The 279,048-nt window shown below is 33.2% G+C and overlaps 37 protein-coding genes, 1 long non-coding RNA gene, 1 other non-coding gene and 1 pseudogene across 70 annotated transcripts in view; 19 read left to right on the top strand and 21 right to left on the bottom strand.

Annotated features, from left to right (window-relative positions):
- Positions 1 to 328: 328 nt before the first annotated feature.
- LOC118048936 (DEAD-box ATP-dependent RNA helicase 13-like) lies at positions 329 to 8,063 on the bottom strand. Its single transcript, XM_035058784.1, is given in 16 exon segments — positions 329 to 705; positions 797 to 878; positions 1,825 to 1,983; positions 2,666 to 2,731; positions 2,852 to 2,992; positions 3,126 to 3,230; positions 3,532 to 3,648; positions 3,728 to 3,850; positions 4,828 to 5,008; positions 5,605 to 5,993; positions 6,182 to 6,358; positions 6,485 to 6,679; positions 6,762 to 6,934; positions 7,361 to 7,477; positions 7,480 to 7,626; positions 7,771 to 8,063. Coding segments are annotated over 16 exon segments (2,412 nt in total). The 5' UTR covers positions 7,955 to 8,063; the 3' UTR covers positions 329 to 649.
- Positions 8,064 to 11,833: 3,770 nt separating this feature from the next.
- On the top strand, positions 11,834 to 14,815 carry LOC118048960 (haloacid dehalogenase-like hydrolase domain-containing protein At2g33255). Its single transcript, XM_035058814.2, has 5 exons — positions 11,834 to 12,429; positions 12,526 to 12,568; positions 13,183 to 13,243; positions 14,136 to 14,270; positions 14,454 to 14,815. The coding sequence occupies exons 1-5, from the start codon at positions 11,973 to 11,975 to the stop codon at positions 14,616 to 14,618; spliced, it is 861 nt and encodes a 286-aa protein (XP_034914705.1). The 5' UTR covers positions 11,834 to 11,972; the 3' UTR covers positions 14,619 to 14,815.
- Positions 14,816 to 17,511: 2,696 nt separating this feature from the next.
- Positions 17,512 to 20,683, top strand: LOC118048964 (probable folate-biopterin transporter 8, chloroplastic). Its single transcript, XM_035058818.2, has 2 exons — positions 17,512 to 18,169; positions 18,752 to 20,683. Exons 1-2 carry the CDS (start codon positions 17,665 to 17,667, stop codon positions 19,903 to 19,905), a joined length of 1,659 nt encoding a protein of 552 aa, XP_034914709.1. The 5' UTR covers positions 17,512 to 17,664; the 3' UTR covers positions 19,906 to 20,683.
- An 827-nt stretch (positions 20,684 to 21,510) lies between these two features.
- LOC118048959 (pentatricopeptide repeat-containing protein At3g12770) lies at positions 21,511 to 24,182 on the bottom strand. Its single transcript, XM_035058812.2, has 2 exons — positions 22,133 to 24,182; positions 21,511 to 21,850 (listed from the first exon to the last, which is right to left on the bottom strand). The coding sequence occupies exon 1, from the start codon at positions 24,180 to 24,182 to the stop codon at positions 22,284 to 22,286; it is 1,899 nt and encodes a 632-aa protein (XP_034914703.1). The 3' UTR covers positions 21,511 to 21,850; positions 22,133 to 22,283.
- Positions 24,183 to 29,201: 5,019 nt separating this feature from the next.
- Positions 29,202 to 30,686, bottom strand: LOC118048930 (uncharacterized). Its single transcript, XM_035058779.2, has 3 exons — positions 30,456 to 30,686; positions 30,029 to 30,158; positions 29,202 to 29,930 (listed from the first exon to the last, which is right to left on the bottom strand). Exons 1-3 carry the CDS (start codon positions 30,610 to 30,612, stop codon positions 29,432 to 29,434), a joined length of 786 nt encoding a protein of 261 aa, XP_034914670.1. The 5' UTR covers positions 30,613 to 30,686; the 3' UTR covers positions 29,202 to 29,431.
- A 13,384-nt stretch (positions 30,687 to 44,070) lies between these two features.
- On the top strand, positions 44,071 to 45,850 carry LOC118048926 (uncharacterized). Its single transcript, XM_035058773.2, has 2 exons — positions 44,071 to 44,169; positions 44,664 to 45,850. The coding sequence occupies exon 2, from the start codon at positions 44,670 to 44,672 to the stop codon at positions 45,708 to 45,710; it is 1,041 nt and encodes a 346-aa protein (XP_034914664.1). The 5' UTR covers positions 44,071 to 44,169; positions 44,664 to 44,669; the 3' UTR covers positions 45,711 to 45,850.
- Positions 45,851 to 47,400: 1,550 nt separating this feature from the next.
- Positions 47,401 to 48,781, bottom strand: LOC118048927 (membrane protein PM19L). Its single transcript, XM_035058774.2, has 3 exons — positions 48,326 to 48,781; positions 47,883 to 48,060; positions 47,401 to 47,806 (listed from the first exon to the last, which is right to left on the bottom strand). Exons 1-3 carry the CDS (start codon positions 48,453 to 48,455, stop codon positions 47,569 to 47,571), a joined length of 546 nt encoding a protein of 181 aa, XP_034914665.1. The 5' UTR covers positions 48,456 to 48,781; the 3' UTR covers positions 47,401 to 47,568.
- Positions 48,782 to 63,979: 15,198 nt separating this feature from the next.
- Positions 63,980 to 70,372, top strand: LOC118048781 (histone-lysine N-methyltransferase family member SUVH9). 3 transcript variants are annotated; one of them, XM_073411905.1, is made up of 3 exons: positions 63,980 to 66,294; positions 69,265 to 69,435; positions 70,239 to 70,372. In XM_073411905.1, exon 1 carries the CDS (start codon positions 64,120 to 64,122, stop codon positions 66,217 to 66,219), a length of 2,100 nt encoding a protein of 699 aa, XP_073268006.1. In that variant the 5' UTR covers positions 63,980 to 64,119; the 3' UTR covers positions 66,220 to 66,294; positions 69,265 to 69,435; positions 70,239 to 70,372. The 3 variants fall into 3 exon arrangements, with proteins under 3 accessions (XP_073268006.1, XP_034914474.1, XP_034914473.1); XM_035058583.2 differs by lacking the exon at positions 70,239 to 70,372 and adding an exon at positions 67,367 to 67,464 and having other exon boundaries at positions 69,265 to 69,716; XM_035058582.2 differs by lacking the exon at positions 70,239 to 70,372 and having other exon boundaries at positions 69,265 to 69,716.
- LOC118048783 (uncharacterized) lies at positions 70,013 to 73,981 on the bottom strand. The gene is made up of 4 exons (XM_035058584.2): positions 73,693 to 73,981; positions 71,392 to 71,462; positions 70,953 to 71,088; positions 70,013 to 70,511 (listed from the first exon to the last, which is right to left on the bottom strand). Exons 1-4 carry the CDS (start codon positions 73,850 to 73,852, stop codon positions 70,426 to 70,428), a joined length of 453 nt encoding a protein of 150 aa, XP_034914475.1. The 5' UTR covers positions 73,853 to 73,981; the 3' UTR covers positions 70,013 to 70,425.
- Positions 73,982 to 77,557: 3,576 nt separating this feature from the next.
- On the top strand, positions 77,558 to 82,691 carry LOC118048928 (uncharacterized). Of its 4 annotated transcripts, XR_012170956.1 has the most exons (4): positions 77,558 to 79,390; positions 80,048 to 80,250; positions 81,123 to 81,282; positions 81,686 to 82,691. XR_012170956.1 is itself a non-coding variant. In XM_035058776.2 (2 exons), exons 1-2 carry the CDS (start codon positions 77,673 to 77,675, stop codon positions 80,052 to 80,054), a joined length of 1,725 nt encoding a protein of 574 aa, XP_034914667.1. In that variant the 5' UTR covers positions 77,558 to 77,672; the 3' UTR covers positions 80,055 to 81,111. The 4 variants fall into 4 exon arrangements, 2 of the variants coding, with proteins under 2 accessions (XP_034914667.1, XP_034914668.1); XR_012170957.1 differs by lacking the exon at positions 81,123 to 81,282; XM_035058776.2 differs by lacking the exons at positions 81,123 to 81,282; positions 81,686 to 82,691 and having other exon boundaries at positions 80,048 to 81,111.
- On the bottom strand, positions 81,229 to 87,043 carry LOC118048929 (glutamyl-tRNA(Gln) amidotransferase subunit B, chloroplastic/mitochondrial-like; annotated as a pseudogene).
- Positions 86,788 to 86,869, top strand: TRNAS-AGA (transfer RNA serine (anticodon AGA)). Its single transcript has one exon. It is a non-coding gene; the product is annotated as a tRNA-Ser (tRNA).
- On the top strand, positions 87,026 to 88,629 carry LOC118048933 (uncharacterized). Its single transcript, XM_073411889.1, has 2 exons — positions 87,026 to 87,675; positions 88,294 to 88,629. Exons 1-2 carry the CDS (start codon positions 87,245 to 87,247, stop codon positions 88,451 to 88,453), a joined length of 591 nt encoding a protein of 196 aa, XP_073267990.1. The 5' UTR covers positions 87,026 to 87,244; the 3' UTR covers positions 88,454 to 88,629.
- A 283-nt stretch (positions 88,630 to 88,912) lies between these two features.
- LOC118048932 (uncharacterized) lies at positions 88,913 to 91,666 on the bottom strand. Its single transcript, XM_035058781.1, has 7 exons — positions 91,307 to 91,666; positions 91,162 to 91,231; positions 91,022 to 91,077; positions 90,773 to 90,848; positions 90,648 to 90,684; positions 89,464 to 89,578; positions 88,913 to 89,374 (listed from the first exon to the last, which is right to left on the bottom strand). Exons 1-7 carry the CDS (start codon positions 91,579 to 91,581, stop codon positions 89,110 to 89,112), a joined length of 894 nt encoding a protein of 297 aa, XP_034914672.1. The 5' UTR covers positions 91,582 to 91,666; the 3' UTR covers positions 88,913 to 89,109.
- Positions 91,667 to 93,121: 1,455 nt separating this feature from the next.
- Positions 93,122 to 108,430, bottom strand: LOC118048909 (DNA mismatch repair protein MSH1, mitochondrial). Of its 3 annotated transcripts, none has more exons than XM_035058761.2 (22): positions 108,195 to 108,430; positions 107,978 to 108,097; positions 107,763 to 107,860; positions 107,598 to 107,673; positions 107,330 to 107,449; positions 106,482 to 106,529; positions 105,920 to 105,984; positions 105,160 to 105,245; positions 104,889 to 105,053; positions 104,277 to 104,386; positions 104,087 to 104,192; positions 103,910 to 103,985; positions 102,353 to 102,411; positions 101,167 to 101,234; positions 100,183 to 100,356; positions 98,938 to 99,144; positions 97,204 to 97,460; positions 96,938 to 97,081; positions 95,981 to 96,038; positions 95,004 to 95,303; positions 94,143 to 94,871; positions 93,122 to 93,893 (listed from the first exon to the last, which is right to left on the bottom strand). In XM_035058761.2, exons 1-22 carry the CDS (start codon positions 108,225 to 108,227, stop codon positions 93,666 to 93,668), a joined length of 3,327 nt encoding a protein of 1,108 aa, XP_034914652.1. In that variant the 5' UTR covers positions 108,228 to 108,430; the 3' UTR covers positions 93,122 to 93,665. The 3 variants fall into 3 exon arrangements, with proteins under 3 accessions (XP_034914652.1, XP_034914650.1, XP_034914651.1); XM_035058759.2 differs by having other exon boundaries at positions 107,978 to 108,116; XM_035058760.2 differs by lacking the exon at positions 106,482 to 106,529 and having other exon boundaries at positions 107,978 to 108,116.
- A 3,757-nt stretch (positions 108,431 to 112,187) lies between these two features.
- LOC118048925 (uncharacterized) lies at positions 112,188 to 113,193 on the top strand. The gene is made up of 2 exons (XR_004687573.2): positions 112,188 to 112,879; positions 113,027 to 113,193. It is a non-coding gene; the product is annotated as an uncharacterized lncRNA (long non-coding RNA).
- A 3,100-nt stretch (positions 113,194 to 116,293) lies between these two features.
- Positions 116,294 to 122,388, top strand: LOC118048907 (3-isopropylmalate dehydratase large subunit, chloroplastic). Its single transcript, XM_035058758.2, has 15 exons — positions 116,294 to 116,528; positions 116,637 to 116,774; positions 116,947 to 117,117; positions 117,562 to 117,714; positions 117,829 to 117,897; positions 117,981 to 118,097; positions 118,587 to 118,661; positions 118,810 to 118,887; positions 118,995 to 119,090; positions 119,233 to 119,282; positions 120,035 to 120,089; positions 120,277 to 120,408; positions 121,263 to 121,310; positions 121,409 to 121,567; positions 121,986 to 122,388. The coding sequence occupies exons 1-15, from the start codon at positions 116,478 to 116,480 to the stop codon at positions 122,124 to 122,126; spliced, it is 1,533 nt and encodes a 510-aa protein (XP_034914649.1). The 5' UTR covers positions 116,294 to 116,477; the 3' UTR covers positions 122,127 to 122,388.
- A 2,246-nt stretch (positions 122,389 to 124,634) lies between these two features.
- On the bottom strand, positions 124,635 to 127,720 carry LOC118048906 (auxin-responsive protein IAA13). Its single transcript, XM_035058757.2, has 5 exons — positions 127,039 to 127,720; positions 126,102 to 126,421; positions 125,667 to 125,781; positions 125,109 to 125,170; positions 124,635 to 125,009 (listed from the first exon to the last, which is right to left on the bottom strand). The coding sequence occupies exons 1-5, from the start codon at positions 127,401 to 127,403 to the stop codon at positions 124,960 to 124,962; spliced, it is 912 nt and encodes a 303-aa protein (XP_034914648.1). The 5' UTR covers positions 127,404 to 127,720; the 3' UTR covers positions 124,635 to 124,959.
- A 10,072-nt stretch (positions 127,721 to 137,792) lies between these two features.
- On the bottom strand, positions 137,793 to 139,550 carry LOC118048905 (uncharacterized). Its single transcript, XM_035058756.2, has one exon. It carries the CDS (start codon positions 139,428 to 139,430, stop codon positions 138,045 to 138,047), a length of 1,386 nt encoding a protein of 461 aa, XP_034914647.1. The 5' UTR covers positions 139,431 to 139,550; the 3' UTR covers positions 137,793 to 138,044.
- A 1,683-nt stretch (positions 139,551 to 141,233) lies between these two features.
- Positions 141,234 to 146,107, top strand: LOC118048913 (uncharacterized). The gene is made up of 6 exons (XM_073411783.1): positions 141,234 to 142,109; positions 142,831 to 143,003; positions 143,317 to 143,401; positions 143,543 to 143,692; positions 145,071 to 145,243; positions 145,672 to 146,107. Exons 1-6 carry the CDS (start codon positions 141,648 to 141,650, stop codon positions 145,790 to 145,792), a joined length of 1,164 nt encoding a protein of 387 aa, XP_073267884.1. The 5' UTR covers positions 141,234 to 141,647; the 3' UTR covers positions 145,793 to 146,107.
- Positions 146,108 to 146,253: 146 nt separating this feature from the next.
- On the bottom strand, positions 146,254 to 152,371 carry LOC118048904 (nuclear transport factor 2). Its single transcript, XM_035058755.2, has 10 exons — positions 152,065 to 152,371; positions 151,863 to 151,961; positions 151,634 to 151,768; positions 149,407 to 149,713; positions 148,809 to 149,074; positions 148,492 to 148,669; positions 148,106 to 148,227; positions 147,950 to 148,015; positions 147,268 to 147,349; positions 146,254 to 146,700 (listed from the first exon to the last, which is right to left on the bottom strand). Exons 2-10 carry the CDS (start codon positions 151,905 to 151,907, stop codon positions 146,489 to 146,491), a joined length of 1,413 nt encoding a protein of 470 aa, XP_034914646.1. The 5' UTR covers positions 151,908 to 151,961; positions 152,065 to 152,371; the 3' UTR covers positions 146,254 to 146,488.
- Positions 152,372 to 153,790: 1,419 nt separating this feature from the next.
- Positions 153,791 to 156,913, bottom strand: LOC118048902 (28 kDa ribonucleoprotein, chloroplastic). The gene is made up of 4 exons (XM_035058753.2): positions 155,983 to 156,913; positions 154,610 to 154,711; positions 154,217 to 154,489; positions 153,791 to 154,111 (listed from the first exon to the last, which is right to left on the bottom strand). The coding sequence occupies exons 1-4, from the start codon at positions 156,397 to 156,399 to the stop codon at positions 154,058 to 154,060; spliced, it is 846 nt and encodes a 281-aa protein (XP_034914644.1). The 5' UTR covers positions 156,400 to 156,913; the 3' UTR covers positions 153,791 to 154,057.
- Positions 156,914 to 157,685: 772 nt separating this feature from the next.
- On the bottom strand, positions 157,686 to 160,535 carry LOC118048903 (uncharacterized). The gene is made up of 5 exons (XM_035058754.2): positions 160,302 to 160,535; positions 160,090 to 160,209; positions 159,071 to 159,166; positions 158,885 to 158,977; positions 157,686 to 158,121 (listed from the first exon to the last, which is right to left on the bottom strand). Coding segments are annotated over exons 1-5 (576 nt in total). The 5' UTR covers positions 160,303 to 160,535; the 3' UTR covers positions 157,686 to 157,855.
- A 4,451-nt stretch (positions 160,536 to 164,986) lies between these two features.
- Positions 164,987 to 166,950, bottom strand: LOC118048900 (plasmodesmata-located protein 2). Its single transcript, XM_035058750.2, has 3 exons — positions 165,893 to 166,950; positions 165,212 to 165,328; positions 164,987 to 165,110 (listed from the first exon to the last, which is right to left on the bottom strand). Exons 1-3 carry the CDS (start codon positions 166,656 to 166,658, stop codon positions 165,103 to 165,105), a joined length of 891 nt encoding a protein of 296 aa, XP_034914641.1. The 5' UTR covers positions 166,659 to 166,950; the 3' UTR covers positions 164,987 to 165,102.
- A 4,362-nt stretch (positions 166,951 to 171,312) lies between these two features.
- Positions 171,313 to 174,967, top strand: LOC118048899 (uncharacterized). 2 transcript variants are annotated; one of them, XM_035058748.2, is made up of 9 exons: positions 171,313 to 171,656; positions 171,826 to 172,115; positions 172,202 to 172,678; positions 172,782 to 172,854; positions 172,952 to 173,032; positions 173,160 to 173,223; positions 174,075 to 174,162; positions 174,271 to 174,355; positions 174,734 to 174,967. In XM_035058748.2, exons 2-9 carry the CDS (start codon positions 172,009 to 172,011, stop codon positions 174,770 to 174,772), a joined length of 1,014 nt encoding a protein of 337 aa, XP_034914639.1. In that variant the 5' UTR covers positions 171,313 to 171,656; positions 171,826 to 172,008; the 3' UTR covers positions 174,773 to 174,967. The 2 variants fall into 2 exon arrangements, with proteins under 2 accessions (XP_034914639.1, XP_034914640.1); XM_035058749.2 differs by lacking the exon at positions 171,826 to 172,115 and having other exon boundaries at positions 172,197 to 172,678.
- Positions 174,968 to 175,917: 950 nt separating this feature from the next.
- LOC118048897 (pre-mRNA-processing factor 19 homolog 2) lies at positions 175,918 to 184,243 on the bottom strand. The gene is made up of 18 exons (XM_035058747.2): positions 184,077 to 184,243; positions 183,893 to 183,978; positions 183,274 to 183,345; positions 183,074 to 183,136; positions 182,279 to 182,365; positions 181,377 to 181,524; positions 181,176 to 181,297; positions 180,847 to 180,963; positions 180,047 to 180,142; positions 179,908 to 179,967; positions 178,950 to 179,024; positions 178,205 to 178,309; positions 177,389 to 177,505; positions 177,164 to 177,241; positions 176,994 to 177,090; positions 176,606 to 176,657; positions 176,258 to 176,328; positions 175,918 to 176,166 (listed from the first exon to the last, which is right to left on the bottom strand). Exons 1-18 carry the CDS (start codon positions 184,087 to 184,089, stop codon positions 176,051 to 176,053), a joined length of 1,575 nt encoding a protein of 524 aa, XP_034914638.1. The 5' UTR covers positions 184,090 to 184,243; the 3' UTR covers positions 175,918 to 176,050.
- Positions 184,244 to 192,117: 7,874 nt separating this feature from the next.
- On the top strand, positions 192,118 to 194,707 carry LOC118048896 (uncharacterized). The gene is made up of 6 exons (XM_073411758.1): positions 192,118 to 192,153; positions 192,275 to 192,599; positions 192,728 to 193,248; positions 193,608 to 193,826; positions 193,999 to 194,115; positions 194,270 to 194,707. Exons 1-6 carry the CDS (start codon positions 192,118 to 192,120, stop codon positions 194,369 to 194,371), a joined length of 1,320 nt encoding a protein of 439 aa, XP_073267859.1. The 3' UTR covers positions 194,372 to 194,707.
- A 10,638-nt stretch (positions 194,708 to 205,345) lies between these two features.
- Positions 205,346 to 212,420, top strand: LOC118048894 (uncharacterized). 17 transcript variants are annotated; one of them, XR_012170999.1, is made up of 7 exons: positions 205,346 to 205,628; positions 206,702 to 208,586; positions 208,813 to 209,043; positions 209,634 to 209,838; positions 210,426 to 210,528; positions 210,674 to 211,247; positions 211,407 to 212,420. XR_012170999.1 is itself a non-coding variant. In XM_035058745.2 (3 exons), the coding sequence occupies exons 2-3, from the start codon at positions 206,841 to 206,843 to the stop codon at positions 208,978 to 208,980; spliced, it is 1,914 nt and encodes a 637-aa protein (XP_034914636.1). In that variant the 5' UTR covers positions 205,346 to 205,628; positions 206,702 to 206,840; the 3' UTR covers positions 208,981 to 209,095. The 17 variants fall into 17 exon arrangements, 1 of the variants encoding a protein (XP_034914636.1); XR_012171004.1 differs by having other exon boundaries at positions 211,201 to 211,247; XR_012171002.1 differs by having other exon boundaries at positions 210,460 to 210,528.
- Positions 212,421 to 213,829: 1,409 nt separating this feature from the next.
- On the top strand, positions 213,830 to 243,469 carry LOC118048892 (large ribosomal subunit protein uL14). 2 transcript variants are annotated; one of them, XM_073412014.1, is made up of 5 exons: positions 213,830 to 213,984; positions 214,156 to 214,440; positions 215,619 to 215,660; positions 215,787 to 215,910; positions 243,460 to 243,469. In XM_073412014.1, the coding sequence occupies exons 1-4, from the start codon at positions 213,972 to 213,974 to the stop codon at positions 215,867 to 215,869; spliced, it is 423 nt and encodes a 140-aa protein (XP_073268115.1). In that variant the 5' UTR covers positions 213,830 to 213,971; the 3' UTR covers positions 215,870 to 215,910; positions 243,460 to 243,469. The 2 variants fall into 2 exon arrangements, with proteins under 2 accessions (XP_073268115.1, XP_034914635.1); XM_035058744.2 differs by lacking the exon at positions 243,460 to 243,469 and having other exon boundaries at positions 215,787 to 216,079.
- On the top strand, positions 216,625 to 218,181 carry LOC118048890 (acid phosphatase 1). The gene is made up of 3 exons (XM_035058740.2): positions 216,625 to 217,363; positions 217,534 to 217,743; positions 217,826 to 218,181. Exons 1-3 carry the CDS (start codon positions 216,984 to 216,986, stop codon positions 218,001 to 218,003), a joined length of 768 nt encoding a protein of 255 aa, XP_034914631.1. The 5' UTR covers positions 216,625 to 216,983; the 3' UTR covers positions 218,004 to 218,181.
- On the bottom strand, positions 218,359 to 220,888 carry LOC118048891 (peroxygenase 1). The gene is made up of 6 exons (XM_035058742.2): positions 220,518 to 220,888; positions 219,623 to 219,772; positions 219,315 to 219,400; positions 219,002 to 219,096; positions 218,792 to 218,917; positions 218,359 to 218,703 (listed from the first exon to the last, which is right to left on the bottom strand). Exons 1-6 carry the CDS (start codon positions 220,624 to 220,626, stop codon positions 218,550 to 218,552), a joined length of 720 nt encoding a protein of 239 aa, XP_034914633.1. The 5' UTR covers positions 220,627 to 220,888; the 3' UTR covers positions 218,359 to 218,549.
- Positions 225,560 to 228,447, top strand: LOC118048888 (eukaryotic translation initiation factor). The gene is made up of 5 exons (XM_035058738.2): positions 225,560 to 225,839; positions 226,040 to 226,208; positions 226,311 to 226,439; positions 228,006 to 228,071; positions 228,147 to 228,447. Exons 1-5 carry the CDS (start codon positions 225,640 to 225,642, stop codon positions 228,192 to 228,194), a joined length of 612 nt encoding a protein of 203 aa, XP_034914629.1. The 5' UTR covers positions 225,560 to 225,639; the 3' UTR covers positions 228,195 to 228,447.
- On the bottom strand, positions 229,158 to 230,094 carry LOC118048889 (protein PROTON GRADIENT REGULATION 5, chloroplastic). Its single transcript, XM_035058739.2, has 2 exons — positions 229,645 to 230,094; positions 229,158 to 229,426 (listed from the first exon to the last, which is right to left on the bottom strand). Exons 1-2 carry the CDS (start codon positions 229,921 to 229,923, stop codon positions 229,322 to 229,324), a joined length of 384 nt encoding a protein of 127 aa, XP_034914630.1. The 5' UTR covers positions 229,924 to 230,094; the 3' UTR covers positions 229,158 to 229,321.
- Positions 233,549 to 239,130, top strand: LOC118048887 (uncharacterized). 4 transcript variants are annotated; one of them, XM_073412011.1, is made up of 4 exons: positions 233,549 to 236,743; positions 236,852 to 237,156; positions 238,756 to 238,829; positions 238,943 to 239,130. In XM_073412011.1, the coding sequence occupies exon 1, from the start codon at positions 233,979 to 233,981 to the stop codon at positions 234,849 to 234,851; it is 873 nt and encodes a 290-aa protein (XP_073268112.1). In that variant the 5' UTR covers positions 233,549 to 233,978; the 3' UTR covers positions 234,852 to 236,743; positions 236,852 to 237,156; positions 238,756 to 238,829; positions 238,943 to 239,130. The 4 variants fall into 4 exon arrangements, with proteins under 4 accessions (XP_073268112.1, XP_073268113.1, XP_073268111.1 ...); XM_073412012.1 differs by having other exon boundaries at positions 233,549 to 234,854; positions 238,943 to 239,123; XM_073412010.1 differs by having other exon boundaries at positions 233,549 to 237,156.
- Positions 239,305 to 244,379, bottom strand: LOC118048886 (actin-related protein 2/3 complex subunit 2B). Its single transcript, XM_035058736.2, has 10 exons — positions 244,222 to 244,379; positions 243,360 to 243,426; positions 242,866 to 243,073; positions 241,672 to 241,838; positions 240,964 to 241,041; positions 240,702 to 240,834; positions 240,373 to 240,464; positions 240,195 to 240,251; positions 239,879 to 239,930; positions 239,305 to 239,603 (listed from the first exon to the last, which is right to left on the bottom strand). The coding sequence occupies exons 1-10, from the start codon at positions 244,278 to 244,280 to the stop codon at positions 239,404 to 239,406; spliced, it is 1,113 nt and encodes a 370-aa protein (XP_034914627.1). The 5' UTR covers positions 244,281 to 244,379; the 3' UTR covers positions 239,305 to 239,403.
- Positions 244,380 to 245,731: 1,352 nt separating this feature from the next.
- On the top strand, positions 245,732 to 249,269 carry LOC118048885 (uncharacterized). Of its 2 annotated transcripts, none has more exons than XM_035058734.2 (2): positions 245,732 to 246,629; positions 248,809 to 249,269. In XM_035058734.2, the coding sequence occupies exons 1-2, from the start codon at positions 246,388 to 246,390 to the stop codon at positions 248,879 to 248,881; spliced, it is 315 nt and encodes a 104-aa protein (XP_034914625.1). In that variant the 5' UTR covers positions 245,732 to 246,387; the 3' UTR covers positions 248,882 to 249,269. The 2 variants fall into 2 exon arrangements, with proteins under 2 accessions (XP_034914625.1, XP_034914626.1); XM_035058735.2 differs by having other exon boundaries at positions 245,761 to 246,629; positions 248,829 to 249,269.
- Positions 249,270 to 251,490: 2,221 nt separating this feature from the next.
- LOC118048884 (uncharacterized) lies at positions 251,491 to 253,285 on the bottom strand. Of its 2 annotated transcripts, none has more exons than XM_073411841.1 (3): positions 253,078 to 253,285; positions 252,903 to 252,991; positions 251,491 to 252,761 (listed from the first exon to the last, which is right to left on the bottom strand). In XM_073411841.1, the coding sequence occupies exons 1-3, from the start codon at positions 253,147 to 253,149 to the stop codon at positions 251,885 to 251,887; spliced, it is 1,038 nt and encodes a 345-aa protein (XP_073267942.1). In that variant the 5' UTR covers positions 253,150 to 253,285; the 3' UTR covers positions 251,491 to 251,884. The 2 variants fall into 2 exon arrangements, with proteins under 2 accessions (XP_073267942.1, XP_034914624.1); XM_035058733.2 differs by having other exon boundaries at positions 252,903 to 252,988; positions 253,078 to 253,284.
- A 9,700-nt stretch (positions 253,286 to 262,985) lies between these two features.
- On the top strand, positions 262,986 to 267,104 carry LOC118048883 (heterogeneous nuclear ribonucleoprotein 1). Of its 2 annotated transcripts, XR_004687564.2 has the most exons (3): positions 262,986 to 263,419; positions 264,837 to 266,124; positions 266,627 to 267,104. XR_004687564.2 is itself a non-coding variant. In XM_035058732.2 (2 exons), exons 1-2 carry the CDS (start codon positions 263,198 to 263,200, stop codon positions 265,983 to 265,985), a joined length of 1,371 nt encoding a protein of 456 aa, XP_034914623.1. In that variant the 5' UTR covers positions 262,986 to 263,197; the 3' UTR covers positions 265,986 to 266,347. The 2 variants fall into 2 exon arrangements, 1 of the variants encoding a protein (XP_034914623.1); XM_035058732.2 differs by lacking the exon at positions 266,627 to 267,104 and having other exon boundaries at positions 264,837 to 266,347.
- A 1,473-nt stretch (positions 267,105 to 268,577) lies between these two features.
- On the bottom strand, positions 268,578 to 269,473 carry LOC118048912 (uncharacterized). The gene is made up of 3 exons (XM_035058766.1): positions 269,151 to 269,473; positions 268,928 to 269,034; positions 268,578 to 268,846 (listed from the first exon to the last, which is right to left on the bottom strand). The coding sequence occupies exons 1-3, from the start codon at positions 269,471 to 269,473 to the stop codon at positions 268,578 to 268,580; spliced, it is 699 nt and encodes a 232-aa protein (XP_034914657.1).
- Positions 269,474 to 277,131: 7,658 nt separating this feature from the next.
- The window catches only part of LOC118048881 (uncharacterized), a 3,622-nt gene continuing 1,705 nt past the window's right edge, over positions 277,132 to 279,048 (bottom strand). The window contains exons 8-15 of the mRNA XM_035058730.2: positions 279,027 to 279,048; positions 278,799 to 278,960; positions 278,580 to 278,653; positions 278,400 to 278,493; positions 278,150 to 278,286; positions 277,967 to 278,047; positions 277,756 to 277,861; positions 277,132 to 277,631 (exon numbers count right to left, since the gene is read on the bottom strand). The exon at positions 279,027 to 279,048 is cut by the window's right edge and continues 38 nt beyond it. Of these exons, the coding sequence (XP_034914621.1) occupies positions 277,548 to 277,631; positions 277,756 to 277,861; positions 277,967 to 278,047; positions 278,150 to 278,286; positions 278,400 to 278,493; positions 278,580 to 278,653; positions 278,799 to 278,960; positions 279,027 to 279,048 (760 nt within the window). The 3' untranslated portion in view covers positions 277,132 to 277,547. The remainder of the gene's footprint in view (positions 277,632 to 277,755; positions 277,862 to 277,966; positions 278,048 to 278,149; positions 278,287 to 278,399; positions 278,494 to 278,579; positions 278,654 to 278,798; positions 278,961 to 279,026) is intronic.

Consider the following 279,048-nt stretch of genomic DNA (forward strand, 5'->3'; position numbering starts at 1 on the left):
ATCGATCAGTCTAAGACATGTGATTCAAAAACCTGTGGCCCAGAATTAACCATGAAGATACATATGGATTATTACATTTCTGAGTTTTTTTTTTTTTTGGATTCTAGCATATTAAAAATAATAATAAAGTAACACTGATAGCCATGCTGGAGCTCACTTATTTTTAGACCATTCATGTGATGATGTAGCCCACCAAGGATAATGTTGGTTATCTTTATCAGTTTTATTATGCCTTCAAAATCTTTTTTTTCTTCTTTTTTTATTGAATCTTATATCCAGATCCCAAAAATACTACATTTCTTGCCATAAGCCTAGCACGCAACTAGAGTTGAAAAGTAACTCTTACAATCGAAGTTGTCAAGAACTCCATAGGGCGGAGCCGTATTCTGTTGACAATTGGAATTTGTTGACAGCTAGAAATTCAGAGTTTCAGATTCTAAGTCTGAATTTCACATTCATGTTCTGTATTCAGATATTGATACCTGCATACAGCTAAAAACACCATGTTCAACATGTAGTTCTACAACTAAATAGCATTGCATTTGCTGTATCATCTTTTTTTGTTTTGTGGGTCAATCATATGAAATTTATGAAGAGCCTCAGCCACAAATTGAAATAGAGGGGGGGACAAAATCTTCAAAGAAGAACTCTATTCGTCAACTTCTTTCAACCTTTTTTTCTGCTGCCTTCGCTGATCACGTAAACCTGGATGAGAAAGTAAATAACCTCAGGGCATGATAGACAGGTGGAATTAAAAAACATCAAAACAGAAAGAGATATGGAGAACTGAGAATACGTTTCTTCTCTCCCTTTCTTTTTCTCCTCAAATTCTCCAAGTCTCTACGTTTTTCTGCCGTCTCTTTCACGTCCATGCGCACCTGAGAGCAGGATAAAGACATTATAGAAACCAGAAACCAAAGGACACGATGAGAGAGAGCAGGTCACAAATATGTACAATTAGTATCTCCATATTTTTTCTAATTTAAGTGCACATTCAGGATGAGAACCAAAAACCTTCAGAAAAGCTTTTAGTACATCTTCAAAGCTGCCAATGAGACGAGCCTTTCAAGAAATTGCATACATCAGCAACTAGTCACGAACTGGATCTTCTTTTTACAGAATTAGCTATAAGCATTACAAGTTTTGCTCCACATCCAATTTCTGGAGGAACAGCAGGGACCTATTCAGGGAGGACTCTCTCTAAATTAACAAAAGGGCTTGCTTTTCAGCTTTGATCCTCTCAGAAGCGTGCCCAAGATGGGTCAAATTCTGAAGGGAGTGGACAGGTGGCACTAAGTTTGGGTTCTTTCTCATTGTTTAGGGAGGCTCAAACAGGTCAAGTTATGCTATAAAGAGCATATAGATGCAGTGCTTAGAAGACCAGATATTTTTAAATCATGGGGCACTGAAATGTTAACTGTGTAGAAAAGGGAGTCAAACTAAGGAAACCCCAGGATATCATTCTTTGCAACCTGCTCTATTGTGCTCAAGCCACATAATTTCACTAATATTGCTAGAAAAAATATTCACTATCTACCAAAGAACATGACTGCATGTTCATTTATTATCCATAAGTTTGATCCTTCATGCAACCAAATATTATATACATGACAGCATTTTATAGCAAGCTTAACTAAATTGGTTCTTCAAATGATACATGTAACAAGATTTTGAATTTACAGTATTTTTAAACAAAAGAAAACGCTCATATTGGAGTCCAAGTGTACCATATTTTGAATTTAGAGGCCCACAGAAATGTTTAATGAAGTAATCACGAAAAGTGGGGAAGAACGTGAGAGTGGAATCGTAGCTGAAACATACTACCTCCTGACCAGAACTTCGGAGTGCCTGGAGTGGCTCCACACAATCTTGACCAATAACCACCAATTTCCTTCTTTTGTTATCTCCCAAATTCACACCTTGGTCTAACTTTTGCCTTGTTAATTCTTCAAACTGATGTTGCAGGAGAGGTGAAATCCCAGCCTGCAGGAATAGTTGCAGTCAGTAGTTAAGATCCTTACACCTGAAAATTCATTTTATTTACTGCAGGATAAATGACATATCACATGGAGTAATCTATTCTAACATCATCTGAAATCAAGCATCAAACAAATGCTAGCCAAACTAGATTCCCATTAATGCCCCTGCTGTCCCCAATACAAGAGTTGGGCGTCACATACAAAGCACCCATGCACTATCAATGGTCAACATCAGAATCATTACAGCCTGCAGCTGACCAAACCAATCATTCAGGTTTCAAAATCCTTCAACTAACCTAGATTCTAACACTACACAGAATTTAGGATAAGCTCCAAACTCGAAGTAAAATATTGCAATAAAGCTCTGATAGAGTGTGTTCCAACAACTATTAGGCAGACTTCTTCCTTAAACAACATATATTGATATATAAAAACAAACATCTCAGTATATGACATGAAAATCAAAATTGCACATCTACAAACAGGTAAAGGTATACCCATATATTACTATTTCTAAGAACTCAGACAAAATCTCCAAGGAAAAAAAAAAAAATAAAGAACCCAGACATGTTTGTCCAAGAAAAAAAGAACCCGGACATGTTTAAGAGTACTACAGTTTGTGTTTGATCAACAGATTGACACAATCAATGGTGACCAAGAAAAGTTAATGACCAGTGGATTATTACCCCTGCCAAATAGCGATGTGAAAACGATTTTGGTTGCAAAGGACGTGAAAGCAGAGTGTTAAGCTCCTGCAAATTAAATCCAGAAGAAATTACAATAGTTGCCTCTTCAAGGAAAAAGAAATGGCCAAACTCTCAAATTTCACAGAACCAAAATTAGAATAAGAAATTTATCGTAGTAAACAAAACCTGCTGTAAATTTTTCAGCTGCATTGAGGTGACTCTCTTTTGCTTATGATTGTTCACTATTTCCTCCTCACTGTCATCATTATCCACCATTAACTCAATTGATTCTGCATTTCGTTCAAACCAGGTTTTCTTTGCCTTCTCCTAGAGAAGCACATGTACCAGTTACAGAATGAAGCAGAAGTAGTATTTCAGGAAACTGATATTTTAAGTTTCTAAACTATGTAGACAGAAATAAGGATCCAAATCACATGAACCAAGCAAAAGATTCATCTACCTGGGAGTCCTTTCTTGTAATCTTGTCTATTTGACGTGCAAGAGACAGCCGTCTCATCACCTCTTGCATGTATGACTCTTCTAAAGGAAATCTCTGAAAACTTTCCTGAAAAAGAGAGGAGACAACCCAACAATTTACTGAGGCAATCCTTGAATCTCAACTCTTAGTTCAAAAAGAATAAAAACAGAGGAGGCAATCCTTTATGGAATCCTACAATTTAGGGCTTCATGTAAAAAAGCAAGAGTGCTAAGCACTGCTGATGATATAATTATGAAAAATGGCAAAATCTAATGCTTAAATTTCCAAAAATGCTCAATCAAGTCTAACCTCTCTTTAAAGAATAATATACTTTTCAAGAATAATGTACTCAAATTAGTAAAGTTTGAAACTTTGCAAGAGCTGCTACCTTTGAAAATGATTTGCACAAAGAGGCAAATTTTGAAGTATCATTTGATGAGATAAGGGCAATGCTGCATCCATCAGTACAAGCTCTTGCAGTTCTTCCACTTCGGTGAACATAAACCTAACACAAAAGGATATAATATAAGTTTAACAGAACGCAAGCAAAAACTTTAAAAAATGTGATGCATCCCAATTTTTACTTCTGCTGAATGTGGAAGCTGATAGTGAACAACAGTTCGGACACCAGGGATGTCGAGGCCTCTTGCAGCAACATCTGTAGCAACAAGGATAGCATGTTCATTTGAACGAAAACGATCTATTGCCTGCATTAGACACAAAGGAGAAGTTGGTTGGTGTGAAGAAACACAAGTCACTGCATCTTCTGACAAACAAAATCACAAATTTAATTGGCAGAAGATAGTTATTATGTTGAAAAACATAGAACTTAGTAACCCTGCCATTTGCTTCTCCCAGAGACAAAGAAAGATAAAAGAACTCCTAGATCACAACTTAAAACAAGTAACTCAAAAGAAAAAGAAAGAAACGTAAGAAAAGATGGTGGGCACTTAATTTACTAGGCAGGGTTTGCAATTGCCTTTTTCTATTCTGAGACATTGTTTATACAACTCTTATAAACTCTTGTAATATTAACGCTCTGGCCCACTTAACATGTACAGTGGATTCAAAAACATTTTCATATAGCTCTGCTTTCTCTTGTTCCCAAAGACATGGACCAAAAGTTGTAATGCACTCACCCTGGAACTAAACGGCAACCTATGATTTTGTCTGATAAACTGATTATCTCCAGAATCTGACTGCTCACTTAACATAACCAGCTCAAAACCAATACAAGGCCTATTAAATGGGTTGAGTGTTCAGAAACTCAGTGCTCATCATGAAGTTATGTGAAGTTAATGAGCTTGTATCACCCACGTAGAAGCACATGAAACACTTGAATAGCTGCACCAAAACTGATGATATGCATTTCTAACTAAAACCATATGCAATGCCTCTGATTAATATGTTGTCTTGCCCCTTTCAAGGCACATCATTAACCGGTGGCTCTAATATGTGTTCAAAACAAGTCTGCAACTGTTTACGGATAATTTGAATAACTAGATTACAGTATCAACAACATGGGGCATTAAATCCTATTCATTTATTATACTATTTATTTTAGAATTGTACTCAAGCATTAACTTTAAACACAGCACCACATGCAAAATTCAAATATCACATTATAAATGAGCATGGTTCGAACTACTTAATAAAAAAGAAAGGAAAAATACAAATCACAAACCTTCAAACGAGCTCGCTGCTGCATCTGAGCATGAAGTGTCCAAACATTGATGCCTAGGATGCGCAAAAGGGCAGAAGTGTGGCGCAAAGCTGCAATTGATGTACAGAAAACAATTGTGCGACCTTGTCCATGAACACTCAATATATAATACAGGTAAGCATCTTTATCTTCTTCCTTACATCTGCAGTCATTTTAGTAAAAATTGAGAAAGGCAAGTGATGCAATATGATAACATAAAATTTTGCTAAAAAAAAAAACACAAAGATTGCATATAAAGTGCAAATGTAAAGGCAAAGAGTGTAATAGATCCTTTCATTAATAACTCCTGAAATTAAGAATTAAACAAGTTAATCAAGTTGAAGATATACCAATCAGAGTGAGCAAGATGAGATCAAAGCAATCTTGTAAAAATATATGTCCTGTGTGCACAAAAAAGAAAGAAAAAAGAATGCAAACAAATAAAAAGGTGCAGCGCAACCACTGAACTACAGCCCATGTAAATTCTGAGGACACGCCAGATGACCTTGGAATAATATTCTGGCTGCGCAAACCAGTCTACAGACATGAATTTGCAGAGGCACGCGTGTGTGCATGTTGGAATGTTAAACCTTATAGCCATCAACATAGCCAGCCCTATTGTAAAATATAGTGGTATGCCAAATTTAGAAATCCAGCACAAGCTTCAAAACATCCCACCATGTAGCTTGTAAACTACTTAGATTCTTGCCTTTAGCAGTTATAAAGATTCTAATGGGAGATGCAGTGTAAGACACATACTCTATAAAAGATTCCTCGAGCTTATTTGCAAGGATTGATGCATTTGTCAGGTCAATGATGGCAGCATTTGCTCTCATTCCAGCTCGTTCAGAGAGCATTTCTATGGAATTCAGCCCATCAGCCATTGATTGCTTTGATTTTAATGAGCCACGCTTTAGCTTCTTGCGAAAATCAGCAGATAATGCTATAGTTGCAGAAAAAACAAACGTTTGTCTTTTCTTTATTTGCATGTTTGAAAGTGTTTGGCAATTTTCTGAACTTTGAGATTGTCCTCCAATTGAACCACTGGCCATGGGCAGCATGTCAATAATAGACTGTAACTCACGAAAATGTCCATTTTCAATCATTCGATCTGCCTCATCCAGCACAAAGAAAGATAATGAATGCAACTGCAGAAGAAAACAAACAGAGACAATATGGCATATGAATAAGGTGCTTAAATGTGTTTTATCTAGAAACCAAATGTGTAAAGATCCAAAAACTAGATCAATAAAAAAAAAGTTAATCCGATTGTAGCAGAACAAAGACATACTCTCCCTGAATACATCCAATGTATATATCACATGCAATCACTAACCTCAACAAGATGTTTTTCCCCTCCTGACATAAGTTCCCATAACCTCCCAGGAGTCCCAACAATAATCTCAGGCCTTGCTTTCAAAAGTCTTTCCTGCTTCTCTGTTGACATCCCACCAACAATCGAAACCACCCTAATATTGATACCATGAGCTGCTTCCTTAAAATGGTCAGTCACCTGGAATGGATAAAAAGAAGACCCACATGGAAACTTCAAATCTGACAAAGCTAAATTTGCGGAACCTAAGAGCATGTTGGAGAATTCAGGATCAGCACTTAGAATTTCATTCAAAATTATGAATACCTGAATGGCAAGCTCCCTTGTTGGAGTGATGATGAGAGCACGCAAAAGACCTTTTGGTGCAAACCTTTCAGCTTCCTCTCCCACATTGTCACCCATGTTTGAAGCCTTATCTTGTTCCTCGAGGAGACGTTGCAAAATGGGCAAACCAAAAGCAAGAGTTTTGCCTGAGCCAGTTTCTGCAGCTCCAACAACATCCTATAACATGAAGGCACAATGATGAGAACAAGACCAAACAGCATTATCCACAATTAAGCCTTAAACAATAACCTTAACCAACCTTCCCTTGATGAGCTGCGGCAGGAATACAAGCTTTCTGTATTGGTGTTGGTTCCTTGAACCCAAGCCTATATATCGATTTCATGAGCAGAGGATGAAGTCTCAACTCATTCCATCCATAAAATTCAGTCTCGTCAACTGATTCTCCTTCTACATCATCCTTGTTATTGCTAACTACAGTCGCACAATTGTGGAGCAATGAACAATCTTCATATTGGTAAATTACCATCAATTAACTAAAGTTTTTAGTATTAAAATGCACCAAAACAACAATAACAGACAAAATATCAATCAAGAGCACATGGAGATCATAGAAAAAGTTTACAAGTGATCGTGAATTTACAAATGACCAAAGCGCAAATGTTACGAGATCAAAATGCATCTGAGTAATTCAGAGACCAACCACAAATTCAAAACCTGCCCTGATTTATAGACATCAAAATCAAGGAACCTCAAAGCTGACCAAATGTCAATAACACAAATAAACTCAACAGTTAACCGAACTCCAACAAGTAAAAAGTGTTAATACATACCCCAAACTTAAAAGATTGTACATTAAGCCACAAGCCGGGATCCAGAATTTATATGATAAGCACTAACCAGAAGTAGTTTCATCAACCTTTGATGATTCCTTCGCTTTCTTTTTCTTCTTTCTTTTCTTCCTCTTTTTCTTAACCTCCACGTTTATCCCCTCCTCCTCCTCCACCTCCTCTTCAACCCATCAGCACCAGCATCAGCATCAACATCAGCATCACTATCCTTCTGTTTCTTGGATTTATTTTTTCTTTCTTTCTTCACCTTCTTATCAAGACCAGGAATTTCTAAACCATAATCACCCTCGTCAATCTCTTCAAGTGATAGAAACCCTGCATTCACCCCCCCCCCAAGAAAAAAAAAAACAATCATATAAAGAATCAGGTTCAGGTCCAAGCTTAAACCCTATAAACCCCCACTGCAAAGTATAGTTAAGAAGAAGGAAATACAAGATGGAATGGGTGGGTGAATTCAACCTCCTTCGAGATCGTGAGAACCAGCAATAACAGAGAAAGGATCGTCTTGAGAGATGGAAGAGTTCCATGGGAGTGAGTCCAGTCGGTCGATTTCAGGGTCAATATTGGTTCGCTTTCTTTTTCCCTTTTTGTTGTTGGACTGTTTAGAAGATACTCGTGGTTCTGCTTCTGTAACGGCGGCCATTCCAGAGTTGCAAGCTTCAAACACTCTGGTATTTTTGCCTAAATGCACTGACTGCTGTAGCTTAGGCAAGCAAGGGCTTACATAAATATCACGAAGCGCATTTATTTAAGCACGAATTGGAAACGAATACCTGTAGGGGCTGATGGTGTAATTGTTCTTATATTTATGGCTATTCTTTTATTGTTTTTGTAGGGAAACACGAAATTCGTGCTTTTTAAAGGGGCCTTCTTCTTTTTTTCTCCGTTTAATTTTTGTTTATTTTATTTTATTTTTACATTTTAAAAATATTTTAAAAAAAATTATTTTATTTATTTTTTATTTATTTTAAATTAAATTTTTTTAATATTTTATCTTTATACACTAATATTAAAAATAATTTTTAAAAAATAAAAAAATATTATTTTAATATATTTTAAAGTAAAAAACACTTTAAAAATTAACTGCAAACCATACTCCGAACAATCTTAAAATTTTTATTTTTGACCCAGCTCACCGCCGTGTTATAAAAAATTAAAAATTATTTTTATTTAAAATTAAATTTTTATATATTTTAAAATTATTTTGATAGGTTAATATTAAAAATAAATTTAAAAAAATATATTTTTTTCAATTAACAACACTTTAAAAAATTATTGTTGTTATAATATAAAATATTACCTTAATCGCGAGAGTTTTAACGGGCTTTCGATATGTAGTTGGTCCTTTTACTAGTAAAAAATGTTTCATTGAATCCCTCTACTAATATAAAATAGCATTGCGTCTCTCCATGCAACAAAGTTTTTATTTAACATCAATGCCTCAAAATGTTTACGGCATGCAAACTTAAAGATTGATGAATTATATCGTGACACGTAAGCCTTGACCCATTTTCTTCCGAAAATATCAAATAAGTTTTTTAAAAAATAGAGAGACAAGAACAAATTTTGATATAAATACTCCCAAAAAAAATATATATGTATGCTCTCAAAATCATGTCAATTTTGCTTCTTCTTTTTGTTTTTCTTGGACAGAAATAGTATTTATTTATGTAAATATAAAAGTGATTATTTTTTAAAGTATTTTTCACTTGAAAATATATAAAAATGATATTTTTAATTTTTTTAAATTTATTTTTGACATCAGCCTATTCAAAACGATCTATAAATATAAAAAAATAATTTAAAAAAATAAAAAAAATATTTTTTTTAAAAGCATTTTTGAAAAATATTTTTTTTTTATTTTTAATTTTTTTTTATTTTAAATTTTTTTTTGTGTTTCTAAATTATTTTGATATACTGGTATTAAAAATAATTTTTTAAAAAAAATAAAAATATATTATTTTAATATATTTATGAATGAAAAATAATTTTTTAAAAAATCACTGTTACACTCCCAAACTTGAATTAAAAAGACTCAGTGAAACATCATTTACTAGTGAAGGGACTGCTAATTGTATCAAAAGCCTCGCAATGAACCCAGCAAAGAGTTACTTTTCTCACAATAAAATTCAAAACAATTTTGCTTTTAAGATTTCTTTGTTTTCAATGTGTTTCTGGTTAAAAAAATATCAGACATCCATGAAAAAATTAAACAAAAATTCCCATGAAAAAAAATAAGATAGATTAAATAGAAAAAAGAAAAAACATAAAACATAAAAAACAAAAATAAGAGTGCACCCGTGAAAAAAGAAAGTTTTTGAATGTAACTAACCGTTTATTTAACATAAAACATATCTCTTACTTTCCCATCCTTGGCTTGTTTGAGTATTCAATCAATGGAAAATATCGAGATCTTGAGAAGTTGAATTATTGTACGAGACTTTCTTCTTTTACTTACAAGAATTAAGACGTGTTTGGCATGATTTTTGTTTTTATTTTCAGGTTTTTTATAAATATTTTGGGCTTGAAAAAAAATACAATATTAGTAATTTTTTAGTGTTTTTTATGGTTTTGATACGTTAATGTTAAAAAAAAATTAAAAAATGAAATATAATTAAAAAATTATTCTAAAAAACATCATGCACCACTCATTCTAAATAATTTTCATAAGTATAGATGTTGTAAACTAGTAACAGTAAGATAAAACCTTACTTCAAGTGTGAACATAAAAAATCTTCAAATTTCATAAACAAATATATAAAAAAATCAATATTTTAATTTTGAATTTATGGCATTTTATCAAGATAAACTTTTCCTTTAAAAAATTTTAAATTTTAATTTTCAATTCTACGATTATTCTATTTAAATTTGAAAATCTATTGAAAAAAGTTTTTTTTATATTTTTAATTTTCAAATCCCGGGGCATTATATAATATACTAAAAGAAATTAAGTTTTTAGTTACTATGCATTTTTGTAATACATTGTGCATTGAAGCAGTATATTTTTTTATATAATTTTTATTTTAATTCTTAACGAACTGAAGACTACAAAACAGAAATGAAAATCTCAGATAACATTAAAAAAAAAAAAAAAAAAAAAAAGAGGTTAAAACTTGCATTCACATATTCATTTTAATCCCATTTTGGTGGCAAGGGAGAGGGTACAGGTGATGAATCTGTGGCGCGTGATGGCACGCACTTCCATTAAAATTAACAAGTTAAAATAAATTCATGAAAACTAGTGCGAAGGTGGAGACCTTATATTCATCGTTTCATTCCTTGTATTCCAACATTCATCACCAATTCCATCTCTTCATTTTTTTTATGTGATTTCTATATTTTTGTTTGAATTTATGTACGCCTTCCACCCAATAAATTTCTAGTGTGTTCATTCGATTTTTTTTTTTAAAAAAAAAAATTATCTTGTAAAATAAAATTGAAGCTAATTTAGATAAAAAAAAAAAACTAGTTAGAGAGCTTGCACTATGTCGTGGTCAATCTTTTTTGAATGAAAATAATAAAAAAAAGATAAATATTTTCATTGCTTTACATAATGATTGTTAATTTATTTAATTAAATGGGTGCATAAGTTTTTTGATTTACATCTAAGAGCTTTTTTTAATGTTAAATAATTTGTATATTTTTTTTTTATCATGTTTTGGTATTTAAGATTTGATGCTTATTCTTATAATATTTTATTTGTTTTCCTTGAATTTTTCATAAAAAGTTTTGTTATTTTTAGTTTCACCCTTCAATCAAAGTTTAAGGTACGTTGTTTTTTTTTTTTTTTATGTTCTCGTTCTTTTGATTTTTATTATTTTATTAATGTTTTTATTATTTTTAATTTAATTCTTAAATTTAAAATTTATTGTAGCTTTTTGATTTTTTTTATTGCAATTTTAACACTCATTATTTTTATTGTATTTTTTTTATTTTGGATTTTTTGTGTTGTTTTTTTTTTTTGTGATTTTAACCATCGTGAGTTTTTCATATATAGTGCTCCCGGTCTTATAACACATGGATTATGATTTAAAAACTTAACAATAATTGACTCTTTTGTCTTATTTTTTTATATTTTTCTTTTTATGCAATTATTTTATTCTCATATAATTTTTATTTTATTAACAAATAAGATTTTTGAGACATTTTGAGAATATTGTGAAGATATATTTTTTATAATATTGACAAGCATTTATCTTTTGTATTGAATTTTTGTTTTTTTCAATTTAGTTGTTGTCAATATCTTATTTTTTAATGATATTATTAAATTAATTGTGTTTATTAAAGTTATTCAAGTCATCAACCTGAATATTATATTTTTTATTTTTTAAAAATATATTTACCTCTCTTTGATATTTTGTATGCAAAAAAAAAAAAAAAGTTTACATACCTAATATCATGGTCCCTGACTAGTTTTTTTTTTTTTTTTTTTAAATTAGCTCCACCTTTATTTTACAAGATAAAATTTAGAAAAAGTTGAAAGAAAATTCGACAGAAGAGGCCACGAAAAGAAATTTATCGAGTAGAAGGCACACATAAATTCAAACAAAAATATAGAAATCACATAAGAAAAAATAAAGAGATGAAATTGGGGATGAATGTTGGAAGTATAGAAGGAATTAAACGATGAATACAAGGTCTCCACCTTCGTGCAAGCTTTCATGATTTGCTTTTCACATGTTCATTTTAATGGAAGTACGTGGCCGTCACGCACCACAGATTCATCACCTGTACCCTCTCCCTTGCCACCAAAATATCTCCCACCAAAATACCGTACAATGCCCTCCCTTCTCTTCAAATGCATCCCCTTCATACACCCAAAACCTCACCCCTTCCCCCTTTCTCTCCTCACCGCCATGTCCACCAAAACCAAAACTCGCTTAAGAGGTGTCGTTTTCGACATGGACGGAACCTTAACCGTCCCCGTCATTGATTTCTCTTCCATGTACAAGGCCGTGCTAGGAGAAACCGAGTATCGCAGAATCAGACAAGAAAATCCATCTGGCATCGACATTTTGCATCTCATTGAGAGTTGGAGCCCTGATGAGCAGCGAAAGGCTAATGAGATCATCCTTGATTTCGAGCGACTAGGTCGCGAGCGATTGCAAATCATGCCCGGTGAGTCATTGGATTGCAGCGATGCGGCGTCGTATATTCGTTTCTTACTTGAATTCACCTGCTGATTTTTTTTTTTTGGAAATTACTGAGCTGCAGGTGCAGCTGAGCTTTGTGGCTTTCTTGATTCCAAGAAAATTAGGTACTAAAAGTTTCAATATACAATTACTGGTGTTTCATTTGCGCTGAGGAATTTAGTTTATATGTGATTGAATAACCTAATTGTTTTATAACCATTCAAATGCGTGAGTTAGTTCCATATTATTTAGCATGGCTATATGTAAGAGCTACATTGGGGTAGCTTGAGTTACTATAAAATGAATCTATATCTCCCATTTTCCTACTCACAACAAGGTGGATTATTCGTTTATTGTTTTTTTTTTTAAATGGTGGGTTGGGGTTTAAAATTGAGTTTGATTAATCTTATGTTACAAGTGCATCTGTGCATGTTAGATTTGCTACAGAATGTGTGCTTGCTTGGTCTATTCGTGAAGTGATGATCTGGAGTGACGGGTTGAAAAGTTGAGAAAAACAATTTAATTTACTGCCAAGCGTGCAAGTGAAATAATGGTAAAGCAGAATTTCATATGATTTTGCATGTCAGGTGAAATTCAGAATGTAATTGATGCGTGACTTTTGCTTGCAACTATGCCATAGACAATGCAGCTCTTGTAATCTCACTGTGTTTTCCTAAAGAAATTATGTGGCACCTGTATGGTCATGACTCATGATAACAAAGCTGTTACTTGTTTTCAGAAGGGGATTGATTACGCGAAATGTCAAGGAAGCAGTAGATCTCTATCATCAACGCTTTGAGGTAAGTTAAAACACATTTAGTATAGTGCATCAAGGTTCTTGAGTGTATGTAACATGAAGATTATTTCTGCCATAGCTCCACAATCTTCTTCGAATGCTCGGATCTATCACATTTTAGCGTGCAATGCATGAAATGGGCGTTTAAAGAGTGAATTGCTATAGCAGAATTTGTCAGGTTAAACATCTATACTGGTGAGGTTGTTCAATCTGCGTGGGTCTACAAACAAAATGCATTGTCTAGTCCATACAAAGTCCATCAGGACTGTAGATCAGGGAATGGGAGCTTCACGGCATAAACCTTTCCCATGTCAAATTTGACTGTTTCTTCAGAACCACTTTTTTGCTCTCCCTCCCTCCTTCCACAAAAGTCCCTCAGGATTGTTTATGTGCTTCCTGAATCCTTAGTTTCCGTATAGATCATACTTATTTTTTTATCAATCCATATATATCATTCTTGGATTCTTCTCTCACTTGAGCCTGGACACTTCGCATGCTTGCTCAAAGGTTTGCCTCTTATTGTCACGAATAACTGATACTTCCCATGGCTCAATTCTTACCGTTTTTGCTTCAAAGAGCAAAAGGTTTGTAATTTTGCTTACGGCCATGCAGGAAAAGAAAGCTTCTGCTGAAAAGAACCCTTTTTTCTTCAGTCCTTCCTCCCACTTTTAGTGTATAGCTACCAAAAAGTTCTGTTATATTTTTCAGAAAAAAATTATAAAAGGACCTTTTTTCTAATTTTAAGCCAACAGCAAAACCAATACACCTCTTCAGATGTGATCCAGTTTTACATGTGCTCGTGTCCACATTGTCTGCCCTTTGCACGGGGACCCTTTTTAATTGTTCTACCAGAAATGTTATGTTTTAATCTTCCAACGTATGTGTTTTTGCTGCAGATTGTGTTTTCTCCAGCATTAAGCAGGGAGTTTCGTCCTTATAAGCCAGATCCTGCTCCTCTGCTGCATATCTGTTCAACTTGGGATGTCCAGCCCAATGAGGTCATGATGGTTGGTGACAGCCTCAAAGATGATGTGAGTGGTATTCTTCTTAAGTTCTTTTTTGATACATTGTGCTGTCTTTGATGCTTATATCAAAAGGATGGAAGTTTGCTTCTACGACTGAAGGGTTGATGTGATACAATTATTCTTAGTTTTGTCGGTGAATTGTGTGACCAATGCTTAAGCAATGGGTGGTTGATTTTATGGCTTGTACAGGTGGCCTGTGGAAAGCGAGCTGGAGCCTTCACATGCTTGCTTGATGAAAAAGGGAGGTACTGTTCTGCTGATTTTACCGAGTTGGATCTAGAACCAGACTTCAAGGTCGCTTCCCTAGCCGAAGTTCATTCACTATTGGAGACAAAATTTGATTTGGTGCCTTGATTTTCAATCTCCTGATGAAGACTTTCTACACTTCATTGGAGAAATATTTTGTATTATTGTCATATGAGCTAGGACTTGAGGAGGGAACGAAGTTAAAAATCCCCTCCATGACGTTAAATTGTCAAGAATCAAAGACATGTCACTAGCCTGTTTGAGATTGTAATTGCGATTTTAAATTATCAAAAATTATTTCAAAAGCGTTTTTATCATTAATTATTTTATTTAATTTTTTTTAAAAAAAAAAACAAAATATTAGATATTTAATTGTTTTAATGTGTTTTTTTATGTATAAAAATTCAAAGTATAATTTGAAAAACCTATGAAAATAAAATTAAAATATTCAATAATATAAGTAAGATATGCATTTGATTATGTTTATTGAATTTATTTATCTAAATAAATAAAATATAAATTTATATTTTAAAAATCTATAATTTAAAAGATAAATATAAATGAAATTGGTTGATTAAATTTATGTTATAAAATAATTTAAAAATAAATTTTTTTTATTTTTATAAAATCTTTATTTGTATAAAATAAAAAATATGAAAGAGGCATTGATGTGTCTTCATTTCTAGTTCTTTTCCTTTCTTTTCTTTTGTAGTGAGAACATGAAGAAAATTAACCTATTGTGTGTTGAAATTATGCCTTAATTATGACCTGTGAAAATAAGGAAGATGACGAAGGCTAGAAAGAGAATGTAACAAGAGCGGTGAAGGTATAACTGATATCGTCCTTTTACTTTGCCAAGAAGACAACTGGATAAATGTCAAAGATATAATAAACAATAATTTAAGCTATGTTATTTAACCATGACAACACATAGCATTGAGTTTGGAATGAGCTCTTCTGCTTTCTAGGATCAATGTTTATGCTCACATTCTTGATATAGGGAGAATACAGCGTGAAGATAGAGGTCATGCAGAAAGAGATTTACAGTGTGAGGATTCTTGGTAAGATTCCCGGGCTCCTTCTACTCGGTGCTTCAGGGACTGGTGACTTCAATGGATGAACTGTTGATGGAAGGGATGGCTTTTGGGACAAATTGAACTGAGTATGGTTGCTTGAAGATTAAAAGATAGGTGCTTGATGTACAGAAAAAAAAGGTTAACTCCCACAAAAAAAAAAAAAAAAAAAACTCAAACCATTGATTGCTAATTTAAAAAATTAGAATACTTATCCGAAAAGAGTTTAAATATCATTAACTCAATTATAAAAATCATGAAAGTTTAAATAGTTATTATTATCTTCAAAAATCACTAAGACTTGGATTCCACACTCATATATACCTTCACCGTTTATAGTTGCCAATCCCGGCTCACCGGTGACTCTTTTACAGTGAAATCCATCAACAAAAGGCTAGACTTGTGGTAATCGATTTTTCCAAAACAAAGATATTTTCGAGCTAGTAATTAATCAACCACACGGGTATTCTAAAATAAAGTGAGGCCATGTGCCTTTTTTCTCAACTAATGAAAGCTATCTATATCACTGCCATAAAAACGGGGCAATTACCGGGACATTAAGCCCAAACACATCTTAACAGACAGCAGATTCAGGGTGAAGGTTGCGGATTTTGGATTCGCTAAGGTTGTTAGGAAGAGAAAGACTGTGAATATTGGGGTGTGGGGTCACCGTGATATAGAGCGCCTGAGGTTTTGTTGGGGAATGAATATGATGAGAGAGTGAATGCGTGGAGTGCTGGGGTGGTGATGTATATTATGTTGGCGAGGTCTCCTCCGTTTAACGGGAAAACGATTGAAAGAGATTTCAAACGCAATTTTGAGAAAGAATTTGAGGATTCCTGATGAAGTTTCTTAATCGGTTTCAACATTAGTTACAGATCTTTTGAAGAGGATGTTTTGTAGGTGTCCTGCCAGGAGGTTGTCTGATGAAGGAGTACAAAGTGATCTGCTCTTGTTTCTAATACTTGGAGTTAATTACAGGACATCCATGGTTTTTATTGCTCTGGTAAGATGTATTTGACGAGGGTGAAATTGTAGCAGAGGTTGATGATTCGTGGCTCTTGCATGAGGACTAATCGTTATACTTCACAACATGTCTGGTTCTGGGATAGAGGAGATTCTTCAAGGCCAGAGATTTTTGTAGAGCACCACTGCATATTGCTCTGAATATCGTGGTGACTGCAGCTGCTTGCTTGCTTGCTCGACAAGGATGATGAAGCTGTTTGGTTAACATGTTGGTAATTATGGTGAAACTGATGTTGCTTTTGCATTTTAAACTGTATTTTAAAAATACTTTTGGCTATTTTAATATATTTATGAAACATCTACCTTTTTTCTAAGAAGCCTGGCAGTACATCTTCTTCGATGTCACCGTCTTGACCCATAAAACTCTGCCTAATTTGGACTCGTCATCCTCCTATCTCCTTGTAATTGATGGAGAGAGAAGGGCCAACCAAATCCCCATGTTAAGGTTTCTTAACAAGTGAAGAAGAAATGAGGCGAAGAACAGAGGATTTGTTAGAGAGAATTTGAGAGAGAAGAGTTGAACTGAATTGACTGCATTCCATATATTTAGTACCCATATGATTCTCTTGATTTGTGTTTTATAGTAACTGAAATAACTACTAACTGATTACTCTAACTAACTATAACAGCTGTAACAACTCTATTAACTAACTATTGCTAACAGACTAACAGAATTAATAACCCTCAGTGGTTGCGTGCTGCAGACGTCATCAACTCTGCACTTTCTTTATTCTTCTTCTCTTCATATCTGCACCAATTCTTAGCGACTAGGTACGTAACACCCCATTAATAAAAAAAACAGCAGAACAAATCAAGCCATCATCAGGCATAAGCTGCCTAGAATCACGCAATCTTACAATATTCAAAACCCTTTCCTGCACTCTTCTAGATTTCTCTCTTCCCTTGAAAGCTTCATCATCTTTCGTCTTTCAGCAACCTTAAACTGGGTTTTTCGCTTCTGTTGCACCTCTCGTTTCCAACTCACAAACTGAGTCAATATAAACAGCTTGGACATTAATCTTGGTAACTTCTTAACCTCTTAGTAATCAAGAATTATGTTTCCTTTATCATTTGCCGGTCAAAGTCCAGTTACCAAGTTGTCTCCAGATGACCCAAAAATACAAATATTCCCTTCTAATAAGTTATCTCACTTGAAACCAGTTCCATGTTCTTTGCACAAGAAGAACCCCAACACCATTAACAACCCTTCAAAGCCCAAAACTTATCCTTTTAGCTCCATTTTAATAGCCCCAGATCACGTTTCTCCTAAGAAAGGTAAGATAAGCAGGGGTTATGAGGAAAGGAGAGGTTTTGGCCATTTGGGTAGCCAACAGATGCTGGCTTTGTGTGGGTTTGGGTATTGGATGCAGGGTTTTAGGTGCTTTCCTTGGCTTGCACTCAACTTCCATATGGCTCACAATCTCAACTTGCATTCATCAACGCTGCAGCTTTTGCAAAATTGTGGTAACTTTCCCATGGTGGCTAAGCCTCTTTATGGAATCCTCTCTGATGCTCTTTACACTGGAGGTGCTCATAGAATACCTTATATTCTAGTGGGAGGTTAGTTGTCTTATATCTCTGCTTTGTCTAGTTTATGTCTTTCAGTGTTCATTGCTTATGTTTAAGCTGCTCTTAATCAATCATTTGGACAGACAGTTTTTTGAATTTTTATGGTTTAAGCTTATTGCTGGAACTTGTATACGTTTTCTAAATCACGCTGGATATGTGGTTAAGTTTTATCGGGCTTTGATTCTGGCATTCTGCCCTTTTCTTGAATTCCCTACGTAGTTATGCCTCAAGATTCTTTTTGTCAATTTCCATGTCCAAGCCTTCTGTGCATGGACAATAAAAAGATGAGGTACCTTAATTTGACAGATTACATTTCATAGTGGCTGACCATGGCCAGATCCTCTCTTGTTATCAAGAAAGCTAGAACTTGAGGGTGCATAGCAAATGATGACCCCCCCCCCTCCCCCAGATGTCTATTGTAAGACATTGGAGGGATTTTCTTGAAGAGAAGAAAATAGGTACAGATCCATCATGAGAGATAAGGGGGAAATTTTAAAAATGTCACATCCCAATAAATTTTTCTGGTTGATTGATCTAGCTTATGAAAGAAGTTGACAGAAGTGAAATTCTCAGTCTTTTTGCAGGTGCTAGCTTGGGGGGCACTAGCATTGATCCCAGTTGCACGGGAAGCCCTTGGAATCCTTATGGCATGCATTCTTATCAGTAATCTTGGCGCTTCTATCACAGAAATAGCAAAGGATGCCCTCGTTGCAGAATATGGCCAAAAAAACAGAATTGGGGGCCTCCAGTCTTATCAATTCATGGCTTTAGCTGTTGGTGGAATCCTAGGCAACTTGCTAGGTGGTTGTTTCTTACAAAAAACACCACCCAAAACCATGTTTCTTGTATTTTCAGTTCTGCTATCTCTTCAACTGGCATTTTCATCAACAGTGAGAGAGAAATCTCTTGGTTTATCAGAACCATCCGATCACAACCTTGTGAAGAAATCAATTTGGGAGAATATTACGAAGCAGATAAGTGATCTTAAAACTGCATTAAACGATGACAACATCTCCTGCCCTCTCACTTGGGTTGTAGCTTCTATTGCTACGGTCCCAGTTCTCTCAGGTTCCATCTTTTGCTATCAAACTCAGTGTCTACATCTTGATCCTTCAATTGTTGGAATGTCACGCCTAATTGGCCAGTTGATACTTCTTTCCATGACTATAATCTATGACCGTTTTTGGAAAGAAGTGCCTATGAGGAAATTAGTTAGCGCAGTCCAGTTTTTATATGCCTGTTCTCTTCTTCTGGATCTTGTTCTAGCGAGACAGATCAATCTTAAATTGGGAATTCCCAATGAGGTGTTTGCCTGTTGTTTTTCGGGTTTAGCAGAAACACTTGCACAATTTAAGCTCCTTCCTTTTTCAATGCTATTGGCTAGTTTATGTCCACAGGGTTGTGAAGGATCTCTTACCTCTTTCTTGGCATCATCGTTGTGTTTATCATCAATTGTTAGTGGGTTCTTGGGCGTTGGGTTAGCTTCTCTGATTGGAATAACATCTGGTAATTACTCAAGCCTGCCAGTGGGAATTTTGATACAGTTCCTTGCAGCATTATTGCCTTTAGGATGGATTCATCGTTTACCCATGTCCAAACCCATTGTTGAGAAGGAAAGAAGGCGAGGTATGAGTAAAAGAACACGAAAAAATAGAAGGGTTGGAAGAGTGGTGTTTGGCTCTATTTATGTTTACCACCGTGAAAGAGAATCTGATTCACGGAGATAAACAAGCTAGAGGGACGATAGCATTTTGCTGGACAATGAGTGCTAGGAGGTTGGAACATCATATGGGAATGTGATGCACTGTTTGCTATCAGTTCTACCGAGCCTATCTCAGCTGCGCTAAGATTGGAATGATCCTTCAATTAGTACAAATCCTCTGGCAAAGATGAGCAATTTGTGTTAACTGGATTATTGTTTCACAAATTTGCACACATACATCAGCTCAGCGGCTCCATTCAAGCATTCTTGATCATTGGATTTTGTTATTGGATCCCAAGATTTGCTTCTGATATTTCTCGAAGTGAGTAGTTTAATTTCCAGAGGATCATATCTGCTGCGCATCAAGCTCATCTGGCAACTTGAGGGATGGTGAACAAGCAGGAAGGCATGTAGATGATGCATTCGGATGAGCCATTTTAATCATGGAAGGCCTGTATACCCAATGGTTAACTTTTTGGTAGTAAACTACTCAAATTCCTTCATGTTTGACTGTGGTACTCTTATTCCTAAGCTGTAACAGGTCATTTCTTTACCAAAATAAACGCATCAGAGCATCTTTAGGGAGTTCCTCGTTGTATGAACGAGAATTCTGTGCATGGTTTACATTACATGAAAGAGAAACTGACAAATTTTCATTCAAACCCTATTATTTGCTTGCTTGTCCCCAATTGTCTTCCATCAATTTTGTGTGTATCGTTGCCGATGGATAGTTAGCAAGAGAACATGCCTTTGGACAAGAATTGACACATAAAATTGTTCTTGCGGTTTCATGAGTGAGAATGCTTTGTGGCTTCCAGTTGCACTCTACTGTGTCTTTCATTATTTACTTCTGAGTGGAAATAGGCTCAGCTTCTGCCATGCTACTAGAGCCAGTCACGGACAATATCCTTTTGTCATGGACAATATCCACATCCACATCCACGATGAACAGCTCAAACTTAAGTAGATGGAAGTCTTTTGCATGTGAAAGAAACTCGAGAGTCAAGATAGGAAGCTACCTGGGTACAAGTCGACCGATGCAACGATCAACTCACTGGTGAGGTAATATGCGTTGAAGTAATAAAGCATACTTTGAACTTTGATCCCAATCTCCCCGGTTATTATAGGAGCTTGCTGGTTTGGCAAAACTACCTTAGTTTTTACCTCAAGAAGCCCTGGCGCCCTGCCTCATGGTGCTATTAATAAATCCTATAGCATGGATGGATGCAGGAGGGTTGAGGGTGCCGGGCAGAGGGGAGGGGACAGTTGAATAGAGAAATGAAATTACGAGACAAAAGAAAACATGAAAATTCCATATATCATTCCATGCATAGTTTGTTGACTAATCCTCGTTCCACAACAAATTTGGCAAGGTGAACATCAAGCATTGATATCAGATGGTTACTCTTGAAGCCGCATTTATAAGAACCTTATGAACCACCAGCAACTCTGCTTCCTGTTTCAAGGGTGATTGAGAGTATAGTAACGATTATTTTTCAAAATGTTTTTTACTCAAAAAATATTAAAATAATTTTTTTTATTTTTTAAAATTTATTTTTGACATCAGTATATTAAAACGATCTAAAAACACTAAAAACAATTAATTTAAAGCAAAAAAAAAAAATTAAAATTTTAGAAAAAACAGGTTAAAACTCCCTCTCAAACACCCCTTCGTGACAAGAAGAAGAAGCTGTAGACCCAGCAATGTTACTCAATGATTGCGAATATTGCTCCTTTTATTAGTTACAGAATGCCTCACTGCCACGCGAATTAGGTGGAGTGATGCCACTAGCAGTTCGGCATATCTTAAGATCTTGTCAATTATCTTTAAGATTGGCCGCACTCCTTTCGTTTCAATAATTTGTTGAAGAAATGAGCGAGGAACTAGAATGGTCTCTGTCCAAACTACCAATCCACGCAGCTAAACTTGAAATAAGTTTGGCCGGTTTAAGAATGCATGCAAAATCCACCTGCAAGAAAAAAGATTTAAGATTTCAGTACATGCCTAGGAATCGTTTATAAGCAGGATTGTTTGCAAAAGTGAAAAGGACATAGAGTTCCTAAATCCAAAAAACAAAGGCTTTCCACAGTCTTAAGTAAATTTTCCATGAAGCCTATTTTTCTGTCTGAGGCAATTTTATCAAGCATTTGACGAATGATTGGAAGGCTAATGCACTTGAATTGTTCTGAATTAGCAGTTGTGCGTCAAATTAAGACAATAAAAGCCCTATAGAAACAAACAGCATACGAACCTGAATGACAAATTTTTCAGCAAACATTTCCAGAGGTATGGACAGCAAACAAGTCTCGATCCTTCGGTTAGTGAATGCATATTTGTGGCACCATATGGTTCAGACAAGATATCCTCAATAGTAAAGGGAGACAGAAAACAGAAGATCAATATCAAGACACCCATGTAAAATTTTCAAAATCATGAGAAACAGCAGGTCCTTTCATCAGTAATATGAGGCCACCCAGCAGTTCATAGATCGACTTGGAACAAGGATGCAGTTTATCGGCAGCATAGAAAAAATGAGTAGTGTTATTAATGCTTATCCAACTGCACCCAGGAGTTTTTGTTAAGCACCTATCTTTCATCATTGTTCTCACCTCAGATACTACATCCCATCTCCTGGAAGACGCATGTAGATTTGAAAGGGAGACATAATTCGAAGGGTTTTCAGGTTCTAACTGAACAAGGAACCTATAAGCCAGATCCTGCATCTCAGAATTTCCATGGATTATGGAAGCACTAACAAGAGCCCCCCAAACACTTGGACTAGGTTCCATTGGCATAGTTTTAATATAATCTAAAGCTTGGCCAAGCTGGCCTGATCGGCCTAACATATCCACAACACAAGCACAAATCTCAACAGATGGCTTAATTCTATATTTATTTATTGCAGACTTGTAGATGCACAAGCCTTCATCTACCAATCCTGCCCGGCTACAAGCAGAAAGAACCCCTACTATTGTTATCATGTCTGGTTTATTCCCAAGCTGAAGCATCTTGTTGTATACAAAGACAGCTTCCTCTCCCTTCCCGTGCAATCCATAGCCAGAAATCATTGAACTCCAAGATATCGGATCCCTGTGAAAAGAACCAAACTCAAAGACTTGTTTTGCATGATCCAAGCTCCCACACTTGGAATACATGTCAATCAAAGCATTGCATAAAGAAACATCATTATTGAATTGCTTCCTAATGGCATATCCATGAATTTGTTTCACTCCAGTTAAACCAGCAACCGCGCTGCAAGCAGGAAGAACACTCACAAGCGACACCTTATTAGGTTCTACTCCATCCCTCACCTGCATTTCATGAAAAAGAACCAGCCCTTCTTCCAGAGCTCCATTCTGAACATAACCATTGATCATTGCTGTCCAAGCATAAACATTTCTACACTCCATTCTATCAAAAACCCTTCTACCCACATTAACTCTATTACTCCTCGAGTACATATCAATCAAACAGCATCCCAAATGAACTTCTGTACCAGAACCCACGGCCAATTCAATTCTCACTATAAACCCATGAAGCTCCCTCCCATGGTCCCTTTTCCCCATATGCCCATTACACAGAGTCAAAAGACTGGAAACTGTAAATGCATCGGGTTTTAACCCCTCAATCTGCATGTCTTTAACAAAACCTGAAACCTCCTTATCAAAATTACGATCCCCTGAATCCGCATAACCCGATAGAATAACATTCCAAGAACCGACATTTCTCTCAGGCATTTCATCAAATAGTTTCAAACATTCTCCAAATCCCCCACATTTGCTATACATTGACATAAGAGAATTGGCAACTATAACATCCAAAACAAACCCAGTTTTTAAACTTTTCCCATGAATCAATTTCCCTGCATTCAAGTCACCAATCTCGTGGCAAACTTTTGACATTGTTGCAAGGGTATAGTCATCAAGCAAAACACCACGGCGACACATTTGATAAAACCAACCAAAAGCTTCATTATAAGCACGATTTTTTACAAACCCATTAATCAGCGAGTTCCATAGGTAAACACTCTTGAAATGTAGCGAGTCAAAAACGAGCTGGGACAGAGCTGGGACGCCGAATATAGCATACGCAGAGATGAGTTTGGTGGCCAAAAAGGGGTTTTGAGTGAAACCAAGAGAGAGAATTCGAGCATGGCATTGTTGAGTGAGTTTGAGAGACTTGTGGGTGAGTGAGAGACGGAGTAAATCAAGGAGGTTTTCAGCTGAAGAGACCGGAGTGGCATAACAGTAATTACGGGAGCTTCTGAGGCTAACAGCTTTCCATACTGAGAAAAGGGTCATTTAGAGCTTTGGAGTCTTGTTTGAATTTGGCGGGTGATTCTTATAGTAGACTGCACGGGAAAAAATCGCTTGGGCCCTTTGGGCAAGGAGTATGGGCCTAGCCCGTAGGTCGCTTTCTTAACAATGGATACTTATTTTTCAAAGTTGGATTTGGCCTTTATTTTAGATTTGAATTTTTAAGAGAATAATAAAAATCCATTTTCACTATGCTTATTGCTTAATTATCTTTTATAGTTTTTTAATAGGTTTTCAAGTTTCTTTAAAGTTTTGAAAACAATTTCTCATTTTTTTAGTTTTCTGAAAATTTATTTTTCCAATTTTCTTGTTTTTGCTAAGCCAAGAGATAATTTATTTTATTTCCAAATAATTTTGCCTTTTCTTTTTATCGTGATAGGATGTTTTGTAAAATTGGATGGCCTATAGCCTATAGTGGCCAACAAGGAATTTCTATAGAACATCTTACTTTTAAACATCTTTCTAAATAATAATAATAATAATAATAATAGCATGAACAAGCTCAAGCTTATAAAGGGCACTATTGCAGTAAATTATTCAATTTGTACTTTAAAAAGTCGATTTGTGCTTCATGAAACTTTTTTTTTTTAAATAAAAAATAAAAAAGAGAGAATGTTCTCTTTTCCCATCACATCCATATTATTTCCCACTTCTTTGATCACTAGAATTCATTCGGAGTCGTTTTCATGGAAGAGCTCCTTTTTTCTAATTTAATAGATACAAGCAAATCTAGATTGATTCTTACATCGTACAGCTCCATGTAAGACAGGCCTACGTGTCCTTTTCTCTTTCTCATCCAGATCAATTCTATCCTTCATCGAATCTTTGTCTGATAATTTATAGTAAGTGGATTTGGATTTGGGAAAAAATTGAGAAAATAATTCTGTATAAATAAATACATTAGTTTAAAAGAAAAAAATCACATATTATATGATAGAAAACAAGCTAACTTGGATTTTTAAAAAAAAAATGACTAGAAAATCAGAAAGGATAGCATATGAAATAAGTGGGAGTGAGAGAGAATCTAGTTCCGATCTCAACATGGGATTCCCTTGCAGACACAAACTGATAAATCAAAAGGACAACACGGATTGTACTAGATTGAAAGTACTCTCCACGATCACATATTTTATTTTCAGCATATTTATTTATTAGCATGGAAAGTAAAGGGAATATATGATTTAATACAGCAGAATTTAATTTTTTTTAGCTAAATAGTACATTTTAAAACATCACAGATGTCATATTTGTGAGACGTGACATGTAATTTCATTGTATTTCAGAACCAAATTAAATATCGTCATCCTTAAACGCGACATTCATTAAATGTCATGGTTCTGTAATACGACATCCATTAAATATAGTGATTTTGAAATATGATATAAATTAAATTGCAGTAGTCATTCCATGAATATCCATCAATAAAATTCCATTGCAGCTAAATCTAACAAAAAGGGTTCTTACGAAATTTATCATTAAACTGCATAACAATTATAATCTTAATGGTTATTTATTTTATTAATCTTACATTTAATTTAGTTAATGATTTTTAAGAAGTTTTAACAAAACTTGGACAAAGTTTCCTCCATGTAGGACTATATCTAAATTTTTATACCACTTAAAAATACATGCAAATAATTACAATAACCAAACACAATAAATTCTTACATTTTATAATCATAAACCCAAAGCACAAATCTCAGTTATTTTCACCCACCACATTTGTTAACTCTAATTCTATATAAAAATGTTTTCATGAGATGAATGCAAATAAACATACACACATACAAAGGAGATATGAAATACTTAAATAATACAATATTTTACTAATTAAAATCTTGGAATATATCAATATAACCCATTTATCTACTTGCATCTACTGGATGATTCGAACTCATCAATAGCATGACTGCATCCTGTTATTGCTCATACTTTAGTGGTCTTGTATTCTGTTACGACATCATCAAGAGTTAACATTTCTTTAAAATTCTCAAGTGCATTGCGAAAAACATTGAACCGCCGAGATGCATAGGTTTATCCTCTGTGTTCTTTGTCAATATTACGAAGCACAAATGCGACCTCTTAACCCCTCCATAGAAACAAGCCAACCTAATATTAAATTAAAATATCAATAAACATTAATGTTTTATCATATTATATTGTATACTTGTAATGCAATTTTATTTCATCTTGTATGCTTATAACCATCATTGAAAAATTATTCATCACAAGGGTTGATATAGCATCAGTAATAAAATTTGAATCGAGTTGATAATGCTTTTTTTTGGATAAAGATCGAGGTATATGTGTGCGACCCTTTTAACTTTGTTATCTCATATAAATCTAATTTTTTATGATATTCCCCATACAAATACAACTTACATTCAGGTGCTTGCATACATTGTAATTGAATAAAGGTCGAGTTCGATCGTTGAACTTGGTATTCAACTAATTGTGCAATGTGTCACCATTTAGCTGCATTAACTAAATTATTTTTATTGTTGAATATTTTTCCAACCTCTAAATCAGAGCATCCTAGCAAACGTTTATAGTTAAATGCTCAATTATGAGAAACAACAAATATAGAGTCAAAAGCATCTTTAAATTCATAAATAAGAGGTATTATGTCATTGTCAACATCATCAACATTTATTGTCACATTCAGGTCTAACGTCTCATCATTTTCATTGACAATAGGATTAGAATAGTGAAATATATATAGATCATCAGATGAATTGTCAAACATAGTATCATCAATACTTTGTAGCAAATCATCCGATAATGAACTATTTTTTGTGATGTTGAAGAATTGATAGATTGTGATGTATTATACATATTCGACGAGTAGTTAGGACATATAAATAATTTGGTTGACTACTTACATACAATATCATCATGTTTAATTCATTTTTAATGAAAAAATCAATCATTATCTTAAAACTATCATCACATACAATCGATGCAGAATAATATTGATGTTTACCAACTTGACACTTTCAAGTTATTTCAACATCAATATCATTATAATTACACCCAAGTCTATGATAAATAGTTTCTTTTATTTCCACACATGACATGCCTAAATTATCATTTAATAGAAAATTGTTCTTGCCTTTGTATGTGATATTATTGTTTATATCATGAACAATAGTGTCACCATAATGATATAACATAAAGATGTTATACGACATTCTGAAGAAAAAAAATCTAATTTCAATCAATTGGATATAATTTTAACTAAATTGCATTACTCCAACCCTAATTGTCAAAATTTATAGCAAAGTCAAACAAATTCCTAAAATTTAATGCAACTCATACTTCAGTAAAATCAAACATAATTCATGATATAAAATCTAATTGATATTTTCATGCTCAATTGCATTAAATGAAATTCAAATTCAAACAATTCAAAGAAAATATCAAAATTGACAACTTATCCACAATTTAATGCAACGTGTAATTCATCAAAATTATACCTCATTCATGCTCTATTGCATGAAATTATCAAGTGTAAATGATAACATTATTAGTTGATTCCAACCAATTCACATAAAATCCCTAATTCGGCAACTTATTTAAAATTCAACGTAACACATAATTTAATGGAATAATTAATTCCTAATTAATTGGTGTTGTTTTCATGTTCAACTATATCAAATCACTCCTAATTGATATCGTTACTCGTAGTTAATTTATTATTAATTCAATAAACCATAAATTCAACCTAAACCACAAACAATAATTTCATTTCAACTAAACTAAACACAAATTAATTTATTATTCAATACGTTTACTTGCTTGTAGAAATAGAAAGTGTTGGGGTGGCAGCTGCGACGATGGATTTTAAAGAGGAAAACGTCCTAGGATACTTGAGGGACTAAGAAGGGTTCGAGTTTTTAGTGCTTTAAAGGCAACAACAAAAAAAAGTGATTGGTGTGTTTTTAGAGAAAAGAAGGTTGTGGATATCACTTTTTAGAGAGAGAGTAGTTGTGTTTGTTCGTTTTCTTTAATCTAAGAAGGGATTGAGATTTCATGACATTTTACGCTTCTAAAATATGACATATTAAGTTATTGTAATTTTGAAACGTGACATGTTTAATTGTTACATTTAGAAATAATAACATTTAACAAATGTTACGTTTATAAAGCGCAACAAGGTAAAAGTGTTTTATTTCAACAAAACTTTTTCAAATATCATTTAGCAAATGTCGTGATTTTAGGCTATTTTGCTAATTTTTTAAAAAAAAATTATTTTGCCAATATTTGTTCCTCTGTTTTTTTTTTTTTTTTTTTTGCCTTTCCTTCTCCTTTGTTTTCTTCCTCACTGGGAGTGAACGAACGAGTTGCATTTACAACTTGTATAGATGCGTCGAATTTAATCAAATTAAACAGAAGTATTGATGAAAGCATTATAAAATCATGATCATAACCTTCTTTTCCTCTAAATCAACTTGTAACAGTGGTCTGGTCTCCAGTTAAGAGGCAAGGTCCGGATTTTAAATCCTTGCAAAAATTAGATATGACGGTAACTCATTTGCATGTTCCCCTAGGATTTTTTTTGGTCATGAATACGACTCTGTGCGTGTGCGTGTGCGTGAGGTTTTCATTTTTTCCTTTTTTCATATTTGATATTGAAAAAAAAAAAAAAAACAATAAAAACCAATGCTCTGTAGTTTGAATAGCTATATATAATATGGGCAGCACCCCTTTTATTAGCTACAAGACAAGTAGAAAGATCCGTTGGAGGACCATCCGAGTTTTTTAATGGGATTGAAAAGATGAAGTGAAATTGAAGTGTTAAATAAATTTTGATTTTCATGAATTTCTTAGTTTCAAAGAATTGAGTTTCGATGTAGGAAAATTTAGCACTTTGTGAAAGGAAAGAAGAAGAGGGTGAAGGGTGAGTAGTTTGTGCTATCAAGTTTCCATGATCCTGTGAAGAAGTAAAACGCAAGAGCAGCAAGTCATACAGGAGAAAAAGGACTGCAAATTAAGCTCTTGAAGTGGAGGTCAGAGGCCGGACGCGTCCACTCCTCAATTCATATGCAAAATTGGAAAAGCTTATTGATGGAGTACATGATTAAGATCTAGAGAGATACAGTCACAATTCTCACAACCAAAATTTCATAACTCAAGCATCAATCCAAAGCTCCAGATTGAGAGCCTTCGTTTGATGGCAAGCTAAACAGGAACAGTTGAAACCCCAAGAAAATGTAACAGCGCTAGATGATCAGTTAGCAAAAAGGTGACACCAAATTGTGCATGCTGGCTCTGCTTGTTGCACATGCCACACCAAGATTGCCATGGACATCATCCAGGTTCCACAAGCCATCCCAGAGCATGTCCTCGTTCGAGGCCTCAGGCACTGATGCATTGAACATGTTACAAAGCAAGCCATGCTCCTCGGTTGTGTTGGGGTATACGACATGAGGTGCCATTTCCTGCCTCATTTGAGGGGTATATGGTGCGTTGTTTTCGTTTTCATCGAGCGAGGACATGATCTTCTTCATGTCCAAGTGATTTAGCTGCAGTAGTTGTTGATGTTGGATTTGTTGCTGTTGTTGCTGTAGCTGCTGCTGCTGCTGCTGAAATTGTTGCCTCTTTAAGAGATGAGTCCTTGCCTTGTCTGAGTTGTCTGGAGAGAGCTTGGCCTTCTTCTTGAAATGGGTCCTCCAGTAGTTCTTGATCTCATTATCAGTTCTCCCTGGCAAGCTTCTAGCAATTGTGGACCACCTGATTTTTTAAAAAAAATTGAATTAATTATCTATATGCTATGAAGCTTATTTAGAAAATTTCAACTCAAGAAGAATGGTGGGAGGTCAAGTTTTTACCTGTTGCCCCACCTAGCATGCAGCTCCACAATAATTCTCTCTTCATGAGGGGTAATCTGCCCCCTCTTTAGGTCTGGCCTCAAGTAATTCACCCACCTCAACCTGCAGCTCTTTCCATTCCTTTTCAACCCTACAGAGCAGAAGACAGACATGAAATGCAAAAACATCAGTCCTGTGTACAAGTGCTATAATAGTCTATGATGAACACCGACATTTACTAAAACATGTAAGAAAATCCACAGGGGTCCTTAATCACTAGAGGGAGTAAAAATTGGATTCCTTGTCACAGGGTACTGCACCATTGCAGCTGCGACAAACTAAGTACTGAGCTTGGCAATTTCCATTTACGCAGGCTAGAACACTGAGTTGGGACTTAATTAGTAGCTAATTAGAGAAAAGGTTGAGTTTAAACGAGTTAGAAACACACCTGCAAGCCTAGCTACAGAGTTCCATCGTCCTTCACCATGCAGCCTTACATATTCAACAAGCAACCTGTCTTCTTCAGCAGTCCAGGGTCCTTTCCTCCAGCCCTCTTCAATGAGACCACCCCAGCGCAACTGCCCTGCCATCACTCCCAAAGACATGTGCAAAGGTTGGAAAAAAGAGGCTTAGGTTTGTTAATGTGTTGGCAAAGGCTGTCTTCCAAATTCTGTGCATCTTAGGTTAGAGTTTGTTGCGTATTTATGCCTGAACTAAACCCCCCAATTCCATCCCATCAGTCAATTCAGTGTCACCATCACATCATCCCTATCTTTCCTCCGTGGTGGGTACTGGTGATCTCCGAGATACCATCTGACGTCAATTGGTACTGGGAGTATAGTGATAATTATATTCTAAATAAATTTTATTTTAAAATATATTAAAATAATATTTTTTCTCTTAAAATTATTTTTAATATTAACACATCCAAATTATTTTAAAACACAAAAAAAAATATTGATATTGAATAAAAAATTAAAGTTATAAAAAAACACAAATATAAACTCCCCTTGCCCTTGATTTATCTATATACCCTCTCATTGCTTTGAGTTTTCAAAGAAGCGACAGTTTAATCCAGTGGTAGTGATGCAAGGATCAAGTTTTCCATGGATGGGAAAGGCGGCCTGTGCCACTCATACCAATACATGTGATACACACAAGGGGGAAAATCTGAAAGATTGTCAAGACATCGGGTGACATGTCCTAAGAAGGATCGAATCCAATTAGATTAGGATTTGTTTTGATGTAAAGGGAGACAAAGAGAGATAGTAATCTCGTGGGCTGATGCCACGTATGGAGTAGGGCTTATGCATCAAGACACTAAGAGTAAAAGCCCCTAAAGCATAATCTAGATTTACCAAATTAAAAACACATGGGTGGTGGGTTTTTTTTAACTTGAAAATTACCCGTGCGCCAATAGGATCTTAACAGCTGTTTGATCTGCTTACTTCTCAAGGAGATTGATACATACAATCTCCCTTATAATGTTAATTAAATAGAGTTGCTGGATACCATTTTACGCGTTGGAGACATTATAATATTGGACCGTACGTCACCTTGTGGACAGGTGTATGTATTCCAGATGAAAGTGTTCCGTGAACTAGGTGTGTACATTTTTGTAATGATATCTTGTTTGGTATAATAATGTAAATTAATTTTTTTAAAATAAATTAAAATTTTAGAACAACACGATTCGACAACATTTTCAAAAAAGGATGCTCAGTTAAAAAACTCTAAAAACAAAGAAGAAACTCGAAGATCATGATGATGTCTTTCCGAGTATGTTTTGCATGTACAAATACAGGCAAATCTACATTAGAAACTGTAACAAAAACAGGATACAACATTTGTAGTGATCAAATCTGTCAATGCTAGCATGGTGGTCACATAAAATCAAAGTAGACGAGACCATGGTCTTGGAGTTTGTCACCCAAATAAAAACATAGACTATTTACATTTCAAGAGTATTTTTAAAAAAATATAATTTTTTTTTTAACTTTAAATTAATATTTTTTTAGTGTTTTTAGATAATTTTGATGCGATGATATCAAAAATAATTTTTTAAAAAATAAAAAATATATATATTTTAATATATTTCCAAGTAAAAAAGACTTTAAAAAAGTTGTTGCGGTTGCTTTTCAAAAAACTTTTCGTGTTAAAATGCATCAAAATGATTTTTTTTTATTTTTAAAAAATTATTTTTGACATCAGTGCATTAAAATGATTTGAAAATATATTAATTTAAAGTAAATAAAAAAATATAAAAAATTTTAAATTATTTCAAAAATATTTTTGAAATACAAAACAAACTAACAAACCCACTCTTTTTAAGTAATCTGTCATGGCCATTAGCCCATTACATAAGCTCAGACCATAGAGCAACGTGTGACTTGACCATTCCACTATTTTGGCAGCTTCAAACTCAAATGAACTATAAAAACATTTAAAACCAGGAAAAGATCACACGCTGCCATTTTCCCTTTTGCCCATTTTCTTGTTTCCGATGTGCCTTCAGTGTTTTTATCTTGAAAAATCTTTTAAAAAAAAATATTAAGCTGGTATTTTTTTATATTTTCTGATAATTTTAATTTGTTAATATTAAAATAAATAAGATATTTTAATATATTTTTAATCAAAAAACTATTTTGAAAATTACATCGCACTATAATCTCAGACAATGACATAAAAAAGAATGTTCACTAACACGTAACTGTATCAACCCAAGAATCCCTTTACAGTTAATTAATCCAACCAGACACCGATAATCGTTGTTTTGTACGGGTTTTTTAAAGTAAAAAAGAGTTGGTCCGTCAGCATACATGTACACTGCTTAAACTTGATTTGTTTTACAGCTAAGCATTATTAGTGCACTCGAGCTTTATCACGAAGTTACAAAGATCTCCTGTGGTTCCTTGTTTTCCTCCTTTTGTGTTGTCTTTTCTGCTAACTGGGTGTCTTTTCAGAGCAGATTAGGATAAAGTTCTGAGGATGCTGTGGGGTTTGAAGGTGTGATTTTTTAACTACAAATTTATTCTCCTTTGTTTTTTTAATTATAGCATGTTTTTTTTTTTATATAAGAGTTCTAAATTTTAATTTTTTAAAATTTTTTAGATTATTTTAATGGGTTAATTTTTAAAAAATATTATCTTAATATATTTTAAAATAAAAAAAATACTTCAAAAATTACCCATCATCACAGTATCAAATATTATTTAATGATGTCGCATGCCCGTTAGTATCTAGAAGCCTGATAAGCATGGGATCACAATTAACAAATTAAATAGATCAGATCAGGATATGAGAATCGGTTTTGATCAAATTTTGTCTGTCGATTTCATCTGATCCAGTCAAGTAAATCAAACTCTGTCTGATATTTTAGCTGAGTCAGAATTTCACTCGGAAGTTGTGCCTCTGATTACTAGGTTAAGCATAATTACATACGCTTTATCTATTATTTTTTAAAGTTTTTTGTTTTTTTAATGTGGATGTCCGATCAGCTTACTAGTATCTCAATTAATCTCACGGATCTTAAAATTAAAGATCATATAAGCTTTTAGTAATTATCATATTAGCAACCACAAAACTCGAACCTAAAACTATAGAAAAGAGCAAACTCCTTAATCCTAAACTTTTATCATTACATCATCTACTATATAGTTATTTTTAATTGTTTTTTATTTAGAAAAAGTATTAAAATAATATATTTTTCTTTTTAAAAATCTATTTTTAATATTAGCATAGTAAAAAAATAAATTAAAAAATTAAAAAAATAAATTTTAATGAAAATCAATTAAAACTTACTTTCTAACAATGTTTAATTCCTATTATTGAAATTAGAAATAATGTCTGGATACGTATGATTCTCGGGATCTTGATTGCAACAATTGTTAGTGCGGAGTTTATGTGCAAGAGATATCAAATGCTTTAACTTCGATCATGACAGCAAGTACGATTTTGGTATGCCTTGCCTCTATCTTGTCTCTTGCGAGTGGTTTTTTTTTTTATTTAGAAAATTTGTTTTTTATATTTCAAAATATTTTAAAAATATTATTTTTTTTATATTTCAAATCATTTTGATCGTTAAAAATAATTTTAAAAAAATAAAAAAATATATTATTATAATATATATTTTTTAATAAAAAAAAAACAATTTAAAAAATAACAAAAATTATCGTGACAAAACTTAAAACTCATGCAGCTGATGCTAACAAAATTCTCTAGGTTAATTAATAGTTGGAAGCAGTGGCTGAGCAGGTCCAAGATTGAAAAGGTCCTTCAAGTTTTGTAAATATTTCATAAAAGTTCATGCTTTTGTACATGACGACCTCTTGATTTCTTTTTTATTATTATAGAAAGATCTCTTAAATTTAAAGGAGTGACGCTTTAGCCATTCAATATCAAACTTTGAATCCAATTTTTGTTCGTCATACTATACCTATGCCAAATTTTCACCCAAGCACAAAGATCAGAAAATCTTAAAAGATAGAGAAATTTAAGATTCTGTGCTTTTAAATATATAAAAAAATATAAGAATTTAATAAGCAATATTTTTCCAAAAAGTTGGTCAATAAAATAACCAATTTCCGTCCCTACAAGAGTGTCTGGCATTACGGTCAAAACATTGTTTGTTTAAAATTAATTATTTTAAGATTTTTGAATTATTTTAATGTCAAAAATATTATTCTGATATATTTTTTTTAAATAAATATAATTACAATATCAAATGTTTCTAAATTCAATTACATCCATTTCAAGATTGAAACTTGAAACTTTTTAATAGAAATCTTAATCTTTATTACAGGTTGTTTCTTTGAGGCTAAGCTTCTAGGTGTCGCAAATTGATTGGGGAAATTAATTAATGAACAGTTCCGGCCATTTTCTCCCCTCTAATTGCCATCTCTTATGGTCAAGATCCTGTTTAATCACGTGCCAACAATTGGACCGTCGTTTGCTAGGCTAGGGCGGCAAATAAAATATGATGAATTAAAGTAGCATAGTAGCCCCTAAGATTTCAAGGTTTCAATGAGTTCTTGAAAGCCAATGACAAAGATCCAGGTAGGTAAATTGGGATTTTAAAACTATCTTGAACTGAAAAATCGACTTGAAATTCCTCTGTATGGCGTTGACTGTATCTATCAGGGAAGGTAAAAAGAAACAATAAATATAAAAAAAAACGTGTGTTAATGGCGGTGGACATAAACCAACCCAAGTCCGAGTCAAACAAATTCTCAACCACATTTGACCGTGCCTGTAAAAGGCCACAAAAACATGAACGTCGAGGAGTGTGCAGTGAGCCTGGGTGAATATCGATTCATATGTTCTGATTTGGATAATCTTTTAAAAAAAAACATAAATCGAATCAAACCACATAAAAAAACTAGAATAACAGATTTAGTTTAAGTTTATGTTTTTAAAAAATGATCGGGTCTGATCTAATTTATGAGTTTTTTAGTTGAGTTGTTTTTATGGACCTTGGTTTTTAATATGAATTTAAATTATAATGAATTTTTATGGTTGATTTGGTTTGATTTGATTTGTTTTATTTTTAAAATTTGAAATCAAAATCTAAATTGAATTTTTTTAAAAAATGAACAAAAATTGCTTAAAAAATTCAAAAATATATATATTATTTAGATTAATTTTCATGAATATCATGGACAATTAGTTAATTTACCCACCCTAGTGACATGTAGTGACGTGAGCTAATTGTGCACGACTACATGTTTATATATATAATGAATAATCTGCATGATTGCATCTCATGAATTGAATGCCCAAAGGAACAGTGAAAAAAAATCCAAAAACTGTGTTAGGAAATATAATTACGATTGTTTGTTTAAAATATTTTTTATATAAAAATATAAAAAAATAATATTTTTTTATTTTTAAAAAAATATTTTTGACGTCAACGCATCAAAATATTAAAAAAATATCAATTTAAAACAAAAAAAATAAAAACTTTTAATTTTTTTAAAAAAAACTTTTGAAATGAAAAAATAAACAAGGATATATATATAATTAATTTTTTTTATAAAAAAAAAATTATATGGGCTTTAATTTACAGGCCATTGAGTATATTTACTAATCATGTAGTGAAGATCTACTTATTTTTATCTCCTAATTTATCTAAAATTAATCATAGGCATCCTTATTTTTATCTCCTAATTTATATCTCGTTTAAAACCGAAAAAATATGATAATCTTCCCTTTAATTTCAAGCCATCGTCATGCATTATAGGTAATGTCCCCTAGTACTCGAACAAAAAAATGTGTATGGCCCCATCACTAACAAAAGCGTTCAGAAGCCTAAAAAAACTCGAAAAGATTGAGTAATTAAATGTTATTTTTTCTCCTCTTCTAACTATGAAATAATTAATTGAATCTCTCTTATCTTTTCCTTGTAGATTTAATTATTTCTCCAGCTATAGGTTATTTTCTGTTTACTCTGACCCGATCTCGATGCCCTGTTGCCTTCGTAAGCGTACTTTTTGACCCGTCTAGCTTGACCATCGATATTATGCTCGTCTACTGTTGGTCAACGGTCAACTCTCTTACACAAGCCTGAAACACGGTTTGGGTAGGCGTACATTGCTATCATTTGCTCTAGCTATAATCCACCTTCCACCTTCATATGATTGTCTCTCCCGTGCCATGCAACACATTATTATTATTGTTGCCCCTTACACTTAAGTAACAGATTAGTGGTCCACGCCATGCCATGGCCAATCCAGTTTTTTTCTAACATTAATAATGAGTATCTTTTGTGTTGTTAGTAGATTTTATAGTTGTGTTTTGAAAAAAAATATTTTATAAAAAATATTTTTGATTGAGGTTCGTTTGGTATTTATATATGTTTGGTTAAAGCTGTGATTAAAATTGAGATTGAACAAAACATAGTTTAATGTGTTTGTTTAAAAGTAATACTAAAACTCAGGTTATAAAATAATTAAAAAAATATATATTTATTAATATTGATGGTTTTTAATTTAAATATTATAGATTTAACTACTGGCATTACATCATAAAATAAATACTTTATATAAAATATTTTTTATTACCCCATTAAACTATATATAATTTCATCATGTATGAAATACATCCGATAAGAACTACAGTTTCCTTGGTTTTTTAAGTGCACAACAACATCAGGTAAAATATCATCATGAATAAAATTGAGATCGTGATCAAATTCTGCAAATGTAGTATTATTAAATAATGTTAAACATTGGTTTTTCGAATAAAATACAATTAAAAAAATAAATTTTTTTATTGTTCACATTAATATTGCAAATGAATAAATTCACTGCACTGTTCATGTGAGCAATGCAAGTGAATAAAGGTTAAATGTGTTTTATATCAACATGTTGCTCTTTCTATGTGAATGTGCAAAATTTCATTGCATTGTTCACATGTTCACTTGCGTGCAGAGTGAAATAACAGTCACTCTGCACTATTAATTCACTCTACACTGTTCATTTAACAAAAGTGAACAGTGCCGACAAAGCAGCTAAATCTTACTTTTTTAAAAACTGTGTTTCGTTGCTATTTTTGTGGGTCCCATGTTTGAAAAACGCCGGTTTAAAATTTAACCAAACACAATTAATTTGTGATTTTTTCAAAACGTAGCCGCTGCCGTGTAGACAAACACACTCAAGCCTATTTGGGAGCATGGTTGTAATTGCTTTTCACTCATAAATGTATCAAAATAATAATTTTTTTAAAATTATTTTTAATATCAATAAAAAAATATATTGAAGCCACAGTAATGTTTTTAAAGAATTAAAAAAAAAACTCAAAAATCGAGTAATTAATTTGACTCGATTCAATAAGTATAATTAATTTAGAAATATGATTTAAAAAACATCAACGACAACATATAAACCAAACCACACACATGATGATCAACTCAAAATAAATAAAAGTTTTCAATATTATATAAATATATCATTTTAATATTTTTAAAAAGCTTTCATTATCTTATTTGATAATAAAGTATAAATTAAATGAGAATATGATAACCCTGTAAAAAGCAAAATGAAAAAATTCCGAAGCTTAATTCTTAGTAAATCAAATATTAAAAAATAAAATTGAAAGTAAAAAACCTAACCTCGGTCCACTTGAGCCAACCTTGCAAATACTCAACATATTTGTGAAATCAGGAAACTTTGTGAAAAGAAAATTGAGTAGAACAACAAAAAAACAAGTATTTATGTTAATTTAGGTTAACTCTCAAAGTCACAACACTGAACATCAGACCAGAATAATCCCACATAAATGAAAGTGAAAAAAAGCACAAAGCTTGTCAATCCTCGACCAACCTAAACTTGAAAGATAAAATTGAAAAAAAATTAAATTTAGAAAATGACTGAAATCAACTTGGGATAATATTAAAAAACCATGATCGAGTTATGAGGCTGGGACTAATCTTATAAAAGACAAACTTGAAAAACCCACAAAGCCAAATCCGCAGTCAACAAAATTTTGATGGATAAAAATTAAAAAAAAAAATCAATCAGAAAAAAGCATAAAAAACAAAACAAATAGAAATCAAGTGAACGGGGATCAAATTTGACATAAAAATAAAATGAAACCAAATGTTCAAGGATGGAAAAAAAATAAACCAAGAAGGGGATTAAAAAACAAATAGCAATGAAAAGAATAGGTACCAAGTTTGATATAAAAATTAAATGAAATCAAATGTTAATTGATGAAATTAAAAAATAAATAGTTAAATTCAAAACATAATAAATGACAATAAAAATAACGAGATCAAATTTGATTAAAAAAAATATATCGCACGGCACCTTTTAATTTTTGAAGGCATTCTAGAGGAGATTAGAGAAAAAGGAAAGAGGACAAAAAAAGATCATCGGAGCCCAACCGTTGCCCCACCATCAACACGAGGCAGACAACTGGGCAGAGCGCAGGATAGGGCAGTTAACCATTTGAAAATGCATTAAAACAATGTATTTTTAGTTTTAAAAATTATTTTTGATATTAATGCATCAAAATATCTAAAAAAAACAAAACAATATTAATTTAAACTAAAAAACAAAAAATATATTAATTTAAAGCAAAAAAAATTAAAAATTATTAATTTTTTTTAAAAGCGCATTTGAAATACAAAAACAAACAGTATTTTACAAAACTCAATTAAAAAAAGCATATAAAAACTAGTTCATGAAAACCACGTTTCAAACTCAATTTTTTAATAAACATTACAATATAAAACACAATTTTTATAGTTATCAAATACCTTACTATATTTTTTATACCATAAATATAAGAACAAGTAAAAAACAAACATACCCTTATTGATTCTCTGTAGATATTGGGAGAAAATATCTGTATTATTTAAACACAATTTATGCAGATAGATGAGCTCAATTTCTTTCTCCCTCATGTCGAGGTGACAGAAAATAGTAATTATATTAAATGTGACGCCATTACTGGAGCCCAAGCTCTAGGAGCAAGATGCCCGATGCAGACCTTTCGTTTTCACAACTTTTAGCTTCAGGCAAACAATGCTTTCTCCGTCACCTTTTCTGTCACAGGCAACGCTGGAGAAATCCAACTTACTGTGGTATTTGATGCCAAAGTAGACTCGAAATTCCGACCCCGGCTCGCGATTCGCCGGCGAGAAGATTGATTGCCTTATAAAGCCAAAATACTAGATTGGATTGTTGAATAATTAGGCAAGCAATGGAAGAAGTTGAGCATGCCATCCTCTAAAAGGAACTTGGCACCGGCCAATTGCTAGGTCGTGTTGTCTGCCAACAACCTAGTTATGGGATGTCCATTTTAATGACAAGGACATTCATTTTAAAGGAAATTACTTGTTTGTGTTGAGAAAGAGCAAGTATATTCACGGAATCTATTAAATCCAATGTGATTGTAAAGTAATTTTACAATTTAATTTAAAATATAATTGATTGAATTAAGTTGATCTAGATTGATTAAAATAATATTGTGTTAAAAAAAATATTATAATTTTGTTAGGAGAATAACTCAACCTAGACTATAAAAACCAGTCAACTTGTAGTTAATTTGCTTAGCTAGACTAGGTTTGATAATTTTAATTTAAGAAAAATAAAAAACTTTTAAAAAATGATGGATTTAACAGCTATGTACCCTGCATTTATATACTACATGGTTGCATGAAATAAGAGAAAAAACAGGGAGAGAGACCTTTTCTCATGAAAATAGGTATAGTATGAGGAGTCGTTTAGATTTTATTTATTTTTGTGTTTTAAAAAATTTTATTTTTTTTTTAAATTAATTTTTTTTTAGTATTTTCTAATTATTTTGTTGTGTTGATATCAAAAATAATAAAAAAATATTATTTTAATATATTTTAAATAAAAAATACTTTAGTTTAAATATTAATGTTGTGAATATAAAACTTCGATTATACTTTAAAACTCTGATTTTATTCAATACTTTTTAGGGTAACAGTGTAATAACCTTAAATAATTAAGGACCTAATTTAAATATCTTTAACTACTTTCTCTTTAATATGCAGACACGTGGTCAACTTTTCAAAAACTTGCAAGGCACAAATGTACCCTTGAATGCGATGGCAGAAACGTAGTTTTGTGAAAGTTCTTTGCCAATTAGTAAAAATCTAACTAGGATATAGGTACGCGTCAGCTTAAAATAAATTTGACAATTGTTTTTCTGTTTTTTTCGTCAGGTTCTTACTTGCCATCACTTTTTATTTTTTTACAATTTATTTTTGTGATCATACAATTTGAATTTTTTTGTTCTAATTTTTTTTTAGAATTTTTTAAAATACTAATATTAAAAAAAATTAAAAATAAAAATTATATATATTATTTTAATATATTAAAAAATATATATTTTAAAAAATAACTACTGTAACACAGAGCATGCTCTAAATATATCATAATTCACTTTTTTTTGTTCTTCTTCCATGTTGCAAAAAGACAATGGATGGCATCATTAGTTACAACCTAGCAAATGATACTCTAGAAAATATTTTGAGTAATCAATAAATATTTACAACAATAAAAGATTAAAAAGTACCTCAAATATTTAATGATTTTTTTTTTTTGGATAAATACATTTCGTGTCCAAATTTATTTTTCTAAAGAATGAGAAAAAATTGATTATCACAAAAATCCAAAAATGCATATATTGTCTTGTAGTCTTGTGCAACCTGGAATGTAGCCAGCGACCCGGCAGCAGTTACTAGGAAAAATGGATCACTTATTGTCGAAGCTTTTTTTCACGAGAATCACATGATTGATCTCTTAAAAAACAGCCACGCGTCAGTTTGACAAGGAGAAGGTAGAGGGAGGATTGATCTAGAAACCCGATTGTGTTGGTTCTAACAGAGCTGGATTCGTAGTTGAATTGCTTCGAATATAGATCCAATCAAATCTTCTTGTTGATTAAAACTCGGTCAGCTCAATCATGACCAAATCATTAACTTTGTGTGAAAACAATTCGACTTTTTTCACTCTTTACTTTTGCACTAATTTTTGGAACATGTGATTAACAAGACAGTAAATTATCTATCTAGTATAATGTACTGACACTATCGAAACATTAATAATTGATATATTATTTTGTTTTTTTTTAAATATATTTTTTAACAGCTTATTTTTATTTTATTTTATCATTTAAGATATTATTTTGTTTTTTAAAAATTATGCTTTCTGTTTGTTTTTTTTACTTTTTATGCTAGGATATATATTTGTTTCTTGGATTTAGTTTTTTCTTTTCGAATTCAACATTCAATGGGGCTTCATAATGTTTTTTCAGTTTGTTTTTTATGAATTTATTATGATTTTATCATCCATATCATAGATTTGACAGGTTAATCTCAATTAACTCGATTCTTTTTTTTTTTGCAGTCATTCTTTTTAAATGTTTTTTTTTTTCAATTTCATCTTTCAACGTTGATTGGAAATTCGGCCATGTGATTTTCTCAATTTACTTTTTATGTGGTTACCTCAATCTCATGACTCAAATTATGGATATGTCAAGTTAACCCGAATTGACTCTAGTTGTTTTTTGTCATCCTTTTTAGATTGGGTTTAATATATTTTTTTATATTCTTTATACAAGGTTGTCCTGATCTCATAATCCAAATTGTGCATTTGACATGTTGGCCTGAGTTGATTCTATTTATTTTTTTGGATTTTTTAATTAAATTTTTTTCCAATTTCACCTTCCAACAACTTAACATATTTTTTTCTTAGTTTTATCATTTAATATTAAGATTGTTTGGGATTGAACTTTATATTATTTTTTTCAATATACTTTATATGGAGTTATCCTAGTCTTAGAGATTTTTTTTTTAATTTTAACCTTCAACATTTAATATGTTGGAAATAGAGTTTTATTTGTTTTATTTATTTTTATAAAATTATCTTTGTCTCATGATCCATGTCGCGGGTTTAACAAGTTAGCTTGAGTTAACTCGGGTTATTTTTTTATCATTTTAATTGATTTTTTTTCATTTCATCATTAAACGTTGGATTGGTTGAAAACGAAACTTCATAATATTTTTCAATTTACTTTCCAAGGCATTATCTTGATTTTATAATCCGGATTACAGATTGAGAAAGTTAATATAGGATAACTCAATAGTTTTTTTATGTAATATATATAGTTTTTATTATGTCATTTAACATTGAGTTGATTAGGAATTAATTGACATTCAAAATTTTATTTTAATTTAATTTCTATAAGATTATCACGATCTCACGACTCATTATATATTTGATATATTAATTTAGGTCAATTCAATATATTACCATATCAATATTTTTTTAAAAATATCATTCAACATGCCATCATACTAATATTTTGAAAAAGATAATGTTTAATATGCATCATATTACACAATTTTGGCAATGCTTCCTTTACAAGATCGGAAAAATATAACGGGGACAACTAATTTTGACAAGTTGACCAACATGTGTATATAATAAAAGCAATTGTCACAACATTTACTGAATAAGAATTTCAAACAACTTATTGAAATATCAACAATATAATTATTTATTAACATGTATGCAATTATTTGTCATCATTTACTGATAATATAAAATTTCTACATTAATAATATGATTATTTCTTGTAATTTACCTACATCAACTTACAAAAACTTACCTAGGAGCATGGGTTGGCAATTTGCAATAAAAAAGCAGTAAAAAGACCCGTAGAGACCAGGAGAAAATGTTTCTAGATTTTTGGTTGAGGATTAGATGGTGTTTTGAGTAATTGGAGGCTGGATTTCCTGGTTTCTACAGTTTATTATTTTGCAGGAGCAGCAACTATATATATATATATATATATATATATATATATATATATCATAATTATGATTCAGAATTACAGTATTATTATGTAACCATTATTTCGAATAACGGTTTAACTAAGTACAGGTACAGCCATGAGAAACACTTCGTTCGATGTTTACTAACGCCATGATTACAGCGTAAGAGAGAGCAACCCAAGTTGAAAAAATCGATCAATGAACCGTACGTGGCAGACAATTTCTCTAATTTAATCCTTAAAAAATATTTAATATTATATATAAGTATGTTAAATAAAATAGAATTTAAATCACGGGGAGTCCAACCACACAACAACAACGACCATTCGATTGAACTATAATGATCTATCAATGGCTAGGATGAATCTTGGGTGACATTAAGTGAAAATCCATTATTAAAGATAAATAAAACTACTAGAAAGGATAAATAAAATTATTAGAAAGGATAAATAAAACTGACTTTTATTTATTAAATATTAAAAGCGTTGTTTTAAAAAAATATTTTGGTTGAAAGTTTACTGTTTTTAAAAACAGGATTTAATTTTATTTTTTTGTAATTTAAAATAATTACTTTTTAATTTGGAATTGGAAAACTCCTACAAAACCTCCAAATGAATTCACAATTTAAATATTTTATAGATTAAGCATAAGCTGGGCTCAGGTTATAGCTTTTTCATGGACTCCAGCTTTCGTTATAGGCCTGACTTGACCCGGAGAGGCCCGTTTTAAGGATCCGTCTCGCTATGTTTAGCCCGCCTTTGTTTTCCCAATTTAAGCTCCCTGAATAAAATCATCTAGGGTTGTTTGGGTTTCTTCATCTTCTTGACTCCTCCTCCTCCTCCTACTAGCGACAGTAAGCCTCTGCTTTCTCTCATTCATCTAGGGTTGCCTTTTTTAACTGTTCAAGAATAAATAGGGTTTTGTTTTTTACTGCTGACAAATAGTTTTCAGTGTTAATCTTCAACATTTCATGTATCTTGGCCATGCGCTTGCTGATTCTTCACTCTAGGGGTTCTATACGTGATTCTGTATTGTTCCATATGTTTATGAATGTTTGTTACTTACGAAGTATATTATTAGATGTTGTCGTATCATGAACGTGTTCTGCCGCTTTTGCCGATGTTTCTGGAGGAATTAAAATGATTAATCATTGTATTGATAGAGTTTCTGATGTCGAGACACGTTAAGGTTGCTGGTTCTTGATGATATGGAGCTAGATTTTGTCTGCCTTTCTTGAGTTGATCTGAAATAGTGAAATTAGAATGTAGTTGTTAGCTACTACCTATTTTCTTTGGTGTCAGGCTGATTGTTGTTGGTTCCCTTTTGTTGTTTTTAATTTGATTCCAGGAAGAAATGGGGAAGGAAAAGAAAATTCTTGCCGGTGAATCAGGTCCTGATGTTGATCTTAAGTCTCTCATTCATCAAAGTTCATTGTTTTTTGACAAGTTGATTGAACTCATCCCTGCTAAGTTCTATCTACCAACTGATGAGAAAGACAAGCCATGGTTTCACGGCCTTAGTAAGGGTGCTAAAGCTTCAGCAAAGAAGGAAGCAAGGGAAAACATCAAGAAAGCAAGGAAAGATCGGCTTGACCCTGAGAAGTCTTCTACAACAACCCTTGATTTGTTAATGCAAAATTTGGAGAAAGAAAAATCAAACAGTGAGAGTGATGGTGTTGAAGTGGAGATCAATCCAATGATGTCTGGTTTAGAAAACGATGACCAATCAGTCACATATGAAGAACTCCGGCAACGGCTTCGTCGTAAAATTGAAGAGCTCCGAGGAGATAGAAATTGCGGAAGTTCAGAAAAAGCTAAGTGGAGGAAGGAGAAGAGAGGGATTGAGCAAAGGAAACGGAAGAGGGAATCTGGGTCTGGAGAAAAGAATCATGTCCCGAGTACTTCATTGGAAAGGGTGGAGAAGGATGCAGAAGAAGCTACAAAGGAGCTCAAGTTTAGTCATGTTAAAATGGGCACTGAAGAAGAGCATGGGAAGAAGAAGAGGAAGATTTCAAAGTTAAAGGAGCTTGAAAAGGCAAAAGAATTGGAAGAAGCAAAGAAAGATCCAGAGAAAGGGGGTGTTATCTCAAAGAAGCATTCATGGAAAGCAGCTACAAGTAGAGCTGCAGGAATTAAAGTTCATGATGATCCAAAGCTTCTGAAACAGAGCTTAAAGAAGGGTGAGAAGAGGCATCAAAAGAATGCTGAGAAGTGGAAGGAAAGGATTGAAACCCAGCATAAAATGAAAGCAGAAAAACAGCAAAAGAGATCAAAGAATATAGCTGGCAGAATTGAGCAGAAGAAGATGCGGAGGATTGAGAAGAGAGAGAAAAAGCTCATGCGGCCAGGGTTTGAAGGTCCTAAACAAGGTTATATCAATGAAGGTTCAACTTGAGGTGCGTCAACTTGGAAGTTTGTTGTGTTGTGTTAGTCTCCTTTTTTTTTGTCCAATTATCCTCGCTCTATTTTTTTTCCTGCACTTTTCATAGTTTTGTATTAAGCATGGTTTTGGTATCAAAAGAACGTTATGATTTAGGAACCCTGCTCATAAAACGCCCCCGCCCCGTGTCTCATTTTTCATGCTCCATTTATTGTTCCTTCATGGTATGTTGTTGGTATTGCTAGTGTCTACTAATTGCTTATAACAAACACAGAAGATAGAACAGAATGTGACCAGGGGTTAATTTAGCTAAGCCTTATTATTTTGAGTCTGAAGCTGAATAAGCTGGCCAATTTTTAGACTGAATGCTTGGTTGCCGTACTGGAAGCCTGTGTTGCTGCCATCCTATGGCTGTTCTAGCTAGAATGTTCTTTTACCCGCGTTTGCCTTTGAGTTCACAAGCTCTGCTCGTTGACTGTAATGCTCGTGAGGAGATGTGGTTTAAATTAATTTTTTTGGGAGATTAGGAGAGAGACTGAAAACATCATGGGTTGAAACTTGAAAGTGGAAAAGAAAAACTACAGTATTACACAACAGCTCATAGAAAGGCTAGTTCAAAGTGGATTTAAATGGAGGAGGCTAGTCTGTATAACCAACTGCAGTCAGTTTGTGATTGAGATATTGGTTAGAGTTTGCAATTCTATGCTGACCGATAAACACTATATTTGTTTCGGTCGGTATCTGGATATTTGCAAGCTGAACAGGTACAGTGGCCTGCCCTAGGAGTAGAAATGTTCAGTGATAGCCTCTCCCTATCTCACCTGGTAATGTTTTCCCCTTACAGTTCTTTCACTTTTTTATGGTGAGAGTGAATCTTTCTTTCCTTTTCGTTTATTATCTCTCCAAATTAATAGCCTTTTTCTCTAATAAATATGGTAATAGATAGATGGTCAAGTATATGCTTCAAGTTAAATGAAAATTATGTTGAGAGCGTTTGTCTATGTCTAAAGTATATGTGGATTGTTGTGGAAAAGGTTTAAATGAGTACCACACGGGCTAAACCGAAAACTTCTTACTCTTGTTTCTAGGATTATTGTCCAAATATCTTCCTCTATTATATGCTTACATTCTGCGGCGCTACCTGTATGATGCTCTGACATTGGCACATCTCTTACAACATTTACTCCACGTCTTGTTTGAGAAGTCAAAATGTTCTTATAATCTGTTTCTGTTCTTCTCGTTTCTTTTCATTGAGAAAACTTGTGATAAAAGTACTATGATGTTATAAGAATGCACGCTCCCCTGTTTAGGCTTTCGAATTGGGTTAATTTTTGCTGATGATACCTCTTAAGCAAGAGAGTGTATCTTGAAGTTGGGGTGCACCGAGAAACATGTTTCGTGCCCTCTCAGGTCTGTTTCCAGGTGAGATATCTTGCTGGGGTTTGGCGATCTGAGGTCCTGCGCCTGCCTCAAGGGACAGAGCCAGAGAGGTGGTGTTTGTAATGGTAGTACCGATCTCAATTCCATGCGAGGTTTCTTAGAGAGTTTGCTGTAAGGTTTTTGGTTGGTTGGACGGTCGTGTTTCTTTATCGCGGAGGGTGTCGTCCTCTAAAAAGATGAAAGAGCATACAAAACTAGATTTGCAATACTTCACCAGGAACGAGTGTAATTAGTTTGTTTGTTTTTTATTAAAAAAATAAAAACATTAGGACAAACTACAAAGTAATTCTCATTACAAAGTCATAAAACAGCACGACCTTTTACTTGCATAACAACATTAGAAATTTAGGGAGATGAAAATAACAAGTTAAAACAGAGCAAATCAATAGCCCCAGCCAGGGTATCATGCTACACGCCCATTCAGTTATTCAAATTAAACCCTAGCACCTGCTACAGGAACAGCACCGCCCTTGTGTATAGGTTCACCAGTACCGGCACCGACGCCATAGTCAGTGTCACGGTATCCTGGTCCATACCTGCTGCTAAACATCCCGGCGTGAAGCAACAAGACGTACAGAAGCTGGGTAAATGTCAAGATGATTATAAATGCCTCTACTGCCCGCAGCCTCCAACCTCTGTAGCCTCCGACGTTTATCTCCTTGCACGCAAACCTGAAAACAACAGAGATTGCAAAAATTACCCATCTTCTACCAAGTGGATATGTGTTAGGATGTCGAATTAACGTACCCAAAGGCTAGGGCAGTGATGGCCCAGGCAATCAGCGAAGCTGATCCTGCTGCAGCTAGACTATCACCCCTCCATGCCCTGACGTGGGCGCCACCAACGAATTTGGACACCATGCCAACAACACAAGCTAATATTGCAAAGGTCAGGAAGAATCCTGTTGCTCCATTCCCTCCAAAGCCTGGCAATTTTATTTTTATTAGCCAAACAAAAGAAATTACACCATAGCCACCAAGGAAACAATGAAGGGAAGCAAAGATGAGAGCAACTGCCAACACACCTACTTGTTGAAGATTAAGGCTGTTTAACCAGACACAAGATGAAGTTATAATTCCTGTCTTTAGCTTAAATATATACTCGTTTTTTTCTCTCGACCTTTTGGAGTATTTTCAGGCCACTACTGTGTGAAAGATGAGAGAGAGAGAGAGAGAGAGAGAGAGGCTTACTTGGGTGGCTGGTTTGGCCATTGATGTACCTATTAGTGCACCAGCTAGCAAAGCCCAGGGCAATAGCATACATGAGCAGGTTAAGAAACAGCAATGGAGCTGCTATGTTTCTCCCAACCGTCTGCGCCATTCTCTTTCAACTTCTCCTTTTCTTTTAGCCTCGATTCTTATCTCTTCAAGCCCACAAAAACAGATTCCCGCTTTATACAGAGAGATTCTTTGCGCCACTCTTGTATATCCTTCTTGCAATTACACTCCAAACTCCTCGCAGTTGCTTCCTTTGAGCTGCCTTGTCAGGGGTTTTGCCGTGAAGCTATAAATAGACGAGCTCAATGTACAGGCACAAGATACGTGTAAGCCAATAAGGCCTTCCATGCTTGCTTTCGATTACAGGTGGTAGGACACTTGTCGATTTTTGCTCTGACGTTTCCCATGAAGCCTTCTTCATCCCTGTCTTGGGAATATCTCGAAGTTGATAACTCAGACGGTGCCTATCCGTTGCGAATAATCTGAGTACCCGTCCTTCACTATCAGTAATTACTATATGTTTTAAACTTTTTATTTTTTATTTTTTTCAGCAGAAGGTTAATTTAATAGTCCTCCTGCAATCCTATTTTTCCACTCTAATTATGCGAATATAAGAACCTTGTGGTTGAAATTATAAATCTTAACTTGTTTGAGATTGTAATATGGTATCAATTTAAAATATTTTTTATTTAAAAATATATTAAAATAAATAAAATTTATTTTTAATATTAGCATATTAAAACAATTTAAAAATATAAAATAAGTTATTTTAAATAAAAAAATCAAAATTTTAAAAATAAAATTTACACCGTATTTTTAAACACTACATGTGAATTGTGTCGGCTCCTTAAGTGCCTGTGGAGAAAGAAATCGAAAGGCAAAAGGAAGCAAATGTTTTTAGAGCTTCCTATCTAAATGCATTTATGAATCATGCTCTAAGAAAATAAAATAAAAGTATTTAAATAAAATCAATTATATTAATTGTATTTATTAAATAAGTACTATTATATATCATGATTTCTTAGAATTTTTGCAACAAATCTTATAAAATAATTGAAAATTGATTTAAATTATTAAATGAAAAGTAAATTATAAAATATCTCCTCTAGTTTTGCAAAATGAATTAAATCTACTAATTTCAAAAACTAACTAGTTAATCTCTCAAGCAATGTTGATGACACAAAATGGAATTGGTTGTCGGTGCTTCTCAAACCGTGCTCTCATAAAAGTCACACGAAAAGAGCGTTTTCTAAAAGCCTGACAGTCTGTCAAATCAAATTTTGTGTTTGTAATTTTAAGTTGTTTTGAATTCTAAATAAAATTCAAACTGCAAAAATTAGATTTGGTTTAAAATTCATGTAAAAAAAAAAAAACAAAGAGAGGTAGAGTGATAATTTAATATCTTTTAACTTAATTAAATGCTAATTTCAAATATAAATAAATTTGATGAGCTGTCAGGCTTAATTTGTTTTAGTTTAACCAAATATTGAATCTAGTTTTATATAAATTTGTCAAGTTTTTAGATTCATAATCTTGACCTCAGCAAAACATTAATTCCAAATATATATGGCTCGATAATTTTATTAGGCTCAATGTTACACTATGAGATTTTGATAATTCAAATTTTTTTTGAGACACATAAAAATATTAAATGCTATGGGAAAATATATCTTTTAAGCTATGTCTCCACCAAAAAATAAAAACCATAGGCTATAAAGATTTATTGAATCTTTGGAAACGAATTAACCGTATATTTATTTTCGTGGCATTGAATTGGATGACCATTCATAATTACCAAGGGACAATGATAGCTTCTCCATGATGGGCCAACACATCATCCTAAAGGAGGTACAGTCAATGGTGGGTTTGATTTTTAGGTAACTTTTGTGTTTGTAAAAAAATAATAATTTAAAATATAATTAGATGTTATTAGTTGAATTTAAATACGTATTTGGTAAAAGTTATGGTTGAAGTTTATATGTAGCAAAAGATATGTATAAAATATTTGATAGTTGTGTGGTTACAGTTACTTTTCAAAATGTTTTTTACTTGGAAAAATATCAAAATAATAATTTTTTATTTTTACAAAATTATTTTTTGATATCAGCGTATCAAAATGATCTAAAAACACAAATAAATATTAATTTAAAGTAAATAAAAATTAATTTTTTTCAAAAGCATTTTTAAAATATAAAAACAAATAAAATTTTATAAAACTCAGTTACAACGACATGTAAAAAATTGCTTTAAAAAAATTGTATTTCAATCTTAATTTTTTAATAGAATTTACCAAAAAAAAAAAACATAATTTAATATATTTCCAAACATCTTTTTATATTTTTTGAACCGGAAACATAAAAAGTCCAAGTAAACAAACGCAGCCTGACATTAGCACAAACGCAGCCAGTTGTAGACTCAACTCAAAGCAATTTTGACATTAGCCCACGCTAAAATGGCTAGTCTTTTCAACGCTGAAAGTGGTGGAATATTACAGTTATTTTTTAAAATATTTTTTATTTATAAATATATTAAAATAATAATTTTTTTATTTTAAAAATATTATTTTTGATATTAACATATTAAAATTATTAAAAAACATAAAAAAAATTATTAATTTAAATAATAAAAAATTTTAAAATTTTAATTTTTTTTAAAAAAAATTAAAACATAAAAATAAATAAATAAATAAAGCTGGATTATTTTAGAAAAAGGAGCGGTATGATTAGCTTGATTTTTAACATAACTTTAATAATGGTGATTGACTAGAATATCAACCTCTATAGGAGGCTTGTCTTTACCGTTTCCATAAATCAGAAAACGTTTTGCAGATCCAAGCGCCATAAAATATTCTCGTTATAACATCAACTTAGAATTCTACGACAGTAAATGATTTTTAGCCGATTAAGATGAAGAGAAACTAAAGAGTTTTCGAACAATTACTAAACAATCTTAAATGTTAAAAATGTTTATTTTTATTTAAAAAAATATAAAAAAAAAACCTAGATAATAAAACATTTGAGATGGTCTAGGACATCCATAATTTTGAAACCTGGCCCAACTTAGTTGATCTAAGACTGAAACCGAGCCGGATTGAAAAAAAAAAAAAAAAAAAAATTAAGTGCGACTCGATTGACCTAGCAGGTTGACCCGGCAACCTGGTTAACTCGGCAATACCCGTTTGCAATTCATTGACTTTTATTTTTTTTTTTTACTAAAATAATATGTTTTAATTTAAAAAATAAATTAACTCGAACAATTTGATGACTCGGTTCCAAATTTAAAATCTAAACCTTAAACTAAACTGGTCTAAAACTATTACAAGATCACATTTCCTCAAAGTTAGGTGTGTGATGTCCTTGAAAAGCGAGAGGAACAAGAGGAATCATAACGAAGATGTCAATGATAACATAACTACCACAACACTTTAGCTCATGAGTTTAAATATAATTAATATATTATATACGTGATTATGTGCATAATTATTAAAAAAATGTACCAAGTTGTCGAATTGATCCCAGACGTAATTAATAAACTTAGATAAACGTAGAAAAAAAAAATCATTGTGACAAATTAGATATTTTAAATCCCAAATGTAGAATAATAAACTTATTCAAATTCCTTCGTGAATGAATCAAGCATAATAAAAACACATCATTTATTTTATTTTATTTTCAACCAAACGCAAATATTATATCTAGGATTCGCATACCAACATCACTTGGAAAAAAAAAATCATGTTGACAAATTATATATTTTAAATCCCAGATGTAGAATAATAAACTTATTTAAATTCCTCGTGAATGAGTCAAACATAATAAAAACACATCATTAATTTTATTTTATTTTCAACCAAATACAAATATTATATCTAGGAATTTGCATACGAAACGTGTGTGTTTGTTTTGCATTTGCTTTTGTGTTTGTGACACAAAAAATTCAATGAGGTATTTAGTAATTATGAAAACTATATTTTATATTGTGGATCTACTAAAAAATTAAGTTTAAAATGCAATTTTTACATATTTTTTTAATTGAATTTTCTAAAACACTATTTGTTTTTGCGTTTCAAAAACACTTTTGAAAAAAATTAATAATTTTTTATTTTTTTATCTGCTTCAAATTAATATTTTTTTTGGTGTTTTAGATTATTTTGATGCGCTGATATTAAAAATAATTTTTTAAAAATAAAAATATATTATTTTAATGCATTTCCAATAAAAAAACATATCTAAATCTCAAATACAAAACCACACAACTACCAAATATTTTATAGATGTTTTTTTTTATATATAAATCTCAACCATAATTTTTACCAAATACATATTTAAATCTAACTAATTACACCTAATTATATTTTTTTTATTTTTTTTTTCAAATCACAGCTACAAAAATTAAATCTCAAAAAAAAAAAAAATCCCCTTGCCTCGCAAGCGTGCTTTTAGTGTTGAGGTAGGTTGGAGATGTGCGTGTTTGCGTCATCATACTTAATTTATAAAATAAATAAATGCTACACACTGACTTTTTTAGCTTCTGGATTAACAGAGTCCCCGTGTTAAAACCTGCTTTAAAAATGTTTTTTCAAAATTTTATTTATTTGATATTAAAAATAATTTTTTAAAAAATTAAAAATATTGTTTTAATACATTTCCAAACAAAATATATTTTAAAAAATAACCACTATCATTTTTTACAGTGTAGTTGTGGATTTTTCAAATAACTTTTATGTTAAAATACATGTCAATGATTTTTTTTTATTTTTTAAAAATTATTTTTGATATCAGCACATCGAAATGATTTGAAAACACTAAAAACATATTAATTTAAAGTTAATAAAAAAAATATTTTTTAAAAAAATATTTTTAAAACACAAAAATCAAACAGGATAAGTAGTCAAAATAAGATGGTGCTTAAGGGATCAAAAGCCTAAAAAACATCTAAATCCTTCCTCCTTCCTCCACATCTGATTTAATATTGTAGTTCAATTATATTTTAAAAAAATTAAATTATTTTTTTTATATTTTTAAATTATTTTGAAGTGTTAATATATATATATATATATATATATTATTTTAATATAATTTTAAATAAAAAAAATATATTTTGAATGAAGCTTCAATCTAACATGTATGTTGATCAAACATGTATGTTGATCATCTTAAGCAACATACAATTAGAGTAATAACTATAATAATTGTCAGAGAATAATATAAATTATATATTATTAGAGAATAATATAAATTTTTAATTTTTTAAGTTATTAGGTTAAGATGGTTTTTTGGTATGGTATTAGAGCCTTAATGACCAAGTGGTCATGAGTTCGAATCTCACCTATCCTAATTTATTTGATAAAAAATTCAAGTATCATGTAACGTGAACATGTACAAGTTTCAAGTCTAAAGAGCTTTAACGTGAAAAAATATATTAAAAAATAATATAAATTATATATTAGGACATACTTAACAGTCTAATTTATTAGATTGGGATGATTTTTTTTATAATAATTGATAATTGTAATATATATATATATATATATATATATATATATATATATAGAGAGAGAGAGAGAGAGAGAGAGAGAGAGAGTATGATAGACTAAACAATATTGCACAGAGATTTCATTTTTTTATGGATATAAGTTTTTTTTAATAAATAAAACGTAGTCACCATCTAATGTCATCATCATAGCAATAATTGAGGTGACGGAACCATGGTTATGCTGTTAAAAACAACAGCAACAATAATTTTTATTACAAAATTTATTTTTATTCATCTATCTTTTAAGACATCTTCTGAAAGCATGTCGGGAATATGACGGCTTATAATATAATAATTACATGGATTGAGATTTTTGTGTTTGATTAAAAAAAAAAAATTATATTGATGTTTCTTTACTATATTTGATTTATACTTGGAATATTCCTAAAGTTTAAAGCATCTAATCATGACATGGTATTTTTTGTAGATAACTGTGCTCATAAACATCCATGTTAGTATCGTTATAATTACAAAGTGAAATAATTTATTTACTAATAAATTATATAACATGTATTAACAATTAATAAAATAACTAAACGGTGTAGGCCAGTTTAACTATTTATATAAAAAAATAAATCAGACTAATATATTTATTTAATTATTTTATAACTTAACTTGTGTTAGTTGAAGATGAGGTTGGGGGTTTGAAAATATAATAATTTTTTTAATAAAAAAATAAAAGACAGATAGCATGTCATTTTTTATATACAAAGAAAACTAGCCAAGCCTCTGGATGGGGTCTTGTTGTGATAAACACTTGAATTTATTTTTTTTATTTGAGTTTTTTTTTTTTTTTAGATTTTAGATTTTTTAATTTCATTCATTTAACATAAAAAATTTTTATTTGAAATTTTTTTTTTTAATATGAGATTTTTTTTATTATTATTTAGTATTAGGTTCGTGGTAAATTCATTTTTTTTACTTTTTTTAATTTAAATTTAAATTGCTATATCAAATATAACAACAATATCAAAAAATTTCTTATGATCTATATATAAGTTTTTTCACTTTTCAAAAAATCTTGATATAACTCGCAGCAAAAACGTGGGCAATATAATAAACTAGTATTATGCTAAAGATGTTGAAGACTAAAACACTCTTATTATTATTATAATAAAAAAGAAGAAGAAAGAATATGCCGGTCCACTTGATATCAATAATGGGGGTGTTTTAGTTAATAAATTAAAAATTTATATTCAAAATCAAGAGAACGTGATTCCCTTGAGTAAACGACAATTTCATGATATTTTTTAATAAATCAAACACAGTTTTTCTTAAGATGATCGAGGATGTCTTAATACAAACAATCGTTTTTTTTAAAAAACAACAAATATTAAAAAATTATTATTTTTCTTTAGATTATTTTTTTATATTTTAGGATCATTTTGATATGGTGATGTTAAAAATAATTTTAATTTTTTTTAAAAAAATAAATTTTTAAAAAATAACTATTATTATACTCTCCAACAATTCAAATATAAAAGCATGACAGCTTACATATGATGGACCACATCAAATATATAATGCATGGGGTATGTGTTATTTTCCCTTTTCTATTCCATGATTTTAAATTATCATGACTGCGGTCAAATTTAATTTATTTTTTATAATTGAATTGCATAAATAAAAATACTTTATTTACTTTTTATATATATAAAAAAATTAACAATAATAAAGTCACCACTGACGTCATCGCAGCAGCCAGCAATCACCTTCATTTTCATTTCTTTTTAAATTATTTTCATTCAAAACAGTGGTCGTTGTTGTTTCTTATTAAACCACCGTGTCTCAAAGTCAAAACAAATAAAGAATATTAAGAAATAATACAAAAGTATAATCACATATTTGACAAGGAATATTAGATTTTTAAAAGTTTATAAAATTACGCGATTGCACTTAATATATTTTTTGAGTTTTTTAAAAATAAAGTAAAATTAAAGCTAGACGCCATCCTTCATTAGATAAAATTTCTTTGCTTTAAAATAAAGGAATTAGATCTTAATTTATTATATCTTTTCGTTAAAATAAAGTAATTTGATAAAATTTAAGTTAGACGCATTCCTTTAGAATATGGTTATTTTTTAAATAGTTTTTGTGGTTGTGATTTGAAAAAAATAAATTTTAAAAAAATATGATTAGTTGTGGTTAGTTGGATTTAAATAAGTGTTTGGTAAAAATTATGGTTGAAGTTTATGTACAGCAAAAAAAAAAATGTATAAAATATTTTGGTGGTTATGTAGTTGCGGTTGTTTTTCAAAGTTTTTTTTACTTGAAAATACATTAAAATAATATATTTTTATTTTTTAAAAAATTATTTTTGATATCAGCGCATCAAAATGATCTAAAAACATAAAAAAAAAATATTAATTTGAAGCAAAAAAAAAAATAATTAAAAAAAAAAGCTTTTGAAACGCAAAAACAAATATTATTTTACGAAACTCAGTTAAAAAAATATGTAAAAACTGCGTTTCAAATTCAATTTTTTAATGGGTCTCACAGTATAAAACACAGTTTTTACAGTTATCTTACTGTGTTTTTTCACTGTAAATACAAAAACAGTTTCTAAACAAACATAAATCAACAAAAACAATAATAATTTTTTTTAAAAAAAATTGACACACTCGCACAAACTCCTAACACGGATTTTTTACACACAAAAATATGGATAGGTATATTTTCATGCAATCTTCAAAGAATTATATAAGTGTCGTTTGATCCTTAAATTTAGAATATGTGCAATTACATCATTGTTTATACAAAATGAAAAAGGAAAACAAATAAAGTTTGCTATAAAGGAAAACAAATAAAGTTTGCTATTAAGGCCCGAGGCTGAAGTTATAAGAGATTCCGATGAAATCTGAATAATGGTAAAATGAAGTAAAATGTCAGGATTGAAATAAGAGTGTCATTATAGTGTTACTAAATCTAGATTAGTAGACAAATCAACTTGATGCTCGGTCAAAATCAATTTTAATATTAAATTATATAGAAGTTGATCTAGTCAAATAAAAAACCTGTATTTTAATTATTTCTGTCAAAATTTGGGTGAGACATGGTTTTTTTTTTCTTCAAAATAACATCATTCTAACTTTAAAAATTATTTTTTTAAAAAAAATATTGTTTTAAATTAACTCGTATAAATCAAAATTGATTCATCTAACTCTTGATCTGATTGAAAGAATCACTCATAGCCCACCTAACTTTTTGAAAGTGAAGTAAGATGAGACATGACTTGATTTTTTTAAAAGAAAATATTACTTTTAAGCTTTAAAAAATATCATTTTGAATTGACCAGATTAATCAAAATTTATCCACCTAACTTCCTACTTATGACTAGGTTCAAGTAACAGTTATAAATTAGAAGGTATTTGAGAATATGATAATGATTATTTTTTAAAATAATTTTTGTTTAAAAATATATTAAAGTTATATTTTTTATTTTTTAAAAATTAAATTTGATATCGGTACATTAAAATGATATGAAAACATAAAAAAATTAATTTTAAAATAATAAAAAATAATAAAAAAATCCTTTTTTTAAAAAAATACTTTTAAAATATAAAGATAAATAAAATCTAAGTTTTACACCTATGCATGACGAGATGGTATTATAGCTTTTTGTCATTTTATTAAGGTACTGTTTTAAAGGGTTTGACTAGTGAGTGCTTGAAGACACCTGTGCGTGGCGGACCTCGCAATCTCTCATGTTTTTACATATTTCCTTAATCATATCACTGTAAGAAAAAAATCAATTATAATTTTCAATTTATTTATATTTTACATCTTTTTCTTAAATATTTTCTTGTAAATATTTATGATCATGTTTGTTGCTCGTAATATGTTGGCTACTCATTGATTTGAATGTATTTTCGGAAAAACAAAAATTAAATTCCGATAACTTACCATGTGAATTATAATTTGTCACTTTTTTTTATTATTAATATAGATGTTCGGGCTAGCTTGTACGTATCTTAACTAATTCTATGGGCTCTAAAATTAACAATCATGTAAATCTTTAGTAACCTTAAAATTTATGGGATTCAAATTAATGATCTCCAAGAATCAAATTCAGAATCTGACCAGTCGACCTACACCTCTTAGGGTTAAATTTATCACCTTTCTTCTTTCTATATAGATTCACTAGCCTACAAATTAACATTGCACTCTTATTTCTAAATTTAAAAAAAAATCCAATTTTTTCTTCTTAATATAATATTTAATTTGATTTATAATTAAGCTATCATGTGTAATTTATATAATCGTTGATTTTAAATGGGAAATTAGATATATAGGTTCACTGATAAACTAAATGTTACAATTACTTAATCTTTTAATTTAAGGGTAAGATTGAAAAAATGAGTATTACACGATTGATAGGTTTTCTCCTTTATTTAATTACTTTGAAGCAACACAATTAAAAAAACTAAATAGGAAAAAAAACTAATTTTCATTTATCAGCTTAGTAAAGAAAAACATTTAAATTAGATAATAATTTTTCATGTTTGTTTTTGCGTTTCAAAAGTGTTTTTGAAAAAAATTTAAATTTTTTTATTTACTTTAAATTAATATTTTTTTAATGTTTTCAGATTATTTTGATGTGTTAATATTAAAAATAATTTTATTTTAAAAAAATATTTTAATATATTTATAAATAAAATATACTTTAAAAAATAAAATAACGAAACTCCCAAATATTTGTGCTGTGTCTTCATTCTCCTTAAAACAATCCAAGTAGCTGATAATTCACAATAGACAACAATGTAAGAGGGCTTTCAAGTTTAAATACTCAACAATATCTTTTTAAATATTTTTCTTTAAAGAAATACAAGGGAAATACTGAAAAATCAAAATTATTAAAGTACATGGCAATTTTTTTTTCTTTCTATTTTCTCATGCTCAATATAATACTGATCCAATTATATATTTAGTTTGAAAAAAGAAAGTGAGTGCTTGGCCTTTAACCGATACGGCATAAAAAGACTTTTTGTTTTTTTAGGTAATTTTTTACTTAATTCTGTCCGCGTGGAAAGATACAGAGCAGGAAAAAAAAAATCCTCCAGTGGTTACCAAAATTATAACGGAGTCAAAAAAAAAAAAAACTGATTAAATTAAAAAAATAAATAGAAAAAAATTAAAAAAATTGAACTACAAAAAAAAACCGATTAAAATTTAAAAAAAAACGACTGGTTTGGTTTTTGAGTTTTATAAGTTTAAAACAAAAAAAAAAACTGAATTGTACCGAACCTAAACAGAAAAAAACCAAATTAAATCAGAAAAAACTTAGCCAAACAAAAAAAAACTGAACCAAACTGAAAAAATCGAGTCAAACCGGTTTGAACCAGTTTTGTCCAAAAAACCAAACCGAAACCAGCCGGTTTTGAACTTGTTTCGGATTCGATTTAAAAAAAAAATTAATTTGGTTTTTTTTTTTTTAAACCGAACCGAACAAAAAATAATCATCCTTAACCAAAACTATGTAACAAATAGGAAAATCACTTTTTAAACAGACACAAGGAAACTATTAATTGTGAAATTATATTTTTATCCTCTGAAAGAAAAATGAGAAGCCTAGGTTTTGAAGATAATTTAATCTTTTTTAATGGCTCATTGATCTTTAAATAATTATCACAGGTATATACATTATTTCTGTTTTTTAGAAAAATAAAATAACTAATTTATTTTCCATGTTAAAAAAATTATAATTATTGACCAGGGTATTTCTATCTTTTATTTTTTTAGAGTACAGTAAAATATATTTTTTTCCTTTAAGATTGGAAAAAAAAAAACAAGACATTCATCCTCGATAAGGGTTACATTCTTTCACAGAGGGTCTTTTTTTTTTTTTTTTTCTGACTTCGTAGAGGGAATTTAGTCTTTTATATTTAATAATTAATTTTTATATTCAAAATTTTTTTTGACATATGTGAGGTGCCCGTGCTTTTTAAGCGATGCAAGCAATACCTCTTGTCAAATAACCCTTCTTATTTTTAAGTGTTGTTGGAAGCATAACCACATCTTTTTTCTAATAGCATGGCACATAACAGTAATAGATAGATATTTTGTTATTGATGGTTTTTTTTTATTCTCTTCTCTCTCCTTCCTAAAAAAATATATGTAGGACATTTTGTATTTTTATTTCAATTTTGGTTTTTATTGTTTTGATTTTTAATTTTTCTTCTTAACTCTTTTTTAAAAGTTTTGTTTGTTTTCAATTTAGTTTTTTAACAATTTGTCATGTTTATTATTTCCAATTTGATTTTTATTCTGTTGATTTTATTTTTTTAGCCTTTTTATTAAAGTTTTATCAGTTTTCATTTTCATCCTTTAATCAAAGTTTATAGAGTATTATTTTTTTCAATCTAGTCCTCGTTCTTTTGGTTTTTTTTTTGTTAAATTTATTTTTCTTCTCAATTTAACCCTCCAATCAAAAACCTTTTGTTGCCCTCTAATTTATTTTTTATTTTGATTTTCACCCTCATTCTTTTAATTATCATCATTTTTTTAGATCCTTTTGTGCAATTTAAATCCTTCAACGTTTTAAATCTTTATGGTGCCAATATTTTCTCGTTAAATGTTAGCTTTGTGGTTTTTTTCAATTTTTTCTATTGGATTATCTCAATTTCATGACTCGAATCACGAGTTTTACAAGTTAACTAGAGTTGACTTGCTTTTTGTTGTCCAAGTTACATGTTTGTCACCTCAACTTGGGTTGACTTAAGCCTTTATATTGTCCATTTTTTAATCTAGTTTTGTACTTTCAAGGTTTTAATTTCAATTTATTATGATCTTTTTCATAAAAAAAATTTATCCATTTACTATCGTTGTTTTTTTTATCATTTAATTAAATAAAACTAATTTATTAAACTTGGTCAAGCTTGCAACACAAGTTGTTTGTTTTTTTTTAGACAAACTTGTGACACCTGGATTATCACTGCCTTTTTCTTATTTTCTATTGTAGTTTTGGTTTTTATTTTAATTGTTAATTTTTTAATACAAAATTTTTTCAATAATTTTTAAATTTCAATTAATATCCGTCATCTATGATTTTTTTATTTTTTTTATTTGGCTTTTTTTAATAGAGATTTTTTTTAAAAAAACTTATTTTTGTATGTATTTAATTTTTGAAAATATTATTTTTATTCACACACACACAATATATATATATATATATATGTATATTAATTTCTAGATAATATTTTTAATATGCACAACTTTGCAAATATATTTTTTATTCAATTAGTTTCATGTGTGCATCTATTTCTATTATTATTTGATTGGATGAAAAAATAATTTTAATAAACAAATGCAGTAAACACAATTGAATAAATATCTCATGTTGTTGGATCAAATGTCTTGATCCATATCCATTTCTTGATTATTTTAGTTATTGTTGATGACTTTTTTTCTTCATTTATTTAAACTTACAATTCTTTTATGTAAAAAATATATTAAAAAGCATACATGTCAAAACTTTTTAAAAAATAAATATACAAAACGATATAAAACACATATCAAATAGCTAGTTTTTTCCCCCAAACCTCATAGTAAATAGCTTATTCCTTTATTTTTTCATATAAAGTAGATTGCAAGATGCAGATTCAAGTTGCCACTTTATGGGATTGAAAATAATTTTAGTAAAGTACTAGATAGGTAACCGTACTACAACATGGCCTTACCAAAAAATTTTATCATACAAAAGATATCAAAACGATGCAAATATTTTTTTAAAAAATAAATTTATGATTATAGTCATTGACACAAGATAAAAAAACAATGAAAAAAAAGACTAAAATCAAACCTGGTAAACTTATTGAATCCATGACCTGTGATACGATATCGATAACTTTATAGAAAGAAAAGGTGAAAAACCAAAGAATACCAATTATGAACTACCCTTGTGATGATGGATGAAACAAATAAACAATAACCAAAGCTAACTCGATTCAATTTTCATAACTTGTGACATGCTCACGACGCTGAAACATAGGCATAAAAGACAAATTCAAAAAAATAATAATGTAAATTTCCTAGCTAACTAGAATAATTAGAGATGAACTTGAAGAAAAAAAATTGACAAGAAAGAAAAAAAATATAGTAGTGAAAAAGAATAAGAACCAAATTTGACACAAAAAATAAAATCATAAATATTAAATTGAAAAACAATTTTGACTTAGAAAATGATAAGAAAAACTAAAAACAATAATAAAAAAATAAGTATTAAATTTTATATAAAAATAAAATATCAATGGGGATAAAATTATAAAAAAAACTAAATCAATAAAGAATTTAATACCAAAAATTTGCAATTAAAAGAATAAAATCAAGTTTAAATAAAAGTTAAATGCAAAGGGATAAAATAAAAAAATAAAATTAACTTAATAAATAATTTGAGAACAATTATATTATAATAAAAAAAAACTTAATTTGACTCAACAAATAAGTAATTATACTTTTTGTTTATTCTCAAAGGCTAACATGTTTTTTTTTTTTAAAGGGGAGATAGAAAAAAAAAAATCATGTGATTAGAGCTCAATCGGCGGTATTCTAATTGCACGCTCCTCACGAGCATGTGAAACTCTAAGCTATTTTAGCTTTTATTATTAATTTGTGAATAATTTTTTTTTCTTTCTAGGGGTTATTTAACACATATCTTTGAAAATATTGAAACGTTTGTAGGAGTTGTTGCCCCACCTGCACCCCATGTTTCTAACATGATAGGAGAAGTGGACTTCTTATGGTATGCTTGGAATATTGTTAATTATTATTTTTTAAAATGTATTGAAATAAATTTTTTTATTTTTAAAAATTATTTTTAATATCAATATATTAAAATTATTTAAAAACATTAAAAATATTAATTTAAATAAATAAATAAATATTTTTATTTTTTTTAAAAAATACTTTTAAAATTTAAAAACAAAAAATAGTGCATCGGTAAAGTGCGTAAAATTTAAATGAATGAGACTAGACTCTAGATTGGTTTAGATGGATAGATTTAAAGGACAGTATTCTATCCACACACACACACACAACACACACACACACACACACAGACTTGATCTGTCAACAACTTTCTTTTATATTTGGCAATCACGAAACATGACAGAACAACACGATATAATAACATCATTTTCATACTGTCTCGTGTATACAAATATATATATAAAAAATCTTCTATATTTTATATTGTTTTATGCATATACTAATTGTCTATTTAGAAGAATAGTAAATATTATTTTTAATTTTTTTACTGTTTAAAAATATATTAAAATAATATATATTTTTATTTTTTTAAAATTTATTTTTAATATCAATATATTAAAATAATAAGAAACATTAAATTAATTTAAAATTAAAAAAATTAAAAAAATTTTAAAAATATAATTAAATTGCAATTTCAAATATTATCTAAATATCTTGTTTTTATTATTGAGTATCTTTACATCAACAATTAAGTAAGCATGCTTCCCAATTAATTTTTTTTTTTAAAAACGACTATTTTGAGAGTTTTTTTTTTTAAATATAGTATATATTTTTTTAAAATAATATAATTAAAAAAATATTTATAAAAAATAGCAGAGAGTTTACAAGTGCTAGATGCAGTAAGCGTTCAACCCTCTCAAATTCCGGTGCCAGAGTCCAACTACTCCTCTTTTGAAACTTTTTGAGCATGCAAGGTGATTTTCGTCAGCGTAATCCGATCGTTGACGTGTCACCTTTTACAATGACATGTCAGTCACCGTACCTGTCTTAAAATCAGATCTTAACCGTACACGTGTGAACAAAATCAGCCAAAAAAAGAAACAATGAGAAAAGTACAAGCGGCAAAACTTTGTGACCCAAGTGAAGGACAATCTGTACTGTCCTAGAAGCGGTTTTTGTTTGCAGTTTAACCGTATTTTCTGATTTTTAAATTTTTTTTAAGATTATAATATCAAAAATAATTTAAAAAACAACATAAACCTGTATTTTCGTATTTTCTGATTTTTTATTTTTTATCTGAAGTTATTTTTTATTTTAAAATTATTTTAATGTTATAATATTAAAAATAATTTTTTAAAAATAAAAAAAAATAATTTTGAAAACAACATGTCCACACTCCCCCATCACAGCCTAACTTCTCCTTACCATCTTCATTTCATTGCCATGGCAGCTTCTTCAACTTGAAACGCTCCCCGCTCCCTCGCTCAATCTATGAAAAAACACTAACAAAACCATACTTTCTCTAAAAAATGGGTTCTCTACTCCAATTTCAAGACCTCAATCTTGCCCCGTCTCCATCCTCACCCCTAACCACCACCACCACAGCCGCCGCATCCACCAGCTCCAATACCATAGCCACCTTTCTGTCAGCGAAGGAGACAGCCAAAGCTTTGTTAGTCCCAAAAGTCGAACCTAAGCTCGAACCATTTGATGTTGAAACCCCAATCTACCAACAACAACCACCACAAGACCCCAGCAACAGCACCCGGGATCTTTTCTTTACCAGTTCCACCCCGAATTACTTCTCTAATTCCCAATTAATCCCTCCTCTCTCCCAGTCCACATCCTCCGAGGACGACAATGCCAATAATCTTTACTCTGAATACAACCGAATCTCCGAACTCTTTCGCACAGCTTTTGCGAAACGCTTGCAAGATCAATACGGAGACATTTCCGTCGTTTCGGACCCAGATTCCCGCGCTATCGTCCCTTTTAATGAAGATGATAATAATAACAGTGTTCTCTCCACCGTCGTGGTCTCCCGGCGTCCGAAGTATCCGCAGCGGTCTTCTGAGCTCGTGCGTGTCACCGACCTGGGAATCGAGGACCAGAGGTATTTTCGTGACTTGGTCCGCCGGACACGAATGGTCTACGACTCTCTTCGGATTTTGTCTATCTTGGAGGAGGAGAAGCGAAGGGGAGAACGCCTAGGACGCCGCGCACGTGGAGATCTCCGTGCTGCCTCTGCGATGAGGGATTGTGGGCTCTGGCTCAATCGGGATAAGCGGATTGTGGGGCCCATTCCCGGTGTTCAAATTGGGGATGTTTTCTTTTTTAGAATGGAACTCTGTGTTATGGGATTGCACGGACAAGCTCAGGCTGGGATTGATTATCTTCCAGCGAGCCAGAGCTCGAACAGGGAGCCTATTGCTACTAGCATTATCGTTTCAGGTGGTTATGAGGACGACGAGGATGCTGGAGATGTGATTATTTATACCGGACATGGTGGGCAGGACAAGTTGAACAGGCAATGCGAGCACCAGAAGCTTGAAGGAGGGAATTTGGCGTTGGAGAGGAGTATGCGTCATGGGATTGAGGTAAGAGTGATTAGAGGGATTAAACATGAAGGCAGTGTTAGTAGCAAGGTTTATGTTTATGATGGGTTGTATAAGATTCTTGATTACTGGTTTGATGTTGGGAAATCAGGGTTTGGTGTTTACAAGTATAGGCTTCTGAGGATAGATGGCCAACCAGAAATGGGTAGTTCAATCTTGAAGTTTGCGGAGAGTTTGAGGACTAAGCCATTGACTGTGAGGCCTAGAGGGTATTTGAGTCTTGATATTTCGAATAAGAAGGAGAATATGCCTGTTTTTTTGTTCAATGATATTGACAATGATCATGATCCTTTGTGCTATCAGTATCTTGAACGTACTGTGTTTCCAGTCTTCGTGCTCACTAATGGAAGTAATGGAACTGGATGTGATTGTGTTTCGGGATGCAGTGATGGCTGTTTTTGTGCGATGAAGAATGGTGGTGAGTTGGCTTATGATGAGAATGGTTTTTTGTTGAGGGGGAAGCCGGTTGTATTTGAATGTGGGGTTTCGTGCAGGTGTCCACCAACCTGTAGGAATAGGGTGACACAAAGGGGGTTGAGAAATAGATTGGAAGTGTTTAGGTCGAGGGAAACAGGATGGGGAGTTAGGTCATTGGACGTGATCCATGCTGGTGCTTTTATATGCGAGTATGCAGGGGTTGTCCTCACTAGAGAGCAATCCCAGATTTTCACTATGAATGGCGGTGGTTTGGTTTATCCAGACAGGTTTTCTGCTAAATGGGCAGAATGGGGGGATTTATCTCAGATCTATCCAAATTACACCCGTCCATCATATCCTGAGCTTCCACCACTGGATTTTGCAATGGATGTGTCAAAAATGAGGAATGTTGCCTGTTATATGAGCCATAGTTCAGCTCCAAACGTGCTGGTGCAATTTGTGCTGTACGATCACAATAATTTGATGTTCCCTCACATCATGCTTTTTGCAATGGAGAATATCCCACCTTTGAGGGAGCTAAGCCTTGATTACGGTGTGGCTGATGACTGGACAGCAAAGCTTGCTATTTGCAACTAACTGATTAAGCTTAAAGAGGATGTGCAACTTTTTTCTGTGGTGTGGCACTGTGTTCTGAGGACATGATGTGCTAAGGTAAACTTAACTATCTCTGTGTGCAGCTTGACATCTAGCCTGGACACATAATAGTGCATCTTACTCTGTTTGTGCATTGTTATAATAGGATATGTTTTTGTAGTTCTGGTAGTTTGCAGTAGTAACTGTGTCTCCTGTTGGGTTATTATTATTATCATTTTATATTCAAACGAGTTATTGTGTTTTATTGTGCATGGGGATTCCTTTCCTTACCTGGTTGTGTTCTCGTGGAGCTTTTATTATTTATTTTTGTGTCTAGTTCCTGCAGTCAGAACAAGTCAAATTCTGTTCTATTCTTTCCTATCTTTTACTTATTAAGTTGTGATTAAATTAGTATCTCATTACTGCTATAAGTCATAATACTGGCTGTCCTATTGTAAGGGTAAATCTTTTATGATGTTTGTTTTAGGATGTCTTTACCTTAGCTATTCTGGTTTCTTGGAACAGAACATTATTTCTTTTTCCCTTAATGTGATATTTCCTGCAAAGCTGAGCTACAAACTACATTTTCTATGTTCGGAGTAGTCTGCAGCATGGTCTCTGAATTCTAATTTTGCCAATTAGGTTTCTGAGTTTTAGAGTTTACGTTCACTGTGGTGCTTTCATGCATGTCCATTAGAACCAATTTAACAGTGTCATGCCACTTAAAAGTTTATAGATGATGCTTTTGCCATCCATGTTAACAGTTTGATTTTGATTTGTCCTGTGTTTCTTAATTGTTTTCAAGACATGCTGTTAACCCTCCTTTTCTTTTTGATATTGTCTTTCTTTGTAAATAATCTGTTTTTCTCTGAAATAGATATGATCAAGAAAACATCGATGCCTTTTTAAATTTGTGACTCCACTCAACTGCTAGATGCTAATCCCCCATATTTGCCATTAAGATTCTTGATATGCTCGGGCTGAAAGTTTATTCAATAAGAAGAGTCTCGGCTACATGCAAATTTATGAAACTTCCTCTGAGCCATCATTTCAGCATGCTTCCTTGATTTTATGACTGGGTTGATTGTTAAATAAAACCTTACCATCCCAAATGTACTAATGGCTGCACATGGGAATTTGCCATTTGTAGGGCTGATAACAATTGGACAAAATTGGACTGGAAGCACTTGATTGCTGTCCATGAGAAGTTGGAGCCTTGAAGGGCTATGTAAATAAAGGAAATTAAATGTTTGTGGCCTTCTCTAAATTAACTATAGATATCATTCAGTTTTTCCAAGTCTATCATTTTTTAGGATATCCCCGTTTCCTCGTAAGCATCTCCTTGTGAAATCGATCAATGTTTAAACATCCATTCATGCATTGAGGCTCATTTAATTTTTTGGCTTTCCTTATTGTCCTTGAAAATAGATTTATTAGTACATGATAGTTATTACTGCTTTGTAGGATGTAATATTTTTGTTAAAATCTTTATGAAACCATTACTTTAGTTTCTTATGAAGATTGAATAAGGTTTCTAAGCTAGCATTTGGTTTACCATCTCGGGAATAAAGAGATGGAGACATTGGTGTATTTCTGTTTTGAAAGTAAAAAAATTCATTTTAAAATTGTCCCGAGACAAATTTATTTTGTCTTTGTCTCTTCAACGAAGCAAGTTTCTGTCTCTTTTGTAGTTGTCCCTCCTGTCCTGGGATATTTATCAAATGCAACCTAATCAACATCCTTTTTTGTTTCTTTCTGTTTAGTTATCTCTACACAACATAAAGATTTTATGGTTACAATAGTTTGCCCGCAAAACCACAACTAAATAATGTGGAAAAAAGAAAATGATTGGCAAATACCAAAAAATAAAATTTTGAAAAGATAGAATTAAATAAGACAACCGTTCAGTTACGCATCTAAAGCAAGAGAAGGCAATAAACTTAAAACTAAATTGTTGTAAGGCTCAAGATGAAGTCTTGTAGAAGAAATTGTGCGCTTAACTCCATTAAATGAACACTCAAATATTTGTACAATGAATTAGATTTCATGTGATAGTGTCATTGTATAGTTATTGATTTATTTATAAAATTGTTACTGAGAATTTCTAAAACTAATGCATTAGTGATGTTAGTGATCTAAATTTTCCTGATAATGGATAAGTGCTCCTACTAATTGTTTCACTAACTTCCATGAACACATCAGTAATCTCTTTCATTTATTAGTGTTTCCTCCTTGTCTTCCGTATTTAATCTCTTAAATAAGTTGGTGACTGATGCTGGGAGCTATTATTCACAGAGACAGAATTTTTGGGTCAGGAGGGGGGGTTCTCAAACAGTGATTTCTATACATAATTACCTTTATTCATGAATGTATGGGGCAATTGGTGGGGGTTCATCTCTTGAAGACATTTTGAGATATTCCCCCCAAACTCTTTAATTTAATAATACTTTTCTCAAGAAAGTTTTCATTAGAAAGGGGAGGGGGTAGATTGGTAATCAAGTCATTTCATTCAAGTGCATCAATATCTGAACTTTTATGAGTGTTTATCAGAGCAGTATAAACGCTGGCTGGCCACCCTGCTTAACAGTCTCAACAGTGAGTGTTTGCAATTGTAAGTGTACATGTATAATAATTTCTAATGGAGATTCTATCTAATCACCTCAAAAAGAGGAGCAACTGACTTTCCAGATAGTGTTGTTTGTGAATGTAATATCGAACCTTAGGCTGCACAATGGGTTGGTGGTCCCAGTCATCAAAATACCGATGTAATCTGGGACTTCATCCATTGGATGTTCCTTAGGGCTGAAAATGGTCTGCTTCTGAAGTTCTTAGTGACTTACATGGTATATATTACAGCTGTGATGTCATGTTCATGCAACACAATTGTATAGCATGCTCGGAAATGTGAGTATCAATTTCTTGTTCATGCCAACTTTGTGCAACATGATTTAATTCTTCGCAGCTTTCTTCTTGTTCTCTTCTGTTATTTTATTTTATTTGTTCCATAGAAAAAGAAATGCATGTTCTCATGTTCATCACCTTTCGCAGGTGGGAGTTGGAAAATGGATCCTCCCCGGTTTTGAGCAAGGTGGCTGCTATCTTTTTACCTTGAGAGTTGATGCTACAGAGTCCTCTTAGAAAGGGAGCATTCACCTATCATCTGCACTACAAGGCCTTCTCTGCCTCCCCACCCTTGATTTCATACTTCTGGTTTCACAGGTGATTAAAAAGGTGAAACAAAATGCTGGAACTGATAAGTTCTCAGCAAATATGTGGATGCTGCTGTTACTGGCATTTTGACTTTGTAGTTCACTGAATCTCGAGGATGAAGTCTTGTACGCTAATTCCTTTAGTCAATTTAACTAGGGTTTTCTGTAAGCTTACTACTTGTATGCATGACTGGATGAACTTTTTGTAACTTGTATATACAAAGTTCAAATTGTATAAGCTTGTATAGAAAATCTCAGTGCATCAAAGATAGCCAATCATTTTATTTTCAATATCTTAGATTGCATTTCTTCTTGAAATTAGGAGTTTGATTGAGTGATGATTGGTGGCTAAGATATTTCATCATGTTACGTGCTTGGTTGGCATGCCCCAGACGCGTGACAACTTCCCTCAGGCGAAGAGTGTACTGTTGTTCTGGGGTGATGAATTGGTTGAAAATCGCACTGGCACAGCTGCATGGGGTAGGTTCATATGTGCACATCTGTCACCATGCGGTAGGTTTATTAGGTTAATCAGAAAGCTGGCAAGTATCCCATCTCATAGGTGGACACAGACACTACAAATATGGTTGGTGAGAAACCTCTCAAAATTCCAATAATTGTAACACTACCTGCCTCCAGTTTTAAGTTGTTCTTGGGCGGGTTAAATCTTCTTTAAGGAATAAAAGTTTTAAACAAGTAGAAGAGCATGACCATGCAGTTATAAGCATGTTTAGGATGCAATTTCTTTGATGATGTTCAGCTCTTGCCACTTGGTATCCCCATCACTAAAACATTGCTATTCGATGGTAACAGGTACCATTGGCGAAGCAACTAACTTTGCCATCACAGAAGTGCACACTGCCGAAGACACTTCCCCTGAAATTGGTGTAACATTCAGTTTTCTTTATGTACATTTATGCAATCTTGAGGTGAGTTCATAGTAGTGCCAATCGATGCTTAACATAACAAATCCCCTTAATCACACATTTCGTAAAGGGCATCAAGCTTGGGAGGTTATTGTTCCATTTTTTTCCAAAGCCCACTGTCTTGCTCGTTCCATCTTTCGTTTACGCCATTCATCTAAAGCTGAGTCAATATTTAACATGTTAGTAGGATCATCAGCATGATAGTATAATCAACAACACACCTCCTTAAGAACATAAAGTTCTGAAAGCGTAAATGTTTTGAGGCACCATATAAACAAATGCATTAACTTTCGATAGCCACATAAATTATGAATCCAGAGACATAAATAGTGTCCAAGACGTAAAATTACAGAACGCAACTAATCATTTTGAATGAATGCGTTTAGGGAGAGGCAATCTTAATGTATTTAACATGTCAATTGACCAACCATAACCAATGATACTGGGATAGTTTGATATTTTTTAGCCAGAAAGTTTATTGTTTATTCGATGCAGCAAAGTAACCATTACCATCTCACAGATATAAAGCTTTTCTGTATGGACCACTAAAAATGGCTGCACAAAACACAGCTGAAAGATAGAAAATACAGGAAGCAATTACCTTTCAAACTGGAAGCATTATTAAGCGAACGGAAATCCTGTAACCTTTTAGAAAGATCAGCGGCAGCAGTCTGCTTGATATCTTTCTGTTGGACTGTTTCAGGTCCTGCATGTACTTCTTGCTCAATTTCTTTCACCTGCAAACACGGAAGGAACCAACTTCTATAAATAACTTGTTCCAATCCATGAGTTCGCACAATTTCCTTCCTCATTCTTGTTTTGATACAAGGTAACATGTAAGAGAGAGAGAGAGAGGGATTCCATTTTTTATGGGAAATAAGTGCATGCCAAATTTCAGGCACATAATCTAATAGTCAAAACGGAAGTGAGAAAACAAAAGCACAGGCAAAGCTTCATTTCCAGAAAGTTTTTCATGTTGTTCTGTGGGATTTTAATCAAGCATATAACAAGCATGTTAAGATTTAAAGCAAACACCATACTCTTTTTATAAGCTTCCAAGGTTGCGTGGCAAGGCGCATCTCTTCAGACTCCTTGATGTAGCTGAGCTTAACTGCATTTTGAATTGTTAGGCATTAAAACACAGTTAAGAGTTTCCATTGCTCCTGAAATGATTTAGAAACACAGTAAAGAAATAAATAGAACTCGGTGGCAATCAAGAAATACCACCGTCAAGTTCAGAAAGTGTCATTCAAAAATCAGCAACCTTCAAGAGTCATGCATGGCCTTGACAATACTGATACCAAGCTTAATACCAGATGCTTTTTGATTCATGTTCAAGAACTGTGAATTTAAATTAGTACATCTTTAAGCTGTGTGGACGTGATTTAATGTTAATTAAATGCCTTAAATATAGCAAAGCATTGACAATCACCAAACTAGCACTGAAGGGTTTGTTTCCAATCTTAAAACAACATACAACTAAAAAATGTTGAAAGCATGCTGCCATAGTCTTGTTTAAATTGCAATTCAGACTCTAGTCATTTACATTACAGAAGTCTCAGGCAAAAAAGATAAAAAAAATTGTGAAGAAAATTGTTTTAGATTCATAAGAACTAGAAGAAGACAAGAAAAGTTATAGATCTAGAAGAAGCCAGGAACGAGTGATAAAATGTGGTAGAAAGATTTAGGTTAATTTTACATTATTAAGTCTAGAGATCATGATTTTCTGAAACATTCTGCACATGCACCACTGTCTGATTGAAATAAGGTCACCAATATAGGTACAATTAAAAGAATATTTTGTTGATTAGTTCCAAGTGATAGCCAATACAGAAATAGGATATAATGGCAAAATTACTGGAAACATTCAGATCTCTGGGATTGTGGGGAGAAAACCTTTAAGTTACAAAAATAAATTATTGAGATACAATAGTTCTGATCCTTCAAGATAAAAAAGAGGGAAAAGAAACATAAAAGAGACCTAGAGTGAGTTGGATGATCGAAAACAACATTTCAAGAGGTGGGACTTAAAGTCAGTTTCAATTTTTCCAATATCCATGTCCTATTGGAGTAAAATATTGTATTTGACAATGAAACTACATGCAGTGGTTTTTCTTGAGTTCAAACCAGCTATAACATCCACATAGCATTACAGAAAGAGAGTAATCATGGTGTTGTTTTGTGATGACGCACCTCTTCAGTTTTTTTTTTTATTATTATTATTGTTTTTTACATATAAACAATAAAGTTTCCCTGTTACAGGGCTTCCTGGGGGTCAGTTAACTGAAGAAATATGAAGCACAAGCAGTATCTGAGAGGTGAAAAAGGGTGAAATTTCAGATAATAGCAGTCTATGTAACTCTGCAACAATTCATCTATCACACTTCCCCCTCTCAGAATGGTGAAAAGTTGACAACTAACATACATACACCATCAACCGAAGCAAATCCAATTAAATACAACACAACGCCATAGTAGAGTCTGATTGATCAAAATACTATTATTACCTCATAATGCACTTAGACAACATCCTTAGGGTCAAGTCTCATCTAAAATGAGCAACTGCACGTTACACCCTTTTATCCAATACAGACTCCAAAAATTAGAAAAAATCCTGAGGGCCAATTCTCCACTAAAATGAGCATTGAACTGCTTGTAACACCCTCTTATCTAAAACAGATTCGAAAAATTGTCTTTATGATAATTATCCTTAGACAGATTAAGCTAAAAGGAATCTAACCAAAAAGAGGAAGCAAAATTACTCGAGGCAATAAATCCCATTCCTAGTAAGGTGCAATCTTTTGAAAAGTGTTGGAACCCTAGGGTGCATTTAAATGGGAAGGTTTTACCCTACATCCAAACTTCTTCATATCTAAGGCTTTTAAAGGAGCAGACCGGTTCTGGCTATGACTCATACATATGCACGAGGCTCAAATGTTAGTCTGAAGTGTCGCTTCAACTTGATGTCAAGAGCAGATATCAAGCTTCACTCGCAAGGTGCAAATTGAGATATTAATAGAACAAGTCTTCATAAACATCAAAGGATGAGTCCTGTCCCAGTGAAACAAGAGGGGATAAAACATTCTTATACTTGAAAGATTTCCCATTCATTTGGAAAGTCCTTGATCATAAAATCCCAGACTCCACCCATGCTCTTAACAAGCAACAGAGAAGCGATACAAACAAATGACTCTTTTTATTTGGGCTAAAAATCACAAAACCAACAAAATAGAGCAAAGTGATAAAATCCGCCTAGCCGATAACTTTTTATTCAATTCAAACATATACCCATTATTATTCCAAAGGTTTATTAAAATTTTAAGAGAGAGAGAGATGCATGCCTGAATTGGAGTGGTCAGGTGAGAGCTTGCTGTTGCGGGAAGAGGGAGAAGAGAGAAAGCCCTGAAGCAAGAAAAGGGCTGTGATTGTATTCAGCAACGTCATGAATATTGTAGCGTTCTTGAAGGAAAGTCTCACTCTCCATGACTGCAGTGTCTCCATTTTCTTCTTCTTCTTCTAGACAATCTTCTTGTTTTGTTTTGAGTGATGAGAATGATCGATAGCTGATGTTCCTGTTTTTAATAAAGGAAAGAAGCAGGGCTTCTTCTTTCCTTTTTCTTCTTGTTCGGACAAGACAGGACATCTAACCTCAACGGAAATGTTGCTCCTCTTTGGGACCCACTTTGAACTCTATTACTAATAACCATCCCTCCGATTAAAAACATTTCAATTAAGCCCCTCTATTACTAATTGTATCAGCCTGACCCTTTTCTTTTTCTTCCTTTTTTTAATTATTTACAAGTTTATCATTACTTTTTATTTAATAACTAAAAATCTTTCAAATTAAATATTAAAAATTTAATCTAGAATAAAAAACCTAAATATTAAAATTTATTATCCAACAAAAAAACCCTAGTCATCTTCTTCCATCCACCTTCTTACCCTAAATACCAAACCTAACCATCACCGTCGTTTCCCTTTGATCCCTTCAAATCCACCGTCTCCAACCATAAACACACAATCCAGCCGAGCCGAACTCACCTAAAGCCGGTTTATGGCTAGAATTTTTAGCATGCCAGAGAGGAGCGAAGAGTCCTAAACGGAGAACCGCGGCATTTCGAATAAAAAATGCCATAAGATATATATATATATATATATATATATATATATATATATATATGAAAAACTAAAAAATGACATAAGATATAGATTACAAGAAACAGAGAAAAGATTTATAATATTAAACTACAAAAAGGAAGAATCTGAACAGATTACAATACATCAAAGAGTACGAAGTGGGCGAAACTAGCAGCTTTATCTTGCACTGTAACATTATCCTTATTTTATCATAACTCACAAATCTCATTGGGTAAAAATAAGACAGAAAACCCAAAATGAAATGCAATGCTAGAAGTCAGAGCTTATAATTCTTAGGAATTTCCCGTTTCAGTGCCATCAAATTAAAATTAACTTGAAAAAAAACAAACATTGCTTGCAACTGCATAGCACAAACTCGAACCTATCACCAGTATATTGAGTATTTATATGTTTTGCTTGGAATTGATTTATCACCACTAAAATGACAGATATTAGGAGTAAATTTTTTTAAAATCTTGATTGCTGATTGCTGATTGAAAACCTTAGGCAATTCAGTATATTAAAATTGAATGCGAGGTGAAATTCTTTTTCAAAAACCAACAATTCAGTGCTCCAAATCCAATTTCATCCAATTATAAGACATAACAAATACAATGCAATCAATTTTTTTTATTACTAAATGATGGAGATATCTCATATATGTGTTGAGTGATAGTAAATTTAGTGAAAAGTAGTTTTTTAGAAATTACTTTTTAAATTTTTTTATATTTATTTATCATTAAAAAAGTTGGCCAATGAAAAATAATTTCTAATCAAAGAAAAATTTGGTTTGATTCCAAGAAAGTATTTTCCTTTTATTTTGGGCGGAAAATATTTTTTTAGAAATTATACAAATTTTTAAAATATCATGTTATTCGCTGATTATATTAAATTTGGTCCTCAAACTTTTAATTGCTATATATTTTGTTTTGAATCTTTTTTTTTCTCAATCTCACTCTTTAGAATTTGATTTAATTTGATTTTTATATCAACTTTAGTTCTTATTTTTATAATTTTTATTTGCTTTTCTCTTATATTTTTTTAATTGAAATTTTTTATCTATTAAATTTGGTTCTCATTCTTTTTTTTGTTATTTATTTTATTTTAAATAATTTATGATATTGAAATAATTTTTTTATTTCATCATCTTTCAACTTTTTTTATCTGTTATATTTGATCTCCATTATTTTTATTTTTATTTATTTTATTTAAGATAATTTATGAAATTAGTTTTTTTTTTTCAATTTCATTCTCATTCAACTTTTTAATTTGTAAGATTTATTTCTCATTATTTTAATAAACTTGAAAAAAAAATCAATAAGTTATTTTCCAACTCATTTTCTATAATATAGCTAAATAGTAAAAAGTGTTTTCCAACTTATTTTCTATGACACTACCATTAATTAAAAAATAATTCACTTTCTATGAATTTATTTTTCAAGAAAACTATTTTTCAAAGAGAAATCACTTTTTAAACTTCCATGTGTTTGTTTGCTTTTAAAAAAATTGATCAATAAAAAATACTATTCAATTAAAGAAAAATTTGGATTGGTTTCCTGGAAAGTGTTTTACTTTTAGTTTGGGCTGAAAACACTTTCCAGAAGTTGTGAGAAATTTAGAAATATCATATTATTTGCTGATTATATCAAATTTGGTCAAACTTTTGATTGCTATATATTAACTTTTGATTGCTATATATCAATTTCATCATTTAGAATTTGATTTTTATATTAACTTTGGTCCTTATTTTTTATGATTGTTGTTTGCTTTTCTCTTATCATTTTTTATTAAAAAATTTTATCTATTAAATTTGGTCCCCAATCTTTTGATTGCTACTTATTTTATTTGAAATAATTTATGAAATTGTAATTATTATTATTTTAATTTCATCATCTTTTAATTTTTTTTATTTATTAGATTTAATCTCTATTATTTTGATTATTATTTATTTTATTTGAGATAATTTATGAAATTATATTTTTTTTTCAATTTCATTCTCATTCAACCTTTTAATTTGTAAGATTTTCCTCATTATTTTAATAAACTTGAAAAAAATAAAACACTTTTCAATTAAAGAAAAAATTGGTTTGGTTTATCAAGAAAATGTTTTCCTTTTAAAGCTGAAAATATTTTCTAGAAGTTGTGAAAAATTTAGAAATATCATATTATTTGCTAATTATATCAAATTTGATCCTCAAATTTTTTTGATATATATATATATATATATATATATATATATATATATATATTTGAATATTTGTTTTTCAATTTCATCTTTAGAATTTGATTTTTATATTAACTTTGGTTCTTATTTTTATAATTGTTATTTGCTTTTCTCTTATCATTTTTTAATTGAATTTTTTTATCTATTCAATTTTGGTACTCATTCTTTTGATTTCTATTTATTTTATTTGAAATAATTTATGAAATTGTAATTATTATTATTTTAATTTCATCATGTTTAAATTTTTTTATCTGTTAGATTTAATCTCTATTATTTTAATTATTATTTATTTTTTTTGAGATAATTTATGAAATTATATATATATTTTTTAAATTTCATTCTCATTCAACTTTTTAATTTGTAAGATTTTTTTTTATTATTTTAATAAACTTGAAAAAAATAAAATATTAATAAATTATTTGTCAACTTATTTTCTATGACATAACTAAACACTAGAAAGTGTTTTACAACTTGTTTTTATTGTCACTACCAAATATTAGAAAATAAATCACTTTTCAAAAAAAAAAAATTATTTTCTAGCAAATAAATGGAGACCACTCATAGTAATTTTATGTGTGTATGTTTGACCACTCATGTGAATTTTATTTTTTTATTATCAAATTTTTGAGAATATGCTTTTCATATGCATTTTGATAGGAGGAATAGATGATGGAGGTGAATAGCTTAATTACATTTAATCAACCAATATAGATCAATAGCTTTAATCGTAGGTTAGGGTACCAAATTGAAACACTAGTAGTAGTTGGAGGGTCTGTATGTAGTTTAAAACAAGTTATAAACGCATCGTTTTGAACAACGAATTCAAATTCCTCAGCCCGCAAAAAAACACGAGACAGCAACAGAAGCAATTTCCTTTCCTTTCACTATTTTTAAATTTTAATTTTCCCTTCGCGTTTCCAGAAAAGTAAAAGCTCCTCCCTCCAGTCTTGGATCCTAACAATGGATCTTCTCCAAAACTACCAAAACGACGGAGAATTAGACCAAAACCCTAATTCCTCTCCGGATTCATCCCCTCCACGTCTGCTCCCTTCCAAATCCGCCGCTCCCAAAGTCGACGACACCATGCTAGCCCTAACAGTAGCCAATCAAATGCTCTCTAAACCTATCGACCCTGTCCAGCATGTCGTCGCTTTCAACCCTACCTACGACCAGATGTGGGCTCCGGTTTTAGGCCCCGCCCATCCCTACGCCAAGGACGGCATTGCCCAGGGCATGCGCAACCACAAGCTCGGCTTCGTCGAGGACGCCGCCATTGATTCCTTCGTCTTCGACGAGCAGTACAACACTTTCCACAAGTATGGCTACGCGGCTGACCCCTCTGCTTCTGCAGGTAATAATTATATTGGTGATTTGGATGTTTTAGAAAAAAATAATGGGATTTCTGTTTATAATATTCCGCAACATAAACAAAAGAAGCGAAAGATTGAGAAGAAAACGGAAGCTGTTGAGGATGACGATGATGGAATGGACAAGGAAGAGGTTGAGAATCCGGCTACGGATGCGTGGTTGATGAAGAATAGGAAGAGCCCTTGGGCTGGTAAGAAGGAGGGATTACAAACTGAGTTGACTGAAGAGCAGAAAAAATATGCGGAAGAGCACGCGAGGAAGAAGGAGGAGAAAGCTGGTGGTGAAAAAGGTGAGCTTGTTGCTGATAAGACTACTTTTCATGGAAAAGAAGAGAGGGATTATCAAGGGAGGTCGTGGATTGCGCCACCTAAAGATGCTAAAGCTAGTAATGATCATTGTTATATACCCAAGAGATTGGTGCATACATGGAGTGGCCATACTAAAGGAGTTTCTGCTATAAGGTTTTTTCCTAAATATGGCCATTTGATACTTTCTGCGGGTATGGATACGAAGGTGAAGATATGGGACGTGTTTAATTCGGGAAAGTGTATGAGAACTTATATGGGTCATTCTAAGGCTGTCAGGGATATTTCATTTTGTAACGATGGCTCCAAGTTTTTAACTGCTGGTTATGATAAGAATATTAAGTACTGGGACACAGAAACGGGCCAGGTTATCTCTTCGTTTTCGACTGGGAAGATTCCATATGTTGTTAAGCTCAATCCTGATGATGATAAGCAGAATATATTGTTGGCGGGTATGAGTGATAAGAAGATTGTGCAGTGGGATATGAACACAGGGCAGATTACTCAGGAGTATGACCAGCATTTGGGGGCAGTGAATACCATCACATTTGTGGATAATAACAGGAGATTTGTTACTTCAAGTGATGATAAATCACTCCGTGTATGGGAATTTGGGATCCCTGTTGTTATTAAGTATATTAGTGAGCCTCACATGCATTCTATGCCATCGATCTCTCTTCATCCCAGTATGAATTGGCTTGCTGCGCAGAGTTTGGATAACCAGATTCTTATTTATAGTACTAGGGAAAGATTCCAGTTGAATAAGAAGAAGAGGTTCGCTGGTCACATTGTGGCTGGTTATGCTTGTCAAGTGAATTTCTCACCAGATGGAAGATTTGTTATGTCAGGAGATGGTGAGGGTAAATGCTGGTTTTGGGACTGGAAGAGTTGTAAAGTTTTCAGGACCCTCAAATGTCACGAGGGAGTCTGCATTGGGGCTGAGTGGCATCCGCTGGAGCAAAGTAAAGTGGCCACTTGTGGCTGGGATGGATTGATTAAATACTGGTAAGTAATATGTCTCACACAAGCTTAGTACTTAATAATTTTCATGTTTAACGAATCCACGCTTTTTTTTTCAGGCAATATGCCTTGATGTGTTATGTATGCTCAATCTGTGCTGTGAATTCAACATTGTCATGTGCTCCAAAATCAAGCACCTCTTTCCTTCAACAGCTCATCGGATATCTGAATTCTAGATTTTGGTTCTGCATTGCATCATTTAAACCATCCTTTTTGTGCTTAGGCCCACTTTGACATTTTTCAAATTGAGGTTTATTGGAGGAAGATCATTATGTCATATACAAAGAATGCCTGGATGTTCTCCTTCTACCATTTATAGTATTTGCTACAGCATTGTCCTTCTGAAAACTAAACCAGTTTAATGCTGTGAAGATGCTCCATGTTTGGTGGTTGCTTTAGCCATTTTTCAATTATGATGATGTGCAGTCACATTAAACTGGGCATGAATTTGAAGTATCACAACTTGATTTCTATTAAATCTGTTACAGGCATTTTTAATCATTGTAGTAGTGTTTAGAAAGGTTACAATCACTGCTGCATACACACTTGTCAAGCACTGCCACTCCACATATAAATTTGATTATATGATGGATTGGTCATTACATTTGGAAGCTAACGTTCATCTCTTGCTTCTGGCTGCAGGGACTAGTTGCTTTCAGATCTGACTTGGCACATATATCAGTTGAGCAACCCACTTCATACACCCTGCCAGAGAGGGACTACAGATATCCTGCTGAATAGATGAGTGGAAGAACCAAACTAGTTTCTTCTATCCAGAAATTTATGTGCAGCAATTGGTGAGAATTGATTGGGGACCATTGAGAAACTCATCCCAACGTTTGCAAGTTAGTCATTTTCTTACTGATGTAAACTAAATATGTAACTTTCTTAAAAGGTCCTGAGTTTTTTTGGCAGTTCTCACTTAAAGTTTCGACAGTTGGTATATACTGGTATGATCCTATCTAGTTTCAATGAGGCATTATGCATATCGAGCACGGATTTGCGATGATCAGTGCATTAGTTCACTGTTTAGTGATTGCATCTCCCACATTCCTTCTCAAGACCAGTTATTCTACCTGGTCTCGGCCAACATGAGGTTCAACCTTTGACTAGGACAGGCCTAATTTCAGAGCGAACTTGCAGAATTCCGAGTTAGTCCTTGCAAATAACAAGTTTATTTTCTTTAGTAAACACGGGACATTGGATTGTAACAATCTAATTGCATTGGGTTATATACATTACTGATTGTAAATTCTCAGGGGCGTAAAACAAGTTTCTCAATTTTTTCTTTTGATATAATCTGTAGCAAACTCTTACATGCGATGATAGGAACTCGTTTTATCTTATAATGGATACTTGACATGCAAACTTCAAAGGGCAATCTGCTGACATATCACGATTTCAATATTTTGAGATTTGTTGCAGTTCTAAACTTTACAAGGTTTGATAGTAGTGCATAACCCAAAGTGACTGTCATCCCTGGGCTGTTATTGAGTTTAGAACCACGCTATGCTTTAAGGTCGTATTCTATAGATCAGTTTCCAGTCTGTATAGCTTGCATAGCAGCAGCATCTTCCATCAATTTTTTAATGGAACTATTGTTGTTTCTATGATGGATGATCATGTAATCGTTTGAAATTTATTTTATCACATCCATAAATTTGTCGTGTTCTTTGTTCATGTATATCGTTTAGGATGGTAAATTTTGATGCTGCAGCCTGCAGGTTATCTTTCTAGCATTAGATGTCGACAAGCACGAAAACATAAAAATCAGACCATCTGGAACTCGACCTGCAGAGTTATGTATAGATATACAAATACAATTTGAAGACATCGGACTCGTAGATTTTAGCAGCCTTGCTCACATTCCACTGCAGGCAAGAACTAGAAATGAACTATAACATCTGGATTTTACAAGTTAAAACAGTAACTTGGGAATATACAAGTCATATCAGTGGTATTCTCATTCATTATTCTTCTGTATGCTAAAGCTGGGAAAATATAGTTATTATAAAAATGAAAAGGCACCTCAATCAGGGCCAGTCGATATTGTAAAGCTGATTCGGCCACTCCTCCAAGCTCAAACCAACACCCGGTGTGCAAGACGACGGTTCATGAGCAGAAATTTTTAGAATTGCCATTGCAATAAAATCAAATCAATGTAACAGTAGTGCCTTCCCACTTGTGGGCAAAGCCACCATTCTTAGTGCATTCTCTGTCTAAACCCAAGGAAGACAAGAATTATGATGGAATATAATTAGTGTCTGCTGTATGAAACAGGATCCTCATGAAGATACCACCACCTGCAGAGTCTTTCAACTTGTGGCATTCAGTTTCTGTTGAAGGATCTTGTTCAGAAGTCCTGGATTGGCCTTACCTTTTGATAACTTCATCACCTGCAAATGAATCAGCGTTCAGAATTATCCCAATCTACTAAAGCATAATCAGGGGAAAATAAATGACATGAAGGTTCGTCTTATAACTTGTAATGGTTTGTATACCTGGCCAGCAAAAAAGCCTTGTATCTTAGTTTTTCCAGCTCGGTATTGTTCCAACTGCTTTGGGTTCTCTGAAAGCACTTTATCTACCATCTTCTCAATATGAGCAGGATCTACTATCTGTTATATTGAAACATGTGAGAAACCCACCTATTTGAACTAAAATAGTGTTCCCCTCCTGATTTCCATACAACATTTATTCCATATTCAATCACTGAAATTACACTTATCTCACACTGTTAGATGTGTTAAGAAACTGAACCACAGATAAAGCTTGGCTTGGCAGACACCTCCTCCAGCCTTTTCCACAACCATAGAGCACATTGCATTTTCAAGCTAAGCTTCTAAGCTTTGCCAGCACCATGACCAACTCATTAGACAATTGAAGCACAAAGGTAATCGACAATTGAAGCACTAAGGTAATCAATCACACAGCTGAATGATATGTTATTTGTTGGCACCTTTTAAAGAAAGTAAAGGTGGAAACTTTATCAGAAGACTCAACAAACTCAGCTTTTCTTCACGTCTCTGGTTCTCAACACCATGCTAGACCAAGAAGGCTTGTAAGGAAATGACACAATCATGCAGCAGCGCTTCCAATTAATTTGTTTGTTTCTGCCGTTTGGCATAGTAAAGGCAATCACATTTATTTTTTAGCTTACTTGTGCATAAACTCAGGGCATCTACTTCTAAACTAAAAGTTGTTGAACACTTAGTTATTGCTGTGAACATAGTTAAATATGCTGCAGGGGCAAAGTGAGAGACTTGCCTGAACCAATTTTTTTTCTTCTATCAGTCCCTTAACAGTTCCACCTTTGGCTATGAGCTCTAACAGTATCTGCAAATAATAAATGAGGAATTCTCAAAAATTAAGAATTAGTAGTTATTTATGCTTATGCTCAGAGAAGAACCAAAAGTACCAAAATTTTCCTCATTTATTACTCATCAGCACAGAGAAAATAATAGAAAGGCTCCAGATTTTAACCCTGTTAACTCCTGTATAACATAAGGCTGCAGATATAAGCCTGTCTGTGACTGCTGTATAACATGAGGCTGCAGAAATTCTAGCCTTTATCTCTAACTATTAAATGTCTTCAAAATATGTATTCTCTTGTAGAATTCTTGCCTTTACAGGACAATAGCAAAGGATAAAAAAAGAAGGAAAACTGAAATAACGGTTAATCTGCTTTCATGCTAATGATAATGAGGCTTTCGTAATCCACCAAGAAAAAGAAGCAAAATCTTCAAGCTAACGAGGTAGGTAAATTATGTTTTATCCTACTTTGTTTAAAAAACTCAATATTTGTTGCCATTTGCCAAGTGTAAATAACATGCTTAAACCAGGAATACATGAGAAAGATACTGAAAAAAATAAAAAGAACTATCTCGCAGCTAGCAGCAAAGACAACTGATAGTGGCTGAAATGACATTAATTCTTGCAAAGTTAAGGTAACATATCGTATTATGGAGATGAGATGGGGTATTATATCATGATGAAGTCTGTTCGGAACAAAAAGAAGAGGAAAAGGATCCTTATGAAGTTTGAATATGAAATAGCATTGGTAATGGAAACAAACTTTTACCTCTTTCCCAATCTTCCCACAGATAGTCCCACCTTTAATAGAAGCTATAAGCTCAGCCAACTCCTGGGGGTTAAGTTTAATATCATTTATAGATACTTTCTCATTTTTCATATAGGCAACAATATCCCCCATTATCCAGTTGGTAGCCAGCTTCACATCAGCACCCTTGGCAATTGTTGCATCAAAAAATTCAGCGACCTAAAAATTCATCTGGTGAAAGAAAATCCTACATCAGATCATTCCAGCGTGATACCTTTTACAAGAAATGCCTATGATTCAACAAACACATGAATTGAGAACTCAGTGAGTACAATCATTCAGGCTTGCTTTATAGTAAGACAAGAAAATTGTTCAAGGTGAGCTTCGGGGGTCTGGAATTCAATAACCTGAAACTTAACTTGCATAGCAAACCATACATTACTGTTGGTGCATGATGCACTCTTGAGGCTTGTAACACTGCTAGATGCTGGCAAATACCATGAGCTTTCCACATCAGAGTTTTGAGGAAAATTCATTGTAACAAATTTTTAGGGAGGAGATGAAGACACCTTTAAATTGAGAACCCCAGAACATATAATTCCAAGGCTTTCTAACCCAAAGCATATTTTTTCTCAATACTTTTATACCAGATTTCTGCAGTGAAAGTATATAAAATGTGCGTGGTAATGTATTTTTTGGTCTCTGAACAGTTGAAAAACAGATCCTAGAGAATACAGGAGACATTAAAGACCGTGGCAAGGACTTACATTTATGTCATTTGCAAGGAAAAGAACATCCTGCATGCTTAGGCCCATGCTCTCATACCTCCGGCGCTTCATTTCTGGAAGTTCTGGCAGAGAATTTTGAATACTATCAGATACATACTCTTTTTTGACAATAACTTCTGGAAGGTCAGGTTCTGGAAAATATAGATAATCAGAAAGCCCCTCCTTTTTCCTCATTGTAATTGTTTTCTAAACAGAGTAAAAGAGGATATAAGTAACCATTAACGAGTGAGTGAACTACATCTTCTATGTATTGCACTAAAATGAGGGACAGTATCTAGTGTTAACCTGAGCGCCTTCTTCCCAAAGCTGAGTTTCTTGTACAATTGAACTGCCTTGCCCTTGACTGTGCAGAAGCACTTGTCTTGATATCTCAAAATCAATGGCCCTATTAACTGAAGAAAATGAATTTAAATTCTGTCTCAACCTGCCAACACGAAATATAAGAAAATATATGAGCAGCTAAATAATACAAATCACATAAACCATAGTTCTTTCAAATTAGCTAAATAATGCATTTGACAGTACATGTATTCTTTAGAATGAAGTGATAATCACAAGAAAGAAAATGAGCTTAGAAGGGATGAATCTGCTAGTGAAGAGCATGGCAAAAGAAATTCTTGCATTTCCAAGATGGCTGAAGATGTATTCACCCATTTGCAAGCATATGCCATGTCTTTCACTATTCAGTATAACTTCTGTAGATTCAAGTTATCTGTATAATATTATAATGATTCATAGCATTTCACTTCTTGCTTTCTGAGTTCTGAAATACTCCACATACTGAGCCAACTAAATCATGTATTTGAGTTGCTTCAAGCACCAGTTCAAATTACCTTTGTCCCGAACTCTGATTGTCCAATTGGTCGAATCGACACCTTTACATCACAGCGAAGTGAGCCTTCCTGCATATTACCATTTAACTAATTCCCAAGTAGCGGACCACCCTCTGTATTTCAGCTGCATGCTCTGCAGCTTCAATACCATTTCTCATATCAGGTTCAGAAACAATTTCAAGCAAAGGCACCCCTGCTCTATTCAAATCAACCTGCAAAAGACGAGAAACACTTGTCAGGTGCTCAGTCACAGCACAAGTTTAATTATCTACCAATTCTGAAGATTTAGAGGAAAAAAGGTAATGAACTAATAACCCCCTTTCCCCATTATCCATAATGGTCCAATGAACAAAATCACGAGGACAGGAATACGAGGAGCACTTGATACTGATATCACATTCAAGAAAAATGAAACAGAATATCTTCCAAAAGACACAATAAGAATTCAGGAAAACTAGTAAAAACTAAGGAAATAAATAATTTCCTGAGAATAACTCCCATTTCCTGAATAAAGCAGCTTCCCGGCATCCTCTTCCATATGAACTCTTGTAATGCCAAACCTCCTATGCCCACCGCCAAATTCCACAGGAAGATCCAAATCAACATAACCATTGGTTGCGATTGGTATATCAAACTGAGATATTTGGTAACCCTTTGGAAGGTCAGGGTAAAAATACTGTTTCCTATCAAACTTCGAGTTTAAAGACAGCTTGCAATTAAGCGCAAGACCTAATTTCACAGCAGACTCAATGACTTTGGAGTTCAGAACTGGTAAAGCACCTGGCAAACCCATGCAAACAGGGCAGATAGTTGTGTTTGGTTGAGCTCCATAGTTGTATGGACATCCACAAAAGGCTTTGGTTAAAGTGGATAGCTGGACATGGGTTTCTATACCAATGATTGCCTCATAGTCTTTTATAAGTTTATCAATAGTTTTGGTCTGAGTTTGAGTAGAAACTTTGATTTGTGGGTTCTGCTGTTTTTCTTGTGTGGCTGTTTGAGTTTGTGTGACGCTGGTGCTTTTCATCGTGCAATACAAGGCACCATTCTTTCTTCTAAAGAAGGCACTTGGATATAACAATAATGGGACGGTTTGAATGTTTTTTAACAGAGTGGAAACCATAGTTTTTTTTTATTACTAACTCCAAACTCCCTGCAAAATATCAAATAGGTGGTAAGCAAAAGCTACAATGGACAATTCAAAGAGCATTAAAATGTGAGAGCAAGAAACCAAAAAAAAAAGAAAAAGAAAACATAAAACTTCGAACTTTGAACTGAAACTGAAGAGAAGGGCTAAATTGATGAGTACCCAGAAGATAAATTCATGATTAAACCTTAAAAACGAAGGCCATAAATCCTTGTAAAAGGTGAAAGTGAAATCGTAAGTAGAAAAAGGAGTGATTTTGAAAGGTGCCCATGAATTATTTTTGTCAAAAAATAATGAAAATAAGTTAAAGGAACACAAAGAGAAAGACAAAACTTGAAGACGAAACAGATATTACTTGAATGAATGTATAGCAATGGCATTACTAGAAGTGAAAGGAATAATGATCGTTCGTTTAATTACTTTCATCACCTGTTTTCTTCAGTACCGAAGTAATCCAACTACTTGAAGAAAAGCTTTCTTTTTGAAGGAACCAGCAAAAGTCATACTTTAACCAATCATACTTTAAGAAAATGTTTCAAGAAAACAGCAATTAGGTGGGCGTGCCGGAGTGGTTATCGGGCATGACTAGAAATCATGTGGGCTTTGCCCGCGCAGGTTCGAATCCTGCCGCTCACGATTTTTGAATTATATTTTTATCACTGTATTGGTCAGAGCGCGCGCGAATATATTGAACGATCTACAGCCGGAAAAGGTTTCCGATTGTCAGGCAGGTTCTGCCGGTATATATTGACCTAGTCACAAACATAGCTGGAGTTCCAGAAACTTCCAAAATTAGCTTGGAACATCAAAGCACTCCATATTTAGCACATCTCCACAGTGCCCTGTGTTGTTAATCCACAAAATATGAGCTAACAAATAGCAAGGCAGTTTTGGATTAACACAAACCATCCACAATGGCTTTTAATTTGTAAAGCCCATTTTATACCTCTAGTCGTCTAAACCCCGATTGGTAGCTGTTGGTGGCAGTGGCGGTGGTGGCCGTTGGTGGTGATGGGGAGTGAGACCACTGCACGATCAAGGAAAGTAATGGTGGTGGCAGACCCAAGCCGCGAATCAGCAGGTGCGCTTCAATATGCACTTTCCCATGTAGTTGTTGAGAATGATGAGCTCATACTTCTCCATGTCGAAAGTTCATATTCTTGGTGGAACACGTTTTCGTTCAGAAAGATATATAGTCTACCGCCAGGTCCGATGCCCAACTCATCTGAAGGAGGCGGTGGCGTTGGGGAAGGTGACTTTCTTGAAGCAATGCGGCAGGTGTGCCGGATTGCCCAGCCAAAAATCCCTGTTCGCTTAGAAAGGACTCAATTAATGGAGGAGACCAAGGACAAGGCGAATACTATCCTTAACAAAAGCAACCTGTTAAGGGTCGATCTTCTTATTATTGGCCAGAGACGAGGTTTCTCTACTGCAATATTAGGGTGAGATTGACAAGCCATCTTCAAACTTTGCATTACATTACATGTAAATATAGCTAGGAAGATGAAGAAAAAGAAAGAAAGATAAAAAAAAAAAAACCATGGGGAATCCCTAATTCTGCACGAACTCTGTTAATAAACCACATTCACAAACCTAACAAAATCTATCCTGAAGGGCTCAAAACTGCCAAAATCCAAAGCCAGCTAGAATGCAGAAATACCATGTTTCCGATACAATATGCAACTCTTATTCATGGCTGTCTCTATCTGGTCTCCTCTCCTGCTACATTTTCTTTTTAATTCCTGGCCTGTAAACATGCATATGTAGTTACTTGGTAAAGAAGAACATGTTAAATTATGGTCCGCAAACACTCCAAATGAGGTATGGTTCTTAGCATGCCATTCAAAAAGTAAATCCGGGTAGCAGTAAGACAACTAGTCCTGCTCGTGAAGACGATCAAAAATGTTGGAGAGAGGTTGGGCAGGAGAGAGCTTGAAACTCGATCACAGACTCGAAAGATCCTATTAGAAACAGGATATCATTTTGATCTTGTTATCCAGATCTTTTCGGATATGAAGTTCCTAATTCTCTGTTCTTTTTTGTATCTGTAGCACGAGCAGGTATAAACTGTCAGGAGGGTCGGGTACAAAGGGGTTAGATACAGCAGAGTATTTGATTGAGAACAGCAAGTGCACTTGTGTTGCAGTGCAGAAAAGAGGACAGAATGCAGGTTATGTGCTCAATACAAAAACCCACAAAAACTTCTGGCTCCTAGCATGATCATTTTTGGTCAATCTCACAAAATTACTTGAAAATCCTGCAAGCTTCATAGAGATGATCACTTCCGAGGTCAGCTTCCTCTATAGTGATGGCAATTGATTCAAGAAGAAATGCATCGGCCTATCAAGTGACTCCAAACCCATTGCTCCCCTTTAGCCTCGCATGTTTATGACACTCACAGATCAATTTCAGAACTTGAGATTGTTAATCCTTTCATTGCCAGATTGAGTAAAACTTTTTATTCAAGTTTATTCTTTTCTTCTTTTCATTTTATTACTGTTTTCTTCTCTTAATTCTCACAATTTCTAAACATGTGTCTTTCTTTCTGTCACTTCAAATGCTTCGGAAATGTAAATATCCATATGGGGAGAAGATGGCGACCGAAGCCAGATTCTATTTTCTTTTAACTTATTTCTCATGTTCTTTCCTCTAGTCTTTCTGTCAAAATGAGATCAATCGTAGCCAATGAAAAATTCATATTTTTTTAATCGCTCATCAAGGTGGCCTCAACATAATAAAAATGCGACAACAATGACAACCTATAACCTATCGCATGGTATATTACTCGAGTTTGCAAGTGAGCCAGCATATGGAAACATGGGTACGAAAGCTGAAGAGCCCCTGTACGAGGACTTAAATTAGCAAAACCTAGAACCTTAAAGTTCATCGTGCATGGCTTGTTCTACAGGTACTTCCACCTTGGGAACTGCATTGTCCAAGACCTGAGCAACATTAATACCATCTTCAATAACTCTGGGTATAGCATCTTCAACAGCTCTGGCTTTGATGGCTCCTTTTCCGGCCATACCGGCTTTTAAGGCAGCAGTAACCTTTCTCTGCAATGCAAGTACGCCAATGCGCTTGGAAACAACATAAAGAACAGCACATGAAAACAAGAAAAATCCTACTGCCAGTATCACCCTGTCCAGATACAATTAGCATTAGGTTTCGTGAAAGGAGATAATTTCTGATCAAGATGACATAAAAAGCCATTTTCTTTTCTTCTATACCTGTCAAGAACATCCTGACGTTGCATCGTAGAGAGAAGATTGCGAGTTCGCGATAACAATGAGCGATGACCCTTATATTCTGTTTCAGCCTTCCTTAATACTGTTGTTGATTCCTCTGCAAAACCAACCTGAATACATTAGCTAAATTACCCAAAGGTTTCTAAAGGATGTGTACTCTCAAAAGCACAGAACCAGGACATGCCATGCAATAAAGAGCACAAGTTGAAATAAGAAAAATACCAAAGAAACTCCAAAACTGTGTAAAAGTACTACATCATACTAGATTGGGTAGCAAATATAAATGACCAGGTAAAGAATAAAGCTGAAAATTATGTGGCAACAGTTACAGATGGCATGTTGAATTGCAAACCAATGCCAACAGGAAATTGTAGTGTGATGACATCCAGTGATATCAAGAAGCAAGTCTAAAGAGCTAAGACCTTCTGATCAATAACTCAATCTAATACTAGAACCAGTGTGATGATATCCAAACACACAATTGGAGCAAACCATGCTCATTATTCAAAACTTCCAACAAAGTCCAAGTTGTGACCTCAGCAGGTCCACAGGCTTTGATTGTCAAAGATAAATTTCAGCGGGTTGTCTTTGATTTCTAGACTGTTTTCATGGACACAATGTATGAATGAATTGAAACAAATGGTAAAGTTAAGGTTTTGATTTTGTGTATAGAATTCCTGCTTAAGAACTCAATTGTTTATGATACATTACAGCAGAGTGACAGGAAAAGAAAAGGAACCATCGAATCAGCTAATGAAGAGAATAGAGTCAAGTTCCATTTTGAAAAGCTCACTGCAAATTCCAGAAAGCTTTATGAGAAGATGAACCAAAAACTAACATAGTCCATCAAATTGTTTATCATCTTCTATCTGGAATCAACTTTATAAAAATATCATCTTATAAAAAACTCACAAAATTTCACTTGCACGTAATTTATAAAACAGGAAAAGAAGATGAAATGCAATAATAATTGCTTGGAAATTAAAATCAGCCAATCTTGAACTATTAGTGAACACGAAACAGACAAAAATTAACAGGATAACAACAAATAATGACATGTGTTGAAAGGAATAATGAGCGAAGGAGGATTCTCGCAATGTCATTATGATGGAGGAAGGAAAAAAAAACTGAAATGCTTTCAATATGCACAAACAAAAAACACGTACCAAAAGTCATGAGAGTGCCAGTACTTCTTTCAACCTCCTGCAAACCCAGGGTAAGAAAAAGAAATTAACAACAAAAAGAAATTAAGAAAAAAAAAAAAGGGAAAAAAGACAGCGCAATGACTAACCTGAACCATTAGCTGACGAGTTCTGCGAAGGCTCTCCGTGATGCTTTCTGCAGCGGATGTCATCCCAGCCTTTGTCCTGATACAAAGCAACAAATCACGCAGCGAGTGTTAACAAAACCACATAAAAGAAGAGTAACAAGTTGCCCATTTTCTTTAAGCAGTGCATGATATAATTTACTCCTTAAATCTATAAAGAAAACAATGGATCGTTACAATATTCTGATTGAAGGTAAAAAGAAGAAGACATACTGCAAATTTCGCCTGCGAATAGTGGACTCTTCTCCACCACCAAGAAGAAGCTCTCTCTGCAATGATTAATGAGTATAATTTACAACAAAACACAATCAGATTTTTAAAACAGAACAAATAAAATAGAAAGAGAGAAGTACCTCTTGTTGAGCAGCTTTTCTCATGTTAGCCTTGGCTTGCAAATTAGCATTTCTCAAACTCGCCCGCAAACTAATTCCAAATACACACAAATTAGTGTTTATTAAGAAGATAATTAAGGGAGAGAGAGAAAAGAAAAAGATTTACTCATGGTAAAGCTGTTTCCAGGAATCAAGTAATTGGAGGGCGGATTTGAGTTGATCATCGGTAGGCAATTGCGGAGCAAGGAGATCGAGCTGGAACTGCAAGGATTGAAGCAAAGCTAAACAATCTTGTGCCAAGCCATTCAATCTCGGAAGAGAAACAGAAGAAGAAGATTTGGCGTCGTAATCTTGAATTGCTTTCATGTGTTGTTGTGCTTTAGAATACGTCTCTTCCCATTCTTTCTTCACCTTCTCCACTGCCTCCACTACCTCATCCATATCGCCCTCGTCCTCGTCCGCCTCCCAGGAAAGATGTTTCTTCTACTCCTAATCCACAACCGCTACCGCTAGGTGTGATCTCTGCCTGGAGACCAAAATAAAATAAAATAAAAGAATGAAGAGATAAAACTGTAATTTTCTTAAGGTTGTATTTGGTCAGCAGTTAAAAAGTTAAAAAAAATAAAAATAAAAAATTGAGGTAGCGTGCGTATCCAGTAAAACTAAGAAAAACACCAATCAAACATACTTTAAAAAGCACTCCGAAGTAATTCTAAACGTATTCCCATACATCGAAGTGTTCAAAGAGAACTGTAAAGGTGTAAGAAAATGGATAGAGGATACTCTGGGTATGTAAAAATTCTATGGAATAAGTAGGATTAAATAAATATAATTGAAAAACAATAAATTGAAGGGATAATTAGACTTTCAATAAAGACTCAAAAACTCAATGAAATAAACAATGAAGACTCGACTACTTAAATTAAAATCACATATTCTCGTTTGTTGAAAAATAATTTTTTGAAAATAATTTTTTAAACCTTTTTATATTTATTTATTATTAGAAAAATTAGTTAATAAAAAATATTTTTTAATCAAAAAAAATTAGCTTGATTTTTAGAAAAGATTTTTTCTTTTATTTTGGACGGCAAACACTTTTTAAAAGTTATGAAAAAATTAAAAATATCATATTATTTATTGATTATAATAAATTTGGTTCTTAAACTTTTGATTGCTATATATTTTATTTTGAATCTTTTTGTTTTTAATTTCACCCATTAAAATTTAATTTAATTTAATTTTTATATTAATTTTGATCCTTATTTTTATGATTGTTATTTTTTTTCTTATTATTTTTTAATTAAATTTTTTTACCTATCAAATTTAGTATTTATTCTTTTGATTGTTATTTTATTTAAAATAATTTATAAAATTATAATTATAATTATTTTAATTTTATTATTTTTAATTTTTTTATCTGTTAAATTTAATCTCTATTATTTTTATTTTTATTTATTTTATTTCAAATAATTTATAAAATTAAATTATTATTTTTTTAATTTTATTTTCATATTTATTCCTTATTATTTTAATAAACTTAAAAAAAATATTAATAAATTATTTTTTAGCTCAACATAACCAAACACTAGAAAGTATTTTTTAATTTATTTTTTATAACACTATCCAACATTAAAAATAATTTATTTTTTTAAAATTTATTTTTTAAAAAATAACAATTTTCAGCAAACAAACAAATCTACATCTTCAATGTTATTAATCTTCAATGATATTAAGAAGAGGGCTGTGATTGCTCGGCCAAATGGAACTGATTTTTATTTTTAATTTTTAATTTTTTGTAGTGCAACACCTTTTTACGCACATAATTAACGACACCACAATGAAAAGACCAGACTACTGGCAGGCAAGCGAGTCTAATGACTAACCATCACTTCTCATGGACCTGCTTTCCGTGTTTTTAAGAGCTTCAGTTCAAGAAAATCCAGGGGCAGGATACTTGCTTGAGGCATTGAGCACAGTTGCATAATTAAATCGTTTCCAAAAATAAATCATTGCGCAACAGATTTGCCCTCTTCACTGGGCCAGCATACGAGTTACAACTACTGCTCGTGCTAGTGGAGCAACTGGGATCAAAAACAAAATTGCTGCAGCCACCGCTACATTGCTTCCATATCACTTGCCATATACATGTGACGGGAAAATTCTCCTTTCCATATACAAAGGATGGAATTGGATGGCATTTCCTCCCATCATAGCAGAGCTTCTGCCAAGGCGAAGAAATAAAGTTGATGCATTAATGGAAAATCACACCTACCTCCACAGACATGGTGGTGCCAAGTTTCAGCTATTTACCATTAGCAACACCAGCCAGTTTGAAGCCTTTAGCAGGAAGCTGGTTGATGATAAGAGTTTCCAGTGTCAAGCAATGCTCTCTCCGGGAACTATAAAATAAAGAAAAGAGGTATTGTCCATCGCTTCTTTCTCATATACATAGGATGGGATTTCACAGGATTTTCTCCCATCATAGCAGCTTCTCCAAAAAGCGAATCGATAAAGCTGTTGATGCATTAATGAACAGTCACACTTTCCAGAGAGAGATTGGTTGTGCCGAAATTCCGATGCTTACCATCAGACACATTAGTCAGTTTGAATCCTTTAATAGGAAGCTGGTTGATGAGAAGAGTTTCCAGTAAGCAAGCAATACTCTTTCCAGGGACTATGAAATAAAGAAAAGCAGCATTGTCCATTCCTTCCTTTGAACGATGTGAACGGATTCGGCTTCCAAGATCATCCGTCTGTGGCAAAAATTGAGCAAAGAGTGTAATTAATAAGAGTTGAAACTCAATAAATCAAATTGATGAGCTTAATCCATAACCAGATGCTGGAAATGAAGGTTTATTAAGTTATCACACCCTGGTATATCTGGGTTATTTTTATAGCCATTTCGAATCAATGAAAAAAAATATAAACCCTCATGCGATGACCAATGTCCGAGTGTGAGCTCAAAAATGATAACAGGAAAGGAATATGTTAAAAGAAAGTACCACTCCAACATATAGCTTCTTGTCCGGTCTCAACATCACATAGACACATGAAGCACTGATTGTTGATGGAGGTGGCTGTTCCCTGGCACCAATGGCAACACAGTGGAATGATACAACTTCTGATGTGTTTTTCTGTTTGTAGAGCTCAATCAGCTTCTTCTGGCATATCATTGTAATAGCATTTTCAATATCTTTCTTCTCCACAGTATCCACTGCCTTTGTTGAATGGGTACTAGGATGAAGAGAAGCTGTGGTTCCACTGGATAAATGGGCTTCATCAGAATCATTAACAATCCTATCAGAAGAAAACTGTCCAGCACTGTTGATTGTCTTTCCTGAAATAACTCCTTTAGCATAAGCTGAAAAATACAGGTCTTCAGCTCTTTGGATTATACTTTCAGGGATTCCTTCCTTCTTAGCTGTTTCAAAAGCAAGACTTTCTCTGCAAATCCCATCTATCAACCTCCAAGTTGGTTTTGTTCGTCCATCCACATACTCTGTTCCCATTGCTTTATACACAGTGTTGCTGGTATCAAGTGGCAAATCAAAGATGTCATGCAAATGCGTGGACACAATTCCAAGACAACCAATTCTATCAAGAGTTTCAACAATGCTTCCAGCAATACAAGCACCCTTCGCTGTTTCTGTTCCTCGACATATTTCATCTACAAGCACAAGGCTTCTTGATGAGGCTCCAGTTACAAGTGACCGGATTTCTGACATTTCCACCTGAGACATTAAAACAAGATAAAGAAAAACTCAAACAACCACATCTCTACAACCCAATCGGCAGGGTACAAAACAATTAGCAAGAGATTAAAAAACTACATAAATTGTAATGGGGCATAAAAAAGTCAATACCTGAAATGAACTTTTTCCATCAGCAGGACTGTCGTAAGATTTCATGTGAAGCATTATAGAATCGAAGTTAGGAATCAAAGCTGATTCTGCAGGAACCATAAGTCCACATATTCCAAGTAATGCAGATGCACAGATTGATCGAAGCAAACTAGATTTACCACCTCCATTTGGTCCTGTCAAAAGAAACAAGGACTGCATATCCACTGTATTCTGTACAGCACTGCCTTCTGCAGCATTAAACCAATATGGAGACAGACCAACAAATTTCATCCTGTTTGCACCATCCGAGGATTTCACACCCTGCTCAAACCATCAGCATCAGAGACTAACAAATGCATAGCAGCTTGATGAGATAAAATCTTACAATACGATAAAATATTGTAGGGCCTTAGTGTGACATATCCATCAAGTATAACAGCTACAGCTAAAGAAACATCCTTGAATAAAGTTTCCAAGTAGCACGACATCAGACACTGAACACTACTAGGCCAGGTGATCAGAAATGCAGGAAATTGTACAATTTGAATCAAGTGCAGCAAATTTGCTTTGAAATAATCCATGTTTTCAAAGGACCACGCAGTATTCTATGATTCAGTTTTTTGTCATACAGCAACATAATACAGAGGAAAACAAAATCAATCACCTGGTTGCCATTTTTAGTTTTAGTTAAGCAACTCCACTAATAATAAGTAAATTATAACTTCTGATGAGAAGTACTGATATTAGAGCACACCAGGGATCCAATAGCATGATGCAGTACATGTCTGATCGTTAGCATAGATGGAAGCACAAAAAATTTGTGCTACTTTTGTACAACCAGGAGATGGGAAACAAACATTTACAGTACATTCAAAATCTTCGTTGTTTGATGCAGAAGTGAAATGATAGTGCTAGATAGTATGCTTTGCAGGTTCTATACTGCAGACACAAAAAACAGCAATGTTAATTTGACCTGAAATTGACATGTTGCATACTACCTTTGAATCATTGAACCCAGTAAGAGTGGGAAAAACCCATTTCCTCCGTCTCCCTTCACTGTAATAAAATTGAAACCAAAATTAGATGTGGATCAAAGAACACCAAATATCAAGGAAACGTCAGACATGATAGTGAATCAATTAACAAAAGATTCACAACTCCAACATTTCAGGTTACAAAGTCCCAAAATATTCCAAAAAACTTTAATTGAGATAATAAAATAGAAAAATGAAGGATTTTTCTTGCTGTTAATTATCAGCCAAACCCATAGGAAAATGACCAAAGTCAATTGGGTTTGGGCAGGCATAACACCCTACCTCATTAAATGTAGCCCACAACATTCGTGAGTGCGCGTGCGCGCAGCGGCATTGTCATTTCAGTGGAAGAATATGCCAGATAAAAAGTTATGCATTGACAAGTTGATGTTGAAAAGTATAAACTTGTAAAGGCATGAACTCATCCAAATCACTTTGTGACATCAAATAAAAAAATTGCCTTCTGCACAGTTTGCTGGTTGAGCAAACCATTTAAGATGTAGGTCAACTTATGAAGATAGGTTCGGATCAGCTTTATGAAGGTAGATAGGATATTTCAGAGACTGATGGACTGTTTGTAACTAATAGCTAGTGAGCCTAGTCTAAATCAGGTTTTTATCCAACAGCCAAATACAATACACATAAACTGACATTCCCATTCTCTTAACCCATCCATAAGAACTTGTCCATTAAAATGGGGATTAATATTTTGTTGTTGTTCTTTCCATTATGGATCAAGTAGATTCACTAAATTGTAAAGTATTTTGTACTCTTTTGTGTTTGTCTATTCCAGCAAACTTTTCACATAAACACCACTGCAGAAGACAATATCATTTATCAAACAGTAATAAAATAGTTTCTGATAAGATTAACAATGAAATTATGCTCAAACTCATAACTTCCCAAAAATATGAAACCAACCTCACATGAGCAAATAATGCCTTTGCAATGACAAGCACCATTGATGCAAAGACAAGGATATTGACTTTTGTTTGTAACTCAGCGGAAAGCCCCCTCAACAATTCCAAAACCTTTGCTTTTGCTTTCTCGCCTGCATCATGATACCTGAAACAGAGGTGGCATGAGTTGATTTTTGAAACAGAACTAAATACAGAACAGAATCTAAGAAAGTGAAAGGGGAAGATCAAAGAAATCTTTTTTCATAGCTTCAAGTAAAAATAGCACACCTCATTAAAGCATCCTCCAACTTAATTGTAGTGAACCATTCTTCGCCAACTTTTCTACCTTTAGAATCTACAGCAGGTTTAAGCTGTTTAATTTGTTCTTCCCCAGGGGTACCAGCCCATACTGCTGGTGCAAACCGTTTTCCCTTGAACCAAACAGCTTCATGCTCTCGAGCATACAATATTTCTCCCTTTGGACCACCAAAGGGGGATGTGATTGCTTTTATTCTTGAAATGATAGGAATGAAATCTTCAGTGACCTACAACAATGATGGAAGCCAATATTTTATGAACAAAGGAATATGCTGCATACCCGTATCATATTATCCATATTAATTAACAAGCAAATTAATAATAAATAAAAAACACCCTAAAGATGACAAATTTAGTCAGGTCAAGTAAGTCATAAAATTCCAAGGTTGATCAGAAGTGTCAACTTTTTTTATACAGGAGATGCCAAAATAAATCTTTCTGCACCAGCAGATTATGTTGTTTATGGAATAGTTGTTGAGATAATAAAAATACATGATATCAATCCACCAATGTCTATCCATTCCAATTACAAGACCCGCCAAATATCACTATGTGAGAAGTTAGATATTTTAAAAAAAGATAATGATCCATAGAGCTCAAGAAATAGGATAGAACATGATACTGATTCTTGCCATTGGCAAGAATCTAAGCTGAAAAACACTGGTCTTAACATGGCTTCCAAAGTTCCATGCTCATTAGAAGTTATCGATTAAGAAAGAGTTCTGACACTTTAGGAGATCCAATGTCTGCACTTATTTACCTACTGTGAAATGAAAATTCACCTATTTTAAATTAATGAGTGAATCAGGTAGAATATTCGTAGTAGAAGAAATCAAGATCCCACCACTTACCATCCTGTGCCAGTTATTTTAAATTTTATAGACCAATCACTCGTCCTAACTCGATATAGCAAGTCAATTTATATAGAACAGGTTAGTTGGTTCATGGACATCCCCAAAAACAGGGGCAGTGCAAGGAAAGAAGTGAAGGGGATATCATTTAACAGAAAAAAGGCATCGATCAGATAAGGGATTGTTGAAAATATAACTATGCAGAAATATATTTAAGACATTATGGCATTGAGACATAGTGCCTGAGACTAATTCAGATTGCACAGGTATATTTTTTGTACAGAGCATCCTATTCTACCTTCTCATCTTCTTAGATTTTTAAAAATAAGTATAAATGCCCCTTTAGTTGAGGGCTGCCCATTCAGTCTAAAACACTAAATGGTCTATCTTCTCTTGTCACAGCATCTCGTTTTTCCACTTCCTTTTTAGATTAAGCTTTAACATGTCAGTTGGTCTAAGGCTGCTCAAATTACCCTCTCTAGTTTGGCTTTATCATCCGCCTTTTCAGATAATTTGTCAAATATCTTAACATAAAATTGATGATACACCATGGGCCTCCAGAGTCATACTGTGAGCTATTAAATATAAAGCACTATGAACCAAGACTGGAGTTGCTGATAAACTCATAAATATGCATGATATGGATTGTGCACGACAGTGAATTTCTGATTCAGTAATGAACTACAAACTAAAATAAAAAAGAATAGACAAAGCAGATAGCCACGAGTTTATAAATATACCATCAAGAGCATAAAAACAGAAAAAATAAATACTCTTCTAGGAGCATTGAACAATTAGGGTAAGAAGCAAGGTGTCTACTCATAGCATGAAAAGTTTTATTCCAGAGACTTACTGCTAAAGATAAGGCCTGCGCAGCCTTTTCCACTTCTGAAAATTCCTCCTCTATATGGACCCTCTTCACACGACCTTTCCATGAAGACTCCATATCCTCAAAAAATTCACTTGGTACAACAGGACAAGAACTTATCTTTTGGTCACTTTCACCATCTAGGGAAATCATTTCAGAAATTCTGGCTGAAGCCCATTCACATTCATTAACCTGGAAAAAACAACAATAATATTGAACACAGCTTACTGAACCAGGAAATCCATACAAGAAGAAAAAAGAAAACATGCCAAAAACATTACTGTTGGGTCATGTTTAACTAGCTGTAGACGCAAATACAATGGCACTAGATTTTACTGCCACAAATTGAAAAGCTTGTTACAACTATCAGCACATGAGATCTTGTTCAAAAGGCTACAACTTACGCTAAAAATACTAAAGCATTAATCCAAGTGATCCAAATGGAATATCTGCTTGAGGTGTCAATATTTCTTTAAAAATTCTAATTAGCATTGGAGATATAATTACGGGAAATAAACAAATTAATAAAATGTTTCTTGTTAAAAGGAACAAAAAAAAAATAGAGAAAGTAGGATCTTGACAGGAGCATTAAATCCATAAGAGTCCTTGGAACCTTGGAAATTCCTTGGGAGAGCCCCTCCCAATAGCAATCCCTAACCTAATAAATTTTCTCAAAGTTATGATAATTTTTCACCCATAATCTATGTTATTCAACTCCTTAAAAGGTACTTTTTTCTCAATGGCCCTCCTACGCAAAGTGGTGGCGTTCCACCACTGCCTTGGAAGTTGCATCAATTACAGAAAACAACAAGAAAGATGAGAAAAATAAAAAAACACTGCAGCATTGAAGCAGCCTTGAGACTGCCAAGATATTAAATTTGTTGATAGATATTAAATTGGTCTGATATATACAAAAGAAGTTTATAAATAAAAATAGAAGTTCCAAATTCTAACAAAAAATATACCACACTCCATGACTACTTCAAATGTCAGATTCAAGTTTTTCCTCTGCATTACTGAACAGCTAATGTTATATTTTGGTGAACATCAGCACATATTGCATCGTAAACAAGGCAACCATACAAGATAAAATCCAATGTTCTTCATTTAATGCATCACACCCATCCCAACATCAAAAGCATAAACTAGTGTTTGTTTATTTAACAAGGTAAAGGAAGAAGTTTATTGAAAGGGTATCAATAACATATAGAACAGGATGCTTCCACTTACTAATGTCTCAAAGTCGATTTTCAAACCAGTTGCCATCCAAGCAGGATCCATCAATGATTTCAGTATTTCATTGAGCTCAGAGTTTCTATACATGAACAATATTTCATCAAGTACATTTTTTATTCTACAAAACTCAATATGATTGGCTTCCTTCTGTTCAAGTAGCTTCACAAGCTGCATCACATAAGAAACCAAGAATCAGATACAGAATTTGAAAGTTTTTAGAGATTCAGCATGGATATCTTAAAAAAATATATTAATAAAAAATGATGACCATACATTTTGCCGAATTAGGCAACAGTAAACATATTATGTTGTTATCATCTTCATACTGATTGAGTTCATGCAACCATTATTACTTTCAGGGTGCATTAAAGGCAAGTAGCAGGAACAGATATTACAATAAACAATGGTTTCAATCCATCAAATGCACTTTTACAACTGGGTAATAATTTCTTCATACAAATTAACAAGCTCAAATTTTAAGAGCTTATTGTTTTTGAATTTTTAACGAGGGTAATCACTTAACCATCATAGCAAGAGTCCAGGTCAAAGTGTCTGAAACTCCAACAAACTTTTAAGAAATTTCCAGATTCAATCTTGCCCTCAGCATCGTGAATGTGACTTAAAAATTGCAGTTCTTATCTATTATAAATTCTATATTTATCAAGTAAAACAAAAGAACCGTGCCCTCCCAAACACATGATTTGAATTCAGTCAATTCACCGTTACAATTTAACAAACAATTTTAATCAGTCATCAAGAAATCATAGCAAAATCCTAAAACAATGAAATATGGTGAATAAAGAGCCTAACAAAGCATTAATGGGAAAGGAAACTCATGTACTACATTCCATAATAACTCTAATTCCAGTGAAGATGGAAGCCAAAATTAAGATTAAACAGTAAACAAAAAGGAAGCAAAAGAATGCAACATGCAGTTATTTTACATCAAACATATTAAAAAGGTAATTTAAAAACAACCTTTGCAGAGGACACACAAGTGAACTCCGGAATTGAGCATGTTATATTGCTCATAAGTTTGCATGTTGCTGCCAAACAAGAATAAAATAGTACATAAGAACATGATTGGCACTACCATAAGGCATAAGAACAGCAGAAATTCAATAGACTAAAACAGAACAAAATAAATTCAAAGGGGAAATCCCATAAACTGCCCTGAAATATTGCTAGTTAAATTTTTCCATTATGCACTGCTCAGTATAACTTATTTCTAGCAAGACGTATTGCCTTTTCCTATTAAATTTGACAGGTTTGCAATAACTAACTATTTTTATTTTATTATGGTCTAAAATAATGTAAACTTCATTTGCATCAAGAACTGTTTGTCTACATTATCTTTTTGTTTTTATTTCTGTGATAAATTGGCCCAATTGATGGTCATGAGTGTCACATAATCACTAACATGAGTGATGTGGGGGATTGAATTGCATATTTAAATATTTAAGAAAAGCCTTATTTCTGCTTTTTCATTATTTAACTACTCTTTTTTATTATTATTATAATTACTTACTCCAAATGCAATATTTTTATAGTGCGTGTAACGATGTTATCAAATGGAATTATTTGTTAGAAAAGTGTTTTTTTTAAAGGGTGACGTTGGAATTAGCCTTATCAAAGCCCAATTTATTTTTATTTTTTTATTTTAAGATATGTTTTAAGAAATATGCAAATTCCTTCTGACAATGATATTTACCTTTGTTGTCTTCTCAAATAACAATAAATGATATTGTTTTTCATTTTAAGTTTCAATAGAAACATATTTAATCACAAGATAGGAAGAGTATACATCATACAAAAACCAAAGTGTAACATGATAAAAATAACATTATGCAGCAAAAGTCAAATTTACCCTTCACTGGAATCTATATTTGTGCATACGAACAAAAGGAAATCACAGTATTTAATAATTCAGCTGAAATGAATACACTTCCAGCACCCAAAGCGTTTCTAAATTAAGATTAGTATGAAGATTAAATCGTGAAATATTTCCAATTGTTAAGAGAGACAGCAAGCAACTTTTTTGGAATTAAACTCAAACAAAATAATTTACAAGAAAATGAGCTAAAGTCATTTCAACCATGAACTTCATTTTGATGCAATTCAACAACCAATAAATAGCCTATATAAAATACATATCAGAACTCACCTTGAATTGTTGATGCAATTTCATAAGCAGGAGGGTTGAGAAGCATATCTCTAACATACCTGAGAGATCATGAAAAATATTAATTAAACATGAGCCTTATTGCATTGCAAAGACAGCAAGGGAACAGAAAAGTGTGTGCACCTTCATCTTCTAGATAGACCAAGGAAAAGATAAACTTCATGCAAAGCTATCTTGAAGAACATAGTTCTAATAAAAATGAAAACAGAAACAAAGGAAGCTTGAGGAAAGCTTCTTTGAAGTGGAAGATAAAAAATGGCTTGGCAAGATAGAAATTCCACTACCATATAAACAATTATATGTACAAATTGAACCAATTTTAGAATTTAATGGCTCTACGCATGAAAGAAAAGGTGCATACATAGATTTGCATAACTTGAACTAGTTTTGATGTTTCATCACCTCAATCAACATCCACTCTCCTGTCCCTACAAACATCCTCAAAAAGGAAAATACAGATCGGAATGACCAATTTCCTGAAGTACTACATTTGATAATTCTTGCTTTAAAATTCTCAGCTTCCTTAACCCGAGAAACCTCATCCATTCTTTTGGATGAACTGCAAAGCAGTCTTCAAGGCACAATACTTTCATGTCTACCATTCCAAGGAAAGCATCAAAACATAAATTTCAAAGAGTTCGCAATAATAAAATCTGGTAGGGGCGCACAAAGCTGAACTTAAGACAACTATTAACATTAAACTAAGGATAATATTTTGTTGCTAGCAAGCCAAAAGACAATTGAGAATAGAACATTCCTTTTCTTTACCAAACATTCAAAAAGTGAAATCACTAAGAAACAAAAAGAAGTACAAGAGTGCATTTGAAAAGCTCAGCTCCAATAGCTGACTTTCTTTTGTTTCACAAGTTTTCTCAAGACTGCAACTATATTGTCAATAGTCAACTTCTGCTCAATAATACTAGTAATACAACAATTTTTAAGATCTGACCAATAAAATAATGACACTCTTAAAGTTTCAAAATAAAAAATTAATAGAGGATCCTTATCACAACACACTGAAAAGGATCTTTATACCTTGCCTACCTAGCCAATGATCACACTTAAATTATTTGCACTCATTATGCTCCCAAATAAATTTCAAGCACTAGATGAACATTCAAAGAGTTAATTCACCTCAAAACTTAGTTTGCAAGAACTAATGACTACCAGAATTTTGTACATATATGGTGTTCCTGAACTTCTGGTCAAAAAACAAAATACTAAGGAGTCAACTCAGGGGCAACTAAGGAACTTGAACCTTCTTAGAGAACCAAGTTCTAATTTAATCAACTAAAATAATGTATCATGGTATCATTACTCATACGCTGGGTACAAATTTGTGTTGGGATGGGCAAGTATTTTTTCTTCTTTTGAGAATTAAATTGAATGGATCCTTCATACACCCCTTTCGTGGGTGGGGATGACAAGCTCCCTTTTACTTTATTCATTCCTTGGCAACAAGGAACATAGATTTGATACGTTCATCAACTATTGCCTCTACATAGCCTTTTAAGAATGAGAGTGAAAAATCACACTTACAGTTCTGGTAGACCTGTGCAATTTGATGGAAGTAACACCTTTAATAAACAAGGAATTCCTTCTGTTGGTATGGCACCTGGCAGTATGGAAAAAATCTTGCCGAATTGGTTTGCATGTCGCAACCTGGTGCTAATGAAACAATTCAACATTAAACTGTGTAAATAAAGTTCAACTGACCAATTTGTGTTGCCGTTCCAAGGTGTAATGGTCTGGGCCTGTTTTCTGAAGACACGTAAGCATTTCTGAACCCAACTTTATCATCAAGACCATAAAGCTCCCTGACCTAAAAGTGTTGATATTCTTAGATTATGTAACTATAATCAAAGCGCAAACAATAGTAAGAGCACAAGAAGAAATGTGCTTGAACCTTGAATAAAAGCTCAGTGACAGGATCTCCTTCAAACCACTCAAAATATCTGTCATTACATTCTCCCCACAACAAGCCACCCCGACCATACTCTCCCCAACGACAAGTTCCTGCAAAAATGATGCTATTGTGAACAACAAAGTACATGGTATGGGCAAGAGAAGAAAAAAAAAACAACGAAAAAAGATGCATGTTGTCACTGGTAATGAAGAATTGAACCTCCACTGAGTAACCCAAATATGGCTCTACAGAGCACTAAGAAAATAATATATTCCATGCAAGGGAAGCAAAACTTAAAGATGCATTTTTTAGGCTTAAGTTCCCAAGCATAAGATGTACCTGCCTTTCTCCATTAGTCTGCACAGATTTTAATACCAAAGAAGGGGGTGATTGACATTTAAGACAAGGAAATAATGAAAATTGAGGCAACACCACAAGTGAAATCTCGTATCACACTCGAGAAAATCATGAATGCTAATTTTTAGGTATGCCTCAAATAGGAAAAAGAATTGATGCGGCATGTGGGGAGTAAAAATTGATATCAACTTTTATTAGACAAACTGTGTCATTTCAAGAAAGTAGTTAAAGCCCCAAAAGTAAGAAAGTGCAAACCTGAGGAATTGTGTCTCAAGGATGTATGAAGGAATAGATGGTGGTACTGACAAGTACGAAGCTTGGTAACCAAAGCCTCTTCAGTCAGACCATCCTCTAATGAATATGTTTTCATGGTCTCTAAGACTGAGATCATGCAATAACCCCTTGCTGATTGAGATATCCCTACAAGTGCCAGAAATATTTTACAAAAGATAAGTTCGCTTTTTTTTTCCTCCAATCTTTTATGCACTGAGATAACTAGATTAATGATGATGATGGTTTTCCATACCAACCACGGGCATTGGTTCTGGAAATTCAAGATCGTGATCAACCCCAACAAGTCCAAAAACATATGGACTCCCTGGACGTGCATGCCTGAATCCTCAAAGCAACAAGTCAGAACAAGATATGGAAATTGTAAATAAAAAATAAAATTTAACATGAATAACAGAAACACGGCCTATCTTTAATATATATGATCCCTTCATTTCTTACAATTTTCTCAATTGCAATTATTGTAACTAAACCTAGCAAGAAAGTCAAAAAAAAAAAAAAAGACTTCCTAGTGAAACACAAATTTAAAACGTAATGGAAAAATTATTGTAAATCACATAATGCATTTCGTTTTTTGGTCTTGCTCAATGCCTTTTCTTTTGCGAAACACTGAGACATAGTGCAAAATGATCTGCGTGTATCAGATACTATTATTGTTCCCACTAGAAGTACATAAGCATGCCTTCCAAGCATTAAAATTATTTTCTTTAGAAACATGTTAATGCAACACACCAAGAACAACTTACATGGAAAATGCATGAAACAAACATCAAACTCAAAACTCAACTGAATCATTTTTACAAATTAAGTTAATTCCAAACATGTTCCTTGAGTATGGGCAAGGTGAAAAGGCTTTAAAACTACAGTATATATTTTATTATTGTCTCATTGTAACCAGAACAATTTTGAATAAATTGCTTTGGCAAGTACAAGACCATGGCCACCAACACCATTGATAGCACAACGTTAATACTGGGTGTTTTCTGTGTGATTACCCAGAAATGAAACGACCTTTACGTGAACGAGCTTGTGTTGGACCCTGAACCTCCTCCACTATGCACTGTAAGAAACATAATGGAACCATTGAACAAAATCAGCCGGTAAAGGTTCATACCTTAAAATGGTAATATTAGGCACGATAAAATTAACACCACAACAACAACCAACCTCAATCCCAAACTAATTGGAATCAACGATATTGAATTAACACCACATGATGAAATAAATAAATAAAAGGGTCAATTTAGTAATGCAAAACTAAAATAATGTTGATCTTGAAGGAAAATAGAAGGATCGAAAATGTTAAAGTAGTCACAACATATAACTTTTCCCTGAGAAATTTTAAATTATTCAATGCCACATTGCATGACATTATCAGTATTTTCCTTTCCACTTCCAACCAAAAAAATAATAATAAAACTTATGCAGCACATGATAAAGGCACAAGACTTGATCTCCCATGCCACATTAAATAAATAGGCTTAAAAGGAAGAAAGGTTCTACAACCTTCATGTTTAGCTGAAAAAAGGAGATCTGTGTGACAGTTTCCATACTTACCACTGAAAACCCATTACGTGTCAAGTCATCTAAAGTTTGCCGAAGATTCTGCATTAGCATTTTATAACGATTAAAGTTTCACCATCAATGAGAATGAATAGAATTAACAGAAAGCATCTTTACTCATTCTTCAAAAAATAATGCAGGGGGGAAAGAAAAGAAAGGGTAAAGCATGAAGTTTGTTAAACTAATAGGATAAGCAAGATTTCTAGAAAAGAAAAAAAAGGGACAAGATCTATCCTCTATATAGAAAATCCTTCTTCACATAACTGAAGAAACTAGGAATTATTTATTTATTTATTTATTGAAAAAAGATGAATGTAACTTAGAGGACTACTGCAAAGAACCTGATATAGGGTTAGGATGAAAAAACAGCAAGACATCAATATGTAGATAAACTGAATAAATGCAAGTGTGTGTGTGTGTGTGTGTGTGTGTGTGTGTGTGTGAGAGAGAGAGAGAGAGAGAGAGTCTCGCAGTAACACAAAATTGGAAGTAATTAAGCATCCCTCCTGGGACCATCTTCTAGAGGCCACACTGGAATCAGAACAGACATCCTTTCTGCTGCATCATAATTTTGACCAATCACAAAATAGTGCATTACATCATTCCTTAAACTCAACAAGAAATCTTCTCAAGACTTTCGCTTAGTCATGCAATTTGGGGAATGCAGCTTAATTGGCATAGGAGGCTATAAGTTAGCTAAACATGAGTCTACACATTTTTCCCCTTCCTGTAAAAACTAGTAATGAACATGGCATGTGCAAACGTTGCAATAAAACTGTAGTTCATAAACATTCTAAATCTAAGAAATCTACTATAACAAATGAGGGATGTAAATCCAATACCACAACAGGGCAGCCAGCTCTAGGAACGCTATCAGATCGCAGCCCACCAAAAGGATTTAAACCAGCATATTCAACAAGAATACAAGCATCTATTCCGATGGCTTCATAGAAATCCCCAACCTGGAAACATAAAACACTAACTTGACTATCATCAACCAATTATAAACAGATATGTAGTGCGAAAGAACAATATAAATATTACAGGAGACAGACAAACAGGATTCATTGTGTCTTGGATGAACAATTTAGGAGATTATGAAACACGAACCCTGCAGAGCAAAACCTCGCGTGGAAACTTTGACTTGAATTGCAATATTTCCCAGTTGAGATTTCCTTCCTTCAAACTGCAACCGAAAAATTAAAGGTTTTCGTAATTAGTCGTTATGCAGCAAAACAATAAAAAGTAACCTAAAGATGCATTGTGAGAGCGTACCTCCCATTTTTCAAGCTAGCATCCAAGCCGAGCAAATTGGAATACATAAGCCTTTTAACCAGATTAGCAGTGGAAGGCTTCTTACACCGCTGCAAATTCTGCGGTAATAAAATAGAGCGTGCGCGCACAAAAAGAAATAAAACAAAATTTCATGTTTCCAATTCTATTCCATTTTCAATAAAAGAAAGGGAAGAGGAAAAGAAATGGAAGCTCACCTCCTTCCACCATATAATGTGTGAAAGATCCTTATCGTCGAGAACATTATTGGATGCTTTAGATTTCTTGCTATTTCTTGCAGTTCCTTTCGGATTTTTAAAGCAGTAAATAGGTTGAGCCTGTCCGGTCCTGCTGTAACTATCAGTATTTCACAATTTTTTTAGATGCTAAAACACAAAAATATAATATAAGTTTGAATTAAGAGAGAGAAATTACAAAGGCGGTGGCGACAGGCCAAGTGAACTGCATTTGAAAGGGGCACTGAGGAGGAGAGCGAAGGAGCGCCACTTGGGAAGTGAAACGACGGCATTTCTAGTCGCTAACCAGTACATATTGGAATTTTGTCTTTCAGTTTTGGGGAGAATATTGAATATATTGAATTGATGATTTCTAATTCTAGGGTTTTTGGGGATTTGAGACGTTTCTCTGCATTGCTTCTGCTCTTCCCGCCACAAAACAACAGATAAAAGAATGCCAAAAGGGTTGCTCTTATTTATTGCTACTATTTTTTTTTTACCGTGGGGACCACTAGTCACGAAACGGCGATTTTTTTTCTTCGTTTTCTTTCCAAATAATTATAAAAAAAAAAAAAAAAAATCTTAAATTTTAAAAGCATCTTTCCTTTTTCACCGTCGATTACGGATTTTTTAAAAAATTAGCTAGCAAGTTAAAAAATTAACATAATAATATTATTTAATAAAATAATATATTTTTATCTTCTTAAACTTTTAAAGTATGATAGTTATAAAATATGAAATAGAATGTCTGCGCATTGTCGTGAGTTTATAAAATAAATATATTTGATAGTATTATAATTGTGAATCTGCGCTAAATAAATAATAAAAATTAAAAGTATTATAGAGCCAATATTTCATGACGAAAAAAAAAATTGTGTTGATAATCAAAAGCTTAGAGACTGAACAAAATGATTTGTAGCAATCTACAGTGTTTTGGGAGGAAAAATACAGTGTTTTCACTATATGATTTAGCTTTTCTGTTAATAAAAATAAAAAAAAATTACAAAGCTAAATTTTCTATCAACTTAATATTAAAAAAAAACCAACAAAGACAATTTTGGAAGTGAAAAAACCTATGAGAAAAAATGTTGTAGCGATTGACAGTGTTTTGCGAGGAAAACTACAGTACTTTTCAGTAAAATAAGATAAAAAACCATTTAGAGAAATATTGTAGCAATCCGTAGTGTTTTGTGAGAAAAACTACAACGCTTTTCCCACATGATTTAGCTTTGTTGTAATTATAATTCTTAACCAACTCAATATTAAAAAAAAATCGACAAAGATAATTTTGGAAAAAATCATATAGAAAAACACTGCAACAATTCACGGTGTTTTAAAGAAAAAAAATTATAAAGTTAAATTATTAATTAACTTAATATTAAAAAAACAAATCGACATAGATAATTTTTTAAAAAATAACAAAAATAAACACCAAAAAAAGGGAAAAAATCATACTGGAAACACTGTAGTAATTAACAATATTTTGTGATGAAAGCTGCAATGTTTTCCCACATGATTTAACATTATTTGTAATGACTTATAATTGTAATTCTCAACAATGTTTTGTGATGAAAACTATAGTGTTTTCCCCATGTGACTAAGTTTTATTACAAAATTAAATTCTAACCAACTTATTATTTAAAAAAATAAAATCAACGAAGATAATTTTAAAAAAATATATTGCAAAAAAAAAACTACAAAATAAACTAGAAAAAAACCTTGTAAGGAAAAATTGTGTCAATCCATAGTGTTTTGTGAGGAAAAACTTATATTTACTAATAATTGCAATTCTTAACCAGTTTAATATTTAAAAAATAAAATTGAAAAAAACAATTTTAGAGAAAAACATAACAAACAGAAAAAAAAATCATGTGGGAAAAAACATTGTAGCAATCCACAGTAATTTACGAGGAAAGTTACAGTGCTTTCCTCACATATTGTAACTGTAACTTTTAACCAGCTCAATATTAAAAAATAAAATAACAAAAGATAATTTTGAAGAAAATCATAAAAAAAACAAAAAAAAAAATCATGGGGAGAAACACTGTATCAATAAACAATATTTTAAAGAAAAAAGTTACAAAACTAAATTCTCAGTCAACTTAATATATATAAAATAAAATCATCAAATATAAATTTGAAAAAATAAAAAAATAAAATAGAAAAATTACATGGAAAAATACCGTAATAATCCATGGTATTTTAAAGGAAAAAAATTACAAAGTAAAATTTTTAACCAGCTCAATATTTAAAAAGTAAAACCAACAAAGATAATTTTGAAAAAAAAATAAATGAACAAAAACAAAGGAAAAAAAGGAAAGTTGGAAACAAAAAAGAAAAAAAAAGAAAAGTTGAAAAAAAAAAGTGCAAAAGAAAGAGAGGAATGCATCATGGATTATAAAAATAAAATAAAAAATAATAATTTCAAAGAAAATCCTAAATAAATAAATAAAACAATGTGGGCAAACACTGTAGCAATTAACAATGTTTTAAATAAAAAAAATTACAAAACTAAATTCTCAATAAGCTCAATATAAAAAAATTAAAAGTGACAAATATAATTTTGAAAAATAAAATAGAAAAATTATGTGGAAAACTCCGTAGCAATCCACGGTATTTTGAAGAAAAAAAAATCACAAAGCAAAAATTTTAACCAACTCAATATTTAAAAAGTAAAATCAACAAAGATAATTTTGAATAAAAAAATAAATGAACAAAAAGGAGGAAAAAGAGGAAAGTTAGGGAAAAAAAGGAAAGTAATTTGGAAAAAAAAAGAAAAAAAGTGAAAGTTGGAAAAAAAAGAAGAAGAAAAGGTGAAAAAAAAGAAAAGAAAAGAGAGGAATGCACTGTAGATTACTGATGTAATCTAGAGTGCATTTGGGTGTGGGGAAACAATGATTTCCCTATACCTTTTAGTTTTATAACAATAAAAAAAAAAAAGATAATTTCAAAGAAAATTATAAAAAAACAAAAAAAAATCATGCGGAGAAACACTGCAGTAATCAATAATGTTTTTTAAAAAATACAAAACTAAATTCTCAATCAGCTTAATATAAAAAAAAAAAAAATTGACAAATATAAATTTGAAAAATAAAAAAACTATGTGGAAAAACACCGTGGCAATCCACAACATTTTAAAGAAAAAAAATTACGTAGCAAAATTTTTAACCAGTTCAATATTAAAAAAGTAAAATTAATAAAGATAGTTTAAAAAAATATTAACAAAAAAAAAGGAAAAGGAAGAAAGTTGGAGAAAAAAAAAAGAGGAAAGTAATTTTGGAAAAAAAAGGAAAAAATAAACAAAAAAAAATAAGGGAAAGTTAGAAAAAAAAAAAAAAAAAAATGAAAAAAAAGAGAGAGATGAATGCATTGTTGATTAGTATTGTAATCCATAATACATTTGGACGTGAGGAAGTAGTAATTTCCTCGCACCTTTTAGTTTTATGTATAATTTTTATTTTTAAAAGTTATAAGATAGTTTTAGAGTAATAATATTTAAAAATAAAATATATTTTAAACATAAACAATTTAATATGTAACCGCATTGCTAATACCTAGCTTAATTGGTCGGTCGGTTGATCTGGTTGTATAAAGTAGTTTACCGTTTCAGACAAAAGCAATAATTTTTTGAATTTTTTTTTCAAATATATTGTACGAGTTAAAATATATATTTTTATACAACTTGTGGATTAAAAAACAGATTTCAATTAAAATCTCAAAAAATTATTGTTTACAAGGTAATTATCCTTTATTTTTCACTATTGATGATATAATCAAACCTGATATAATAAAAGATTTTGAGTAGTTAAGTATGAGTTTGCTATAAGTGGATGAATACATGTCTTAGACATATTACGTGAATAGCCTAGAAAATGCATTTATGGATCAGTGTGACATGTCCAAGTCCAATAAAAGGTCGGGTCGCGTCTAAGTAAAGTGATAGCTCGAAAATGCCATAACTTTTTATTTGATCGTTGGATTACACTCAAATTTTTACAAAAATTTTAAGATGTTGTTTTTCTTGTAATTCTCACCTCCTACCAACCATCGGACCTTTAGATTTTAGAAATCTCGTTTTGTAGCCTGCTGTTGATAATTTACTTATTTTTTTAAGAATTAATTGGCCAGTTTAATTGATCCTTACAAACTAGTTTACTGATTAGTCTTGAATTTAATAGATGTTATAATTATGAATTGTGATATAATTAAAAAAAATTTATGATTTTCAGCCATAATATTTAATTAATACTGCAATTTAAAAACATATTTAGTTACACGTTACCATTAAAAATCATGATTTTTAAAAATATTTTATTTTATCAAAACTTTTTATTCCCATGTTAGTTCATCAATTTTATTTTTTTTGCTTGGTAACTGCCTAATTTGGCTGTGGTTTACGTACTGGATTGAACAAAAAAAAAAAAAAAAAAAATGAAATTGCCTGTAGTATCAGACCATAACCCAGAACTCCCTCTTTCTGTCGCTCCCAAAAATAACAACTCAGTCAGCAGTCGTGTGACCCCTACCAGACTGAATTAGCCTCGCCAACCACCACCACCGTACCAACACACTAAACCAACCTCTATCGCACTAAATCACAACCCAATCTAAAACGGTAGTTGGGGGGGTACTACTATGTCTGGGCAGTAGTTGTTGGTGACGGCGTTGGAGAGGGAGGCTTCGGGCTGTTGATCCGTGATGATTTATCGAGGGGATTGTGTTGGTGGTTGGTTGGGTTTGTGTATCAGATCCTTTGACGAGACAATCCTTATGCATCTCACGGGTCTACCAAAAATCTTTGTGGGACGGAGTTTGGTGCCGTGTGCAAGTATTTGTGAGAGGAATTTGATGGCGGATACGGCGAGGGTTGTTGATAAGAACAAGGTATGTAAGCGAGAAGATGATGGTTGCAGGAAGATCGTTGCTGATAGTTGGTTCTAGCGAGCAAACATGAGATTTTTTAAGATGATCTTCTCAGCCGACAATTGGATCTTATGGTGCTGTTTTATAATGAAGTTCATATGCTTGCAGGGGCAAAACGGTGTACATGGAAGTTTGCTGAATTCCATGAGAATTTACATGGAAGAGGAGTGCTTAGACAATTCACTGGCAAAGAAGCTGTATGTAGCCAGCAGTCTCGTAGTGACCATGTTCTCTGCTACTGTTTTACTTGGTGAAAAAAGGCTTTTTTTTTTTTTTTAATTATCCCTTTCTTCTTCTTCTTCTTTTGTTGAAGAATAAGTTTCTAAAAAATAAAATTAACATCTTTCTTCTTGAAAAAACAAAAAAAAAATGTTGTTAGGGTTGATGAATTCAGCAAACTTGAAAGTTGTCAAGATGGATTAACTTGCAACCGATCAAAACCTGATGTAACTACAAAAAGAATTTCAAAACTTAAACATGAATTATTCCACCTAATTAATAAATATTGAAAGAGCTTTTGCTTTTATTATAGCATCATTCCTGTTCATTATTTTACATATCACTTATAGATTTGAGCAGTAATTTTTAAGAATTTTTATTTTGATACTCGATTTTTTATTTTACATGATTTAGTATTTTTAAGTTCAAATTAGTATTTAATTGCATATTTTGTTGGGAGGAAATGTTGAATTGAAAAATAGATAATTAAAGTGAAAAAAATAGGTGAAATGTATAGCTATTTAGAAATTTGTCTTAAAAAGTTATTTTCATCCTTTTGTTATTTTTTGGTTTTTAGATAACTGGTCCTTTTAATTTTTTAAAATTTAATTTTGATATAAAATTTAATTTTTTTTATTTTTTAGCGGTGGAGAGGGAGGGACTCGTCGAATTCTGACATAGATAAAGAAAGTTATCATTGATGGTGATTTCAACCACTAAAATGATTGATTTTTGTGTCAAATGATTTCATGTAATGAGATGAGTTTGAATTTGGTGTTTTTTTTTTATCTTTAAAATGCTTAAAAAAAAAACTCGAAAAGATTTTTGGTTTTGGATTTTGAGGTGTTTTTTTTGCGTTTTTTGAGGACATGAATTGGTTTGATAAGAAAAAAATAGAGTTGAACTTTTGTACATAAATCAAATTGTGGTAAAATTAAGGGACCAAATAAGTATAACCTGAAAAGTTGAAGAACTAGATTGAACTCTTAATAAAAACTTTGAACCAACTATTTATTTTTAGCTCATTTTTCACACTAATTCTTGTTATTTTAACTTTGTCCTTGGTCAGCAAATTTGAGCCACTTGTCATTTAATACATATCCAAAATGATGCAATCGCTCAAATACAAAGTTTAAGAATTAAATTAAAAAAAAATTAAACTGAAAATCCACGATGAAATATGAGCAATGTTTTTTTCTAAATTAAAAGACACATATGTGTTTAGTGTTTTTTTTATAGTTATAATAATAATGTATCACGGATAACATTAAAAAACTAAGAAATATATAAGCACAATATTCATGAAACCTGACATAAAATTCACAAAACATTTCACATTTTTTTAATATGAGAAACTCTAAAAGGTCAAAGCATTTTACTTAGCAATTAACAATGAAATATCCATCTCGCCATTTAAAGTCAAGACAAAAAAACTAGTTACCATGGGGAATTCGATAATTGCATAATTGTTCATTAGCCATTGTTAAATTTAAAAGGGCCAATTAAGTATTTTCACTTTCGTAACACCCTGTGAAATGACTTTAATACCCTTATATTCATTTTTTTCAAAGCTAGCATGTAAGGGTATTTTTTTAATTTTTTTAAGCGCAACAAAATAACTTAAATACCATTAAAAGTAGAGTTTTATTCAGTCTGTATCCATATGCATTTTTATCCTTTTCAAATTGTCTCAATGTCCTCTTAATTCCTGGACAATATGTGTGATGGCTAAAACTATGTTGTGGCTCGATGACCTTAATTTCTTATTATTGTAGCACTGCAAACTCTCAAAACAACCATTCAATTTGCTTTCCTTTCAGATTTGTTCGTTTTTTATTACTATTTATTTCATTTGAAGTAGTTTGTAAAATTGATTTTTTTCAATTTTATCATTTTTTATTGTTTTTACATGTCAGATTTGGTCTCTATTTTTCTAATTATTATTTATTTTGTTTGAATTAATTTCAATGGTTGGATTTTTTTTTAATGATTTTGTCCTCCAATTTTTTCCCTTGGCAAATCTAGTTATCATTCTTTTGATTGTTATTTATTTTATTTTGATGAATTTTCTAACTTAATATTTTTTTTCTAGTTTTATCATTCAATATTAAATTAGTTAAGAATTTAGCTTATTAATTAAGCTGGTGTCTATGATTTTACGGGTTGCAAATTTGAAATTAACATGAGTTTAGAAGATTTAGAGGGGTTTTGCTTTTTTTTTTTTTAAATATATTTAATACAAAAAAATCTTCGTCCTCTTTATAGCTGTATAATTAAATGGAAAATTATCTTTGAGATAAAAAAATTATTGAATTTGATGACGCGCTTAACTTGCTTTGAGAGTTTGAGTGGTTGACTTGAATTCACTAACTTTTATTTTAATTAAACTCAATTTTTTACCAATTTCATCATTTAAAATTAATTTGATTGAGGACTCAATTTTTCAATTTGGTTTTTGCAAGATCATCCTCGCAGGTTTCAATGGTAAATATGGGCTGACTTATATAAATCCAATATGTTTTCATTTTCATATTAGATAAAAATATTATTAAGTATGCAACTAATTTTGAATTCTTAGTTAAAATCTATTTGTTTTTCCAGGAAAGACATTAGTGATACTTATATTTTTTTTTGGAATTCGAGAATTCTTTTGCTCCAACCTTTGTTATAGCGTGGACTAATTTTATTATTATTTGATTGATTAAATAATTTATTATAAAAAATAAAATTATTAGATATAATTGGATACATGACCCATGTCACGGGATAAAATATATCTATCTATGTATATTTATTTACTTTTTGAGTTTATATTTTAGTTACTGTCAACACTTTTTTATGTTTTACCTGCATAAAAAATCATATGATTAAATAAAAAAATTACTCAAAGGAACAAAGTTATTAAAATTATTATGATATGAAATTAAATATTTTAATCTATATTTATTTCTTGGTTTTTTTAGTCCAGTCTTTACTTATTATTAACATTTTTTTTACATTAATTGGTATATACAAACTTTTTATTTTTTATGACTAAAAAATACTTTTAAAAAACTTATTATATATGAATTAAATTATTTGACCCGCGATGGAACGCGGGTCAAATAATTAGTCATATTTGTAACAGGGTAGGATACAAAATAAACCGGACACATCAGAGCCACAAATCGCATGCCTGTATTACTAGCAGACTCGTGTGTCGAGCGTGCTCTTCTTCTTCTTCTCTATAGCAGCCTCCATTTTTTCTTCCTAAGGACAAGACAGGGCAGGAACCAAACACAGCATTGCTAACTTAAAACACTAGCAGAGCAGTGGTTTTTATCATCAAACATTGCCAGTCATGACTTCCTCTACCATTTCTCCAAACTCCACATTCTTCATCACCAAAAAGGTTTAGACTTTTTTATCACAATCTTCTTGCATTTTACAAATTTTTTTTTTGTTCTGGTTTCCGTTACTATGCACTCGGTTGAGATTTGTTTGTTTTCTGATGCTGAAGGATCCGGGTTTGTCGGCCTTTTCTTCATCATCACCATCACCCTTTTCGATCCCCAAATGCAAGAAATCAATTTCAAAAAAAATAGTATCGGTCATGGCTCCTCAGCAATCAGAGCGCAGGCCTGCCACAACTGGCTCGGTTAGCTTCCTTTTGTTTTGCTTATTCCTTTTTTGTTTTTCCAGCTATTTTGTTTTGGTTCTGACTAGGTGATGTAAAGCTTTTTTTATTTTAATTGCTGTCTTTTTCATTTTTCCAATATTTGATTTGATGTGCTAACATGGTGATGGTTTTTCTCATGGTGAATTTGTAGGTCAAGACTGCGTTGACAATGACAGAGAAAATCTTTGCTAGAGCCTCTGAGAAGCCCCAGTTGATCCCAGGTGAGAATGTTTGGGTCAACGTTGATATCTTGATGACCCATGATGTTTGTGGCCCTGGTTCTATTGGGATCTTCAAGAAAGAGTTTGGACAGGATGCTAAGGTATTCGATTGTTTTAGACTAGCTTTTTTTCATTTGCAAGTAGTTCTCGGATTCTTTTTGAAGAAAATAGGGTACTTGAACGGGCTCTTGTAGTGCGAGTGTAAAACAAGGTGTTCACCATGATACGGGTGTTTGATGCTGCATGAAACGGAGCCTAATACTTCGGAGGCTCTGTTTTCTTGAATACTGCATGAAATACCACACTGATTCAATTTCCATTTGATGCCCAGAAACTCCATTTATTACTTCAGAGGTTTCAATAAATGGCAAATGGTGTTCATTTCTACCATATTTTTTCCCATTTAGCATAATCTTTGAATTAATTCTTGAATTCAAGAACTGACACTCTCAATATTCCGACCCCCTCTCTCTCTGTTTGTATCTCTAGTCTTTTTTTTTCTGTGCTCCAAAGTACCTACCTGACTCGCTCTTTAAAAATTGCAGGTTTGGGATCGTGAAAAGGTTGTCATTATACCAGATCATTATATATTCACTAAAGACGAACGTGCAAATCGCAATGTGGATATATTGAGAGATTTCTGCAATGAGCAAAATATAAAGTACTTCTATGATATCAAGGATCTTGGTAACTTCAAGGTATGGTTCAATGACAATTTATTTAATTAAAAAATTCTATACATTTAAGTAATGAATTTGTGGTTACTGCTATTTTCTGACATTGAATGTGCATATTACTTTGTGACTTTGCAGGCTAACCCTGACTACAAAGGTGTATGCCATGTTGCACTTGCCCAAGAAGGTCATTGCAGGCCTGGAGAGGTGCAATTTTTTACCCTCATTGAGTTGTCAAATTTATCATTTATATTGAAGGAAAGCCAGTAATCATCCATTATGAACTTCAGGTCCTGTTAGGAACAGACTCACACACATGTACTGCTGGAGCATTTGGCCAATTCGCAACTGGAATTGGCAACACTGATGCTGGTTTTGTATTAGGCACTGGGAAGCTCCTGCTCAAGGTTTGGAAAATTGATCCTTTATTTTGCATCCTTATTCTTATATTGTATAGGGTGCATGAAATACTTGATCTTATGACCTCACATCTATAGGATCGAGGCTCCCCCCCCCTCCTAACTCCTCATGTTCCCCTTTGACCTGTCATTAACCTGGTGGTTTTGTTTCCTTTTTATGAAGAAAATTAATTCTATTTGAATTAAGTCATCAGCCTATTCTGTTCATTCCTTGTGTATTTTTAAACTGCAAGCAGCAGGTGCGCTCTCTACGTTCCTGCACCTGGATGTTCTAAAAGTCACTATAAGCCATAGTTCTCAAAAGCACAAAGAACTTGATGTTTGTGAAAAGTTAATCAAACTGTGTTGTTATTCATATTTTTTTGAGCTTGTAGATGTGTTAATTTTGTCATTTCTACAAATTTGTGTTCTCATCTGGATTGAATTGATTGTGGTGCCAACTTTATTTACCTATGATTTTGCTTCTTAAATTTGCAGGTGCCCCCAACTCTGAGATTTGTAATGGATGGTGAAATGCCTGATTATTTGCAAGCAAAGGACTTAATTTTGCAAGTAAGTTTACTTGGGTCTTAGGCATTTGTTTCCTTTAAATTGCCGGTCTTAGGCATTTGTTTCCTTTAAATTGCCACTTAACATATGCTTAAAAATATTAACTTCTGTTTTCTGTATCAATTGTGCGATGTTTGCTGTCACTCTTCAGATTATTGGTGAAATATCTGTTGCTGGTGCCACATATAAATCGATGGAGTTTGTTGGCTCAACTGTTGAAAGTTTAACTGTGAGTAACCATCGGTATCTTTAGGCGAGCAATATGCGCTTCAGGTACTATCTGTGCTAGTTAAATTGCTCTTCTATTGATTTTTTTATTGTCTGTCTTCGATATAGATGGAAGAGCGGATGACATTATGCAACATGGTTGTTGAAGCTGGGGGAAAGAATGGTGTTGTCCCTGCTGATAGCACTACATTCAAGTACCTTGAGGTATGCCTCACTGATTTTTAGATGGACTATTCATCATTGCTTACGTTTTCTCTGTTTTCATTATGGACGATATTTTCTTTTGCATGATTCTGAGCTATTTTTCCTAGCAAGAATTTACAATGTTATATTTTGTTGTGCACAGGATAAAACGACTCTGCCATATGAACCAGTTTATAGTGATGCAAAAGCAAGGTAGGTTTGTGCAAACTACGTGTTTGCCAAGAATTAATTTCTTAAGTTCTTAGGGTTCTCTTTTTACTTATTGTTTTAGTTACCCTATGATGTTTTGAGAATACATTTCTGACTGACTGGTTTCTCCATTCCTTCCATTTGGAATTTGAAAAAGGTTTTGAAAAAATCTGCCTGATGAAACTACCTTAGACAATAAAAGTATTGAATCATTTTTAATAGAGTTTTTTGGGTGGTAAATTGGGGCTTTCCCAGCTGAAAATAGTCATCAAGAATCTCTACTTCGTCTGGTTTTCTGGTGACTATAATGGGATCTGTAAAAATAAAACAAAATGCTCTATATATGTACTGTTTATAGGAAAATGGTCATATATCAAAATTCTGTTTAGATTTTGGATCATTTTTTCTATAATCATGTTCAGTCATTAACTAAATAATCTAAAGCAATCAAATTTTATAATGTGATATGGATAATTAAAGTTATGGCATTGAGCATATATAGATTGAGTTGACTTTTTGTAACTTTAAGGTTGTCTTCAGGCAGTCAGTGCCATAATTTGGTCTTTTAGAAACTCTTATACTGATTTGAAAAAAAACTCAAAGGTCATTGAACACTATATTATTTTTTCTGCTGCAGGATCATGACATTAACTTTATTATTGTAATAGGTAGTCACTACTAGAATAGTGATAAGAAGTTCCATGTCGTGATTTTGGTTTTCATTTATAGTGATGGCATGTTTCTTTGGCTTCTAGATTTCTTTCAGAGTACAGATTCGATATCTCAAAATTGGAGCCATTGGTTGCAAAGGTGGGTGATTTTTTTTTTATGTTTGAGTTTATGGACTTTTTTTTTTTTTTTTTTCTATATTTACAGCGGGGGACCAAAACTTTGATGGACCTATATTGATTCTATTACAAAAGCTGCTATTATCTCTTAGTTCTTGGAGATTGCTTTTTTACCATTGAAGAAGTGATGCAATCTTATATTTTTGCAGCCTCATTCTCCTGACAATCGTGCTTTAGCAAGAGAATGCAGAGATGTTAAAATTGACAGAGTATATATCGGATCTTGTACTGGTGGAAAAACAGAGGATTTTATGGCTGTAGCCAAAGTTTTTCTAGCTTCTGTAAGAGCCATATATCTATTTTACTTATTTCATGATGTTATTGCTGCTGGACTGTTGGGTTGTTATTTCAACTCAGCATAGAGTTAATTGAAGCAGCTACCGAGGAAGAAATTTTGCTTTTACTTTTATAATAATTTCAATTTGATTTGTTAGCACTTCTACTTGTGTGGGCCTTTTAACCATGGTCAATAAAAGTATAAATTCAATCATATCCTCAGGTTGATATTGATTCCTAATTAGACAGGGCTTAATTTTTTTTTTTTTTTATCTTTTTAATTTATAGATATTGGGATATTTTTATTAGGATTATATTTATAAATCTGTGCAGTTCCTGCTGTGGTTATCTGGTATTTTTGTTGAAGCTAGAATCTTCTAGGAAGTCTTTTTTCGAGTTCTAAGTTAGCCACTTATGGCCCATTATATGTAGTTTTGATCATAGACAGCTATGAAAATTTTGAGTCTATAAACAACCCCACATGTAATGATTTCTAAATCTAACTCATTGCAGGTGCTAGTAAGCTTTTCTCTGTCCTTCATCTATAAAAAATTGAATATCTTTCTTCCTCCATAGTATACTCATTTCTGATGACTAAGTTGGATTGTCATCTATGTAAAATTTGAATATCATTCTTCCTTCATGCTCATTTTTGCTTGCTAATTTGTATGGTTGTGGCATGCAAATGTGCTTGGGCACAATTGATAGGAGTTAATAGCTCTGAGCATTTGATTTAGGGTAGTCTGGCAGTTTAATCTTTGTAGCAAATAGTAGTGTTTTACACTGAGATTCGGTTTAACCCTTACATTGGTTCCATCCCTCTTCTTAGACTTGATTTTTCCTTTCGATTTTTGTCCAGGGTAAAAAGGTCAAAGTTCCCACATTCCTTGTCCCTGCTACCCAAAAGGTTTGCAATGCTTATTAACTGTCTTCAAATGCGCGGATTAATTGTAGAGTACTTCATTATACATGTAACATTACATATTCATATCATAAAATTTACAGGTTTGGATGGACGTATACACTCTCCCAGTACCAGGATCTGGTGGCAAGACTTGCGCCCAGATTTTTGAAGAAGCTGGGTGTGACACGCCTGCAAGTCCTAGCTGTGGTGCCTGTTTGGGAGGCCCTAAAGACACTCATGCTCGCATGAATGAGCCTATGGTAAGTTAATTTTTTTCTCCTGCTACATCTTAGTAACACGTATAGGTTGACTATTCTGCCTTTCTAGAGTTTCTTCCCTGATTTCTGCTATAAATAAGCTCTTGAACATAACGTGCTGGATTATTAGCTTGTTTAGGCCTTGCTTGATTCCAAAGAACAATTGAAGGGAAATGCTGAAAATAACATTTTTTTTCTTGACCTTTTTTCTTCCCTTTCTTTACCTCAAATCATCCTGGACGAGAATGTCGGATATATAAATCTAGTTGATTATTTTACCAGTCCGCTATAAGTTACCGTTATGCATCGTTGTCTACCATTTGTACTCCTGCGTTATACTCTCTGACTTGGAAAAGATTGAGGGAGGCGTTTATGATATTCAGATATTCTGTTAACTGCTGCAAGGGCTTTGTCATTACAGGTCTGCGTCTCGACAACAAATAGGAACTTCCCTGGCCGTATGGGACACAAGGAAGGCCAGATATATCTTGCTTCTCCTTACACGGCTGCAGCATCTGCTTTGACTGGTTTTGTCACTGATCCAAGGGAGTTCTTGCAGTAGGCATTGATGTCATGTTACTTTGCACACAAAACTGTACCGTAATTTAGTAATGTGGGAGAATAAATAGTTGCTGCTATTCCGAGTCCTAAAATTTCTAGCATGTCTCAATCGTTGTGCTGCTTGAATGTAACATGTTTACTTGAGGTACAATATCGCACTTTAACCATTTTGAAGTGTTCTTGTGCAAGGGATTGTGGTACGGATGGAATATGTTGCTTATAATGGCACTTTACCCTATTATCAGGGTTTGTTGTTTTTGAAAGTAACTTTTTTTTAAAATAGTTTAAAATAATATTTTTTAAAATTTATTTTTGATATAATTGAAAAAATATTAATTTAAAGAAAAAAAATCAAAATTGATGAAAACTCTCCAAACAGGAGTATTTACTCTGAACAATAATTTTATTTCTTCAAAGGGCTAAGGTAAGGGGATAGTTTATATGCAAGTATTGATTTTAAGTATTTTTTATTTAAAAATATATTAAAATAATATATTTTTTTAATTTTAAAAATTTATTTTTAAAGTCAATATATCAAATGATTAGAAAAAAAAATAAAAATTTAGTAGATACTCAAGTAATAAGAGTTTAAGATTAAATGATTTGTTTTCCTTGTGATTTTAAGTTCTAGCTTTATGGTTGCTAATATAATAATTACTAAAAATTTATATGGTTGTTAATTTAAGAGCTTGTAAATGCAAGTTAATCTGAAAAGACTATGTTTGGACATTGGAGGAATAAATATCTCATGTGGTTATCTGGACAATTTCAATGGGGTTCAACTTGAAACCGTTGAATTGCATTTCTTGTAGAGCATGCATGGAAAGCGAAGATCATTAAGGCCCCATTTGGTTCCCAGGAATAAAATGAGTCAAACTATCATATAACAGCTCGTCCAGCAATCATCCATGACAATTTTGTAGCCTGTTGTTGTTCCTACACTTGGTGCAAATACCAGATGGTGGACCAATCCGAACTATAAGGTAAAAGTGTTCAAGAAAAAATGCATCAAATGTAACGATCTTATAAACAATTGAAATGTCTCAGCTCTCAAATGGACATAATTGCTGCTTTACTCTCTTTCACCTGTCAGCACATTCCTAAGATTGCAGTGGAGCCAGTATGCACATATATACATAAGATGCTATCAGTACGACTGGAAAGCTTTCCAGCTGTGGGGTTCCAAGGCTATTATTAGTCATGTTTTGCTTGATGTTCTCCCTGGATGACGAGTGTTTGGGAGACAAAAGTGAAAGAATGGACCTTTGATGGCGGGTCAGTAATTTATACCTCATGGCCTGGCTGAGAAAAGGGTATTCAGTCTTCTGCATAAATACAAGACGTCTTTTCACTTTACCTTGCAAGTTGTGGGAAACAGCAAGAAAATCCTCAGAACAGTTGAAAGAAAGTTAAGAAAGAACTAAGCATGAGGCCTTTCACTGATGAGGGCTTTCAAGAAAAGTAGTAGAATACAGTTGTCCCTTAATCATTTACTGTTATAAAGGAAAGTCAATTTGCTAATGGATCGCACTGTTGATCAATTTAGTAATCTGCAGTCAAAATCGAAATGATCACATAATCTTAGACATCAAGTTTGTCTCAATTCTTGGAGCAAAATCTCTTAACCCAGATTTCACTTATTGGCTTATATGCACTTGAACCCAGGCCCTTTGGTTTTTAGTTCCCTTCTGTTGTCTTCTCCTTTTTCTTTCAAAAAACAAAGAAAATCACCCAATCAACTTGTTCCTGCCAAAAGTTCATCACGGGGTGATGTTTTTTCTTCAAAAGGAAAGGACAGGACTCAAAGCGAGGTTTATCATGGAGTAATATTTTCCCCTTCAAACAAGAGAAGATCATCACCGAAGACTGCAGCTGAATTATGTACTATTAAACATGCTCTACGTCATCTACTGGTGAAATTACTGTTGCTGCATTTTTTGGTTACGTGAATCTCAGACTTACCAGAAGAAAAAACTAAATTTACATAATGAATTTCTTTGACCAGGTTTAAGTAAAAAATCTCATGTTTCTTTGACCATTTTCCTCTTTTGTCAAGTTTCCATAATGGTAGATAATCACAACCACTCTTCTTAGCCACTCTCTTAATTTCTGCCAAAACTGAAACAGTTTGGAGAAGGTAACATTTACTGATCAGCCCTTCTTGGTTTAGTGTATTAATTAGGATTGCTGTGCTTGAAAGAACGTGATGAACAGCAAATATCATCTGTTGCATAAATGGAAGAACTGTGATGGTGGAATTTACTATTGATGGTGGCATGCCAACTATCAGAATTGCGTTTTGCAGGGCTCAACTATCAAGTAACAGAGCTGCACCAGTTACTATACGAGGGTTAGAGTAACTTGAAGTGGACGTTTTAGTCGCAAGAAGATAGAATTAATCAATGCAGTTATGCCAACCCTCAGGCATACAATCAATGGATTAAAGTATAAACATGTCAAAAACATGGCCAACCGATAACATGAAAACTTCCAAGCATCAAACCACACAGGCACTAAACTGAGTCCACTAGATTTCAGCAAACTCCACTCTAGATATCAAGTACTCCCATATTTACAGTATGAGAAGCAGTCAAGTGTGCGATGCCGGTTTGGCAGCACCACATAAGATGAAAAAAAAAAGAAGCTAAAATGAATATCGCCTACAAAAACCAAAAACCAGCTAGAACCAGATACTGGTTCAGCTAAAACCGGATAAAACAGTAAAAAGAAGGAACAATCTTGGCAAAATATTCTGATTCATCAACTTCTCTATCTGTTTTCAAGCAGTGAGTGTCTCCATGTTACAGGAGTTTAAAATGATGAGGCAGCAGCGGCTAAACAGGCTTGCTTCTTTGTTTCTCATTCCTATCCTGGAGTCTTGGAGCTGCAATCAATCAAGCAGTCTTAGAGTGTTAGGAGAAGCAAAAATAAGTGGGAAAACTAGGAGGCAAACACAGAACAGTTGATTGAAAACTTTGCATACCAAGTCCATTGGCCTCTGAGGTCCTCATGATTCGAAGCCTTTTCACAGAGGTGAGGAACATCCTGGAAAAAAATGAAAAGGAAATCACGCAAGAGCATTAGAAATTGAATGCATGAACAGTGCAATTTTTTCCTATTCAGAGAGGAAGGTTCGATACGTTTCTCAGGAGTTCTACATACACTCAGTCAACCTGGTTAAACAACTGAGGACTGATGAGAAATAATACATCACAGCAGATGGAATCATGGTCCATCAGTGCGAAAGCTCAGCTGATGGAACTAAATGTCTTGATCCATATTTATCTAGAAAGCGACATGTTGCAGAACATGGTATGGGTAGAGGAATAGCGCACACCACTTAGCTTAATATGTGGGGGTGAGGTAGGCTTAGTTCACAATCAGAGTGACAGCTTATTTTCTGCTCCCCACTGATTGTCTCAATTGACAAGGTCGCCAAGAAACAATGACACAGACACACCTGCTTGCTCACCCACCACACCGCCTCCTCTCACCTCTCCTAATTAGTAATATGAATTTACAGTTAATGATAGTTGCGTACCCCCAAGGAACATCTCCCACGAGCATCCAGTCTCCCTCTTTATCTTCATAAGTGAGCACAAACTCAGACGATCCATCCAATAGCTTAGAGAGCTTTGATAGTTGCTTCTGTCCACCTGATAATTAATACAAAACCAGCAAGTCAGTATAAGAATACATCAAAATATACAGTACAGGTACTGGAATATAAATAAACAAGCTAGTTTTTCTTATGTTTTTGAAGCAATCAAACGTGTACAATGCTGTGCTTATTGTCATTTGCAATGGAAATTATACCAGGTTTATCGCCAGGATTTTTGTAGGCAGGGAATCTGTGTACTTATATAATTTGCATTGCAATTGATGAAAAGAAATCCATGGTGGCAAACAAAAGATCAAATCCAAGCTTCTATCCGACTTCAAAATTAAAATAGAGAAATAAAGGCCACCGTCTCACCGATGGAATTGATAGTGGTGGTGGACCTGAAGAACATTTCCACTAATGCCTGGGCTAATGTTTCATAACAAGCATGGGCATTCAAATCTACCTTCCTTCCAATTGGAACTCCATCCATATTCACCTTGACAAATCCAAGATGCCCCTTTTCATTACCAGTAGCATTGGTCTTGTTACCATTACAGATTTTCTTCTTCAAATTCTCCTTGGATTTATCCTTCTCACCAATTCCCTTGTCTTCCTCAGCTCTTGCAGCCTTTGCTTGGCTCACCAAGCTATTCATCCGATAAGCCCTTATAGGAGGCCACCCCACAACCTGACTGCTCCCAGGAAGAAATTTAATATAATCAGAAACTTAAACCACCAAAGGAGAAATTAATGAACTATGAAGGGAAGAGAGAGTTCGCACAGACAGATCAATTCCCTGTAAGCAAGCTTTGTATATTAACAAAAACAAAATTCAAGATTTTCTTTCATGTCAAAGGAGGAGAAAGGACATGAACATGGATAAATCAGGAAACGTAGGCAAACAAGAAAAAAATATTATCAACTAGCAAACAAGCAGATACAAGTGAAGACAGCTAAACAAGGGACGATACAACACATCAAGTTTCAGTATTGTAAAAGAAGCAATCGTTTACAAAACGACTTGCTTCACACAATATAGAAGCAAGCAACGGAGAGAAGATAATAGAAAAATTGAAGCTTTATGCATATATATTTAGTTCTATGATAGAGTGGTAAGAAAATAAGAAGATTAGAGAAGCCCCCTAGACCAGAGAGAAAAAGAATGTCTATTAGACACAACGACAACATATAATCACCAGGAAAGAAAATACTGTCAAAATATGCAAATTTCACCAAACTTTTCTAGTAACTGAACAAAGTAGATTCAATCTGAAGAAAAATAACAGATAACAAAGAATGGAGTCGCCACCTGCCAGCAGTAGGGGATCCACCCTCATGGGAGACAGAGTCAGCAGCTCTCTTAGTCCCAGAAACAGCACCAACAACACAGGTAGAAGGCATAGAGTTGTTGTTGTTGGGCCTTTGAGGCTGAGAGACCACCGAAGGAAAGTCCTTGGCAGTCAAGATTCTACCACACTCACCCCATGCATTTGCCTTACCCTTTCCTCCTCCACCACTACCAAGACTCAGCCCCAGACCCAACTCTAGCTCAGCTTCCACTGGATATGAACTTGCCTCAGCCTCGATCACCTCCACTTTTGACAGTGTGGACTTATTTGTGGAGGCTCCAGAGGAACCACCGCCACCAAGTAAACCAAGACAGCCTTCCATCATCAAGATACAGTCTTTGAATTTTCAAGATTCAAGAAAAGGTTAAAGAAGTGTGCTTTCTTAAAGAGAAGAAACCAGAATGCGTAACAGTATAGGAGACAAGGAGAAAAATACCGGGCACCAGCACTAGAAGTACAGGAATTAGGAGGGAAAGGGGAGGTAAGTTGTAGCTAGGGGGTGGAAGGAAGGTGGTGGAGGAAGTGATGACCGTGGGGCCATATGTCTGCTAGTGCGCCAAGCACTCTCAACACAGGTCCACAACACACTGTCAATTTTTCTTGACATGATCATCATGTCTGTTTAGAATCTGATTTTCTCTGTTGGTACACAAAATTAAATGAAGAATTCCCACCCATAACAATAAAGAATAAACATTTTTTCTTAAAAAATAACTACCGTAATTTACTGTTTAATTTCTCGAGAGTAGTCCTTTTAAAGAGACTAGGATATAGATGCCTATGGAGTTATAAAAATCAAAATCTAGCTACTTGTGTGAATTTACCAGCAATAATATTGAAATATAATCCTTCAAGTCCAATCGATTTATTTTAGAATTTCGTTTTATCGAGAATCTTAAAAAATAAGATTTTTGTTTCAACTCACATACATATACAAGTATCAAATCACGACAGATAAAGATAGAGAGAGGCCTTTGGCTCAATTGGGGTTTTCGTGCAGCTAAAAAGGAGAATATAATGTATGATTAAAACTAAGAAAAGGGTAACAAACTATAATGATTCTAATTAAGTTGTAGTAATTTTCTTAGGAATATCGTAATGGATGCCCAAATAGGATAAGAATTCTTGAAAAAAGTTGCAGATGTAGACGACGATGATGATAATTTAATGACCCGTGATTAAAGAACAAACCGAGACTTTAATTGGGGCTTAGGTGTCTCTTAGCTTTAATGTAAAAGCATAGGTTAAAGTCTAAAGCTCGAGTCTTTTTACAAGCAAAAGCATATACTAATCTCTACTGGGCTATACACCTTCCTTTCTTCCTATACGCTGTCTACTATTTTAAGGACAAGCGGCACAAACCCTTGTTTTAGAAAGTTGAGACCTAAAGATCAGATGCATTATCGATGGACAGCAGGGCTGCCTGCAGGAAAAAGCTTGAGATCAATGGCAAGAAAGGCACAGCAACACTCTTCTTTAACCAAATATTTATCATTCCAAGCTATCTTGAAAGGGACCACTTCTATGCTGTGTGTTTTGTTGGCCAGGGAGCTGGTCTCTAACTCGCTTGATTGTTTAGCAAATAAATGGAGATTTAATAAATCCTGAATTAATTAAGTGGAAGCGTTGCTGATATATATATATATATATATATATATATATATAGAGAGAGAGAGAGAGAGAGAGGTTGCTGGTTTTTTCTGTCCCGTCGATGATATTCTTCTGAAATGCCTCCATCATCATTAACAGAGAGTTTTATAAAACAAAAGAAAATCACAACCAAATCCAAGGTTGAAGAATCGAATCTACATATATTATTGATGTTACCTGACACAACGGCTGCTGAACCAATCTCTCAAAGTATTATAGAGCCTGTGTTAGGTTTCTGTATCCTTCGTATTTCCGGTGAAACGCAGGCTTGTGCATGCATAGATCCTTACGGCATAAATACATAAATACACTAAGAACGTTTTGTATTGTATATTAGCTATAGTTTTTTAAATTGTTTTTTTTTAATATATCAAAATAATATTTTATTTTTTAATTTTTAAAATTTATTTTTGATATTAAAATATTAAAATGATATAAAAATATTAAAAAAGTTAATATATACATCTAATAGATAAATATTTTACTAGATCCTGTCACAATAATCAAGAGTACTAATGGATTGTCTGGAATCATGTGAATTAAATTCAATTTATATCATTAAATCAATTTTTGTACTTAAAACACTTTTTAATACTTTTTAAGATATTGATTTAAATCAATTTTTGTATTTAAATTTCAAATGAGATTCAATTCATGAAAAGAGAAAAGCAAAAGCAAGTAAGAGAAGAGATTTTCTGATTTACTACAATAATAATTTCTTTTAAAATTATTATCGAAAACAATATTCTAAAAATACTCTCCTGTATTTTTTCCTTTCAAACACCACAAAGTAACCACTACTTTGTTATACAAAGTAATCTCATAACCCATCTTCTTTTTCTTGTCTCTTCTTTCATCTTCCTAACTCCTCCATCATTGTCTATAGCTTCATCTTTGAAAAGTAAAAAATAAAAAGTTCTAATGACAAATGATTTTACTTTGGAGTTTAAAGAAATGACTAATTGCAATGAATAATATTGCACATCAAGTTTGAAAGATGGTCGGGATAATTGAAACAATGAGAAAATTGAGATTGGAGGGATCAAATATTTTTGAAATTGTTAAATGACTTGTAAATCATTCTAATTTTAGTGGAATATTTTTTTGAATATTCAAAGAGCCACGCTTTGAATGAATGGTTGAAAAAAAAAAGGATTGGTAATATGTAATATGTCATATTTATGAAAGTTAGAAGTAATATTTATGAAAGTACCACAAACTTATTTATGCAAGTTTCATAAATTTATTTTGAAGTTGAAACTTTTTATTTTCATGATTTGTATGGTGATGTCTTTTGAATTATTAGAGCTCTACATTCAGTATTTTTTTGAATTATTAATATTGTTAAAATTATTTTAGTCATTGACTTGTCTATTTGACTATGTGATTTGTGTTAATTTGATATTTATTTTATTTAAGTTTGATTTGAGAAAAAATCAAGAATTTTTATTGGGATATTTCTAGAATTTGTTTCTTAACATTCCAATGAAAATATTTTAATGGAGAAGTTTTTCCAACATGTATATTTTCAACAAATATTTAATAAACAATTAATATAATATAGGTCTATTTATATCTTCATTAAAATGTCTATATTTCATGTCATTTTAAATAAATATAAGGGTACTAGTTAAAAAGAAAAAGGATTAATGTAACAAAAAATATTTCTAAATTAAAAAAAATAGTCGAGATTGTCAATTCAATTCATTTTCAAGTGTATTTCAAATAATATAATTGAATTTAAATATATACTTTAGTATTTCATTATAAACATAAGAATTATAATAGATTATCAATTAAATTTAAATATATTTATAAATTGAATTTAATTCAATATGTGATTTGATTCTAAATAAATAGTAAAGTTTGGGTTATATTTACACATTAATTTACTAATTAAACATAAATACATTAATAACAAAAATTAAAAATGTGATCTTTAATTAATTAAATTATTTTTTTTATTGCAATAACCAACAATCTTTGGAAGGTATACATTAATGACTTTGTTTTTGCTCCATCACTGGATTTTTTTTGAGAAACCATTACAGAAATAATTTTTTTTTTAATGATTAGAGATATTTTCAGGTTAGTTTTTTTCACACTAAAACTGTTTATATATATATTCTGACAATTCATTTTAATATTAATATGTTTCAAGGTTGAATATAATTACTGACAAAGCAAAGTATGGGCAGAGGTTTGTTAATATATTAGCAACTCTATAAACACATCCCAATAAGGGATGTAACATGGTGACAAATAGCTTTAGATTTGTATAATAAGTCTCGAGTTAGGGCGTACATTTTTTATAAGAGTATGAGACAACCGAAGTTTTACTCATTCACCTAAACATCATAAAATACACTTTCTAGATGGTGGGGTTTCCTCAAATTCAAAAAAAAAAAGATAATAAGTTGCTACAAAATTACAACCATCCAAACACACAATAATATCAGAAATTTTCTTAATACATCCCACTAATTTAAAGATTTATAATATCATCTATTGTAGTGAAACAGCTTTGCTGGAAAAATATTACATTGGTACTGGAAAATAAAAGAATTAAAAAAAAAAAAGGCTAATTGTACAGTTGGAAATGGAAGGCAGGGGATTAATTAAGTGAAATGAAGATTAATTAGGACGGGAAATCCAAAGATTAGGGAAGGTAAGAGGTTGTCTGATTCAAGGGACAAGCCGACAACGTGGGAGCCAATCCACGTGCCTCCAAGCTACCAGCTAGTGCCACGTCAGTGACAGGGTACGCGGCTGGCCGGGGAGGATTTGGGACCAGAATGCCCTCCTTCGAGTTTTTCAACCCCAGATAGCTCGACGCTTTTTGTTAAAAGCTTGTTAAGGAATGGGATAACTACAAATCAGTCCCTTGTCTATATAGAAATTACGAACCAGTATTAAATCTTTGTTTCTTTTCTTTTTCTCTCTCAATTTCTCAAACATTCATGGCTTGTTTGAACCAATTCATGTTATAGATGATATCAACTATTTAAGTAGATCGAATTAATTTAATTTTTTTAATTTTAAATAGGTTTTATAACTAAATATAGAAGGTAGGGGACTCAAACGATAAATTATAATAGGTGAAGGATTAAATTAAGATGATTTCTTAATCGAGGAAAACAACTGAGAATTAGTCGATAATTAGGAGACTAACTTAAGACATTGCTTCTTTATTTTGCAGGAAGTGGCGGACCAGGAGGAGGGGTGCCGGAAGTAACCTTTTGGGATTCTTGTTTACAGATAATAGCTGGGAGGACAGAGAAGGCCAAGGCGCATGGGGTTTCTCCTTGGACGAGTAGCTTAATCTAAACCTAGGCAGCGGCCATTAAAATGATGACTTGGTACGGAAGGTTGCTTCGAAATGGCCCCAGAAATGTGGGCGAAAGGGACATTGTGCTTCCAAAATGAGTAGCTTAATCTTGCTGCCTTTTCGAGGCCTACGTTTAGATGGTTGCCATCATTTTAATTTCTTTTGTTTTCTCCCCACGCCTCCTCCCTCCCTCCTCCCCTACCTGGTTCTTTTTGCCGGCCGCCGTTCCTTCTCTTTCACAGTTCAACCAAACCTTCTCTCTCTCTCTCTCTCTCTCGCCTTCACTCGCCTTTCTAACTCTCTCCTCACATCAATATATATATAAAACTACAGACCTCGTACTTAATTTAAATCCTAGGTACAAGTTTGTGAAATCTTAATAGCTTGGATGGTAAAAATGAATTCATTTTCATGTCTGGGTTATAATCTAACGAAAGAACAAAAAAAAAATAAAAATTGGATGGATATATATCATTATAAAAAAATTAACAAATATAAATGAAAATATTGATGACCAAACTCCTGTCAATAATTAAATTATAGTTAAATTTACCGAATAAATAGTTTTTAGTTAAATATTGTTTTCTTTGTATATTCCCTCACAGTAAAAAAAGAACATAAATCCTAATTCCTCATCGTTAAAAAAAAAAAAAAAAGTGAGAAATATTATCTGCTAATAACCTTAAAATGGACATCCTTTGTTTGAAGATATATTAGTGAATTAATTAAGATGCAGCTCTTGTTTGATATTGTATTCCAAATAAGGATTGGATAAATTTTAAAATTATTTTGATATGTTAATATTAAAAATAATTTTAAAAAATAAAAAATTATTATTTTAATATATTTTTAAATAAAAAAACATTTTAAAAAATAATTATTAAGAGTATTCCCATAGACCTGGATAACAAAAAAAAAAAAAAAACAAAGAATACAATTCCTGAACAATACCTGAACAAAACTTTCCAGGAAAGCTGGGAAGCCCATCCTTTCAATCAATGCTAGCAGTTTGTTTGGTTTATGTTTTTTTTTTTTTTTTTTACTATTTTATTTTTAAAATAAAGTGTATCAAAGAAATGTTTGATAAGGATCTTAAAAATGAATTATTTAAATCATGGTAATACAATGTAACTCTTATTAAAGAAAAAATAAATGTATATTAGCTTTTATTTTAAATAACAAGGAAAATAATTATAATGTTTATTTTCTTAGAGATGGGAAGCTTCTTATTTTATTTAAAAGAAAAAAATGATAATAAATAAATTTAAATTATAAAAATATCAATGTTTCATACTTTGTATTAATAAATAGTTATATATTAATGATTAAAAAGTATTATATGATTCTTTTATTCTTGTTTTCTATTTATATTACTACTGCCTTTTGATTTTAATTATGAAAGTGTTCTTCTTATCATGAAGCAATAGTAATGAACTTAATCTAAATAACATACCAATAGATTATCAAATATTAATTGAATGATTTTATTTAAATATTCTTACGACATAATGCAGCACTCACAACACGGTTAAATAAGCTCTAAAACAATGCCTTTTAATTTTGACTTTAAAGCCTTATTCCACTATTTTATTTCATCTTTAGGTCTTGACTGCGCGCAAGTGTATAACAATAGCTGGAGAAAAAGTCCATTAAGCTTAAACAATTGACATGAAGCAATAGAAAAATGTAGTTTGACATACAAAATATCCTAGAAACTTGGGAATAAAATTTATATATTGAATAATTGGTTTATATCTTAGTTCAAGTAATTTAATTTATTTTTTCTAGCAAGTTGTTCGGTAGTTTGATAAACAATTGGTAATTAGTAGTTGATATTTGTAAAAGATTTCTTTTGTAGATTCAAGAACTCTTGTATATTTAAATAAATATTATTTTAGAGAAAAAAATATAATAATATTTTAGAGAAATAGATTATAAAAATTTATATGCTAAAAATGTTGAAAATAAAGAGATTGTAAACATAAAATTTGAAGGATTCATAGTGTATTTATAACCCTTGAGTTTTATCCTTTCGTGGAGAAAAAGAGCTAAAATGTAATTTCATCCTTGTGATATTTCAAGTTATATTCTACTAGTCAAAATGATATATATTGGATCAACATAAAATAATAAAGAACCTGAATGAGAATTTAAAAAAATTTCCCAGTAAGTGTTAGGCTTAGACAAGGTGTTTGAATCCATTAAAGAATAGTTCTAGACGCACTACTTGAATCTAAGCATGTTGGATTCGGGTATGATAGCTTGAGCCGATGTAGATGTTGGCATGCATACCCAACATCAACCTTAACATGCTGAGCTTAGACATGATAGCTCAAGTCCATGTTGATGAGTTCTAGGGTGCATACCTAACTTGATCATGCACCTAGCATGGACTCAAATGATCATCCTCGAGCCCATACTTCTTAATAATAATTGGGCTTGGGCGTGGTAGCCCAAGCCCATGAAGATAGTAATTTTAGTTTTTAATTTTTTTTTTTTCATATTAAATTTAGATTTATCAGTTTGTTATAATTTTTATCTCCCAAAAAAAAAAAAACTAAGTACAATTAATGACTTGAAAAAAAGAAGCAAATATCAAATACTTTCGAGCTATTAGTTTGGTATCGTTTTGTATTTACACTATATTTTTAATTAATTTTACTTTCAAATTATTTTATTTTTTCAGTTAGAATTTTTGTTGAAACTATCTATATAGTTGGAAGATATTTGAGATTTTCCAAAAAAATAGATATAAGTGACTTAAGTTATTGTTTTATTCCACAATAAACATATACTAAAACCAGTGTATACTTTAATTAAAACTATTTTTTAAAAAAATAATTTTAAAATGGTTTTGTCAGCGGTGCATTCATAAAAGTACTCAAGTGACTAATTGTTTTTGGGTGTACCTCAAAAAACACCTTCCTGATGCTTTTAACGAGGTTGAAACGGATCAAACCAAGCATAATTTAAGGAAAAAAAAACTTTTTGCCACGGTTCTTAAGGAATAACTTTCTATTGAGAGAATGTTCATCTGAATTCGACCTCTCCCTATCCTTTATATCGCTAGCCAAAGTGATAAGATTCTTGTTTCAAATCAGTCCCACTCCTCTCTTGTTCCCACCCTTTTCCAGTTTCGTTAACCTAAATCTACTTCGCAAGGAACTCCTGCAAATATTCATTCCTCCAAAATGTCTGTAAGATAAATGGAAATTAAATCCCTGTGGTGCTACTCCATAGCTTATCATAAATGGAATCCACTGATGCACTCTTTTTGCTAGCTGATACTGCAGATTGCTTTGACATCAGACAGTATCAGAAAGGAACTTCCCTAGACAAATCAATCAATGAAGAACATCAAATTATCCTCCTCTGTTAAATACAAGTGTTTTTAAGAGAGAGGATATATCAGAATTACTCTTGAACTCAAAATCTAATGTCCTTCTAGTTCTTCAAGTTATCATACATGCATTGAAACTATTGTAATCTAAGTCAAAGTTCAAGTCCTTGAAAAAGCTATAGTTCAATCTTGTGAGGCGTTTGAAAGATTAGTTAGGGCATGTATGCTGGAGAAAGCAAGAAATCATGAAAGTAAACGACCAATAGAACGAGTGGCATAAAGAAGACTACACATAGAAGAAAAAAGGAGAGATTTTTCTAAAGAAAGAGATGAAAAATAATCAATAAGTCATGATAAGAAGAAGACATCAACATGGAGCCAAAGGCTACTTGAAGAGCTAAATCTTAAAAGAAAGGTGTTTGATAAGAGAAATATTACGAGGATCACAAGAGAAGAAAAATTGGATAATAATAGCCATGTTAAGATAAATACAATTATCGAAGAAAAACATATTGAAAAGATGACAATGAGATGCGTGCTTTTAGCTAATAATAAGAGCATTTTCAATCCACTAGCTAAATAAAAAGATAAATATATTTTAGCTTTTATTTTTTACATTCTAACGGAACAGCTAAACAAATTGTCATTTTGACTATTTGTTTGTTTGGCAGCCATTTCTACATTTCATTGTAGAAATGACCAAAATAATAATTGTTGGCTAACGGCTATTTTTATAGCCGTTGGCCAACAACTCTTTTTTTTTTCTTTAAATATAGAAGAAATTTTTTTTAAATGCATGAGGAAAGAACTTTTAGTTTTAAAATTTTGTATTGTGCCTTACCCTTTTCTCAAATTTAGAAAAACAAGAAACAATTATTCTCCGGTTAATTATTAATATCGGTTGTGTTAATTAGCTAAAATTAAAAAGTATGCTTGTTTAAAAACTTTTTCTATTTTCTCTTTAAAAGCTTGTTTAAAATTTAAAATGTTGGCAATTATATTGGCGGTCATTTTTTCAAAGTTTGAATTTGAATTTACTTTTAAAAATTAAATTTTTAACAATAACATATAAAACTTAAAATTAAAAATATTCATATAAATAAATTTTAAATTATATCTTTTAACTTTCATATTAATTCATTAATTTTATATTACTTTTATAAATTACTCATATTAATTATATAATTAATAACATCATACTTATATTATATATAAAATATCTAAATTAATTATATAATTATATTAAAATTAATTTAACATGAAATATATTAAAATATAATTGGCTTTTCTAAATAGCTTTTTACCATTGGAATACACATAATCAAAAAAGCTATATTTACACTATTCAAAAAGCTATTTTTTTTTTCATTTGGCTCTTCATTATAGCATTTTTCATTGAAGATGCTCTAATAAGAACTATCTCAACTTAATAATTTAAGTTGTTAGGTAAGGTCTTAAGATATAAATTATATTATTCTCTAGTATATTCTCTCAAGTAAAAATTGTTTGAGTTTTAAACTTACATAGATTTATATTACTTTGGGTTTAATTTTTATCAAATAAACATGGATGATGAGATTCGAACTCGTGATCATTTGATCATCAAAGCTCTGATATTATGTCAACAAATCATCTCAACCCAATAATTTAAGCTATTAGATAATATTTTAATATATAATTTATATTATTTTTTAATAAAAAAAATAACTAGAACAAAGATGCAAGGAAGATTTTTTTGAAGATGAAAGATTAAAAAATAGTGACAACAACGTGGTTGTCAAAATAAAATAAAATAAAATATTAAAATTCTTGTTATCAATGAGAAACGAGAAATGTTTAGTCTAATAATTCTCCAACACAATTTAAATTTCAAAAGTAATGAGATTCTCAAAAATAAAATAACGTATCAGAATTAATTTTAAATATTAAATGAGTACAAAAAGTCCTTGAAACTTCCTATCTTTGAAGAATAGTATGATATGAAAGAGTTTTGTCTTCCACCATACTTCCCTTCCTACCTGTTCTCCCTTGATTATTTCCAGCAAAAATTATCATTCTTTGTTAAATACAAGTGTATTTAAGAGAGAGGATGAAATCGCAATTTTCACAGAAACACAGTTGATTTTGATTCCATCCTACTTAACTTTCTATTGATTTCCTGTATCTGATTTATGATTTTAAAAGTATAGGGAACCATGCATGATGCACAGTAATAATATTTTGCAAGGCTCCTGGGCAAGAACGACAGGCACAAATGGAACAAGGAGGATTCTGAAGCATCTGGTGTTACTACTTAAGCAGGCCTTCTTGATTAATACTGAAGACAACAGAAACTCTTTAAATTTGACAAATGCAAAAGAAAATTGGAGAGCAAGAGAGAGAGGGAGAGTGCTGCGGTGTGATTAAAGTTTACAACAGATAACAGAAACAACATACAAATTTTACTCAGGCAAAGCAAAGTGAAAACATTCCTGGCCAGCAGAGAATATGATCTGAGAGCTAGCATTGATAATTTCAGGAATGGAATGTGAGGAGATTCACATATACAGTCAACAACAGGCATTTCTGTAGCAAGGAGCTGTTTTTAACTGATCGGATTATCAAATCACGAAAAAAAAAAAATGCTCCGATCAGTCACTCAGGTGAATTTAAACAGTGTACCTCAAATTATCCATGGAATGGCTCCGAATCCCCTGCCTGGTCTTCTTCCTCCTGGGAGGGCCGCCGCATACAATTGAACACTCTAAACCGCAAAATCTACCGAAGCAAGAAAACGTGCCATCATCATCCGTGTTCTTGTGGTTGTGTCGTTTAACAACTTTGCCTCCTTTAGAAGTGCCACTAGTAGGGAAACTTGAGATATTACTGGCATCATAAACTGGAGGAAGCTCTGTCCTCCATCTATCCAGTTTAGATTGAAGAGCCTCCATGCTTCCATCCAAGCTCATTTCGCCAATTATCTCGCTCTCTGTCTCTTCCACGCGACGATGTTTGTTTCTTGCAATTACTGCCGCCACCTCTGATGCTGATGGCCCCAATTGTGATTCGGTAATAACTGGCTTGCTCGCAAAATTTGCCTTTTTCGGAGCTGCATACCTGAAGTTGCTGCTGCGTGGAGAACCAAGATCCAACCCCGTAAATTTTGGTGAGGGTTTCAGAATGTGATCCAATTCGGTTGATTTGGTATCTGTTTTTGTCAGTGATTCAGAGGTCAACGAGGCTTTTCCAAATGCCCCATTTTCTTCCTCCTTGACAATATTCTCCGAGCCACTTGTCAAGGAACTAGCTTTTGATCTCCTTTTATTGAGCATCTTCCTCTCCTCTACTTCTGAGCCACTAATCATGGAACTACCATTCCCTTTCATTATCATTTTTCTCTTTGCCATCACTATTGACCCGAACATGGAACTGGAATCACTCTTCGTACGTCTTAATTCAGGTTTTGGAAGCCAAGGAAGCAAGAAGGAATTGGAATGAATACCACTGCTTTTATGATCAGAATCATCTTTATGATGATTCAACTCCTCTTCACCCATAAGCTGACGATACCCAACGGCGGATACGCTTATCTGGGAATACAATGGCATGCTTCGCATTGAGCTATCAAGAAGCGCCACGCCAATGTTGAGAATCCCCTGGGGGCGTCCTGATGGTCGTCGGACCTGGAGGGCAACGAAGCGCATGCCAAGCTGAAAATGGTTGTGATGGTGAGGACGAGGCGGGGGAATCAGGTTCCCAACAATAACACGGACGGTGCCAATATGAATGTCACGGAACCAATGAAGGGCGTAGATTTCAATCATGACAGCGGAGGTGTCACCATGGAGGAACCTGTCATCAACGCGGAAAACAAACTTGTCATTCCAGGTGGGATTGTTGCGTCCTTCAGAGTCGACTCTTGTCGAAAGTCTCCGGTCAGGGTGAACCCATGCAACTGCATAGGTTTTCATCTTTCGCGAGACCTTGACGAGATCTTGTGCAGAAATAACATTGAGTTCCAATAGTTGAAAGGGTGACAGGATCATATGAGACATTGTAATGATCAATGATCAAAACAATTGTTGTTGCTGTAATGATTGTAATGGAGATTTAAAAAAGCCTCCACAGTGTCGTCCAAGGAGAGGACGAAAAAAGGAGGGTTGGCATCGAGCGGACAAGCCCTGCTCTGGGAAATCGCATCAGGGTCTGGTTTCCTGTCTCCGTGTCTTTATTTTTTATTTGTATTTCCTTCTCTCTCTTATATTGGCTGTGCGAAACAAATGGGATGGCCAGTTAATAATTGGCTCTTCGTTTCTGACCTAAGCACCACAACACAGCAATCACAGGTTTGAAAAGAGAAGGTTTTAGGTGGGAATATGGGAGCTCGGTCGTGTTCAATATAGGTTTCCTCGAGTCAGACAAGACTGGCTCGTTTCCAGCTATTGGGGAGGGGAGATTGGCTTTTCTTTTCCATTTTTTTTTTAAAGTTCAGAGTCAATATCAGAATTAGACTGGCTATGATTAGAGAAAACATATTTGTTGTCAATGCTTGTAAAGGAAACACGTACGGATTTGAGTTGTCTCGGTGCTAAATACATCAGGGCAATCTGTTCTAGAAATGGACCGAGTCCAGAACAGTGAAAGTGGCAAAATACATGTATTATTAGCTACTGGAATTCGAATTTCAGGTCCAGAACAGATTCAGGCCATTTGTGATACTGCTGGGTTATAGATCTTCATAAACTTAGGCTATTGGTGATGCTCCAAGAAAAATGTCGAAGCCTTGGTCCAATTACTTAACAAAGAGATAAGAAAAATTGCTGGCCTCCGATCTCCATCCATCTCCTCTTGATCAGTCTTATCTATCACAAATGGCTCAATTGTTGGCTCAATTCTTTTTATATATTTTCACTTTAATCTTGGTTTATCTATCACTATTTTTTTTATTTTTTCTTCATTCTTTTGTAATATTTATCACCTAATAAAAAAGAATTGTTAATTGCCCCTCCTTTTATTAGTTTAGGCAGTGTTTTAAGCAAGGAAATCTTTGAACTCCTGTCAGATTAAAATTAATAAAATACTAACAAGAAAATCACAAATGAAGTGAGCCATACTTAAACCAAGTAGCCTTAAACGTGGGTCAGATCCTAGATCAGTGGAGGCTTCGACAATGCTCGTGAAAACCCTCGTCATTTATCATGTAAAGCCTTGCTAGCTACCTTTTCTTGTTCGAGATATTCCATATCCGTTATGTAAAATAATAGTTATTAGGTTAGCCCGATCCGTTGATAATGAATAGTCATAGTCCAGATTATTAGAAAAATTATTAAAAAAAAAAAATATTTTTTCTAATCATATATAAAAGGATATAAACCTATATAAAATAATAAGGTTTTCATTTTATGAAAGAGCATAATTTTTTTATTTTTTTATATATTTATTTTCTATATTAACTTCACAACATTTATAAAAATATTCATATTATAAAATATCACTTTGATTTTAGTAATGGAAATCACACTAAAATAATTAATTCAAGAATAAAAGAATAAATTCTCACATGTCAGTTTTTCTTTTCCCGTACCAGTAGAGACTTTGCAAGTGGTAGGGAAAACCTCTTTTCATGAACTGGTTTTTGAGAAGGGAATGGCCTGAAGATCACCTAACATCCCTGGCCTCATTTACTGGTCTAGAAAACACTCACGGTCATCTTGCTATTCTACAACTCAAGAGAGAAGAGACCATCATGAAAAGAAATATTACTCGCTCGTGACAATATTTAGTACAGTTTGTAATAAAAGAAACAATCAAAAAAGTAAAAAAAGAACTCTTTACGTAAGGAACAATTTTCACCAGTAGTTAATTTGTGCAAGGTCAAAGGAATCTCCAGCCGTCATAAGACAAGATCCAATAAAAATGCTTCTGAGGAGCTCACCGCTTCAGCTTCAGCAACTGGACACTGTTTTCACCCTTCTCAGACGGCCCTAATATAGAAACTACTATTAACAACGTCCACACCAACCACATCGAACACCACCGTTCTTTCCGTCACGGTTTGCCCCACCTGAACTTGACACCATTATCAGGCAGCAGCTCATCTCCACTGTCTGAACTCAATCAAGAAAAGGGTAGTTAATTTGCGATTTGACAGCTTTCGAAGAGCTTGGTCGGATATCAACTTGGAAAATTTAGTCTCTACATCTTGTGATCAAGAAGAGTTTCATAACTCGACCACTACAACAAAAAAGTTTCAATATAGACATCACAAGAGAATGTTGCTTTCTTCACCTTCTTTATCAATATGTAACAAAAATGAAGGGCCAGAGGATGAAGAACAAAGTGGACTAGATATGGGAACAGAAGAGGAATTGATGAGAACTATTACTATTGGAGGAAACATAGAATCTATTGGTAGTGGGGATTTCAGTTTTGGAAAGAAGAGCATGGGGTTAATAGAAGAGGAAGGAGAGGAGCAGAAACAAGGTTCAGATGGGATTGAGAATTTTGATAATGAAGAAGTAAAGGATCCGATTAGTCCTTCCATGTATCTTGCTGGAGGGCTTGGGATTGATGATATAGATTTTGGTGGTGATAGTGGCGGCGGCGGCGGCGGTTTTCATTTAAGTTTTCCAAACTTTGACGAGGGTGGTGATGCGGAAGAGTACTTTAAGAAAATGATTGATGAGTATCCCTGCCACCCTTTGCTTCTATCAAACTATGCTCGGTTCTTGCAGGTATGATTGGTGTTTTCTTCTTTTCTGACTTTACTCTTGAATAATTGTCACTTCAAATCCCTATTTAATATAACTCACACCTGCATTATGATCTATCAATCTTACCGTGATTGATTCATCACCAATTGTAGTCGTTTTTACTAGAATAGCTGCTCGGTTATTTTTCGACCTCCTTATTGTAGAACATGTGATCTAAACTTTGAATAATCAGGTCCTAAAAATGATTGGTATTTCTATGTTCAGATCTTTGTCAAGATCCGATTATTTAATGATAAAGTCCGGTCATGTTCAGTAGGTTTGAGTGTCTAAAGTAAATGTCTTCTTGTTGGTGCTTCTGTGTCAATTTTGGAGTAAATATTGTAAGGTTGGCTTGGCTTGCTAGCTGCGATTTTTTCAATTATTCCTGCTGCTGCTGGTACTTTTTGTACCCTTGCTTTATGCAAATCTTTGGATGTCTGTTCGCTACATGGCAGAACAATCGATAAAATATTGAAATACTTCTAACCGGTAAGAATGCCCATCTAATTTTTTATGAAGGGAACGAAGCATTCCAACAAAAGCTCTCATTTAAGTAAGAATGGTGTTCAAACAGGCATACTGTTGATAGTGTTGTTCTTCAATATTGTAATTTCTCAAACATTCTGAGAATGGACATTTATATTTTGTCGAGGTCAAAAGAAAATGATCGGTTTTTCATTGTAAAGCTTCTCTTTTCCAACAGTCAAAGGGAGAGCTTCGTGGAGCTGAGGAATACTATCATCTTGCCACACTGGCAGATCCTACAGACAGTGAAATTCTGATGCAGTACGCGAAACTGGAATGGGAGCTGAACCATGATCAAGGTAGAGCATTAGTTAACTTCGAACGTTCAGTTCAGGCAGCCCCTCAGAACAGGTGACTAAGAACTTGCTTTAATCTAGCTCCTTTGCAAAGTGTTGCAAATCTAATTACCCTTAGTAGCAACCTGTCTATTATTGCGGTGGAGGTACTTTTACAAAGTGCTTTTGTGCTGAAAAAGCACCATATTGATGCATTTGTGTGCTTTTGATATGGTGTTGCGAAAAGCATGAAAAGCACCCCAGGCATCAATTTGATGATTTTCAGTGCAAAAGCTCTTTCAGCTGCAGTGCCACAAGATGATTATCCTGCATGGATTTTGAAAATGATCGCAACCGTATTTTAATAACTTTCCTTTCCATATTTTCAGCGATGTTCTTGCAGCTTATGCCAGTTTTCTCTGGGAAATAGAAGACGATGGGGAAGGGGATACATCTCAACCAGAATACATCCAGGTGTCTCCTCCGGGTCATAAATTTGTGAATGTTTTATCATATGGTTCTAATGTCGTTTTGAACTTGTTGAAGGTTAAAGAGGAGGCAATTCCAACTAAGCTTGACAGCCTAGCCACTAACTAAGATTTTAAACTCTTGCAGCTTCCATCTGAGCTTACTATTGACGTGGAAGACCATGCTGCATCTGATGCCAACGAGGGTGGCAGTGCTGAGGAGTATTGTAGGAGGATGGTTGAGGAGAATCCTTGCAACTCTTTGGTTCTAAAAAATTATGCTGAGTTTCTGTATCAGGTGAGATCTGTGCCCACTTTTATCTCTTTTCTTCGTAAGGTCACTCAGTTAGTATTCTTGTTGTAGAATACAAGGAAAATCTGCGATTCGTGTTTGAGCTTTGTTTTCATAACTGGATATATCTTCACCAGATTTTATTCTCTAGAGGTGAAGCATGGTGGAAGAAGAGATTTATGGCTCGCTTTCAAAACTATTGTATGGAGTGTCCTTTGTACTGATGCCTCTAGACTAATTAATTCTTTTAACAGTTTGAATACGTGGAGGGATATTTTGCTAGCCTGAAAAACTGTTTCAAAAAAGTCTGGAAGATCTGGAGAGATCTAATAGAGGACCAGTAGTTTGATAAGGAAATACCTAACCTAGGTAAAGGACACTTTTCCATGACCATGGCATACAACTACAAGTCGATCATCAAAGAGGAAAGTCTATCTTAAGATCCAAGGAAATAGATCTTTCCAATGGGGGTGAGCGACTAGACGTGTAATTCAATATGCCATCTGGAACACATTCCATTAAGGACTAGGTGTTAGTCACCATTTATTTTTCTTGAGACAATATTCCTGGGTTGAGGGTAGAGATATTACTATAGATGTAGCTCTGACATGAGAGTAAGAGAAAGAAAGTCATTCAATGCATCCATTTTTTACTCTGGCGTATTTACAATTTGAACATATTTAGGCTATAATAGCGAAATTCATTGAATCCCATGATGGATTGAGTTGTCCTTCAACTGTCATTGCTCTTCATCATGAAGGGTAGTTAGAAAACACTATCTGGAAAGATTAATAAAAAATACATGCACAACATGTATTATATGTCTCGTAAAAATTCAAGTAAAGCAAGTTTTGCAAATACGTGAGTTGCAGTTAAGACATGGCTTAGGACTTGGCAGATCTTAAATTGTGGTAAAGATAATCATTCTGTAAAAGGATGCAAGGGTTTGGCACTGGAAATCAAAATCTGAAAAAAGCTGCAAACGGTGAGAAAGGTAAATAAACATGTTAACCAAATCTAAGAAACATGTTTAGTGATATACAAGTCTTCTATTTTAGGCTTTTGTAAACAAAATCAAGCAGTATCCATGTAATCTGTAATGCAGAAACATAAATACAAGTCTATGATGATGACAAGGATGATTTTGCGAATGTGTTCTGTATTTAGTGTAACATCCCATGTAAAATTGAAGAAAGCATGCAGCATGGGGCGGAGATCACAGTGCAAATTTTTTATTAGGTGTTGTGGGAACAAGCTATACCGTGGACTATATGCTTCGTTTACTATGTTGTTTACTTCTTTCATGTGAACTTCTACATTGGAGTCTGGAGTTGTCATTAGTCCACTGTCATTCTTGACTTTAACAATTGTTTTCAACTGACAGTCCAAGAGAGACCTTGAAGGGGCTGAGGAATACTACTCCCGAGCCATACTGGCTGATCCTAGTGATGGTGAAACCCTGTCGCAGTACGCAAAATTGGTGTGGGAACTTTATCATGATCATGATAAAGCCTTGAGTTTCTATGAGCAAGCAGCTCAAGCAACTCCTTCGGACAGGTGCATCCCTTTCTCCATAATTTAGAATTCTTAGAACTCAGAGGGGTTTTGATATTCTTTAACGTTCATAAGATGGTCCTTCAGAGCTCTAAAGTTTACGGTCTTCAGTTGGAAACTGTACAGTATTGATGCTGAGCCTCCTGTTTCTTTTCCTTACAAGAAAGAGAACATTCACTACAAGGAAGAGACTCTCTCGAAGAAAAGGGAGATGGTATGAAGGAGTCTAGTTTTAGGGATTAATACGTGTTTACCAGCCACTCGTTTCCCTATAGAGAAATTTTATGTTTGGCAAGTGTATTTTACTGGTCAGGACTCAGATGATTTGCATGATATAAGATGCTTTGATTGTTTGATAGGAATAGCAGCCAAACTATACCTTCCAATACTGACTGATTCTTGGCCTCGTTTTTTTCTTTCTTTCCTTCCAGCAATGTTCTCGCAGCGTATGCTAGTTTCCTGTGGGAAACAGAAGAAAATGAAGAAGATAGCACAAGTCAGTTTCAGATCCTCAATCACCATGAAGGTGCTGCAGCAGCTGCCAATGCTTAAAATCCATTCATAAATACTAAACCAGGAGTATAGTTACTAATACTTTATCTGAAGTAAAACAACAATAATGTGTTAAGATGGAAGCTCCAACTGAATAAATTCAAAACTGAGGGAAATTGCGACCAAATTAACAGCATTTTCTGATGACTTTTCCATCTGCTTTATTCAGTTCCCAGCAGTCTAGAACAACATTTCTGTAGCATCAATGGGTTTCCGTTGTATTTACAGATATAGTGTTGTGTGATGTATGCACAGACTGTGTAAAGGAGGGTGAGGCCATTTTTGTGCAGACATCAATACTTTTGGACCTGTGCATATGATCTGCATGCTAACATCACTATTTCATAATACGTGGGAAATAGAATGACCGTAGGAGCGCTCCAGAACCTTAGAAACATTGAAAAAATTTGAATAAACAAATAGATCCAGCTCAAGGAGCTTCATCAACCAGAGGTGCTCGATTCACATCAAACAAATGATCTCAAAATTGCAAACATATTGCCTAGAATAATGAATGTTCACTAGAAACAAGTATCAAGAAACCCCAGAAGAGTGATTCATGTGGGCAAGATCTAAATCAACCTGACCTGAAAATATCAACACATCCTTCTTAAAACTAAAAAATGTGAATGTGACTGATTTGCAACTGCTAAACCATAAACTTTTGCTCTCCCTTTGTTAGGAAACCTAAACTATCTAATCTGTTTGATCTTGTCCATTTCTTGATACTTGGTGACCTGAGAACCCTCTATCTTGGCGTGGACCAGGCCTGTAATAACCATTTCCTTTTGGTCTGTTGTAGTCCCTGTCACCTCCATCATAGCTACCTCCTCTACCAGAACTCCGAGAGCTAAAACCACCCCTTGGAGCATCTGTTGGGTAGCCACCCCTGCCTCTACCCCTTCCTCCTGTTTGGAACATTTCAATCACCACAAAATTACAACAAAGATGCAATACCATACAAGATAACTGCTCAGTAGAGAACCAGATGCTTTGTATTGCTTCAACATTCCAACAATGCTTATCCTAAAAACATAGAAAGAGAGAAAATTCCCAACAACAAAAACTGTTCATATATTGCTTATACCAATGCAAGATGTTATCATTCACACTGCAGGTGTACTGGACAGATTAGATATTTATTGCCATCAAGACATTTCTGTCACCATGCTTCTAAAAGGAAAGCCAGAAGGAGAAACAAGGAATAAAGGTTTATAGTAAATATCATTGTCAAGCTTTTGTTATCATTATGATCAATAGAAAGCAAAGCGGTGGTAATAGATGGCAAGAAAAAAACTGACAGGTCAAATTGGGGACTTGGCATAAACAAAGTCATCCAAAAGCTCCCAGGTAATTATTAAAATTATATATAATAAAATCATGCAAATCTAATTTTATGCAGCAATTAACCAATAGCAAGCTAATAAGGAACATAATATTAGTGTTAATGATAGTGGCATGGGAAAAATACGTACTTCCTGCTCGAAATGGGATGTTGCTGTTTGGTCTTCGCTCTTCAATGTAAACTTGCCGTCCACCAACAATTGCACTACCCGCCTATAGATATACAATAATATATAAGGATGTATTGCTACATTACTAAAAAAAAAAAAAAACTACTTGCCTTTAAGGAAGGGTTTTTTTTCACATCAATGTTATAACCAGAATTAAAAAGACATTACAAAGTGAAAATGGCTTTAAAAAAAAAAAAAAAAAGCACCCAAGAATCTACTAGGTAGGGAGAAAAGGAAACACAAATGAATTGGCAATCAGTTTACAAAAAATCAGCCTCCCCACCATCAAGAAAATGATCAGCAGAAAACTTGTATCTGATGTGGAATTACAAAGTAGAAAGACATGAGAAAAGGTTCAAAATGCCTCAAAATTGTACAAAATGCCTACATCAGAAAGCTTGGTAGAAAAAAGCACCAAATGCCTCAAAATTGTACAAGTTTAAACTGAGACTCCAAAATGTACATTGGAATTTTCTTTTTAAGAGAAACCGTGGATGTTACACATCCTTCACATTTGAAAGGAACACGGTTAATCAGTGAAAGTTCTTAATTACAAACTGAATGATGAGAAAGAGTAACAAATGATGAAAAAGCAAGGTGTGATAAAAATGCTGATTTTAAGGTTATTTAAACTTATATAGACCTTGACTGCATTATGAACACCAGCCATATCTTCAAATTCAACAAATGCATAACATACACCAACATCCTGCATGTAAACAAGAATCAACCTTTCAGCACAACAGATTTAAGGAAGAAAAGCAAAAATATACAGTCAAAACAGGTGCATGGATTTAACCTTGCGACTTCGAATGACTACTCCATCAGGCATGATGTCACCAAAATTCTTGAATTCCTCTTCAATCTCAGCTTCTGATAAGGTAGGCAGCAAGTTTCTCACGTATACAGACCTTATTTCATCTGAAAGTGATTCACACACCCACCCACCCCAGACCAAAAAAAGAATCAGTTTGAATGCTCGAGAAATTTAAGAAAGTCGCTTTCAAGTTCCAAAATATAAATATAAATAAAAATACTTGTGCAGAGGTCTACTTTTGGGGGGGGGGATCAAAGTCATAATCAATTCAATCAAATTGTTGTAGATTTTGAAAGTGGCATGATTTATTGGAAATATCAATCACTGTGTCAAAGTGATAAATTGTAAAGGCAAAGCTCAAATATAACCTTCATGAATTTCCTCAGCTGTCTCTGCCTCTGGCCTTTCAAATGAATCTGACATCACAGTTGATTGTTGAACAGGGGCCTGTGAAGCGTGATTCCATTCTGAAGCAGGAGGTACATTCTTATTGACAGAAGGCTGGGGAGTCACTGATGTGGCAGATTGCCCCTTAGCAACACGTAACTTTCAATACAATTTAGGAAAAAGGAAAAAGAAAATTCAGTCTTCTATATATAGATGAATCTCAAATACTACAGATACATATTTTATGCATATATGTGCTATATATTGAATCAACATAACTACCATGTATGGTACATACAATAGAAGCATATGTGTGTTTTTGGGGCTCTCTAGCAGGTTCCTCAACAGAGGGAGGCTGGTGGTCTGGTGCATTGCTTGCTGTATTTTTGAGTGAGCCATTTGGCTTTTCCACAGAGTTTTCCTCCAGAATGTTTTCAGACTCGGATGCTTGCTGCAACCTTTTCTCTGGGAAAGTATAGCTGTCAACAGGACCATTTTCTTTGGCGTCAGCAGGGGCCACAAATTCCCTAGCCTGGGTTTCTCCACCCATTAAATAGGTAGGAACTGTAAAGTTGTAGATAAAAAAAAATTATTTTCTGTATCTGGTGAAATTGACTTTTGGCCACACTCGATTTTAACTAGAGATATTTGGTAGCATAATTAGATTCCAGTCATAGCTTCACAACTCCTGACCTTGAAAGTAAATATACATCCAGTAGCTGTACACTTGCCATTACTCTATTGCTTAGAACTCGAATGTCAATCACACAGATTCCATCAAAGAACAATGACAACATCAGTAACTTACTTCCTCCCCATCTATGTTGAATAGCAAAGCAATATGTGAACAAAATCCAGGATTCATCATATAGACAGTTCAGGCTAATCCATAATACCTGGCTCAGAAATGGCACTTGGAGAATTGAGTTTGGAATCAAGATGGATCTGGGCTAATAAGACTGCTGGATGATGGTGAGTTGGTTGTTCGTCAGTGAAGTGAAAAACATCATTAAGAACAAAATAGCCTTTCTCCTGAGGGGCAAGAAAAAATGTCTCTACAAATTTCCTCTTATTATCAAAGCCTTTTACTTGCACGTAACCAGAAACCATCACAAGAACACCTCCATTCCAAGAATCTAGGGCATGCGCTGTCCTGATCTCAATTCCAGTATACTTGAGTGACATGATGAGAGCATGGATTTGCTGCCGAAAAAGAAAAGGAAAGGGAAACTGTTATCAGGGTCCTAATTAATACACATCCATGCATGATATAAGAGGTGTACAGAACAAAAAAAGGGATCATTGCCTGGAAAACTATAAACTTCTCAGGTTTGCAACCAAACATCATTATGCATCAATGTCAAAGACTATGTATCTCCATATTCTTTGTCCACGACCCCACATCAGAAGAACTTTAATTGGTAATGGTCTTTTATCAAAATACAAGTAGCAAGGGAGGGGGGGGGGGGGAGAGAAACTGACATAATGTTAATAAAGCATACTTGATTTCAGGTAACATAAAAGCTTAGAAAGAATGTCTGTGTGTGTACATGTGTGCCTGCAAGGGAAATCACATTTCCACCATAAAGGCACAGAAAGGGAACTACAGTTTCCCAAATCGATTCAATTAATAGAGCCTTAATGTTCAATTGTAATAATATTTATATAAATTAAAAAATTCCAAGGGCTCATATGCTAGTGCGGTGGCTTATATAAAAGTACTATAATTAGAAGCTCTGCACTTATAAGAGGTTGTTGTAAGGAGTTATGATGTTTTAGCTGGCATGATTTTGAAAAAAGCTTCTACAACAAAGAATAATGTGTTTTCTTATCCTTTGGTAAATAAAAGGTACAAGAGTAACCTTTCTTCATACAGAAAAGTTTATTGAGATTATAACCTATTTGTGCATCCTGTCCTTGTGAAATCACCACTGGCGAGCTCTGAGCCTCTTTACCTCTTAATTTTAAATTACTTTCAAAGCAAACCAAACCCTTACTAAACTTTATGCAGCAACCAGGAAGCAACTTGAAATCAGCTTAACAAACCACCAAACAAGACCCTAGGTTGTCTTCTAAGAAAAGCTAAAATCAAATTGTGAAAATTCATCACTATACGATGGAATACGAACAATAATTTCCCATAATAAATGAACTAACCTTCTCTTTAAGAAGAAAGTAATTTATAACAAAGATTGAGAAAACAATTTCAAGAAAACGTTTATGATTTAGGTCATAAATAATTTAATATTTTTCTTTTGTTTTTTCTTTTTGAATGTTTCTGTTTGTTGATAATAAATTACAAAAAGATCCTTAATATGAGTTTGCGGCTAAATAAGCTAAGGTTTTTATCTTTTAATTTTACTACAAATCGCATATCTTTAAAATGCAAATATTTTTGTATATCAAATGTGTGTGCCTTGCTTAACACCATGCATGCATATATGCTCTGCGCTAGCCACATTGGATTCAACACGCACTCACAAACACAGGCATGTATTGATATAAACACAAATGTTCAGTTTACAAGTTGGTTTTATTTAATGCTCTCTGTGACCTTATTATGTCTCCTTGGAGATGGTTATCAAAAATTTATCCCTAATAAACAGTAAAATTTTGCTTCAAGGTTGCAATAAACAAAATGCATTACACAGCATAAAAGAAGTAGAAAAATGCTGTCACTATCGTACTCGTGTAGTGAATTTCTCTTCTGATTGAGAAAAAAAAGAAAACATACACACAACTTAAAGCTATGTCTCTAATGATGGAAAGTAAAATCAAATCGTAAATCGCTGACCATTCTAAACAAGAATACACAGGACATCATCGTTTGCATAATTTTCCTTCTTTTCTTTAGTTAATTAGCGTTAAAAAAGAGCCATTACCTTGTTGCCATTTTTTTTCTAGTAGCTAATTTGATTCAAAACATGCATACATTTCAGGGTACTCAAAATTTTAGCTTGTATTAAAACTGGGAATTTCTCGTTAAGGAAATCGAAAGACACCAAATAAAAAAAATACAAAAAAAACACAATGATGGCACAAGTAAAGCAACTGCAAAATGGCCAATCAAATATTATAGAAATCGATTAAAAGAGAGAGAGAAAGAAAGGGAAGATTACTGACGAGCATTGTAGCAGCGGATTCTCTGATAGAGCCATCAATACGAAGCATAGTACTGGCATCGCTGTAGAACTGGTGGACAAACTCGGGCTGTTGCTGTAATACTTGATAGTACTGTGCCACAAAGTAAGTCCCTACCTACAACAACCAAACATTTCTTTATTTCAGTTACAAATGATAACGTAAAGAGTATAAAATATATGTTTTTTAAGGAGCCAACGGACGGACGAACCTGAGCAGCACTGACTGGAATGTGATAGGGCACCGACATCGACATTTCCGAAAAAAGAAAAACCTAGATCTATAAATGTCCCTCTCTGTCTCTCAAGATCTGCAGCATCAACACATTGTCTAAAAATAGAAGATAATAAACAGAGAGAAAGCAGGATCTGAGTGGTGACTGTTGTATTTGCTAGATAAAGAAAGAGAGATACCTGGAGACTCACTCACTCACTCACTCACGGGAGGGAGGGAGGATAATACTAATACCCTACAAGATTTGAGTGAAGAAGATTTTCTCCCACTCCTTTCCCCCTTTTCTTTTTTTCTTTTTGTATTGATCATGTGTTGTTTGTATTATTATTACGTTGTGTTCTTTCTTTGTTTTTTTGGGACAAATGCATCATCATCTTGTCCCTTAGGTTTCGGAAATCGGTTAAATTAACCCCTTGTAATTTGATTTTAACATAACAATCCTTATATTTTTATTTCGTTGTCACATATGGTCCCTCTTACAATTAATGAATGTACGGATATTTATTTTTGCTGTTAAAAGGTATTTTTGCATTTTTTTTATTTTAAATTAATTTTTTTTATTTTTTATTATTTTAATGTGGAAACAAGTTTTACAAAATAAATAAGTATTATTTTAATATGTTTTTAAATAAAAAAATATTTTAAAAAATTATTATTATTATTATAATTTTAAAAACTAAATCAGTATGGTTAGTTATTAGTGGTAGACATTTGGATATAAATTAATTTTTAAAAAAATATATTAGAAAAAAAATCTTTAAAATCTATATTATTATTATTATTATTATTTCTCATGTTTATAGGGCCAAAAAAAATATTAAAGTGTGGTTGTAATTATTTTATAAAGTGCTTTTTATTTGAAAATATATTAAAATAATATTTTTTTTATTTTTAAAAAAATTATTTTTAATAGCAGCATATCTAAATAATTTAAAATTATTATTTTAAAATAAAAATATATTTTTTAAAATATAAAAATTAACTAAACCTAATCAATTTAATAGGCTGAGACCAGACAATTTCTTTGGCCCTCTTTCCTATGATGTCTGTTAGTGCTAGCCGTCAAAATAACTATAAAAAAGTAATAATTAAAGGGACTTTTAATTTACTTGCTAACCCTACTGCTTGGTGCTATCTTGCACTCGTGGAACATGGCTCGCTTTCCTTTTTGTCTACCTTTTCATTTTCTTTCAATGACTCCCGAAAATAAATAAAGAACCTTTATTACTTTCTTTTTCATATTACTTTTTAATTTGAAGCTCGTTTTGTTACTGTTTTTTAAAATATTAAACTCTTTTTATTCTAAAATATGTTTTCCAAACTCTGCTTAAATTCGGAAAAATGAAAAACTAGTTTTAACATAGATTTATTCTTAACAACACTAAAATTTCTGGACAATTACCTCATCATTTAATCAAAATATAGGTATGTATCCTATAGTGCAAAATGTCATCACCATATTCACAGATTAATTTTTGAAAGGACAATTCAGATCTTCTGTATCACAGCATGAAGGTCATTTGTTGTCTGACACAATCATAGCAATGCCAAATCTATGCTTCTGCTAAACACTGTCAAATACTGTGTTTGATTCCTTAATAATATAATGCTGCTGTTGTTTCTTGTTTATTCCATGCTACAATGGAAAAGTTGCCCCTTTTTTGTTTACAGAAAGAGGGACATCCGGGATCTCCAAGGATCTAATGGCAACCATGGCAGAGACCATGTCTCTAAAACATCATCATAGCAAATCATGACCATCGGGTGTCCATCCACTACATCTTATTCTGGAAAAAAACTAGCAATTGTAGATGAAAGTGATACACAGGTCTTTTGTTTGTCAGCATTGTCAAGTAAAAATGGTAGCTAGGTATAAAATGCAGCAATACAAGCAGCAAGGCAGCATACACGAAATTTTTTTCCTTTTTCTTTTTTGTAGCGTATTCATAGCCTTACCAAATAAAACCACAACAAATTCCATAAGGAACTTCCACTCATGAATCAGAAGTGGAAGATCAGGCAAACACAATAGACATGTAAGAGAAGAGAATCCCAGGTTACCAAGTTACTGCAATAGCAAAAGTAACTATTGTTTCTTTCCATTAATTCTCGGTGCTATCGGCATTGATGCTCAGCATCCCTTCAAGAATCTGCACTTTTTCATCCACAATCTCATGATTTTCTCCCTTGAGCTAAGCTTACGCGCAATGCTCGTCCCTCTAGTTCCTAAATAAGGAACACAAGAGCCATTGATTAATTGCTTTCCAAAGAAAAAAAAATGGTAGTAGTAACTGAGAAGGTATTCAGAGAGTAGAGGGAGATGGACTGTACCACTCCATCAAGAGATACAAGGGCTGTTTGCATCTCTGCTTTTGTTGAATAACATACAAAACCGTAACCACGGGATTTTCCTGTCTCCCCATCATATAGAACCCTTGCTCCAACAACGTCACCATATTCTTGAAAGGCTTGTGTCAAACTTTCAGATGTTGCTGACCAAGATAAATTTCCTACAAAAAGTTTGTATTCTGTTTCTGGATATAATGGTTCTTTAGGTTTAGGATTGTCTGAAAAGTTCACCCTCAAGAGGCGACCCATGTATTGCTGAAAAGGAGAAAAATATTGAAGCTTGAGGTCAAATGACTTGTACATATTTTAAGCATTCACACTCACTCACAGAGAGAGAGACAGAGAAAATCATAGATGTGAAAGATGAGTTATTACGCTTTCATCAAGATTTTCAATGACTGCATTACAATCTTCAATGCTGCTCATTGTCACGAATGCGAAACCTCTGCTTCTTCCAGTTTCTCTGTGATAGAGAACCTGCAGCCATGCTCATTCTTCAGTAAAGGAAATAAACAGTACTATAGAATCCCATGAAAGCATTAGTAGCGGGATTAGGGCAAATTGTAAGCTAAAGACTAAAGAGTAATCAATACTTGAGCAAAAGTTCTAAAATATTCAAACCATTTCATTACAAATAATCAAGTTTCCATCATGATATAGTACTTAAGCATCAATGTTCTGAAAAAAGTACGAAATCAGTAATAACAAGAGAAGGGCTGTCTAAATTTGGATGTTCAGGAGTCCTGAAAACAAAGGAAAATCAATGCAGTACTTTATTGCACACAGAAGCGGATTTCACTCTTTCACTTCCCAAAACCCCGTGTAGCAGTGAAATTTGGGAATAAAACTTCTCTAGCAGCAAATGTAAGATCATCAGTTAAACAATCATTCACCTCTCCTTTTTCACAGGCAACAATTATGCACCTCCTCGTGCATCGGTTCACATTGAACAACCTACTTAGTTGCGACTCATCCTTGAATCCAAGTGAATGTAGAAGATAACAAGGAAAATGTTGCCACAATGATAACATGTGGCTCCTCCTTCATAGTTTTTTTCTAGGACAGTGGAACACATTCCTGACTGATGGAGTGATCGTGATAACAAGGGAATAACAGCATACTCAAGCCTCCAATTTGCCGATCCAATCTTTTCAAAGAGGCAACCTACAACTTTGTCTTGAGATTATAAAACTGAATTATCAGGCTTGTTCCATTCATCCAAGTTCAAGAAGCTCATATAGTTTATGTTCAATCTATTACCATTTACCACTCTATTGCCAACTGATCACCAACACAGGAATTTCACTACTTAGATTGAATTGTCCAATTAACCTACATTTTAAAGTTATCAGAACCTTCACTCATGGCATATTAATGCAAACATATGCACCTTGCTCACACTACCAAAGCAAGCTCAAGTTTTCATAGCCCATCAAAAAATTTAGATTTAAAGCACATGCCATCTGTCGATCCAAGTATCTCTATGGTGAACTTTCGAGCTGAATTTTCTAGCTATAGCAGAGCTATATTTAACAAAGTTATTTGGTTCTTGCATGTTTGGTGAACCACTTTGCCACTACACTATATACGTTGGCATCATACACAGGCTTTGCTTATTCATGAGTTGATGGTAAATCTAGTCAAAATTGCATATCCTACTTAAGTAAAGTATAAAATAGCTAATATAATTAGAAGGAAATAAATCACCCTCTCAATTATCTCATCATATGCATTAATGTTTAACATACCTCGACCATCTCTGGACTACCATACTCTTGAATGATTCCAGCAAGCTGTGCGCTGTCAACATTATATGGCAAATTCCCAAAGTAAAGCTTAGTATTAACAGGGATCTCATTAGTTTCTCCTTTTGCTTCTTCTGAAGCCAGTTCCTCTTCCTCCACCGCAGAAGCAATTGCAGGTGCCTCCTCTTGAGCAAAAGCAGCAGATACTCTCGGCACCCTCCATGTGACTGCAACTTGTGCAAGTGGTTCTATAACATAATCAGAGCGATATAACGAGGCTAACATGATGCGAGCTGGCGAGACTTTGAGGAGAGAATGATCCAATGGACAGTGCTTGATATGCATGCGTTTGAAGGGGTGAATTGATGAAGGAGAGAAAGACGAGCCTGCAGCTGCAGCTGCAGCAGCAGAGGCAGCCATGGTGCAAGAAAATGACTCGAAAAGTGCTGGTGATGGTTTTTTCAGTTATGGGTGGGGGTATGATGACTTGAAAGTAAGTGTTAATGGAGGGACGGGAGAAGGGTTAAGCTGTGCAAGCTGATGTGGGCAGATTGTGTCCAATGAGATGAGGGTAGAGATATACACAGGGGGATAAGGTGAGTTTACCATGGATCAGACTCAGACTTCAGTGGCGGTAATTATTGGTCTCTCTTGCCTTTTTCACTGCTAGAACTGATGCTTGGTCTATCCGTTGTTTGACATGTCTTTCTAGATTCATCAAGGAAAAAATGAACGACACGCCTTTCAAGATCTGTAAATGAGAAACATGTCTTTTGGACCAACTGCTGTTGTCACTCCACACTTGATAATAGCATTTCACTCAACAGTCTCGTTATAAGTTCAAATGATTTTGATGAGTGAGCAGTGAAGTGTTAGATCTTTCGATTGGCAATTGCCTAAAAGCTAGTACATGAATGGGAAATTGTTTAAGATCCACATTTGCATGCATACATATGTATATTTGCTATTCAAAAAAAAAAAAAAATGGATTAAAAAAAAAAAACAAATGGCTGCGGCCAAGAAACATTAAGGGTTCTGGCATATCTTCTTAAGGAAGTTAAAAGTTTGGTTCTCAAGAACTACTTCTGTGATTTTAATGCAGAAGCGAGTTGTAAGGAGATCTACTGTTACTAAATCACAAGTAATTTTGTTCCTGGGTAGTCTGGATCAACAATTTCAATAAGATGTTGGCACAATCTGGCTGCCATGAGATATTTTGGATGTTACTCGTAGGGGTGAGAAAAAAAAACCAAGAAACAGAGAAAAAGATAACCAAAAAAACTAAACCGTGAAAAAAAACCAATTAAAATTATGAAAAAACCAACCGGTTCGGTTCAATATTGGTTTTATAAGCCTAAAAAAACCAAACCGAAAAAAACCGAGCCAAACCGGAAAAAAAACCAAGCAAAAACCGGTTTAGAACTTACTCATCCGGCGACATCAATGCATCCATGTACTGTTTTTGCCACTCTCATGTACACGTTAAATGATGATACTGAACATATAGTCTGAGTTTGTTAGCTCCACGAATCACCATGGACTTTGGCTGGAGAGCCATGCCTGCAACTGCCCCATGTATTGTTGAACCTTTCCATCAATGATTGGTGCGGGCTGGCTGATCTTTCTGATCTCCCTTTCTCTGGATTCCCCTGAACTACAAGCTCATAATGTGAGGATTTCTTCTTCTGGGCTACAAAATCATAATGTAAGGACTAAGGACTCTGTTATGTGAACACTGCTCTTCATGTGGTTTCTATTACAGTATAGCAATATTGCAACTGAGGTTATCACGCTTCCATTAGGAAACAAAAATGCCCTAGCTATAATCATAGCTATCATGATCTCAACTGTCGATCCAGTGTGTACAATCAAACAATTAGATTCTCATGAAACGTGGTTTATCGGTTGCGATCTTTCTTCTCTGGCTGGATGCTTCAGGTGGTGACCATTTCTTTACTTTAAGCTCACTCTTGTTATCAGAAGTGTTCTTGGACTTTCTTGTACTTGATGGACTTGCATCAGTGATTTGACCGGGGATAACTTTACATGGTTCATGTCTACTTTCCATCAGCTTATTATTCTTCGAAGCTGTAGGTCGTGCCACTTTAGTCCAGTTGTTACTTCCAATCACCGCATCATTGTCTAGATACAAATTCGAAAATCCACAAGTTAGAGATCTTCACGGCATCTAAATAGATCGTGGGCATACAAAAACATAACTGGAAAGGAGTGCAGATAGCTGGGTGCGTAAACAGCAAAAAGACATGCATATGAACAAATGTGATACTACAATGGTTATCAGAGATCCTAAGAAAACTGGCCATTATGTTCCTAAACAAACACAGCATCTTGTTCCCCAAAATTTTTATAATCTGATGCTTCCAAACCAGACAGACTTTAAGTTATTTCAGGCTTTATGTATCCAGAGACTTCCCACTGACATGGTTTCCTAACTGCACTAGAACCTTCTGCATCTTCCATAGTCTTATTCAATAATTTGAAAAGCTCAGAATTTAGAGCATAATAATCAACAAGGATATCATACGATGACAATCAAAGCTTATGCGTTGTCAGAAAGGAATTAGACTCTGGATGACTTGCATTGTTGCCTGAAAAGCCCAAAACCAAAAGCATTTTTCATTACTACAGTTATAGCTCCTACACAAATATATCAATCTTTTGTGCTACAAACATAAGAGTAATGAAAGCTTACTTTCATTCTCCAACCCTAAACCACGTTGAAGCTAGCTTCGGTTTAATTTATATTTATATGTCTATATGAAGCTCTTTGATGCACCTATTAAGACATGATAGAGTACAACACCATAGTAATAATAGTAGACAGTAAATAGTACTTCAAGAGATAAATTTGGATTTTAAATGGTTAACAGGAAAAGAATACTACCAGGACTAGATAAGACAGCACGTGGACGTGGGATCGAACTGGCTCTAATATTCAGTCTATCCTCCTCGGTAGAATTGCTTTTCTTCTCTGCTTCTGAGAATCAATAGAGTTAATTTGTAAGAACTGACAAATATCTCTGCATATAATTTGAATTTTGTGTCATGAATGCAATGGGCTAAACTTTACCTTCAGAAACAGAAACTTTTGGCATGATTACATTCGGTACATAAGACTTCGGAATTTTGGCTACGATTGGTGGAGAAACATCTTGGTGCCCCTTCACTGCAAATAATGAAGGTCAGCAGGAACATATGGACCAAATATGAAAGAACAAACTGATTTGAAAAGGGAAAATTAGCAATAAATTTCATTATTTAATTTGTCAGTGTTTATCTAATTTGAAACAAAGGATAGCAGCTTCTCAGATGTATGCTCATTGCGTAGTTTCCTATCTAATGCTTATTTCACATTCTGCACAGCACATGATTCTGTACCATCTTATTTCTCAGAGCATAGCACTCCTTGTCAAATAATAATAACACCCCCTTGAGTTGTGACATCAAAATTACCAGCAAGGTGGTGAAAACTTGAAAATTGAATATTGAAGAGGTTATGATAGCTAATGGAGGCATCATTTTCATAAAACCCCCCCCCCCTCTCATTACTAATAGTAAAATTGGAATAAGACAGGCATGTCGTATTGCTACGGCCGATCTGTCACCCAACATCCTGAAACAACCTAAAGGCTTCAGCAAAAATAAACAGCCGTGAATACTCATCCAGCCGATTAGAAACAAAAAACAGCTTTGCTGAAGACAGAAATTTCTTTTACACCATCCCATCCAACTTAAAAAATAAGACATACATGAACTTGGCAGAGCAAAAAATAACCAGTACTTTTTTATCAACTATCAAAGCTTAACCATACTATCAACAAAGCAAGCAGTTGAATTCTTGGCCAAACAGCAACAACCCAGAATAACATATTCCAAATATTTGTCAGACAGAAAATAAGTATCACAGATCTTATCAAAACGCATATGTTCAACTATTTATCCCAGCTCGGAGTAGCAGAGGTAGCTTAGCAAGCTCAGACTGCTGATAAGATAAATCAAACTAATTGGAAAAAAGAAAAACTTTTGCCACAAAATTCAAAATAAAGAAAGAAAAAAGGGCTGGTATAGGAAAGAGAGAGCAGGAAGTACCTGGAACGCAAGGATCCTGCAAACAAAGAAACTGGATATCTTTCAATGAAAGCAACGAGCTCCAGTCGTGTGCATGTTGATCGTCTCGCCCATCTGTTCTCACCTTCACCTTTGGATACACTTGAAACAAATTCCAAGAAAAAAAAAACATGTCAAAATACAAAGAAAATTGACAACTTTCTATAAAGAAATTCCAAAGATCAAAAACCCACTTTGTATTTTTTGTAATCAAACCACTTGCTATCCTGTTTTGGATGAAACTATCATTAAGTATGATGACAAGTGGAGGTGGTTTTATTGCTCTGTTGAGAAGCAAAACCACAGCAGAAACAGTAAAAACAGGGGCTTTTGTGAAGTGGGTAATCCAAGGTGAGAAGAGTGTGTTGATGAATGGGTTATGGAACAGAGTTCTGAAACTGAAAAGTCTGTAAGAGAGTGAATTGCGTTATGCGTCAGCTGCGCAGAAGAAACTTCAGGAAAGCAAGAGCAATGGTTTGGTTTGGTCAAAGACTCAATTGATGCATATGTTCGGCATTTGGCAATAGGTTGGGCCCTACTAACATTTCTTTTTGGCAATGCGCTGAAGCAAATCGGATACGCAACAAATAAATGATATTTTATTAATTAGTTTTTTTTAAATTTATTAATCTTCATTTAAGATTTTCTTCTCTTACTTGCATATAATTTTAAGAAAAAAAAAAACGAGCTCAGATAATAATTAATAATATCATTCCATAAAATTTCTTTTAATATTATATTTCTGGAAGAATTGAGATTCGACTAAAAATAAAATTATTTTAACATTATTTATTTAATTTTAGTATTTAAGAATCTTTAAACAATATAAATAAATTATGCAAGTCAGAGATTTTTATAGATTTATAAATCCCATTAAAAAATAATTAATGTTTTAAAAATCAGTCATATTAACATCCTTCTATTGCCTCCTTTCTTTTTCACATAAATATTTTTAAAATAAGTTTTTTTTGACGAAAACAAGTGGGGAATGATGTAATTTCATCCGTTCAACCCAAATAAACTCTATAATTTTAAACCCTATTCCATGCAAAATAATTCAATTAACAAATCAAATCAGTTCTGATAAAGAATTGATTGATTCCAAACAAGCTACGGTTAGGTTTTACAGGTTTTGTGGGTGGTGAAAGTCCTTGATGATTGTTAAACCAGGTGGTGTCAATGTCATGTCACAGCTGATGCTTTAAGCCGTGTAATTTGTAATTACCCCAAACCAAAAAGCTCGTTTTGCTTTTTTATTTTAATAGGCTAATTTCTTGTTTATCCTTTGTTGTTGTGTAGATTTGAGCAGTATGGTGTCAGTTGTGTAATCGTGACCTTGTGGATGCTAAAGCAGGTCTAATAATTTCTTATTTCAAGCTGCTTGATAACATTACCAAAGCCATGTCTGGATTGTCTTGCAGGATGCATTGTGGAAGTATCTTACCTTTTCTTTGTGACCGCGTCTCTCTCGTGCATTTCATCAAACACTTTGCGTGCTTAAACAGGAACGCGAGTCTTCAAGTAAAAACCAGTCAATGCAGGAGCAGAGAAGGGGTGGGTATTGAGAGAGAGCTTGATAGATAAAGCATGGAGAGCGACACCAGAGGAAAGAGGACAGAGGGTAGTAGCGCAGGTTTTGAAAGGGGAAGCGAGGGTAGGGGGGCGCAACATGGAAAGAAAGGTAGAGAAGTAGATACAGGAATTTGAGTTAGCAGAAATGAGGGTTGTCATCAAAACAACGTTGGAAGGTGGGATTTGAGAGAAGATGCAATGAGTGTTAAGATAGAAAGGAATTGTTGCTGGATTTGGAGTGGAATGTTGTTAGAAAAAAGAAGGGTCCTATTTTTTTCAGGAGTTGTAGTGCTGGATTTTGATTGATTCGTGGGTCACTTGTCACTGAAACTGAATCCAAATCCATCATGGTATTAGTCAGATTCTCAAGTCTGTTGCTGCCGCCGCCGCCGCCATGCAAATTAATTGATTGATAGCACAGGGATGATGATAACTGCTGTAAATCCTAAAATTTTCTCTGTTAAGAAATCAATAATATCACCGGAGAAAAATAAAGGTTATATAATTGAGTGTCGCCCACTCTGATCTGTCAACAAACCATCATCTGGTCAGGACCCCAGCTGTTTGAGTTTCAACTGATTATTTTTTGGTGCTTTGCTTAACAAATTGTCCAATCATTGATCGCCTCCAAGGGGTATAAAAAAAATCAAGTAAAATTTAGTATGAAAAAAAATTAAATGACGTGAATGGAATCAAAATAAAATTTAATTAGTAAGAGAATTTAAAAAATAAGAATTAAATTTAGTATAAAAATCAAAAGAATCTGAATAAAATTAAAAAATATATATAAATAGAAGAAAAATTTTAAAAATTAATAATTAATAATAAAAATTAAAAATTAAATTAGACATAAAATATAAATGGTAGGAGACTCTCGTGTTTTGGCCACCTATTTTTTTTATTAATATTTAATATTTTAAAAAACTAAATCACTCATAAATCAACTTGATAATAAAAAAAAATCAAAATTTAAAGATGAAAAAACCTTTCAAAGAAAGCTTTATTTTTGTTTTTTTCTAGTAATTTAACTGTGTAGAAAAAACAAATGACTAGAAGAGCTGATACAAGTTAATGGTTTTTTTTATTATAAGGCTAATTAGGTCATTATATTATTCATAAAGAAAGTAAAAAGGTAATTTTGCTTCTAATTAATGTTCCAATGACTAATTTGTTCATATAAAAAAACTAAATTACCCCGGCTATTTTTAGAGTCAAAGCGGAGAGAGTAAGTATTATTTATTGCTACAATAATTTCCTCTCAGAGTCCTAGCTTATATTAATTAATTGAGACCCTCACATACAATTGTTGTACAAGTACTTCATATAATGCTTTTTTAGCATATGGTGAAGTAGTGAATTTATTTTTATTTTTTTTATTAATATGAATGTCTGAATCAGATTGTACATATCTCGATTAATTTCTACAAACTTTAAAATTAATAAACTATATAGCTCGTATTTGAGAACATATAGTGAATTTAATTTTAAGTATATTAGTAATAACTTTTTCATAATGAAGATGCTCATTTAATTTTTTTTTTATCATCTTTTAAATAAATGACCACCTTTTAGTTAATAAATTCAGTTATTATAAAAAAAAATAAAAAAAAAAAAATGATGTAGTGAAATTCATGCCTGTGTGTATTATAATAAATATCTAATTTAGATTTGTTTTAGATCAAGTATATTGTGTGTTTTTAGATATGTATTTTTTCTCTTTTTATTTTAGATTGAGTACTAAACATGTTAATTTTAGGTATAAATTAATATCAGGAACTTAATTTTTTTAAAATAAAGCTACACTGTTGTTGCTGATATATCGTGCTTCCTAAGGTAAAAAAGTCTAACAGTGCTCTTATTGCTAGAATTTAATGAATTTGATAGCAAATATCTCATAATATCAGCCAATGATCCAGAGTTTCTTATTTTCTTAATGAATTTAATGAATCTCATAATCTCATAATAATTTAATGAGTTTCTTCAAAATCTCTCAATTTTATTTATTCTTTAATAGTATTTATTATAGGTGATTAGTGTATCATACTCGGATCATCATTAATAACTTTTTTAATGTTTTTATATTTGTTTTGTCGACATAGTTTTCTATAATCAAAGATTTGATTTAATTCTAATGTCTCTCTCTTCTTTTTTTTTCTCTCTTATCTCTCTCCTTATTATAATTCATGTAGCTTATTTCAAATTTTTTTTTTTAAAAAATGTCTTTGTTTTTTAATTGCAATATAACAATGTTATTTCACTATTTTGTTTTTCAAACTGTATTATTTTACTTATTATTTAATAAAAAAGCCGTACTAATTTCCCTTGCTTTCTTTTGGAAATTAGCTTTTTTCCATTTCATGTCATTTCAATAAAATAGTTTCCTAAGCTTTTATTTGCGGCTCAATGTTCATTGTGGGTTTTACTTCAAGGAGGAGGATACGTGTGTGAGCTTTTTTCAGACTTGAGATCTCTTAAGAGATAACCTTTTATTGGCCTCAAAAGCTCAAAAAAAATACCATCCAGATGCTCATCTCCTACATTTTTCACATCGCCATAATCTCCAAAAACAGAGAAATTGTTGCAAGAAGAATATCGCATGTTGGTTGTCATGGATAGATCATACAGCAAAAAAAGAAAAAAGAAAAAAAAAACGTGGCCATCTTGCTATATATTCCCTTGCCTCGGATGAGGCTTGTTCCAGCTTGCTGCCAATGCATGATAATTGCATCTAGCTGTCTAAACTCTAGCACTCTTTTTACAGGGAGAAGAAATGCGTAGAGAGATTAGAAGTCATAATTTGCAGTGCCAAAAGCAGGGCATGGTTATAAGATTTTACAAACTGTTCTTCATCATGATGTGAATTAGACTTTCTATTTTTTAGTAAAGAGACCGAGACCCTGCATCAGATATCCACTTGAATCCGTAGGTCCATATCATTGTTAATCCAAGCAAGAACAAAACAAGAACAGGAAGAAAAGAGATGATGAAATGCATGAGCAGTGAGATCCATCTGCATGTAGAGAGGGAAAAAAAGAGAGTATATGTTGCCACTTTCTAAAAAGCATAAAGCAGAAGAAAATGGGGATGCATTAATCTGGAGAAGAGGGAAAAAGTGGCAAAACACCCACATGGCTACGCAAAATATAAAGGCAAAACCCATAAATTCAACTCTCCTCTGTCATCCATTCAAATCGAGAAACATTCATTCTGCTGTCTGTTTTCACCTTTGTGAAACACATTCAAGCCCTAGTTACTTACTTCCATCCCCAGATATATACTCCCTTGCCACTGTCCTAACAGAAATTGTAGACCCCCATTGGTCCCACTGCAAAAACTCATTTCTCTAGAGAAAGAAATGAAATTGTAGAAAGAGTCCACCTCAAAAAAAGGTGTTTGCCTCCTCTTTAGGACCCTCTCTTTCTCTTAAAAATCTGCACAAAATAATTAAAAGAACAAAAGAGATCATAACCAGTGAAATGTTGAGTATAATTATCCAATCCCATAATGTTCTTCGAAGGGCAAAAAAGCATACCTTCACGTTTCTTTATCAAACCTCTTGCAAACAGCAAGAAGATGACCAGGAACCCCACACCAGCTGCCCCTCCTACTATAATGGCCACCGTCTTCCCTGTGTTTTGCCCTGTCCCAGCTGCATCCGTCAAATCCCATCCCAAATCCAGATCTTTGTTATATATATTTCTCAGGCCAATTAAAATTAAACCACCTTCAAACAAATTGAAAAGATACTGCACATTCTTCACACAGGATAGTTATATACTGATTCCAATAGATATGAGACCCAGTAATCTATAAAAAAGAAAAGAAAAAAAAGAGCTCCTTTTAACAGGGATCAGAAACAAGTAGGAAATAAAAAATCAACAACCATGACCATATTCTAATTTGAATACACAGAGAGACCCACTAATCTATTTTTTTCAAAGAACCTCCTTTTATCGTTATCATGAAAGAAAAAGAAAAACTATTTTCAAAGGGAAACTCAACAACCCAAACCATATACAGTAATTCAATATAGAAAGAACCTTTTTTTAACAGGGAAATAGAAATGATTAGGAAGGAGAAAAAAATCAAGAATCCAGCAAAGCAAGCCTCGACCAAAACGAGTGTTACTAAATACTGATAAATAAAAAGCAGAAAACTTTTCTCTCGATACCAGATTTAGATTTCCTAAGAATTCCCTTCTAGTACATACTACCTGATGAAATTGAATTAGAAGACGGGGAAGATGATGACGATCTCCTGGGCACCCCATTTGCGTAATAACTGTAACTAATAAAGCATTTATGCAGGTAGATTTGGCCTGAGATAGCGTTCCCACACTCAACCTGAGCTCTCTGGACAGCAGTTGTCACACACTCACCACAATCTGAATCTCCAACATCACCTTCACACTGCCCAAGAACATACACAGATTGATAGTTGGTAGCATAGAAGCCACGGCCACTAACCACACCATTTTGCATCACTGATAAGGCAGTATCTCTTCTCTCTTCAAACCCGCTTCCTGCTATATTCTTGGCCCCACAAGTCTTGTACAGCATTTCCATACCCGAAATTTGTGCAAAGCCAGCAACTTCATACAGAATGTAGCATCCATAAAGCTGGATTCTTGCCGCTATTGTTTTGCCACAAAGTTTGTCTGTTAGAATGGGGAGTTTGCTGACACAGTTGTAGCAGTCAGTATTGCTAAGGTCTCCTCTACATTGGAAGAGACCAGTTATCGTGGTTTGGCCAGTCCCGGCGGTGGTTTTAAAGAACTTAGTTTTGGTAGACTGGGAGACTAAAGAACCAAAAAGAGCAGAGATGGCTTGTGAATACACACCATTTGGATCTTGAAAAGCTTGCTTTGCACAGCCCTTGTAGACCAAGGTGCTGTAATCAGGGGCAGACTGAGAAAGATTAACAAAGAGAAAGGTGGAGAGAAAAAGGGAGAAAAAAAAGGGTTTTGAGGGAAAACCCATTTAGGAAATGGCAGAAATGGATCAAATCATGACAGGTTTGGAAGGATTTGAGAAGCGGGTTTTGGTCAAAACAGAAGAGAAGATAGAAAATGAAGGAGAGTTTGGGTTCTGGGGTGTGCTTTGAATTGCTCAAAAAGAGTTTGTCCTGTGGGTTTTGGTTTTAGTTTTTAGTTTTCTGATGTTTGGTGTTTACTTTACTTTTTTCTCTGTATATGCGGATTGGTATGACTTATGAGAGCTGGAGAGCTCTCTCTCTCTCTCTCTCTCTCTCTCTCTCTCCCCCCTGACGCCGCCAGCGAGAGTACACAGTCTAGTAGACGATAGAGAAGTTTTTTTAAAAAAAAAGTACTGCTCTACAATTTTCATTGGAATGGTGAACAGTGAGTACCAATACTTGTGTATTTTTTTAGTATTTGAAGAGAATGAGAACAAAATTGGTTTAAAATAAAATAATTTTTATTGAAAGGTGAAGAAAGAAAATATTCTCTCTATGAAGGAGGTGAAGGGTATGAATGTAAAGGAATCTGGGTTTGTGCGAGTACAGGGCTTGAAGTTTGACTGGAGAGCATCGTACGTGAGCTAGGGTTTGAATTTTGAACGCGGCAATGGGGTCGTTGTTGTTTTCTTTCCTTCTTTTTTTTTTTTTTTCTTTTTTTTTTTTTAATCGTGAACTCATTTATTTTTCATGTACTGATCGTGAGGATTGAATTGAAATCCTAGCAAGAATTTATAGCTTTGAATGAAATGCACGTCACCAAATCTAATTTGGATAGTGTGTAATTATATGATAAAATAAAATAAATAATAAATAAATAAATCAGTATTGAGTTTAAAGAAAAATCAATTTATACAACGATATTCCATAATCTAATATGTTGAGGAATATGATTTTTGAATATTTGGATGGTGTGTAATTATATGCATGATAATATTTTCTTTTTTAGAATTAGTGGAGAAGATAGTCGGGGGTAAAAGTTTTTTATGAAGTTTAGTGATTTTTTGATAATTAAATTATTAACTTTTTAATAAAAGATTATAATGAATAAAAAAATAAGCATTAAATTATATAAATTAGGGTGTTTATTCAATTTGGTAATTATTAATAAAGCCGACTTAACAGGGAGATGGATAATAAAAATGCTGGTGAATAGTGTGCAACTGTCACTATTAGTCTTGTTTATTTTTAAAAAATTTATTTTGTTCCTCGAAGCTTTTATTTTGGATGATTTGTTCGTGATTGAATGTCAATTGATTTTGTTTATATATAAAAAAATGAAATTAAAAAAAATAAGCACTAAAATTAAAAAGAAACCAAACATAGATGATGTGTCATAAGTTTTAGAAAAGATATATCTTGGTCTTCTAACTTTTCAAACAACATAAATTATATGATTTGGAGCCACAATTATTTTTCAAATTTAATTTTGATACAAAAATTTATTTTTGTTATTTTTTAGTTATTGGTTGTGAGATGTGAGAAAAAGATCGTTGGATTTCAACGATAAAAGAGAGAAAAATATTATTGACACTAATTTAAACCACTAAAATTGTCAATGATTGTGTTAAATTGTTCCATTTAATTATGAAAATTCATATTAGGTGTTTTTAAATCTTTAAAGTTTATGAAAAAACAAATATGAGCTCGGTTTGATTTTTGCCTTTATATTGGTTTTGGTTTTTGAAATTGTTTTTGGTTTATTTGAGGTTATGAATAGGTTTATTACGGTTCTTGAGATGTTTTAGATTAAAAAAATAATAGAAAATGAGTTTTTCAATTAAAAAAACACAAAATATTGATTTTTTTATTATTATAGTTATTGGAATTTTGGACAAATCAAACAACGCATATTGCCTAATTTGTTTATTTCCAAAAAGTTTGGTTCCAACCCCAAAAAAATGGGCCAGAGCCTTGCAACACTTGGCTGTGTTTTTTTTTTTTTCCCCTTCTATATTATGTTTTTTTTTTTTAATTAATGAATTTTTTCATATGGTTTTTTTCTCTATTTTTTCTATTTCTATTTCTATTTATATTAATACCCATTTCTCTTTTTTATTTTGTTTGGAAAACCTCTTTAAAATGATAATATTTTTTTTGTTATACATTTAAATTTTAAATTTTTTTTCTGATTCATATATATATATTTTCTTTTTTGCATAAATGAACTTTATTTTTGAAAAAAAAAAATTATTTCAAAATAATATTTTTAATATGTGCAGCCTTACATAGTATTTTTTTTTTCTTTTTGTTTTATTCAATCGATTTAACTTGTGTTTCTATTTTTATTGTCATTTGCTTGAATAGAAAATTTATTTTAATAAATAAATTTAGCAAACATAAATGAATAAATGTTCCGGCTTGCAAGATTAAATATCTTGATGTACATTTGTCTCTATTATTTTTTCTATTTTTTAATTTTTAGTTATCATTTATGTTTTTTTATTATTTATTAATATATATAGTTCTCAATTTATTTATATATATAAAAACAATTAGTGGATTTTTCATTTAAATTTTTTCCAACTGCAAAAACATGTTAAAAAATTCTATGTATATAATTTTATTTAAAAATAAAAAAATAAAATATCTGACCCACTACGAATCTTATATCAAGTAAATAGTAATAATCCAATTATGTAGCTACAGAATAATTTTGCCATTAAAGGTCCTTAGAAAGTAAACACAATCATCCTCTGCTCATTGGTGATCTTCACAATCCTCAAACTGATGGCCATCCACTTCAACTCTGGCCCACACTTTCATTGTTTTATAATTTGCACCTACCTCGGATCTTCGTATAAATTTTTTTATATATTATCTTGGTATGTTAATATTTTTTTTTAAAAAAAAAAAAAACAATCGCTGTCATTATATTAAACAACTGTCAACAGGTTCATCAGTGAAATCTGTGAATAAATAGAGTTTGCAGTTTGCTGCCATTCTTGAAAACTAAAGTAGCAATAAACTGTAATAAGAAAATATTAAGAATAAGATGAACTGCAAGTTCTTAAAAATAATATGAGGACAGAGAAGTTGAAACGTAATCGCATCCGTGACCCCTGCAGAGAGCGTGTGTTTTTGAAAGTTTGATTGCGGTTATTTTTTAAAATATTTTTATTTTAAAAAGTATTAAAATATATATATTTTTTATTTTTTTAAAAATTATTTTAACATCAATGTATCAAAATGATCGAAAAATATTAATTTAAAATAAAAAATAAAAAAAATATTTTTTTTTCAAAAATACTTTTAAAACGCTAAAATTAACATGCCTTTAATATTTTTATTTATTTATTTTTTTAATTTTATCATTCAACGTCGAGTCGGTTGGAAATCGAGCTTAATAATTTATTTTAATTTACTTTTTATGATAATACATTGATCTCATGATCAAGATTGCGGATTTTAGCATTTTAACCATAATTAAATCATTGGTCGTTTTTTTTTATCTTTTTAAGAAGTTATATCAGTCTCGTGACATAGATCACAATTTCCTTAACATTGAACTTGTTTTTTATTGGGCTGTTTCCTTCTCATGATCCGAGTCATGATTTTAATGAGTTAACCCAACTAATTTATTTTTTATTTTTTTAATTAATTTTTAATAATTTTTTTAATTAATATTGTATTTGATTACGAATTAAATTTTATAATATATTTTGATTTATTTTTATATTCAAATTTATTGCTTTTAATATAACTACAGAGAAAACTGAGTCTACTTCGAAACTTTTTAGCAAATGTTCCACGTTGATCTAAACCTATGCTGATAATTTGTGTTGTTATAACAACAAGATAATAATTAAAAAATATATATAAAATAGCATGTATAATGTTAAATGTAAATGTAAATATAATATTTTTAAATACTCATTTTTTTATTTAAATTATTTTCATTAATTATATTAAGTTAAAGAAATATTGTAAATCCATTTATTTCAAAAGAGAGAGTTATGTATGGTCCATTGAGAATTTTTTCCTCCTAAAAGTATTCAAAAAGGAGTGTTATACGTGTCGAATGAAGATTCGAGGATATATAGATTCAAAAAGAAAAACAAATCATGCAAGTATGCAACCTTCATATAGCACACAAAAGTACTTAATTTCCTCTGGGTATAGGAGACTCGTGATTTTATTTATTTATTTACTGAAGTTTTTTTTTCAATATTTACTTAATTAAAAATTAAGTTTTGTTATTTGATTTTTATAGTTTTCATTAATTTTAAAAATAACTTTAGTTCATCTCATATATTTTTATTTATTGCAAATTTTGCTTTTTTAAGAGAAAATTTATTTTTAAAATTAAATATAAATTCATTATGTTTATTTTATAATATTTTGTAGCTTTTATGAAACTTAAATATCTTATTTTGTTTTTATAAAAAAAATTTAATATTGCTTGGCTAAAGATTTAAGTAGCATTTGGAAACGCGGTTGAAACCACATTTTAAAAAAATTCAATTTTTTTTTTGTTAAAATTTAATACGATTTGTATTTTTTTAATCGTTTTAATATGTTAATATAAAAAATAATTTTTTAAAAATAAAAAAATATTATTATTATATATTTAAACATAAAAAATTATTTAAAAAACAATATTTATTACACTAACAAATACGCTATCAATTATCTTACGTTAAAAAGGGGAGAGGGAGAATAGCTAACTTCTTGCGAGGTGTCGAGGGTCGAGAAGGCAAACGCAAGTAAAATTGTCCCCTCCTTCCTTTCCACCGACGATCTTTCCTCTCCCCATGCTTGTGTGAGAACCAACACGAAAAGGAAAAAACACAAACCTTAAAAAGCTGCAAACACAAAACGTTCATCGCAATTTGTTTTTAGAGAAGATACTATTAGCGCCTGCAGTTGTTAAATCTTCTTCACTGCGAACTGAAGAAATCATTTAATATAAAAGAATGAGTGCGTTTAAAGAAAAAGTCTCAAATCAACTATCTCGTCTCTTTGCCAGTTCACCCAATTCTTCTTCTCCTGATAATTCTCAGGTAATTTAACCTTCCTTTTATGATTTCCTGCTTTTTATTTCTATTGTTTTGATGGGTTTTCTTCTTGTTCTTCTTCCCTTCGTTCCCTATAGTAGAATGTTAGATCTGGTTGCTTTTATACAACGTAGCTGGGCACTTGAATCGCTTTTGTTGATTTTGATTGTTTCAGTTTGGATATAGAAACCTCAACATCCTGGACAACAAAAGGAATTCAGATTTGGTTTTAGATTTTTAAGAATTCTGTTTTTGGTGCTGGCTGGATCCATTGTTTGGTAGCTGAAAAAACATAACAAAATACTGAAAACCCTTCTTGGTAGCTAAGAGAATACGAGAAAAGAAGGCAAAAAGAAACATGGGTTCTTATACTTTCACTGCTTGTACCGGAAAAAATCAAAACTTTATCGAAACCAACTCCTGTAGCTTTGAATTTTTACGGATTTTAGAATTTGTAAGGAGAAGGTAATTGGTTTGTTTTGGGGCTCTTTACACTTGTTAATTTTTATTGGTTCTGTTTGTGACGCAAGATTTTTGAATGTGTAGGCCAGGCCGTGCTCTAAAGGGGAAAAATCATCTTCATATTTTCCCTTCGCCATCCCTTCACTAAGCTTTGTCGGGTCTAGATCTAACAAGCACCAGGACGAGTTAAAACCAATTCAATCACTTCCTGTTAGATGGAACGGTAAAGATCTTGAACAGCGAGAAGAATACTCAGATAGGTATCATGAATGCAGCACAATATGCGAGACAGAGGAATTCCAAAAATCTTGTAAAGACGACAAAGAATACAATGCAGCTTTCGAAAACAATCAAACTGTTAAAAGTCATGACGGTAATGATGATGCTGCCCCTGCAAGGAGCAGTAGTGATAATGATTTATTTGAAGAAGCAAATAATCAGACTCCACGAAAGCCTTTTCCCTGTCTCATGGACGAGTCCACTTTTATTTCCTCAGAGCTGTATGAGTTCTTGCTCTCATCCCTTCCTAATATTGTGAAGGGATGCCAGTGGACCTTGCTGTACAGGTAAGGTTTTTGCTAATAAACCCGCAGCCTTTTGTGCTGCTGCACAACTGTTCTTCCATTTGGATCTTGATTTTTTTTGTTGGTGATTTCAAATGAAGGGCAGTACGTTGAAGCATGGCATATCACTTCATACACTTATTCGCAAGAGTGCTGCTGTTTCTGGTCCTTGTTTGCTGGTATGTCATTGCTATGTTCTGACAAATTCCATATGGTAAGGGTTCATCATTTTAGTCGTTTTTCAACTGGTTTAAACTTGTTTTCTGCTACTTATAGATTACCGGCGATAGACAAGGTGCTGTGTTTGGTGGGCTGCTAGAATGTCCATTGAAACCTACTGCTAAGAGAAAATATCAGGTAACCTTGTCTTTACTGTATTGGTTTACAATTTACATGTTTGGGTGTTGTCCTCCCTGCTTTTTTCTACATTCAAATTTCAAACGGTTCCTTGAACACTCTTACCATTTTCCGATACTTGTGACAGGGGACAAACCAATCATTTGTATTTACCACTATTTATGGTGAACCAAGGATATTTAGACCAACTGGTGAGCACTTTTACGCACTTCATTTCTTTACAGATTAATGCAAATAATAACTTCATTATACACACATCTAGCAACTTGATAAATGAAACTGCTATCATGTTCCGGGTATCATCAACAATCATATTTGGTTAGTTTGTATATCAAATGATGATTTGATCAGTCTCTTACAAAGAGAATTGAGGAAACTTTGTTGCGCGTTGCTGAGATGTGAATAATAGTTGAAGCCAGTTCATGCTGAGAAACGTATACATGGTCTGGGAGGGGTATTCTTATGTAAAGAAAAAAAGAAAAAAGAAAAAAAAAACCATGCTTTTTAGACATCCATGTTTTTTCAATGAAACTTTGGTACTTTGAGTATCCTGTATCCTGTGTGTAAATATTAAGAAAGAGTCTGTCTGCTGAATTTGTGGGATGTTTGATTGGTGAATGATAATTATTTAGTTGACCTTAGGAATTACAAGCCAGAAATATTCAATCTTCCTCAGAAGTTTGTATTGTAATCAACCAGGACTTGGGATCAAATTAAAACAATAACAGTGATGAGCCCCCGCTCAATTAAATATACCATTTTCAAAGAGAGCATTTTGAGGTCTGCTGACTGCAGCCCTTTTTTCTGCTAATGCAAAGCATAATAAATCAACAAGTTTATTAATTATAAATCTAATGGAAATTATAATTGATGGTTGCTTTCTTGATGGACAGAAAGCTGCTCTTTGGGAATTTGATGTGCAATTTTACTATTTTAATTCTCTCTAACGTTAGAGTTTGCTATCTTTTGTTTCAGAGAGATACTATTAAGATTGAAAAGCCATAAAATTTGAGCTGATCCCGTGGTTCATTTATGTAAATAGGTGCCAACAGATATTACTACTTGTGCTTGAATGACATACTAGCACTTGGAGGTGGTGGCAACTTTGCTTTGTGCATGGATGGAGATCTGTGAGTTCCTTTTCTATTAATTCCTCTTTGAAATACTCTCCATTTGCTGCAAAAGTTTTAGTGTTTGTTTCTTTACATAACCCTTTTTTTTTTTTAATCTTGGAAAAGGTTGAATGGAACTAGTGGACCTTGTCAAACATTTGGTAACTTGTGCCTGGCCCATAACCCAGAGTTTGAGTTAAAGAATGTTGAGGTAATCTAACTGTTTTTAACTGTCTTTGGCAACTTTGGCAATTTTTGTTCCATTTTGTTAATTTTTTTCGAGTTACTGTCTGAATCTTTCGTGGTTGACAAGTGAAAAAGTAAACATGGGCTTCTGTCCTTGCAACTTCATCAAACCCGCTCAGAGCCACTTGTTTCTTACCTTTCATTTGAATGCTTGTCACTCTCTGGCTGCATAGGTTAAGGCTGTCTCCAGCATGTCATGGTTTGCGAGTGAATAATTAAAATACAAGAGGCTTCTGCTTTCGTAGGAATTTATTGACAAATTTTAAGCATCATAGGAATAGCTACCGTTTCAACTTCTGAGATCCTTTTTTCTCCCTGTAATAACGATATATTCTTGTTGCAGCTCTGGGGGTTCACACATGCATCAAAATACCTTACCTGATGATGCTAGGCAAGATATGGAAGCTTCTTGTTTTAACGCCTTTCATTAGTTTGTGATTTCATTCTTTATTCTTTGGATCATGGAGTACTCCATTTATGCAGAGAATTGACCCTGGTAAATTTTAGATTTGAATTCTGATTTCTGTGAATAAAGCCATGGTAATCCGGGCTTCAGACTGGAGACCATTTCCTCAAATACATTGCAACCTGTGTATATATCTGGCTAGTTACGAGTGGTTAGCAAGAAGCAACAGGAGCTTTGGAAGCCATTATTTATTTACACTCATCAGAAAAAAATAATCTATAATGGTTAATATATCTCAACAGCTTCGTTTGGAACTTCAACCTGGACATCCGGGTATGGAATCTGTTGAGATGGAAATGGAGGGACTTTGTAGGATGGAGTTGTGTTACTTGGAAATTAGCTATTGGCTGGCTAGTTTCTTTCTGAATAAACAGAGATTTAAACACGCAATACGGGCATGGCAGGTTCAATTAACTTCGGTTCCATGCACGCTCTAAAAAGGGAGCATGGGATCAAGATCGACCAGAATCACCAAACGTTTCTTCTCAGAGAGCATTGCCGACCTTGCATGGTTGAACTAATAATATCCAGCGGTGAGGTCCACTGCATACCACCACTAAAATGGGCACGGTGAGAAACAATATCGTTCTCAACACTCCCAGTTCAGAATGGCATGGATACTTGTTTGAACAAACACCCTTTGCATCGCTGAGCTATGATCTCCGCATGCATCTATCAGCGTTTAGTTTTATTTCAATGGCAGAAAAAGGGACCGTCACCAGCGAGCGGCTAAAGGTAAGCTCCTTTGACATGAACAAATAGCCAACGCCGGCGACCATAACAGAGGTTTTTATAACACCGGCCTAGGCTGTGCTTGTCAACATACCCAGCCACCTGAACCATGGTGCATTAATTAGCATGGCAATTGAATCACATCAAACAACATTTAACTACAGTGATGAAATACAGATCTCAACTGGTTATCCCTTTAAGAAGAGCACTTGACAATTATCAAGTGTGCCCCCCAGTACACAACACCTCACCGTGTAGATTATCTGGAAGTTCCAATGATATAACAAATACAAAAAGACTGGTAGTAGCCGGTCAAATTTAAGTTGCGCCAAAGCATATTCCATGCCTGAAAACTGCATCAAGTGTTGGCACCACATGAGTGTTTATCGTTTTGCTGCACCCGCCACCTATGGCAGCAACTGCAGAAATCCATAAGCTCAACTTTGCAAGTTGGTAACTTCATTATGATTCCAATGGAGCTCCATCCTCAGGCAAGCCAAATATCCGGAGGTTGTGATCCATAGATCCCACAGCTATGTACTTTGATTCTGGACCAAATTTTACACAAGTTGCTCTCCCTGCAACCAAACACAGAATAGTAGAGCATCTGTCAATTCCTCCAACAAAGTGGGAAGCAACAAACAATAATAGACAAGAAAAGGAGAAAACCTGTGCCAGACAAATCAGGAAGAGTTTTGATACAATTCCAATCTGCTTTAACACTGCCAACTTGGTAAACTCTGCACAAGTACAAGACACAAAATCAGATGGGAAAAACGTTTTTAATAATTTCCTTAATTTTTCTAAAAAAAGAAGAAAAAGATGTGGTAATAGCTTTTCTGACAAGGACTCAGAATATTCTAGCAACGAAGAAAAAATTTTCTTAGCGTTATCAGAAAAACGTTTGCAAAGCCCAAACAGTTTTGTGAATAGGCAAAAAAGCAGAGCTGTAATCCAACTTCAGACAAACAAATTCTTAAAATCTATTGAAAATGACTAGATATTTGGAGACTGAACCTTATATCTGATCCTGAAATTCCAAGGTAAGATCCACTGTGGTCGAACTCCACTGCAATAATAAAAAAGAATATCAAATCTTCCCACAGAAGAATAAAAATACATGCATATTGCTGTAGATCAAGATTGCCCACCCGAGAACTTAAGAGTGCAATAAAAAAACAAAGCCTCAAAAAATAAAAGAAAGAAATATAGTCAAGCTTGAAGTTTTTAAAACCACTTAACACACAGAATTCATCATAGCAAGTATGACTTGTCAGGTAGTGGGAAGCAGGTTGACCAGGGAGTACCATAAAAGCTTGAAAATCATAGGAACTATAGCCAACAAGATGTTGCCACTAGCCATACATATATACACAAGGAAAAGTATCACCATAGTAACACGCACCAGAGTTTGTAGGTGTGTCAGAATCATAGAGATTGAGCGTCCGGAAGTTTTTCAATTTCCTCAGATCCCACAGCTTAACACTATCATGGGCAGCAGTCTGTCAAGTACAAACATTAAATCAGACCATCTATCACAGCATGTGTTGTTCGGAAAAATAAAAAGATACTTACAGCCAGAAAGTATCCATTTTCTGAGAAAGATATTGCTGTCACTGGTCCAACATGGCCTTCAAATTTTGCAACATTTGCCTGCATATAAACAAAGAATGCAAAAGAAGTAAAACTTCAAATAGTTTTAATTAAACCATCAGAAAAGGGTTCTATTTTGGGCACATCTGGCCTCTACATGCTGCACCCTGAAAAAGCAATAAACACAACAATTTTGATAGTGAGTACCTGACTTTTTACATCCCAAATTTTAACAACTGCTTCTGAAGTGCCTGTTCCAAGGATGAGACCATCAGGATGAAAGGCAGCAGATGTATAGCCATCAGTTTTGGAGGTGTCAGCAACCTGCAAAATTAAACATCCATGTATAGTTTGCCTAGAACCAGATCCAACATACACAATGAAATTTTAACATGAAAATTGAAACAAAAACTATAAGCAAGTTTCGAAAATTAACATTGACTGAAACATTTAGAAACCTTGTGTAATAGAGGATATTTTAACCTAAGTATTTGATAACAGCTTGAAGAAAAATTACCATAGTACAGGAAAAATACTCCAGAGTTGCACAATACAAAAACATACTTCACCATTCACTTTCTGTCTGATCTTAGTGACTTTTTAAATGTGCCTCTTTTGAGCTTTCGAGCATGAAAAAAGGCATCATAGATGGAGAATAATTTGCAGTTCAACATTAATTCCCTGTTAACTTTTCAACTTATTATTGGCAAACTAAAATAATTGAAATGGACCACAAGTATGTGATAGGAGGATTCAATTCTTTGAATTTAGGTAAAATGTAAAGGTAATTGCTCCTGAACTTTCATGAATTCTGCAGATCATTGTATCAAATGAAACACAATAATCAGTCATGAAAGTGTGAATCTCAGAACAGGTGATAAATTTTTATATTTTGGCAATATCTTTTCTGCTATCAATTTTCCTACATATTTCACAGTAGGAAAAAATTGAAAATAACTACTTTTGTGAATGTGCACAAGACACAGATGAGCACACGTGCACCCACAGGAGGAGAGAGCGGACCTGAGTCAAGCATAAACCAGAGGAGAGATCATAGAAGCACCATGTATTGTCAAGAGAAGCAGTCACGAAGTAGTTATTTGTGGCATGAACAGTGACAGCTTGCACCTGACAGAATTTGCATGCGTATCAATATCATGTAATAAAAATGGCACAAAATCAGTACAACATCACAACCAAGCTGAGAAAATATTAAGATAACAAGAAGCATGCAAATACATGAGTGTTTTTAGTCCACACAATCTGGTCAGGGAACAGCACTGCCTTGTAATAAAAGCAGATGCTTTCCATAAACTTGATTTGATTGATCTCAGAATGACTCAGTTCTAGGTCAATGGTTTTAAACTAGTTGTGATCATTTAGTTCAAACAAGCTTTGCAAATTTCATTCAGTGTACAAGGCATACATAAAATGTAGTACATGACTCAAGATTTTGCTTGGGTCCTAGGCCTCAAGCTCACATTAGGGAATTTCCTTTGAGCTCCCCTAAAACGCAGGCATGAAAAAAGGCATTTACCTGAGGCTTACCCAAATTCAGCCACAAAGAACAGGCTACAAAAGCTATTTAAAGTAGCCTAGAAAGGCCCCATTGGCAGAGGTTATCTATCTTCTGCCCTATTTAACATAATCTAGAATATGCCTGGATTTATCAAAACAGAAGCAACGTCTGGAATCTGTATCCCAGTATCAGGCTAACAATCAGTCATAGATTATGAAACAGGACCAACATGGGTTGAAAGGCAATTACCTCTGCAGTATGATCCTTCAGGATGTGTCTGCAATCATAGTTCCCATCTTCAGATCCTTGCCACACTCGAACTGTCTGCAGCATTTTAAAAACATATTAAATCCTGGATGAATGCCTACAAACACTAATTTAAGCAAGGATACTTGTGGATGAGAAGATCCAGATGTCAGAAATTCAGTTCTTTAATGGGTGAAAAAGAAGTGGAAAGGAAACAGAGGAAGGGCCTATCAAAAAGTCCAGTCTCATCATAAGGTAAACTTTAAGATTCATAATAGCTACAAATAGAACTAGTTTGAAGATCACAGTGGACATTGTTTCATGATGTAATCCTTTACAAAATAAAATTCATGGCCATGATGCAAGTGACCCTCCTTCATGGGAGATTCGATTCCATACAAGCAATTGCTTCCACATCCACAACCACTAAATGATACTAAATCACTGTTTCCTTGAACAAGGGCAGATTGCATTTACATTCTCATGGTCCGCTCTGACCTTTTATTTTAAAAGAATCCTCAGTGTGTTTTCCTATAACCACAGACCAATTGAATTTTGATGAGTAAATCCTACATGACAGATTATATTACAATACTTTTAGAAGTTCCAGCAAATGGCACCTTAACTCCAGTACTAGATTTGCAATGATCTAAACCCTTTCAGTTGAATGCTTTTGTTTCTCATAAAAAAACATGATTTTTTCAGGTTGAGTAATTCTTGGACTGCAACTGACAGATCAACTAATAATTTGGGACACACTAAAAAGGAACGTTGGGACATAAAGATGAGATGATGGGAGTGATATTCTATGTGGGTTTGCCAAGTTTCCTTGAACCAAGTAGAGTAAAGCCAGTTCAGACTATGATTAGGGAAAAAAAAATCAATCAGCTAAAAAGGGGGGAAAAGACTATAACAATGGTAAACAAGAAGTTTAACACCCACCAAATTGAACAGTGCTTACCTTATCTGCTGATCCAGTTAAGAAAAATTCACCCTCAGCCACAAATTTCACACTGGTTACCTACAATAAAAATGATGTTATCATTCATAAGTTTTACTAAAAAGCAGAGGTACAGCAATAAATGAAGTAAAATAACAACCTTCTTTGAGTGACCACTGAGTGCAGATGCAATCTGCCCTGATGGCCGATCAAAGATTACAGCAGTTGCATCAGCCCCACCAGTAGCAATGATATCCTGAAGACCAGAGAGAAAAGGTGCATCAATCACCACAAATCAGCAAGTGAGCAAAGCAATTTAGCTCATTAAAGTTAGTCATGCCACTGCTAAACATCTAAAAAATTTGTTAACCTTAGACAACAATTATATGATATAAACTCAAAGCAAGCTCCTATCACCCATTCCCAACATCAGATAGAGTGTGTGTTATTAGAAGAGAAAAAACAAACCAAATCCCTAAGTTTGGTATATTAATGAGACAAACACTAGGCATATACTAAAACATGAACAGTAGCATGGAAAACCAGATGAGAGAAGCTTTCCTGAAAACATGTATAAGCCACCATAGAACCACGTCAATGTTTCATAATTATTTACGGTTTAACTTATAGCTTTCATCAATCATTTCTCAATAAACTGCAGTTATGGGGAAATGTTGCAACATCATAGTCAAATACGCTACACGCAGCAATTTTCCAAACATTATAATCAAGTGCAGAAGAACACCATAAATACAGCAACTGTATGGCAAGTGGCCTAAATTTGATGTACAAGTGAATAGTTACACAAAGTCAGGAAATTTCCCACGGCATTCAGAATACAGAACAGCACATGACTAAATGCAGCTGGGAAACTATTTGTTTACAAAAATCTTCTAAACAGGTAAACCTACTGAGTATATAAAATTCATCAACCAGATCAAATTTTACAGATTTTCCTACCTTGGAATACTGTATATCGATAGATAAGATGCCTGGCTTGCTAGTTCTGTGAAGTGGATGGCTAGAAAGTTGAGTGTACCTCTCTAGAGCATCAATAGGAGCCAATGTTGGAGGAACCTAACCATTAAAAGGGGAAAAGAAAGATGAATACCAGATCAATCAAGCAGCACATACAAAAGAAGAGGCTTTAACTTCATTCATTTCTTATCCTCTTAAATAAACCATGCAAAGAGATACAGTTTGAAAACTCAGTCACGCCAAAGTAATGTAACTACATCAACAATCTACCAACAGAAATTTAGTACTCCTGCATTAAAATGCATCAGTACCTGCCGCTTTTTCCGCTGTTGCGAAAGAGCTGCATTACAGTCTGTAAGCTCAGTAATGATGCTAGCAGAAATTCCAGGTCGTACTCTCTTCCCAGGTTGGCCCAAATCATCATCCTTGGCAGCTATTATGATATCAACAAAGCTTTAAATGACGTGTTGATAAGCAACTTGAGAAAACCAAGAAGGATAGAAGAGAAAAACCTCTTTTTCCATTGCTAAGAACTGAAGCATTTGCTGTAACAGCTTCTGATGTAAACATGGGTGTCTGCCTCTCTGCTTGCGCAAGCAATGACCTTGCTTCATCTCTTTCCTTTCTAAGTCTTGCAATCACACGGCACGCAGCATCATGCTGCCAAAATAATAATAATAAAAAAAACAATAAAAGTCCATGAGTTGGTCAATAAAGTATGCAAGTGATAATTTCAATAATCCAACCTACATTGTTTTTTACACCAAAAAAAGAAGTAAGTCTGACATCAAGGAGAAACTAGAGATGACACAAACTTTAGGATTGGCTTTCTACAAAAGCTAGAATGTTGAGGACCAAAAATTTGAAAACAAAAACTTCAAGGGTCTTAGATGATAACAATTTTGCAAAAATGCTGATGGGCAGCAATTTCTATAGTTCAAAATCCATTACAGAAAGAAGGCAGTTCCAAATTTGGTAGAATAACTGGACCACTCTATCACAGCAATAGATATCTCACTGAAATAGAGCTTCATGTTAACAGACAATGTTGCAACTTTCTAGGTTAGTGAAGGAAAAGGAAAATTCCATTTTAAGTAAAAATCCTTATCCACTGCACCAGAAAGAACATTGATGCACTGTTGATAACACAAAAACCACTGATTAAGGGTTCATAGTCATTGTGAAGATGAAACAATGAATTCCAAATAAAACAAACTTAGTAAACTAAACAAGACTCGAATGACAGCAAGCACAAAAGCAAGCAACAGTTATGTTAAAACAATGCAGAAATAAAATGATAGTTGCAGAAATACATAATAACGTTCATAGTTAGCACAAACAGAAGGATGATATACCATATGTTCCCTGCCAAATGAGGAGCATGCTAACAAGCATCTGATGATGAGGCAATTACCTGGTATAATGCATGACTTAGCTCTTGCCTTGCTGTATGTAATTGCTGCTCCAGTGCAAAGTTGGACAACATTAGGCCATCCCATTCCTGCAATTAGATCAAGAATGACTTTACAAGCAAAATCAAATGCAAAATATTAGAAGAATAAGCCCATTAAAGGGTGGGTTACATGAGCCACCATAATAATTAGAACTGGTTAATGAACAGGTTAAATGAACTAAATGATTATCTAGTTAAAATATTTAGACATCTAAATATAAAGTAGACTAGCAAATCCAAGTGTTCAAATTCTTTTTAAACTTTTGACAGGAGCACATCTATTTCCAAATCAAGATTTCTAGTCTCAGCTGCAATGAAAATTATCCAACAATTTACTATTATTTTAGCTAAAACTATTCAAATAGAACAAATATGGGAGCTGCACATGGATGAACTCCAGGGAAGCTTTACAGGTAGGATGTATAGTGATTATTACCAGAGATTTGGAAAGCAAACTATCTATACTATAAATGATAAAAAGGATAACATTTTGATAGAATCAGGCATAGAAGTTTATCAGCATCGTAGTAATAATTCAAGGAGAACTTGATGGAGGCAAGCATCCCTCTCATATATGTGACCGAGTAAAAAAGTTATTAAGTTGCAGCCTTATTATCTTGTAAAATGTGAAGAAATGCTGATACAAGAGTTTACAACTTTAAAGCAACATGAATCTTAACACAGCACCATATTATCAAGAAAATCTGGAAGTCAGAAATTTGACAATGAAGGTAGCATATGGGATGATACACATACATTCTGAAACATTCCAAGCATCCCAGGGATGCTTGCAGTCTGTACAGTTCTCGGCTTCACAATCTACAACAAAAGCAAAAAAAAAAAAAATCAAGTATAGAAACAACCAAACTAGTCAGGTATAGAAACAGCTGACACTGCAGCAGTGGGATACAAAAGACTTCGATGACAATTGAAACTAAGACCAGAACTAAACATACTTTTCCTGTTTCGACTGGAACAACATCATCCATGGTAAGCGGTTCCCCGGTAATGGGGCATTTTCCATATTCCTGATTAGAAAATAAACACCAACAAGACAAGGTTTATCAAACATAATGCCAAATTTCCTGAAAAGAAACTTTGAAGATCAATGCAGTTCAAAGTAAAGCTTCATTTTAAAGATTTGGAGAGCAAAAGACAACCATAGGCAGCAAAAGCTATGCCTCCCTCACTTCTGTCAAACAAGGAACTTGTTCGTGCACATTCAAAAAGAGTTAGAAAGACACGAAAAATTGACTTCCTAAATAAATCCTGGCTAGTTTTGTCATCACCTCAAGGTTGCAAACCATAACCTTCGCAATTTTTACTACTTCCTCAGTAAACACACAAAATAACCAACACTAGCTGCTTCAATATTTTCATTAATTAAACTTTTAAACCATAACATCTCGTTCGTTCGTTCAAGCTATACAAAACACATGACAATTATAAAAATGTCTTTTCTCTAACTGTACTCTAAGAAGCCAAAAAGTAAACCCTGACGAGCTACAAGCTAAAACCCTAAAATTGATAAAAATAAATAAATAAATAAATCTAAAAGAATAAAGAAAAATATACCGATATGTGTCTCTCGATTAAGCGTTTCTCGTATAAAAGCCCAGACCTCTTCGAGATGACGGGCTCTCCCGGAACCTCGCCGGAAACTGTCGGGAAAAACAAATAAAACAGAGATCGATAAGAAACTACAAAACATAAAAAAAAAAAAAAAAAAAAGCAGAGTAATAGAGAAAGAGAGAGATACTTGAGCAATGCATTATAGAAAGAGAAGTTAGGGTTTATCTGGGGACTAGCTGCGAAGGAGCTATCTAAATTTAATGATTATTGAGGGTAAAATTTAAAGTAGCAGCCGAGCAAGAGGCAGGAGCCTTGAGTTGCCAGTTGCCAGGGAACTGTAATGTAACATGTCTATTCTTATTTCATTTTATGTATTAGCGATAGAAGAGAAGAGGAGAAGAGAAGACCGGCCGATCCATCATCCAAGTGAAGGATTGGGCTTTATGGCCCATAAATGAGTATTCTTGTGGGCTATATTAATTCTCGCAACCCATAATTTACCTTTTAATGGGCTGAATTTTAATTATCTTTTCTTACATGTTGCCCTGGATTGGGTGATTTGATAATTATTACGTAGGTTACTGATTTGGGAAAAAAAAAAAAAATAGAAGCGAGATATTTTTATATTAAAATTTTGAAAAATATTTTGAAAACATATAGCCTTTTTATATATTTCACCAAATATATTTTTTATTTCTTTTATGCAGTGGTGGAGAGGGGGGCTGCCCTGGTTTCGAAAAATGTTTTTTCCCGCTCTTTTTTTTATCAATGTTTATAATTTTAGTAATATAATAATTAAAATTTTAATCTTTTTAAAATAATTTTTTTAATTTGATCCTTTTAATATTTTTTTCTTGCTCCGCCCCTGCTTTCATGTCTTCCTTTTTATTTCCTGCAACGCTAATCAAATACAAATTTACGTGTAAAATTGTATGTATACTACGGAAGGTAAAAGAAGAAAAACAAAAAAAGAACTATCTTCATACTTTACATGTCTCCAAGAATCCATTTTTTTTATTTTAACCTCTTGATCCGTAGTTTCCAATTATAGAAGAAAAAAATGCAAAGATTAGATTAATTTTTACAGAGAGGGAGCTCTGGCATTCAATACCCCTTGCACTTGCATCGTTCAAAAGCACTCGTCGCCATGAAAATGCTCTGTTTGAAGTCGATAAGATGCAGTTGTGGAGGAAAAGACATGCACACAGCAAGGAAACTTGATAGCTTGGTCCTGTTCTATCCCTGTAGACAGAGGAGACACGTCCTTCATACGCCTGCCTGTTCTTATCAGTGTATAGGGAATTACCTCCATTAGGGTGAACATCTTTGCGAAACGTATACATATAGGCATGAACTTGTAATGTTCATACTCCAGATTACTTTGAGCTTCTGCAATTTAAATTGAGACATTCAAAGTTACTCAGATTTCGACCGGTTCATTGATGGCAAGATGAAAACCAGAGGACTCCTTGGAGAAGACGCAGTGCTTTAACTATGATGGGAATCTAAAAGCACATATCTTGGAAAAGAAACAAGAAAATAGATATGGAAACAGTGAATTAGATGCTAAGCAGCAATCACTAGCCGTAGCCTGCAAAGTTTGATATACCCTCCTCCTCCTGTCATGAGTCATGGCAATGCTTTGGAAGTGATCGCCTGCGAAAAAGACCCCTTGCTGCCATGCCCGAAAAGGTTGGTGATAGATATTGCAGAATCTGCATTTTCTATCTGTAACAACACCAAATCGAATTTCTGTAAATTTTATGCAGCAACGGACATAATCAGTCCCACAATAAAAGGTGGGATTGCTGAAAGTACTGGAAAGTGACAGATACGGCGAACAACTTTAAGTTGTAAGATCATGATCAGGCGTGATGAGCTAAGTTGCATGCAATACGTGGTAGCTGCTGGTAGCAGATTAGAGAGTTTTAGAACATAGTTTTAGTTTCCAAAATAAATTCAGCAGAATTCTCACTCTCCCGAGAAGACCTCCTCTGGTTCTGTAGAATTTTGCGGAAATAAGATTAATTATGACGAGAAAGGAGTTTTTCATTTCCAGGTGAGGGAAAAGCTAGCAGAAAAGGCATTGGAGTCCACATGAGTTAGGCAGGTGGGAACACAGGCATGAGGCGTGCTGACATGTTCTCTAATTGCTGCAAAGGCAGTCGAGGAAAGTTGGGGGATCCTGTGCTATGCTTGAAAGAATTGACTCTTTTTTAAAAATATTTTTGAAAAAAATTAAGAATTTTTTTTTTTAAATTAATAAATTTTTTATATTTTCAAATTATTTTAATATGTTAATTTTCAAATATAATTTTTAAAAAATAAAAAAAAATATTATTAACATATTTTTTTTATGAAAAAACATTTTAAAAAGTAACTGCAATTATATTTTCAAAGCATATAAAAGAAGGTTGTGTAAAGTGTTAAATTAATTTAGATTAATATAAAAATAATTTTAAATTTTTATTAATTTGTTTATTTAAAATACTTTAATTAATTTAAATATAAAAATTACCTTAAATAAATAAAATAATATTAAATATATTATTTAATACAAATAAACCTAGTAGATAGACGATCTATTGATGGGTACTTATGCAGGTGGTCTGCCTTTTATACTCGCTTGGGAATCAAACGTACGGAAGTGGAGCATTCATAGCTTTGTTCTGCTTGACTTTACTGAACTCTAATTAAGCTGTCAGACTCCAACATGTGCTGGTCTTAACCCTTAAGCATCCTGTATCACTTTCAGATATTTTGCTCGTTTAAATCATTTAAAAGAAAAGGAATAAAGAAATTATATATATAATGATCAGGACAATGGGTCCCGCAGTGCTAGGTATTGACATGGATACTGATGCATCGGTATTTTTTTTGCCACTTTATAAAAAATGAATTATTAGCCTAGGTACATGTTTAGAAGGTCATAAGACGTAGTGATAATTCATTGATAAATAAATTGGGCTTGTGTTCATTCTCCATATTTCTTAGGCTGCATAGAATGTCAAATTCAAATAATATGAATTTAATTTAACATAATATTTTTTTTTAGATATAGCAATAAATTGAGCTCAAATAAATATAAATCTAGCAAGTTGCCAGATCTAGAATTCTTAGACTTGATTACTTGCAGAATCCAATAAGACGCGAATCTGGAAAGCTGCTAGACTCAATGTCCGAGCCCAAGTTAACAAGGGTTTGACAATGAACTTGAGCATACGTGTTCGGTCCTCACTCAATACCTTTTTGGGCTCAAATAGCATGCCCAAGCCTAAATGTAAGGCCCACACCAAGCACCTCTTTGACTCGGGTGTGGAGCTTGAGTCTAGGCGCAAGGCATGTGTTAAGAGGCTTATGGGCTTCAATGCCTTGTATGAGCCCTAACATCGATCTCATGCTCAACACCCCTTGTAGGTTAAGGCAATACGCTTGAGCCCAGGTACATTGCATATGCCTAATATATCTTAGACTTAATGTGCGTCATAACCCCATTTGGGTTTGACTTTATAACCACTTTTATCTTTTAAAACAATATATGTAAGAGATATTTGTCTCTCATTAATATTATATTAGAGATATATATCTCTTATTAATATATGTATATATAAGGGGTATTTATTTTTATTATGCTTTCAAGGCAAAATAACTCTTAAATCTCTCCACTCAAGCAACAAACCAATGTACATGAGATATAAATATCTCTTAAACTATGCGAGTAAAGGATCACAATTTTTATTCTTCAACAAAAAACACTTTTTTTAATTTGAAAGAACAAACACTTTTATTCTTAAGAATAAATACCAATTCCCTTATTTATAGTAGTCATTTGCTAAAACAATTCATTGACTTTATTATCTAAGAGATTTCAAATTCCACCAAAAAAGATTGTTTTTCCAGACTACATATTTTTTTACAACAAGCTACAATTTCATAGATAATAAATAAGAGACTACTTTTGTTAGAACATATAATTAACCCATAATTCTACCTCTAAAATACATATTCTTAAACATTTTAGATTTTAAAACATCATCAGATACAATAAAAATGTTTGTTAGAAAATGTAATTAACCCATAATTCACCCTCTAAAATACATATTCCCAATCATTGTTCGGGCAAACTAGCTAGTTGCAGTCTAATATCATACTGTAACAAGTTCATCTATACAACAGCATCAACAAGTTGAGCACTGTTTCCCTATAATAAAATGACAGCACACATGGGGGCAATAATTGTATGAACATGTCTTGTCTTTCATGTTTTTTTTTTAAAAAAAAAGGAAATTGATAAGCCAAAAAAGCTTGATGCCATGATTTGAAAGTTTTATCCAGGTAAAGAAATGGAGGTCTCTTTCCAGATTTTTAGAATCCATACTAATGGTTTCAAACTGTGACACATCCAATCCCGTTGAAGCGAACCTATCTATCTAAAAGTCGGAACCCACTAATGGTTTCAAACTGTGACAAAGCCTTGCTAGATAGTAATTTGGTTTCTGGAATTTGATTCCAGCTGCTTAATCTCAAGAACGGTTCATAATACGAACTCTCCGGCATCTTTTGACTGGTTTTTTTTCTTTTTTTCCTCGTATTGTGGTCGTAAAGCAGAAACGAGTATACAAAAATAGACGATCACCTCTCTTAAGTCTTGATCATCGCATTCAATTCATAATTCAAGTTGATAAATGTGTTTCAAGCGAATTTATCCTCCTGTTTGCGCAGAACAGAGCATCTCGAATAATTTCAAAGCATTTTGACCAGTACTGGGAGTTGCAGATAATTGACAATGAAACTGTTATCTGTCGGTTGATTCAACGGCAGATGAAAACTGTTGAGATATAAATTCACAAGTTGGGGTCTTTTTCTAGCCACGTCATTTTTACTTTCATTTCTTTTTTTGTTTCTTTTTTTTTGGCAAAATATAAAATATATATTAATAATTTAATATAAATGAAAAAAAAAATTAAGGGGGCAATTAACCTCTCATGCACCCGAATAGCTCCACCCCTGACAAGTACTCAAATCTATTTTCCACGTAAAAAAGGTGACTTTTTAAAATATATTTTTTTTAAAAAAAAAACTCATCAATGAAACATTCCATAAATTTTTATTTAGTCTACATTAATTACTTGATATTAAAAAAAACGAAAAGAAGGAAGTTAATTCCATGTTCATCTCCTCTCAAATTACTAATCACGGAAATCAGTGTTTTATTTTTTTTAAAAAAAAATTGTTCTATTTTAATTATTTTTAAACATTGAATTTACTTTTATAATTTTATTTTTTATTAGGTTATTTTAATATCATGACCTCTGTCACATGTTTGGTAAATTAAGCTGAGTTTATTTATTTTTATTTTTAAATTTAATCCTTTAATATTTATTTAGTGGGGATTTAGAATTGAAATTCATAATTTATGGTGGTTTATTTTTTATAGGTTTATCCTTATCTCATGATCCAGTTTGTGAGTTTGACGAATTAATCTAGATTAACTCGAGTAGGGTTTTTTCTTTATCTAGTTTTTTATTATTATTTTTTTAATTTTATTGTTTATATATTGATTGGGAATCAGACTTTATAATTTACTTTATTTTATAGGGTTTGAATGTTAAACTGAGTTGATATTTTTTTTACAATATATTTTTTTTATTTTCATCATTCAATATTAGATTAATTAAAAATTTAACTTCATAATTTATTTCATAATAAGATTATCATGAGTTTTATAATCTAAATTGCAGATTTAACAAGTTAAATTAGTTTGATCTAACATATTGTTTTTAAATATTATTAAAAAAAAATATTATCTTAAATTTTTTTTTAAACCGAAATATATTTTTATTTATTATTCAAGTTAAGTTATTTTTTAACGCCGTAAATCAACAAAATGTTTTCGTATTAGAAAACGTGTCAACACCGCTTGACATTTTTCTTTTATGTTTAAAAGAAAAATTATCAATTATCTAGTATGACTCCACGTACAGGAATCTCAGCTGAAAATGGAGAGGGAGGATCGATAAGACGCATACTCGGCTAGGTGACGAACTGGACATGAAAAGAAAAGATACGATAAGAAAAACTTGGTCAACCCAAATTAATCTTGACCGTATCAAGTTACGTACAATGAGTCCGACCCCTCCCAACCGAGTGGCACACAGCCACGTCACTAGAGCTGCCACGTTTCACCACCTCATAGGGTCCACTATTCACACCATTTTTTTTTATCGTATATTAACCTCGGGCATAGGCATCAGACAAAGACGACTCAATATTAAAAGACTTACTTTAGAATTTGACTCAGCCCTCCTTTTTTCTCCCACACCACACGGACAATAATAATAATTCAATAATAAAGTTTGACACAAAGACAAGGGTGAGTGTACGGACAAATCACAAAAACCTCCTATAAATTGCAGAATTGTGACAGTCGAACTTTTAGGACAGCCCACAACCTCCTTGTTCTTAGCTAATCGGAAAAGGAAAAAAAACTTTGAAAAATCCTCTCCTTGTTTCTCAACATAGAAGTACTATCACTTCACCTTCTCTATCTCTCCCCTTAATTACCTTTGTTAATTTTATCTTCTTCTTTTTTGGGTTTTAATGGAGTATTGGGTTACGTTAATTTTAGCCATACAACATTTGAAAATCACCATATATCATCATCATCATCATCATCATCATCATCTAAAAAGAGTTCTTCTTTAATTTAATGTTATCACTGGGTGCTATATATTTTGAGGGTGTTTGAAAGGAGTTAATTAAGGCTTGATTCTCAGGTTTGATTTTGAGGAATACGTAAAGCTTACCTCAATCAAGAACTACAGATACAAAGTTGGATCACATGGCTCGTCCATCGGAGCAGCTTCGTATTGTGAGTCTCCTTCTTTCTTTCTTTTCTTGTTCTGTTTACTGTTTAATGCATGCATGCATTGAACAGTACATGTTAGTTCAATTTGTGCGGACACCAGTTGCAGATCATTTCTTTTAGTTTTTGTGCAACGTTTTCGAGCACGGTTTCATGTTTTCTGGTTTCTCTTCGCGGCTGGTTAAATGTTTACAAGTACTTAACTAATTATGTTTTTAATCAAGTTGGATCTTTCATACAAGGCCTCATAATTTCTAGATAAAGATCAGAAGAGAGGTAGCTCCAAGATCTCGCTTTCAAAATGGAGTGAGACTTTGCAGCAAAGAAGTAGATGCAATTAGTCTTCTTACGAGAAAGAGATTACAGAAATAGCAGCTAGTTAGAGCTGCTAGCTCCTTTCGATTTCCATGACCATAATACTTGCTTCAATGGTACATATGCTTCCGGCCGCCGGCCACAGTTAATACGTACGTACGATGCAAACATGCGATCTAATTAACTAATAATTGCCACTGTCTTAAGGGGCACCATCAGCCAAAGTAGCAGATATCAAAATCGTTACTTTTCTGACCATAATATTTTCAACTAATTTGATCTTTAGAGAATATATATGAGTACGTACAAGGAATATCTAATCTATGATTCTTTTCTTGTCAGTAAGGATTGATGTAAGGTCCAAATTAATGGCAGAACCTCACACGGAAAGCATATTGGGTCTTCCTTTCCTAGCTAAATGCCTTTCAATTCCGAATGTTTGCCTGAACTGGGCTATTGCTAGATGACGAGAGTGAAAGGAACAAGCCATGGACACCCATCTTGCTAATGCTATGAAGTATTTTTGCTAATCTCGGGTGCCCTAGTTCCCGCATCTCACATGGTGGCACACAAACACATCTTTTTCAACTTTATAATAATCAGATATCTACTATATGATATTATTCTTTTATTCTTGATCAAATATGGAAACTAGATTGGTACTTGGTAGCCGCACTTGTACGAGCTAGACTAGGTGCTTTCCCTCGGCAACCCACCCTGCCCGGCCCCTGCTCCATTTTGGCCAAGGATACATATATAGAGTACGGACAGAGAATTGGAACCCCATGCCCGATGTCTAATTACCCCCACTACTTTGCAGGGAGAGTATCATTCGTTACCTTGTATTTCTAGCACACTTGACAAAGTGCATTATTATGGAGTGCTCCAATCCTATCCTTGATGATTAACATGCATAAATTCAGCTTGATTAGGGAATTTTAGCCTTTTTAAGTTGCATGTCTTTATCATAGATATCATGGCCTGAGGGAATAGATCACAATCACATTGACGCAAGATTAAGAATTAGATCCGAACCATGTTGCAAACGATGAAGAATCATTGGTGGCGTATGCCTAAAGGAAAGGTCAATCTGAATCGTAGTTGGAAAACATCAAACTTCAAGCTGGGTTTGCGTTTGTGTGCTGTAGATGTGATCAAATTGACTTGTATATGATGCTTAACATTGTTTCTTTACTATTTTACAGGACGATGTTTCCCAAGCCCAATCAGTGGCCAAAATTTTTGGAATTCCTGTGACCCTGAGTTCTTCCAAGAAACCCTGCAAAAAACTCAGAAGTCACTTTTTAGCTCATACTGCTGCTGCTATGAGAACTCTTCCTACACTAACAATCTTCCATCGCCAGCCAGAATATAGACAAGACCAATTTGCTGCCAAGATAACAATGGCAAATCATAAGTACACGCCCCTACAAAACACAACCGCTAGCACCACTACAACTAAAGCTGCCAATACTAACAACATAAATAACAACGACAATAGTAATATGCCCATAATATTTGACTCCCGAGGTGAGCTTGTCAGTGAACTCCCTGCTTCCATAGACTTTTCTCCATCTACTTTTTCTTTCCCTACATTTATCTCTACCCGAAATGACCATTTTGATTTCTCTTTTGTGCAACCCCAACTCGCATAACAGATTTTGTAAATATGCTGATGGTTCTCTCACAGTACACGTGCCGACCACCTGCTGCCCCAATCACGGGGCATCCATTACCATCAGTTTTTGAGGAAGATTGCTTGTCCTCGGTTCCTTGTTATGTACCTTTGAACCCATCATCGCCTACCTGTTCGTTTCTTGGTCCAGCCATGAGTACTTGCATGCTTGCTGGGACCATGAATGCCGCATTATCTGCTGACTGTTCTGGGATCTTCGATGGTGGTATTCTTACAAGTTCTGAATGGCAACCACTAGAATTGGATTCTCGGGGTGAAAATGGTGGGATTTACTGTCCTGATTCCCTTGGTCCAGCCATGAGTGCTTCCATGCTTGCTGGGACCATGAATGCCGCATTATCTGCTGACTGTTCTGGGATTTTCGATGGTGGTATTCTTACGGGTTCTGAATGGCAACCACTAGAATTGGATTATCGGGGTGAAAATGGTGGGATTCACTGTCCTGATTCCCTCCAGCATGTTTTTAACCCTGGTGATCTGAAGGTACTAGCAATTATTCATCGAATACATGCAGAATTATATTATTATCATTATTATTTGTCAAGTGGAAATTTGAAAAACCTTTACTATTCCATAGAAAGGAAATTCGAGAAGTAAGAATTTTTTATCATGATGAACCAAAAGAGTACTCCTGAATATTGAATTAGCTCCCTCCCAATCTTTCATAAACGGAGTTTCGAAGCCGAACACTAATAATTTTTCAACAGCTAAATTACCTGCTTGGATGGCTGTAGCATTTCTTAGGCACAAATAGCAGAGCATGTACACTTTAAATATGGTTCTTCTTGGAGGAACTCATGTTGTGTTCATTCTCCTTTCTCTTTATAATTTGTCTTTGGAAGGCACTTGGCAATAAAACTCCAAAATTGGTGGGTGGACCTGTGAGTTCTGCTCCTTTAACATCACAGATACCTGTGAGTTCTGCTCCTTTAACATCACAGATTTCAAGCTTGGAAGATTCAACTTTCAAGGTGGGCAAACTTTCTGTTGAGCAAAGGAAGGAGAAAATCCATAGGTACATGAAGAAAAGAAACGAGAGGAATTTCAGCAAGAAAATTAAGGTGCTCTCTTCTCCCAAAAACAGAACACTATATATGAGATATCATGTTCAAAAGTGATAGTAGATATCTCATATCACTCATGTGCATATCTGTCTGCAGGCAATGCCTTAGAGTATGAAACATGTGTTTCTTTTTTTATTATTTGTCACTGATGATTTGAGCAAATACGCAGTATGCCTGCCGCAAAACACTGGCAGACAACCGGCCTCGAGTCAGAGGAAGGTTTGCAAAGAATGATGATTTTGCTGAGATCCACAGGACTGTTTGTGGCCGTCATGAAGAAGAAGGAGTAAGATTCTTGATTTTATTTTATTTCATTTTCATCTCCAACGTAAAACATTTTGTTAGCATTCAACAAGTGTTTCCTTTTGGTAAACTGTCTGTGATTTTATTTTATTTCATTTTCATCTCTCTTTGCTTGCTTCCCTTTTTTTCCCCTGCAGCCAGCAATGAAAGAAGAAGATGTGACTGATTCTGATATTTTTGCTCACATCAGTGGTGTGAAGACCTTCAAATGCAACTACTCTATCCAGTCCTGGAGTTAAGTGCTAGCTCACCCCTCTCTACAATTTTGAAGGATCCTGTTTCAGCCAGGATGTTAATTAACTCTCCAGGTTAAATTTATAATAAAAGAAATCAAATGAATGGGTGTTCCATTTATATGATTTCAGTGAGGATTATGTAGACAGCTGAATAACAAGGTTGTTTCTGTAGAAATATCTATCCTTCCTTTTCTTTTTTTAACCACCATCTCCAAGATCCAGCAAATCTGTTGAATGCTGTGCATCTCATTGTGAGTAGTAGCTTGACAAGTTTGTCAATGAAGTTGTTTTTGTTTATTACACGTTCTTGCGTCCAAGAAATTTGGAGTGCTTATTGCAGTAAGCATGGCTTGCTCTCATCCTCTGCTATAACATGTGCATCTGTCAGAATCAATGGCTACCGGCTACATATTTTGCAGAGGCTAATTCTTTGTGTTCGATCCTCAAGTCAACTTGAATGTTAATCAAAACGACGTCCTGAAAGATTCACTCTCAGCGAGGAATGGTGGAAAACAAATTTTCTTGGTAGTTCATCCACAAATACTTCAGCCTCTGTAGATTAAAAAGTATTTGTATTTCGCTAGGCTCATTAACAATCTGTCCTGATTTGCAAGCCCAGTAGTTTTTGAGCTATGAGCCTTAGATTTTAACAAAAATGGTGACCAATCTTTGTTTTCCAGTCCCTCTCTTAATAATATTAATATATTTAGCCTAAATAATAAAAAAACTAACATTTTGACCCCTTTTCTTTCTATTTTCTGGTTCCGCCCCTGCTCACGGGGAATTGCAAAAGAAGAAGAAGAAGAAAACGTTCGGTCAAAGTGGCCTGAAACAATGTCAAAATTTTGTTGGTAAAGTTACCTAATATCCTCGTAGTCTATAGTCATTAATTTCTGCTATTAGTTATTTCGGTTTATTATCATAGTAGCTTTTATTTTCTAAAATGCCTTTTGGATTGTAAGAAAAATCAAATTAATATTTTTTAATGATTTTGATATTCTAATTTTAAAATAAAAAATAAAAAAATATATATATATTTTTAAGAAGTAATCTGAACCACGGTACCAAGTGAATTATTGGCCACCCAATACTGCTGATGATTTTTAAACGAAAGGCTCCTTTTACATTTAAACTTTCAGTGTGTTTTTTTTGGGTAGTTTTTATTATTGTGGTTTGAAAAAAATAAATTTTAAAAAAATTATGGTTAGTTGGATTTTAGATATGTGTTTGGTAAAAATTATAGTTGAAGTTTATGTATAACAAAAAATATATATAAAATGTTTGGTGAGTTGTGTTTAAGAATATAATTGTTGTTACTTTTTAAATTGTTTTTTACTCGGAAATGCATTAAAATAATAATATTATTTTTTAAAGTTATTTCTAATATCAGCGCATTTTAATGATTTGAAAACACTAAAAAATATAAATTTAAAATAAAAATAAAATAAAATCAATTTTTTTAAAAAACGCTTTTGAAACATAAAAACAAATAGGATTTAGAAATTTTTACGAAACTCAGTTAAAAAAACATGTAAAAATTGCATTTCAAACTTAATTTTTTAATAAATCTTGTAACATAAAACTCAATTTAATTTATTATCAAATATCTTACTATATTTGTTTTGCCGCAAAAACAAAAACTAAATGAAAAACAACCCCAACCTTCAAATTCAATTGTGAAAACATATCACTTGGTGTCTTGGTCCTACCATATGCTCAACAAAAATAATACCAAATAGTCAAATACAAATAACAGGAAAATAATGAACAGAACAACCATCTAGGTGATGGCCCAGTTGTAAGAGCTTGGGACCAAGAGGTTTGCTTTCTCTGTGGTCTCAGGTTCAAGTTTTGGAGTTGCTTATATGATGGCCACTGGAGGCTTACATGGTCGTTAACTTTAGAACCCGTGGGATTAGTCGAGATGCGCGCAAGCTGCCCGGACATCCATGATAAACTAAAAAAATAATAATGAACAGAATAGTTAGTTAAATGTCACTAGCTCCCTCCTAGCCATGCTGATGTTTTGATAAAAATTAAGGTCATAGTCACATGCACACATCTTCGACGAATAAGCATGGACGCGCGGATTCTCGACTAGACCTTTGACAAAAATGATCGAACCTACAAAAGGTTAGGTGCCCGGTGGCCATGGGAGTTTGGACTTTTTTATTTTTTTATCGGCAAAAACAACAAAAAGGGCTTTCGTTTTTCTAGAGGTAGTTGCCTAGACGGCTCCTAAAGTATGCCCATGGAGGACCGGTTTTTCCTCTGGATCGGAATTTTGAGCTGCGGTTTAGAAAAAAAATATAGAAAGTTCAACTAATCAAGGCTCTAATTCGAGGATTCGGTTGGTCCCACCAAATAAAAATTTGAAAATAAGAGCATTCAGATTGGTATATACATGGAGCTCAATTAAAGCAAATCAAACATTAAAAGAAGAATTAAAAAAAACAATTTAAAAAAAGAATAAAAATGTAAGTGCAATTAATACTTCAAACACACAACCAGCTCACAAGGATGAGATAGCTCCATACAAAATAAATTGAATAAAACAATGAAGGTCAGGTCCTAGAAAAACAAAATAATTAAAGATGAAACTATAATATTTTTTAAAAAAATAAGTTAACCTGAGTTAACTCGATCGACTCGTGACCCGCGGAATATGAAATCTGAACAATACCATAGAAAGAAAAAAAGGAAAAACTCATGAAGATGAAGACCTAATAATATAATATTGAATGACCAAAACAAAAGGAAGAGAGAGATATAGAGTAAAGAAAAAACCGAAATCAAATAAAGTTAATCTTTAAAACTCGAGTTTCAAACTATGAAATTGGGTTACCCTGTAAAAGCTGGACTTAGAAAAATCACGAAACAAAATTCTCAGCCATCTAAAATTAAAGCAAAATAAATAATAATTAAAAGAATGAGGATCATATACAATACAAAAAAATAATTAAAATAAACAATGTGGGATGAAATTAAAAAATATAATAAATCAGGAAAATGATAAAAAAACAAAAAGGTAGTAATTAAAAGAATAATGATTAAATCCAATATTAATATTAAATGAAAAAAAATGAAGGATTAAATTAAAAATTAAAATAAATCAAGAAAATAATAGAAAAACAAAAAAAAATACAGTTAAAAGAATAGAGATCAAATTTAATATATAAAAGAATTAAAGAATAATGAAATTAAAAAAATTTTCTAATTCTATAAATTATTTTAGATTAAACAAATAATAAACAAGAGACCATTATTAAAAAAAAAAAAAAACAAGTTAAAGGCTAGTATAGAAAATCAGAAGGTTTAGCGTGTGAATCAATGGGACACAGAAAATAGAAAAAGAAAAGATCGTCTACAATAAACTATTGATCGCCTATACGCATTGCCCAGGCATGGAGGGAAAGCCAAACACTTTCCCACATCGCCTTGGAATTTGGTGTTTGGACAACAGGCAACACCACATGTGTTACCTAGACCCTATGAACATACTTACGTGTCAGCCATCTTTTTTTATAATATTTAAATTTCATTAGACCACTAGACCACGTGATAACAAGAAAAAACACACACAAAAGACCGAAAATCCCCTGACAATAAGTTTTAGATTTTTGGCAATTCTGTTATTTTACTGTTTGTAAAAAAATAAAAAGACCTGGCATCCCTTAGATGTCAAGTAATTTTTTGTTTTTGTTTTTTAAGGGCCAAAAAGTGAGATGGTTAATTTGACACAGATTAATTTGATAGTATCAAATAAACCTTGTGAAAAAAAAAAAAAAACCCTCTTAATTTGTGCTTCCTTAACTTGTAATATAAAAAGTAAACCTATCGTTACATTGCAGTAATCCATGGTACATTGAATAGGGAATCACTATTGCATCCTAGTTTTTTTAATAACAGCGAAACCATGCCCGTTTGGCACTGTAGTTGAATCTGTTTTTTTAAAAAAATTTAATTTTTTTTTGTTAAAATTAAGTGCGGCTTGTACTTTTTGGATCGTTTTGATGTGCTGATATCAAAAATGATTTTTAAAAAATAAAAAAATATTATTAGCATGCTTTTCGATAAAAAAAACTATTTAAAAAGCAATCACTACCACACTCCCAAACATCCTCTAAGAGAATTTGGAAAGATATACCTGCCATTCTCCATCTATTTTATATATATTATATATATATATATATATATATATATATATATATATTTAAAATAATAATTATTAAACTTGATAATTTGTTTTTGTTGCGGAAAAACTTGTAACTAGACACTAAACTTGAACTAAATTTCAAATTAAATTAAAAAAATCATTGATATTGTGATATTTAACTAACTAACTCAAATAAACTAAATTATTGATATTTAACTGACTTGATTAATTTTTTAATAATTTAATTGACAATACTAAATACTAAAAAAATAATAAAAATATTTCACCCGGTAATTTAATAACTTCCCTGTTTATTAAATTAATTCTTAAATTGGATACAACAACTATAGCATTATAATTCTTGGAAATTGAATTATAATCGATGATCCCACAAACCAGTAGCCCGGATTTTTGTCCTTTTGGATGCTTATGCTCCCGTGTTTAGAATTATGATAGTTTATATTTTTTTTAATGTATTTCACTTGAAAAGATTTTAAATTGATTTTTATTATTATTTAATGTGATGATATTAAAAATTAAAAAAAATATTTTTAAAAAATATTATAAATCACAATACCAAGTATACCTTTTTAAAAATACAAAATCCAAGTCATTCCCTTTTAAAAATACAAAATTTTAAAGCACGGTAGCGTTTTTATAAGTCACAACTTTAATTAGTTCTACTAATATCATCATATCACATTAAATTCACTGGCGGAGCGGGGATGTCCGGTTTAAAGAATGCAAACTAAACTAACCCATATTAATAATGGTGCATGAAAATGGCAGTCATGATTTCTATTTATTTAATAATGATTTCTAGACATGTGTGTTTTAATTTTGTTAAACATTCTTATATTAATAGCTTTTTATTCATGAATTATATCTAAATACAAAAAATAATATCCATGACTTAAAATATCTAAAAAGTGAAATAAGTTTTTGTTAATAGCTAAAAATACTATGGAAACAATACAAACCCTTTTTTCAAGTTATAAATGATTGTTTTCTAATATATTTGATAAACTTAGATTTAACAGGCTGAATACCCCTCCCCATAAATAATTACATTTTTTAAACTTGGTCAAGGAAATAATTCACTTCCTTTATATTTAACCTAGGAAAAGAATACAGTTTCATGGATAAAACTATATTTTAAATATTACTCACCTTAAAAATCTATTATATTTTCATCAATATTAATATTGTATAATAGATAATATATGAAAATTTTATAAAAACCCATCATATTTCTATTAACATTAATATATATAGAGATATATTTTCATATTTAAACTATCAGAGCAACATTATGCTTTGACTTATCATCTCAATAAAAAAATTTATGAATTATAAATATATATTCGTTCAATTAGAAAACATTTAGAATCTTCATTATCTACTATATAATTATTGATGTAATATATTTATGTAATTCTATTATATTTTCTCTTAAAAACTCATTTACCTGATCATTGAAATCCTCAAATTCACTAAAAACAACCATCCGCAAGTATCATACACCCACTTTCAACCACTATAATTAGATCAGAAAGAATAGATCAAATTAGTTTGTAATTTTCAACTTAGTTTCCTATGGCTATGAGAAATAATTTTGTTATAAATATCCAGCAAATTTATCAGACAACACGATAAAATGAAGTACAAAAGCTCCCCACAGTCAGCTCCCTGTTTGGGACCTGCGATCTTGCTCCCTGCTTGCACGACAGCTTGTTTGATTTGTCGATTGTCCAAGGAGAACAGCACTTTACCACCCTTTTTAAACTGCTTGATTATCTCCAGCGAGACTGCACATGGTGAAGATATCAACCAAGAGAAGGCACAGATTCAATTATTTTTGACCCGTGACAATATTTCAATCAAATTAAATTTGAAAAATAATTATCTTGCATGGTAAGTAAATGCAAATCTTGCTTTTCATGGGAACAATCAATGAAAACACGAAATGGTTGGAGCTTGGTTGGACGGAGTGGGGTGATGCGTACGCATGATTTTCTTCACAAGAGTCTAGCTTTCAACCTGTCCCGTCCGGGGAAAATACCTCCAGGAATTTAGATTGCCGTGCTTGAACGGCGTTTAAATTCCAGTTTAAAATATTAAAAAAAAAAATGCAAATACTATTCGTAGTTTTTAAATGAAAAGTAAATTGAAAAATAATAAAAGAAGAAGCTTTTCAAAGGAAACCAGCCTGGGTATGTACAGTGCAGATAATAGTGGAGAAGACGAGTAGTTGCTGCATTTAGGACACCTTCCACTGAGCAAGAGTTTACCTGTGGTATGGATGCTTACGTTTCTTTGGCTGTAAAGTTGTTGCTTTTCGTTTGAAGTGGTTCGGCAGATGATGCGCCAAGCTTTTAATTGTTCTCTTGGACATGCACGAGCAATTGTCAAATGATTATAGATAAGATTAATGATTAAGAGATTTACAAGTTAATTTCTATTCACTAGTGAGTGATTAATTCTTCAGAAAAAGAAAAAGAAAAAAGAAACTATGCTAATGACCTTGTTTTATTTTCTATAAATGAATAGAATATTTTTAGTTTTCTCACTTGTGTAGATTGCAGTGTATAAGGATCAAGAACTAGACAAAATTGTTATGTTAAAAAAAGAATTAAACATTTTTGTTCATTAGTGTGTTTTATGCACTGTAAACTTTATTTCTTGCACGATGTTAATGCTCTTTTTTTCCCTCTAAATATGGGTGTCTGGATTAACTTGCGCGTACCTCGACTAATCCTATAAACTCTGAAGTTAACGATCATGTAAGCCTCCAATGGCTATAGGATTTATGAGTCTCGAATTGGTGACCTTCAGGAAACAAATTTAAAACTTAACCAATTAAGCTACACCCTTCAATATTATGATGTTATACAAATTAAAATATATTATCTTTATAAAATTACAATTATATAACTATAACTTTGAATTAGTTTTTTCTATAGAAATGTTATGATAAAAATAAAATTTATATATAACACGTGACGGCAATAAAAACTATTGATAATATTAGAATTATATTTTTTCTATCAATCAATTTAATTTATAGAGTTTATTTTTACTATATGTGAGGTAAATATTAAAATATATTTTAAGAGGTTATTTGCAAAATAACTTGGGACAATTTTTGCACGTGTAAATTACACAAATACCCTTAAAAGGCAAATAAATGAAAGGCTACGAGGACTGTTGTGTAATTTTATTTTATTTTACAAATAGTACTATTACTTCAAAAATCTAAATCTTTCAGTGATAGATAAAAAGGTAAATGAAAACAAGACCATGGCCAAAGTCATGTTAGGTGAGTTAATTGACTTTACACGCACACGCACACGCACATTGATGTTATTTAACCAATCAAATACCTCGATCCACGAAGATGCATGTTCCTTGCATTGTTAGTCAATGAATACCTTTGGATAATCAATTTATTCTCCTTGAAAGCAGATAATTTTAAAAGGAGTTTCGTCATCTAAAAATAGGATAATTACAAAAATCTTCTTATAGTTTAATATAAATCTCACTTTCTTTGTGTGTGTATATATTTATTATTATTATTATCGTGGATGTCTGGGCCAGCTTACGCGCTCTTCAACTAATTTCATGTGTTCTGAAGTTAATAATCATGTAAGCCTCCAATGACCCTGAGATTTGTGAAACTCAGCATGTCTCTAAGATTTGTAAGCCTTCAATGGCCACAAAGATATATATATATATATATATATATATATATATATATATATATATATATATATATATATATATATATATATATATATTTTTCTTTGATTATTATGGGTGTCCGGCCCAACTTGTGCGTACCTTCACTAACCCCACGAGTTCTGAAATTAACGACTATGTAAACCTTTAATGACTATCATATTAGCCACCACATGACTCGAACTTGAGACAACAGGGAAAGTAAACTTCTTTAACTCAAGCTTTTATCACCGAGCTACCTACTATATGGTTGTATATTTATATTTTTAGGATGCAAAATGTAATTTATTAAAGTACATAAAGAAAATAAAATTAATATCAAATTATTAGAGAGTTTTTGTAATTGTCCAGTAAAAATATCATTTGTACTTTGACAATTGATGCTCCACTAATTTATAAATCCACACCAACTATATAGGCCCCCGTAATGGAGTATATATTGACTAACAAAGCAATTAGCAATTCTATTTCCAGTTGACGCAACCGGGAGATTAATTAAATTCAATGTATGGCGTATGCTTTATTGGATGCCTAAGGTGTCAAATCCTCTATCCATCCTAATAAATTTAATAATTATACATTGAAATCTTTTATTTGCAGGAGGGCAGGCGGTGCAGGTTCCGTTAACGATCTTTTCCAAGCATCCATTTTGTACAGCGTTTTAAATAGGGTTAGGTAAAATTTTAAATTATTTTTTAATATATTTTTAGATTATTTTATTGTATAAATATCAAAAAATATTTTTTTAAAATGTTATTTTAAGGTATTTTTAACTAAAAAATATTTTAAAAAACAACTGTTATTACATTTCCAATCATATCAATGCCAATATACGTATGGACTGTTTGGAAACACACAGCCCAACCTGTGTTTAAAAAAAATGAATTTTTTTATTTAAAATTAATAATTTTTAGTGTTTTTTAATCGTTTTGATGCGTTGATATAAAAAATAATTTTTTTTATTTTAATAGATTTCTGAATAAAAAAACACTTTAAAAAATAATCACAACTGTTATCTTAAATACATTTACTTGCCGCAACTCACAGCACATAATTAGATCATTTTTATTTTTTAAAAATTATTTTTGATATCAATATATTAAAATAATTTAAAAATATTAAAAATATATTAATTTAAAGTAAAAATAAATTTAATTTTTTTTTAAAATATTTTTAAAATACAGTACTAAACAAAAATATGCCTGTTGAATTTCCCTTGAGACCATCAACCACTCCTATCAATGGGGGATTTCTCTTTTATCACACCACATAGTTTTCTTTTATGATGATTTAGAAATAGAAAACGGACATTGCCGTGGAGATAGTCGCACTCCTAATTATTATAATCTCTTGTCTAGACGACACAACCATCTAATATGCCAACATATTTTACAGTTTCTCCAAGACAAAATCCAATTCACTCATCACATTATTTCTTAACTCACCTGCATGATCGAAAAGCACAAATTGAGTGACATGAAATAAACATCATGACCTTCTCATACACGCAAAACCTGACTCGATTAAAAAATCAAGTTACTAGCACTTGAGGTTTTGACCCAGCGATTGAAGGGACTTATTCCTTTCCTCTGCATCCTGGGTTCAAACCTCACCGTGCACGCTTGTCACCCCCGCGGTGCCTTACATGTTCACTAGGTTTGTAGGATGTTCAGTGAGCCGTGGGATTAGTCGTGGTGCACGCAAGCTGGCCCGGACACCCACGTAAATAAAATAAAAAAAATCAAGTTACTAGTTAAGAAAATTAATCAAAAACATTATAATTTTAATTTTTTTTAAAAAATTAAAATAATATTATTTTTTAAACTAAACAAAATATTAACTTATTTAAAAATTGATTTATCGAGTCAAGTCCGAGACGGTCGACCCGTGGCGCTGAATTTAATAATATCAGTGCAAACATATAAAAACCGATATAAAAGACTGTTTATATATAGAAAAGCGAAACCCCGAAGCAATGTAAAATTTACGCCGCCCAAGCAATAAATAAGTTTGTAAGAAAAACATGAGCACAATAAAACAACATCCTCAACAGTATAATAATAAACTAACAACGGCAACATAAGCAGTCAAACAGAGCCCATGGAGCATGTTAGCCCTACAACATGGAGTATCTACTTTTGACACCCCTCTCTCTCTCACGTGACTTGAAAATTTTTGCCAACTAAAAAAGGAAAAATTATTATTATAATAGACACATTTTTTCAAGACTGTTGGGACGCGGTCTAAACGCATTTCTTTATTTATTTTTATTAAAAATTATATTTTTAATATATTTTAAATTATTTTGATACAATATATCAAAAATAATTTATTTAAAAAATTATTATTTTAATATATTTCGACATAAATATATTTTTTCAAGAGTATTTGGGATGCGGTTTGCACGACATTCCTCTAAAATTTATTTATTTTTTGTTAAAAATTATTTTTTTGACATGTTTTAAATTGTATTAATGAACATATATCAAAAATAATTTAAAAAAATAAAAAAATATTATTTTAATATAAAAATTATTTTAAAAAATAATTACAGCTATATTTCTAAAGAAGCTAATTGGTACGTTGCTGGAGGCCTGGTTGGTACTGTAGTTTAATTATGTTTTTTTTTTAATTTTAAATTAATTTTATGATATTATTAGATTATTTTTAATGTGGCGATATAAAAATAAAATTTAAAAGTAAAAGAAATATTATCTTAATACTAAAATCATTTTAAAAGACTGCCGTAATGCCGATAACCAAAACGCTGTGTTTTGTGGGCCCCATCAATCAGGAATTGGAGGGAAAACAGTGTGGAAGTACTGTAGCTATAATGGGAACCAGCTCATTTTTCCTTTTCTCCCTGCTTTCTTTCCTTCTATGAACAGTACAAGATGTCCTTATCCATGACATTGTCTGCTACTCAATTTAATATAATGGCCCAAAAAATATTGCAAAAGAAGAGAGAAAGAAATTGGGTCCCACACTAGAAATTGCAAAGCCCATAGTGGGTCCTACACGTAACCATGGATTTTGGGGGACTGTCTGAAAATTCAATAAGAAACGTGGCTTACATCCACATTTCAATGTTAAGCTCTCCCACTACGTTGTTTTAGTTAAGTTTCTCATTTTTTCTCCCTCTAAAAACTGTTAAGAACACATCACATCTTTTGTTTCTTTTTAGTTTAAAGGGAAACATATCATGTCTAGAACCATGTATTAGTGTCAGTGGTTAAGTTTCCTTCCCCTTCTTCTGTGTGTTCTTTACGTGTTTCTTTGGGTGCTAGATAAGCTAAGAAATCTAAGCTCTTGCTTTCTCGGGAATCAGAGTGTGATTGAACTGGGTTTTTGGATCCGTTTCTTCTGGTAAGCTACAAATAAAGCTGGCCTCTTGCTTCATATATGTTTTTCTTTTACCACTATATATACATACCACTGGTTAAAGTTTGCTACTTTCTTGGTGTTTGCTTATGCATTTCTTTTAAGTTACTACTTTGATGGTTGGATTTGTGATTTTGATTGCTTATGGGGTTGTGGATTTGTTCCTGGAAAGTTTGTACATGAAGAGAAATATTAGTTTGTTTTTTTTGTTTTATATTTTTTATTCTGGTTCTAGTGACTTCCTTTCAACCATTTTAAGGTTTTCTTTCCATATTAAAATTTGGAGTAAGGTTAAAAAGGAAAAAAGAAAGGAAGAGTTGGGCTGAGAAGAGTAGAGTTGAAATGAAGTTAGTTGGGTTGATAGAGCGGGTCTTGTGTGCAATTACACCTTTTATTGAATTTGAGCAACCCCATAATTTTTCCTGAACATGTCTGTGATTTGTGAACTTGTTCTTCCTCTCTTTATCACCCTGTTGGATCCATGTTCAATTGATTTCTTGTAACATTGCGGAAGATGCAGTTCGAATGTTTTTTTTCCTTATATTTCTCACTCTCCCTTCATTTCTTTATTTTTTGATGTAATTCCTATTTGCAAATTGCAGTCTTGGTTTTCTATTTCCTTAAGAATCAATATCATAATTATGGAGTCTGAAAGAAAACTAATTGTTTACTGTTATAACTCTTGTATTGATTGTTACCTTGACATGGTTAATTGTCACAAGATGTCTGGTTTTGCCTCAATTTCCTGTTTCACGTAAGAAACAAAGTAAAGTGACATCAAGAAAGGAAAGTGCTTTGATATTGGCATTTTGGCAGAAAAGTGAAAGCTTCAAGATTTACTCAATTACATGCAATATATTCGAGCCAGCATGGATGCCCATGGTTCAAGTTTTTGACAGCCAATATTGATTTTGATTTTTTACTTTTTATTTCTTTTTCCCTAATAATTGTAATTTTTTCAGAGATTCTGATGTGAAATGTATGAATATTAGCTTTCATCTCTTGGATGCTTCGTTTTGCAATGTGCTGATGGTAGCCGTTTAAATTGCTTTTTTCAGATTCCTTTGGGATACGACTTTGGCAATAAGAGGCTTACCTGATATCCTCAGCTTTCCAATTTATATCAAATAGTTGGAGACAGAAGATGAAAACAAAGTTGTCTGCCATTACTGTGCTTTGTTAGATTGGAGGCTCAAGATGGATGATACATTTGCCAATGCTCAAAAAGATGGCCTGGGCAAAGAGGATTCATTGCATAGCTTAAGTCATGATAGAGAATTATCTGGTGACCACGAGCTGGATTGTTCCCAACCAAAATCTAGTAGGCTCACAAGAAGGGTAAATTCACATCAGTATCTGCATTTAAAAGTTAAGCAACTGCAACGCAGTAAAAGTTGCATCAAAGATTCGTTCCTTCGAAGCATTCATGTCTTAGACAATTGGATTCCAAAGCATATAATAACAATCGATGAGAAATATCTTCGTCGTTGCCTAGAATTCATACATGCCAGTACTTCTCAAGCGGCTCCATGCAACGCCTCTATGTACTTGGATTGGGGAAACATGGGTTTTTTCTCTGATGCCCTGAATATAGCAAAAATTGGGAATCAAAATACATGTAGTTCGGCTGGGTTTGATTTTGACTGTCCATTGGCTGGGACCGGGAGTGTAGTCATTAGCCCTGCAGAACAGTGGATTGCTGGTTCAATCATGGGCAGCAAGAGCATGGTGAATATACTGAAGAGTCCTTTACTGCGCAGATATGGTGCATATGATGGTGATGCCAATTTTGAGAAAGTGACTTCCAGCGATGTTAAAGGATCAATATGTTACGATGATATGAACTCTCCTGGTGGATTAAGTAGTTATTCACCACACAAGCTCGATAATGGAGCACAAATTCCAGGAAGCCATAAATATGAATCAGAGAGTTTGCACAAAAGGTTTGTTTCTATGTCGAGTACAAACTCTACTTGTTCTGATCAGTCCTCTTCTTCTCTCCCTGCTGCTGTTACTCAGGGGACGCTCCAATGCACATGGAAAGGGGGAAACCCACATTTCATCTTCTCCTTAGACGATCAGAAGGTGGTCTACGTGGCCAGCTTTTATCATGTTAATTCAGCAGATGATAAGGCTCTAGAGTACGTGTATTTATTCCATTCTAGAAAAGGTGGCCAAAGGGAACATATGATTCATGATAAAGAGTCTCGCCTTGTAGGTCAGATGAACGTATCAACTTCCTTTTCTCTTTGCCCAAACAATTGTAGAATCATGGAGAGAGAATTTGTTTTGTTCGGTTGTCATGAAAATTTAGTGGGAGAGTTGCAAAGTTCAAGCCAAGACCTCAGGAAGAACAAGGGATTTTCAAGCAGGGTGGTGGAAGTGTTCAGGACCAACAACTCATTCAAGAAGAGAAATAACTCCAGATTTGATGGATCTGGTGCTATACTGGAGAATTCTTCTTGGGAGCCTTTTCAAGAGAGAGAATACAACATGGACGCACTTGGTGGGGCCAATCTTTTAGAAAATCATCTTCCACCAAATCTTGAATTGGGGGCCATTTTGGTGAAAAATCATCTTCCTGAGAAGCGTCCAGAGAAGACTGGAGGTTGGGGTTTGAATTTTCTCAAGAACATGGCTGTACCGGAAGCCAAAGATACGATGAAATCCTCAGTACTTTCTGCCTGTTGTGCCCGAGATACCGGAGATTGCTCAACAAGCATTGATATTCTCATTCCAGCTGGTCTTCATGGAGGTCCAAGGACCAGAAATGGTGGTCCTTCCAGTCTTATTGATAGATGGAGATCAGGTGGGTACTGTGATTGTGGTGGCTGGGACCTAGGATGTCCGTTAACAGTACTCAAAAGCAGATCAGCCAACAAGGAGTTTTCATCCTCAGCAGATATGCAGGGGGAGTGCAAGTTAATTAATTTGTTCATACAGGTGAGCCACACTCCATGTAAGCTTTATCCATTAATTCTTAAGGTGGCCATCGCTAGTGCTGTCTCAATGGACAGAAAGAACAGCAACGGATATAATTTGCTTTTTTTCTTGTTCCTTTTCTTTTCATTTTACTTTCAAAATTTGTAGTTTCTCCATTTCTTCACCGCAATTTTGTAGATTCTCGTGTGAGTATTAATGTAAGCATGACTCAACTCTTATTTTGCAGGGTTCAGAGAATGGTGCTCCCCCCTTGAGGATGGTTAATGTCCATGATGGCATGTATTCTGTACATTTTCAGTCAACATTGTCAGCTCTGCAGACTTTCTCAATAGCAGTGGCATTTATCCATAGCCAAAAAGTCCCAAACTCCAACCAGAATATGTACAGGAGTTGAAGTAGGAAGATTCATGTTTCAGCTTGATGTAGTTGTAACTCTCTTACTGTACCACAGCGCTTTGTAAGTCAAAATTTACAGTAATTATATATGAAGTAGATTGTTAATTTTGCAAGTTTTTGTTTTCTTTTTGCTAGTGCTTTAGTGTTGGATTTTTTTCAAAAGTTTGTTTGTTCTCGCTAGTGATTGGGATTGGTTATCCTTTGATTTTCCGACAAGAATATCATGTAATCTCTATACTATGATTGATTGTACAATTGTTTTTATGAAAGATGTATGAATTTTTGTAAGAAGAATTATAACTACACGCCCATCAGCATATGGATTACAATTTATGTAATGCACTGCAAATCAGTGGGAACTGGAATTAAGCATAAGAAGAATTAATATGAAATTTGTTTTCTGTGACAGATCTTACATTTGTAGTTTGAAGAGGATAGGGTTGTGATTATTTTCCTTGTTCTTTCTAATTTAGTTCTCTGCGCAACATGGTACCTTAAAGATAATAGAAAGTGAACATTCTATTGGGCGTGCACTTAATGGCTGATTGGGTATGGAACACTAAATATTGGTTTCACTGTAGTTCAATAGTATACTGTATTGATAATCTGAAAGGATTTTGGTGCATTTGGCTATAACATGCACATCTCAAGGGTAGATGGAGGGCATGTGCTTCTTACTGAAGTCACGGTGCTCCACAAGAGCGCAAGTTAAGCAGTCAAAGTTATCGATTTTCAAGTGGAAATAGCTGGGATCTTTTTGTGGCTCATGATGCTTCATATTACTGTATGGTTCTCAATCATGAATCTAAACCTGTCAATGTGCGGATTGCAGGCCTCTTTCATTTGCACTTTGGAGGTAATGTGAACTCCAGCTGTTGCTATTTTGCACTGGTTATTTTAGATAAGATTTTTTCTCTGCTTAATCATATACACTCATTAAATGCATGTCCTAAGGGGCTAATTGCAATTTTTCTTGGTATATGAATAACTCCCACTATGGTGGTAGATACTGCAGTTTCCATTGAGCTTTGTTATAGTTACTTTGGGTTTATTTATGTAGGCTTACTGTGCTAACATACAAGAGTAGCTTTTGAAACTCTGTCCTTTGGGGACTCCTAACTTTTTTCAAAATTTTTGTATCTAATTCTTTACATTTTAAGCAGCGCATTTTGAACAATAACATGTTTAGGATGCAGTATCACCCATCAGACACATGATCATGTTCAGGAGTCATTTTTCTGTAAAAGTTAAAGATATAGATCATAAAGATCAATTTTGGCATTTCTTGGCATGACATGATATTGAATTCCCACGAGCATACCCTCCCGTTTTCTTTTGCAAGATATTCTTCTCACTGTTAAGTATGAGCAGCTCATTCTGAAACCCATGTTGTTTTGAGAGAACAGGGAAAGTTCAGTTTCAACTTTTCTTATATCTGTGCAGTGTATGTTTATGCTGTTGGTTCATCTTCAACCAGGCTTTGTTTTTATGTAGCCTTGGGTTGGTTGACTTGGTCAGTTCTGCTTTGAAGGTTCAATATCTCAAGGTAAGCTTAAACTCTTCCTGCCTTTTCTTTCACAGTTCTTATTTTTTTAGTATTATTAAGTCTGGTCCATGTAATCAAAAGATAACAGGAAGCATGTTTCATCATATATAATGGAAAATGTGGAATATAGTATCCTTTGCCTCAGATGTTTCCAGGGCAAACTTGAGGAGTTAATGGCTGGGCTGATCTCAAAAGCTGGTGGGAAGTGGCACATGGTTAAAGCCTAAAGATTCTATTTCACTCGTTTAATGATCTTCTATTATCATATCCATGCAGTGTACTCTTTTTTTTCTGAACGATCTAGGCAGTGTATCTCTGTGGATATTTTGTTGTTTCTTTGTGGATGCAAGTGAGACTTGTTTCGCTGCTTCTATAGCATGGCAGGTGATTTTTGACATGTTCCATGGTCCTTCAGTGCCTCAAGTTGAATTTATCGGCTGTCCACTAAAGAACTGGACAAGTTCTTGCTTTTGTTGACCATCACACGCACACACATATTTGAGCGTGCGCGTACTTAAAATACGATACATCCTGCTGTGTTATAATTTAGGAATAGTTTTTTCTAGCAACAATTTTTCCTTAGCAGAGACACCCTATAATGGACGACGGTGACATTCTGTGTCTTTTAGCACTGAAAGCAGCTCCCCTGACCTTTTCATTTCCCCTTGGTAGCTTCTGGAAAAGAAGGGAGCGCTTGGAACCAGGAAAGAAAGTAGTAGGTAGGAGATTTTGGAGCTGCTTATCCATTAATTAACCATTTTAACTGTTATGCCTAAACATGATTTGACTTCTTTCCTCTTTTTTCTTTTTTCATTTGTTTCATACACCATTATAGATAAACTGCACAACATTATATGACTTGAAATTTTTTTATGAAGCTGAGTTGATCATGAGCGAGCTGTGTACAAGCGAACACGCATTGGTTACTGGAACAATGAAACTGTTTGAGGTATTTGTTATGATCTCTGATCTTGATGGTATATATGGTTTTTGAATCCCTTATAGGTCATCATTAAGTAGCGAGGCTTTGTATTCAGCCAAACATGAGGATTTTGTAGCTAGCATGGATGTTCTGCCAGGCTATTCTCTAGGATCTCTTTAACTTTTGTCCACAGCAACGATTTTATTTTGGTGCAGGGGAGATTACACCGCAAATCTTCACAGTCAAGGCTCCTTCTTGGCAGTTGGCATTGAAACAGGGAAAGCAAACTTGCTGTGATCAGGCTTCCTCAAAATCGACGTCCCGTGTCTCAGGCACAGAACCATCGTGTATGCAACATTGTCATGACATTGCATGCATGTAAGCTTGCTTCTATAATCATATCTCATATGGTCCTAGCCTCTTGCTAGAGTTTGTCGGAGATGAAAGGAAACGATCATATCCAAAGGCAGAGAACTGCTACATATTATATTTGCTGTCTAGAATTTAGGTTCAAGCATTCGAAATTGCTACCAGCGAGCATTGCTCGGTCACTGTGTGGAGTTCAAGTCCGTGTTCCTGCACAGCTTGCTAGATCATGCATTCCACTGCGTGCATCTTATGACTAGTTAAGACACAAATCATTAAAAGCAAAATCATTCTGACAAGATGTATTTGTGTCTTCCAAGATCATGCCGCCTCAGGCTAAACAATGTTATCCAAATCACAAAGCAGGTTCCGAGTATTCGAATGCTGGGCATGTCAAGGCATTGCGGTCAAATTTCGTGTATTGAAGAAAAACAGAGAGGACTTGTTATCTGCAAGTTTCGTGTTAGAGGCTTTAGGTCCGCCTTTTCACCTCTTCTTCCCTTTACCCCAACTCTACGCTCCTGTTTGTCGGGGTATTTTTAATATTTAAATATTTATCATAAAAAATTTAGATATTTATAAAATACTTCTCAGATTTTGAATATCTAATGAGTATTTATTGTCTGTTATTATTTATTAATAATATATATATATATATATATATATAAAATGATAAATAGTGTTTTTATATATGTTTTTTATGTCAATATTTAAGTATGTGTATATCATACTATATTAAAAAAAAATCCAAATATTCTATAAATTTATTTTTATAATATAAATATATGTTGGGTTAGGTTCGGGTGGATTTTAAGTTGGATTTGATAATATCCATATCTTATTTATTATCGGCTGGGCCAAAAAAATATTCAATCATTCACTCATTTAGGTCGGATTGGTTTAATATACATACGCACTATGCCTTTAAAGCAGTTTTACAACTGCTTTTAATCGTTTTTAAATTAAAAACTATGTTCGGCTAATTTTTGTTTTATTAAAAAATATATTTGTTTTTGAAACAAAACATGATTGAGGGTTATCTGATATTGTTGTTTTCTAACTGTTTTGCTGTGTTGTTCAATGCTGTGAAGTAAAAACAACACATTGTTTAGTAACTAACTGTGTGTTGTGTTTATAAATATTTAAAGTGGTTAAATTTTATTAATATATTTTTTAAAATATAAAATGACCAATAAGAATTGTATTATGCTAAATAATAAATATATTTCATTTATATCAAGTGATCTGTAACATTTTATACTTACATGACATATGTTTATATTTTTACGTGTAATTATCAAGTTTAAGAAAATTAAGTAAAAAGGTAAAAAAAATAGGTCGATACTACACACACGTATGTCATTTTAATTAAATAAATAATATATAAAAAATATTTTGAAATAGAGTTACATAATATACTGGTAAATTTTCCATGTATAATTAAAAAAATTAATGAAGCAAATTTTTATTTAATTAAAGAATGGATCCTACAGTAAATTAGTTGAGCTTTTAGCTGGTATTTTATTAATTAATTGATTTTTTATGAGAATAAAGTGTTGAATTACTAACAATTTTTTTTCATTTGAGGTTTCTGTTTTTAAATTTATGAAGATAGAAATTAAAAAATATTTTGTTTTGTGCAAAAAAATAAAAACAAATAAAGACCAACAATAGCAAACATAAATTTCTTTAAACCACGTTGTTTATTAGTTTTTATATTATTTTATACTAAATATATAATTATTTTAAACAAATAAATCACATTTTTTACAACAAAAAACAAACAATTTTTTTATTTATATTTTCGAGATTTGCTTTTAAAAAGGAAAACGAAAATGATATCAAAACGGTTAAGTTAATGGGCTTTGTGTGGACAGGGCTTAGTTTGCAAATTATAAGTTTGGGTATGACTCGGTGTTTAGTGAGGAGTAGTGGCAGAAAAAGGATGTTAGGCCCATTGCGTCTGGCCCATGCCTCCGAAATCGGGAATATAAAATTTCACGAGGCCCCTTGTACAATCTCGGTATTACCCAACACAGACAAGGGTATAACCGGAAATACGAAAAACACCAAAACAAAAACCCTAGACTTAGAGAGCCATCTATATAAAGCCCCCAAACCCTAAATTCACTCAGTGTTCCTCCAGCGGTCGAAAATGTCGAAGCGAGGTCAGCTCTCTCTCGTCTCCTTACATCTTTTATTCTTCATAGTTTTCTCTGCGATCTCTTAGAAAATGAAATAAAACAATTTAAAATCATCACAAATCTCTTGTTTTGTGTCTGCTAACACTTAGATTTTTAACACCGCCGCTGACGTTGTTGGTTTGAATAAAAATACAGGACGTGGAGGATCAGCTGGTAACAAGTTCAGGATGTCACTGGGTCTGCCAGTGGCAGCAACAGTGAACTGTGCTGATAACACTGGTGCTAAGAACCTTTACATCATCTCCGTGAAGGGAATCAAGGGTCGTTTGAACCGTTTACCTTCTGCTTGCGTTGGTGATATGGTTATGGCCACTGTCAAGAAGGGGAAGCCTGATCTCAGGAAGAAGGTCATGCCTGCTGTCATTGTCAGGCAGCGTAAGCCTTGGCGCCGAAAGGACGGTGTTTTCATGTACTTTGAAGGTCATTCTCTTCCCTCTTTTATTCTATTTTGGTGTTTCATCTTTTCTAGCTGTGTTTGTTTACCTGTCAGGTGTTTATTTACTGCCTTCTATGTTTATCTTTTTTGTATTAACAAGTTGTTTGTCGCTAGTGTATCATCTCTTGATTTATGTTGTTATAATCATCTCTCTTACTAGAGATCCAAGCTACGACTGCTTTGAAATTGCTTGTAAAAGTGCATCTCCTTTTTTGATTTGGGTATGTTTTCTGATATTATGCTCCCTATTGAACTGGATGGTCAAATATTTATCGAGTATGATTTCTCTAATGTAGAATCACTTTATTTTGCAATTCGATAAATTCTTTCAACTTAGCTCTGTATTTGGAAGTGTTTCCCAGTGCCCATCTTAGACGTGTTTAAGGTGTTTGTATGATTTATATCTGGTGATGTGGTGTTGAGAATTTTCGTATTGCAGTTTCTTTGCACCTCCGATACCCAGCAATATTATATGTACTCACCTTATCCCAATTCGGATGGTAATTTTGTTTTATCATCCCTATCAAGGTTGAGTCATGCATAATGTGTTTGGTTTAGTTAGAGGTATATCCTTTATTGCATTGATATATTTTTTGTTCATCAATTTCCTAAACGAGACTTGAGCACATTGGTTTTTAATTTAGCAATTCTGTGAATAACATAGCATAATACATTCTGCGAACATGACATGTTACCAGACATAAGTCAAGTATCCTCCTGAAAATTTCTGTGGTTGATACAGTTACACGTCTGGTAAATTGACAGAGTCCCTCGTTACAGATTTGCTGTCTCTTTTAATTTGCATTTCTGCTCCATTTGGACCCAACATTTGTGTTTTAAAATGATTTTTTTATATGTTTTAAACTTGTTTTTGCTGTTACGTGGAATATATTTGATCGGTTGATGAAACAAGGGAACTTTTATTGATCGTCAATTGGAGATATGTTTTGTTATGTATCTATTTTGTGATAAGAGGGTATTTTGCATTGCATGTCAGTGAAATTCACTCTTGCCATGTCTCTTTTGTTTGATAACAACAGGAGACAATTCTTATGGCTATCAAGAAGAGACATTTCTTATGGCTGTTTGCTTGATAAATAACAAACTTGTAAATGTTTATTTGTTTGTTCCTGAATTGGAATTCCTTTTCTTTTATCTGCAGATAATGCTGGTGTCATAGTGAACCCTAAAGGAGAAATGAAAGGTACTGCCTAATACTTGTAACCTCTGGGTCCCCATGGCTGCCACCATTCTTCCAGTGTTTTGAGATGTACAACTGAACTTGTCTGATTTCTTGCACGTTCTTATTTCTTGTTACTTTTGCTTCCAGGCTCTGCAATTACTGGTCCAATTGGAAAGGAGTGCGCTGATCTTTGGCCAAGGATTGCAAGTGCAGCCAATGCCATCGTTTAAGAGCTTTAATTAGTCTGTTCGTTTCATTTGGAACATACTGTCGTTAGTCCTGATTGTTTTTGTAGGGATAATCTTAGTTGTGTTTATGAAAGCTTGACTGAATTTTGTCTGTGAGCTTTACATGCAGTTATGAACTGCATGAAGTTTGCGCAAGAAAGATGATATATTTTTGTTGTTGATTTCAAATTTTATGGAAACCCTTCATCTAAATTTCTAGCTTTATTAAAAATATTTATTTCCTATTTGATTTTGTTTGAAAAGTATTTTTGAAGAATCTTGTTGCGATGAAATTAAAAATAATTTTTAAGAAATAAGAAAAATAATTTTTTAATGAAATTTAAAAAACAACTAAAACTTTAATCCTTCATACTATGTACTGCCGGATGTTTCTGCTCTTACCAGCAATTTCATAACACCAATTATTTAACAACGGGATCATCGAAATTGTTTGTGGCTGAGAAGTTGCTTGTTTCCATCGGGTTAGAAAACCCTATAAATGCTTGTGTTTTTGCTGCATTAGAAACCTCCCCGTTTTGATGAAATAAGATTTTGCCCATGGCCCACTGTCTGTTTAGAAGAACATGTTTTTCACAAGCGCTGTCACGATACGTGCGAGCAGGTATGCCCTGCATTTGTTTGAAAGAATCATGTACTCTCTCAACGTGCTATTGTTTAAGAAGAATCATGTACTCTCTCAACAGTTGACGACGCTCCCAGGCATCTTCTTGATGATTAATGGTGATCATCTTATCAATGATCAACCGTTGCAAATTTGCAATGCACTTATGGTCAAACAGTTTTTTTTTCTTTTTATAGAAAATAAAGTTGTGAATGATGATACTCTGATTGATTTGGTGTTTTGCAACTGGATCGTGCTGTCGCGTGGAATTGTCAGACCTTACGGCATTAATGAAACCTTTGTTTTTCAATCAATCAATTTTCTTTAATTTAGGGTTCTTGCCAGCTCGGCCAGCATGTGAAGCTGGGATCGAGTTAGTGGCCTGCGACAACTTCCCAAAAATCATGTGACCAAGTCACTGTTTCTTGATCCATCTCCCTGTAAATATGTTACTTGCTCGTAACATTACGCTCGAGTCCTCTTGTGAAGAAAAGGATGGGGAGGCTTCTCAGCTTCTTGCTGTGTTTCTCGAGTTTCTTCATCAGTGCAACGCTTGCAGACTGGAATATCCTGAATCAAAGAACGAAGAGTGGGCTAAAGATTACCCTGAAAAGTTATTGTGAAAGCTGGAGAATAAATGTTGAGCTGCATAACATCCAAGACTTCACAGTTGTGCCGGAAGAATGCGTGTCCTACATCGGCAAATATGTTGCATCAAGCCAGTACCAGGTAGACTCCGAGAGGGCAATTGAAGAATGCAGATTATATCTCACCACCAGCTGCCCTTTGAAGAAAGATGGCAGAGACGCTTGGCTGTTTGATATTGATGATACCCTGTTATCTACTGTGCCCTACTTCAAGAAACATCATTTTGGGTAATCCATTTCTTCTACCTGTTTGTTGCTTACAGTATCTGTAGTGAAGGTGAAACTAGTGGTTGCATGCTTGCAATCGGGAATCCTGTGATCTACGACCTCCTTTCCCTTCTTTTGTGAGCTTCTGAGTTGCTATTTAACAGTGATTAAACTTTTTTTGTTTTGAGCAGGGGAGAAAAACTGAACTTGACATCATTAGAGGGATGGATGAGTCGGGGCAAGGCACCAGCCTTGGAGCACTCACTCAAGTTCTTTGACGAATTGAAATCCACGGGAGTTCAGATTTTTCTGGTTTCTTCAAGAAGAGAACATCTTAGATCAGCCACAATCGACAACCTTGTTGATGTTGGTTATCATGGTTGGACTCGTCTTATATTAAGGTAAACTCCCACACTGACCAGTTATGTACCCCCCCTCCCTCCCTCCGTCATGCTTTACGAGAATACTTCTGGCTCGATGCAGGGGCCCAGATGATGAATTGAATGAGGTGAAACAATACAAGGCCAACGTGAGAAAACAATTGATCAGCAATGGTTACCGCATCTGGGGAATAGTTGGAGACCAGTACAGCAGCTTTGAGGGACTCCCAAGTGTGCGAAGGTCATTCAAACTTCCAAATCCTTTGTACTACGTTTCTTGAAGCATCACCTAGGCTACTAGCCTGCTACCTTATTTTCTTTCAATGTCCATTGTGTTTTTGTGGCTCCGAGAAATCTGTATTGAAGCTTGCTTGTTTATTGGTAAACCCTGTTCTTCGGTGTTCAAATGATTCTCAGTAATAAGGTTGTCTCAAGACCAAGCTAATTTTGAAACTATAATTAGATTTGCACTTGATTCTCTATGTGGGCAATGTTAGGACTGAAGCCTGGTACTGGTATAGGCCACCCAGGATGTATCGATGTTTCCATACTAGCTGCTAGAAGCACTTGATGATACTCACTCTGGGAACTGAAGAACTTCACCAGCACCATGATGATATTCAAACACGCATGAAGTGACTACATGAGCTTTTATTCAAAAACATACACAACGCTTTGATAGTTGATAAATTATCAGTTCTAGACAAGCACTAGTGTTCATTTTCTGCAGAAAGAAAAGGCCAAGGCTCAATTTATTACACCAGTATTATCAGTCAAACAGAAACTGTTAGGTTCGTGATATTTGAGTACTTAACAGTAGAGATCCCTTAGCGCATCTTAGCTTCAGCACCCCTGTTCATTTTGGCGCAATACTCGAATAAACTTCCATCAAAACATCGTCTTATAGCTTCTTTAGACAGGAATCCTTCTTCATCCTTTGCAAGAACATAGAGAAGGCCCCATTCTAACTTAGCTCCCACCCTGCAAGCCATTGCCCGATCACGTCAGCGTAGTTTCAAGAAATTCAAGCATATTGAGTTGGAAAACAGATGGGAGCCTGGAAATAAACCATCCAAATATATCAAAGGCATTCCGTTGTCCCTCGGTCATTTTCCAGAGCTCTCCAAGTGACAACTTGTCAGGCTTTGTTTTAGCATACTTGCTGAAAATGCTCTCAAAATTCACTGGCATGTATCTGCATAGGTACTGGGTAATCATGGCAGCATAATTTTAATCTTTAAGCACGATCTAGATACAGTTCATGTGTTCAAATCCCTACCTTCCTTCTGTGTCATAAGTTTCGGAGTCGCTTCCATGCTTGGCTTTGTGTATGTTGTGTATGTGTATCGGAAAAAAGGGAGAAGGGAACCATCCCTGAAACGAATTTTATGCTATATGATAAGCAGTTTCCTAACTCCACACTAGAAAGATAAAAAAACTCGCATCAATCTTGAAACAGATTAGAAACTTAAACAGATAATGGGAGCCACAATGTAAGAAATATACAATCTTTTTTTCGACTCTACAATGTGACATCTGATCCTTCATTGTAAGTGTCTTTAGATGGCAGAAACAAAGCTGAGTTTACTTACAGGAAGAGTAGGATAGCTCAAAGCTCCGTTGATGACAGCAGCCACTATAAGAGAGACAATTAAATTGAAACCAATTGCACGCAATCCTGTGTTTTGTTGGGGATAGGGTGGAGATGATCAAAAGAGAAGGGAAATGTAAGTAAAATGTGAAGAATAATAAACAACAAAGGTATATTTCATGATTCGGCAAACTGTACAACATAGAAAAATTTTCGTTTTCTTTTCTTTCATTTTCTTTTTTAGGAAACAACAGATGCAGAGTATGAAAATATAATCTGGGATGATGAGAAAAATCAATTTTTTTTTACCAGTGTAAGTCTCCCAAGGGTAAACTATTCCATTTTCATCTAGGTCGAAAAAGGCTACATGTTGCTGAAGGACACTCATCCCGTGATGCTTATGTCCCGGTGTTCCATGAGGATTTTCTGTATCGGGAGCTTGCAAACCTCTTGCCATGTCTGTTTTCACACCAAAGGAAAAGATCAAAAGTTTCATCCAGAAACTAAGAATAGTATGTGGAATTACTCCATGGAAGCATAACATTTTCCCCTCCTTATTTCTTCTGCCAGTGAATTCAGCTCATAACTTCATCTACACTCCCCATTTTGAGCATTGTCCATTGCCCAAAATTGGCCTCAAATCAGTTACCAGAAAGGGTGAAGATCAAGGAAAGTCAAAGTCAGACATCAATTCTTCAAGTAATTTTGTTAACCCTTCCTCTTGATTCTACCATGACATGGCTCACATGTTACTGTCTATGCAAATTTTCTTAGCACAGAGTATTTGATATAAAGCATGTCCCTCAATTATTCAAAATAATTACTATGATAATTTCTTGACGGGAGACAATCAGCCCAAGATACTTAAAATCAAACATACCAGTTTCCAAGACAAGAAGAAAATCTCCTTTTTTCATTTTTTGATCAAACAATTTTGATTTACTACAACCTAAAGAGAGCAAAGATTGATAAAGAAACACAAGACTTGTTTTTTACCTTCATGACTGGCAGAAACACAACACACATGTTAGTTGGAAGGCAAATTGCAATAGTGAGAACAACCTGCTACTATGGCTTTCTTAATTAGTGGTTCTTTCTCTAAGAAATCACTTACTATATATACTCGTAATGAAATTTATCCACAACACATGTTACTAGTGAAGAATGACTTGAAAAAGATGAAGAAGAAGAGGAGACGACTTACAAGGCTTTGGGATTTTATCATCCAAATCATGACGAACAGGTCTCTCATGAGTAACAGGTGCATAAGGTGCTTCGCTTGCCAGTGAATCCTTCTCGATCTCCCCGGCCATTGATTTCTTATTTCTGCTGTGTTTGTCCCTTTTGTTTTCCCTCTTTCTTCTAACAAGGGTTCGTTTTCAACCGTTCCTCTCTTTCCGTAATTCAGCCTTGCCGTCGGGTCAATATAAATTGAGCAAGCTAGGCTGCGTGGCAGCAAATGCAGAGACAGCTGCTTGCTTGCGGCACGCCATGATTTGGTTCTCGGTGCTCACATATGCTGTGGCAAGCTCTAGTTGAACTACACAAAAGTATGCGTGTGGATTTGTGCGGGTTTTTTTATTATTGTTTCTTCCAATAGAACACGTGGCCCCAGCGTACGGAGGCTGAGCCTCCTTGTTTAGCAGGGGCGGAAGCGAAACTACATGTTTGCTTTTAGGGTCAATGGCACCCTCGAAATTCTGAAAATTGTTCAATTTAACCCTTGAAATCTGAGAGTTATTTCATTATAGTCATGCATTTGGCCCGTCCAAAGCTTGGTTTTTCGCTCTAAGATTCTTTCTTGCTTTGTTTTATTTTCAACTTATTCCATATGCTTTATTTTTACTCATCCTCCTGCTAAAGAAATCATCTCATCTACCTTCTATCTTATCTTATCTTTATCTTAATCTCAATACAGTAAGTAAAAGGGTGTAATTGTCATAAAGTTTTACTGTGAAGCTATATGTTTATTAGTCTAAAATACCAGCCAACAATATATTTTTTTTATTGTGTTTTCTTTGCCTTCGGACTCTCTTTGAACCTCTCTATTTATAGATGAAAACTAGATACTTAACCCACGCGTGATATCGCGGGTCATTTTTTTGAATAAAAAATATTAAAACAAATAAAAATTTAAAAATCTTAGGTTTTTCTGCAAAGCTATATCTAAGAATCTTGGGTTTGCTGCAACGTCTGACCTAAGAGTAATATTTATAATATTAATAATAAAATTAAACTTGCATGACCTAAATTTAAGTAAGCTTGACTGCAACACCGGATCCAAGAATATTGGATGTGGGTCTAGCTATAAAGTCGTGTAATAAAAATGTGATAATTAAATAGATTAATTCAAAAAAAACAAAAAAAAATCAACATAAAGGAAAAAACTAATGAAGAAAAAGAAAAAAAATTGAATTAATTGGGTTAACTCTTTAAACCAGGTTATCCTGTAAAACCTGGGATTCACATCATGAAAGTTTGATAACTAAATAGAAAAAAAATGACGGATTTACTCAGAATTAACTGGGTTAACCCATCAAACCAAGTTAACCCGTCAAGCCCAGGACATGTGTCATGAAAGTATGAAAGTCTGATAATTAAATAGAAAAAAAATTAACTTTAACAAACTAAACTAAATGAAAAAAATAACTTGTCAAATCAAGTCAACCCATCAAACCCGAGATCCGTATCATGAAAATCTGATAACTAAATAAAAAAAAATTAACATTAACAAACTAAATCAAACAAAAAAAAATTCATTAAAAAAAAATTAAAAAAGAGAAAAAAATGAAAAAATAGTTATATAATACAATATAATATAACACAATATAATGATATTTATAATTATAATAATATAATATATTAATAAGTAAATATATTAGTAAAAGGCGTGACATGCTCGTGCAATGCCGCGGGCTTGTAGAATGCTTGTGCATTATTGTGGATTTCTGTAAAAAATCATATATAAAAAAAAACTGTTACCATCCATAATATTTTAAAGGAAAAAACTACAAAGCTATATTCTCAACCAGCTCAATATTAAAAAAAAATCGACAAAAAAAATTATGAAAAAAAACAAAAAAAACAATGAAAAAAAGAAGATGACAATTTTGGAAGAACAAAAAGCAAAGAATAATAATAAAAAAAAAACATGTGGGGAAAGTTAAAGCTAAATTTTCAACCAGCTAAATATTAAAATCATTTAAAAAAACACTGTAGCAATCTGTAGTGTTTTGTGAGGAAATATACAACTATAATTATCAACCAGCTCAATATTAAAAAAAAAATCAATAAAGATAATTTTGACAAAATATATATAAAAAAACGAAAGGAAAAAAAACATCCAGGGAAACACTATAACAATCTATAGTGTTTCATGAGAAAATCTACAGTTGTAATTTTTAACCAGCTCAATATCAAAAACAATAAAAACAACAAAGACAATTTAAAAAAAAAACATATGAAAAAAAAGCATATGGAAAAATACTGTAGCAATCAATGATGTTTTAAGAAAAAAAAAAGCTAAATTGTTAACCGGTTCAGTATGAAAAAAATAAGTTTGACAAAAATATATTTGAAAAAAAAACATCAATAAAAAAATATATAGGGAAACACTATAGTAAGACAAAAATTATGTGGGAAAACACTGTAGCAATCTACAGTGTTTTAAATAACTACAAAGCTAAATTCTCAATCAGCTTAATATAAAAAAAATAAAATCGACAAAGATAATTCTGAAAAAATAAATTATTTAATAAAAAATCCATGTAGAGAAATACTACAGCAATCTAGTGTTTTAAAGAAAAAAAATTAAAAAAAACTAAATTATAAATCAGCCCAATAGTAAAAAAAAAAAATCAACAAAAATAATTATGAAAAACAATATACATATAAAGAAGAAAGACAATTTTGGGAAAAATTTTTTAAAAAAAAATCATGGGGAAAGCTAAAGCTAAAGCTAAATTCTCAACCAATTCAATATTGAAAAAATAAATTTGACAAATATAATTTAAAAAAAAAACATGTGGGGGAAACACTGCAGCCAAACAAAAACCATGTAAGGGAAATATTGTAGCAATTCATAGTGTTTTTTTTTTTAAAAAAAAAGCTAAAAAACTAAGTTCTCAACCAATTCAATATATAAAAGAACCCGACAAAGACTATTTTCAAAAAAAAAAATAAAAAAGAAAGGAGTCAATTTTGGGTAAAAGAAACATGTAAAAAAAAGAAAACAAAAGCTAGGAAAAAAACACACGGGGAAAGCTACAGTGTTTTAAAAAAAAAACCAAAAAACCTAAAATTTCAACCAGCTCAATAGCAAAAAAAGTAAAATCAACAAAAATAATTCTGAAAAAAATAAAAAAAAAATATGTAAAAAATGACAATTGTGGAAAAAAATAAAAAGAAATAAAGAAATAAAAAAAAAACATGTGGGGAAAGCTAAAGCTAGATTATCAGCCAACTCAATATTGAAAAAATAAATTCGATAAATATAATTTTTTTAAAAAATATGTGGGGAACACTGCAGTAAAACAAAAACTATGTAGGGAAACACTGTAGTAATCCATATTGTTTTTTTTTTAAAAAAAAAAAACTACAAAGCTAAATTCTTAACCAATACAATATAAAAAAAAAAAAAATCTTCCAAGACCATTTAAAAAAAAAAGAATAAACAAATCACAAAAAAAAAAACAATATATGAGTGCATTATAGCAATCCACAATGTATTAAAGAAAAAAGATACATAGTTAAATTTTCAACCAGCTCAATATTTAAAAAAATTAGCAAAGATAATTTAAAAAAAAAATTTTAAAAAAAGAAGAAAAAAAGAAGAAGTCAATTTTGGGTTAAAAAAAATGAAAAAAAAACATGTAAAAAAAATGAAGAAGAAACAAAAGTAGGAAAAAAAAAATGCTCCAGAAAAAAAAAAAAAAACTACAGTAATTGCTACAGCGAAAACGCCACGCCTTTTAGAATTCTTTAATGGAGACAAACTTCCTCATTTTTCAGCACAATTTTTACTAAGAATCTATCATGATTTTAGAGAGGTTTAGAGAGAGTAGAGGGGCAACAAACACGCTTTATTGTTTATTTGGAAGCGTGATTGAAGTAATTTTTTAAATGTTTTTTTATTTAAAATTATATAAAAATAATATATATTTTTTATTTTTTAAAAAATATTTTTGAATTTAGTGTATCCAAAAAATTTAAAACACTAAAACATATTAGTTTTTTAAAAATTAATAAATAAAAAAAATTTAAATATTTTTAAAAATACTTTTAAAACATAAAAACAAATAGAAAGATTAAGTCCTGTTTGTTTATGCGTTTCAAAAATATTTTTGAAAAAAATTAAATTTTTTTTATTTACTTTAAATTAATATGTTTTTAGTTTTTTTAAATCATTTTGACGTATTGATATTAAAAATAATTTTTTTTAAAAAAAATTAATAAAATATATTTTAATATAAAAAATTATTTAAAAAACCTTCATTGCCAGCAACAACAACAGATTGGCAACGTATAAATGTTAGCCTCTTGCTATTGTAAATTTCCTTCGACAATTTACTTTCAAAACTCTTCTGTATTCTAATACGGTATAGAGCAGGGTTAAATTTTAATATTTATGTCACTTATATACACAAAGAAAAAAATGAATACTTTTAAAAATATTAATATTTTTTTAAAAAAGAAAATAATGGGAATTTTTTTAAATGAAAACTCGAAATTTAATTTCGCATATTCTTTAAATCAAATTAAAAGCTCCTTTCATGAGATTTAATTTAATATGTTTATTATATTTTTCATGTAGGCAAAAAAGGGAAGAAAATTTTTTTAATATTGAATTAATTCATATCAAGATCCTTTAATTTATTTTAAACTTTATAGTAATGTAGGAGTTTAATTATATATCACTTGCATCTATATTGTTTCTCAATCAAACCCTTTTTTAAGAAAATTAAAATATTAAGTCACGCAATTTTTGTTATTTATTACAAAATCCAAGAGAAAGTAAGAAGTTTTAAATTAAATAAACATGGAAGATGTGAAATTATGTAATGTACATATTATATATTGTTGAAAAAAAATTATTATTTTAGTGAATTAATAACTCTAAAAATATTTAATTTTGATTGAAGAAGCATCCATAATTACAGATAATTGGACAATAAAAAACTGGATCAGCCACATACAAAGCCTACTAGCCCAATAAAAGGGCCGAGCAAGGAACCCAATAAACCGCCATCATTCGTTTATTACAAAGCAGAAAGAGAGATTGGTGTTTGGTAGCTGGTAATCTCATCTGAAAGATCGTAAGATTAGTAATGGCGGCAGTTGCGAATGAAGCGGCAGCAGCAAGTATTGAAGGAAGCGCTACAGAAACAATAGAGAAGCCGCTGCCGCATAAGCTTGAGAGAAAATGGACCTTTTGGTTTGATAACCAATCCAAACCTAATCAAGGCGCCGCCTGGGGCACTTCTCTCCGCAAGATTTACTCTTTTGATACCGTCGAAGAATTCTGGTGGTATGTATTTACTTTCCCTTTTTTTATTTTAATACTTTCTTATAATCTGTTTGCTGCTAGATCTGCCTCTTGTTTATTCAGTTTTCGGACTCTCCTAGGGTTTTTTTTCTTTTCTAGACAGACGGGGGTATTGCTTAGTGATTAGTTAAATAATTATTAATGGAAAATTGGAGTTATTTATTTATTTATTTTGGGGGCAGTTTGTATGAGCAGATATTCAAGCCAAGCAAGCTGCCTGGAAATGCTGATTTCCATTTATTTAGAGCTGGGATTGAACCCAAATGGGAAGATCCAGTCTGTGCTACTGGAGGCAAATGGTCTGTTACCTCCAGCGGAAAGGCCAACTTGGATACCATGTGGCTTGAAACTGTAATCATCTTACTCCCTCTTCATTTTTTTATGCTCTGGATGCCTTTGTTGGTGCATTGGCATAATCTTTGTTCATGTTCCAATGAATAAATAATTGGACAGTTGATGGCATTGATCGGGGAGCAATTCGATGAAGCTGATGAGATTTGTGGCGTGGTTGCAAGTGTGCGCCGCCAGAGGCAGGATAAACTTGCTTTGTGGACTAAAACTGCCGCAAATGAGGCTGTGCAGGTTGTCATTATTTCTTTCAATCAAAGCATATACTTGGCACTTGTGAATTTAGATGACATTTTTCTGTGTTTCTATTCTTTGTGGTGTCCCTTAAGCATCAAATCCATCCAAAGAACCTGCCTTTAGACATCATATGCATTTCATCTAAGGGTGTGCTTGGCTTCCTTAGCCGACAGTGAAGCGGGAATTTTTTCTGCAACCTCAGGTTCCCATACCAAGGCTCATGTCTTGTTTGGCTTCTCATGTTTTAATGACTGGGAAGAGAAACATGTGATTATCTCTCTTGTTGGGCTTAACAAAGAATGAGGCTCACCACCATCTCTCTCCCCAGGAGGGAATGCTTGAGACTAGATACCACTCCGATTTGATATTTCTAATTGATTAGAGCTTGCATGTGAATGGGGATTTTGTGTATCTTGGTGGCAGAGTTTATATGATATTCTTGTGTCGACAAAAATTAATGAATGTTCGCCTCACAAGGGCTCTGTTGGCGGTGACAATAGCTGATTTTATGATTGCAGAACTTGTAAGTAGCCAATGGGTGACTAGTGATCATTTAGGGTTGTTCATTAGTTGCAGTAATGTTGTAGCACCTGTGAGTGACTGTTTACCATTTCTAAGTGCTGTCATTTGGTCTGCACATACTCATTAGAAGAATTCTGAGTACTTATGAGGAGATAGATACTGTCACTGAGAGCACAGGGATGCTTGGTTGATCCAGTTTAACATGCCCATACTTGGATATTTTATCCCCCAACAGAAAAAAAAGGGGGGGGGGAAAGTGCTTAGATTGCTGACTTCTATTATAATCTGATGCATCTTTTGCTTTTGCTCACATATATAGCATATATGTGTTTTCTGGTAGATTCATAGTTTAGGTTTATACAGCAAGCTGACTAGTTAAAGCTATTTAGGTAGGCGGTGATCAGATGGCAGTTAGTTCATACACAATAAACTTTTCTCCATTTTGTTTTATTTGATGCATAACAGTTCTTGGAACCCGTTCCTCACTCTATTTCCGTGGCCTTTTTCAAAATGTCAAATTTTAAACAGCAATGTGTCTTCCTTGCTTGTGGGCTGTGGCATTGTGCATGCAGTTCATGTTCTTGCATGCTGACATGCGTTTGCTATCCACCATATCTGACATAGTGATTTGATGATTTTCATCTGAACTCAACTTTAGCCTCTACATGAAATAACTATGGATCTGTTACTGTTTAGCTCAAACAACAATATATGGGATTCTCTTGATGAAATAACTACAGATCAGTTACAGCTTAGCTCAAACAACAATATATGGGATTCTTGGCTGTTTTCATTGTTAAAAAAAAAGGGTTTCCATGTTGACATTTCTTTTAGGTAGAGCATAATACAACATTTGAATGGAAACTTAATACACTGGTTCATTAAGCTCTAGTGGCAACTAGTTCCCACCGGCATGCTGTTCTTCTTTGACTTGGTTGTTTAAGTTTGTTCTCTCCCTAAATGCTTCATGTTTATTAGTTACTATTCCCTTTGATTGCTTCAAGTCTAACGATGTTATGGCATTTGAATTTTGTTGTGTAGATGAGCATTGGCAGGAAGTGGAAGGAGGTCATTGATGTCACTAATAAGATCACCTACAGCTTCCATGTAATCTTTTTTTTGTGGTCCTATCTGATTTTAAGAAAATTTACTTCTCAAATCTTACTATTTTGGTAACTGCAGGATGATTCCAAGAGAGAAAGAAATGCCAAAAGCCGTTACACCGTGTAAGCACTCCATGAAGCACTCCATGAAGGTGGTTTTTTTAGCTTGGTTCCACACCGAGAAGTGAAATGTATTTTTGATCTGATAAGTCCTTAATGGATGTATCATGATGATGCTCCATTAATTTTGGTATTAGATAAGATTAAGCTTGTGAAAGTATTGTAGTTTCCACCACCAGCAATCTGTACTGTTGAGATATGTTCTTGTTCCCAATACACTTGGCAGGAAAAAAAAAACGTCACTTCTACAGTTCTACTCCTCCTTTTGTGCTTGGATTTTGATATTCCTCAAGAGATTGATTTAGTTTTTGAAAACATGATCGTTGTGTTTATCAACTACAATTAGCATAATGGTGGCAGCATAATGGGTGCACAGATCAGAAAAAAAGAAAAAAAAAACAAGAAATTCCTGCATGAAAGGCCGGTATCATCGAGCCACGGTGTTATTTCTGCGCGCTCTTTATTTCCTCACCGCACCCGAGGCTTTACCAGAGCTATTGATCAAGGATAATTTGCAGTTAGAGAATGTTTCATATCCTGGTGGTGCTTCAACCGAATTGAGGTGCATTCTTTTAACGCTGCCGGCGCTGCCATTAAATTTAACTTGACGGATTAATCAACAAATAGGCTGGTGGGAAATGGCTGCATGGCTCCCGATGTTAGAAGCTTGATCGAACGCTAATCCAGAGTTTAGACCATTCTAATTAATATTCAAGGACGTACAGGCGGCGTTTAAAACATAATCTGGTGGTTGAATAAAGCTTAACTTAGTCCTAATTCCATCATCGCCGATTTATTTAAAAGAACTTAAGCTTAATATAGTGTTGGTTCAGCTCCCGGATTCCTTGGAGGCCATTTGAGCCACTCAAGGAACAGCTGGTTTTTTTGCCCCCAGGCCACCCTTGCCGTGAGCCAGGTAATTAACGAACCTTTAAAGAAGCTATACTTTAATAATCTCAAGACAAAGTACTACAGGTAAAATGAAGAGTGAAGTAGCCATACGGTGTCGTTAACATGATGATTCCAAGGGCCCAGATGAAGAGAGGTATTTACATCTGAAAGCCCTCAAATGAACTGTGGACTAGAAAATGCTTCTTACATGAAGATGACCAGAGGAGAGAACCTCTTCTTTTATCAAGCAAGGAACCCGAGTCTCTCTCCATTCTTCTTGGCCAGCCTAATCAGTCCCTGCCTTTGTTTCGCATCTGCTCCTATCGATTTGCAGAACTCAGTAATCACCTGTAAACAGTTAACAAATAAATTAGTTATGCAATTGATTAAATTATCTGCGCTTTAATAATTAATCAAGAAACTAATTAAGGAAGAACATCGCCGTTCAGATTATCCGAAACTCGCAAATAAAAGGCCAATAATTGTCCAAAAAACAAGAAAAAGCCACTAACCCCTCAACGCATAGCTACTGGTACTAAATCTAGTAGCAGAGGCAAGAATTATACCTGCGAGTGTAAGGCAATTGCTTTGCCTCGAAGCTGATTGAACCTTTTCTTGCCGATTATTTGACGAGTGATGACAACAACAGGAGCAAAAAGACCCTTTCCTTCATTGACGTTCTTCATCATGGGAGGCGATTTCACTGGCTTCGCAACTCTAACATGGCTTGGCACTTTCTTAACCAACATGGCATAGTCTTCGCCAACAATTGAAGTGCCCCAACTTCCCATAAACGCAGTCCCAAAACCTCCCTTAAACCCGGTTGCAGAAATTGAAGAAGCCATTGAAAACTAAACCACCCCTGGAGTTCTTCCTAGCTCTTGCTGTTCTCTTCGAAATTAATTTGGATAGTGGTTCTTCTGCTTTACAAGAGAATCTGTGATGTATGTGTTTTCTAGGTTTTTCTGCCCCTGGAGGATATTTTTTTGGTGTAAAATACGAGAGCCTCTGGTTTTTTATTAAAGGGTGGTGGGAGAGAGATCTTCATGGGGCATTGAGAACCACACATGCTTGGTGGCTTGGATTTTTGTTTAGATTTCAGACCAAACACGTATATCACTAGTACTTGTCCTGTTATTACTTACGATCCAAATTTTTGGAGGACAAAATCTTGATCTAGAATTTTAGTGGCTCCATCTTCAAGGATGGGCCCTCATTCTACCATTTCTTCACGCGCCAGAGCTTCCATGGGATCATTCTGGACGTTAATTTCTCTTTTCAAGATGAAAAAAGAGTTCGGAGAAGCTGTGGTTTCTTACCTAACCAAAAGACCATTGAAATTGGGTACGAAACTCACTTTGTATTTTTCCATTCCCCAGTTCTTGGATGCGACGCATCACAGGCTGCCTGTGTTGTATTCTTCTTAGTTTTTGTGGTTTTTTTTTAAAATTAATTAATTTTTATTTTAAATTAATATTTGATGTGTATTTATGTTGATGTGAAAAATATATTTTTAAATAAAAAAAACTTTAAAAAATAATAAATTTTGAACTTTCAAATTCGCTATTGCCTATTCTTGTCACTGCCACTTTTAGATGGACATGAAATTAATTGAGGTGAGAAGAAAAATAATCATATAATATATTGAAAAGGATTATAATATAAATAATGATTAGATTTGTTTCTTCAAAAATTAATAATTTATAACATCATAAATGAAGGTTTATGGATTGCTCAGTTTTCTTGGAGAACTCAGTGGCTGATACAGACCTTGCTTCCTAGATGTCTGAGTGCTCTGATCTGCATCATGGTATAATTGAGTGGCAAGTAATTGAGTGAGTGGTAAAATTTTAAATAAATTATTAGGCACTTTCACGTATTGTGTTTTAACTGTAATTTAAAAAACTTTTAATTTTTTTTTAATTTTTAATTTTTTTTAATGTTTGTAAATTATTTTGATATGCTGATATCAAAAATAATTTTAAAAAATATTATTTTTATATATTTTCAAGTAAAACAAACTTTGAAAACAACATTTATCATTCTTTTAAACAGACCTTAAGCTTTAAAAGCTGTGTGGTATTAGAATGCAAGTGCGAAAAAAAATTCTATTTAGTGATTGTTTAGATATGTGATAAAGATTGTTTTTTAAAATATTTTTAAAACATATTAAAATAATATTTTTAAAAAATATTTATTTTTAATATTAGCGCTTTAAAACGATATAAAAATATAAAAAAATTAATTTAAAATTAAAATGTTTTAAAAACACAATTAAACCACAATACCAAATAAATAAAACAAATAATTAGTAAAATACAAAACTTCTCTCACATATTGCTATGAGATTGATCACTAGTATTGCATCACATCATCCATGTTTAGACATATTTATTTGAGTTAGATAAAGAAAATATATATTTTTAGATCAAATTACTTCAACTTGTTAGAAAGGCTAAATAAGCAATAATTGTGCACATTTTTGTTTTTTAATGTATCCTGCATTGAACCCACCGAGTTAATCTTATTAATTACAACAAAAACTAAAAGGTGGGGGAATAATAATTTAGTGTTTTATTTTTTGAATTTTTTTTGGCTATTGATTTTTTTTTAAAGTTGGTCCTTACATTATGTGTTTAGAAAATAAATATTTATTGTAAATTTGGTATTTGCCATCTATTTTTTATTATATAATTAAATAAAATATAATTTTTTAAAAAATTATTAAAACCAGTAGAGTCCATGACCCAAATTGCAAGGTGACCAAAATCAATCTAATATATTGCCGTTTTAATGTTTTTTTTAAATTTTTTTTTATCATATAGTTTTTTTTTAAAATTAAATCATGCTTTTATAGTCATCCCGATTACTTTTAAACTTTGTAAAATCAATTGGTTCATGTGAAGTTGAATAAAGGGCCAATTTTTTTTTTTTTTTAAATTGGCTCCGAATTTTTTTTTTTTTTAGCATTTCTTTTACATTTAAAAAAGAGTTGGTCTAAGCTATGGCAACGTGCGGAGCAGTGTACTAGTAAATTCTAAAGAGAAGGCATAGACATTGACCCGATATAACACGGGTCTATCCTTGCACCGTTCATAGCCTTATACTAGGCGAAGCTAATTATTATTCCAGTCCATTTATTGTGTAGTTTTTATCTTTGAAAAAATCAAATAAAATAATCAATTAAATTGCTTAATTAATTTCTATAGACAAAGAGAGCATATTCAAACAAATCTGAATATCTGCAGTCCTGCTTTGCCCTTCCTCATAAGATGTGGGCTGGATTCTTACATCCAAGTTTGGTTTTTTTAGGGCTCCTGCCTCCTTTTACTAGACAAGAGACTGCTGCCATACAAACTCGCGTCTGCACATATGTGCTCTGCTTGCAATGGAAGATACCCACTCACTGGTGATGATTACTCCGGCAATAGAGCAGAGGATGTCAAGCCCATGGTTGGGATGGACGGTCTCAGCCTTCTGTTAGCTGTGAGTTTTAATGGGGATTTTGGTCTTGTGGAACTGCGCAAGTTCATGATTATAATCGACGACTTCCACACATATGCAGGAGCTCACCTTGCAGAAAAACAAGTAATCAAGTTATCTTGGTAGATATCCGAGCCTGGGTTTCTTCTGGGGCTGAAGTGGTTCTTCAGTGGTGTCGAGGATTCATCTGCTTGGCATTTTGCAGATTTTCATTTACTCTCCATTCACTCATCGTGTCCAAATTTATTCCTCTTCTCCATTGATGCTGACATTCCCAGCTTTTGCAGAAGCTAACTTGGCCATTGACATGTATATGTTTGTCAGGACAGTGGCATCCTATTTTTCTGGAGTGGAAGAAACAGGATGCGCAGGGTTACGAAGGGTCAGTTGCTTCAGGCAATCCCATCAATTTTTGGGATCAATCCACCTATTTGCAGGCGGTGTGGTTCTTCTTTGAGTAGCTGAGCTTGGAAGTTTCATCGACCAAAATGGGAGTGTGTGATCAGCTTCTGTTCATTAGAGGACAGCTTGAAATCTGTGACCCAGTCTCTTGCCTCATCTTCTATCACGACAACTTGCTCCGGCATGGTTGTTCCATTGACCTTCTCTAATCCTGCACTGACTTTTGTTGTTAAAAATAATCCATGTTAATTTGTTTTCATATAGCACAGCCAAATGGATATATTTTACCACAAGTTTTCCAATTCGTGGTCACGAGTCAAATTTAAGTAAAAAATTTCAGAATATAATTGTGCTTTTTTTTTTTTTTTTATTTTTTTTTATTTTATTTTAACCTTAGCCCTTTTAGGATACTGATGTTTTTTTCAATTAGTTTTTTTTTAATGTTTTTTTTATTGTTTTGGTATATTAAAAATATATTATTTTAATATATTTATAAACAAAAAATAATTTAAACTATAACACACTTTTATATTTTCCCTGTTGTTGAACTCATCTTAACTTTAAATAAAATGTTTTTTTTTGTACTTGTAATGGATACGTTCAATTAACTCTAGAATATCAAGGCTAAATTCACAGCTTCGATCCATTAAAAAATAAAAATCTACACTTGATCTAAATAATTAAATCCATGAAAGTTCTGCTTTCGATAACATAATATTATTAGCATTTGGGTACAACGTAAGAGAAGCAGGCAGTAAAGAGTGAAATTCACTGTAAAATTGTTTTAAAATATATTTGTTTGATGGATTTGTCCTCATCCTTCGAGTCAAACAACTAATGTATTTTCTGCTGACTGTGTCTTCTATCTTAAAACAAGGAAAGCCATGTTGAAGTGCCCACATGACATCTGACTGCCCCTACCATTTGCAACCGAAAAAAACTGAAACCGGCCTCAAAACAGAAAGACAAGTTGGAAGACGATCAATCGAACATAGGAAAAACGAGGAAGAAAAAAATGACATCACTTGTAACCCATTTCTGTGTCACTCTTCTCCTTCTCCCTATAGGCATCCGCCGTCTCTTTTGCTCGTCTTCTCTTTACCTCAAGAACCCATCTCTTTTTAGATCCAAAACATGGTACCTGTCTGATCCCAAATGGAAAAATCTTGATCTGTACGTCCTCACCGTAGCCCTCCCTATTGCTTCTTTTTCTCTAATCTTTCTTTTCTTGGCCATTACTACTGGTCACACAACTTACCGTTTCTCCTTCTTGCATGAATCATTGCTTCTTTTTCTTTACTGGGTTTTGGCAATTTTGTTCGTTTTACGTGATGCCATTGACCCTGTAGTCATTCTTGATAGTTTCTTGTTTGTGTTTGGTGGGATTTTGTTTTTCGTAGAGTACTCTTTTATTGGTGAGGGCACTTCTGGTCTTGTTGTCGAGGTTGTTTATGGCTTGTGTGGTGATTTGAGTCTTGTTTGTGGGTTTTGTTGTTTATATTTGGCTATTAGGCCTGGTGCATTTTTTGCTGAGTTTTGTTTGTGTTGTGGATTGGTTTTGAAAGGGACTTGGTTTTTGCAAGCTGGGTTGTGTTTGTATACTGATGTTTTTGGTTTTAAAGGGTGTCATGAGATTGAGATTTTTCCTGGAAGTGGAAATGTTGAGTTAAAGTGTGATCTTGAGGAGGATGGGTTGAGGGGTGTGGCATTGGTGAATTTGATGTTTGTTGGCCATGCAATCGTGGTTTTTCTTGTGAGTTTGGGTTTGTTTGGATTGTTGTCAAGTAATAGGAATTTGAGGCATGGTGAAGCAAGTGGTCCCTTGCTGGCAGGGCTTGATTCTGAGAGTGCTTTGATGCGGGCGCTTCCTGAATTTGAAGTGGAATGAAGTGTATGTTTTTTTTTTTTTTTTTAATTATTTTCTTGCCTTTTTCCCTGTATTGATAATACACAATTTTGGTGTTTAATGGAATTTAATCGATTGTTTGTTTATACATACAAGGCAATGGTGCTCTTTTCCTGACAAGCTTTTGCTGTTTACACACAGAAATTGGATACTAGATTGTCTTTTTATTGTCGAATTACCTTTTATCAGTGAATGAATATGTTTTTTTTTTTCATTTATTTAAAAGTGCTGGCAATACAATCAGAACTTATATAAGACTAATTAAGGTGGATATACTTGCTTTCATACTTGTGTTTTTGATGAGGCCATAACGTAATCATGCAAATAGCCAAATACAGCTGCAATTCTGTAGGAAAATGAAAGCAGTGTTCAAACGAAATGTCATATATTATCATGTGCAGAATTGGTTGGGATTTTTTTCTTTCCCTTTTGTTTTAGCAGGACATGCTTCTAAAGTTAAGTTCCTCTATTCTTGCATTTAGGTACAGTAAAAAAATACATTTTGTAATCTAATAAAGAGTACAGACATGGATGGGCTTCCAAACATTGAAGCAATTTGATCTCTTGTTTTGTTGTATTCTGTATCTAAAGTTTAGATCACTTGCATGCAGAATGAATTTCAAACATATTACCATTTACTGATATGATATATTGGAAACAGTCTTAGAATCACACACGCGCGCGCGCACATGTTATGAAATGTATGTGATATAGTAACCTTGATCCTTAATGCCTTACTAATATGTGCTTGCGTAGATTACCATGACATGAGTATCATTTTCTGCCTCCTTAGATGGGCAGGGGCAGGAAAGGATTTAGGGATTGAGGGGCCAAAAAGAATGTGGGTATATATTTGGGAAGGGCTTCTAGATCTGTTCCTGCTTGTGGGTAAGGGCTTCTAGATCTGTTCCTGCTTGTGGGTAAGGGCTGTTACTTTGTTATGTGGTAAGTAAGCAGTAAATAGTTTTCGGAAACTGTTGGTGGAGTTGCCTATTGGCATCAGTAACATTTGTAGCATAGTGAGGGCCAAATTGCTGGAAATAGATAGCTTGTTACCGCTTTGTGTTCTTCCCAAATGCATTGGTTCATGTTGTTGTTATGAATAATCACATTTTATTAACTCTAGTAATCCAACTGGATGATAATGGCCACAGATTCTTTAGACCTCTGAAGTGATCAAGTGTTAAAGTTCAACACTTTAGACAAGTGGGTTTTGATTTTCTTTCATATGGCAGTAAATACCCACAGGCTTTAAAAAAATTTCAGTTCTGTAGTGACTGGTATTTGTGAGTGTGGTAGGGGTTATTTTTCAAAGTGCTTTTCGCTTGAAAATGCATCAAAATAATGTTTTTTTTTTTTTATATATATATTATTTTTTTAAAAAATCAATTTTGATATCAGTACATTAAAACGATCTGAAAACACCAAAAGAAATTAATTTGAAGTAAAGAAAAAAATAAAACATTTTCATTTTTTTTCAAAAACGCTTTTAAAATGCAAAAACAAACAGGGTCTAAGATTTCGTCTCATGACAGTATGTAAAGTAGCAACACAGAGTATCTTTCAATGAAATTTTAGAATATAGGCAGAAATATCATGGGATCTTTGATAACGATGGTTGGATTTTTTATATTCCTTTGTTTCACTATCTTTCAAGTTGAAGAAATTGCTGTTTTTGTGGATAAAATGCATGAAGTGGAGCTGTTAGTCCATGATTTTTATTTCTTCAATGATGTCTTTGGAGACAATTAGAAGGTCTTGAGAATTTGACTTCAGATTCTGAACATGGTAAAACGTAGGACTTTTATGGTGACTTGAATTCACTGACGGACCATGGCCTTACCAATTCATGTGTTCATAACTGTTGAACTCAGGTGCTAATGCTTTTCTGGAGAGCTTCTTTTTTCATTCTTACATTCCACTCCTCACCAAACTGTAATCTTTGAGTATCCTGGAACCTTTATTTAATATATTTGTTGGAGGAAGCTGAAATTTATGCCCCCCTCCCAATTTTTCCCATCAAAGTGCAAAGAAATGGAATGTGATTGTCCTTCCAGTGATCTGCTTGCAAGATGCTTTATTGAAAAACAAGCTGTTGGAGCATGAGAAGGATCCGGCATTCAGAAGAGGAAGAAGTGATGCAGCAGCAACATCTGAGTCATATGTTAAATTTGGTTGGTACTATAGCATGCTACTGAAGAAAGACTTATCTGAATGTGCCCCTGTATAAAAGAAGAAATGAGTCAGAGAATAGATGTGATTCAAATCAAGATGTTTCTAGTATCCTGTAAGCAAAATTGCATAACTTTTCTAAAAATACAGTTTAAGATGATGAGTTTTTCTCAGGTTCTGATGTCCATTTTGTGCTAACACACGAGTACTTTCTACATGTTATACTTTTGTTGCAATCTCTCTCTTTCCCACAGACACGTGCACTCAAGCATACCCATGCGGGTTTGTGTGTGCACACACTTCTTACCTTTTCTAGTTTAGTTTTCATCCACATTTATCAGTAAACACACAAGTCAAATTGGAAATTATATAATCACTTTTGAGAATTCTCAGCAGCAAATGATTGGCTTCTGACCTATAAGGTACCAGATGCTTGTCTTCTGGTTTAGTATTTTAATGTTCGGTTAAGTCTTCAATTAATGATCTACCTTGGAGGTTTCTTCCTCTCGTTTATCAAACTGGGACTGTTGCCACTGCGTACTATATTAAAGGAACATAGGAGGTTTTTCTTTTTTCAAAAATATTACCATTTCTTGGTAGTTGACTTCCCATGTTAAAATTTTTGACTTTGTGATTTTCATGTATATTTATATACCTATTCCTCAACTATCATTCTGCTTATCAGTCTGGTTTGTTTACCTCTTTCATGGTTTTTCCTATCCAATTTGCTTGCCCGGCATGTTCCACTTCAGAAGGTGAAGCAAGTAGAAAAGTCTTAGGGCCTTTTTGCACAACTAAGGTTGCTTGAAGAAATTTAGACAACCTGGTTTTTCCTTTTTCACCAAGGTGGAGGTATAGCTGATTAAGAAAAAAAAATAGGGAAGGTTGTTGGAGAGGTCATGTATAGCATGTGTGTATATATATATGCGCTCGTGCAGGTGTGCTGGTGAGGAAGAGTGATTGTACTGTAGAAGGGATGGGGGTATAACTATGGATGTTAGGATGTGTAAATAAACAAGTCAACTCTGTACAAGAAACATGTACATAATCAGGATGGTGGGGGTGACTCCTGTTGAAGGGACGTTAAAGGAGAAATTAGGATGATCTACTCACATCCGACATCAAAATCTAAATGAACTGATGAGGAATGTGATCACGTTGAAGTATTAGGACAGACAAGGGGGGTGGATGGAAAAAATGCCATGGGTTAGAGTGATAAAGAATTTAGCATCATAACAGTTTATGAAGAACCTTACCTAAAATAGATCTGGATGGAAATTCATGGAATTGAACCTAAATAGTTTAAGATTGAGGGTTATTGAGCCAAGACAATAACAAATAAACCAAAAATGTCTTGAGTTGAAGTTGCAAAAAAAGACAAAAACAAGAAATTGTAGCTTTAAACAGACTGGAATGAAGAGAGGGATTTAGAGTATTCTTTAAGTGGCCACATATGAGAAAGCCTATCTATCATCTTTAAAGTGGATATAGTGGAATCATACATCAGTAGCTTCAGTTCTTTTGGTGATCTAGGTAGTGTACCCTATTGGAGTCATTTGCAATGTAAATGTTCTAATGTTGTTCTAGTTCGGGCAAGCAGTAGTAAGCTGAAGATAAGTTCAACTACATAGGTTCATCTGAAATTCATGGTTCTACTGCCCTGAAAAGCAGGTCTTGCTTGCTATCTAATGATAATTACCTTTCCTTCTTACAGGTGTCTTCATAGAAGGTTTGATGACAAGGGTGTGCTTATGAGGAAGGAGATAGCAGCCGAAACTTTAACAAGTAGTAAGAACTTGAATTGTGTGCAAAGCATAGTATATGTCTGCTGGCTATGATAGATTCCAGTTTATTATCCATAGAAATAATGCTTCAACCATTATTTCTTGCTGTGTTACAAGGTTCAGAAAAAGAAGGAAATTTATAAAAGTCTTCGTTCAAGACTTTCAGAAAAGCAATGACTGGTTGAAAATTTTAGTAAGTTTCTCTGACCTTGATATAGTTTAATATGTAAATCAGATTTTGAATTCTAGCTGTAAACACATTAATATGCATGTCACATTAGAGGAAGTTTCATGAGTTTAACTAATCTTCCTTTTCTTTTTCCTGTTTGTGTATGAACTGATATGGACTTTAAACTTCTCATTACAGTGTCATTGTCAATACGGTTAGATACATTTAATGATAGGCCTGATGGCTCTTGAAATTGCTATATTGCTATTGTCACAACCTTAGTAGATTAGAGTAACATGCAGCTATGATGTACTGCTACAAGACAAACCCAAGTTATGATAGAAGTTCACATATGGCACAAAAGTACATCTGATAACTGAAAATAAGAATATATAACACGGAGTTTAAATTATTCTAGTTTAGTATATCCCATTGGAGAAGAGAACTTTGGGATTGTCAACCATCGTCTACGAAAATGCCGAAATCCATGGATTTTAATCCGAAAACGAATTTGCATGATCTTCCTGATTAAATCACGACATCTTCTTTTGAAGTTTTTTGGTTTTGATAATCTTACCAGTTTTCCACCATACCTGCTTTCTGCATGTGCTGGAAAACAAACAAAACATGAATGTTAGCTAAAAGTAAAAGGAAACCTATTTGCCACTTCTTTCTTAACCCGCACTCTTGTCATCATTCTGTGATATTTCTCTAAGTATCATATATATGATGGGATGTCTTGTGGATTAGTTAAGTGGTTTTGAGCTCGGCATTCATCAAAATATAGAGACCATCTGGTGCCTCTATGTGAAGCAAAAGAGAACTCTCCCTTGTTCTTTTCTTTAATTTTCTCTCTGATAACATAAATGACCTGAACACTTTACCTTTGACCTTTTTAACATTTCCATTTTCTTCCAATTTTTCCTCGTGCAGGACCTGCAAGTTGCAGTAAGAAAATTAGTCTTGCTGTCCTCTTGTTGAGGGCTGATGTATTATTGACTCACGATTGCTTTTCTTGCGATGTGGAGTTGCTAGGTTAGATCCTAAATTACCTTTTGGAGTGCAGGGGAAGAAAAGCAAAAATTGAAATGCAACAGTTAATTGTTCAATAACAAGGGAGGAAAACTGTAGTGCTTTTTGGTTATCTGAATAAAGTTTACTAAGAATATGATGCTACTTCTGTTAGGTTTTGTTCAGCACCTCAACCAAACTTTCCAAACGCTTTTGCATCCTTCTTTGTATGAAACCTCTGGTGCACTATAAGAAAAAATCTTGTCAGCAAAGGAAATATGCACTATTAACTCCCGTGCTGAACACCCCTCATGCCCAAAGAACATCAGAAATAAATAAAAGAAAAAACCTTGATAGAAAGCATTACCTTGACATGGTTTTTCACGTAGGCATAGAAGTTTAATAGACTCCATACAGTTTTGTCTAGTTTTTTACCTTCAACATGGCGTGAAGAGATATCTGGCAATATGGCAGCAAATACATTAGCTTAAACATGCTCAAGGAAAACAAATGCTTATTAATATCCAAATGAAAAGTTTCCTGATCAATGAATTTAGTTTCTATATTTTGTGTATCAAAATTATAACTAGTTGTCAAGCAATTTTGTATTTTCAATGATAATTATTGCAAAAGATTGAATTGTTGTTTAAGCCACTTTATGCATGGTTTTGTGTTCAGTTATGAGCAAGGGGATACCAAAAGAGACAAACCCTCCATTGGTGCTTAAATCTTCTAAAGGTTCTCCTCTCAGTTCTGGTGGAGGAATGGGTGACCAGGTGCAAGGCGGAGCTTTAGCCCATTTTTCTGAGCTGCCCACATCCATGAGTTCCTAATCCCAAAAGGAAAAGGATAAAAGGTAATAAAGATACCATCATTTCTAAATACCAACAAGAGAACTTCGGGACCAAAAATCAGTTAATGTCTCTGATGTTAGAGTTAGAGTTAGAGTTTTGCAAACCTGAAAGAAGGCTGTTGCAATAATCACATCTGAGTGCTCTCTAAAACGCATTGGGAATACTGCTGTGATTTTTTGTGGCTGTTAAACAAAAAAATTACTTTAATTTAGCAAACTGGAGTCAGATATGTGTGGTAGTCAAAATTTGGTAGTGGTGCTGTTGCCAATTCTAAATAGTGATCTACTTCAGTTTTTATTATATCAAATAAGTGAAGAGGGTGGCTTTTAGCGGATATGAATCTTAATCAAACATGTCCATCTCTTAGCATCTTATGTTTTGATATCTTTATTCACCTTGCTGTTTTGTGTAGATTTTCATAAAGGACATAAAAGGTTGGATTTAGCTGAAAACTAAATTGTTTGATCATTTAAAATGGATTGAAATGTGACTGAAATGCCAGAACTGTTTCAAGTGTAAAACTCAGCCAGATTCCGAGCAAGGCTAGACTGCCAAATTGGTAATGAGTTTATTTACCTTAGAAGTTTCTGGCCAGACTGTATTTATAGCATTTCTAGAAAGATTTTACAATACTCAGAAATCTTGAAATCAAAATCTGGCACACTGTCATTGAAAGTTATTAGTAGACTGACATTTTTTTTTTATCAAAATCAGTCTTTCACTATGATAATACTTCATCAAGTCTAATATTGTCCCTTGGGGATTGAGACCTTAATTAGAAGAAGATGGTGAGATTGCATGAGCAGTAATACCTGTCTGATGACATAGAAGGGTTCTCTTGCGTGATAGACAAGTTTAATTGGCTTATTCATTCCTTGGGATGTATCCCGGGAGTCGACATTTCTCAACATTTCTTTCAGCTGGGAACTTAGTATAACTGCTTGCACTGAAGAAATTTGTGTAATCACTTTTTCAGAGTCTGGAAAAGGAAAATATGTATCAGCATGGTTATGAAGTGTGGAAATTTGATAGCCTGGTATGAAAATAGACAAAAAATAAACATCTCCTATTAGGATTTTGTTCTTTCCTCTTTCATTCCTTACAAAATGCTTAGATAATTTTTCAAGCACCAACAGAACCAGAGGTGGCCCTCGTTTCAAAGCAAAGATCAAGATGTTAATTTCATGCTTCAAAATTTGAAGATTGCACTGGCTATTATGACAGGTCATTTAGCATAAAGTTTCTTTAGCACTAATTCTAATTAGTTTTATGATCTTGACTTGAATGCTATGTCTATATTTAGTAGAAGCCATATGTTCAAATCCTTTTGTTCAACTCTGTTATTATTTCAACTCCCACCTAAACATATGATACTATTTTCTGAGTTGTTGACTTCTTTTCAGGAGTATTATCAGGTAATCTCTTTATTTCCTACATTCAAGTGTCATGGAAAACTTTGTATGGATGTCTTCAAATCCTGAGATTGTGAATGGTGGTACTTGGCTGAATCAGGAGTTATGTTATTTAAGAGGAAATCTATTTCAGTGCTACATTTTAGTTGATCAAAACGGTTGGTGTTGTTTGTCTAGTTTGCGTGGTTAAACTTTTCTTTGTACTGTTAATCTGTCTTTGCTATAAACCCTGAACTCAGATTTACTGCATACAGTTCTTGTATTTCTTGTTTGTGTTAACAAATTGCACAATCTTCTCATTCAAGCTCCAGCTTATTTTCTTTTTTCAAGGTGGCCTCCTATCAGAAATTTAACATATTTCTCCTTTCATGTGTGCAGTTCAGTCTTCTTTTGTAGATGGAGATTTTGAAATTTTTTTTTTCCTCTGTAAACTCCATACTGATACTATAATATACTGAAAGCTATTCTTAAATTTTTTGGTGAATGGAAGGAATAACATGCTTAAATGCAAGATAGTACTATTATGTGTCACAAAGCACCAAGCATTTTTTTTTTTAAAAAAAAAATCGGTGTTGATTTGAAGAAGTAGCAAACCTTTTCCAATTGGAACCTTTGCAAAATTTAGCTTTAGGGTTAGCTGATATCCTTCTTTTGCAGGTTCAACAATCTCCACAGCATCCGAACAAACTTGCTTTACCATCTGCATGGTGTATGATGACAACCCGAATGATAGCAGGGCTCCTTGGGACAGTAGTGGAGTTGATATTGACAAGTAGTTATGTTGTGGATCAGCTGCTGAAGACTGTGAATATTACAGGATGATTATCAGAATAATTCTCAACATTTTGTTGGCAGCCTATATATAAGTTGACAGGTTTGAGCATGCACTCAGCCATTAATCACAATCATTTCTAGAATTCTTGCATATTTCTTGATGCTGAGTCATTCCAACTATTTTTCAAGTCAATTACTTGGACATTCTAATGTGGTGTCAGCTACAATCGGTTGCATCAAGTAGAAAGTGAATGTTGACATAAGTTATCAGAAATAAATTAAATTTTATCATGCTAAAAATGCAGTAGACTAACCTGAACGTGGTATTCCACAGACCCAAATTCATACAAGTGATGGTCAATCTCCACAGGCTTCTCAGCTCTATCATGAAAGGAAGCACATCAATTTTCAACATCGTTTTTGTTAATCATCCTTGCAACTTGAGATACAGTATTTGCTACTTGGGATGAGGAGAAGAAAGAAACTTAAAATTCGTCCAGAGCAATGAAAGCCTACTACTTTCAAGGGTAGCATTTTCCGAGTTTTCTTTTCCTCTCCTCTACGACTAGAGAATGGATATCTAGAATTGCTTCCATTTTCTATTTTTGTATAAATATGCTGAAATGGTTCCATAGACTCTGGAGACTTTACATTAGAAGTCCATGAGATACCTTAGCAGAACTTATCATACATTTATTTTTTAATTTCCTGCCTTTTATTTCGGGTAAGCCAATGATAAATCATCTTGTACGGAGAAGTTATCTTAAAGGGAAGAAATTTAATCAATTGAGACATGCGATTTGTGGAATTTAGATAAATAGTTCAGTGCTTGGCTTTGTTTCGTATGCAAGGTCATGTTGAGTTCTCAACTGTTTTGCTTTCTTCAGTGATACGATGTCATCAATCATAGATCATGGTTTGATCTCAGCCATGAGTCATCATTCAAGAGGAAAGCTACCTTCACCCTCCCTGTTTAGCCACAAAATCTTATGTCTTCGCAATAATATCTTGGTAGTATACATTCTAATGTCTAGATTCAATATTTCATCTATCTAGAAATTGAATATTGAAGTTGTGCAGGTTCATGAGTGTGGTGGTAATGAATCCTTGAAAACCTACATTTGAAAAGAAAGAAAAAAAGCTAGAAGAGGTGACAGGCATCCCGGAAAGACTTACCGGTATAGCTTGAGCAGGATCTCCCTGAGCGCGGGCGACACCCTATCAAAGCATGCCATGTTGAAGAAACCTCTCTCAAGCCCTGCCTCACATGGTGGTGGAAATGAACTGAGATGTTCAACTTTAAATCCAAATGGTTTTGTCCATATCTATGAAGTTTGAGTAGAAAGCAAGTTGAAGTCCTGCCATCATTGTTTAGCAACCCTTGAAGCAAGTACCTACCATCGTCACTTTCTTCTCATTTCTCCATCCTTCTGCTTCGTTGTTTGTAAAGTACGCATAATGGATCACCTGTCCACACCCTCCCACTGTAAACTTTTCTCTTAGGATTTTATATAATTAACAAGTCTAATAATATTTGCATGAGCCATGAGCTTCGCTTGTAAAAGCACATATACTCAATTTGCGCTCCTTTTCTTTCGATCTGAGGAAGCTTTGCATCAGCTTGATGATCATTTATGGCAATCTATCAATGAAAGTGCCAGAAAACGAAAAAAAAAAAACAATTGTAAGATTATACGATGTTTCATTTCTTATTTTTCTTTTCCACAACATTTCATGTAAATAGATATTGGAAAAACGGTTAAAAACAAAGTTAATACCAAAAAATATCTCAACCTAATAGTTTTAGCTATTAGATTAGGTTAGGTCATATAATATGATTTATATTATTTTTTAATATATTCTTTCAAGTGAAAGCCTTTTGGGTTTGAAACTTACATATGCTCACGTTATCTTGTGTTTAATTTTTATCAAATAAATAAAAAGAATGAGATTCAAATTCATGACCGCTTGGTTATTAAGATTCTGATACCATATCAAAAACCAACTCAATTTAATAATTTAAACTGTTAGATTAATTTCTAGTATATGATTTATATTATTTTTTAACAATAAAAAAAAAATACATGTTTTGACTCAAATAATTATAAATGCATTCTACAATGAATTTAAAAAGAAAAAAAAAAACCCTCGTAAAACCATAAATTACCAACAATTGATGAATTATAATTAATTCAACCTGTACAAACAAAAATTGACCTCCAAGCATGCATCTATATATATATATATATATATATATATATATATATATAAAGAAAAGAAAAAGAAAAACTAAATTGGAATTGGTCTCACCAAAGCCAAAGGCCACTTGTATCAGAATAATCAACATTCAAGGCAAAGCAAAGAACCCCCCATTGAAATTGTCTCCTCTTCCACTGACAGCTATGTACCACCAACTTTCCATAGCATGTAGGTTTTCGAAGCTGTGGGAACAATTTTTTAAAAAATATTTATTTATTAAAAAAATATATTTTTTCACTTTATATATATATATATATTTTTAATATTAATAATCTAAAAATCTTAATTTAAAATAAAAAATATAGTTTTATTTTTAAAACTAACTAACGCACACCATCATCCGCACTTTAGTCACTGCCAGCCGTTGTATCCTCTCCCCTCTCCTCTCCACCACTTACAAATAATAATAATAATAATAATACTAAAGAATTAATTAAGAAAAAAACAAAGGCTCATGTCGAATTTATGTACATTGTGAAACAAAAATTACTACAAAACAACTCTGTTATGTTTCCTATCTTTATGGGTTCCTCAAAAAATCAATCTTCGGTTTTTCTTTTTTATTAAATTAAAATTAAATGGTTTCACTTTGTCACTGGTTTGATCTACTTTTCTGTACGATTAATCTTATTTTCTCTGCCTTAACGTTCCTTTCCTTTTTCATTCATCTATCAATTAGCTAAAACGAAACTCTCTTCTTCTTCTTTTTTTTCTTTTCAAAGCTCCTGTTTTTTCTCACTTTCTTGGGAAAATAATGTTATTCCCTCCTCCTCTCAATGACTTCTCTTTTTACACCCCTTTTCTTTTAGATTTCTTGATTTTGTATTTTATTAATCCAGTTCAGAGTTCGATCATGTCAAAAACAAGCGTTGACCTTGTATTTTGATCGTCAAAACCCTATCAAAACAGCCTTGACCACACAAAAAGTTTGGGTTTTGGGGTCAAGGTTTGTTGATTCTTGACGTTTAGAAATCTGGATTGGTGTTATTTTGGTTAAATATGTTATTTTGATTGATAGAATTGGGTTTTTTTAGCTTTGCTTTTCTTTCTCTTTTAGGATTGTGGGTGTATATTTAGTAGTCAATGGACAAGCATGTTAATAAGGGTGCTAATGGATTAAAAAACGAGCCTTTAATTATGACTCTAGACTCTCCAAAAGCTGAGGAGGATGTTGAAGGGAATGGAGAAGATTATAGTGAGTTCAAGGCTTTGTTGCCTCCTAGGAAAGGTGGGATGTCAAGAAATTCAGACAAAGTCAGGAGAAAAGTTCAGTGGAATGATAATAATGGGAATAAGCTTGTGGAGGTTTTAGAATTCGAACCCAGGTAATTTATAGTTTTTTTCGGAATTTTGGCTTTTTTACTTTTCTGGCTATGGTTTTGTTGTTATATGATATTTGGTTCACAAGTTGAGCTGTGAGTTTTTAGTTTTGGAAACTAGTTATGACTTAATTATCAAAAAGAAAAGTTGGCGTACACATGCATTTATGGGCATATAATCTGGCTATGCTTGATCATCTATGAGCAGATTAGCTTCAGATTAATTGATAGATCTGGGTGGGGTTATCCTGGTGGTTTTTAAGTTATTTGCAAGCATTTTGATGACTTGTTTTCGCTTTGAATTTTTATACTTTCACTCAATTTGAGTAGAAGTGAATCTGTATGAAGTACGAATATTATGCAAGTTCCATGCATACCATGCAATTGTTTCTGGAATGAATTTTAATTAAAGATCAGGCTGAAGTGAGTCAAAGTGTTTGTGGTATAAGCAGAGCTTGACCCTCTTGAGTTCGCATTCCGTTTTTTAGATTCTTGATCAGTCCCGTTTACAGAAATATCTGGCTATAAGAGCTAGAACTGACAGGGCTTGTTCCATTGATGCTCATTACATAACAAATTACGTTGTATTCATTTGCTAGTCTAAAACCCAGTCCTGTTTCTATTTAGTTTGGAAGCCTTATGACATAAGTTACCACTTACAAAGCCTATTTTCTTCTAATCTTTGAACAACTACCATTGCTGTGTTTTTCCATGGATACATTACCAATGTTCTTGCCAAGCGGTTATTCATCTAGAATCAAAAGGAGAAGCCCATTCAACATCATTTAACAATAATTGTGGGGCTTAATCATCTAGACCTCTTGAAGAAAAAGTTATGCTATTAATTCATGAAACTCTACTACCCATGAGGTAAAATGAATATTATCATTATAATGCTGGAAACTTCCTGAAAAATAATTTAACTTTTGCTGGGGTTACCTATTTAAGTTGGTCGTGTAAGTACTTGATTTTAATTTTCTGATCTGTTTGCCATCCTGTGTTTAAGAAATTTCAATTTTCAGGTTCAGTTACTGCCTTAAGTGTTATTGAAATTTGGACATTAAGTGACCTCTGTGTCTGATGAAAGGAGAGATTTGTTTATTATTTGGAACCACAGGTTATGACAATATAAAGTAATGATCAAAAAAGGGAGAAATAAAGATTACACTGAAGTTTTAAAGAACAGTTGCTTTTCAGTTGGCTTTTGTTTGTATTTAGTGTACCCATATATGTCATCAGATTATTATTATTTTGTGGATCTTGTTAGTAATCTTGTGTCAGATTTTCCATTCTCTCTTTCTAGTATCCTCACAAGGTTTTATCAGGAAACACAATTTTCTTCTAGGATTATTTATTACTCCTTTTTTTTTTTTAATCTTTCTCAGTACCAAGTTTCTCTCCATTGCTTCATGAAAAAAAAAAAAAAAAGGCTAATAGTAGTAATCTGGTAGATTTTTATCAGATCCCTTGTTTCAGCTGCTTCAGTGCAGTTCAAGTGTGGATGTTGAAATCTACATTTGGTCTTTGTCAACCACACTGATCTGAACTTATCCCTCACATCTCATTTAGAGAACTTAGTATTACCCGGTGCAAGTCCGCTGACTCGTATTATAACAGCCTCACCCAACATTAAAATGGCCTTAAAAAAGGAACAAGCTGTTGTTGCAATATGCCTCCCCAAAATTGAGGGCTGTAAGGAGGATATGAGTAAATTGAAAGTTAAGATAAGAAAATAATCCAAAAAAAGAAAAAAACAGATGTAATTTATTCCCTCCAGAACAAGACCCTGTAGCTTCCATTAACAGGAAGACCCTGTTATACTGGTAATGTTTCTCGTTGTTATGTCATTTGGAGCTTCGAAAATTGACCTGCTCTCTACTGTGATATTAATGTGGGTGGAAGATCCTGGTGCTTTGTTCAAAACATCCATAACTAGCACACATCCAATCATTTTGATGAACTAGTGAAACACTCAACTAATTCAATCTGTGGTCAGTGCAAAACATTAGGTGACCTTTTCAGCTCTTCAAATCTACTACCTCGCTGTCATAATTAATTGAAAACTTAAAAATCAACATGTGTCCACAAGAAACTCTTGAGCATGTGATGTGTTTTATCTGAGCATTGAATCACTTCTGTTCATAGATTTCATGTTAGTTGACGATTATTGTACCCCTCACTCCAGTTTTCCATTTGTGGCTGCAGCGACACTAGTGATTCTGACGAAGAGGATACAGATTCCTGCTTATGTACGATAATGTAGATATTGCCAGTACATCAATTTGTAGATATCTGCTGGATAAGCTAGAAGGGCATTCTCTCCAGCTACGGCATGATAGTTGTGTGAAGGACTGGTTTCAACTTCTTGTTGTAAGTGAGGCACCTGCAATCCCTTCCAACATTTTATAATTAGAGCTCTTAGGTGGTTTTTGTGGTGAGATTTCAAACAAGCAGCTTTATATTGGCGGGACCTAATCCTGGGAAATGAAGCAGACTGGAATAACGATGATCAAGCTTACACCATGTGGCATAAGATATCAAGTAAAACTGAACATTTTTGCTTTTCCACATATGATTATATATGAAGAGATGAACAAAGCTCGAAGATTATTTTCAATGACGATTTCATGAAGTTTCATTTACTTAGACTTTATGAGCACTCCATTATTCCTATCATGCCACATTTGGTTTTGCAGGCTGCTGGATGTAAACAGATCAAGTCTGGAATAATGAACACAGTGAGTTAATGCCAGGCGCATTATGCATGATTTGTGCATTGATGGGTGGGGGTGAGTGGGCTCTTATTGTGTTCTTTTCCCTTCTTAGGCCTGTGTTTGTTTCCGCAGCTAGCCGCCTGTTTTGCTTAAAATTATTTAGAGTATATTTAAAAAACTTATTACTGACATTTTTAAATATATATATAATTTTTTAGTAATGTAAAAGATAATATTTTTATTTACATTAGTGTTACAAATTTAATTTTTATTGGAAATTTAATATTGATTTTTTTAGTGAACAACATGATTCTTTAATGATAATTTTTAATCTGAATAAAATAAAATTAATATTCTATCATTATAAATTTATGGTTTTGATTGTAATTTTGATGTGAAAACTTGATATAAATAAATATGCTTGTCAATTTTTATTGGAAAATAAAAAGTGAAAAGGGAAGGAAAAAAACTAGAAATAAAAAACAAAAATAGTTTTATTTCAAGGAATATAGCCTTAATTTCAACAACTTCCCTTCTACTCTTTTTTAGGCTCCGTTTGTTTGCAGGAAAGTGAATTTCGGGGAAATTGAATTCCTGAAAAGTGAATTCCGGGAAAGTATTTTCCGATGTTTGGTAGTGCTATGAAAAATGAACTGGAAAACACTTTCCAGTGTTTGGTTATGTCATGGAAAATGAGCTGGAAAATAACTTATTAATATTTTATTTTTCTCAAGTTTATTAAAATAATGAGGAACAAATCTTACAAATTAAAAAGTTGAATGAGAATAAAATTGAAAAAAATATATAATTTCATAAATTATCTCAAATAAAACAAATAATAATCAAAATAATAGGGATCAAATCTAAAAAATTAAAAAAAAAATGAAAAATAAAGAAATTAAAATAATAATAATCAACATTTCATAAATTATTTCAAATAAAATAAGTAACAATCAAAAGAATGAGGATCAAATTTGATAAATAAAAAATTTCAATAAAAAAATGATAAGGAAAAAGCAAATAGCAATTATAAAAATAAGGACCAAAGTTAATATAAAAATAAAATTTTTAGAGATGAAATTGAAAAATAAATATTCAAAACAAAATATATATAGCAATCAAAAGTTTGAGGATCAAATTTGATACAATCAGCAAATAATGACATTTCTAAATTTTTTACAACTTTCGGAAAGTGTTTTCCCCTCAAATTTTTCAGGAAAACACTTTTCTGAAAACCAAGCCAAATTTTTCTTTTACTGGAAAATGTTTTTCATTGACCAACTTTCCTACTGGCAAACAAACACAAGAAAGTTTGGAAAGTGATTTCCCGGAAACCACTTTCCGGAAAACAAACACAGTTAAAAGGAAAACACTTTCCTGAAAACCAAGTCAAATTTTTTTTTTGGACTAAAATTGACTGGAAAGTGTTTTCCGTTGACTAGAAAGTGTTTTCCGTTGACCAACTTTCCTAATGACAAACAAACACGGGAAAGTTTGGAAAATGGTTTCCCGGAAACTACTTTCTAGGAAACAAACAAGGCCTTAATTAACTATCGAAACTTTGCGGCCTTGCAGGCTAGTACAGGAATTTCCTCAATTTAAACAGTTTTTTTAAAGTACTAGTCTTTGGTTTGAACATTCTTCGCCATTTAAGCCAGAGTTGGAAGGACATAATTTCATTGTAAGACATTACTGACCAGTGTTGGTCCTCTACCATAAATGAAACTAGAAAGTATTCTGCTTGTGGCGCTTCATTTACCACTGTTTTTGTCTTCGGATTAACGTGGAAAGTGATTCTCCAGAGACTAATCTTGGCTCTGAAATGTTTAATGATTGAGAATGATGATTCTCCAGAAACTAGATAGTATTCTGCTCGTTGCGCATCATTTACCATTGTTTTTGTCTTCGGATTAACGTGGAAAGTGATTCTCCAGAGACTAATCTTGGCTCTTGTAATGTTTAGTGATTGAGAATGATGATTCTCCGAAACTAGAAAGTATTCTGCATGTTGTGCATCATTTATCACTGTTTTTGTCTTCGGATTGGCGTGGAAAGTGATTCTCCAGAGACTAATCTTGGCTCTGAAATGTTTAATAATTGAGAATGATGATATTTGAAATTGAGTAGTTCAGCTTAGTACTGATTCTGAGACAAACAGCAAACCTCAAAAGGGAGGGAGATTTAAATAATAAAGTAATGATGGTGAGAAACAAGATACTTAAAAGCCCACTTTGTCTATACCAAAACAACGTCAAGAAGTGGATCAAAAAATCAGAAAAAGACACAAATGCATCACCCCAGATCGTTTCACACTTGCCCAGAATGGGCTACAGAAAATAACAAGAGCAACCTCAGCTGTATTTCTATCCACAGATTCATCTCAACCACATATGAGAACAACCTTTCTCACTTTCTTGCCTGTGGTAGATTTCCATGAAATTGGTCTGTAGTTTGAATCCTTATCTGTGTTTTTTTTTTTTTTTCTCTTAATCGAATTGTCACTGTCTTGAAGAAGACAACGAAAACGGTGACAATGGAATTTTCTTATCAGGCCTCCAAGTTGATGATGTCTAAAATGGGCATGTCTTCTCTATTTGTCCATGAATATGTACTGTCTGTCAAACAAGCTTTCTTTGATGGCGCCTTGGTCTCAACATCATTGGATGCAGTTATCTTCTGGTAAGAATCAGGAGGAACCACCCAGTTTGAGAGGCTGGCATCAACTGCGATTTCTTGCATGAGAGGTGTGGAGTGACTGGTATTCGAGATTGAACTAAGGGGTTTCGGTGGGTGTTGCTCAAGGGCTACATTTTCTTTCATCTGTTGCTTAGGTGGTTGCGTTCCTCTTGCCTTCACTTCTTTCCATTGATTGAGATTTTCCACTGGTTTCAGCACAGAATGAACATATTGACGCGATCTCAATCCTCCCTCGTTTGAGTCAGCAAGGGACTTTAGATTTTCAGTTGTATCCTTTCCCAGCTTTGTCGTCAAAGAATTTTTATTCTGTGAACTCGCAGATAGGGAGCTGAATTGCCCAGAAAATTCCTTTTTATTTACTCTCAATACATCTATATTGCAGCCATTGTTATCATCTTCTTCTTCTTCTTCGTCATCGAATTCGTAATCATCATCATCCAAATCACTTTCTTCATACGCTATTCCATCCTCTTCATCATAGCTGTCAATGCAGTTTCTATATCTATAATTTGATGGATAAGACGCCATTTTGGACGCGATTGAATCCCCTTCAGAGAGAGAAGAAGATTGCCTTTCTTCTGCAGCATCTTTGCTAGTCTCTTCCTCATCACTTCCCCAGTAATCACTCGTGCTTTCCTCTTTCGGAATTGGTTCATAAGTCTGAACATTCAAATTGAAGCTCACCTTCTTTCTAACTTTATAGTTCAAGGAATCCTTGGGTCTTTTGCTGTCAATAAAAAAAACACACACCAAAGAACAAAACTTGAGCACAGACTAACTACAAAGAGAGAGACCCAAAACAATGAAACATGCAACATAAAAAAGAAATATTAAATGATTGAAAAATAGGGTAAATAAAGTGAGGGACCTGAGTTCAGCTTCAGAGGTTATGGGCTTCCCTGTAATGGCAAGGTTTGTAGAAACAGAGTCTAGAGGTTCATAACTACAAAGTTTCTGCTACATCAAAACAAATAGTAAAAAAGAAGAAGAAGAAGATTGGTGATTAATTCAAATGAATGTTGGAAATATATAAGCAAGCTTACATGGTCTCTATAACCCGGTTTTCTACGCTTTCTCTTTGAAGACAAGCCGAAACAGCCAAGAAAGCAACCCATCAGGCAGAGACCGACCGACCTCAAGGATTAGAGGATGTTGTTAATGGCGAGATTGGCTAAAAATAGAGAGAGAGAAGGAGGGTTTGAGTGAAGTGTGGTGTGGATTTGAAAACCATTTCTGGCTCCAACGGGTTTTGAAAATAGGAACGTTAGGCTTTAATGATTGTATGAGTGGTGGTGGGTCGGGACCGGGACACGGACGATGTCAATGTGTGTGCTCCAGTTTTTTATTAATTATTCAAAGATCCAGAAAAAAGGGGAAGATAATAAATTATAAAACCTTGTCCCGATCTAAACTTTGCGGCTATTTGTTTTTTTTTTTTTAATAATTATTATCATTATCATACTTTTCGTTTTGTCTTAATTTTCAATCAAATATTATAATAGAGATGAGAAAAAAAAATTAAACTGATAAAAAAATAAATTGAATTAATCAATTAAACCAATTAAAAAATCTTGATTTTAAAATTTTAAAATTAATTAAATCGAATTGAAGTGGATAATTCAACTAGGGTCTGTTTGGGAGCGTGATTGCGATTGTTTTTTAAAATGTTTTTCATGTCGAAATGCATTAAAATGATATATTTTTTTATTTTTTAAAAAATTATTTTTGAAATTAGCACATCAAAACAATTCAAAACATATAAAAAATTAATTTTTCATAAAAAAAAATATTTAAATTTGTTGGAAACACAAAAAAACCCTAAAATTAAGTTCTTTTCAATCCTTACAAACTCACCCTCTCTCTCCCAAATCACAAACGCCCTCTTCTTTCTCATTGTTCCCTTGCTCTTTCTAGATCTCTGGTTCTTCACCTGAATCCAACAAAACCATACACAATTAGTAACCTCTGTCTGTTGATTTACTGTTTTAGATTTGTTTTTAAGACATGATTTTTCTTCTTTATAGTTTTTTACTTCTAAGCCATGATATTACTTTTATTGGATGATTTTGCTATTAATACTGTTATTTTCATTTCAACAGGAGTTCTTTCCATGCTGAACAAATTTTAGTTACTTTTGTTCTAAGTGATTCGTTGATGAAAATAACCTGGGTGTTTTTCTTGGAAAGACCTTGTGACTTGGAATAGTTTATCATTTGACATATTACAACGATATTTATCAGATGAAATGGTTTTGCTTCCGGAGCCATTGTTTTTTATTTTAAAAATATTTTAAAAAAAAATTATATATTTTTTTGTTTTAAATTAATTTTTTAGTGTTTTTGTATTATTTTTGATGTGTTAATATAAAAATTAATTTTATTTTTAAAAAATAAATTATTTTAATGCATTTTCAAATAAAACACTTTGAAAAATAACTAATACTATACTCCCAGACACCCCTTTTAGTTCAAGAAGAAAATTTTCCATTCCTTTCCCTCATTTTTTCTCTTGAAACTCCAAAATCTTTGACTTGTTGGATGAATGAGATGTCTGAGAGTATGCTGATGATTGTTTTTTAAAATGTTGTTTTACTAATAATACATCAAATAATATTTTTTTATTTTTTTAAAAATTATTTTTGACACTAGAATATCAAAACAATTTGAAAATACCCAAACAAATTTGAAGTAAAGAAAAATTAAATAATTAAAAAAAAACATTTATAAAACACAAAAACAAACTTGCGAGGACTATACATGGACTATAAACAAGAAAAAAATAAATTTAATTGAAGTTTTGTTCTTCAATATTTTAGGTGATGTTTTTATAATATTAGATTTGCATCTCAATGAGTCACATTAAACGAGGTTGGTGTTGCTGATGAGCTATCTCTCAAATAGCTTTGATAGGCAGTAAATATATGTGATTGCTCATTTAAGTCATTTTTAGGAACATAATTTATTTATCATTCCAATTTGGTTGGTTTTTTATTTTTCATACATTGGGAGAGTTATGGGTTATGGGTTATGGATTATGGAAGCATGGTTTATTGCAAGGCGGAGACTATTAACATATGGGAAATTCTATAAATTTTTCTATAATGAAAATTAAGATGTGTCATTAAGATTATTTTAAAATAAAGTGGTATTAATCAACATATAAAATAATATAATGATATTACGCTTATGGAATGAAAATAATAAAAAAAGACTACTTTTAGTAGAAAAGCTGGATAAGTGGCTTGTGCTTCATCACAAGCCGAGTTGATTTCTTTTGTAACCTAATAAAAGAGTGTTAAAGAATTGTCAATGTGTTTGTTTTTTAAAAAAATTCATGACTTGAGTTATGAAACTTTAATATTAAAGGACAAAGTTGAGAAAAAAAAATGAAAAAAAAGTTTTGATCCAATCCAAGTTAGTACAACAAACTTATGACCTAGATGTGAGGTCAAAATATCCTCACATAAAGCATATAGATATAATAAAAAAACACTTAATATTTAATAAACTTAATGTCGAAGGCTAAAATTGAGAAAGAAAATAGGTGTCAACCTGAGCTAACATCTCATACCCGTGACCTGGGTCATAAAATGGGGATGATGGCATAAAAAAAATATTAACAAAGCTCAATCCTCAATAATTCAATGCTGAAGGTTGAAAATAAAAAAAAAATCAATTTAAAAAAAAAGGATAAAAAAAGCAATTAAAATATTGAGGAATAAATTTTATATAAAAATAAAATAAAACGAAGTAAAAGTCTTGAGCCAATTCGAGCTAGTATGACAAATGTGTGACCCGTACTGCGAGGCCAGATTATCATCATAGAAAAAAAATGAAGAAGTATAATCTTCAATAAACTGAGTGTTGAATAATAAAATTAAAAAATAAAATTGGTGAAAAAAAAAGACATAAAAATAGACCGATATCAATTCAGGACTCGTGACCTGAGTCATAAAATCAGGATAACCACACCATAAAAATTAACGGGGCTGATTTTAAACAAATCAAATATTAATAGATAAAATAAAATAAAAACAATTTAAAAAAAGGAACCAAGGCAAATTTTTTTTAAAAGAATAAGGGTCAAATCTGACATAAAAGTTAAAATTAAATAATAAGGGATGAAATTGAAAAAAAATATTAAAAAAAATAAAGACCAAATTTGATATAAATACCAAACAGAACAAAATTCTAAGAGATGAAATTGAAATAATAATAAAAAAAATTGAAAACAAATAAAGAACAATAAAAAAGACTAAGGGTCACAATTGAAATAGGAAGAAAATGAAGGACAACCTTTAATTTTGGTTGAGCCGACATTTTTTTTGAGTGAAAAAGGAGGAGGGGGGAGAAAATCATCGCTTAACCATCGTGAAACACCTTATATGCTTCGCTCCATTGGATACGCTGCCATATGATCCATTGAAAGAGACGGCAATGGGCCTTTTTGGGCACCAAGACGAGCAGCACAAAGCGCACAAATACCTTCCACATGCTTGTATGCGCTAAGAACTTTTCTTCTTTTTATTTTATTTAATTTATCAAAAGATCTAAGTGCCCCTGACCACACATAATATTAATAAAAAAAACCATAACAAAAAAGACCAAAAAACCCCTTGACCTATGCTATAGTTTTTTGGCTTCTAATGATACCTTAGTAATTTTAGTATGCTAACAAAGATAGAAAACCAAAAATACCTCTGCCAAAACTGTCAAGTAAATTTAACTTTTAAGGGTAATTTAATAATTACAATGTGCAAATAAAATATTAAAAAACCATTCTAACTCTTATTCAATCTAGTAATGATAAATAGGTCCTGAAAAAGACGATTCTATCTCTAAAAATAAGTTATATAGTTTTCAATATGGAAAGCAAAAGAGGTATTTCACTATATAAATCTATGGTTTAAACTAGCCTTCCTCCCATATTTGTCTCAAATCTAATAGCTAGAGTCTTCTTTTTAATCACAATCCAACTACATCTTTTTCTCCAGGAGGCAACAAAGAAACATCATCCTGCCCTCGTTTCCTTGTTAATGGCAGGTCAAACTCATAAACCTGAAAAAGTAACCAATCAATCTCCTTAAAACATCACTCTATCTTGATCAAATTAACAAAACACTTACGAATATTTTTAGATTTGGAAAACCATTCAAGGAAGCACCATCATCAGTCACCATTTTCGTATGATTTTTTTTTTTCATATCCAAGTTCTAGATTACAAAATTATCATCACTCGTTCAAAGACCAAAAGAACAACAAAATTTAAATCCAATGTCAATCATTGATTCAAGCACCGTTTGTTTTTGTCATGCAAAAATGCTTTTAAAAAAATAATTTGTTTTTGCTTCAAATTAATATTTCTGAGTGTTTTTAAATTATTTTAATGTGTTGATATTAATAATGAATTTTTTAAAAAGTATTATTTTGATACATTCTCAAACGAAGAACATTTTAAAAAGCACTCGATACCATAATGTCAAACAAACTCTCAATGTCGGAGAAGATTGCCTTTTTATTATTATTATTATTATTATTAAGCAAAGAAATCGTACATTATTCTTTTCTTTTACTTATTTTTCTCCATGTTGTATATAGTTATTTTGAGATTTTTTAGAAAAACAACATAGATAATTTATTCATCATCACTTGTTACAATATTGTTGTCAATAATTTCATTATTTATCTTAAAGATTTTATTCATCATCACTCGTTACAAATAATTTATTGCAATTAGTCTCTTAAGATTCTAGCACCATCAATGATTAGTTGCACTACTAAATAAGGTTCACAAACTAGAAAAACTGACTCAAAATATCTATATGAAATATTCAATTTAAGCTTTAGAATGATTGGAGAAAAAATAACCAGAAAAGTTAGGAAAACCAAAGGAGAGAAGGTTGATTAGATATTGCTTAGTGAGCAAAACATTTCCCCTTACCACCATTTTTTTATACCAAGATTTGAAACTAAAACTAATATATAATTAATTATATTAATTACAATAATTAATTTTGATATTTTTTCTTAACTACCCATCATAAAAAATAAATAAAGAACCTACAAATTTTTTCCTTAAAAAATTTACTAAAACATTATTTGACAATAAACCTAAGCCTAAGGGCCATGCCTAATTAAGAACATGTTGGTTAAGACCTGATGATGAATGAAAAAACTACACGGTAATATTAATTATTGGGTTGAGTCCAATTAAGTCTACATGATGTTTTATACAATGTATATATCCCTCTAAACATCTCTATAAATATCCTAGATATTTATCTTAAGAAAATCTATATAAATAGATCTCTCTAGAACTATAAAGAAAAAGGCCAAAAGGCCAGACCTTATCTCTTTAAGGCTAGAACTCATCTTTCTAAACTTAAAGTCTAACAAAACAAATATCTAATACAAGACTTCAACAAAACTTAAATAACATTTAAACCAAGTAAATACTTATTCTCCTCAACACATGTACAAATACTATACTAACTTAAGCATCCGAGTTTTTTTTCTTGTAAATGTTGTTGAGCTCGCCAAGTATTTTGGGTCTAATTTTATCATTCCATGAAAAGCGCCTCTAATCTTTCTCTTACAGATTTTTGTTAGCCTCATCATTGGCGTTGTCTGTGAGAATGAACAAAAAGTCAGTTCATTCTTGTTTCTCAAAAGCTCTTTTCATATATGATGAAACCCAACGCAATGGTGGATATGCCAGTGTCTTTGTCTTGGATATGCCAATGAAACATTAGAGTCCAAGCTAGCAGTTATGTCTAAGCTACACCAGCGGCTATACACAAAAACACCCACAATTATGTCTACAGCTACGCCTACACCTATGGCGACGCCCACTACTATGTCTATGGCTATGCCTATGACTATGACTGCACCCATAACTATGCCTACAACTACGCCCACGACTACGCTCCATAACTATGCCATCAAACAACTTTTATGACATCTTGTACATACAAAAAGTGTCACTAGGACTTAGAGGGGCTCTAATAACACACAAAAGGTAATATTGCCCACTGTAAGTATTTTCTCCCTTACTCTTGATAGATCAAGTATTCAAAACACATTTGTTTACAAGACTTCGAGGGCTTAGATGATATATGAAAAAATTACACATTAATATTAATTATTGGTCTGAGCCCAATTAGACATACACAATGTTTTATATAATGCACTCATCTTAATACATATCTTTATAAATTAAAACTGAGGGGGCTTGTAACACTTTTAATTTTGATTTGATTCTTGTAAAAAAACACTTATAGAAATTACCTCTGATCATACTTATGATATAATTTGATGGGACAAATTAAAATTTTAATAATTTATGACTTAGATCGAATCAAATTTCTAGTTGAAATATTCAAAACACTAATCAAAATTTGGTGATGAACTCTTTTAGGTTATAAAAAAATGACATACATTTTAATTGTAACCTTATAAATTACTTTAAATTGAATTTCATTCTAAAACATAATTTAAATGTATGATTCTCTATATTGTTTTGGATGTCTTAAAAAGTTTATTTGAATCATGAATTTTTTTTTTTAAGAAAATTTAAATTTCTCACTATTTTGCTTAAACCTAGAAAATTAGTTTATAGACTGTATTATTTGCTTATATAGATTGATAATCAAATCTATACAATATTGTTATGCTATTTTGCACTTTTTTTTTTCCTACTTTAATTCATAATCACATCTAAAAATATAAAATCATATTTTCATTTTAAATTTACTTATTTGAAATCAAAATTCACCTTATTTCTTCTTGATAGGTCAAATACATGATTCACATTTCTTCAAAATACTTTATAGTTTATTTGAAACCAAATCACATGTGAAGTTGAATTCAATTTTATGTGTGATTTGAATTCAATTATAACTTATTATAATTTTTATATTTAGAATAAAACACTAAATCACATAATTGAATTCAATTATACTGTTTGGAAAACCTATGAAAATAAATCGAATAAGCAATCTTGGTTATTTTGCCTTTAATTTCAGAATTGCATAGTACATCTTCTTAGTGAATAAATAGTATTTTCAATGTTAATTTTAAGAGAAATTGATTTGCAGAGAATCTCTCATCTGATTTACTTTTGTCTATTTTTTATGATTTGAATTCCATTTGGGATTGAAATCAATATCTTTAAAATAATTTCAAATGCAAGAATTGATTTAACTTTTAGATTTGAATTCAATTTCAATGTTCAAACAATCTGTTAAAAATATTTATTGAAATTCTAGTCTTGTACTTATTTTGATCAATTTGGAATAAATTGTTAAAAATCTATCATATAACTACCAAGCTTTATAATTGTATTTGAAAAATATCAAAATCCAATTTTTTAAAAATTAGACTCAAACACACGATATTTATAGAAGCATTGAAAAACTTTTATATTTGTTTTAGAGGTTTTCCTTTAAAAGTTTATCATCAAACCTGTAATATACCTACTTAATAAATTCATAATTATATTTGAAAATATCAAGATAGTATATTTAAATACTAATGTGTTAAATTAATAATATCTTTTACATGTATGCTTTCTTAAATGTTATAACACTTATATTTTTCTTCTCACTAAGAATTTTTAAATAATTATTTTATCATATATATATATATATAAAACCTGTGTTTTGATATCCAATGAAAAACCAACTTGAAATATTACCTAAATATGATTAGGTTAAAATATAAAAGTTTCAAAATAAAACCTAACATAGATTTTGATTTACTTAGCCGAACAGTTGACTAGATCGGTTTTAATAACTAAGGATCGGTAGTGATTAATTTAAATATTTTATTGAAAGACTTTATTGATTTGTATTTTCGAGACTCAATTGTATTTAAAAACTCCTTTTAAATAAATTTATACCTTAATTTCTCTATATTTGTATCGTGCTGCCGTGTTATCATACCTTTTATATCTATACTTTCCTAACATGCACTTGTTCACACAGTAAATTCTCATTGTTGGTTTTTTTGGACGGTCAAGATATCCTCGTATCATCATTGAGACAGTGACATCACGATTTATACTCGTAAAATTAATGAAGAGAACAAACCTTATTATTACCTACCCTACCAAACTCTATAAATTGTGTTTATAGAATCAAATCAATTTCTCTTTATAACTTTGGGTGTGTTTGGTATTATGATTGTTGTTGAGGTTGTGATTTTAAAAAAATTATTTTATAAAAAGTACTTTTAGTTGAGGCTGGTTTGAAAAAATATATGTTTGGTTAAAACTATGGTTGCAATTGAAGTTGAATAAAAAGTAGTTTAATGTGTTTGGTTAAAAAAATATTTTTCAAATTGAGGTTATAAAATAATTTAAAAATATTTTTAATTTAAATATTGTAAATTTAACTATTATTATTACATCATAAAATAAATAATATTGATATCAAATATTTTTTATTATTCAATTAAACTATATGCAATGTCATAACATACGAAATCTACCCAGCAATTCATGGTTTCTTAAGCACGCAACAACAAAAACTGAATTTTTTGTTACGTCATCAAGCGTTATCCTTCTAATTTTTTGAATAAAAAAAATTAAAATAAAAAATAAAAACTGAATTTTTTTTTTAATTGGGTCGGACCTAGCAAGAACATAATTAGAATTGCGATCAAATTCCACAAATGCTACGTCATCATGCGATATCCTTCTAATTTATGTAGTGTTATTAAATAATATTAAATACTAATTTTTCGAGTAAAACTCAATTTGTTTTTAAAAAATTTACAATTTCATTAGGTACAAAATTCATTCGACAAGAACTATAATTTTCATGATTTTTTGAGCATGCAATAAAATTAGGTAAAATATTATTAGGAATAAAATTAAGATTACAGTACGAGTAAATTTAATTCATCTTAAACTATTTTTTTTAACAAACAAAAAAAATATTGTTCACGTTCACGTGAATAATGCGAGTGAAATCAATTAATTACACTGGTTTTTCTAAAAACAAAAAACCTAATTTTCATGTAAATAGTGTGGCACACTGGTTTTTGAAAATAATAATAAAAAAAAACTGTCACTTTAGTGAACAACTACAGTGGAGCATGGCTCCACTATTCACTGAACAGTGGAGCGTTAGACGAGAAGCAGCAAAATGCTGCTTCTCATGAAACTCCGGTTCCATGTGGGTCCTATCCATCAAAAGCAATTTTTTTTTGAGTTACCAAATGTTAATTAATGTGGTTGCGGGTGAATCTCACCCGCAACCACGTTACCAAACAACCACTTTGAATCCATTTTTTTCTACAATGTATTGTTCGATCTGCTAAATCAATTTCTTTCTGAATTCAATTCTTTTATGGCCTCTAAGTTTTTATTTTTATTTTTATATTTCAAAAATATTTTTGAAAAAATGAATTTAATTTTTTTTTTATTTTAAATTAATATATTTTTGATATTTTTAAATCATTTTGATACACTAATATAAAAAATAATTTTTAAAAAATAATAAAAAATATTATTTTGATATATTTCTAAGTAAAATACACTTTAAAAAATAATTGCAACTACACTTTCAAATAGGCTCTAAATGTTTTATCTTTTTCTCCTGTAATTTTTTAAAAAATAAGGATATAAAAATTTACATTGTTTAGTATTGTGTTTTAATTATATTTTAATTTTTTAATGTTATTTTTTAGTTTTAAATTAATTTTTTTTTTAAATTTTATATTATTGTAATATAAATTGTTGTTAAAAATAAATTTTAAAAAATAATTTTTACCGGATTTTAAAATCAAATTTTAATTATAGAGAAAAGAAAAGCAAGCTCCAAAAATGACACGAGGTTACACCTAAAAAATAAAAAAAACCCACCACATCAAATCACAACCGTCCATACAAATCTAAACAAATCCGGACCCTCCAAATTGCATAATCTCCACATTAGTATCCCAAGATTCCCTCCCCGCTCTCTCTCTCTAACGATAAAATTCTCCCTCAAAGGGTCGCCTCAAAACGAAACCCTCATTTTTTTTTCTTCCCTGAAAATCCCCGAACCCTTCAAAACCCCTCCAAAATTAAAAATCCCCAAATTTCAAAATCCAGAATCCCTAACTCAGAGAGAGAGAGAGAGAGAGAGAGAGAGAAATCTAGACAATATTATTATAAGCAATGGATTCAGATCAGGGAAAGCTATTTATTGGAGGGATTTCATGGGAGACATCAGAGGAGAAGCTTAGAGACTACTTTGGGCAATACGGAGACGTTTTGCAGGCTGTCGTTATGAAAGATAAGACTACTGGTAGACCTAGAGGCTTTGGCTTTGTCGTCTTTGCAGATCCTGCCGTGCTTGATATGGTTCTTCAAGATAAGCACACCATTGATGGTAGAATGGTGAGTTAAAAACCTTTTTCTTTTTTACCTTTTCATGGTTTTTGTGTGGTTTTCGTTAATGTTTGTTTTTTTGGGTTTACTTTGTTTGCATCTTCATTATATTCGGAATTGGTAGTTATTGCTATTATTGAATGATTTTAGGGTTCTTGAGCTCATGTTTTATGATAACAATATTATTGAGTGTTGGTGATGGTGTTGCTGGCCGTTGGTTTCGGGTATTCTTTTATTTTTGTGAATGATTGGTTTGTATTAATTTAGTTGAAGTTTTTTGAATGGTTTATGATATACATGCTGCTTTTGAGTTGCTCAACTGGGATAATGAAAGGAAATAGAAAAAAAAAAAAACTGTGGAGAGCATCTTATAATTGTTCTTCCTCTAAGGTTGTAATCTATGTGGCATGAAACAGAGAAATTGATTTTTGTGAATTGTTGGATTGGAATGCTGTTTTTGATTTTCAAAATAAGTGAGGGTGATCCTTTTTCATTTGTGATTCGGGCAAAGTACAAATGTGTGAAATATAATGGCCTGTTTGGTTTTTAAACAATTTGTGAACTCTTTGATCGAGTTTCACTTATCGAATTTGCACGTCTCTTATGGATTTTGCAAATGCAGCATAGCTTGATATGTCTTCAAATATTAGTCAACCATAATAAACATATCCCAAATATGAGCCTGGCTTTGGATCTTTGTTCGCAATAATTTTTTTATTTATTCAGGTGAGGTAAACCTCCGGTCTTGTCTGCAGCTCAGGCACTGGTAGTGAGTCCATATGATATATTTCATTATTTTTCAAAGGGGTGGGTTTGTGCCTTTTAATTCTGCTGAAAAGGACCCCCAAATCAAAATTCACTTATTTAGTTAATTAACTGAATAAATCAATAAATTACTTGGACAGTTTCTTGTTGTTAGGTAGCTTTTCAGTGAGTACAAATTGTTTGAAGGGTGTTTCATGTGCTTGTAGTTACATGTTTCTAGTTGATCAACTATAGAGGTTTATCATAGAAGCTATTCATCTGTATTTGGTGGGGTTCAAATTTTATTGTTGCATTACTCATCCCATGTTTTGATAAGCTAGTGTGCCAGGTATACCAACTTCTGCTAAACATTTTTGGTTGAGTTGTGATCTTTTGTTGATTTAATGTGTCAGCTTAAGATGACACCAACTCAAGTATCCTTATAGATTGACTCCTTGACAACTTAACTCGTCTAATAATATGAGTTTATGCATAAACACGCCACTTTGTGAGAGTTTATTTCTTTTAGCAGTTACTATGCTTGTCATACATGAAGAATCTACTCATACAAGTTCTAGAAGATTGTAATCAGATAAGATATCTGGGTAATTCTGCATGATGAAACAAGTTACCTGCTTTCAATTTGTGCTCCTGCCTTCCAACCAGTTGTTTTGTTTCTCAGGTTGAGGCAAAGAGGGCCTTATCAAGAGAGGAGCAGCAAACCAATGCCAGGGCCGGAAACCTGAATCCTGCTAGAAACACCAGCGGTGGTGGAAATATTCGGACCAAGAAGATATTTGTTGGAGGATTGCCTCCCACTCTAAATGAAGATGGATTTCGTCAGTATTTTGAAACCTTTGGCTTTGTTACTGATGTAGTAATAATGTATGACCAGAGCACCCAGCGACCTCGTGGATTTGGCTTTATTTCTTTTGACACCGAAGATGCTGTTGACCGGGTGTTACAGAGAACATTCCATGATTTGAATGGTAAGCAAGTTGAAGTAAAACGGGCTCTTCCTAAGGAGGCCAATCCTGGTGGGGGTGGCCGCTCCATGGGTGGCAGTTACCAGAACTATGGTGCATCTGGTGGCAACACAAGCTCTTATGATGGTCGAATGGAGAGGTATATGCAGCCTCAAGGTACTGGAGGTGGTTTTCCTCCTTATGGCTCATCTGGCTATAGCACAGCTGGATATGGATATGGTCCTGCCACTAATGGTGTTGGTTATGGTGGTTATAGCGGCTATACTGGAGCTGGAGCTGGTTATGGGGGACCTGCAGGTGCAGCTTATGGGAATCCTAATGTTCCAAATGCTGGCTACGTAAGTGGTGCACCCAGAAATTCATGGAACAGTCAAGGTTCATCTGGCTATGGTGCTATGGGTTATGGGAATGCTGCTTCTTGGGGCGCTCAAAATGCTGGGGCTGGCAGTGGTGGCCCTGGTTCAGTACCTGCTGGTCAATCTCCTGGTGGAGCCTCTGGGTATGGGAATCAAGGTTATGGGTACGGTGGTTACGGTGGAAATGATGGATCATATGGGAATCCAGCTGGGTATGGTGCTGTTGGAGGACGTTCTGGGGGCACTCCAAACAGTAACGTTGGTGGTCCTGGTGGAGCAGAACTACAGGGGAGTGGCGGTGGCTACATGGGGAGTGGATATGGTGATGCAAATGGAAATTCTGGGTATGGAAATGCAGCGTGGAGATCTGAGCAATCACAAGCTTCTGGAAATTATGGGGCTCCTCAAGCAAATGGTCCTCATGGTGGACAGGTTGGATATGGCGGTGGTTATGGTAGTTCTCAGGCTCGGAAAGCCCAACAACAGTGATTTGTGAACACCTTGGTTGCCTACTAGGTCTACATCTTTGTTTGTGGGCGTGTCCAGCTGTTCTCATGAGGTTCTCTATAGATTTCTTGCTCCCAGCACCAGGGGAGTGGCTCAAATTGGATGATGCACTTTGGGAATGGTTGGATTGCTTAAATCCCAGTAGTTTGCACTATCTATTTTGCTAGTCTATAATAATTAGCTCAAGGCATACTAGATGCCCTTCTTATTTAATGTTTGCTTATTGAGTGTAGTTCTTAATTCGGCGTGCTTACAATTATCTGCTAGCTGTTCTGGAACTTTCCAGCTCTCTATCATAGTGTTTAATCTACTGCGCATATAATATCTGTGTTGGTTTGATCTCAGATATGTATTTGTTTATGTTATCTTCACTAGTGCGCACCTTTTGGTCTGTTTTTGACTGGGAATAAGATGCTAGAGGCGGATTCTAGAACTTGATTTGCTTGATTTGATATGACAAGTAGGCTTACTGAGATTGAATTGAGAGTTATTAACTGATAGCAGTGGAGCTATAAGCACTTGGGTTGATCACTTCGTAAATGGGTAGCGTTAATCGTAGTGGTAGTTGACACTTTGAAGATGCATAATCATTTTCCCCCTGTATTTGCCCTTGTGTTGTACAGGAGGAGATGCCCAAGTTCTAAGGTGGAGTCAAAGTGTCCACTTATGGCTGAACCCGAGCTTCCTAGTGGGGGTTTGTTCAGCGTGGATTGTGGAAGTGAATATGAAGAGGACTTGTCAGTTGGATTTGTGATTAACCCAAGAAAGGCTTTTTCCAGCTAGGTGATGCCACTGTCACCCTTTCTTGCAGATTCTTGGCATTGGAAGTCATAAATTTCTCGATCATTCCGATTTCTTTTGGACTGACGGATATGTAAGACAAAACAGCTTGCGGTATGTTGACTTAATCAGTTAGCTGTGTTATATGTCAAAGATCTTACTACCTAATTGCATAGGCTAGATAGTTATGCGCTGGACTAGATTGTGTTCCAATTGTTTAGAGCACCAGAAACATTATCAATAGAAAATGCTCATAGATCTTGGAATGCCATTGATGGCTTTAATTACATTTTATGGCAACTTATCTTTATTAGGAAACAAGATTAATGTGCAAATGGTGTTTTGCTCGTCTAATTTGATGCATTTTCCTGCTACTGATAATGAGTCTTGTGATGTTTATCTTATTTAAGAGTTGCCACCACCCATGATTTTCTTCTCCAATGGGTGGATTGTTTGTTTTTTATAACTCGGTGGAAATTCTCTGTTTGATTCCAAAATTTGTATTCTGTGGTTGGACATTCCCTTTTGATTCTGATTTTCTGGAGACTTTTTCTGAGCTGTATTGCATCCATTTGTTGGTTTGAGTGAAAAATGCTGGTCAGGCGTTTCAAATTGCATGATTATTTTTAAGATACGTGGATTGGCAGAAACATCCTTCACACTATGTTTTTTGCTGATATCTAGTGTGTAGGATGTTCTGTCCCTTCAGTTTTACAGTTCAACTATTAGCAGCATGTTATTTCGAGTTGAATGTGCTGAAGTGATTGCAAAGCGGTGGCTTGGGCGTTCTGTAAATTGCCAATACATTAGAACAATCATTGTCCTTCCGTTTTTGTTTGGTCCTTCCCCTGTGCTTGTGCTTCCTGCTTTGATATCAAATACTTGATTGTGGACAAAGAATAAAATTTGGGTGGATGCCATGTGATTCTTCGTTTCTTCTATTAAACATCATGTTTTTCTGTCTTGTATTTCGAAAGAAAGCAGTTTACTTTTCATCAATCGTCACCTATTCAATTTAGAATTCGAATTGTCAGGGCCTTAAATTTGGAACCAAGCTACTTACATCTCTTGATTGTCTTCAAGTCCCCCTGTTGATATTAATAATGAAGAACCGGTGCTCTAATTTTTTTTTTTTTTTTGTTAATAGTCGAATTATTTTTGATGATTACACAACTCCATCAAGTTTGCGAAGTTTTGTCTGGAAAATGATGAAATGAGACATGCAAAAAAGTAAAAGATATACATGATAGAAAAGATAAACAATTTGAAAAAGAAAATAAGAATGAAAAGATATACATGATATAGTTCACAAGATACGATATGCTAGTAGAGTAAGCCTTTGTTGCCAAAATTTACCTGTGGTCATTGCAAGCAACTGTCTTAGCATCTCCTCCATCAAATTAGGCATACAAGCTAGGCCATGAAATGATCCCAAAACTTTCATTAAACATGACAATGTAGGGCACAAAGCTTGATTCAGTTGTGGATTAGATTCCTGCACAACAGTAGATTTCTTGTACAAATTATATCTTATAGAACCAGCCATAGGAACCTCTCAATCTTAGGAGGAACAAGACTTTTCCATAGCAAGTTTGCAAAAGAAAATGAACCTGGGAATTCCAGCTGGTCAATTAGATTATTGGCAGACCGAACAATATAGATTTCATCACTAGAAACTTCTGTTGGATTGATGTAAGCACCTTGGCAACCCCTGCGGCATCAGAAATATTGACATGTAATATAATGGCAGGGAGGAGAGAACAGTCTTTTCAAGGCAGACACGTCCTGCTAAACTTAGAAATCTTCCCTTCCATCTTCCCAGTCTAGACTTGGAGAATTCGCCATTTGTGATCCTGAAATACATTCGTGAACTAATGATATCTGTTTGTCTCCAAATCCCATATACATCATCACTTCTTCTAAGTAAGACCAGTTAACTGAATCAAAGGCCCTGTTGAAGTTGACTTTCAGCAGAAACTCCTCCCGACCACCTTTTTTGATACGATGCATTACCTCATTAGCTATCATAAACCCATCCAAAATTTGCCTCTCTGAAATGAAAGCTGTTCGATGAGGACTGATAATAGCAGTCATGATAGGTCATATCCGTGACGAGAGCAGCTTCCCAACAATTTTGTACACACCATGAATCAAACTGATTGGTCCGAACTCCGTGAATTTTGTTGGGTGTGTGTTCTTAGGCACCAGTGTAACATAAGTAGTGTTAACACCCTCTGGCATTTTTCCTACTCTGACAAATTCAGACACCACATGAAATAACTCATCTCCAGACTCCAATCAATGACCAAGCTGCCTTGTAGAAGTTGAATGTGAATCCATCAGGCCCAGGAGCCATCACAATCCCACACAGCTCTTCTAACTTCATCCATTGTCACTGGCTGTTCCACCTCAGCAGACCGTGTAAGAGAGAGTTTGTTGAGCCCATCTGAACCTATCCGTGGCCTTGTAGAACCTGGCTGTTTGAACAGACTTGAGAAATAAGCAGCTGCAGCAGCCTTAATTGTACGTGGTGTAGTGTGTGTTACCCTGTCAAAGAAAATCTTTGTTATATTGTTTCTTCCCCTTCTAATAGTGGCTGTTAAGTGGAAGAATTTGGTGTTTCTATCTCCCAGTTTACACCGAGTCTGTCGAGACCTTTGCCTCCAAATGGTTTCCACATATTTACTCATTGTCCACTATTCAGAGCCAAGTTCATGGCATTCAAAGATCTCCTGATGACTCAGAGAACGACTCTCCCCTTCCTTTTCCAGCTGCTAGAGTCGGCTTTGAATCTGTAAAAGCCTCTCATCCTGATTGCCAAAAGAGTTCTTATTCTATTTCCGGATAGTAGATGCCAAATAACTAAGCGAAATGGCCTCATGCTAATAAAATCTCTAAATTCATTTGCTCCTAGCTGGTTGAGGTAGCTACTGTTTCCATCACTCTGATGCAAAGTTTAATTGAAATCACCAGCTAAAAACAATGGTATCCCAAATGCAGCCTGCAGAGTGATGATTTCCTCCCACAATAGTCATCCATCCCTGATTGAACACCTGACACAAACACCTACTACTGCACAAGAAATTAAATTTGTCTGAGCTTGTGTTCCCAGGAGTGCTGTCCATTGCCCACTATACTCTATGGAATCAACCTTAAATGATTCTTCATTCCATGTCACGAGTATTCCGTCAACACAATTAACTGAATCTACCGTGAACCACCTAACCTTCTGATCATTCCAAATTCCATTTACAAAACCCGTCGTGCAGGATCTCAAGATAGGCGGAGAGTTGCGGTGCTCTGAACTCTTAGTTGTGGTAGAATATATCATTAATTAGCTAAATAACATGGCAAATCTTTCTAATCCCACCATCCTTAATTAGTTACTTGTCCTAAGAAACAATCCATTAGGATGATTGTTATATCTAGAACAAGATATGTTTACTATAAGGCGTAAGACACAATCGAAGTCAAAATATTTGCAGTTACATGCTCTGAGGCTTCACCACCCTTGACGCCTCGCAGCAAATCATCTGACTTGACATGTTGCTACGCATCATAGAGATACTTGTTCATCGTTTTCTTCCAGATCCAAAAAATAATTGTAATTAAGTCAATTAGGAGTCGTTATCTTTATTTTATTTTCTTACTAGGTAAATACAACCTCATTACTAATAAGTTGCAGATATGACTTCCAAGAAATTTAGTAACAAAAAGACGAGCCCAAGCTTCTAACCGAGAAACAATTTGCTGCGGCCATTAATGCTGCAAGAGAACTAAACCTCGAGCTTTGCATGATCTACAAATCAACTCGTTAGGTAATCAAATCTTCTCTTGAACTTGTCAATATTTATAATCTATTTGTACATAGCAATCCCTATCTAACTATTCAAAACCTTTTGCTTTCGATAACCTAACTACATTAAATTAAATCAATGTGCATGTAAGAGAAGAAACATACATGAAGAAAAAAAAGTGAAGATTAGGAATGACTAGCTGTCATAGAAATTTTATGGCATAGCCTGACTTTCAATGGTTTGGTCCGTGTTTTCATGGACTTTGATTGGGACTTGAATGGCTAGAAATTCACGTAAAATTGATTCTCTCTGTAAATGTGTAAACCAGATTTTATTTAATATGTTTTAAAATTTCATGTAAAATTTTAGTTTAATCCGATGGTTACATTAAAAATTACACTCAATGACATAAAACTGATCAAATTATATTTTTTTCATCAAATTTTTAAACTAGATTTTATTCAATATATTTTAAGATTTCTTATAAAATTTCAGTTTAATTTGATGGTTGCATTAAAAATTACACTCAATAATATAAAACTGGTCAAATTATGTTTTTTCATCAAATTCTTGAATTTCTCTAAAAATTTTGAAATTTTAACTCAAGTTAAAGTATTATATTAGAAGATTCCATGTAAATTTTCAGAATATTTTGATAACTCGATTAAAAATTATATTTTTTTTTATATAAAAATAATCAAAAAAATATTAATAAAATCTTAACGTAGGTTATAAGTCACTGAAGACTTTAACATCCCGCCGCCCTGACTTCTCATTGATTAAACAAGTATAAATGCAAAACCAAGAATGGTCGAAGATCCTACAAACTAGGAAGATTAATATATAGAAATTAATAATTTCATTGATATGAAATATAGTCTAGCATGCACAAGTCATAGTATGAGATTCTGGCAGAAACATAAGATATGGTATCGAGTTGTCGATTCATGCTGTACGTCATTTTTACCCTCAAAGATTTATCAATGCTTCACTTCTATCCTCATAGCTTAAACTTTCCCAATAGTACCCCTATAGTTTCTAATAAGTTTCAGTTTCACTCCTCAACTATTACAAAATGCTCACTTTTTCATGTTTTTCTTTTATTTCTCCGTTTTTCTTTTAATTGTTTAATAACAACTTCACGTCATAACTTAGTCAATATTTAGTTGGTTAAAATATATGTGGTAGTGGCTAAAGATTGCAGGCTGGATTTCCGCTGACAACATACTGTAGGATACTAATCCGCGACCCTCACCCAAGGCCACATGCAGGACTTTTGTTGTAATAGGCTATTTTGGTATTTTGGCCTCATTTTTTTTCTTTAAATTTATTATTTAATATGATATTTTTATTTTATTTTATTTTTAATATTGGGTTAATGGTAAATTGATTTTTATATATTTTTTTTATCATATAATAAAATAAAAATTAATTCAATCTAGTAAAATCTATAACTCAGATCATAGGTTTGACAAATTAGTTACTTTTAACTTGATCTGTTTATCTTTTTTTTTCTTTGGATTTTTTAAATTTATCTAGTTAACAAGTTCATGTTATAACATTGATTTGAAAAATTTCAAGTTCTAACCATTGGAATGAATTTAATATTAACACCAAAAAGTTTTTTATAATCCAGATAATTATTTTTTAATTCCAAAAGATTTTGGTTCAAGTGCGGGGAATAAACTAATGAAATACTAGATCGCCCAATAAAATCAAAATAAAATTCTTTATTTGAAAATGGAATCAAAGTTGTATTTCTGAGACTTTTGTGCTACGCAAGGGAATCTTTTTCCCAAGTCAAAGGCAAGATTCTCACATATTCCAGTTTTTCATAGGCAACATTCTCACGTATTCCAGTTTTTCAAAGGTAAGATTCTCACATATTCCAGTTTTTTACAATAAAACTTATTGCAGGAGCCTTTACTCGAATACGCGATGAGCTTTGAAAAAAAAAAAAAGAAATCTAGCATTTTATTTTTTTGAGGGGAAATGTTTAGTTCAAATAGTGATCATCATCTAGTGTTATGTCATTATGAATTGTAATTTATCAATAAGTATTTTATGGTATGAAATTAATTATGATAAGAAAAAGATATTATCATTCTTAAAATATCTTATTTAAGATAAGTTTTATTATTGATTTTGTTTTAAATTATGAAAGGTCTATTGTGTTAAAATATTAATGGTTAACCTATAATTTTCTTGATTGTAGTGTTAGTTAATATTCAACTAAAAATATTTTTAATTTTGGTGTTGGTATGTAATCTAGAAGAGAATATTTGATATTTTTAATTTTGATGTTAATGATTATTGAGTTTCAAAGTTAATTCTAATTATAATATTAATATTCTTAACTCTAACTTTAGTGAATATTGAAAGTATTTTTAGCTTTGACGTTGTAGAATATAAATATTCAAGGGTTGGTGAATATTAAGATGATATTTTCAATTCAAGAATTGGTGGATATTAATTCAAGTGGGTATTTTCAACTTTGGTGTCGTTAATACAAATTGAAAAGATTATTTGGATTAAAAAAATTATTTTTGTTGAAAATTTAGGAGTTTTGTTTTTATTTTTTTAATGTTTTGAGTATTAGCTTGCAATGAGTCCGTTTGCCTTAAACATAAGTAATATATATTTGATGGTTTTATTAATTTGTAAATTTGAATATGTTAGCCTAATGAGCTTTTTAATGTAGATCAAATCCTCATATAATTAATAAACATGTTATTAAGTTTAAATGTGCATGCAAAGTATTTTTGAGATTTTTTTTTGTGACAATGCTAAAATATGTAAAAATAATATTTTGGATTTTTATTTTAATGAAGAGCAAAATAAAGGTTTTTTTTTTTTTTTTTTACAATGCTACTAGTAATTTTTGGATATTCAACTACAGATGAATACTAGATGATCCGATAGGATCATAGGAATAAAAAGAAGCAAAATCACTTAACTCTACTTGACTAGCTAGAATAAATATATATTCGAAGTCAATATATGCAATTACATGCTCTCTGAGGCATCTGTAGGAAAACTGAACTTGTATTCCTGTATATTATTCGTGCCTTTAAATAGGCATTACATTACATTACAGTCATTACTACTTTCTATATATACAATGATTTGGTGCAGAGATTATGGAAATCCTGACATAAATGAAATGAAGGATTATAGCAGTGAATCTCTCAATGGAGTAATATGTGCAGAATATCTGTGCAGGATTTCTGCACTTGAATTGCATGGGATCGCTGTATATGTCGTTGCATATATTTCCATATTTCTTCATCCCCCCTCAAGCTCAAGGCGGGGCTGGACCGAGGCAGAGCTTGGCACGATTCAATGCAAACGTTGCAGCACAAAGTGATTTGGTAAAAATATCCGCAATTTGATCTGATCCTGGGATATGAGCCAAGGAAAGAGCACCACTTGCAACTCGTTCGCGGACAAAGTGAACATCTATTTCAATGTGTTTGGTACGATGGTGAAAAACTGGATTTTTAGCCATATGAATGGCACTGATATTATCACAGAATAGCTGAGGAGAAGGAACACAGTGGCCAATAGTGTTGAGTAAATGGACGAACCACATGAGCTCAGCTGTAGTGGAAGCTAAGGCGCGATACTCTGCCTCAGCTGTGGACCTAGACACCGTGGCCTGTTTCTTAGCACCCCAGGAGATCAAATTTGTGCCTAGAAAGATAGCAAACCCTGTAGTGGAACGTCGGTCATCCCTACAGCCAGCCCAATCAGCGTCACAAAAGCCACGAAGTTCATGAATAGAATTGCGAATGTAATGCAGACCAATATTGAGTGTCCCCTTCAGATATCGAAAAATTCTTTTCACAGCAATAAGATGAGTATCATGGGGTGTCTGCATGAATCTACAGACATGGTGTACAACAAACGAAATGTCTGGTCTGGTCAGAGTGAGGTATTGCAGAGAACCAACCAAGCAGCGATAGTGAGAAGGATCAGCTAAGGGAACACCATCAGTGGCAGACATTGAAGAACCTGCTGCCAGTGGAGTGCTTACTGGTTTGGCACCATCAAGACCAAACTTCTGAAGAAGAGATAGCAGATACCTTGTTTGAGTGATTGTGATTGTAGACTCATCACGGGCAATTTGAAGTCCTAAGAAATAATGAATGTCACCAAGGTCCTTCATGTGGAAGACAGCAGAGAGATGAGCAATCAGCTTGGTGATCTGTGAAGAGGAGCTGCCTGTTAAGAGAATATCATCAACATAAATGAGCAGAAGAAGGATGTCTAAGCCTTGGTGGAGATAAAATAAGGATTGATCATAAGGACATCGTGTAAATCCCATTTGCTGAATGTAGTTACTGAATTTGAGGTACCATGCACGAGGAGCCTGCTTCAATCCGTATAAAGCCTTATGAAGATGACAAACAAAATCTGGATGAGAAGAATCTTCAAAACCTGGAGGTTGAGCCAGATACACTTGCTCCTGGAGATCCTCATGAAGGAAGGCATTACTGACATCTAGTTGTTTGACAGACCAGCCGTGAGACAAGCCAATGGTGAGGATTAGCCGAATGGTGCTTGGTTTGATAACAGGACTGAATGTTTCATCATAATCCAGTCCTGGTTGCTGTGAAAAGCCACCAGCCGAGCTTTATACCTTTCAAACTGCTGGTGGACCAAACTATATCAGCAGCAGTTTGAGAGATTCACTGTTGATGACTTGGGAAAGAGGTCCATCAGATAGTGAACTGTTGATCCATCCAAGGATCAATTGATCCGTGCGCAACCAAACTGCTGCAACAGGATTTGTTTGCAACTCACCATTCTCACCGATGATAGTTGATTCTGGACAAGGGACTTCATCCTTCACATATCCAAGGAGTCCATAGCCACGTAAAACAGGAAGAACCTGTGCTTTCCACAGGAGATAATTGTTTGAAGCCAGTTTGATGGAGATATCAGGCAAATGTGATTTTGGGAGTGTAGTCTCAAGAGAAGAAGCAGAAAGTGTTGTGTGAACTGAAGAAGAAGAAGTCATTGTGATAGAGGGCTCTGATACCATGTAGGAAAACTGAACTTGTATTCCTGTATATTATTCGTGCCTTTAAATAGGCATTACATTACATTACAGTCATTACTACTTTCTATATATACAATGATTTGGTGCAGAGATTATGGAAATCCTGACATAAATGAAATGAAGGATTATAGCAGTGAATCTCTCAATGGAGTAATATGTGCAGAATATCTGTGCAGGATTTCTGCACTTGAATTGCATGGGATCGCTGTATATGTCGTTGCATATATTTCCATATTTCTTCAGCATCACCACCCTTTAGGCTATGCAGCAAATCATCTGACTTGACATGTAGCTACGTATCATAGAGATATTTATTCATCATTTTCTTCCACACCATTGCTGTAGATGTAAAAGAAAGCATTCCTTGTCTTTGGAAGCCTTGTATATCTCAGTCTTTTGCTCTCAAATTTGTTTTCTTCTTTCCAATACATGGTGGCTGAGCTTGAAAAGAACGAATGTTTTTGAAGAGGTTGGGTTTGAGAGCCAAGATAATATCTTGGATAATAAGTTAATCTACTAGTTGTGATGATATAAACCATTTTTTCTTGTCAAGGTGGCAGATAAATAATACCTGATAGTTGCAAAAAGTCCTCTCTTATGAATTTGAGAACTCTTTCATACTTAAATAAATATCATTTCAAAGAAAATACAATTATATTTTAAAGAAAAATTATAATAATACATATGCAACAAGAAGGGGATAAAAAAGGCAAGTTTGCCTTTGAGAAATATCTCGGTCCTTTTTATAACCTATAGGGCTTATCTTTTTCCAAAGAGAATGAGTTAAAATATAAGCAAAATATCCCTGATTTATCATGATAAAATATGTTAGATTTATCAAAGTAAAATATTTTTGACTCATTATTTAATCATGGAGCCTAAGATTCTGAAAGTGAAAAAGAGCATGAACTCGAATATGATGGGTATAACAGCTTGCTAAATTCATATGTCTCTAGGCTTAGCGCTCGGTTGAGCTCTGATCTGGTGGGTCTGACAACTCATCAAACCTTATATGTTTAGGTTCGACACTTGGCTGGATCTAGGAATAATAGGTCTGATAGCTTGCCGAATTCATATATATTTAGGCTTAGTGCTTAACTGAACCAAAAAATACGAGGCTATTAGCTTCTCTTAAGTTACTTCTTTAGAAGAGAGGATGGGGTAAGAGCATAAAATGTTGATTCTTATTTTTTTTTTCTTGCTACAACACACAGTAAACATGATTAACAATAGAAAGGCGGCATGAATGAAAGAGTAATTACAAAAAAATGAAGATAAAAACAAAAATAATGGTATAAATAGGTCATGTATAGAGTGATAAATATTAAAAGTGTAAAGAATAAAAATTAATATTTTTTCCATAAAAAAGGTGTAAAAAAAGGAAAAACTAAAAAAATATTAGAAAAAAAGAAGATAAAAAAAGTAATAAATTAATAAGTCAAATGTAAAATGATAAAAACATCAAATATAGACAAAAATATAAGAAAAAGTTAAATTTGTAATCCCACCATCCTTAATTAGTTACTTGTCCTACGAGTACAATCCATTAGGATGATTGTTATATCTAGAACAAGATATGTTTACTACACGGCGTAAGACACAATCTTTTATTCGAAGTAAAAATAGTTACATGCTCAGAGGCCTCACCACCCTTAACGCCTCGCAGCAAATAATCTGACTTGACATGTTGCTACGCATCATAGAGATACTTGTTCATCGTTTTCTTCCAGATCATTGTCTTTGGAGGCCTTGTATTTTGAAGGCTTTTGCCCGCAATTCTGTTCTCTTCTTGCCAATACATAGTGGCTGAGCTTAAAAAGAGTTGAAAGGTTTTATTCTTTTTAAAAAATTGCTTTAAAAATGTATAGATGATTGTCCCGATACAATTTGAGGTGGTTTATATCAGAGAAGGTGTCGATATGCCGATGGAAAACCTTTGTATGGATTACCTAATACTCCGACATTGCCAGGACGTGAAAATACAATCTGCATTATCATATAAGCTCGAATATTAACATGGGAGTAGAGCATCTTTAAATTCCATATATATTTTTTTATTGATTCTAATGTTGTATTCAAAGGAAAGGAATAAATGCAAACCTGCAATTACCTGATAATTAAAAAGGGTACACGACTTGAAACCAGCAGCGCAGTAGTCAAAATAATACTCCCATGTCCTGATGAACCTTTCATCGAATCCCATGGCAAGAATTTTGCTAAGAAAAATAATGAGAAAAGTTAGAAATGTTTTCCTTTGTGGGGTGATAGAAGATGATGATGATGATCTGGAAAGAAGATAAATATCAAATGATTATATCTACCTCTTGTTTTCCAAGAAATATTTTTTCCAGCATCTTAACGTAAGATAGTAATGACTTCCTATGTTTTCCACATGCTCCACACTGCACAAACAAAACTGACATTAGGATTACAGAATAGTCTAGACAAACTAAAAATTAATTAGAAGAAAGCTTCAAAGTACTGTGTAAGAAAGCAACTCATACGAGAGTCTTGATGCTACACCCATGGCTGATGTTATCCTACTCAATGAGGGCACACATGCACCGGGAAAAATATATTCCTTGATAAAATCAGAACTTCGCCTGTACTCATCATAACGCTCATCTGCTATGGATGTAGACTGAGGAAAAAAAACAACCATTTTTACTATTTTGCAATTAGTAGAAAGGTAAAAGAGTTAACTGGGCTAAATGCTATCAGACAATGACAGGTCCCTTCCCTTATTTGTCATACCTGTAGAACAAGAAGCCCATCTTCTGCCAATGCTGATTCGCAGCTACTAAAAAAGTCCTCCATGTATTCATGACCCACATGCTCTATCATTTCACTAGGAAAACAGATGAAAATTTATGACATCAGTAGTCTGGGGTACTGGGATATGGTATGTATATATCTAGTAAAGATGCATCTTACCAAGATACGATTCTATCGTATTTATAGCCTTTAGGCAATTCACGATAATCACAGAGGAGAAGTCTGATATTATCCTGGTAAAAGAATAGGTTATAAGCTTCAAAACGAAGATATTTTTCTTAAGAAAATCAGTCTGAACAACAATTCAGACGGAAGTAGATGCTATACACACACACACACACACACACACACACATATCAATTATCATCCCATAGCTACCTGCAGACCAGCTTCCTTGACTTTCATTTCTGCATATTTCAGTTGCTCCACAGATAGAGTGAGACCCGTGTATTTGCATCCTGTTTGTTTGACAACTTCAATAGCAAAAGTTCCCCAGCCACAACCAATGTCAAGAATTTCATGCTTCTTATCGATTCTTGCCTATATTGGTTACAATTTGTTAAACATCTGGTGAAACAGTTAAGAGATTGTATATTACAGACTCACTTTTTCAATCAGAGCAGAGATT

Source organism: Populus alba, chromosome 10 (assembly GCF_005239225.2).
Source record: "Populus alba chromosome 10, ASM523922v2, whole genome shotgun sequence".
Classification (NCBI taxonomy): Eukaryota; Viridiplantae; Streptophyta; class Magnoliopsida; order Malpighiales; family Salicaceae; genus Populus; species Populus alba.

Excerpts from the sequence above, each read along its gene's own strand:
- LOC118048960 (XM_035058814.2), top strand. The coding sequence starts at position 11,973 with ATGATTTGCTTTTCACATGTTCATTTTAATGGAAGTACGTGGCCGTCA. Across the intron at positions 12,430-12,525 it reads GCGATTGCAAATCATGCCCG|GTGCAGCTGAGCTTTGTGGC; the intron begins GTGAGTCATTGG and ends ACTGAGCTGCAG. Across the intron at positions 14,271-14,453 it reads GTGACAGCCTCAAAGATGAT|GTGGCCTGTGGAAAGCGAGC; the intron begins GTGAGTGGTATT and ends TGGCTTGTACAG.
- LOC118048964 (XM_035058818.2), top strand. The coding sequence starts at position 17,665 with ATGTTTCCTTTATCATTTGCCGGTCAAAGTCCAGTTACCAAGTTGTCT. Across the intron at positions 18,170-18,751 it reads ACCTTATATTCTAGTGGGAG|TCTTTTTGCAGGTGCTAGCT; the intron begins GTTAGTTGTCTT and ends TGAAATTCTCAG.
- LOC118048959 (XM_035058812.2), bottom strand. The coding sequence starts at position 24,182 with ATGACCCTTTTCTCAGTATGGAAAGCTGTTAGCCTCAGAAGCTCCCGT.
- LOC118048930 (XM_035058779.2), bottom strand. The coding sequence starts at position 30,612 with ATGTCTTTGGGAGTGATGGCAGGGCAGTTGCGCTGGGGTGGTCTCATT. Across the intron at positions 30,159-30,455 it reads CTCTGTAGCTAGGCTTGCAG|GGTTGAAAAGGAATGGAAAG; the intron begins GTGTGTTTCTAA and ends TCTGCTCTGTAG. Across the intron at positions 29,931-30,028 it reads CATGCTAGGTGGGGCAACAG|GTGGTCCACAATTGCTAGAA; the intron begins GTAAAAACTTGA and ends TTAAAAAATCAG.
- LOC118048926 (XM_035058773.2), top strand. The coding sequence starts at position 44,670 with ATGGGGAAGGAAAAGAAAATTCTTGCCGGTGAATCAGGTCCTGATGTT.
- LOC118048927 (XM_035058774.2), bottom strand. The coding sequence starts at position 48,455 with ATGGCGCAGACGGTTGGGAGAAACATAGCAGCTCCATTGCTGTTTCTT. Across the intron at positions 48,061-48,325 it reads TGGCCAAACCAGCCACCCAA|GCTTTGGAGGGAATGGAGCA; the intron begins GTAAGCCTCTCT and ends TAAAATTGCCAG. Across the intron at positions 47,807-47,882 it reads ATCACTGCCCTAGCCTTTGG|GTTTGCGTGCAAGGAGATAA; the intron begins GTACGTTAATTC and ends TGTTGTTTTCAG.
- LOC118048781 (XM_073411905.1), top strand. The coding sequence starts at position 64,120 with ATGGGTTCTCTACTCCAATTTCAAGACCTCAATCTTGCCCCGTCTCCA.
- LOC118048783 (XM_035058584.2), bottom strand. The coding sequence starts at position 73,852 with ATGGAGACACTGCAGTCATGGAGAGTGAGACTTTCCTTCAAGAACGCT. Across the intron at positions 71,089-71,391 it reads CTTGGAAGCTTATAAAAAGA|GTGAAAGAAATTGAGCAAGA; the intron begins GTATGGTGTTTG and ends CCGTGTTTGCAG. Across the intron at positions 70,512-70,952 it reads TAATGCTTCCAGTTTGAAAG|CTTTAGATGAATGGCGTAAA; the intron begins GTAATTGCTTCC and ends ATATTGACTCAG.
- LOC118048928 (XM_035058776.2), top strand. The coding sequence starts at position 77,673 with ATGGATCTTCTCCAAAACTACCAAAACGACGGAGAATTAGACCAAAAC.
- LOC118048933 (XM_073411889.1), top strand. The coding sequence starts at position 87,245 with ATGGGGAGTGAGACCACTGCACGATCAAGGAAAGTAATGGTGGTGGCA. Across the intron at positions 87,676-88,293 it reads TTCTCTACTGCAATATTAGG|GTATAAACTGTCAGGAGGGT; the intron begins GTGAGATTGACA and ends TAGCACGAGCAG.
- LOC118048932 (XM_035058781.1), bottom strand. The coding sequence starts at position 91,581 with ATGGATGAGGTAGTGGAGGCAGTGGAGAAGGTGAAGAAAGAATGGGAA. Across the intron at positions 90,849-91,021 it reads ATTCGCAGGCGAAATTTGCA|GACAAAGGCTGGGATGACAT; the intron begins GTATGTCTTCTT and ends GCTTTGTATCAG. Across the intron at positions 89,579-90,647 it reads TGGCACTCTCATGACTTTTG|AGGAATCAACAACAGTATTA; the intron begins GTACGTGTTTTT and ends TTGGTTTTGCAG.
- LOC118048909 (XM_035058759.2), bottom strand. The coding sequence starts at position 108,310 with ATGTACTGGTTAGCGACTAGAAATGCCGTCGTTTCACTTCCCAAGTGG. Across the intron at positions 97,082-97,203 it reads TTGGAGGATGCTTTAATGAG|GTATCATGATGCAGGCGAGA; the intron begins GTGTGCTATTTT and ends CCTCTGTTTCAG. Across the intron at positions 94,872-95,003 it reads ATGGAAAAAGTTCATTTCAG|GTGGAAATGTCAGAAATCCG; the intron begins GTATTGACTTTT and ends TTAATGTCTCAG.
- LOC118048907 (XM_035058758.2), top strand. The coding sequence starts at position 116,478 with ATGACTTCCTCTACCATTTCTCCAAACTCCACATTCTTCATCACCAAA. Across the intron at positions 119,091-119,232 it reads CTACATTCAAGTACCTTGAG|GATAAAACGACTCTGCCATA; the intron begins GTATGCCTCACT and ends TGTTGTGCACAG. Across the intron at positions 121,568-121,985 it reads CTCGCATGAATGAGCCTATG|GTCTGCGTCTCGACAACAAA; the intron begins GTAAGTTAATTT and ends TTGTCATTACAG.
- LOC118048906 (XM_035058757.2), bottom strand. The coding sequence starts at position 127,403 with ATGATGGAAGGCTGTCTTGGTTTACTTGGTGGCGGTGGTTCCTCTGGA. Across the intron at positions 125,171-125,666 it reads GTGGGAGATGTTCCTTGGGG|GATGTTCCTCACCTCTGTGA; the intron begins GTACGCAACTAT and ends ATTTTTTTCCAG. Across the intron at positions 125,010-125,108 it reads CTCAGAGGCCAATGGACTTG|CTCCAAGACTCCAGGATAGG; the intron begins GTATGCAAAGTT and ends GATTGATTGCAG.
- LOC118048905 (XM_035058756.2), bottom strand. The coding sequence starts at position 139,430 with ATGTCTCATATGATCCTGTCACCCTTTCAACTATTGGAACTCAATGTT.
- LOC118048913 (XM_073411783.1), top strand. The coding sequence starts at position 141,648 with ATGTTGCTTTCTTCACCTTCTTTATCAATATGTAACAAAAATGAAGGG. Across the intron at positions 143,004-143,316 it reads CAGGCAGCCCCTCAGAACAG|CGATGTTCTTGCAGCTTATG; the intron begins GTGACTAAGAAC and ends CCATATTTTCAG. Across the intron at positions 145,244-145,671 it reads CAAGCAACTCCTTCGGACAG|CAATGTTCTCGCAGCGTATG; the intron begins GTGCATCCCTTT and ends CTTTCCTTCCAG.
- LOC118048904 (XM_035058755.2), bottom strand. The coding sequence starts at position 151,907 with ATGTCGATGTCGGTGCCCTATCACATTCCAGTCAGTGCTGCTCAG. Across the intron at positions 151,769-151,862 it reads TTCCAGTCAGTGCTGCTCAG|GTAGGGACTTACTTTGTGGC; the intron begins GTTCGTCCGTCC and ends TGGTTGTTGTAG. Across the intron at positions 148,016-148,105 it reads TAGTCATTCGAAGTCGCAAG|GATGTTGGTGTATGTTATGC; the intron begins GTTAAATCCATG and ends GTTTACATGCAG.
- LOC118048902 (XM_035058753.2), bottom strand. The coding sequence starts at position 156,399 with ATGGCTGCCTCTGCTGCTGCAGCTGCAGCTGCAGGCTCGTCTTTCTCT. Across the intron at positions 154,712-155,982 it reads GTAGTCCAGAGATGGTCGAG|GTTCTCTATCACAGAGAAAC; the intron begins GTATGTTAAACA and ends GCATGGCTGCAG. Across the intron at positions 154,490-154,609 it reads TTGAAAATCTTGATGAAAGC|CAATACATGGGTCGCCTCTT; the intron begins GTAATAACTCAT and ends TCTCCTTTTCAG.
- LOC118048903 (XM_035058754.2), bottom strand. Across the intron at positions 159,167-160,089 it reads GCAGGATCCTTGCGTTCCAG|TGAAGGGGCACCAAGATGTT; the intron begins GTACTTCCTGCT and ends CATTATTTGCAG. Across the intron at positions 158,978-159,070 it reads AAAAGTTTCTGTTTCTGAAG|AAGCAGAGAAGAAAAGCAAT; the intron begins GTAAAGTTTAGC and ends ATTGATTCTCAG.
- LOC118048900 (XM_035058750.2), bottom strand. The coding sequence starts at position 166,658 with ATGGGTTTTCCCTCAAAACCCTTTTTTTTCTCCCTTTTTCTCTCCACC. Across the intron at positions 165,329-165,892 it reads TTCTAATTCAATTTCATCAG|CTGGGACAGGGCAAAACACA; the intron begins GTAGTATGTACT and ends TGACGGATGCAG.
- LOC118048899 (XM_035058748.2), top strand. The coding sequence starts at position 172,009 with ATGGGTTCTTATACTTTCACTGCTTGTACCGGAAAAAATCAAAACTTT. Across the intron at positions 172,855-172,951 it reads TTTCTGGTCCTTGTTTGCTG|ATTACCGGCGATAGACAAGG; the intron begins GTATGTCATTGC and ends TGCTACTTATAG. Across the intron at positions 174,356-174,733 it reads TTGAGTTAAAGAATGTTGAG|CTCTGGGGGTTCACACATGC; the intron begins GTAATCTAACTG and ends TTCTTGTTGCAG.
- LOC118048897 (XM_035058747.2), bottom strand. Across the intron at positions 183,346-183,892 it reads TAATCGAGAGACACATATCG|GAATATGGAAAATGCCCCAT; the intron begins GTATATTTTTCT and ends TTTTCTAATCAG. Across the intron at positions 176,658-176,993 it reads TGACACACCTACAAACTCTG|TGGAGTTCGACCACAGTGGA; the intron begins GTGCGTGTTACT and ends TTATTATTGCAG.
- LOC118048896 (XM_073411758.1), top strand. The coding sequence starts at position 192,118 with ATGAAGAATCATTGGTGGCGTATGCCTAAAGGAAAG. Across the intron at positions 192,600-192,727 it reads CATAATATTTGACTCCCGAG|ATTTTGTAAATATGCTGATG; the intron begins GTGAGCTTGTCA and ends CTCGCATAACAG. Across the intron at positions 193,827-193,998 it reads ATTTCAGCAAGAAAATTAAG|TATGCCTGCCGCAAAACACT; the intron begins GTGCTCTCTTCT and ends GCAAATACGCAG.
- LOC118048894 (XM_035058745.2), top strand. The coding sequence starts at position 206,841 with ATGGATGATACATTTGCCAATGCTCAAAAAGATGGCCTGGGCAAAGAG. Across the intron at positions 208,587-208,812 it reads TAATTAATTTGTTCATACAG|GGTTCAGAGAATGGTGCTCC; the intron begins GTGAGCCACACT and ends CTTATTTTGCAG.
- LOC118048892 (XM_073412014.1), top strand. Across the intron at positions 214,441-215,618 it reads TGTTTTCATGTACTTTGAAG|ATAATGCTGGTGTCATAGTG; the intron begins GTCATTCTCTTC and ends TTTTATCTGCAG. Across the intron at positions 215,661-215,786 it reads CCCTAAAGGAGAAATGAAAG|GCTCTGCAATTACTGGTCCA; the intron begins GTACTGCCTAAT and ends TTTTGCTTCCAG.
- LOC118048890 (XM_035058740.2), top strand. The coding sequence starts at position 216,984 with ATGGGGAGGCTTCTCAGCTTCTTGCTGTGTTTCTCGAGTTTCTTCATC. Across the intron at positions 217,364-217,533 it reads TTCAAGAAACATCATTTTGG|GGGAGAAAAACTGAACTTGA; the intron begins GTAATCCATTTC and ends TGTTTTGAGCAG. Across the intron at positions 217,744-217,825 it reads TGGACTCGTCTTATATTAAG|GGGCCCAGATGATGAATTGA; the intron begins GTAAACTCCCAC and ends GGCTCGATGCAG.
- LOC118048891 (XM_035058742.2), bottom strand. The coding sequence starts at position 220,626 with ATGGCCGGGGAGATCGAGAAGGATTCACTGGCAAGCGAAGCACCTTAT. Across the intron at positions 219,773-220,517 it reads TGATAAAATCCCAAAGCCTT|ACATGGCAAGAGGTTTGCAA; the intron begins GTAAGTCGTCTC and ends GTGTGAAAACAG. Across the intron at positions 219,097-219,314 it reads TGAGCTATCCTACTCTTCCT|GGATGGTTCCCTTCTCCCTT; the intron begins GTAAGTAAACTC and ends AATTCGTTTCAG.
- LOC118048888 (XM_035058738.2), top strand. The coding sequence starts at position 225,640 with ATGGCGGCAGTTGCGAATGAAGCGGCAGCAGCAAGTATTGAAGGAAGC. Across the intron at positions 226,209-226,310 it reads ATACCATGTGGCTTGAAACT|TTGATGGCATTGATCGGGGA; the intron begins GTAATCATCTTA and ends ATAATTGGACAG. Across the intron at positions 226,440-228,005 it reads CCGCAAATGAGGCTGTGCAG|ATGAGCATTGGCAGGAAGTG; the intron begins GTTGTCATTATT and ends TTTGTTGTGTAG.
- LOC118048889 (XM_035058739.2), bottom strand. The coding sequence starts at position 229,923 with ATGGCTTCTTCAATTTCTGCAACCGGGTTTAAGGGAGGTTTTGGGACT. Across the intron at positions 229,427-229,644 it reads CAATTGCCTTACACTCGCAG|GTGATTACTGAGTTCTGCAA; the intron begins GTATAATTCTTG and ends AACTGTTTACAG.
- LOC118048887 (XM_073412010.1), top strand. The coding sequence starts at position 233,979 with ATGACATCACTTGTAACCCATTTCTGTGTCACTCTTCTCCTTCTCCCT.
- LOC118048886 (XM_035058736.2), bottom strand. The coding sequence starts at position 244,280 with ATGGCATGCTTTGATAGGGTGTCGCCCGCGCTCAGGGAGATCCTGCTC. Across the intron at positions 243,427-244,221 it reads ATCCTGCTCAAGCTATACCG|AGCTGAGAAGCCTGTGGAGA; the intron begins GTAAGTCTTTCC and ends CTTTCATGATAG. Across the intron at positions 241,839-242,865 it reads AAAGGTTCCAATTGGAAAAG|ACTCTGAAAAAGTGATTACA; the intron begins GTTTGCTACTTC and ends TTCCTTTTCCAG.
- LOC118048885 (XM_035058734.2), top strand. The coding sequence starts at position 246,388 with ATGGACAAGCATGTTAATAAGGGTGCTAATGGATTAAAAAACGAGCCT. Across the intron at positions 246,630-248,808 it reads GTTTTAGAATTCGAACCCAG|TTTTCCATTTGTGGCTGCAG; the intron begins GTAATTTATAGT and ends CCCTCACTCCAG.
- LOC118048884 (XM_073411841.1), bottom strand. The coding sequence starts at position 253,149 with ATGGGTTGCTTTCTTGGCTGTTTCGGCTTGTCTTCAAAGAGAAAGCGT. Across the intron at positions 252,992-253,077 it reads AACCGGGTTATAGAGACCAT|CAGAAACTTTGTAGTTATGA; the intron begins GTAAGCTTGCTT and ends GTTTTGATGTAG. Across the intron at positions 252,762-252,902 it reads ACCTCTGAAGCTGAACTCAG|CAAAAGACCCAAGGATTCCT; the intron begins GTCCCTCACTTT and ends TTTTATTGACAG.
- LOC118048883 (XM_035058732.2), top strand. The coding sequence starts at position 263,198 with ATGGATTCAGATCAGGGAAAGCTATTTATTGGAGGGATTTCATGGGAG. Across the intron at positions 263,420-264,836 it reads ACACCATTGATGGTAGAATG|GTTGAGGCAAAGAGGGCCTT; the intron begins GTGAGTTAAAAA and ends TTTGTTTCTCAG.
- LOC118048912 (XM_035058766.1), bottom strand. The coding sequence starts at position 269,473 with ATGAGTAAATATGTGGAAACCATTTGGAGGCAAAGGTCTCGACAGACT. Across the intron at positions 269,035-269,150 it reads GATGAAGTTAGAAGAGCTGT|AGTAGGAAAAATGCCAGAGG; the intron begins GTGGGATTGTGA and ends TGAATTTGTCAG. Across the intron at positions 268,847-268,927 it reads ACCAATCAGTTTGATTCATG|CTTTCATTTCAGAGAGGCAA; the intron begins GTGTGTACAAAA and ends CTCATCGAACAG.